Source organism: Prinia subflava, chromosome 2 (assembly GCF_021018805.1).
Source record: "Prinia subflava isolate CZ2003 ecotype Zambia chromosome 2, Cam_Psub_1.2, whole genome shotgun sequence".
In the NCBI taxonomy this organism is placed as follows: domain Eukaryota; kingdom Metazoa; phylum Chordata; class Aves; order Passeriformes; family Cisticolidae; genus Prinia; species Prinia subflava.
In genome coordinates this window covers 59,796,490-60,084,847 of record NC_086248.1, presented here as the reverse complement: position 1 = coordinate 60,084,847, position 288,358 = coordinate 59,796,490, and the positions used below count along the sequence as shown (strand labels likewise).

Below are 288,358 nucleotides of genomic sequence, written 5' to 3'. Positions count from 1 at the left end.
AATACAATTTCCACTTTGAACATCCTAGAAAAATGCTTTCAACTAGGTGAACTCTCAGCTCTTGACCTCTGTTCTGTGCACACTTGTGAACAGCCATCTGGAAAGGTTGTACATATTATTACTCTTCCTGCATGTGCATATGATTACTGACACCAAGGAGTACATAGGAGTGACCTTTTAATGCTCCTATGCTGGGCAAACTGTATTTCATTTTTAATTTAATATGAAATAGGGTTTAATAATAATCTCAGAATGAATTTAGGAAAGAATATAAAGTCTAAATGAGGAGAAATCATTCACTGAAAACCATTCAGATAACATACCATTTTATCAACTCTGGTAATTTTACTACTATGCAAATAAGGAATTTGAGTGATGATGTATTTTTTGAAAAATGATTTGTAGCACACAGTCATTAAAACATACCTCTACACAAGTCCTTTTATTAATTCAATTGAAGTCTTTATTTGTGTCATTACTATTCATTTTAAGGGTATATGAAGTCTCTTAAATACCTATATGTCCTTCTTACTATTTTTGGTGAATCCAGTGAAAAATTTAACACTGCATCAACCAAAAATGCTATAAAATATTCCACTGAAAATACTCAATCTAGCACTCCAAAACATAAGAGCGAACTGCTAATGAGATCACAAAGTTCTGAATTAGAGCCAGAAATAAAATCAGACTAATCTAATAACTTCTTCATGAAAATTTTAACAAAAGACAAATTAATTTAGTTAAATTAAATATGCACATAGTCTAGGGTAAGAAACTTCAGAACACTCCCTTCACTTTGCTCTGGTAAACTAAAGGGAAAATTCAGACATCCAAAGTATCTGACATTGGAATCCAAAATATCTGACATTGGAAGGGACCACTGGAAGTCTCTCTGTTCAACCTCCCTTCTCAGAGTTCAGAGCTGAGTTCAGAGCTGGGTCCTCTACACCAGGTTGCTTGGACCTTTGTTCAGATGGGTTTTGACTATCTCCAAGGAGGGGAACTCCATAACATCTTTGGACAATCTGCGCCAGTTACCGTCACAGTAAGGGTTTCCTGATGTGTTCCAGGGTGAGCCCATTGCCTCTGATCCTGAGTATCGCTGAGAATAGTCTGCTTCCACTTTGTTTGGACCCTCCCATCAGTTATTTATACATATTAACAAGATCCCCCTCAGTCTGCTGTTCTTTCTCCAGGCTGAACAGTCTCTCAGATTTCCCCCTCATAAAGGATGCTCCAGGCCTTTAATAATCTTTGTGGCCCTGAGTGGGCTCGTTCCAGTAAGTACACATCTTTCACGCCCTGGGCAGCCCAGCTGGTTGTAAAGTCATGCTGACTATTCCCATCTTGTCTCAGAATTGTTTACAAGTAGGTTCAGTCTCTCATCTTCCTCAGGACTGAGCTGAGGCTGACCACTTCAGGTTCCCCAGATGCTCCTTCTTGCCCTTCTTGAAGACAGAAGTGACACTTGCTCTCTTTTCCTCAGGAGCTCGCCCAGCACCTTTTTGACCTTTCAAAGATGATTGAGAGAGTTCTCACAGTGACACCAGCCAGGTCAGCACTCTTGAGTGTGTTCCATTAGGTTCTAAAGTCTTGCATATGCTCAGTTGGCTCAAATGTTCCCTAACCCAATTCTCCTTCACCAAAAGTACACCTTTGATACTCTGAACTTTCCAGCTTGCCTCAGGGACCTGGAATAACTGAAAGTCAGTTTTACCAGTAAAAACTAAGGTGAAAAAGGGTCTGAGCTCCTCAGCTTTGCCATGTCCTTTGTCACCAGGTCTCATCCTTAATCTGACCAGTGCTAGAGAGCATGGAGAGGATTAGCTATGTGCAGTGGCATTAAGAAATTGGTTGTGTGCTGATGTGGAACCTCAACAACCCTTTTATACCCATATGGAGTTTCTCTCAATAATTTCTCCATTGTGTTGGTGATGCCCTGGCTCTGGGGGAGGTGAATCATGGATGCTACTCATTCCTTTTTCCTCCTGCTCCTTGTTCTTCCCTTTTCTCAACTCATCCTTAAAATGTTTTCCACAATTTGCTGCTCATAAAATAGCTGAGAGGAAAATTCTTCTGAGTAACCTGTGGAATCATCTATTTGTACAAGATTTCAGCTGCTTTGAAGGATTTTTTTCCTTTTATTAAGGTGTTAAACAGCTCTTGGGGGAAAACTAGAATTTTGCACACATAATTAGGAAGGTATGATACTTTATTTCTGGAGATGCACAGTCAAGAGCTGGGAGATTTTGGCACTTACTGAAACAAATAGCTTTTGAACATCTGAAATTGCTCCTGAATATATTTTGATTACAGTGTGAGCATGGCAATAAAAAGAGTCCCTTGAGAGAGGAAATATCTAGATTCAAATATTAATATTTTTTGGCTGGGAACTGATTGTCTCTCAAGACCGAGCTGTTAGGTTTCTCATTGATAAGCCTTTCTGTTGGCTTGAAAAAAAGAGCCAAAGTCTGCAAACAGAGTCCTGTGCCCTGTTTTAGGCAAAAACAATAGTTGTTCCTACACTGGTCAGTGACAAACGCCCTTTTAGCCTCCAACATGATTTTGGATTTTGATCCCAGACCCTTTGCATTTTGCCATGCTATTGAATCCTGCTCTTGACTCTGCAGGCATCCCTGGTGTACACTGTGATCCCAGATCCTGGCACTGCCCATCAGTTAAGATATTCCTAAAACCAGTACCAGGTCTGCTAACAGAGGGACAGCAACTGGTTTATTGCACTGGCTTATGGAGTTCAAGAGGAGCTGGATCTACAACCAGAACTATTTTCTTCTTTTTAATGGGGTTATGAAACTTTGCTCTGCTTTTCTGGATAGAAACAGAAGTTTTTCTCTCAATTCCGTACCTTGTGACAAATGACAGTTTGTGGATATAGTCAATACTTGCTATACCCTTACTAGTTCTGCCAGCTGCATCACAAGTGCTTTGGTAACTGCATTTTTTTGTTGTTGCTCAAGCCCACATTTAATGCCAAGATTGTTAATATTTCATTAAAAAATAAACACACTGTTACTTACAAAAAGCTGTAAATGGGAAGCCAGATGCCCTTGGAGTGTCAGTACTGTCCCCCAAACTGCATACTCTCTATTTTTTACTTTCATAAATTTTAGAACAATCTGATGATTTTTGAATCTTTGGCATTGACAAGGCTGGAATTACATTAGTCTTTTAGAGCTTTGGGGATTTTATGAATGTTCTCAAACTGCAAAACAGTTCCCCCATCCATAATGTGAGTGCAGTTCATAAAAGAAAAAGAAAAAAATCCATTAACATTAATGAGGCAGTTAAATATAAAAAACAAAGCCCCACTATGAGAAAATCTCTAAAAATTATATAGCTGTTTTTTAATGCTACTAGTCACTCAGACACTGTTTATGGAAATTCAGTGCTCTTTTGTTCTAGAAGCAGAGCACTACAGAATAACCAAAGATGAACCTTGGCCTCTATTCCCTCAAAGTTGTTTTCATATGGAAAAACAAACAAAACTCAAAAATTCCACACACACAAACTCCAAACAAAACAAAACAAATAAAAGGAAAGGGTTTGATCTCTAATTAACTTCAATAGTTTCTCTATTCACAAAAGTGAATGGTTTATCCAATACATTGCTCGTCTTCTTCATCCATCAGAGACTAATCTGCCTTCTGCTTCTTGAACATTTTAGGGAAATATTAAGCCAAGATAATGTAAAAATTAGAGAACACAGCAGTGCCACCCCTTTGTACAGTCTAATACAAAGCATATCCTCTGATACACTCAGCAGTTAAATGGGTTCAGCTGGTCTGAAAACTTAGCGCACTCTGGCTCTCAGGATCACTTGTTTACCTATACCACCTCTGTAAGTAGCATAGTGAAGCTTATAAAGTTAATCCAGGTTACTAACAGACAAAAACTCAAGAGCACAGGAAAACCATGAAAAGGCTAGGGCAGGGTTCAGAGCCAACTGAAATGATTTTGCCTTTGAGAAACAAGGCAGGCATATCTAATAGTAAAAATAGAATAGCCTAGCAAAATGAAATATGTATAGGTATGTGTATGCAGTCTCATGGTAGTAATTAGTCTTTCAAAGGGTAAGCACTGTTCAAAGTACTTTGAAAAAATTACTAACAACCTCAGATAGAGGTTGCTGTCAAATAGAATAGAACTAACTGTGATTGAGGTCTGTAGCAGTAATTGATACAAACATTGACATTAATGCTGAGATACTTACATGGAAGAATTCAGCACCTCATAAACCTCTTTCTATGCAAAAACTGACCTTTTAAGATAATGACAGTTGCTTGTCTCTCGCATGGGAACTCAGCATGGCCAGCACTGCTTTCTACCCAACTGCTGGAATGAACCCCTTTTAATCCTTCTTCTATGTCTTTTTTAGGACAGTTGTAGGTCATGATAATGATAAAACAATAACAAAATGGAATACTATTACATCTTTAATCAATAAAATGTCTTTTCCTGAGTCTTGTCTGAATAGTTTGTGCTATTAATTGGCTGAAATCACTGCAAATCAGTATAATAAAATGATGTTGACCAGTTACTTTGTACAAAATGAAGCAATAAAGAGCTTTTCTGCTAATTTTATGTTTTTACTGATAGATGCCATACTCGAGACCACACACATTACCATTAGGTATGAGAAAAAGCATAGCTGCTTCAACAGACAGAAGTTAAAGTGCAGTTGATTCATTGGCTCCTTTAAGAGAAATGTCATCTGGACCACATGCACTTCAAAGTCAAATGCTGTACTGAGATGTGCTGCTTTGAAGTACAGCTGCTGATCCAGACAAATTTTGGAGCCTACACCAGCATATGAATCTGCTGTACTCTGAAAAAAAATCTATTTCAGATGCCAGTTTTTACTCAGTTTAGAAAATTGCTGTCTGGATCGGCTGAACTTCAAAGCCGAACATCGCAGTGCTGCATTTCCCTTTGAAGTACAGCTAATCCAGATAGTGGATTTTCTCTCCCTCCTTTTTTTTTTTAAGTAGTTAAAATTGGCATCTGACCTTACTAGTATTTCTCCTTACCATCTGCACATTCTTTTCCCTTCTCCCTTATTTCCTCTTTTGACCTCTGGAAAATACAGCAAGATTCACAATCTTGTTAGCCCCTGCACCAAAGCTACTATAAAGGGGGTGGTTGTGGGGACAACCTATATCAAGTTACATAATGGACAGTGGCCAATTACCACACATGGCTTGTCATAAAGTTTGTTAAATAATACTTAATTTTACCATCCAAGAAAAATAAAGCTCAAGCCCTTGTAAATGTTCACATTCAAAGCGTTCGTAACGACTTTCTCATGGTCCCGCTAACTCGTATTAACGGCCATTAGCACCAGTTTAAAAATAGCTGAGCTTGATAGCATTTCAACTTTCAGAAGTTTTCAGCTATTTTGTCACAGAAAGGTCTCCTTCACAGGCACATCAGGAAAGCCTTAAGGAGATGGTTTTACTAGAGAAAGAACGGGATTACTACAGGCAGAATTTGCACAGCTTCTGGCAAGGGGAACCAAGGGTAAATGCAGTGCCCTCACCAGGACACACTTCCTTACGATACAGACATCAGAGATGCTGCCATTTGCTACTACATTAAAAGACAAATCATAAAGAAATGTTGCACCCTGTTCAAAAGACCAAAACAAAGCAAAAAACCCCACCCAAATACATGCTAGTGCAAGAGGACAATTTAATGACAGCATCTCTCATTTGCTGAGAAATAACTCTGGAAAGAAAAAGGACTGGACAAGGACCAGCATTTTATTTACACAGATCATGAGACATGTCACTCAGGTGATCTGTTCTTGTCAGGCAGTCTTTAATTAGAAAATTCCTAGAGAGAACTCATGCTCCCACTACGTGCTTATTAAAAACTAAAGATAAAAGGAGTTGGTAGAAAAGCCCAAGGAATGGACAGAGAACTCCAGTTACACTAAAAAGCAAGAACACTGAAAAGCAAGAGTCAGCTGCTGCTAGCATAGGGAGAGACATTCAGGATGGCATGCTGGATTTTGAATGAAAAACTCTCAGTGCTGTTATTAGTGAGTATTTTTAGCATTAAAAAAATCTAATTGGATAGAGATAAATATTTTAAGCTTGTTTAAAAGATACTTTACGGTTTGCTTACAGTAATACTCCCAAGCTTAATGTAAAACTTGCTATAAAATATTCAGCAGCCTTTTTATAACTAGTCTTAAAAACAATTTGAAGTCTTAGTGTTTTATTTTTAATTATTTTTAAGTCAATGTACTTTAGTCCTCAGATAAAGAGAGCAGGGGTTTGCAATTGTAATTGAAATTATATTTGGATTTATTTTCAGACAGTTTGGTGAACTGTGTATGTGGAGAAGAGAAAGGAATTTCCTTAGCTCTTAATTCCCTCAATTTCTGTGATTTTTTTATTTTTAGCATTTATTTCCTTTTTAGAGACCAGGTTAAGGCCTGTGCTTAAAAGCAAGTTTACCATGACATAGTAAACATAATTTATATCCTTTACTGGGGATCGGGGGGTAGGACTGTAACCCTGAATTTGTTAAAACATAGCCTCATTCCAGCAGGCATTTTTGATTTCTATCATCTGGGATCAAGACCTGCATTGCACACTGATTTTGAAACATCTCTTAGATTCTCCTAAAGCTATACCCATAAGCAGTTTTATATGCACTAAAAAATACTGTAGATGTCACTAATCTGTAGCTTCCTCTGCTTTGTAGCTGGTGTGGCTGGGACTGAACTTCTATTTGTTTATTGATACCTTCCACTGGTATGAAGATGACAATGCTTACATTTATACACGGATTATGCTGGGAGTAAGTATGAGTTTGGTTGTTAAAGGGCTTCACAAGAAGAATGTCTGTTTTTATTTGCATCCTTCATAAGGCTTTTGATGCTTCAACAGTAATTTTCCCATATAAGAGTATTATATTAATATAGTATTTTCTTTCTTTTGCTCTTCCTATAGCAAGCTTGTAATTTAATTTCTTTATGCTGTTATATGTACAGTCAACCCTGGCTTGGGCAAGAGCTTCTGCAACGTGCCTTAATTTTAACTGCATGCTAATCCTGTTACCAGTCTGTAGAAACCTTATTTCATTCTTAAGAGGAGCAAGCATTGTAAGTACCATTTCTCAAATAGCCATATTATCCTCTCTTTTTTATTTCTGTAGTTCAGCAGTATTATCCATATCAAACATTTTCCAAGGAATTTTAATTTTTGATGGAGAAGCCTGTACACTATTGCCTAGTTATTACGATTTAAATTGTCAGTATTCATGACTGAAGAGAAACAAATGACTTGTTTAACACAGTGCTCTAAATGCAACACTGATTTTGGCAGCTGCTGCATAGCATGGTGTCATGAAGAGAAAAGTGAGATGCTACAAAAAGGGACATAATAATGCCACTTGGCCAAATGGAGAAAATTCATATCCATCATGTGTATTCTCTGCAGCTCAAAAGAGAAAATTGGAGAAATAAAATGTTCAGATAGATAAAAACATTCTAAGGATAAGGATAATAAGGATAATAATGGACATGTTTAAACACTCCTTTCTGAGTGGCCCCCATTCAGGTCTTCATTTGTGGTAAATGCATTTTTGTAACAGAGGCGTTCACATTAACCTTGCAATCACACATAGGAAGTGCTTAAGGCTTTAGCTCTATTAGCTATAACTTCAACTTAAATTGAATTATTACAGTCAGAGCAATCCCAATGCCACATGTTTGGTTAAAAAAATCCCTGATCACTTCATGACTCCAGGAGCAACAGGAATTTAGAAATTGTAAGATACAGTTATTTTATAGTAAGCTGGTTCTTATTTCAGTTCTGCCATTTTTTGTTTCTGTGATTGTTAGGCTTAGATGTTAAGCAATCTTTAGGTTGGGAATCAACACTTACATAATTGTTTGAGTTCGGGAGTTGAACAATTACAAAAACAAAGAGAAAAGGTGTCCTGGCCTTCTAAATCACTTTGTGAATTAGCACAGAATACATGCATGCCCACTTAGATGCTGAGTAAGAACTCAGAGAACTGGAACTCTTCTCACAGACAATACTTTGCTCTTCTGAACAATATTCTGCTCTTAAGGAGCGTGGTACAGAGCAACTCGACTGCTCCATAATGGCCAGCCCTGGGCTGGATCCAGTGCCTCTCCAAGGAGGTGCTGTGTGTTGGTATCGCACCCTGTGGTGCTCCAGATTTTTGGAAGACTTATTAGCTGGCAAACGACGTGGACACATGCCAGGATCTTTGGCACGGTGCCATGCCAGGTCATGTGAGCAATCCAGACACCCACACCACCACCAGAGGCTGAATTCTGCCTGTGAGTGCTGTCTGGGTTCCAGCAGAGCCTGTTAGTTTTGGCTCGGTGCAGCCAGCCCCCGGCCCCGGGCTGGCTCTGCACGGGGCACCCAGCTGGCCGTGGCACTGCCCAGCCCTTCCAAAAACAGGAGCATGGCGCAGTGACACATCAGTATGCAGCCACCTCAGGTCTAGACAGCCTCACCCTCCCGGGGTGTGCATTTCCTGAAAGCACAGAAAATGTTTTCATTGCAAGCTGGCTTTGCCAGCACTTCAGCTCTGTTGTGCTAACCCCACAAAGCAGTGGTGGCCCAGCCTGGTGTCCTTATACCAGCAAATGAGTTAATGTCAGCTCGGATAAACCACTCACAAATCACAGCTAAGTAAGCAGAGCTTTAGCAAACCCTTTTTTGAGCCCCTATATAGGATGAATAACTTCAGAAACCCTAGAGCACCACTCAGGAAAGTTACTTGAGTCCTAAAACAAACCCAAAACTTCCACTGAATTCCTTCAGCATTCCATTTTCAAATGTACTGAACTCTTCTGCTCTCCAAAATGTGAGTTGTAAACACTGATAGCAATGATATAAAACAAGTTCTGCTTTTTCACCAAGTACTGTGGAGGAGCACTGAGGAGACAGCTTGACAAAAACATCACATTTCACAAGATGGTTGCCTATGGGATAGCGTTAAATGCAAGTAAGCTTTTTTGGTTTTATTTTTTCTTCCTTGCCTTTGAACTGTTTTGAATTTCACAGTGATTCTGCCTAATGCTGTAATCCCCATCAGCTCTGAGATGTGATATTTTAGTGCAATCATTTGTTGACTGCAGCTTTAAATGTGTGTAGGAGTCCCATCTGATTAACCATTTGTAATCTTTTTTGCTTGAGAAGAGTTTGACTGTTAAGGAAATAAACTTTCAATCTGAATAGTAAACACCAGTTGCCACTTAGTTAATCTCACCAACTTGTGTGCTCCTAAATTTAGAGTAAATAACTGTCATTGAATGCTTGAGGGTAGATGTTTGGGGAGATGACATAGCATTACTGATTCTGTATGAAAATTATGCTTATGAGTCACACCACACATCTGCCCACCAGTACATCTTCACTAATTTTTCAACCAGGTAACAAATTTAATCTGAATTTGAGAGAGGCAAGTGTCTCAAAACCAATGGATTTCTAGGTATTTATTTTTAGTAGGTGACTGATCCAGGAAACGAATGGCCCCCCTGAGGGACAAACAGCCACTTGAGATCAAAATTTATCTATTCTGTTGGTCCTAGTGATTTACTGAGGTGTTTGTTCACCTGGCTGGAAAAAAGACATGGCACCTTCCTGTTCTCTAAGTAGTAAAAGGACTTGGAGAAGACTGAAGTTTATAGGAATTCAGAGGACATGAGGGGAACAGGAGGTAGCGTGAGGAAAAAGGATGTACAGAGAGGAATGAACAAAAGCCAGTTGTGAAGAAGGACATGAGCACACAGAGATGGAGAGGTATCTGAGATAGATAGATAGATAGATAGATAGATAGATAGATAGATAGATAGATAGATAGATAGATAGATAGATAGATGATAGATAGATAGATAGATAGATAGATAGATAGATAGATAGATAGATAGATAGATAGATAGATAGATAGATAGTTCATTCTCTTAGAAAATAGGAAGGAGACAGAAGAATTAATCAGGGCTATTTGCAAGCATGAGACATTGCAGGGTGACTGTTCTACCCCCAGGCTGTCAGGGTGGATTCTGGTCCCAATATCTTTTCCAGCCTGTGTGAGGGAGCTGCTTTTGCGTGTACAGGCTGTTAATGTCCTCACGCAGTGAGACAAGAGCATGAAGTCACGATTGCCAACAGGAACCAATAGCTAAGGTTTGTCTTCTGTATGTCATGCTAAAGAATTCCAAGGGGAAGGCTACAGGATGGAAACATTCATCTTACAGTGTATTATGATGAATTACTTATCTGTCATGTCCACTCATTCATCAGAGATCAGTTTCACCACAGAACACATTCTTACAGAGTGCAACATTGCTTCTTTAATTAATAAATCAACCTAGGAATATAAATTAACCAACTTTACTTGGTGTATAATAGGTCATGTTCCAAAAAGAATGCAAAACTGCACAGTCAAACCTTTTATGTTTTGGGATTTACATTAATATTAAAATGTTTGCTAGTGTATTAATGTGGACCGTTTGGGAAGTGCAAGTCTATCAGAAAAATGATTAATTTAATGGTTTCACTAATTTCAAGGAAAAAGACAGAAGCCACTGTGAAAGGACAGAAGGCATGATCACATAATTCTCATTTAAATCACTCTCTAGGGAGAAACCAAGGGCTCATTTTTGGGTTGTTATTTAGATCGTTTGATTTTTTTTCTAAAATATAAAGTAGAAAAATAGTTGATGAGATATTTGAGAAAGAAAACAAAACACAGGGAAGTCTAATAAACAAAGTATGACAACCTATGGATTCCTGCTTCCTTAACAGTCAAGTGAGAAACATTTATCATATTTTGAAAAACACTACATCACTGTATAGGCTTGTGTAAAGAATGGCCAGAAACTCCATTGCCTGAAATTCAATTTTAAGTTCATAGAAAAATAAAATCTACAGAACACATTGTGACAAAAAAGCAACATTTCAGCATGGCACCCACAAGTACACTAAATCCTTTTTAATAAAATCTAAGAGTGTTAAATAGATGCCATTTTCCTCTCAATTGACACATTATTTATCCTAGTACTACCTATATTGCATTTTATTACACAAAAACATAATCAACTCCTATTAGTCTATTGCAATTTAGTAATTCTTAGTTAAATGGATGTTCAGCCATGTATGATCAATAGACTAAATGTGGCAGCAAGAAGTTAAACCAATTTGAAGATCAGATCAGTAAGCTTAGCCTCACAATACAAAATTGTAAACTCCTTTATTATTAAAGTAACAAGTATTCATCTTGGCTTGCCAGGCGGTATTATTCCAGCATATTTATTTAATAGTGTGCTAAAAATAGTCAGTGCAACATTAGTATTGTCTGGCTTCTAAGAGGCATCTAGCTCAGCTGAGGTATGCCTGGCCTTGGAAAAAGTACATCTGTACCTTTAATTTTTCATCAGCTCTAATACAAATTCAAGAGCAGGCTTTAATTGGTCAGGTCATAAAGGGATATAATTAGAGACTAGTGGAAGAGGGAAGTTGGAGGAAAGAGAGAGAGTAAACAATGCTATCTATAATCAAGGGCATCATTGAAAATTCAGTAAAGGGAATTCTGCTTAGTTTGGCTTCCTGCGTTCTGCATGCCTGTCTGTGATAAGAGCTGTCTGGGAGTTATGCAGCCAGTAATAAATCTTCCTTATAGACCAGTAACTCTGCTAGAATAAAACCAGAGTTTCATGCACTCTCAGTTTGATCAGTGCAAATAATTCTTGGCTTTGTAATGGAAAAGAGACTTTTCAGTTGAGACACAGTTTCAGTGGACTGAAACTTAAAGACACTACATGAGATGGTAAAAATGTTTCCTACAACACCTACCTCTGATTGTACTTTTTTACCGTTTCAAAAAAGCACATTCACACATTTTTTGAAATGGGGAGTGTTGGGGGATTTTTGTTTTTTTACTTTGATATCTCGGGCTTATCTTAAAGAAGAAACAACATGCATTGTTTTCTGTTTGCAGTAAGGTCATATAGATATTTTCTTCCATCAGTCTTTGAACTATGATATTAATAAAGTGTAAGCAATTAAGGGAAAATAGGGGAAGGACAGCAAGTTTTTTTGGAGTTAGGCTGTTTGAAATGGTGGTTCCAGCTCCTTAAAAATTCCATCAGTGTGTTCTTCTTTAAAAACATGCAAAGTGCAGAAAGGAGTATGGTGATGCCAGGTGAGTTTGGCTTCTGACAAGCACTGAAAAATCTATAGCTAAAGCTATAGCTTTTCATTTTCAACCATTTTTTGGTAAACTATGTGAATGTCTTTGTTGACCTGAGTCACATTTTTGTGTACACAATTAAGTTTCCAGGGAAGAAGATGCCTATCTTTAAAAGAGGTTTAGCTGATACCTCAGTGTTGTACTTCCAAAAATTACAAAAAATAAAACTTCCATTAAACACCTCTTTTTTTCCAGTCAGATTGTTTAAATCCAGACTTAGTGCAAGTACTAGAAAGGAAACAACATTAAATTGAAGATTATAGGGTTCCAGCTAAGATAAAATATGGTCCAAGTCATGTTCTTTGATGTTTATAACCATTCTTAAAAACAAAATACAATGCAAGCACATGTGTGGTCACTATTTTAATTTTTATGCAACATGCACCTTTTTAGTCTACAAAAACATAATGTAGTTGAATTAGGGGTTCTGAGTAACTAGGAATGGCACAAGACAGTGGGTGGCAAAAAGAACCCCAGCCTTGGTCAGGAGCAGAATTCTCCATGCCTGGGTAATCTGCCTGCAAAGTTGTTCTCTTTGCTGTGGGCAGAAAGGCCAGGATTTCACCCTTTGACTTTATCATTATAGGCTGGTTAATCAAAATGTTTAACTGCTAGCAGCAAGCTCCAATTTGATTATTATCCTGTACAGGCATGCAGAAAAAGAGAGAGTGAAATCTTGTCCTCAGATAAACACATGAAATTTCTGTTTGGCTCAATGAGAGCTGTGCATGCTTCACTGAAGGCACAATTGGCTGAATAAGAGTAGCTAAATTGACCATACTTTCAAGATAATTTAATTACATCTCTTTGTATTTAAGGATATGTACAGTAAACACCATGATCTAATAGAAATCCTTTTCCTCCCTCTCTCCTTCCAATAAAGCCTTTTATTTTATCTCAGAGGTGGACTAGATAGAACATCTCAGGGTCAGATACAAATTAATGTATGTTAAGTGCTTCAGAGGTTCCAGATGTCATTAAAAACAACAAAAATCCTTCAGTCTTCATGAAATGTTATAAAAAAGAACTTTGTTTAAAAGATTGGGTGATTTATTCCATATGTTATATTTGGACATGCAGAATGAGGAAAAAATGGAACCAAAAATTCTGAGACGTAGTCCCTTAAACTTTGTCCTCGTGGTTAACCTAGATAAGTGGTGCAGAGGAAAGAATTACAAACTGTGGTAAACTCAGATTTCAGAAATCTGCATATTAACTTTGAAATTGCTTAGTAAATTCTACACACTGCAGATGCAAAGACCTTCAGACAATGCAGTTTAGGGATGTAAGATATTGTAGTTAATGGCAATGTGTTCAGTGCCAGACTTTTTATTCTGCTACAACTAATATATATTAAATGAACCACACTGAAAGTGGAATTAGACTTTGCATTACACTTACCATACAGCTATAATTCATTTTTACATTGCATCATTTTTTGCTAGCAGCCCAAAAAATCCCTCAGAAGTATTAATCTAATAAGACTCCAGGCAATATATAATATCATGAGAGACTCAGGTAAACCAACATATTCAGTACATCATTAGTTTGAATGTAATATTTTTCAGTGTATCATTATGCTCTGTATATTAACATCTACTATAGAATAGCTTGCAGAAAATTAAAACAACAACAACTGTTCACTCTGGAAGTCTTCCACACTTATAATATCCTCTACCTGTCAGATGAAAGCTGGAGAGAATGTCACCCAGAAGAGGTGTGGTAGGTCCCAAAGAAGAAGGTATGATGATGTTTCTATTGACAGAAACACAGGGAAACAGAAAATGCGCAGATGGAAAAGACAGTGTCCTCTGATAGCCTGCAAAAAAATCCTACTAGGCTAGGTTGATGGAAGTGGATCTCTTCTTCCAGGAGAAAGTTGCAACAGGAGTATTCCTCATCAACTATAGTCTCAAGACCTTCTTAAGAAACTATATCCATTCAACGCTTTTTTTTTTTTCTTGTCCAAATAGAAAACTGAAAATACTCTGTTAGGAAATGTAGACCTCTGCCTGTCTGGAGAAAACTAGCACCTCATTTCACTCTCAACATTCAGCATTTACCAGATAGCATTAGATATCCTGTCACTGCTGACATGACTAGAACTTGTGCAAATCATGTACAATCCCTCACTTTGGGGAAAGTACAAGATTTTGTAGCTTTCTGAAGAATAGAAGTGTCATCATTTCATGTGAATATGTTATAATCTGCAGTATCACTTTAAAAAAATCTGTTGTTTTGAAGGTGAAAGGGAGAAAGTGTCTTTCATTATGGACAGAGATTCAAACCTCGCCAATTAGTCAATGTCACAATTCTAAATGAGCAAAGATAATCCAAAATCTGCAGCAGACTGCAGGCTGCAGGCAAGCTCTGGCAAAACAGCACTATGGATCCTAACTGTGTGAAACTCTCTTGGTCCCTAGGCTGTGGGGACTATTGCATCATACCAGAGTTAAAAAGAGCATCCTGTAGTTATAGAGGGCAAGAGGCCCAAGTTATATTAATCACTAGTAGATGCCAAAATAAAACTGCTCAGTAGAAGTCCACTTAGAGACTCATTGTCAGGGTTTTCCATCCTTTGAAAGTTTTCTTTACTCTTTCCTTTAGCCCATACCAGACAATGTGCAGCGTGTGACTCCATAACTTACCAAAGACAGCAATGTCACCCCACACTCCTGTCCTATGAGTGAGCTCTTTCAGATGTCAAAAAAATCAGGTCCTCATCAAGCAGTGACTTGGTTCTCTTCCAGCTGGATCAAATTACATCCTTACCAGGCCAACACATCTGTTCTGAAAGAAGCCTCTTGTAGGAACAGTTCCCCCCTTCTCACTCGGCACTTAAATGTGCTGTTACGCTTAAATACATAAACAGTGTCTATATACTGCTTACCCACCAGTTGTACACTGGGGAACAGATTGCCACAGCCCCCACACAGCTGCCACCTAAAGCATGCAGCTCAGAGCTTCTTGGGCTCTTGGGTTCTGACAGTCTAAATCCACACATCTCATTCGCTGCCTGTGGTCCAGCATCACCTTCCTTCCAGTGTCCCAGCACTGCTGGGTGCTGGGAACTCACTGTCATGCACAGGCTCCAGGAAGCATCTCCCACCTGATGCTGGCAAGATTCTTCCACATGCAGCACCTAATCCATAACAACACCTGCAGGACATGCCAGGCCTCTGAGTCCAGCACCCTCTTCTCCCCACAGTCACGCCATACACACCGTTCCATAAAATGACCACCCTTCGGCTGAAAGCTGCTTAGATTGCTTGAGCCCATTATCCCATTTATCGAAGGGTTATTTAAGAGCCTTATTTCTTTGATGTCTTGAATCTGGCTTCTAATTTCCAGGCTCATTTTATCTCTCTGCAGTTCATAGCCATTTGGATTCAGTCTCCATCCTGGTGAAGCTATTCCAGCTTGTATAAATAATTTATTATTCATTGGGTCAAAGATTCAGGAGAAATGGGAGGTTGATTTTGCAATTTGGGCGCTCAGGATATTCACTTGGGATGCCTATGTCAATAAATATTGGATTATTTTTATTAAGGGTTTCGTCAGGACACAGCTCAAAAGACAATAACCAGTCAACCCAGTGACTAGGACATGTGATTTGGTTTAAAGCCTTACTTTAAATTTAATGTAACAAGGATTATAAAATATGTCTTTCATATTTGCCCAGTGAATATCTAAGCATGAGGCAATGAGGTGAAGCAGGTGTCAAGGAGTGGCGGGGGGAGTCCCTAAGTTAACATTATACTTTGAATGAAGTGCATCCTGACAGTCAACCAACCACAGCACATCTACTGCTAGAGAAAGAGAAGAGAAGAGAAGAGAAGAGAAGAGAAGAGAAGAGAAGAGAAGAGAAGAGAAGAGAAGAGAAGAGAAGAGAAGAGAAGAGAAGAGAAGAGAGAAGAGAAGAGAAGAGAAGAGAAGAGAAGAGAAGAGAAGAGAAGAGAAGAGAAGAGAAGAGAAGAGAAGAGAAGAGAAGAGAAGAGAAGAGAAGAGAAGAGAAGAGAAGAGAAGAGAAGAGAAGAGAAGAGAAGAGAAGAGAAGAGAAGAGAAGAGAAGAGAGAAATAAAATAAAATAAATAAAATAAAATAAAATAAAATAAAATAAAATAAAATAAAATAAAATAAAATAAAATAAAATAAAATAAAATAAAATAAAATAAAATTTTTGAGACTGTTGTTCAGGGAAGAATATCATATTTGGTCTACAAGTACTGCCTTTTAGAAAGATTTTTTAAATGGTCAGGGACAGAAACAGATAACCACTGAAGGAGAGATGATAACAGGAAGCTAATTATAAAAACTAGAAATAGCTGTACTGTAAACATATAATTATCTTTCATTGTCATTTTTCCATCCTTTGGCATTTAATATCTTGCATTAATTACAACTTTCATGTAATGGATTTGAGAATCTCTCATATTGAAAAATGAAACTCTGCACCTAGTTTGATTACAACTTTATCTATGTTAGCTAATAATAACACAAAGTCCTTCCTTTTCCACTTTTGAAATTATACTCTTTCCATCCAAGAAAATAATTACAGGGGAGTTCTTACTTCAATCTAAGGTATTTTTCTAAACTGACCATTTCATATACCTCTTGGGAGCAGGTCAGAAGTAGAGGCAATATATGATACTCAGGACAAATCAGATCTAACACAGCGATTTGCTCTTCTCCCTTTAAATCATAGTTCCTGTGGTTTCCCCAGGCTCCACCTGCATAAAGTAATGCTATAGCTACTTGCTAATAGGGGACAGATTTTGAAAACATCTCAAGTGCAACTTGCAAACTGGTCCATGCCTACGCCAGTCAACTCAGCGTCCTGTGCAGCAAGGGTAAACCATGGCACATCCTAGTATATTAATTAAAAATAGGAATTTTAATCAGTTTACCAAGTTTCAAACAATTTAAAGTCAGAAGTGTACACTTTTATATCAGCTCTCAAGCGGCCCTCCTTTGATGACACTGGAGAGTGTAGGGCACTTGACTGGAAACCTGGGAGGTGACCCTGGAGCTGTTCCTATCCTCTCCACTGTGAAGCAGTCTCTTCATATTAGACATGCAGTTGATAAAATTCTCTTTTTATTGTCAGCTTAATCCATGCAAAACTCTCAATTTATGCCTGAGCTTTTCAAATAGTTCACCATGTGCATAATGAAGCTCCTTCTGGCACTGTGGGCACACACAAGTGTGCCTGTAATTTCACACCACTCTCTCTCTCCTGCAGCCATCCATATTGTTGCCCACTCCATCAACATCGAGCGGTATCATTCCAGCCAGTCAAAGGAAGCTGGAGAGCTACGGAATAAACTTTCTGGTCTTGGCAAGGGCCCAAATGAAAGCTACTTGAACCCAATCAGGACCTATGAAACAGTAAGATGTCACTTTTCAGGTTTCCTCATCCAAAAGGTTTTCCTCTGTGAATTCTATTGTCAGTAAAACTGTATTTCAAAGCCTTTTAACCAGAGCAAGAAGGTGCTGCCAAAGGTTAACTTCAATTTCAGCTGAAAACACTTACTCAGAGCTGCAATTTTCAGGTTACTAAGCTCAAAGAAATGTCTATAGTATTTTAATTAGTTTGTCAGGAGACAGCTGGTGGGGGGAGGATAAGGAGTGTTGTGAAGAGTAGGCAATTAAATAAACCTGCAAAGAATTTTTAAAAACCTCAAAACTAAACTATCAATACATGGAACAAGCAAAACTTCTTCTCAGAAAGAAAAATAGCCAAACAGCAATAGCACTTAATTTCTTTCACATTTTCTGTTTGTCTCTCCCCACGGTGGTGCAGCACCTTCCCAATCTGGGGGCTGATTCTGGCTCCTTACGTGTTGAGTGTGGCTGCCCAGGGAAAAGCACCTCCAAAACCACCCAAGGGGTTGCTGCACACAGGAAGCAGTGCAGGGGCAAGCTAGAGCTGCTGTGTGCTCTTCAGAGCCTAGCAGAGGAATCTTAACCCACAAATTGTTCTGCTTGTTTGGGGGAAAAAAGTGACTGTGGCTCCTGTCCACTTTCTGGGATAACCCACAACAGTGTTATAAGCTGAGCATGCCGAGAATGCATGTAAACCATGTAAAAGTTAATCAGCTTTTTTTCCATAATATTCCATGGTATTTCATAATAGCACATATCACATTTATGCTCTATGTTTCCTTGTGCAGCCTGTTTCGCAGTTATATATTCCAGGGTTGAAATGGCCCTGGTGAGACAACCATGCATTTCTGCTCTTTAGAAAATGCCCACACAGCATGAAATAAGGGCTGCCTGAACACCATGGGTTGGTGCCCTTTTGAAGGCTGATGCTCCACTCCTCCTCCACTGGAACAAGAAACCAAGTGAGAAGATGGTTGGACAACCATTGATAGGATTCAACAGTGCTTTTAAGCTGTGAGGCTTGTCCTGCTTTTCCTTAGTTCCTTTCCAGTTTAGATAGCATGGGGTTTTCATCCTTAAAAATAAACAAGTAAACTATTTCAAATTTGGAGAAAGTCAAAAAAATTGATGTAGTCAGTGGTATGAATGCAAAATTCTTCATGTTAGTGTTGACAAATCAGTCAGGTTTATCAGAACAGGACAGCAAGCCAAGGGCTCAGCTTCCCAGTCTTTCAGTACACCCAGTGACCACTTTCATTGCATGCCCCTGAGGTGCTCCCCAGGAGCAGAACAAAGCTCCCAGCTCTGAACAGGAGCTTATCAACTTTCAGTAAGCATTTTTTCTCTCTCCACCAAGCATTCCCATAGTGATATAATTGTGAGGTAGGCCTCTAATTAGCGTTAAGATCCTAAATACCCTTGAGGAGGAAGGCTAGAATATTTTGAGATTCTTTCTCAGATTTCTCACAGTAATACACTCCACAATTACCTTTCAATTTACAGCCTAGATTTTACTCTAACCTCTAATATTTATATTTATTTTATCACTCACTTGGGTCTCAGTAGCTAAACTCATAATTAATAAATTATGAAGAGAAGCAAACAAAAGATTGTTTTTAACTTCATGGAAGAAAGTTCTGAGATCAACAATTCAGGCTTTCTTTTCAGTTTCATCCTACTGCCATTGAAACAATGTACTAAGTGTCTTTGACATTTTGCCTTTTTTCATCTCAACCTCCAAACTAGCCACTGTAGTGGAAATGTTCAAAATATTATGTAGATCAATCCTGTGTGCTGTCAAGTGTGAGCATTTGAAAGAATGATTTTACTGTAAAAAGTGACTGTAAAAATGGCATTGTGGAATTTTATCACCTTAGGATTTCCATATCAAATGAGTGCACTTTACAAATACAATAGAGGGTTGTTTTTTTTCTCCTAGTGTATTAAGCTGTAAAACCAAATCAGAATCCAGAAGACATGCTGAGCCCCTTCATTCCTGTGCATCAGCACTGGGAAAACAGATATACATGCTTTGTAGGCCAAATGGGGATTTCATTTACACTCTGACGGCATATTTAGCTTGATTCTCATCTTGTGTGTGAGACTTTTATTGTTGTTCTTCACGATTTGCACTTTATAACTGCAATCAACCTCTGAAAGTTGTGTTCAAAACATATCTTCACTCTCAGTTCAGTTTATTTTGGTGGACTTAGACATACCAGACTTGTGCAGACATCTGTGAGTCATGAACAAGAAGGAACATCTTCCAATCCAGCATACTGATGTTTTGTCATTGACAAGTATAAGAACATTAATATAAATAGGTATTCTAAAAAATAAACCCAAGTATTATGCAGTGTATCTCCAGATAAATGTAAGGAACAGGTAAACAAGATATGTTTTTTAGGTGAATGGAGTATGCCATCTTTGTGTACCATTTCATGGCTACTATGGCCCCACAAACTTTGAAGTAAAGTAAGCACAAAAGAGTTCCACACCTTTATGGTTGCAGGTGTCTTAGCACCTCACTTTATCACCCTCACATAAATAAGCTGGTTTCTACTGCTGTTCTCTTTATTAGACTTCTAAGTTTAATCTTCTCATTTCTCTAATAATTTTTCTTTATTTGTGACACACTTGCATTGAGTGTGTAAGTAACCAAAACTGATAAAAGTATGAATGAGACTGTCTCATTTCCTCCTTTCAGTTCCTGAAACAAGTGGCAGCGAATATTTAAATATCTGTTTAGAATAAACCTGAGTAGAAATGGAGCAGGGGGATGTATTTTGATACTGTTCTGTGGTAAAATGAAGGACTGCCTTGCATCCATGTCTTGTTCTGGTTTTGTTCCTGTGCGGAAGACTTTGGCTTCAGGTGTAATAGTAGCAATAATTAAACCAAGAGAAATAGTAATAAAAATAACAGTTATAACAACAATAACTACTACTTCTAATACTGTGTTCTTATTCTAGAACACAACAGGACAAGTACTAACCACAATAGCTGGAATAACTGGAGTTGTGATAACTGTGGCTTTAATTCTGATCGTGACTTCATCCACTGAGCTCATCAGAAGGTCATGCTATGAGGTTTTCTGGTACACCCATCACCTCTTTGTGCTCTTCTTCACTGGTTTAATAATCCATGGAATGGGGTAAGTGTTTGTGTAAAGTACGTGGGATATATGTACAGAGTTGGAGATGAAACACCATCCAAATCTACAGTCCCATGGGATCTGGGATCTTTGGTGAGTTTACAAAATTAAAACATTCCAAAATTAAAATACACCACCTTTCTGAGGAATGGAAAGGTTTATTCAGTTTATTCAGCCACTCTTCTACCATGATTCTGTACCTAATCAATGAATGAATTTTCATTCTTGGGAACTGGGGACGTTGCAGACCAGGAATCAAACCTTGGTGGGTTCAAATTAGCAAGGGATAGACTTTATGCTCATAGCTCTTGTAAGGCATTTTGCAAGAGACCTTGTCAAAGCTTGAGAAATGTTTAGCATGTCATCTACCCTATGGTAGGTGTCTCTGTGGCCATTCTCCTCTGCTTCCATAAATGTGAAGTAATTTTGACCTTTCTCTGCCAGAAAGGATCAGAACCCCAAATTTCCTCACCATACAGACATACTGGGTAGGTAGTGCTAGGTACTATACTACAAACCAGGCTTAAATGAATACAGTAACAAAAAACTCAGGCTTAGGACTAGGCCAGTCAGATGACTTTTATGGACAGAGATGACTGCCTGGCTGCTGTTTGTCTCCCTGTTCCTCAGCACAAAAGAAAGATCTATCCTTTTAGCAGAGGACCCTGGTTCTTACAGTGAGGGACAGCAGATGCATGGGACCTTCCCTGAGAAGCTCAGGGACTGATAAATCCTCTGTCAATGCGAAGTGAGAGCAGGAAGGAGCTTAGAGCTGAAAAATATTTCCATCTTCTGTTTCCAGTTCCACTGGCATCATCTGCTTCTCCCTTGTGTGCTACACTCCACTTCCTTTTCTCATTTCTGTGTGATAGCATTCATGTTAATCTACATTCACCTTTTAATTCAGGGAGAGCAGTTTTGAGCAAATCTCACGGTCCTCCTCACCCTCTGGACTTGGCTCATACCATGGTACAATCCCTGGGCTGCATAACCCATGGTTTGGGGTGGAAATACACTGACAGGAACACCTTGCTGTGCTCCAAGAGCTAACAAGTGATCCACTCACAGGACCAAGCCAGACCTAGTCCTAAGCCCTAGGTAGCCCTCAGTCATGTCCAGTGAGGGGCCCTCAACAAAGGTTGCTTTGCTCTGTGGGTCTTTTCCTGCTGGCTAGCTTGTGTGCATAAGGCAGCAGGCTGTAGTTAAGCTTTTCAGATCCAAGGACAGTCATTTGGTGTTCACAGAATCACAGAATGGTTTGTGTTGGAAAAAACATTAATGACCATCTAGTTCCACAGGAAGAGACACTCCCCACTAGGCCAGGGTGCTAAAATCCCTATCAGCCTGTTCTTGTGATCATAAAACAATTTTTATATGTATTTCATAAAATATTCAGATGCTATTGCCCACCACTAAAGTATGCACAGACTACGATTCTTGGACAGAGGGGAACTTCCTAGCCCACAGCAGAGTGTGCATGTGCCTGTTCTCTGGAGGCACACAGATGGCATCATCATCAGGCAGGGAACCGGCCACTGCAGTGGCTTGTGGTGTGTTACTTTTCCACTCTTGTGTGTTACAAACCACTCCTATGGTTTGAGAGTTTCCACATCCAGTTTGGCTTTGAGTGTTCCTCAAGTTGGCCCAATTAATTAGTCCCATTTTACAGAAGCAGAGCTGCAAGCCAATGCTATGAACTTTATCCTGGCCTGATTAAAATGCCCCCCTCCCATCCCTCTCTGGCAAAACTTTTAGAATCTAACTTGAAACAACTATAATGAACCTTTTAAAACCTTCAGCTTTGTAAGCTCTCTCTGTCTAGCCAGCTGACCAGCACTACTCTGCCAGAGACTGCCCCACAACAGGGGCAGTGGCTGAAGAGCCCTATCAATACCATTCAGTGAGCACTCTGCTCGCCCCTGGTTGGGAGTGCTCTGCCACAGAGCTCCCTCCTGCCCCAGAACATCCCGACCACTACCCTGCTAATGAAAAAGAGTCAAACCCCAAGGTTTCGTCCACCCTCCACTTCTTCCTCCTTCCCAGGTGGCTGAACAAACCTCCCTCAAAACTAACCCCTTTTCTTTCTGTCTGAACAGGCGGCAGAGCCAACTAAGTATAGAAGGGAAAATTCAGAGAAACAATACGAAACAAACAGGGTTTCCTCATAAAAATCTTCTTTCTCTGACCATAATCAACACCAGGTGAAACCCATTTAAACTGAGAAGTCAGGCTTGATATATTTTTAAAAACTCACATCATTAACATTCTCAGAAGTAAGCTAGAATTTAGTATGTTTAGAGAGTATACACCTAATTACACTCCTCCAATTTTATTTGTAGCTTTTAAAAATACATTTAGAAAACAGGAAAGAGAAAGTCCGTTACTACTAAATTTTATCACTTTACTAGACACTACTAGATGCTCAAATACAGAGGAGGTCAAAGAGCTTACTCCGAAGAACTTGGAAATTAAATTTTGCCACATTCAGTAAAATGTACATATTCTATGCAAGGGCTCTCTCCACTTCAGCTGCACTGATGGATACCAATACTATAGCACACTTTTCGCCTTTTGTCAAAAATTCACTGCAAAACTAAGGGAAAGGCAATTTGAACAGGAGAGCAGAACAGGTTTGAAATGGCCAGTTCTCAAACTTTCATTTATCACAGAACTGGCATTCAATTAATACTGCAAAACCTAGAGAGACACGGAAACCTTGGAACGAAGCATATCATTGACAAACATTTTTGTTTTAAGTCAGCTTGTCCGAGGGCAGACATCCAAGAGCCTGCTGCTTCACAATGTCACTTACTGTAAAGATCACTACTGGGAATGGGAGAACACCACTCAGTGCCCTTTGCCACAGTTTTCTGGCAACAAACCCGTGGTAAGAGCGATATTTGTCTTCTGTTTTTAACTTACTGTCCTTTCCTGGGAGGCCAGATGTTTTAGGGAGCAGGGGGCTGGAGCATATGCCCAGTGACTGGTTCTTAGTGTCATGTTTAGAGAGTAGTTTCACATTCCTGTTCCATGACCTCTCCCTGTGCATTACAATAGTGATCCCAACCTCCCCTGCAATCAGTACAGACACGTGCAGGTGAAGAGTATTGTAGACAGTGTTGGTGTCATTAACAGCAATTTTTGTTTCTGGAAGATCCTTTAGTTAGAGAACACTAACTAACACTCTCTTTGAAGGGTATGAATATCAAAATTGTACTCTCTCTGATCTGTTGTATACATTTATTTTGAATAATTCAGTGTCACCAATATCCTTGCACAAAGCCTCCAAGAGAAAACCCTATGAGGGTAGAGATACAGAAAATACGACAGAACTGTAAAGCTAGGGATGCAAATTAACATTATTATTTTAGCTAATAGTACTTTAGTATGGATAGTTTAAATACCAAGGGGGAATAAGATGGAGAGAAAATCATGTCCTTGCTTTGGGGCACACGCTTCATACTGTCCAGTCTTGATGTCTTAAGTTAGGTAAAAAGGAGAGAATTTGAAACAGTGAATTATGAAAGGGAAAGGCAAAAGGCAGGAAAAATGTCCCATGGAAGGGTGATTTTGCTAGAACAAGATTGCAAATCCACAGGGGGTAATTAAGTAGCAGACTTGTACAGTGTGTCAGATGTCTTGCATACAAACAAAATCATTTAACATTTTCAGCTCAAGATTTAGGTTGCTCATATGCAAGTTTCTGTTGTTTCTTCCAAAAAGAAAAAACATACCAAAGGAAATCCTAAAGTAAAGGAGAAAAATTAGCATTCAGTGTCTGCTAGCTCTTTTAATGGCTGACATAGATTTTTCTTAAACTAAACTATTGTTAGCCGCTATCCAAGCTGCATATTAATGAGAAAATGAATGCCTCTCTAAAAATTTCAGCTACAATGTCACCATAAAAATCAATACATGGCTATGCACCATGAATACAGACACAAGCTTGCTTCCAACAGCATGTCTTGACATTCATTATCATAAAACTAACTGGAAAGAACTTCCACTTCTCTGTGTTAAACCTATTTTGTCACACTTTCCTGCCTACCCAGGGCCGTAGTTGCAAAGTCACATTACTTTAAATGAATTGTGATAATACCATATGGCATATAGATCATCTGTACGAACAGTGCCTTGCTGGATGTGTAATGTGCTATGGTGTGATACCCGCTAGACACCGTAGACAAATAGATTCACTCAAAGGCTAAAAAGCCATGGTGAGGTTTGTGCAGCACTGGCAGGGCTGGTGCAGGTGGGACAGCCTTGGAGCAGGGAGGGGACAGCCCTGTGCATGGCTGGGACACTGTGAAGTGACCAGAGGGCACACCACGCTGGCCATGGCTCCTGGAGGAGGCTACCACGACAGAGCCCCTCTCTTAGTCCACCACTCCTAGTCCCCTGGTCCATATTTCAGCAGGTAGGAAGCTGCCCAGTCTGGCACCTGCTGAGGATGATGGAGCACTTCTCTTGCACCCGAGGCGTCCGGACTTTTGTCCTCACAGCCTCTCCTGGGCCATCACCGCCCCATCTCAGTTCATTCTCATTACAGGAGGAAACACTGCTTGGGCAAGAATACTGATGCCCTGATTAGCCAGCCAGGAGCCATGTAGCTTAGGAGCCCATCTCTCCTGGTGGATGCCCTGTTGTCCCAGCCCAGCCAAGAGATATTTTGGATTGAATGCTCCGTTGCACTGGAGTGATGGCACATTTAAAATCCCAGCTGAGCTCTCGCACAGGGTAGCCTGCAACCTTATCATTCCTGTCACATGCTTTTATTTACAGGTAGCCCAAATGGAAGGGAGGAAAAAACAGCTCTCATCATTATTGTGCCTTGATATATGCAAATGTATTCAAGACATGAGATTACCCACTGTGCAGAGACACCTGTAGTATTTAGGGACAACGGATGTGTTGAGTTTCTGCTTTAGCTGAGAATCTTCTGGCTTGTGCTGGTTTCTTCCCATTATAAAATTATGCTTTTTTTTTTTTTAATTTAATTTTCAAGACTTAACCTTGGGAAATTGCCACTCCATCCTCTTAGCACTTTCTAAGGAAGCCACATAATTTTATGGCTTAATTCTCATAAAAGATACTTTATAATCCCTGTTAGCCAGCTTGTGGAGCAAAGTCAATGTTTCAGCAAGTAAAGTTACTCTCTGGCGATTTTAAGAGCCACATGATTGTGGAGAATTAAGTTTGCTAGAATGAGTGGTGTAATTTACAAAAGTGGAAACAAAACAGTACCTCTTCCTGGGGGAAAAAAAAAGATTCTTCTTAAATCATGAAGATTCACTTATATCTATTTATCTTAGCTATGAGTGCAACTCAATGAAATGATCAGCTCATATATTTGAATAGCCAGTATCTCTGTTACAGTGATCAGTACATACGATTAGCAAGTACAAACACAGCAATCATCTGCTATACTTGAAGTATGACCAACTATCCCAGATCAAAAAAAACCCCATTTATTGATAAAGAGTTGACTAATGGATTAAATGGAAATGTATCCCATTTCTCTAACTGCATATTTGGGACTTAAGGATTTTTCATGCACCATCAGAAAACTCACATCTGACAATAACAGCTACTCCTATCTGACTGCTTTGAAATACTTTACATTTTGGGGGGAAAAAAAAGCAAGGCTAGGGGAAATATTGTATAACTGTATTCATCTATACAGCTTCAGGTCCAATGACATCTATATGTAACAACACCAAAATAGATTAATCTTTTACCTTTTAATAGGAAAAGATTTTAAAGGACTTCTCTTGGCCAGAGTACAGATAGATATTAGCACTGCTTTTGGAGTGTGTTTGTGAGGGAGTCCCATATGCCTATTCCACAAGAAAGCCAGAACAGCTACAGCAGCAACACAAATACTCTTTTGAGAAAGACAACCCAAAAATCACAGAAAATCAAGTAATTTAATTTTAGGCTATCTGCTGATTTAAACCAGAAAAGCTAAGTATTTTTGTAGACATTCAAATAAACATTGCTTTTTAATATGGAATTTTCTACAGGCTTGGAAGTGGGTTTTAAGTCCTATGGTATTGTACATCTGTGAAAGAATTGTTAGGTTTTGGAGATTTCGACAGGAAGTCATCATTACTAAGGTATGTAACACAGCTCGCATATCTGCAAAAAAAAAAAAAAAAAATCCCAACATTATGTCAATGACTTTTTAATCATTTTTAGGTAACTTCTCTATATTAGGAACCTAATTTTTCACTCCTAGCTTCAGCAACTTTTCAATCATTACCATGTTTTCAGCCAAGCATTGATTTTACATTTTGCATTTATTCCAATAGCAAATCCATAAGAATATTCCATATGGGACCAAACTTGATTAATGAAGTACCAGACTTTACACCACCATAACACAAATATCTGTTTGTGGTCTCTCTTTTTAATGAACTAAAACCATGTTCCACTGCAGTTAATACCAGAGACTACCTTGACATCAGTAGCAGCACAGAGTTTCTACTTTAGAATCTGGAGGCTTCCTAGGAGATGAAGGGTTTTATGATCAGTTAGCATATATAGCTGAAGCTTCACTAATACCACTGTAACAATTTCTCCCAGCTGTGTGCCAAGGGACTATTTAAATCACCTTGGAATAGATTGAGGATGCTGCTATTAAAGCAGCTGAGTCCACGTGTATCAAGCCAGTGATCAGGAACTGGTGTATCTTGTGTGAGGGGTACAGGATGTTGGATAAGCCTTGCTGCTAATTTCATGGAGTGGCTCTGATCTGAGAATCTCAGTATATTATGTGTGACATAAAAAACTGCTGCTTAACTGATGTTACCTCTTTACAAAAGTTATTAGAATTGAGCTCACTGTGCTTTTTTCTTTGTAATCCCACAGAGTTAGCAGTGTTACATGAGAGCAAAACTAGGAATTAAGGAATTATTCCAATCAAGTAAGAAATACTTTTGCCCAGGTTATACCAAGAAAATCGACAAACCGTTGAATTGTTACAGCCTTTCCTCTGTGTCTTGCACACAGAAGTCAAGCTGTCCCACAACACATACTGCACATGCTCTCAAGCCATTGGGCAACAACACTGCAACACGCAGGTTTGGATATCTGTGACCTAATGAAAACAAACATTTACCCGTCTGAATGAAACTAAAATTAGTCCCTTTATCATTCTTTAGGTGGTGACACATTCCTCTGGAGTCCTTGAGCTCCACATGAAGAAGCATGGCTTTAAAATGGGAGCTGGCCAATATGTGTTTCTCCAGTGCCCATCTGTCTCACAGCTGGAGTGGCACCCTTTCACCCTCACCTCAGCTCCCGAGGAGGACTACTTCAGCGTCCACATACGGGTCGTCGGGGACTGGACTGCAGCCCTTTTCAAGGCCTTTGGAGCAGAGGAAAAAGCTTTCAAGGAACTGTGGATGTTACCAAGGTTTGAATAAGACACTACATATTTTAAAATGTTATTTCTACATTTTAAAATAAATGTTAACATTTAAACTTTAACTAATTTTATGTGTCTTTTTTATGATACATTATTATATTGTAGTTCTGGATTCATAAATACATTATGTTAGAAAAACACCACAAACAAATAGCCATGAACTGAAGCTACCAAGAGGATGTAATGACTAATCTGAGATTTAAAGTCCATATCAATATCCTTATCTCTTGCTACCATTTGGATCTCTAACACCTGTATCTACACCTAAAGATATCTATTTTGGAAAATGGTTGTTTAATAAATGACACTGAAAGATATCTGCTAGATTTGTGCCACTATGCTAATGTTCTGATGGTACCCATCACTTACCATCCAAGATTCCAGGTTTTCCCTTTCAGTTACTGAGATATTTTGTGGTCCCTGAAACATCTGCATAAACCTTACTTCTTTCCAACAGCCTCCTTCAACCTCATCTCTGTTTCCCAAACCCTGCTCCACTTTTTAACAGTTATTAGTGCTCAAATTATGTATTTTGGGCACCTTAATACAAGCAAAAAGTTGATTCTCTGTTGTTTCAAGTTAGCGGGGATCCTCTGGAGTCCAAGGAGCCATCCTGACTTACTCCAGCCAAGGACCTGGCTCTATACAGAATGGATTCAAACCACGTAGCTCTACCCCTGCACTGCTTGCAGGAATAGGGGAGATTTTCAGCAAGAGCCCAGCACAGGATCATTTAAATTCTGGTGGAGTGTGTAGGGCCTGGGACTGGAGGGATTGATTTCCCCCTGGAAAGCTTGTAGACACCACTGAGCTGCCGAGGTTTATTAGAGGGTGGGTGCAGACAGGAGAGTCTGGTCTGGTCCTTGCATTGTATCAGTTAATAAGAATTAGAAATTAAATCTGTGCCTTTGTTAAAGGCAACTGGAATGAGAAGTATGCCATTTCAGCAGAACTGGAGGAAAAATTTTTCAAAGTGATTGGCAGCAAGTGTGAAAAATGAGGAAGAAAAAAAAGTTATCAAATGTTGCTTGCCACAATGTAGGGTTGAAATTAACAGTACTGTCATATATAAACACTCCTCTTTTTAATCTTGTTAGGGTGCCTAATGACATCCTCCAGTTTTTTTCTCGCAATATACTAAAAAGAATGTTTCAATAGTTAAACTAGCAATAAAGCAAAAAACAGGTCTTTTTCACAGTTTCAACATCTAAAGTTATACACCAAATTGGTGATTATATTAAAAAATAACATCTAGCAGAAACTGCAGAAGACAGAAGACATAGCAACTGAATAATAAGGTAGGGTTAATAAAATATGTGGATTTTAATTACTTAAAGAAGATTAAAGTAAAATGTTCATACATATATAGGTAGCATAGACAGTTGTGATTTCTGACAAATTTGGGAGCTAAAACCAGAGAATAGATTACTCATGTGAAAATAACCAAGTTTCATCTTATGTCTCTTTAGGATTTTGGCTGACTTAATTGCTAGTTGCCCCAAAATCTAACTGCTCTTACAGTCAGGAGTACTACACAATCATCATGGTGATCAGCAAATGTCTAAATTCTAAAAATAATCATAGAATCTGTTAATGATACTTTTTCAAAACTATATATTTCTCCTGCCTTCCTCATATATCTAATTTCTTTTCTAATGAAATGAAGAATATGGACAATCCAAACCACTGTGAGCAAGTCCATAGCCCCACTTTCTACTTCTCTTCAGCAAATGCAAATGTAATAATTTTTGTCTCTTTGTTTACTATCTTCCTACCTTCATCCACTCTATCTAGATCAAATTAATAAGTTGCATAGCTCAGTTTCTCCTTCTCCTCTTCCTCCTCCCTGCTTCTCTGAGGTTTTGTATCTGGCTAAGCTCTATAGCTATGGCTGAGTGAGGCATTCAAACCAATGATGGGATCTCTGTCACCTGAGGATTTAGGAGCAGACTGACAAGACAAATCTCTTCACAGGGTGATTCAGAAATAATTGAACCTGTCTTACAGCACAGCAACAGACTAGAGAATCCTTGAAATTTCTTCCAGATCAATTTTTTTCTCAATCTACTGACAACAATGAGAATTGCTTCCAGCCTCACATTGAACTACAGAGGAAGCTTATCTGAAAACTGTTCTTAGGCACTATACGTATGTACCATAAATTAACCATATTTTACAGGAAGTTTTGAGTACTCAAAAGTACTGGTCTGGGCAATAATCTAAATAACTGTACATATTAAAAAATTTTCTTTATGTATAGGGTCAGATTTCTAGAAGTTATGCCAGAGTAGCTGTTTTGTTTGCTACTGCACTTGCAAGGCATTTCAAATATTAAAATAAAAGGGAAAATGTTTGCTAGGACTTTTAAAAAAGTAACAATGAGATCTGAGATATGCTGTGTCCCTATATTTGTGTGTAGCATTGCTTGGGGATCCCTCTTTCTTTTCCTGTTAGAACACGTCACTTCAATTATGTGTGCCTATTCGTTTGTACTATTTAAGGATAAATTTTAAGGATGATTCGTGCAATAAAGAGCACAAAACAACAGAAAATCTAAAAGGAAGAAAAAGCTTTTTCCCAAGGACTGGGTGTTGGTGAAACCATTTATGTTTTATAAAGACAGGGCTGGAAAGAGCACTGCAAAGTGCTGTGTGTATTTACATTTCATGTTGCTAAAGGAATGAACCTGATTATTCAATAACCTTTTTCATCTCTAATTTTGACCAAAATTAATTTCTTGGCATCAGCAACATAGATTACAGGAGGTAGTAATATCAACAAGCATTTCTCCTTACACATTTTTCCTTTACATCAGATACTAAGTACAGTATTATGACAAAAATGTATTCCTGAAATACTGCTTTTTCAGAAAGAGATGAGAAAATAGTAGTTCCCTTGCATATGATGACCTTTTTCTTGCCTTGTCTTTTATTGCTTTAACTCAAATACAGAACTTCTGAAAATGATTAATATAATCTGTTCCTCTTTACTTTGATATGTACAATATAAAAAATAAAGCTCTAAAACAGGATGCTTTTTAGTAATTCATAATTAAATATGCAAATTCCACAGCTAAATTTGGACATGCAATTATATGACTAATCACATTTCAGAAAGCCAGAAAATTGCAATTGCATGCTTAAATAGATGGCCAGGCCCCAAATCCACATGGGTGCTCTTATTCCCTCATTTCAGAAAAGACAGTTGCTCTGCTATTAAATGGCACCCACTGAAAATTAAATGCATTTGTGCCGGCAATTTATGTGCCATCTTAGACACGTCTCTTCTCTTTTATTTTAACAGAAATTCAGTTTTGACAATGTGTAGCCCAACAAATGTTAGCCTTCCTGTCACTTTATGCATTGTTGACTCTTTACTAAATGTCTTGTTGCTGTAGGCTGGCAGTGGACGGACCGTATGGATCTGCAGCCACAGACATCTTCCACTACCGAGTCAGTGTCTGCATTGCAGCAGGAATCGGAGTCACACCATTCGCCTCTGTTCTAAAATCCATTTGGTACAAATGCTGCAACCCTAACACAGTACTGGCACTGCAGAAGGTAGGGGGGAAAGTTTATTGCTTTGTTAAAAGGTTCCACAAGTGAGGCTACTTAGCCAGGGGAGAGAGGCAATTCAAAGCTCTAGGCTCACTTGAGTGCTTTAACTTGCTCTGGGAAGCAGTCACTCCCTTTCAGTTGCCTTAGGAACTGTTGTGGGGTGAAGTCTCCTGAATTTACTGTCATTCCCCGAGAAAGAAGGTGGCCCTAGCTGCAGTATTTTTAGTTGAAAAGTTGAAGGATCAGATTTTCAATAGCAACTGGAGATAGCTGTGGAATGTTTTTCATAGCTAGACAGATAATTAGAGAGCTCCAAGAGAAACTTACCCTCTTTCTGACCAAACATAAATCCTGCAACGTCATCTCAATCAGAAGTGAAGGGCAGCACTTGCTCTTTGTCCACCTGCAAGTTTCCTGAGGGTCCTTTGGCAGCATGTTCTGGTCCAGAAGGCTGCATTCGGCAATCATTTGCTGCTCTTCTCACATTGCAAAGTCAGGATATTAACCAGCACAAAAGGCATATAAAAGGCATTTAAGCTCCGGATGAGATGCATATATCAAGATGCATATTACTCCCTCAAACCACTTTAATTATTTTGTTGAAAAAATATGTTCAGATCTATAAGGTAAAGATGGCACCAATTAAATTAACATACTCCTAGTTTTCTAACCTGTTATACACCTTCGGCTAATGGCATGTGAGGCAGCACTGGGGAAGATAGGTGAAAAGGAGATAATAGGTGAAGAGGGGTGAGGGCAAGAACGTAGGAAAGCGTAGGAAAAAATCACCATTAAACATTCTCTTCCATATCCATCATGGCAAGTGGTAGCTTGTGGACCTTACAGCTTCTTTTAGGCCATTTTTCCAGTGTAAAAGCTGAATCAGGAACTGTTCAACCTTTTGCATTTAAGGACAAACATTGAAATTGCATTGGAGGGGACAGATCTCTGAAAGGGTCAATAGATATGGAGCTGATTGCAGGACCAAGGGGCTGATCTTTTTAAATGAAAGAATGTTAAAATTGGCATCTTAATGATGAGCTGCCACTGAAAAAGCATCTGGGATTTTAATAACTGAGGAGTTGAGGACAGGTTCAAATTGCCAGGGGGGATCTCTGAGGCAGAAAAAGCACTGAGAAGGGAGGGAAATAAAAATGGAAAAACATGCTTTTTGAGAAAAGAAGTGTATTTGCAAACACTACAATTGTACCAGTGTGATCTTTTTCACTGGAAGGAGAGCTACACATATGCATAGAAACTTTATATATGTAGATTATGTATATTCTACATGTATACAATGTATACATGTATACAAGTAAAAGTGTTGTTATTACTGTCACTGCTGCTATCTTAAGGGGAAAAGAACAGAATTTAACGATGCACCAATAGTATACTTGAGGGTGTTCGTTCACAGGGAGAATTAAGGAGAATTTTGGGTAAGTTTGCCTGCAAGGATAAATGCCTCTTGCATTCTGCCTTGGTTCTGCCATTCTGCTGTAGAGTTCCATTTTTCTGAATTCCTATGAAATACAAAATTATCAGGACTTCTGCTTGTCTTTTTTTTATATCTTGGCTTCCTTATTGGTGCAGTGGGAATAGCAATGTTTATTTTGCACAGGTGTTATGAGGCTAAATTTCATCAGTGCTTATAAAATATTTTGAAAGTGTGGATGAAAGGTCATGGGGAAGTTCACAGCATTACTTAAAAAAATTCAGCAGTCATCTCAGAGAGAGCGATTCATCTCACGGTAGCTCAACTTTTTTTTTTTCCCATTGGTTAAAAGCCTCCACTTGTGGTATAATTACAAATAATTTAATCTTCCTCAAAGTATTCAGCACTCTCTTTCTGCCATGATGAGTACCATAGAAATGTCTATTAAGGAAATAAATAAGAGGTTTTTCTTTTTTTTAACAACTTCATTTTGATTTGAGTACAGCTATCATTATGGTTATTGAACTAATATTTTTTAGTGTTGCCCACATATGGTTGAGATATAAATACTCAGAGTTTCCATAATGTCTGCAGCTGTATAATTTAAAAAACCCAACAAATCAAAAGGAGTACATATTTATCTATTTGATTCTTCACAATTAAATAGCCTTAGAGCCCTCATTTCCCCATCATTTTTTGCTTGTACTACTAGTCATGGCTGGAAACTTTCTACTGGCTTGAGTTATGCATAACATGATTTTTTTTTTCACATTAGTGGTCTCATTTTTCAGATCAATTGCTACTGAAAATGATAAAATTGTACTGATCTGTCAGATTCTACTGTTAGCAAGCATCCACTTTCTCTTCCCTACAAAAGACATAAGAAAGGTTCTACTGAGTACAGCCAAATATCCATCTACCTTGTATCCTGTCTCCAACTGTGATTCCTCACGAACACCTAGAGTAAAGTATACAGACCAGAAAAATCAGATGGTGATTGGTTTTTACAGAACACTTTCTCACCATCGAGTTACTTGTAACTCAGTAACACCTTGATACAAGAGCTGTACGTCTGTCTTTAATGTACCCTTGTGGCTTTTTCTTCTATGAAGTAGTCTAATTGTTTTTTGAATCCATGTAGACATTAGACAACCACAACATGTTGTGGCAGTAAGTTCAGCTACAGACTGAGAGGAAAACACAATCAGCCTCTTCTATTCGCTTTGAGACGACTTCCCCTCCTGAGGCAAATCTCTGCCTCAGTCCCCAGTCCTTCTGCACAAAAATCTTGTCTTGAAGATCTAAAAACCTGGGCTCTTTCTTCTGTCAAACGTAACCATCTTTCTGATCTTTTTTGATAACATTTTAAGCTTTTTGCTTCAAATTTAGGAATATGATTTTGAACCTTGTTATACATTTATAGGAAAGACTGTTCACTGCCACCCTAACTCTGGGTCAGTGCCTCCTGCAGGTGGCCAAACCCCCACCCCTGCATGCCTCAGGCTGCTGTGCCTTACCTGGAGTGGCTCCCTGGGGTGGCTCCCTGAATTAATTACACAGAGGAAGATCTCTGTTTGTTTTGGTTTTTTTATTTTTTTTTTCTGGATGCTTGCAGGGAGGTGCTCACCTGCAGGTGACAGAGGTTTTTGCAGGGATATTCATGCCTAAGATGGAGCAGCAAGAGTCAGGGATGAGGGGTGTCCTCCTTGGACACCCCTTTAGTGAAAAGCTGGCTTTGCCCAGAGCTGCAGCTCCAACTCTGCCTTCAGGGAGCAGGGAGAAACAAACGGATGCTCATCAACAGATAATTATTAATGACTTTCCTCATGATGGAAGCTGTTTACAAAGAATGTTCTTTCACCTTACAGGAAAGAGGTAACACAGCTCTTGCTCTTGTCCATTCTACAAAATTGAGGATGTGGGAAAATGAAGGATAAATATCCATGAGTTACAAGGGAGCAGAGCATTACAGAAATAAGCAACTATTCAAACCTCTGCTCTGATCTGATTAATAGCAATACTGTATCTAACTCAATTTGCAAGAAGAGCACTTTGAAAATTTAAGACAATTTACTTGGGCAAGCCATCAAGCTGATGAATGCAATTGATGGCAATAGGGTGGGTGGAGACTAATGAAACATAAATCTAAACCAGATTTTTAAAGGTCCTAAATAATTGCAGTCAGTTAATAGTATGAGGCTTACAAGAAAAAAAACAGGATTCAGAATAATCTTTAATTATAGAAATGTACTCAAACTACTTTATTCTGCTGTTTTAATAAGGATTAATTTTTTGTTGCATTTATTGTATTTTAATTATATATGTAATGTGTTGTGCTATACTATGGGCAGCCAGTGTAAAGATAGGAATTCATCTTTGTAAACACCATTTATTTTAACATATTAGACTAGAAGTTCTCTTTGATCTAAGGGAAACTAATTCCTTTTACCCATAGGCCATCCTTCTTCACTATCTCTTTTCTTTCTAAGATTATAATCACAGCCAAAAATACTTCTAATAATGACAGGCTTTCTTCATCACCAAATGCTTGCCACTTCTAATGTGAAAATCAGAGGCAATGCAACGGGTGCCGCAGGATGAGCTTAAGGAATTTTTGCAGCTTCAGAAAGCTGCATCCTTTCCTTAGAGGACTGTGCCAGAGGTGGCTTGATCCAACCAGTTGGACTGCCTGTTACTGTGACAGCCAGGCCTGCAAACAGCTCAAAGCATTCCTTTAAGATCCACAGTCTGATGTTCTGGAAACCAGTTCCCTAATTTGAAGGCTGTATTGTCTCAACTCATTGGCCAGCTTTTCTTCCTCCTTCCCTGAACATGCTTATCTCCCAGTCCTGCCCACACGCTCCCAGTTGCCACCCCATGAACAATCCTTTATTTGTTTAGAAATACATATCTCCTCTCCACACACATGTACTAAATATACATTTCCATAAAATGAACTGCTGAAAAAACTTGAGAAATAAGATGATCAAGCAGAGTCTGGGGGAAGAAATTTCTCGCCACAAATCAACAGCTATGGTGTGATACAGACTGACAGCACTCAGTGGGCTGATTTTCGAGGTGCTGAGTATATAGAACAAGTGGGGACTTTTGGACTCAGGCACAAAAAAGCTACGTAAAGGTTAAAGCTATAAATCTTACCTAGTTTTGGTAATTTAAAATAATGCTGTAGTTGGCCACAAATATGAAATTCTATAAAGTCAGTGGGCTTGCTTTTTTTCCTCATAACCTACGCCAGTGTAAATCATCAGCAACCCTCCTCCATAAAGCAATGAGGTCATATTTAAGACAAAATATTGAAACAGAAGGGGAAAAAGCAAACAGCCAAGATGGTTAGTACTAAAGTTCCACAGACAGTCTTATTCCTGGGCTGTAAAAACACCCTACTTAACCCTGAATGCCTTATCTCTGTTTCTGGGATCATATATCATTTATATTTCTTACATAAACCACAGATGGTCCCTTACACTACACTCAGATCTAGGAAACATCTCAAATTACTCTTAGTGTCTTTTACCAAATCTCCACTGAAGCATGGTATTACCGCATTTTTCTCTCACCACCTTACCAGAAGTCTGACAACCTAGTATATTAAAACTTTGGGAAATATCTTTATAGCTTTCTGGCTTCTTTCTCTGGTTTTTCATTTCAGAGGTGTCCAATACACATTTTTACCTCATTGATCCTGTGGAAAAGGCCTACAATTTCCAAAACATTGGAGTCACCACAATGATTGCCTTGGGGACATATCTTCCAGATCACCTTTGATATTGCAGTACACTAAAAGACAGAGGGGCTGGTGAGCAGAAAAGGAGATGGGTTGCAGGAAGCTAAGGGATTTTGCAACAAAATAAAAATCACAGTCAGGGATTTCGCAACAAAATAAAAATCACAGTCTCAATACAATAAGTTCCAATCATCCAGTTTTTATAAGATTATACATTGTTCCTCCTGCCGTTCCTTTCACATCTGAAACTGTGCATTTTTGGAATTTCTCCATGTTTGTGATTTTTCTCTTTGGATAAATTATGAAAATTTATCCTGAAGCCTGAAGAGGCCCATTCAAGGTTTGGCACCATCTGGTCAAAATAATGGTAGCGTGTGTGGCAAGAGCTACAGAATTTGAGTAATAAGAATTGCAGTCAGGTTTATCTTGTAATTGTGCTCCAGACTGCCATCAGGGTAGTGCCTGGGCAGACAGGAATTTCAGACATTCATCCTCTGGGTAGTACAGGAACTCACAGCTGAGTTGTCTCCACATCTGTACTGGCTTCATACAAGGCACTGAGCTGAAACCAGGGAATGGACTGGTCCCAGCCCTCTACTCAGCAAAGCATTGCTAGAGGAGATTTCCAGCTAGGAAATCATGATGGTGCTGAAGGCTCCCTAAGGTAATTCCTGATGTGCCTAGGAGTGACTGATTTCAGTGCATTGATAAGACCCTGACAAGGGAATTTCATCAGTCCTGAGGCAGTTCCTGTTGCAAACTTTATTAACTTGCACACAGACAAGACATTTGCAAATGGTCATCAGAAACCGTTTCTGCAGAAGTGGTCATATAGGACAGCCTTCTGGAAATTGCTAATTAGTTGGAAGATGCTTTGATATGCATCTTAAGACGACAGATCACAGTAGATCATGCACATGCAGGAATGGTATCAATGATCCCTGGGCCAGCTGGCTATAAAAACTGTGCAGAAAAAGGTTCTTGTGGACTTCCACTGTTCCAGCTGAACATGCCAGAGGAAGGATTCTTGTAACAGAAACTCATCATTGTATGCACAGTGACTAACAGTCTTGTTTGAAAGATTTTTTTTTACCTATGCAAGCATTGCCTTATGCCTTATGCCTTATGCCTTATGCCTTATGCCTTAAGATATTAATAAATTAGCTTCTTCCTTAAAAAAAAATAAACAACAAAATAAATCCAGAAAACAGAAATCTCTGTTGTTTTTTGATTTACTGCAGTAGAGTAGGAAAAAATAAGCCATAGGAATGATTAAAGGATGCCTCTCAATGACAGATCCCAGGAATGTTTGGTTTGCCATAGATACAACTGTAGGATAACTGGAGCCCATCCTCCAATTTCTATGTGTGGAATGAAAATTTGATAACAGGCTCCCCAACCCAATAGACAAGAAACAAAAAAGATGAAAAGTGAAACTAGTGAAATCTGGATGAGATAAATTGTGTGTTTTTGATAAAGAGGAGAGTTTCAAGCAATACAAAACCGATCATGGGATAGCAGTTCATTTTACCCCTTTAGCAATTATAAATTTAGTTTCAGGTTTCTCTAGGAACTAGATGCTCCAGTTTAAACATGAAATACATTTTTTAAAAAGGAATAGGAACTATCTCTGTTCTGTTTTATACAGGGCATGGGACTTGAAGAACATAAGTATCTTTTGGCAACATCAAGAGTTAGCCTATGGCATAAGGTCTTGAGAAACAAGGAATTCCTTGTTGGAATGCTGAATAAAGCTGAAATTAAATAAAACTGAAATTTCAAATAATCATCAAATTATTTTCAAGAAATGAAGGGCTAGATATTACAAGTCAAAGCAGAGATGCACTGACAGGGATATATGGGAAGCTTGACCATTGCCTACTTTCACAAGAATATTAGTATATTCAGTCATTGTTTAAGATGAAAATCAAAATTTTCAATTGCCAAAATTATGTTTAATTATGTTTGCTATAAATTTAGAGTGCCAAAGAATCACACAGTATATGGTTAATGAGTTGAGCCAGCAATTAGGAAGTTTTATTGAAAGTTTGCTTTTTGTTAAATCTCTTTACTTTATTTGACAGGTTTATTTTTACTGGATTTGTCGAGACCCATCAGCATTTGAGTGGTTTGCTGATCTTCTGTTCCATTTGGAAACAAAAATGGCTGAAAAGTGGAAAAATGATTTTCTAAGCTATCATATATTTCTTACTGGCTGGGATGAAAGTCAGGTAATAATCAAACTGTCACAAGTCAGAGTTAATGTACCTTGCTTTTCCAGTATGCTAACATATGGAACAGGAACAGCTGAATAAATGATGGATGAAACAAAGACAAAGAACTGTAAATATGAAGATACTAAGATGTCTGTTTACATCACACATTTAGGAAAACAGGAATGGAGAAACCAAGCTAGTGATTCCTCTAGTCCTGCATCTTGTCTTGAGCAAAGATGGTTACCAGGTGTCTCACAGAAAAGTGCATACAGCTTTCAGGAGCTCGTCAAGGGACATTTTGTCTATGTCTTGGGAACAATCTTTCATTAAGTTCTGTCATTTTTGTGCTGAAATGTGGAGGGCTGTCTAAAAAGTGTAGGTTTCATTTACTCTTATTATTTACTATAGCTTCTGTTCACATTCATATATATATATATATATATATATATATATATATATACACACATCTCCAGTGCCTGTTTGAAAAGTACTGCACTGGGAACATTTTGTCAACCAACTCCATGGTGCAATTCATGTTGTTTGAAAAGACATTTTCTCTGATTGACTTTAAATTTGCCATCTCATAATTTCATTGGATCATACCACCTCAGGTGCTTAAAACTTAGACTGGGTCAATATTGTTCAACTTCTTTAGTCTTTACCTAAACACAACTGTGTTGATTTTCTCTCTCTCTCTCCCCTTTTTAATGGATCTCTCAGATCATGCCGTGATAAGTTAGGAACCTGCCAGAAAAATTCTAACAGGGAAGTTTTTGCTCTACTGCTTTATTTCCTGCTGTCTCTGTTGAATGAAGAACTGCCTAGTAGCATAAAAAAAATACAGATTTCATAGAGCTTTTCCTTTTCTGCCTCTGCTGATACAAAATCCCCATTGTTTCTTTCTGCTTTCCTTAGAGTTTCTGTCAAGTAATGAGGTATGTACATAAAGCTGTATTCAGAAAAACACACTCCCACTGTGAAGTATATTGCAGTTATAGAAACTACTGCTCTGCATTAGCAATATCACAGGGTATTACCAAAAACCTGCTGTTAAAGAAGCTATTAGAGAACCTAAAAAGCCACAAATTTGCCCTCATCTTTCACTTATCACCTCACTTCCCTCTTGGGCAAACATCAGACCAGAAGACAGGTAAGGTGACAACTGTTCTTGCTGGGGCTCTGTCTCTCTTCACTCGTGTGCCCTGCACTTTTCTGAAGGCACTTCTTTCTCTCTTCAACCCCATAATCCCTCTCAGCTCCTGTCAGAGGAATGTTCTTCAGTGGCTATTTGTCCAACTCTGACCTGGCCACTGTGCTCAGTAACATCATCTTCTTCAGATACACACAAACTCCCTAATCTTACAGGACTTAGTTGTTTTTAGTAAATTCCTGTTCATCACTCATCAAAATTTGAGCTTCAGCACCAGTAATACTTTAATGATATTTTACTTCTCCCCTAGCAAAAAACAAAACAACATTCTCTGCATTCTCTCCCTGTCTCACCATATGGATGACCAGTAGTCAAGTGAAGTTGAACCCAAGGAGGATGGGCATTTTAAACCTTCTAGTACACTCTCCTTTACTGACATGTGTCTGCTCCTCAAACATGTTTGTTCAATGCCTTGAGCTCTTCGCAGAGCCTATGTTGGCAACAGATGGTCAAGCAGATAAGGCACATGGTCTGCCTCTGCTTGGACAAGCTCCCTGCAATACCCCTGAGGCTCCTAGGCAACCTTAACACTGTGAGCAATTGCAAAGGCTAATATCAAAAATCCTGGGAAACTTCCACTTAATGAGAACAGCCTGTCTTCTCAATGGGACAATTTTGCTGCAAACAATTCAAAAATTCTGCACTTTTCTGCCTCCCACTCTTACCAAATACTTTAAGTTTTTTCTTAGAGTATTCCAAATCCTTCTCACAGCAGCTCAAACTAACAAGAAGAAGCTTTTAGAAACATGACCTCTTCTGACAACTTCGCTTGACAAGAATAATTGTGTTGGTAAAGAACATGGAAGACTCATTAGAAGAAGAAAAATATAGTATACCTAGGAAATGAATCTAAATTTCAGCAACCACTTCTGCAAAATACGATAATAATTCATGCTAGGGCCTGAACTAAATGCAAAGTTCACTTTTAAACTTACTTTCCTCTGTTAATTTCTTGATAGTGACAGCAATGATGATATCCGTAGTGGAAACAAGCATATTACTCCTACACAAGAGCAGGACAATTAGGAGTGACAGTGGTTTTATGTTTTTAAATGCATCTGGTAAGCACTCAGATAGCATAGTAATGGGTGTAGCATAGGAGCTGAAGGACAGTAAATGCCCATGAAAATCAGAATTTTTCCTGGCACTTGGGAGCTGAGAAGCTGTCTTGGTTCAGTGCTTCAGCTCAGGTGATCCACTTTCTGCACCTGCCTCTACCTGAGAAGAAAAGTCAAAACTTTGAGGGTTTTACAGAGTCACAGAATAGTTAGGGATGGAAGAGACCTCTGGAGAGCCTCCAGTCCAACCCCCCTGCCAAGGCAGGGTCCTCTGGAACAGGTTACACAGGGACTTGTCTTGGTGGGTTTTGAATGTCTCCAGAGAAGGAGACTCCTCAGCCTCCCTGGGCAGCCTCTTCCAGTGCTCTGCTGCCCTCAGTGTAAAGTAATTCTTCCTCATGTTGAGATGAGACTTCTTGTGTTTTAGTTTATGGCCATTGCTCCTCTTCCTGTCACTGGGCACCACTGAAAAGAGTCTGGCACCATCCTCTGATACCTGCCTTTGAGCTATTTACATGCATTGATGAGATCCCCTCTCAGTTTCTCTTCTCAAGCCTGAACAGGCCCAGCTCTCACAGTATTTTCTCATAAGAGAGGTGCTCCAGACCCCTCATCATCTTTGTGGTCCTCCACTTGACCCATTTTTACCCCTGATGAGCTGGTATATCCACTGTGTTTTCCATCAGCACCAGAATGCTCTGGACGTAGCTCCCAGGTATTTTGGAAATGTTTTTTACAATTCTAGTAATATTGTGACCTCTCAAATACTCATCTTCTCTCTCCCTCTCCCTCTCCCTCTCCCTCTCCCTCTCCCTCTCCCTCTCCCCCCCCTCCCCTCCCATTTGATAATTACACAGTTTTCTTTCCCTCATTCCATCTTTCTCAGCAGAGAAGCATTATTGCTTTTGCCTCTTACCTGGAATATATGTTTTTGACTCTATTATCCTGTAAATTTGCCTTTAGGCTACTCACATAGCCCTACATTGTGATGACAAGATGGATGTAATTACTGGTTTGAGACAGAAAACCTGTTATGGAAGGCCAAACTGGGACAATGAGTTCAAGCAACTAGCTGAAAACCATCCTAGGTAAGGCAGGCTGTTTTCTAACCTTGCTAGGTAACTCTTCTCTCAGCATAAACAGTGGGGGGAGGGGAGAGAAAACCTTTCTAAATGACCCTTTTAAAATAATTTCTTCTTTTTTGCTGTGTGGAAAGAAGATTTATGCTTAATGAAGATTTTAATGAAGAAATCTCGGAAAGAGAATGCCAATAAAATCTAATTTTTGGACAAGAAAATCTAATATTTAGAAGTATTTCAATATCCTGGCCTTTGTCCAGATATAATTGAAACACACAATCCAATTACTGTTCTGCACAAAGGACAAAGTAGCATTAATTTCCCTTGAAGATGGTTATTAAAGAGATAAACTGTGATTTTTTTCTTATGATGTCAAGGATATGTTTGTTCCCCTAACATATTTGGCCACTCTTGCAAGACTATGCTGTTCTGTTATTAGTTCATCTCTGCTGGCAAAGACAGTTCATTTGAACTTGGTGGATTTGCTAGTGGTCTGAGAAAAGCTTCTTTGTTCCTGAAAGCCTTTGAAGCAAGAATTTGAAATATTTTGTCTTCAGCAGTAGAAAATTCCAGAATCTTTGTGACTTTGTGATTTCCAAACATTTACCTGTTAATGCAAAATAAAGGCTTGCTCTTGGGAGACAGAGATACAAAAAGAAAAGGGAGAAGACTTTTTTTAAAAGATGAAAAAAGACCCAAGAAAAAGCTGAAAGGGAGGAGATCAAAGAGAATACAGTAAGCTACAAGAATACCATAAAATTGCAGAAATAACAGTAATAGAGGATTCAATTGATGGAGGTCAAAATAAATACAATCAGGAAATATGAAAGATTAAAAGCATAAAAAGGCCAAGAATAGAAAATATGACTTTTGAAAGACCTTTCATAGGGATTCTACTACATAAACAGAGCTCTTAAAGTTATAGTTGAAACATTACTTTTTGTTTAGTTACTTTTGCAACTGTAAGTACAGATGAGATAAAAATGTTTTTCTGCTGCTCAAGGGGGATATGGGCATTAGCTTTCTATACTGGATCTTGAGGTAGTTCTATAGAAAGCCAGTCCTAAACTGACAGGAAAATCTCCTTTTTTTTTTTTTTTTTTTTTTTTTTTTTTTGTGAGCCTAGATGCCCATGTTTATGGTCAATGTTAAACCTTTTCAAAAAAAAACTGGCATGAAATAAGGATTGCTTATGAGAAGAGAATACCCTGCTTTTTCTTTCTCTGACTTATAGAAGATTCAAGAGGCTAACAGAAGAGTTTCTACTGTGTGATGAAACAATCAGCTTTTAGGATCTGACTAAATTTCGGGTCCCTGCACCTAGGTTGATGGAGTTGCCCCTGGCTGCAACAGTGTCTTTTAGCAGATCAGCAGGAATACACCACTCCAGGTTAAACCTGGAGCAACTGAGCACCTGAGCAATATGGGCATGACCTCTGGGGGCTATGGCTTGGGAACCAAAACCATGTCCACAGCCCCCTCTCTACAGGAGAAAACCTTTTTAAACTCATGCTGTCACTTGTCACTTCCTCTGCATTTCTTCAGACTGAGTTTTCCCCACAAGTACAGCACTTGCGTGTATCTGTGTCTGCATATATGTTTTAAAACAATATGTGTACTGTACATGGAGGGAAACCCTTTGACAGTTTCTGGCAGGCAAGCAGGTTTCCAGCTCCCTACGTGCTTGTGCACGTATGAACACAATTGTTTGGTACATTTCTCATGCCCTTATTTTATACGAAGTACTTATTTACGACTTTTGTTATTAAATCAGCCATTTAAAAATTGTCGGTAGGCAGAAAAGCATTAGACATGGGGGTAGGGGGAAGGGGGGAGGGAAGGGGAAAGGAGAAGAAAACTCAGAAGTAACAGAGCATTTTGTATATTTTTTAGGAAAAAAAAATTAACTTAGCTGGAGAAAAAGCACTTAATTTTCAGCGCAAGCAGTATGTTTTCCTCTCTGATTGAAAATACTATGAAGATCAAAGAGTTACCATTTAAAATATTTTGTGATGAAAGTATTAAAATTATCACACTCTAATATGGCAACACAAATTGTACAGTACATAACACAAAGTATACAGTAACACAAGATTTTTCAAATGCGTTTCTCAAAAAACCATTTGAAAAGATGCAAAGCTGGAGGCAGCCAAAAAGTACAGTGTATCCATTTCCCCTGCTACTCTCATGATTTTTGTTGTTACTGTGATTACAGAAACAGTATTGGTGTGTTCTTCTGTGGACCCAAGGCTCTCTCTAAGATCGTGCAGAAGACGTGCAACTCATATTCGTCAGCTGATCCAAGGGGAGTTCAGTTTCACTACAACAAAGAAAGTTTCTAGGCTGTACTTCTTAATTGTATAATAGACATTACCAGATTGTGTATTTTTTTCCCATCTTCTCCCATCATTTTGCAGCATTCAGGCCAGACATTAAGAGCTGCAAATTGAAATGGGTGTACTGACTTTAGCAGAAAAATCTATCCTATGCCAGCTAAAGATTTGAACCCTTCCTTGGCCTTTTCATTGCTTACTTAATGATGCTGTGAATCCCTCTACACCTGTGTGAAAACACACACAAACCATAACCTTTAAAGAAAAAGGCATGAGTAAAATGAATATTTAGAGCTGTACTTTGCTGTTGTGTATGATTGCAGGCAATACATTCCTGCTGTTTTAAACCATGCCCATTGAAATCTTTCCTTCTTGGTTTTCTGATTTTACTCTTCTACTGCACACACATCCATATCCACATTACCTTTTGTGCCACAGCAATACTGTTTCTCTACACTCTGTCAAATTCCAAAGGAGCAAATTTGCTTTGCCCTACCAAGCTATGCACCATTTAAACCTGACATTTCCATGGGAATGGTGTCTGTGTGTCCCACAGTCTGATACGTACCTAGGTTTAATAGGCTAGGGAACTCCAGAAATTTTTCCACTCAGCAAATGGATCTGGTGAGACATGCAACTGAAACTCAGGAGAAAGGTTAATGACAGAGTGGTTGAGGTGGGAAGGCACCTCTGGCTTCTACTCCAAACCTCTTGCTTAGAGCTGACTCTGTGAAGAGACAAGCAACGTTAGCATTATTCCATTCCTCAGGAACATTCTGCCTTCACCATGACTATTCAAAAATAAAGAATGGCAAGTTCTCTCAGCACTTGTGGATGTATCCCATCAGTTTCCATTGACTTGTTTAATATCCCTAACCTGATCTTCCCTCACTGAGGGTAGCCATGAATTTTTGCAGATCTTCCCTCTTCCCTGAGAAGCCAGGGATCTCTGAATGTCAGCCTTAGATGTAAAGACTGAAGCAAAACAGGAATTGAGTACCTCTATCTTTTTGCATGGCCTAGGGCACCAAGTTCCCCACCCCATTCAGCAGCAAAGCAACATTTTCCTAGCCTTCCTTTTGCTACTAATGCATGCACAGAAGCTCTTCTTTACTTCCCTCACCAGATTTAACTCCCAATGGGCTTTGGCTTTCCTGACCCCATCCCTGCACACTCATCGTCTCTGTATTCCCTGCATCAGTCCTTGCTTTCACCTCTTGTATGCCTCCTTTTGTGCTTCATTTCTGTCAGGAGGGATTTGTTCAACCATATGGATCTCCTACCACCTTTGACTGGCTTAGTCCAAAGCAAGAGGGATCATATTTGAACCTGGGGAAGGTGATTCTTGGAAATCCTCCAGTTCCCCTGGACCTCTCTTCTCTCTAGGACCACACTGCATGGGAAACTTCTAGGCATTGAACCCTCCTGTGTCCTCTCCATGCCATGTGTATTAGTGTACATGCACTTCAGAAAGGCATCCAGTCATGTGAGTTTTCCAAAAGAGGTGTTAAAAGATTTCCCCAACCTGCTTTTCTGTAGGCACTTTCTAGTTTGTGTGGATACCTTGGAGTAGGCCCACTTCTGCCCTGTTTTTTTGGTTGTGACATCTCTGCTGTTCACATCATCCTGTGCACTTTATTTGTTGCTCCACTCCATCACCTCCTCATTTGATTGTTGGTCATCCACTCCCTCCCCATCATGCAAAATTCCCCAAGCTACAAAAGGGAGAAAAAATATTTCCCTCTATCCCAGCACAGAGAGTAAAAACACCCCATATTGGAGTTGGACTGAGGTGCAACAGTTCACTAGGATCACACAATGCATTTATCCAGCCACATGATAAAAATGGGAGACAGGAAATATCCTGTGTATGTCAGCATTTGAATGACAAACAGATGACAACATTACATATGTATCCTTACCCACAGACAAAAAATGCCCACTAGAGGGGACATAACTGTATAGACATAAGAAATAGAACAATAAAAATTATGACAGAGAATACGCCAGTATTATTTTATACATCTTCTACTAGGGGTGTGCTATGTGTGAACTGAAATTGTTCCACAAGATATAGTTGTATTATTGTTAACTTTAGGGCAAGACATCTTTGTTTTAAAATAGTTGAAGGTTTTTTTAAATGCCTGCCTATGTGAAATGATTAATGCAGAGCATACTGTGTTAGCAGTAGAGTGAGGAGAGAATTAGAGCCTCTGCCAGTTCACCTAGAGGCATTTATCTTTTATTTTTTCCCCTGGTGCCCATGCTGAGCCTCAGGGTAAGCTGACACATTTTCTAATATAAATTAAGCTTCTTTTTTTTTATGTGTGTTGAAAATCTTGAAGGAAATGAGAAATGTGTGTAGGCACCAATACCAGCTGCCACTGCATGAAAGAAAGAGGTGACAATTTCCTGCAGATTCTGAATGATCGTCTTAATGGGGTTGGATCGGAGGTAACAAGCACAAAGATATTGTGCTGCCAGAAAAACAGGATCTGTTCTCCCCCCAGCCTCATGCAACAAGATGTAACATTTAGCTTCTGGCTCAACATGGCATCTCTTCACTGCTTTGATTTATTCCCACTTTTGCAAATCACTGTGGTATGCTACAGGAGATGCATTTAGAGCCCTTGTTATAGTTCATTGAGTAGCACTGCTGTTATCACCACCAGAGGAGAATTTCTCTTGCATCAAGACTGAGTGACCCAGAATAAAGGAAAAATAATAATAATAATAATAAAGTGGGGAGGTTTGTTGGACGAGGATGAAACTGCATTTAGGTTGAATGAAAATCCTTTTATTACAAACACAATTTGAATCAAAATGGGAACTAGGAAAATTTGGCTTCCTGCCTTGTTTTGAATAACAGTGAGCACACAGCAGCTATGATAATGTGAGTGCATATGTAACGACTCTATTATTATGTTTATATATGGAAACATCATTCACTGTCAGGGAAAATGAAAGATATCTTCATGGATTTGTCCATTCAGCTGCTTCAGCAGGAAGTGTTCAGCACTGTGTAGGAAAATATTATTAAATAAAATATAGTCATAACAGCACAGACTCACCACATCCTGTGACAGAAAACTAATCCTAGACAAGGATCATAAATATACAGATTAATTACTTTGGCTCTTACAATAAAAAGAATGCTATTATAATGATTGAAGTTTTGTTACGATAATTTAAGTTTATTCACTAGGAATTGAAAATTGAAATACATGGGCTTATATGTTCTGGTTTTCCCCCCCTCCCCCTTCTCCTAAGCTGTATGTAGTAGAAATTGCTTTAGTAAATTTGTTCCTTAGTTTACACTAAAATATTGAAGAGAAACTGCCACTCTTAAAAGAAAATCCATCATAGGATGTCTGTGCCATATCAACACTATTACAAGGACTCTCCTGCTTCTTTCCTGCTTTTAGGTATAATCAAATGGCTTAGTGGAAATACTGTTAACTGCAAAAAAGTGACAAACTTTTCAAAGCTTTGAGTACTCCCGATTAGCAGCAGATTTTATAAGAACTGCCTTAAAGGCAGCTTAGTTGCCTTCAGAACAGTAATACACTAAATGATATGGCAGATTTATAACCTCAACTGGTCAACAATTTCAGTGGTTTTTTTTTTTTTTCTTGATGGAAAATTAGTTGAATTTCTTCAGGAACAGAGAAAAGAAAAAAGTGACAATGCTTCTACCCAGCTCACTCTATAAATACAAAAAGCTTAAATTAAATATGCATAAACCAAGTAATGAGGAATGCAAACCTGTGAGGGTCAAAGCAGCATAGCAGGTGATGGACTGGAAGGTGCAATACTTCATTGTGTCTCCTGACACTTCTCAGGCAATCATGTACCAGGCGTGAAGTTACCTTGGGAACTCCACAAGGTGGAGGACCCCCTATTAAGGAATAGCTGGCCTAACCCCTCCTAGGGCTGGAACCTGGCTGAGTTGAGGCTTTCCCACCTCAGTCAGATCCTATATTCTGTGGCAGCAACTCTGACTCCTCCTGTGTGATCACTTTACTGCCAGAGAAATTCTGCATTTCTGCAGAATAAAACTGGGTGTCCATTTCATTAAAGCTGCAGCCACATTTTCCAGGAATGTCTACTTACATGTTATTGAATATGTTCAAATGAGAGTGGGCTGATGATTTGCATTTTAAAACTCTAACCAGCTAGGTCTGTTTAACAGGAGTCTACTTGTCCTTCAACAAGTCCTATCTAGCAGTGAAAAAAAATCTCAATTACACAATGGGTCTTAATATATGGGAACAAATGCATTAGTTGACATGGAAACACACTTTTTCTCAAAAGCAGGAAAGGACAAAAAAAGCTTAAACTCTTCAAAAGATATAGTAGTATCCTTCCAGAATACACAGAAGGAAACAAAAGTTGTACAGTATAACGAACCACTCAAACCAGCCTATCTTTTCAAAGGCTATCTGCTTCAAACATTTGCATCTATTATTTCTAAACAATAATGACTTCTAACATGGTAAGACGTTTGTATTCATTGAGGATAAAAGCCCTGAGCCTGCCAATACTTACACTTGCGCTTTACTAACTTCAAAAAATCTTTTTACTGTCCTAGAGGACTAAATATGGTTTCCTTTGAAGCTGATGCACAGAGGACTGATGTCAGGCGGAAGGCTGGGTCCTGAAGGCTGATCTCTATTATTCAGCTATTACACTACCAGACTGTCCTGGTGCTTGTCTAGAGACCATTTCTCTGGTACAGCAATTCTGAATATTAAAGATAACTTACAGTCACGCTCACCTTAAGGTACACAGATAAGATTGCACTTACACACTCTAATAAAAGGCCTAGCTTTTAATGGTCTTATAGCTTTTATTAAGGAAAAAAAAAAAAAAGCAGGCTTGGGGAGAGCTTTTATCTTATTTTGGCCAAACGATGAATATGCAGATCTGAACATTTCATTCTGTGTATATATGCGAATAAGGAGATGGGACAGATAAGAGCCTGGCCTCTGAGACACAATTCCTGGTCTCCAGTGCACTGCTGACCATTCCCCAGTATCACTGCCTTAAATGCTGAACCTCTGGAGACAGGTTCTTTGCACAAAAGCAACATTTTTTCCTCCTGCTGCTGTCTAAGGCTGCAAAAACCTTCACAGAAATAATTACTGTCAAAAAAGTGAACTAAATGGGACTTTGTGAGCAAAGATATGGATGTGTGCCCAAGCCCAAGTTAACACACAGGAGCTGCAGTGTGGATGCACACAGGAAATTTGCAGATACCTATCTGCTTTGATATCACACACACAATTCCCTCCTACTGTAAGAAGCACAATGTATTTGTTCTCGTGTTTCTAGGAATTCATCAAGGTTAAAAAAATGAGAGACAAACTTAAATTCAAGAGGTCTCAGGCACATAATCAACCTGCAGCGTATCACACTCATTAATTATACATTACCATACAATTACGTTACAATTAGATAAAAATGTTTAGATTGAAGAATGCCCACTATTTGCTCATTAATATTAGTAAAATATCCATGTAATTTTCTGAGTTTGTGTGCTGCTAAGAAAATTCAGAGGGCTATGCAGAATGCATACCAATGCAGAGTTAGCCATTTAAGATCACTGTTTTTTAGATTCCTTACCAGGCTGGCAAGAGGAAGATAGTTAAGAGGCACAGTTGGACAACTTTGAATTTATCAAAGGTTTGAGGATGAAACAAACAAATGTATGCTGTGATACTGGTCAACACTGAAGTTACTTCAAATACAAATCATAGGGAGAACAGATAGATTTCACTGAACTGGACTTTGTGTAATACAAACATGCCCAAGTACAATTTCTCTGACAGGGATGTACATCAACTATTTTGTGTTTTGCACTACAAAGATGTATCTACAGTAAGAAGCATCAAGCATAAAAAATGCTGGCCACCCTACATCTATCTGAGCAAGTCCATCATCCTTCTATAACATTGTGCTTTCATAAAGGAGCCTGAAAATACTTTAAAAATGGTCTGCTGCTGGGAGGTGCTGAACTGAAAGAGCTTTTAGCAAAACTAAAAGAAACTGTATCTGCTCAGCATTCTGTAGCACTCCAAAACTTTGGAGTCCACACAACAAAATTAACCAGAGTTTTTGCCAAAATGAGGAGAGCAGAATTCGGATTTTAGTCAATACCAGTGCTGAATGATATATTGCAAATATTGAAACATTGAACTTCAAAAAAAAATTCTAAGCTGTCTGACTTGCTTTGCTACATACTGATTGTACTATTGCTATACATATAGATAGCCATGAATAAAGTCTAAGTGGCGTTCAAAATGCTTTGAATGTATGTTTTCTCATAATGTCATTGCCAGGTGGATAATTTATTACTTGCAGATTTAGATGAGGAATTGAGTCACAGAAACACTCAGTGGTTGCCTCAAGCTCTCAAAAGAATGTCAGGACAAGGATTAAACAGGCTTTCAGGACAAGCACTATAGCTTGAACGGTTACAGCAATCTCCTTCTCCTATAGATTGTATTACATTTATTTGACATGACCCTTAAAAGTTCTGAATGAGCACAAAACTGATTTGAATTATTTTCAGTTCTATTGTTACTGAGCAGCATGGTTTGAAAGGTAAGTGTTTTGATTCTCAGGACCAGTATGATTCATACTTGCTTACTCCTAGAATTCTATCTGTGATATAAATGATGCACATGAAAAGTAAATCCTCTGACAGACCATTAATGATTTCTGTGTTAAAATAGGAGATTTAAAACAAACAAAAAAATTATCAGAAAAGTAACAAGGTTTGAGGTTATTACTAAGAAGTATTATTAAATATCTGAACATAGATTTTGATGCTGGACTCAAGCCTGATCCTACTCTGAGGAAAGAACGCAGGAAAATGCTTGTTGCCTCGCATAACAGGATCCAGCTGAGTACCAGACAGAACAGCATTGCACTGTCAGGAAAGCCAAGATTTCACTTTCAGGTAGGGCAGATCAGAAAATTTTCAAGTATTAAAGCTCCTCTTTAAACAATTCTTGTTGAGAATATACAATAAAAATAATAAAGCTAGGTAAATTAGCAACATTCTGCTTCAGCTTCCTGGGATGCACTCATCAACTTTATGAGCATTTGAGTCAACACCACATTTGTTTGCTTTCTGATTTCTGTCACTTTGCCTGTACTTCGCGAATTTCCTAAGGCTGCAAAGGGGTACCTGGTTATTTCTTACATCTATCCTCCATTAACAGCTTAAAATAAATTCTAACATAACCAGATATGAAATTTTCATTGTGACTCTCTATCATTTCACTTATTGGCTCCATAGTCACCCAGACCAATGCGTTTGATTATTACCCAACTTAAAGGTGTGCCCATATTAAAGCTGTGTCTGCAATAACACTGTTTACATGAGTAAATTAATTCCTTCACATTCTATTCTCTAGTATTTTCTATTACGTTAATGCTAGTTTTAGGAAGGATTTAGAACACTTCACCCTCTGCAGAAGTAATTAGAAAACATTTATGAACGTTTGCAGTTGTGATGAGAAGAATAGAACAGAAGGCATTTTATTATGCTGATTTTATCCTATTGCTTTTGATTGGTAAATCATGTACAAAGATCCAAGGCTCATCAGAGGAAAGGGATCTATGTATTTTCAAAATTCCCTTTTAATAAAATAAATTTGAGAGGGGAAATGTAATTCATACCTTACTATGTAAGTTCAACTCCACTGGCTGCCAGCACCACAAAGCACTGGAGCATACTGTTAAGATGAGGAATGAAAACTATTCTAAAAGACAATATCAATCTAGAAATTCAGTCATTGAAAGCCTGCTTCATGAACTGAAGCTAATTAATGCTCACATGTAGGGTTGAACCCAAACCATCAGAATTATAGCAGCTCCACAGCTGAATTACTTTTTTAGTATGCTGCCACTTAAAATTCCACCCAGTCACTCTAAAAGCATGGGGTACATGATTAAACTGTGATATGGGAAGGGGAAAAAATGATCAATTAAAGTAAAAATCTCCCTAAACCCAGAGATTACCTAAGATATTTAAATACAGAATGACTTTATATTGCAAATGTGCTTTCTGCAAAAAACATCCTTTCATTATCTTCACATTATCTTGTTACATCCCTGTTTAGAAGCTCTAGAAAAGGCACTTTCGTCAGCTCAGTCTTACATAGCTGCTTCAGTAAAGGACTTGAATATCCAAGTATCAAAGCCCAACAACAGTACTGACAGTGTCAACTATGCCATTTTTTCAGCAGAATAATTTTTATGTGCAGATGTCTGGAAGAAAATAAACATGAAAATATTAAAATAAAAACCAAGGCTAGAATGAGCAGACCCCTTCACCTTAGGAGTAGGAAAAAACATAGACTATTCTTAAAATGACTATGAATCTATAGTATTTGGAAGTTATTTTCACATTTAGCAAAATGACTGTAACTTGGGACATTGTCCATGACAGGGCTTTCACAAGTCTTTATGTTTTGTTTGCACTACTCCATCCTCTTGTTTGGATACTTTGCTTTCTGAAACAGACAAGAGTAAGATTTCAGTGTGTGTTTAGGCTGGGAGAGCATGATCAGATGAATATGGCTATAAAACTCACATGTGCTAATGTCTCTAAATGATGCTACTGCAGCTGAAAATCGTAACATTTAGTTGTCTAGGTTATCAACTACATCAAAATTATATTTAGAACTGGATTTTTCATCAAATACATGGGATTATCAAAGGTAACATTTCAAAAGGAATTGAGTTAAGAGACTAAATCACATTGACTTTCAATGTGATGCAGGCATCCATGTGACATAAATATGTGACATATAGAATAGTATTTTCAATACTAAGCCATGTCAAAGGCATGAGGGCTATTGCTGGGTTGGGAACCAGCACACTGTAATTGGGAAGATGTCAAAGCAAAGGGAGAGGCAGAGGAAATGCAAGAAGGGGCACAGCATTTCTAGAGACCATTTTTCATTGAAGCATAGTTCTTCCATCTACCAGGAGTAGCTGGAAGGTTTGTTCAGACTGCCTTGAAGTGGGATTATTGTCTTTTTCTTGGTGTTTGCATTTGTAGTGACATGTAAACTGAGTCAGTTCAAGAGATTCAAACCAGCATGGCTTTGGCAATCCAGTCATAGTCAGAAGAGATGAAGATCAGTCCCCAAGTGGAGCAAACACAGACAACAAGGCCTTGCTCAACAGCAGAATGGGTGGTAGGGCAACACAAGCTGCAGGAGGCTGCAAAGTAGGTGGAGGTCTAGCAATAATTCTTTTTCAGATATGTCACACAAAGAGAGAGAATACTAAGATGGCAGCAGCTCCTTTACAGATGTTTCAGAGTGATCTCTGAGGCCCATAAATGTCTCAGATGTGAATGGGCTGTTTTTGTGTGTGGCACAGGGCATAGAGGTGCCATGCCTGGCTGTAGAAAAGTGATTGCAGATGTCTACTGGTAATTTAAGCAGGGAATGTTCTTTTCAGACTCTCATTCAAGACAACATCATCACTGCAGCTCACGAGTTTGTACAACTCACTCAGAAACATGTTCCCCTGATGAATCATTGATTTTGAAATACCTTTCTATCTAGTGTCACACAAAGGAAAATTTTGCTTCTGGCAATGTCTTTAGTTCTGGAAAAATTACATAGAAATAGAAAAACACATAGAAAATTGATAGGAATTTTGACTTGGGCTTCAAAACAACCAAAGGAGTCAAAAGCCTAAGGTCTTGAGCTCTTAAGTTTGTCAATCTCTCCTGAACTTCTAGGCTGCTCCTCCTTCTGCGCTGGATTGTGTTTTCTCCGTCTGAACACACTGGGAATCATGGTAGATAACAAAAGCGATTTAGGAGAGGTGAGCACCCTGGCAGAGAGGTCTTGAATTGATTTCACAAAGAGCAGTCAAACACTAATGTCTATGGATCCTCATGTTGATTACCAGTAGCTGCATCTCAAAGGTTGATGGAGAACTTCTAGAACTACAGTGGAAATACACAGGTAGCAGACAAGTCAGAACTCCCAAAGCTGATAACAGACCCAAGGCAGGTTTATTGGATGCAGCCGTGGATCCTCCCATGTGGCCAAAGAATCACTGATACTGATGCCAGACAAGGTGATGGTGGCAAAAGGCTGTGACCCTACTGCGTGTAGGTTGAGACTTGAGAAAGTCTGCCTAGAGCCTGTCTGTGATCTATGGATCAATAATCAAGTTATGTGCACTTGTGTAGCTGCCTAGAAGAAAATATATTTTTCTCCTACTAAAAAACGAACAAGGAATTTTCAAAACAATGAAAATCATGTCCAGAATGGAGGACAGTGGTGTATGCTGGAAGTCTCTTCAGGTTGGCTTGGAAACCACATGCGTTTCTGGCATAGGCAAAATTCCAAGAGCTTAGTTCACGTTGCTTAGCTCACTCTAGAGATGACCAGCAAATGAGATGCCAGTTTATTCCCTTTAGGATCCCCAGTAAAAGGTAGATGTCCTGAGAATAGCACAGAATTGACCAGAACCTCCAAACAGCAGATCTCTATTCAATTAAAACATGATCATTCAATTGCAATAGCATCTGGGGCAGCATTTGGAAGAGCAGGTTGAGGGAGGTGATCCTTCCCCTCTACTCAGCACCAGTGAGACACATCTGGAATGGTGGATCCAGTGCTGCTCTACCCAGAATGAGAAAGATACAGACTTACCAGACTGAATCCAGCAAAGGAACACTAAAATAATTATAGATCTGGAGCATGAGAGAATAGGCCGAGGGAGCCTGGAGAAGAAAAAGCTCAGAGGAATCTTGTCAGTGTCTCTAGCACCTGATGAGAGAAAATGAAGAAAACGAGATCCAAATTCTTCTCAGTGGATCCTAGTGACAGGACAATAGGAAATGGGCACAAACTGAAACACAGGTCTAGGTTATCTCAGCAGCTTCCTTCCAGCTTACATGATTCTGTGACACTATAAAGACAATGCTGTATTTCCTGTTTGCAATTTTACAAGTCTCAGCGCCATTTATGTAAGTTCCTGCCTTTTCACTATTATACATAAAGCAGCACCATGGACTATTGCACCTGTAGAGAAAAAATAGGGACCAAAATTATTTATACTCAGTCTGACAGAGAAGTTGCCCAGAGCTGGAGCCTTTGCCAATAACCTACATCCTACACGGTATTCTCAATGGTGATGTAATTCAGTATTGAGCTACTTACCAAAAATAAGATATTTGCTTTCTGATGAAAAGCAACTCTCTAGTGTCAGTAATTGTCATGTCTCATTTGAGATACCAAGGTCGCTGTAGAGGCTGGAAATGTCATTTGTTTAGTGGGGAAATGGGGCCATGATAATCTACTGCAATTATGGAAAACAAGGAAGATGTGTTAAATCCAAGGTTGCGCTGTCCAAACTAACCTTAGCAATTCAAAACGGGTCTTGGCAGAGGACCTACATGACTCCTCAGAGAAAACCTATTATAGATCTCAAAGAGGAAGCTTGTGTACCTTCTCTTAAAGAAGAAATGACTGGTTAAGGATAAGACATTGTCAGATGTGCTTATAGCCACATCAGCTGAGTGCCTTTCTAAGTATATGAAATAACTCATATACTCACTGGCTAAGAGTAAGAAAACACTTTGTGAGGTAGTTATCAAAGACAACCAAGAAACCATTGCAGAATATAGTTTATTTAAGATATTTGGAAAGTATCAATTGTTTTAGCTTGTAGTAGCTGCCTTTTGTACTGATTACTAGAAGGGTACTAAAAAATGAAGTAGCTAAATTTGTCCCACTCTGATGCTTGGACTCATTTAAGAGACATGGAGAACAGACATTAAAAAAACCAGTCTGGAGTTAATGAATGGATATTGGCAAGGTCTATTATTCTTGAAAAATAAAAGTTACATTAAATTTCCTTCTAGCCCTTATATCAGCTGTATCTGTTCTACATCCTGCTGCTACGACTAGATGGAACTTGCAGATGAGGTACTCTGATATTATGGGTATTTGGACCTATCTCGTGATACACTGCCTTGCAAACTGAGTCCTTGCACAGAGATCTCCTCAAGTCTCTAAGGACTCCTTCTCCAGCAGTGTCACATAATTGACTGCAGGCTTTAGTAATAGCTACAAAGGTATTTAGACCCTGTGCAGCCCGGTTGCTGTCAGTTTAATCAAAAGATGTCTCCATTTCTCTCATACCAAATGTAAGCCACTTATCTACACCCCAAAGTCTCCCAATGCCCTATTTCCACTCTTCTTATGATGTCTTGGTTCACTACTGTGATGATACAAGTCAGTGAGCTACTTACCCAGGTGAAACCATCTCTTGGGCTCCTGCTGATTTTAATTCCTGTTTAAGGTCTTTTATTTGACACAGAACCAAAGTTTCCACAGGACTTAGAGCAATAAACCTTCAGTCTTGGCTGGATCTTCTCCAATACTCATCTGTCCTTCTAAATTGCAGCCAGATCCTAGCTTTCATATGCTCCTTGTTTTACAGCTTCAGTCCTAGTAAACTACTCCTTTCCTTCAAATACTTTCCAAATTCTTTCTGCTATCAAATATATGGAGTCTCTTGCAAGTTCTTTCCAATCTTGGTGCACTTTATTCTTAGCAGAGCGGGGAGCAAGAGCTAAAGGTTCCAGTGTGTACCTCTGTGCCCAGAATGAGGCCTGGAATGGCATGGCCTGGACAAAAACCTCCTTAAAATGTTTTTTCCTAGCAATCTTTTTCTGATCACTGTGCTCCCATCTACTCATATAATCAGATTATCACCTTGGACATCTAATTGGGCCTCATCCCCAACCTTTGTTTTGCACATCTGTCTGCATAAAATCTCTAAGTTACCTTTTCACAAATAGAGCTAAAATTCTCATCCAATTCTCAACTCTTCATATTTTGCAAAATTAAACAACCTTCCCCCTGGCTTTTATAAATGCCTCCTTACACCACTTGTCATATCCATCCTTCAACACTATCTCCCTACCTCTTGCTTTGCCCAAAACCCTCCTCTCTTTACATTTTCCACTGCTTCATCTTTTATGTTGCAATATATGCTACTTGCCTCTGTACAAATACATCTGAGGCTGCTTCCTGGAAACTTAGTTATTATGAGAGGCCATGGCTCATGAGAGCAGCCCATGTTTCAAAGGAGCACCCTGATGTTTGTCCCCTCTGCCCTTCCTGCAAATATCAGCAGAGTTCCATCACTGTTACCTTCTTTTATGATTCTGTAAAAAAAAAAGCTGCCTTCCTGAGACCACAGCTTGTCATGCTGACCAGTGCTGACTCCGTGCCTTCTTATTCTCTTAATCTGTCAGCATCCACTTCCACCTCTTCTTTTGGACTCACATGGCAAGGTTTCCCTGACAGACACCACATCTTCTGCTGCACCAGTACAATTTCTCATGTGCTAAAGTTCTGCTGGGGGCCTTTAGGTGTAACTACAATACAAAAAAATCCATTCTAAGCTTTGAATACAATATTGAATAGTATCTATTTAATACACAGGGCTAAACAGACACATTCATTAGCAGTCCAAGAGGAGCTGTGGGTCCAAATTAATTTCAAACAAGAATTCCACAAGTGAAGAGCCAGAAAAAAATCCCTCTCAGTCCACCTCCATTTTCAGACCACAGAATGACAGAATTTATCTGGAAGTGAGCAGTTCACTGTTGCATTTTCGAAGACGCTAGAACATTTTTGGTTTTAAATCAAATCAAACATGACATAAAAGAATTAAAGAGTATTCCCACCTTTTAGGAATCACTGCTGTCACCACATTTTTAACAGAACTGTAGCAATTTATGCCAGGTAAAGCCTCGGTGTATTTATTTAAAAATCTTGCATTGTTGATTAGGGGAGCAATGTCTCGCTGATGATCTTTTATTTCTGTTTAGCACTTCTCTTAGTCTGGACAGAGAAATCATTTCAGTTAGCTTTACTCTCCCATACTCAGTACTACAGTAGTGGTTGCCTGTCCCCTTAGAAATCCATGATCAGAATGCTGTGGTTGTTACAGCACCCTAATGATAGAAACATTATGGTTCAAACAGAGGCACTATGTTTTGTTTTGCCAGCTGCATGAGATGCAAAAAGCTGACTTAAAATCTGCTAATTAAATGTTTTTTTTAAAAAAAACAGATTTTTAAATAAGTTTCTTCACCCTCTCCTTAGGAAAATACAAATTCTGACATTGCCTTCTTAGGAGCTCTCAACTGTGATTAACAACATACCCTTACATGTGGTATATTCAGCAGACCTGAACTTCCAGGTTTTTACTTCTTGGATTTTGCTTGCTGAATCTTCCTTTCTTGCTTACTGTAAGCGTCTATCATTGACCTTCTGCTTTTTATTTCCTCTAGGCAGAATATACGGCATTTGTATTCTGGCAGCCCGACTCAACATAAGGACATTCAGTCGAGTTAGTAAACTTTTTGGTCCTTGTTGAAGTCACAGCCGTTCACTCGTCGTGGAACAAGAGTGGCACCCAGTGGTCACAAAGCTTGGCCCAACATTCACATCCCGAATTTCTGCCTTCTGCATTTTATAAATCCCCTTCCCACATATGAAGACAGAAATCCTTTCACGCTTGAGCTTCCAGACTCAAATCCTACCTCTGGACTCGAAAGACAGAAACTAGAGAACTGAGGCTAAAAGGTTTCCTCTCTGTCATCCTTTTTCATGTCACACTTTCTGGGAGCATAAACAATCCACCACAGCTATGAGGCACTTATAAAGGGTATTGCTTATTTCTGAGGGATCAGCCAGCAACAGACTTGCCTGACACAAGCAAGGAAGATGAGGAGTTCAAGGACCTCATCTAATTCTAACACATTGTTCAGTGGTCCAGATGAGGTAAACATATGTTTTTAAACTGTCCTGCAAAACACATGTGGCAGCAGGAAAGGAAAACCTAGGCACATCTCCTGTTTTGTGATCTCCCCTTGTGGGGGACATAAGGCTCTGTGTCACTCCTAGTCCATGGGTGGGTTTGACAAGACCATAAATTAACTATTGCAAAGGAGACACAGACAGTAACGTGGTGTGGCAATGAACAGCCACCAGTGTGCTTCTCAAAGATTTAAGTTATTTTGTATTTATTTTCTCAGAGTAAAAAAGTCTGGGTTCCAATCAATGTATGTTGTATTTTTAATGATTATCTTTGTGGGATCTCTTGCAAGTGACAAAGCTTTCCATATTTTAACTCGGGGATACTTAATGCTTAAAACTGGAACATCAGAGCACCTAATTAGGATTCAAACAACAATTATCCTCAAGGGAACGTTCTCCAACACAGACACTTGGGTGTTGGATGAACAAGACCAAGTTCACGAAAATACCAATGTTTCACAATTCTTTAAAATTCCCAACAATAAATGGATGAAAAGTGCAGCTCCTGGTAGTACTGAGTCTGCGGTTTTATTTTTAAGTCCTACTTGCAAGTGTGAAAATCCCCATTTCTACAGAAGCCAGCAGATAATGTAAACAAGAGTAGTCTTGATTCTCATCATTCCTGGCATTCCTCAAATTTTAACCCAAAAATTTGCATTAACTGGTATTTCTTATAAATGCTCTAGCACCTAAAATGGCATGATCAAGTGAAAGTCAAAATTGTCAAGTAAAAATAACCTTTCTAGTGTGGATGGCTACAGCTAGCACTTTACAATGTGACCTGAGTTGATTAAGTGGCTCACAAATAAAAAGGCACGTCAGAAGAGAGCATTAAAAGAAATCCTAATACTTTAAATAAATATAATGATTTTTAGCCATCTGCTATGACAATATAGAATGCCATGGATCTTTGTACTTCCTGAGTTATGTTAGGAAAGAACTCAGCAGTCTGGACAGAAATTTCAGCCAGATTTTTTGTTAACGTGAAGTCTTTCTTCTTTGAGCATTTACTTTTCGCTACACAGCATTACTGAAATGGTAGCAAGAAAAATACTGTTTCTGGTCAAAATGTGGCCTGACAAACCCACAGTGGTAGACTGACATAAACAGGAAGATTTCCCCCACATCTGAATTACTTGGCTCTACCACAAGAAATAGTTGAAGTAATATTCAGGTTTATTTCACATTGAGTGAAAATATTGAAGTGAGCAAAACATTTTGCTCAAAACAGGGACTCTAAAAATGTATTGCCTCTACTATCAAAGAGCAAGAAACCATATTACACGGCCTGTACAGAGTTAATACTGAAGAGGTTTCATAACAGTTTTTGTATTTTTTTTTTTGCAGCTCATGGCTTCTAAAATTATTGTGGCTGCACAAATGTACATCTCTCTGCTGTTATATTCCCTAAACTTCTTCCTATTTGCTAATTTATTTTCTTCAATATTTTATTTGGTCACAAAAATCTTCCTGAGAGAGTGAAGTCACTGCGTTTGTTTGTACAGTGCCTGGTGCAATGAGCTCCTATCATCTATTTAGGATCCTTATGAGGTAGTGTACCAGAAAAAATAAACATTTTATTCTAACAAACAATAGAAAACAGTGTCTTTGAGAGCTAGCTGAAGAATAGAGGCCTTGTGGTATGAAAATACTTCCAGCAGGGTGGAAAATACAAGATTTTCTGCCTCTAACCCCTTTTTTTGGGTGTTACATTTCCTTATCATTTTACAATGTAATCTGGACGTTTACATCTTGTCATTTTATTTATCTTAATTTGATGTGAAATATTCAAATAGATTTTTCTGTCTCAGAATTGAGTGGTGTGGCATTTCAAGAGCATGGTGTGGATCCTGTTTTTCACAACACGATGCCATAATGTAAAACTAGTAACAAAATATTTAGCTCAATAAGACTGTACTTCCTTTTAAAGGGAGTTATTTTTAAATTATAAAAACCTGAACATAGAACCAGTAAATAATTAATATCTATGAATGAGCTCAGCAAGTCTGTAAAATTAACTTTCCACTAGTGAATATGCTTTTTCATTGTTACAGACACAACTGTTTCAACCCTTGCAATGCTGGCAGGTGAACCTGAACTGAAGCTGAAGAGAAGAAGTTCTCTTGAACTGAAGTCAAGAGAAGAACTCCAACTGAACCCATGATGGTGTCTCTGCAAAAGTGATCTCAGAACCTGACCCTGAGCTTCTTCCGATGCTCAGTTGATCTTTCTCTGGCATCCACCTGACCTGTTGAATCTGTGCTGAATGTTTCATTGGCTTCAAAATTAGCAGGCTCTCCATGTAAGCTTGAGACACAGTTGAATGATGAAATAAGCAGATGGTGGATTGCTGCCATTCTCAAAATAAAGCGTTTCTCCAGCACTCCAAAATTCTGCATTATTTTGTTTATGACTTTTTTCAAGTGCTCTCATTCTGGAGGAATGAAAGAAAATAGATTAAGAACTTCTCTAGTAGATTCTTGGACCAGCTTCCAATACAAAAATGGAGTTGCCCAAGGTCTAAGAGGTCATTAAAGTTTTATTATCGCTATTTATACAAGTGCTCTCCATATTCCATCCTCTTTCTGCATTCAAGGACTGCCTTAATTGTGGTGCTCATAATCCCTTGTTGCTACATGAGTACCTTTGTGGTAAGTAATCAGAAATATCTTCCAGGGACAACTTCAGCACATCAAAGGACAAAGAGACTGGAGAGTCCCACAGTGGGTGTCAGGCATTCACAGAAACAGAAAACTTTCTTCCAGCTCCTTCTCTCACATCTCTTTTGTGAACTTTGTTAGGACCATAAGAAGGAATTCTCTTCCTGCAGGCCTTACCTAACTTGCAACGGCATGAGAGGGCTGGAATAAGCAGAATGAATAGACGAAAGCTTGGAATGCTCACTTTTCCTCTTGCAGAATATGCAAGACTTAGTTGGAGACCCCTTCTAGAGGTGACACCAGTTATTGTGGTTTAAAACAAGCTGGAACTTAAGCTCCAATCAGCCATTTCCATTGCTCCCACCCTCTTCCAATAAGAAAGAGACAAAAGGCAGAGATTATGTTTTGAGATAACAGTTTACTGGAAAAACAGCAATTAAATATGGAAAACAAACCATAACAGCAAAAATATTAATAACCACAGTGTATAAAATAGAATGATTGCACACAATTCCTTGCAGAAGTCTGAGTGATCCAGCCTAGCACAATATGTTCTCAGTGGTCTGAGAACACTTCAGCTGTAACCTGGAATTGTTTTTTAGCAAGGAATTTTTCTATCAACCAATTTCTACAAGTAAAAGTCTTAGCAAAGATTACTGTATTTCATTCACATATTTAATTACACACCTATTATAGTTTGTTATTACAGTAAGAGTTATGACTACATGAAATAACCTAGAAACTTTTATGCATGGGCATCTAACCAAGAAAAGGTGTGTACTTTTAACTGTCTCAGAACAATACTTGTATACAAAGACTGAGGAGATTTGAGGTTGTGAGATGAGAAAGTTCAGCCTTGGTGACAATCAAGTACTAAATGCATTAGTAAAACAACTAATGTGACATTTTTTAAGTAGAGAAAAACTTAAATTGTCATCTCTTTTTGCTTGAGAGCTAAAACAGCCTGCATGCCTCAGCTGGTCATAAAGCTGATTGACCCCACGCCATTTTCATACTTGCTCCTCCTGAGATGCAGTCCTTCATATTCTTTCAAATTTCTGAAGATTTTAAGCAGAAAAATCACCATTGTATCAATTTCCTCTAAAGCCCTTTTGAAATTGAGCTACTATCATAGGATTAGTAGCAAGTATCATTTGAAATCCCAGATTTTCACCAACAGGTGGACCTTGCATTTTAAATTTACTTTATAATGATTTTAAATTCAAATAATATATATTTATATGGTCCTTTACACGGATTTCAGTGTTTCAGATAAGACTAGGACCACAAATTTTTTCCACTGTATGCAAATAAACTCTAGGCAACTAAATCCTTTTCTTACTGACACCAGTTGCGAAGTTCTTTATATTTTTAATGACTAAGTGGATCCATTTTCACTTTTCCGTAAATGTGGTTCTTTCTATTGCATTCTCTTTCCTATTGACACCACCTTCTCCCAGGCCTTCATACATGTATGGCTTATCTCACACACAAAGGTTTCAACTGTAATAAAATTGATTGATCACAACTGAACCTACAGCTGTAAAGAGATACTGATGCAAATATTGTGCATCAGTCTTCTTCCATTTATTTATTTCTTCACAGGACAATATGCATTACAGCATCTGCTGTTATTATTTAACAGGCGTAGGCTATTGGTGGTAGAAGGTATGTGTAATGTAGAAAATCATTTAGAATTACTCCCATTATTTCTTCTGAGTGAGAAATTACTTTTTGCAAATCCTTTAATGTCTTTATTTCTTTGCATATACTTAATAATACCCTTTATTACCTCTGGCTTTTTAGTAACAGTCTAGCTTCCAGGAAATATCTTCTTAACACTCAGTTACAGTCATAATAACACGGTACATTACAGGCAAAATTGAAAAAGAACTTTAAAAGCAAATACATGTTTAAAAGTGCTGTGGAGAAGGGAACTTCCTTAATGCACTGTGACGGAAGATATTGCAGAAATACTGTGCCAAAATGGCTTTTGGTGCCACCAGTGCATTTCAGGACGAACAGAATAAGCAAATGCCTTAAGAATATATCCCTAGATATATATATATACCTGCAAACATATGTAAGCACATGCACTTATATAACGTAATTACTCATAGGAACACTTATTATTACATCCGCCTCTTCGCGGTTAATTTCCTGCTGCCCAGCCCCGCCCCCGGCTTCCACCGCGCATGCGCAGGCCGGGAGGCGTGCTCACCGCCTCCCCCGCGCGCGGCCAGGTAAGGCGCGGGGACAGCCGCATGCGCAGCGCGCCGCCCGTTTCTCTTCCGGGTTGGCGCCGGCTGTGCCCCCTGAGGAGCCGCGGCGCTGCCGGGGCACCGCTCCGAGCGTCCCTTTCCGCTGGGAGAGGCGGGGAGAGGGAAAGCGCGTGCGGCGGCGGCGGGGCGCTCCCGGCGTGGCGCAGCCCGGTGCGGGCGGCGGCGGCGGCACCACGCACTGCCCCGCCCGTGCGCTGGGCCCGCCCCAGCCCGCTGACCACGACTGCGCCTGCGCAGTCGGGCGGCGCGGGCAGCAGCAGGCGGAGCTTTGCGGCCTTTCGTAGGGACACGTGAATTAAACACGTTCTGCCTTTACATGGTGAAGTTATAATGCTTACTGATTCTTCTCTAAAGTAACGAGGGGTTGACATTGAGTAATTGTGAGAGGGCTTTGTGTTACCTGAGGCTTTGGCTCGTCTGCAGAATGAGACTTGCCCAAATGCCCCGAATTCGTGCCCAGCATAAACACTGCTAAAAGTAGTGATGTTTGGAGTTTAGTCCTGTAATGATTTGTAAATCGCGCCTTGGTTTGTAAGCTTAGTAGCGGTTTTACTATTAATTGTAATTAGTTCCGTGTAATAAAATAGTCTTTTCGGTGTCTCTCTAGCAGGAAGGAATGAGAGTTGTGTCTCATGGCTGCTCCAGGAAAGGTGGCAGCTTTCCGTCTGCCTCCCCTGCCAACTGTTGGAGAGATTATTAAACTCTTTCGCCTTAAAGCACTGAAACAGCTTTCCCAGAACTTTCTACTGGATTTGCGATTGACAGGTTAAATATTTTATTCTAATATTTTTAGCTAACAAAAACATGTTTCGCAGTTTTTGTCAGATTCCAGAGTATAGGTGAGGAGGTTACATTTGCATAATAGCGTTTGTGAGACTAATGGCAGCTCAATGGTAAACCTTCATAATAAGGACTTCTTTTAAAAGTAGTTTTGGGTTAGGTTAATTGCTTTTAGTTATTCCTCAAAAATAGGTTTCTTTATAAATTGAAATGCAATTTTTTAAATAGAAAAGGATTAGATTTAGATTCTTACATGAAATACGGGGTTTTGACTGAAGTGCAAGAATCTAAGCCAAAGCGGTACTTGTATCATTTAGGTACTCTTGGTTTATGCTTGACTTTAAAATTAGCATTTTTTCAGGTTATTTTGTATCGTAGAAAGTATGTTAGACATTGTACAATTTAGAGTTTGCTGTGTGCTGTAGCTAGGATAGTAATTTGTCTCAGTTTATCAGAAGTGTAGCTTTTCTGAACCAGTTGCATTGTTTTGAACAATTCATTTTTTTTCCAGCCTTGTGTCAGCAGTGGGTGACAAAGCTGGCACTGTTCTGTCAGTCGGGGGTGGCTGTCTTCAGTGCCATAGTGGTGGCTGAATTTTGCATTAATAAATGAAGTACAGCTTCACATAGCTAACAATTTGACTTTGTTTGAAGATTCAGGTTGATAAAAATTCAGAACATGAAACTCAGTTCCACTTCCTGAACAAGCAGAGTCTTACCCCGGAATAAAAATGTCTGCGTGCCTTCAGTAAAACTTGACACGTAGACAGGTCTTTGGGTTTTTTTATTGCAAACATAAGAGGTCATGGAGTGAGCAGCATAATTTCTGTCAGTATCTTCTGTGCATGCTTCCCAAGGACCCCTTTGTTTCATTAGCTACATTTTCTAATCTGCCTTCTTTAGTGTCTATAATACTTTCTAATGTTGTGTCATTTCAGTTATACATGGGTATTCCTCCCTCACCTTTCAGCTGCCTTGTTTTCTAATGCTATCATTTGCCTGTGTTCTAGCTCTTCATTTAGTCCAGTTTCTCTGTCATAAAATTGCTGTGTACATAATATAATCTTCATAGAACTTTACTGTATCTTTCTACTTCTTAAATTGCCTTGAAGTAGAGGTGCTGTAGTGAAATAACTTTGGAAGGACAAGTAGTGGGACATAAGGATTTAGGATACACAAGTGCTTGCTTGCAGCACAGTAGTACTGCTAGTGTGCAGATGATTGATACTCTCTTTTTATTTGATTCTGTAATGAGCACAGTAAATACTAAAGACATGAAACTAAAAATAGTTTTTTTAAAATAGCTCAGTATATCTGGAGGTATGGAACAAATCTAAGTTCTGTGCAGTCTGGTGGGCCTGTGATTATTTAACTGGGATGTGTCACTGTTTATGTCTGTTCTGATCTAAGCATGCTTGTGCTTGTGTAACAGAAACAATGAGGTTATCTTGGTGAGCTGGATCTCCTGGAAGATAAAGGCTTAGTGTGTTCTTTGTGTCTTGCAGACAAGATAGTGAAACAAGCTGGGGAGCTGAAAAATGCCCATGTTTGCGAAGTGGGCCCTGGGCCAGGAGGAATTACCAGATCCATTCTCAGTGCTGGTGTTGAGCAACTCCTTTTAATTGAAAAAGATGCTCGGTTTATTCCAGGATTGCAGGTACCAACTGGAGAACAATTTGTGTACATGTAACCACAGCATTGAATAAGAACGTTCTGAGAACTTAGAGAGATGACAGGTGTCTTGTTGGGATCTTAGCACTGAACATTGGTTTGGTTCTGTGGCAGAAACCAGAGCTATTATAATTTGGTTGAAGATAAAGGTACACAGTATCACAGTTCATTGTTCCTACTTTCTCATAGGCCCTTTAGGTCCTTATCCTGCAACTGAATTACTGCCAAGGCTTGTTGGTTTTGGTTTTCTTTTTTCAGGCTGAGACATTTCAGGTGCACTTCATCATGATGATGAAATCATAATTTGAAGGCTGAAATTAATGTCCTTATGTATGGTCTTATATTTCATTTTAATTCTAATAGTTATGCTTTATAAAATTGGGAAAACATATCTCCAGTTAATACAGTCAATGTGGGTTAACATCTAGGTAGGGAAGAATAAAGCAAGCATCTATTTTACATTTTAAAAAACCACACTCTTAAGCTTTTCTTCCTTTCTTTTAAAGATGGTATAAGTTCCTGAGTCATCATGGCATTTTCAAATGCTATCTACTTGTGTTGCTGGATGTTTATGGAATTTGGCTGTATAAGTCCAGCAAGAAAAGCAGAGTCCAAAAATCTGACTGTCGTCTTATGTCTCTACAATCTCAGATTTGAGCAATTCAAGGGGCTTTCCTTAAATTTCACTGTGTTTTTCAGTACATCAACAGCGAAAATAAATAGGTAGTTCACTTGAGAACTGCCAGTATCTCTTTATATGATAAAAATAATGTGAGGTGTGAATGAAACTGCTCATATCCTGAAACCTGAATGTGCATGTAATTATGTCTTTGTGGGGTTAGCCATTAATAATGTATAATATGCCATCTTGGACTTATGAAATGTGAAGCCTGAATGTTTCCACTTGAGTGGGGGCAATAAGCATTTTTGTTTTAGATTTTGAGAACTGGTTTGGGACTGGAGAGAATTTGAGGTTAAATGACACTTGTTTTAGTTAAGAGAGCTTTTTAAGTACCTGAATGTTTTTTCTGATCATCCAAAATGTCCACTGCAACAGATTCATCTGAATAAAAGTATACTTCTCGTTATCTAAAATGAGCTTTTGGTATGTAATTATCTTTACTGTTCAAGTGACATAATGTTAGTCATTATTTTTAATTGCCAGTCTCCTCGCAGTAGAAGTGAATGTCTGAATGAGGTTATTGAACATAGAGGTGGTATAACTCGGTACCAGTGAATGTGAATGAACAAGAAATGTGTTGCATCCATTAGTGTTCAGTTTGGTATTGCTTTTTTTCTGTACAAATAAGAAGATAACAGTGCATCTTTCTTTTCTAATAATGTGGGTTATAATCACTTTTCTGCTTTCCCAAGTAGACTATCAAAACTCCTGCTCACAAAAGGGTTGAGATTTGAATAAGGGAAAATGTCAGAGATTAAAATAACAATTGTGGACTATTACTTAAAAATGTCTCTTAGATACTTCTAAAATCTCTGATGTAAAGCATACAGCATTCTTCATTAACTGTTTTTCAAGCTGTAGTCTCTCACAAAACAGAAGTGGGGATTTTTTTTTACTGCAGAACTGAAATACATTGAAGAACATATGTGTACAGAGTTAAAGTTTACACAAGCTGAGAGTCTGTCAATTCTGTCTCAGTCTTAAAGAATCCCAACCTCTCTATGCCAAATTCCCTAATAGTTTTTAGGCTGGAAAGATTGATAAGGAGAGCAAGGGAACAAGAGAGTGTATTGAATATAAAATTATTCCAGGAACACCATTTCATGTTTTAAGCTATGCCCCTTATGCTTCCTTTGTGCCCTTTTGGTTGGTTGTGAATAATGAGAGTATCTGTGTGATGGAACGCTTGCCTGGTGTCCTTGATGCACAGCAGCTCCTGGAGCTGTGTTAGCTGCACACATTTTCCCTTCAAATGAAAAAAGCTTCACTGGGTTTCTAAGTCTGTATTTCAAATTAGCAATAAAAGACAATGATTTTCTGGTCACAAATGAAATGCAGTTCTCAGTTACGTAAAGTGTGTTACTCAGCAACCCCTAAACTCATCTTGTTAAGGAAACTGTTATTAGCAAATGACACTGTTTTCTAACTTCATTAATCTTACATTATCTTTCGTCCTGTTAGAGCATTTATAACAGCTTCAAAGAAAGATTTGACAAACCATAGCAGATTAGTGAATTTGTATGTCATATAATTGCTAGTTTAATGCTGAAAAGTCCATTAAGTGGTTTAGAGTTGAGGTTAGTTTTATTTTTTCTATTTGGAAATAATTGCACTTAAAACATGTAGGAACACTTAGGTTTTTGTTAAGCTTTTATTGCTCTATGTAAAACTTAGCTTTTTTGATAATTAAAACCCTCAAACTTTTAATTAAAAAAAATTAATGACATCATTTTGTGAACAGTAGGAGAAAGCACTATTGTCCTTTGGCGCAGAGAATTATGAAAGCTGTTTGTGCCCCTGAGCATATAAACATCATTCAGATTAAAAATGGGACTAATGATGATGAGCAGTTTGTTTTGGCAGTTAGGCCACTGGCACTTAACTGTTTATGGATTTGAATTTCTGTGCAAAAGCAAAATTGTTCTTTAAGCCATTTGTCATTATTCTCTTATAGGATCATAAATAAATAAATATCCCCAAATGTCCCCAAATGTCATCTTTAAAAAAAGTCGCTGCTGCTTATGAATTGTGCTGTTTGTGCATAGTTTCATAGTATTAGAGAAAAGATTAGTACAACACTAAAAAAGCTTCACTAATTTTGATTATGGTAACTGACAACAGAAATGAAAGAACTGGTTGTCAAACTGCAGCCAACGCTGAGTTTGCAGATCAGCCTTTATTAAATACTAGATAAGCCGTGCAAGTGGGCTGCAGAAGCTGACAGTGGAGATGATTTTGTTATGCTTAGAAAGACAGAAATTAAATTGAGATCTTCCCTCCTGCTAGGTACTCATTCCCTCTTTTGATTGGATTCCTTGTTTTTTAATGGTGAGTGTAGACTGCTACAGGGAATATTACGAGAATCTCTTTCACATTTTTCATGTAAAAGGAAAAATTAATATTACTGTAGCCTTGTACCACATATGGCTGAAATTGGATAATAGGCCCTAAAGCTGTGGGGGAAACAGAAAAAACAACATGAGCCTTTGTTTTCATAGGTAATTGATTTAAAACCTTTCAAAACCTCCTGCTTGCATTATTACTTAAATCAGGTGAGGTCCTGCTAGTGGCCTGGGACTTGTTAATTGTTTTTGTTGAAGACATTCTAAGCAGTCTTTTTAAGTTTAAAATCTCTATGAAGAATTCTACATCTGTGAATAGCTAAGTGTTTACAGAATCATACATTAATCTATTCTAGTGTTTGCTTTTTGAAAGTAAATAGTTACTAATAGTGTTCTCAGTTTTAAGTCCTACTGTGCTTTGTTGAATATTGAAGATAAATATATAGCAGTGGTTTAATTCCTGCAGTGGCTGAATCTGGAAATCAGTTTGGTAACTCTGACTGTGGATTCTGCTTGTTTGTTTACAAATAGATGCTATCTGAAGCAGCTCCAGGAAAAGTGCATATTGTTCATGGAGATATCCTGACTTATAAGATGGAGAAGGCTTTTCCAAAGCACTTAAAAAGGAACTGGGAGGATGGTTAGTATTTGCATTTGGTTTATTTTGTTTCTTAGGGCTTCTGAGTTAGTCTTAAGTTGTGGTAAAACAGAAGCTCACTCAGTGCAGTTGTTACTCTCTTCCGGTACGTGTTGGTAAAGAGACAACTGTTGGTCTGGTTTTTTCCCCTAGAGAAAACAGAAAACTCTCTTTCTTCTCTAATACAAAACAGTGGAATCTATGTGACATTGACCTTAGTTTAATGTGAGGAGCTTCACAATTACTAGCCTTGGAGTGTCTTTACTATACAAGAATGACTTCTGGAAAGCATAAAAGGAGATCAAATAGTGTACTTCCTGGCTTCTTTCTCTTTTTGAAGGAGTAGTCAGAATTCACCACTGCTGTTGTTCCACTGAAGAAATTTCTGTAACTTGCTTTGAAACATTGGGAAAACTTGCCTTCAGCTGGATGGTTTCAGTTGGATATCTTTGGCAAAAGTATTTTTTTTCCTTTTTTTTTTTCCTTTTTTTTAGCCTGAGGTTGCAATAGGACACTATTTCACTTCCCTTTCAAAACATGTCATATTAGTAGATAAATTAGAGATAATTCCAGAATAATCCCAGTCCCCTGTTCCAAATTTATTAACATAAGGTAAAGATGCTCTTTGCAATGCCTGAAGAGCAGTTATTATGTTCTCCTAGAAAACTTGTATGTTTTATGTGCCTCATTGCAAAAAGTAAGTGCTTCACAGAACAAACCATGATAAAAATATTTCTGTGAGAGTGTAGTTTTAAAAGTTTTAAAGATTTACCTTTCTTGAAGATATAGTCCCTGTTAGGTTTTCAGCTGACCAATTAAGAGGCAAGGTACATATCTTCTGTGTTATTGCCATATGAAAATCTGAAAAAAAGCTGGTGGGTTTCAAAAACCACCATCTCTGATAAATGTGTAATACCACAGATAGAATAGAAACATCACAGCCTAAAAAGTGCATTATAAGTAAAGTGTGCCAGAAAAACAGACTGAATTTGATATTGTCATCTCTTATTCATGTTATTAAATATTATCATATCTAAGAGAGAGCACACTGGCTTTTGGGTTTTGCCCACTTCTGTTCCACTCCTGGTTAGACTCCCTGCTACTGAAATCCCTGTGTTGTGTTGTACAACCCACACAGATACTGATATGATCCATAACTGAGAAGCAGGTATCCCTTCTTATGGCTAAGTCTTGTACTTTATCACCTTCTGATTTCAGAGGACACTCCAGAAGGAGACCTCTGTGCAGCATGTGTTAGGTTGTTGTTTTGAGGGTTGCTAGGACTCAGTAAAGTGCCTCTGGGAGGATGTGTTGGACAGAAGTATGAGTATGGCTATTTACTCTGTATCTAATAGTTATAGTTTGAAATCACAGGAACACTCTGGTGGTTTTGCTCCATTCAAGAGTAACTCAGCTGGAATTTACTCATCAGCTGAAAATCGTCTGAAAGCTACTGATTTATTCAGATGTAAATGAGAACCAAACCTAACCACTTTTTTCCAAGTAAATACTGAGAATAATATACAGTTATGTCAGTGTAAGATGAGTGAAAATGCACAGGCATAATTTTGGTATGGCATGATAAAAAATTGTTTCTGTATTTTAAGTCTAGGTTGATAGGCACATATTTTTCTTGTGTTTTATTTCTTGGCAAAGTCTTATCCAAGACTTTTTTACAGCTGTTTTTCTTCTGTCAACAGAACCACCAAATATACATATCATTGGGAATCTGCCCTTCAGTGTTTCAACTCCTCTAATCATCAAATGGCTTGAGAATGTTTCGAAAAGGGATGGACCTTTTATTTATGGCAGGACACAGATGACGCTGACTTTTCAAAAGGAAGTTGGGGAGGTAAAATTTTGGAATTTTACCAGTATTGTACAGATGCTAAATTGAACAAAAAATTGTTTATATGCAGTCTTTTGTTTAAAACTACAAATCCAGTCTTAGTTGACTCGAAAAGAGAGGAAAAGGTTAGTTTACTTTTTAGTTTATGTGGCTGTGAATTATGAATTTTGATGAGTTAATTATGTGCTCTTTCACAGTCATGTAATTTTTTTAATGTCTTATGCAGGGTTATATTTTATTGAGGTACTCTATCTGTTCTTTTCTGAAGTCTGATTTCTTTTACGTGAATACATTACACAGCACTCTTCTGTTTTTAAACATGTTTATTCTCTCACAGTCATTTGTGCAACATGTCATCAGCATGCTTTTCCTTACCTCTCATTCATCTCAAGAAATGCACTATTTATTTTCTTTGTCTTCTGTATTAAAAATAATTTTTAAGAAACACCTTCCTTAAAATAAGGAAAAATGGAACGTTAGCATTATTTCCAGTTGTGATTAAACACTTAAAACGCGGGGAGTGTTTGTCAAGACCTTGGAAATTGGCATTGGCTTTCTTGAATGAGCCTTGTTATCAGAATTATTAATGTATTCTGCCATTCTTGTGTGTGTAAAAAGGCCTTAATTGACTTCTGTCACCACAAGTTCAAGAGCAAATTGATATTTTGTATTACTTACAGTACTTTGTATTAATAGTTAGTTTCTCAAAGAAGGCCAGAGTGGTCTGCAGTGTAGTAGTGTTAATGCCAGAGAGGTTGATATTAGGTTGGCTTACTCCACAGTGCTTTCAGTCTTAACAGCTTATTTCTGTTGACATTGCATGAAACATATAAAACGGAGAGAGTGGAAAGCTTTTTTGCTTTCCAGTTATGGAAGCAGTCTGGCTTTTAACAAGCATCTCACTTGCATTTATAAAGAAAAAAAGGAGTTGCACATCAGCCTGAAAATGGAATTTCCATCTTACTACTCCAGTGTTTGTAACTACTGTGTTTTGTCTGTGCAGCCTCAATATGTATGTTGTCTTAATTTTAATCCTTCAGAGTAAAAATTCGAATAAGAAAATTTTGCTGGTTTTTTTCTTTTCTCTGTGAAAAAATATTAATAATTATACATGCAAGTGGAATGTCTGCTGTCATCTTTTGGGTCAGTGAAAACGATATCGTGCTGTCATTGCCCTAGCCTTGCACTCAGGATTGACGAGGTGGTTCCAGTTGGTGGCTCTAGAGAACACTAGTGACAAACATTTGGTATGAAATAAACCAGATTTCTTAATTCAGTTCTGGGCTCATTTGTTTTCAGGCATTACAGAATCCAGGTCTTTTTCCCAGAAGGACTTCATGTCATGTGAGATTAGGCCTTGTTGCAAAATATGGCTAATGAACCCCGATGTAAAATGCAGAGTGATGATAGTTCTGTGACAGCAAAAGTTCACCTAACACTGTGTGAGAGCACCCGTGCTTTCTGTCACTGTACCCAGCTGCATGTGTCACTGGTGACATGCAGATTACAGTTCTTCTGCACCCAGCTTAGCTCAGTTAGCTGCAAAACACCATGCACGCTTAAGCTTTTGTACTTCAAACACTGAGGAGTTAGAAACAATAGAAAATGGAATATGTTGTTCAAGGTCATGCAGTGAATCAGTGTTAATTGTTGAGTTTACATTCTGAGGTCTCTTGATTCTTGTTCAACCCAATTTAAACACAAATCTTCCTCCAAAGACAGAATTGTTCATGGTTTTTGGTTTGCATTTCCATTATTGGTTTGATACCATGAAAAGAAAATGTTTTAAAGATACTGTTTTACTTTATGATTAGGAGAAAATGATAGTTAGGCTGTCTTTTCTCCTGACCCTCTGCAGTTGCTTAAGGTAATCACTGTAAATTGGTGTGTACAGGCATATTCAGTATCTGGAAAGAGAGAACATGCAGATAATCTAATATTATTATTATTATTATCTGCATTATTAATAATGCAGATAATAGTGAGTTGCTACTTATATTTTGTGTATCTCTGCATTTATAGTCTTGATTGGGGAATTTCTTATACTCAAAAATTCGGTGTCCTCCCTGGATATTTCTAAGCTAAGAGCCTAATTATCGAAGTTATGGAGCTTATATGTCATAAGCTTAGCAAAAGCATAAGATACATCATGGAATGGAGTGATGTGCTTTATAATTAGTTAGGATAACTTGATGCTGATAATAAGAAAGTGAAGCAATGTGCCCTTTTATTTATGGTCAGACTTGGTTTTGCCAGTGAAACAGGGAAGTAAATACCTTTGCCTTTCTTGCTGGTTGTATTTTCTTGCTTTTCTGTTTTCTTGTAGCACAGCAATGTTGGTGGATTAATGTCACTACACACCTACTACTGCAGCCCACTCTGTTCTGATATGATATAAATTGATTATAGCTGATGAGAGCCAGCAGTTATTTTATATGCTGAATCTGAGGCCTGTTAAGGAGGAAAAGGCCAAATATCCACAGCTGTAAAAATAGCACTTTTGACTGTCAAACAGAGATATTTTTTTTTCTCTGTAGTTCAAACTTGTGAAACTATTATTCAGTTTGTAGGTAAGAACTTTTGCTTTGTCCCGAATTCTACAGTGCTTCATCTCAAATCTGTCACCTAGGCCAGGTTCTTCCAGCCCACTTACTCTAAAATTTGTCCTCTAAGAGGACCTGTTGCTATAGAACAAGGAGTAATGCTTTTAAACCAAAAGAGGGTAGATTTAGAGATGAGGAAAAAATATTTTACAGTGATGGTAGTGAAACACTTCAGCGGGTTGCCAAGAGATGGGGTAAGTGCCCTATCCCTGGAAACCCTCAAGGTCAGGCAGTGCAGGTCTCTGAGTAAGCTGAGCTAGCTGCACATGTCCCTGCCCATGGCTGGGGCTTTGACTGGCTGATCTCTGTATGGGTGCTGTACGCAGGTGTGTTCCTGCTGCTGTGCCTGAAGTGGTTTAGGATGTTACTATCCCAATGTTGTTATCCCTTCTGTAATTGAGAGGCTAGAACTTACTGCCTGAGACTTGGTTTCTGGGAGAAGTAAAGAGGTTTGTTAGAATTGACAATGGTAGCAGTGCTACAAGTGTTGCCATTAGGTCACTTCCGTTTCCACTGCAGAGGTTAAGGAAGTGAGTATCAGATTGCATTGTTAGACTTTGCAGTATGGGGTTTTTTTTTAGAGAGTAATAATTTCCTCTCACACAACAATGAAGGTGGCTTTAAATGCTAGCATAGGCAAAAAGAATCTCTGAGCATTCTTTCCAAAAAGTTGTTGAAAAGTATATTTGCTCCATGCTAAACTGCCTTCTGGGAAAGTTGTTTGAAGAAATGTAAAACTGTGGCAACAAGTTAGCTTTTAGTTTTCAGGGATAAATTTAATGAGCATGGCAGCATTTCGTGAGTTAACTTTTCATTTGAAACTACATATTGTACAAATATTACCAGATATGCAAATTGGGGTTTAGTTTTTTGTTTTTTATTGAGGTGGTGGTAGATAAGAACAGGAATCATCATGATTCTTTTTTTGTGTAAGTTAGTGAAATTACTTCTGTAATGTAAGACTTGTTTTATAAGATGCTTCATATGTTTAAATTTTGAGGGGGCAAGCAAAACACAATAAAATGTGTTTCTTGCCAGGTCACAAAAGTGTAGGAGATCTCTGTCCAGGCTACTATTTTATAAAAAAATCATGGGAAAAACAGAGAATACTTAAATTGAGTTTTAAGTATTAAATGCTCTCTCACTGTTAGACATTCTAAATTTATGTAAAGTAGACGCAGCTTCCTTGCAAATACTGTAAGTGTAGACCAGGTAATTATGAAGGACTTTTGGTTTCTAGCCAATCTTGAGTTTATGGAGCTTTGTTTAATCTTGAAGAAGGAAAAAAAGTAGTAATATTTTATACAGGAACAGTGGAAGGAAATGATTGTGAGAGTACTCTCAGGTTTATTTTGAATCCCACAGTCAGAATAGTTTTAGTTTTCTCTTGTATCCATACAAAATTCTTTTGACATTCATTTAGATCTGCAGAATTTCTAGGAGTCCTTTTTCACGTGCATTTGATTGCAGGACTGAGGTTGTAAATCAGCGTGGTGTCTTAGCGAAATGCTGCTGTATTGGAGAGGAAAATTTTAGATGAACTGGGCATACAGTTTGATACAAGTTTTTAATGATCGACTGGTGTTTTTTCTTAAATTTGATTATACTGAAAATCACACTTTAGTATAACTGATCACTTGGTCAGTTCAGTATCACTGATGTACGTTTTGATTTTTCCGTAGAGACTTACGGCTAATCCAGGAAGTAAACAACGCAGCAGACTGTCCGTCATGGCTCAGCATCTCTGCGCTGTGGAAAACTGTTTTGTAATTCCGGGTCAAGCCTTTGTTCCAAAGCCAGAGGTAGGTTTTCCTGTATTTATTTGTGGGTTTTTTTAGTATGCCACTCAAGCAATGTTCACTAAGAAACATTGGTGGCTGCTGTATTTGAACATCTCCATATTACAAAATGGACTGATGTAAAATTCCTGTAAATGAAACATGCTTACTCTGAGAAAGTGCTTTTTCTTTTTTTTTTTTTTTGTTCCTCAGAACTTGGCTTTGACCTTCAAAGCTATCTGCAAGGTCAGCATACTTTTTTGGATGTTCTGGAGAGGGAGATTAGGATTTAATGGCAGGGTAGTTTGCTAGGATTGGAGTATTTTTGGAAAGCCTGCTATTTTGCCCTTCACATTTATAAACAGTTTGGGAATTGTGCCTTAAGAGTTTGATGGGTCTTTTGAAAGACTGTGATAAGAAAAGCTTTTCATTCGTCACCTTTGTCAAACATCTCTAATTTTACCATATCTATAATCTTCATTTCACCCCAGTCATCTTCAGCACATTTTACTCCCTCCTATTTGCTACAGCACTTTATCACCCATATCCCACTGATTGTTTAAAAAAGTAACAATCTTTTCTCCCTCTTAAATGTTCTTGAGTGAGTAGAGACCAGTCTCTTTGTTGTCCTCTTATCAACTGCCCGTGGTTTTTGCTAATAGCCATTATGAATACAGGAATCAAAAATTAAGAAATAAACCAGTATTTTGGACAAGAAGCTTGGTTTGGTTTGGATTTTTTTGTAAAAATTTGTGCCTGACTTTAAATGACATCTGTGTTCCTGAATGCATGTGGAGTTCATAGGCTTACAGAAATATTTGGGTTGGAGAGAAGGTCATTTGGTACCATTCCCATGCAATGAACGGGAACATCTTCAAATAAATGACAAGCTCAGAGCTCTGTCCAATGTGGTCTTGAATGTTTCCAGGGATGGGGCATCCACCATCTCTCTGGGCAGCATGTCTGTGTTTTACTAGCCTTGTTGTAAAAAGCTCCTTCCTTATATCTAATTTAAATCAACCCTCTGGGAGTTTAAAACCATTACTATCAAACAGTCCTATCAAACTGCTGTTCTGTTTCAGAAGTGAACTTGCAGTTTCTGGAAATTTCTCTTAAATTGGTTGGTTCAGCTTTTCAATACATCTCCCTTCCCCTTTATCAGTCTCTCTTTCTTGGTCTTTTTTACTTTTCTGGCATCTCTTGAGAACCTTGGGAATGTTATTTTCTCGTTTGTCACGATGAATTTTAAGGCCTCTATCTGGGTATATTTTGATGATAATTTAAAATTCTGTTAGTATATTTTGAGCAAGTAACTGTTCAAAATTGTTAAATTACTAGTTGTGATGACAGTCTGTTGTGAAAGAAAATGACCATGCTTAAGAAATGTTATTTTTTGCTTTGAGGTTTTGGTTTAGGTTTTTTTTTCCCTGTTCCCTTGCTGAATGGAAAATAATTTCCGGATGCTCTCTTATTGTCAAATATGTGAAATAGTTTTACGTAAAGCTAAAATTCCAGTTTTATGTTTTGGATTTCTCAGTAGTAGGTACAATTTGAGTACTAATAGAGCTAATGTAATTAAAAGTCTTATGCAGACTGTGTCCCAGAATTGGGAAGCTCTGATACTTCCGTTTTCCTGTACTGAAAAGGCCATAGTTGACCAAGAGAGGTAACACACAGAGTTGTGACAAATTTCTAAGTACAAGCATGTCCTAGAGTCAATTGGTGCTCTGTTCATTAAAACAAGCAGTACAACTAAAGGCAGGCATATTTTTATTTAATATATTTTTTGAGTTAAAACAAGTATTGCCTATTGCAAAAGCCAAAAGTACAATTCTTTCAGCCAGGACTGGCACCTGTTTTCAGTATTATTTTGGTTCCTTCAAACTCCTGTTGTAGACTGATTTTCTCTTTTTTCCTTGTTCTTTTAGCTGTAGACTGACATGTTTTTAGATGTTACCATTTCTCATAGAATCTGTTTCATTGGAAAGCTCTTGCAGCATACTGTGAATGAAATGGCATCATCCTTGATTTTTGTTTCCTAGCTATATGAAGTACAGCTACTTTTTTGTAAAGTTTCAGGAAGAAAAGTTTGCAGCACGTGTAACCAGTGAACATTTTGTTGTGCTCATGGTATGCCTTATTACCATTTTCTTATGCCGTCCTGTAAAAATGCCCCTTGATTACAATTTTTGCAAACAAGTTTAACTCACATACATGGTAGTGATCACAGCTTAGTGTCATGTCAAACCCCTTTCTAAAGGTGGAGATGCATGTTTGTGAGGAGTTATTTACCTCATTTGCTTGATGCATGAATATTATTTCAGCATTTCTATGAGTGTTGAGACATAAAAGATTCTTGGTGAATGGAATGGTGCTGCACAACATTGTGTCTAGGAAAAAAGGGAATTGTCTTTTTGGTCATAGTGAAGTCTCTGCAATACCTACTAACTGCTGATAGTTGCATTAGGAATAGTACAAAACAGGTACTATAGTATCATACCCCTTATCATTCTTGATTGGTTCTCACTTAGGGAAGTATTTAGGTAGAACATACTTTGCCAATGACCAACACAAAACAAAATCTGTGTGGTAAAGGAAAAGGTTAAAAGATTTAAGGTAATTATTCAAAATGAGACCGTTATAAAAATAAAGAAACTGTCTCTTTAGCACTGTTGTATAGTACATTTTGCAGTTACAGAACACCTGGGAGTGGGCCTGGAACAGATCCTACAGGAATAATTTAAAGGACTTGAAAGGTTCTTTCAGATGGGTCAGAAGTGTAGAAGACAGTAAGTAGTTACTGTGTTATTTGAGCTGTTAGTACCTACCTTGAGCAAGTGTAAGTCAGAATGTTTACAGACATTTCTTAAACACAGATAATTTGGATTCTATCCCATTTGTTACAGTTTGCAGGTGTTTTCACAGTTACTGTTACATTTCTCTTGTTGTACTGCTCCTCATCTCTAGCATTGAGTCTGTAGTAATAGATTAGTAGCAGTTGGTGAATGTCCAGCACACTTTCCTTTCACGCTAATAAATGAAACCCACAGCAGGTGGCAGATTGGGGCAGGAGAGCTGGGTTTGGCAAGAGCTGAATGGTACTGCTGATCCTTCAGCCTGATATGCAGAGTAGACAGTGCAGCTAGGGTTTGGAGCCGTGGGCTTTTGTTGTGGATTTGTTTTGGTTGGTTGATTTTTTTGTGTATGTATTTTTTAATTTGTTTTTTTCTTTACAAAATCTAGTTACCAAGGCAATTTACAATTGAAAATGAAAGACAGATGTGTCCGCTTTTTAAAACCTTTGAATTGGGCTTCTTGGACAAATACTTTCTGGCTTTTTTACCTTGTATCATAAATCAAGACAAAAATGTAAAATACACTATAAAATGTTGTTCGAAGTCTGATTCACTAAACAGAAAGCAATTAGTTTTTAATCATCTTTGCTGGAACAAGACATCCATGCATGAATTGTACACTCAGTTATGTTTTTAAAATAGTTCCTTTTTCTTCTATAAGTGTTTCTTGGGAAGTCAGAAAGAAGGGCTTGAAAAATCAGCAAAATAAAGTACTCTTGTAGCAGACTAGCATCTTTTCCTACTTGTTCCTTTTTGTGAATACCCCTATAAATGAAATACTGTGCACAAGCATAACTGCTACCTAGATATAGAAAAGGTTAAGTGCTATGTTACACATTCTTTGAAATAATCAAACTACACTTCACACACAAACCCCCCCCCCCTTGAACGAATAAAAAGACTTCAATGGATAGAAATAACTATTTATACGTAGTCCTTCAGGCTGTAACCTGCATTGCTGTCCTGCTCTGTGGATGGGAAATGGTGCTGCTTTGGAGGGTAATTCCATGCTCCTTGCTGCCTTTTAAAACAGGAAGAGCAGAAGATCACACCTGCGGTAAGCAGAAACCCTGCTGAGATGAATCCAGTATAAACTGCTCCTCCCGGTTCATGTTTACTACTCTCTGGAATGGTCTGGTCCAGGAAATTTGAGATAATTTCTCTCGTGTACCAGCATGTTGGTACTAATCCAAAGATTCCCGCAAGAATGAAGCAGATTCCTCCAGCAAAACAAGCGTTATTTTTGCTGTCGATGTCCCCTCCCAACCTCGTGCATTTCATTCCGACCGTAGTGATGCAGATCCCAAAGGCTGATAGGATGCACGACAGTACCATGGTGGTCCGTGCTGCCTGGATGTAAACTGGGAGAGAGAGGATGGAGTATTTCAGGGTGCAGCTGAACATCCCAGTGCTGTACCATGTGCAGTCCATCCAAAGTCCTTGCATCTGTGTTATAGCTGTTATGATATTTGAGCCAACGTCTGCGTTTACCTTCCAGTGTGGTAGCAGGGTGGCTGCAATATCTCCAAAAACACCAAACAACGCCAGAATAAAAGCAAAGAACTGCAGGCTTGCTGATGCCATGATGGTTATCTCCTGTCACCTTTTGTCTGCCTTTTCTCCCGTGGAAATGAGTAACTGGGAGCTTTGTAGCCAAGCTGTGGCTGTCTGTGTAACAGGGAGGAAAGGGGGGGAGGAGAAGTGCGAGGGGGAAAGGAAAAGAAATCAGCAAACAAAAAAAGCTTGCATTTAAAATTAGAGCTATCTGAATGAATATCTGACTATGACCCTGCAGCAGCTGAGCTGCAGTACACAAGGTACTTGAACAGAGATGATGGCAAATGGACAGTGCTTTAGAATTTCTTGTAAAAAGGAGCTGCTGCCCTTTCATACAGGATTGCAAGCCATCAAGCAAAACTTATTTCACTGCAGTTGGTTTTGGTAATAGCATACACATTGCAGGCTTACTAGACAAATATAAATTGTAAAAGGAACACTAGAAATTTGCAGATAAGAAGTCATTGTGGTAGGAAAAAACTCTGGTAGAAAATATATTGAACTCTTCAGGTACCTTGTTTAGATGTGTTGATAGCTGTAGTCACCTGCTGTTGACTTTTATAATAACGAGCACTATTATACTATCTCTTATTTAAAGTATGATTAAAGGTAGCCCCTTATTTATATTTTTTAAATATTACCTGTTCATTTTTTAATAAGTGTTACAAAATATCTTGGCTTTGGAGGAGAATAAAATGGGATTTAGTTTTTGCAGTATTTTCACAATTAGGCATATGACTTTTCTAAATCGGTATTTTATTTTATTTCATTTTTATTTAAATTTTCCAGTTCTTTATTTTCAGTGATTTCTGCTCCTTGACGTTGGGCAGCAGTATTTAGAGAGTCATAAGAGTGAATATGAGCTTCTTCTGTCTTGAAAATAATATTTTTAATACTGGTATGAAACAGCTCATTTTTGAAAGTGTCTTTTTTGAATCAGTCATCTGTCTGAAATAATCTTCAAATTTACCATGAAGTGGCAGTTTAAAAAAATTCATTAAAAAAGCTCCTTGCTATTCTTTTATAAAGAGTCCAATTTCGTTTGATAGATGAGAACATTTTAGGCAGTATGAAAACTGTGCCGCTGGGAAGACAGAACTGTTGCTGTCACATCAGCTGGACTGTTGGGATTGCAGATACAGAACAGTTGTTTGAAACTTCTGAGGGGAGGATTACAAAGTGGTACCCTGCTTTGCCTTTTGCATGGGGCTGTATAATTGGCAGGTTTTGTCTTTTATGAGTGGTAGACAAAGTGGTAGACTTCTGTGTTAGAAAGCATGATCCAGGCTTTCTATCCAAATATGTACAATGATATTAAACTTGGTCTTCAGCATTGGAACTTTTTTGAAAAAACAAAATAAGAAGGGATAAAATTAAAATAAGAGGAATACAAAATATCTGTAGCATTGTGCTCTTGTTTCAGTTCAATATACATAAGATATACATAAGATTTTGATCAGTATGTATTCTATCAGTGTATAGTGGCATTTCTGGACTAATTAATATATTTATCCTTTATAATACGGTTATGCTCTATTATATAATTCCCTCTATTCTCTCTCTATATATAATTTATATATTTATACTCTAATCTTTCTATATTGTATTTATTTCAGGTAATTGTTCAAGGATGTGCTAACTCTATCCAGCATATATGTATTAAAAATGCGTAAAGTTAAGGTGAGAATATTAACAGCTACTCATTGTTAAAACCTTATTTCAAAGACCTGCTTATTCCAAATCCCTTCAGTTTGTTCAGGCTAGGAAGAGTTGTTCTGGCAAATACATATCATTTGCTGTACAGGCCCATGGGAAAGATGGCTTAACTCCCTTTTACAGAAGGAACTGACAGGTCTGGATAGCTCAAAACTCATTCAAAAACTCATTTGTACTCTCATTCATATTCTGAAAGAGCTAATTAGTACTCTGAATCAGCCTTTTTCATTGCTTCCTTTTTAAAATATCAGTTTGTAAAAACACGCAAGCATAAACACAAAACACTGCAAATGGTAGCTATACATTACATTTAATGGGGTGAGCCAAGTTAAAGGCAGGATAAATTCAAGTATAAGCACTGCAATTGTAATTAAAAATACAATTATGTTTCATTCCTGTTTGTGTAGGACTTACTGCTGGTTGTGAGGTCTGAGATGTTTTCTTCACTGTAGATGTCCTGGAAAACGCAGTTTCTCTTGAATGGAACTATCCCTTCTCATATAAAACTGCATTGGCATGTATTAACAAAATTTCTTGGAATGTTGTTTTTTTTCTGTTCTCCACAGCAAGTGCATTACTGCTGTTTGTTCCCTCTCTTCGTTCCATCTACCCGAGAATAAAGGAGTACTTTGTTTAATGAGTTTTGTTTGAAAAACACTCAGTAAGGGAAAGCAAAGAGATTATGGAATAAAACAGACGGCGGCCCTTAGTCCTAAATACATAATGATATCCAGGTTCCATGATGGAAAGTGTGAGCAGTGATTAAAGGAAGTAAAATCTTGAGAATCCAGAAACTGTAGACTTACAGAAAGGGGGGAAATCATTTAAGTTGCACTGAGAGCGAGAGAGTTTTGTTGTTTGTCAGTTGTTGTGTTTTTCATCACAATTAATCTTATTAAGAGTTGAAATTTCCTAGAAAAGAACTGTGCAATTTATTTTAATTTGTAATTGGAACAGCAGGACACTTCAACTGCAGGCCTTGCTTGTCTGTTCCTGATTTGGCCTTTCCATAGATTATCCTATAACTTGTTACCTTTTTATAAAGCTGTATAAAAGAGTAAGGGAGGGAAGCTACTGGTAAGGCTTCCAATGTAAATGCAGCACATCAGAGAAGTGGCCTCAGCAAGCTGGTGTGAGAAATCGAGAAGTTGGGAGAAAGGTTTTGCTCGTTGTAGCAATGACATATCCACAAGTTCCAATACCTAACTTTGGGTCTCTCGTGAGCCTGGTGTGAATGGAGTTGCTGCAGTGCTGTTGGTACACAGAAATTATTTTTATTAGTGCAGAGGCATAGTTACTTTCTGCTGGAAGTGAGCCAAAATTAAACTCTGATCTGAACAGGATTGCTAGGAGTTCCACATATCTGGTGTTAGACCTAACGTTTGTAGACGGATAAAATGCTACTGAATACTTGGATTGTGAAAGTGCTGCCTTAGAACTACCTCAGTAGGATCTCAAACAGTCTGTTTTAATGAAATTGTAATATGTTCTTTGGTTTTAGTTCCCTGGGAGTAAATTACATCTTGAGGAAAGGTTATGTGGTTTGCTTTTAATAGAGCCCTGTTGCAAGGTACATGTATTGCCCATTATGAAACCTTTGTTGTCAACAATTAGTAAAAATTGTCTCATTTAAGCTCATTCTGATTGAGAGTGTTGATTTCATTAGCAAGGCACTAGACTTGTGTGAATTAAATTGCAGTCTGTTATGTGTTGCTCCTCCCTACCAGAACATAAATCTTCATTGTACAGATATACCAAAACAGTAAGGGATGAATAATTGCTGTACTATTGACAGTTTGGGATGTATCATTTGAATGATTTTCATATTCATTATTTTGTAGGACTTGAGTGTTATTTTGTAAATATTTCTAACATACTTGGTGGGGTGAAAAGCATTAATAGTAAAATTATCAAATCAGCTGTGTATTTTAAGTGCTCTTGTGTAATCTATTGGCTTTCATAATTCTACTCTCTATTTGATGCATATTGAAAGGTATGGGAAAAATAGCATGTATGATTTTAAAGGAGTGGCCATTTACAAATGAAAAGCTTTCCCCTGTATCTGTTGCTATAGTTACCAAGCAGCTTTCCTGGGGTCCAAAGAAAACAGTGTCTGTAATAGAACTGAGGAGTGCTGTGTTTTGTTTCAGAAGCAGAAATTACTGCCCACTGGCCTTGAGATTGCAAATTGAGCTGTTTGGCTGTGTAGCTGTACACTGTATCTAGATTATGTGCTTTTTTTCTTCAGAAATTTTTGTTAAAGATGTGGCTCTAATTCCCAAAGAGGCCTCGTTTCTCATGTATGAGCATTTCTGCGACCTTGGGGTGACTAGGTGATGCCACATGGACTCTGGTTGGCTTTTTACCCCTAATTTTGTGGGGGTAATACCTTGTTATATTTCCTGACCAAAATGTAGATAAACATATGCATGTGCTCTTAGTATTTCTGTTCAGGGAGCTGATTGGACATGTGAAGTATTTTTTTGTTCTGTTAAAAAAGATTACGCTTTCTTATACTAAATAAGAACACAAGTTTTTTCTGTGTCCCTGTGGTCTTTCTGATAGGAGCAACACATGGCAAAGGCAGACGCCCTGAAAGCTTGAAAAATTAAAATCTGCTGTGGGAAATAATTTATGTGCCTTTCACTGCAGATTCCATATATCAAGTTCTTTTGTCACATACTTTTTAAATAAATTCTTGTGCTTCAAATTTCAGTAATTTTAAGTATATTTTCTGTTGTAGTTTTAACTTTAGCTTTCAGAGAAGGTGAACAACTAAAGAAAAACACTCCAGTAATATATACTTGGGATCAGCAGTGCTAACTTTCTGGAAACTGGGAACTTGCTGTGGGTTTTTTCTTCATCAGCACCTTTCATTGGTATTTTCTTTCCTTTCTTTAGCCAGTATTTTTGCTCAACTTTGTAAGTTCCGTCTGCTTGAAAAACTTACATTGTTTGGATTTTACAGTTCCTTTGAAATTTGTGTTGTAGAAGCATTTGTACAGCTGAGCTGTTCCCACAGAAAGAACATAATGGATGGATGGTACCTTTACATCAGAGGTTGTCATGAGCAGTTTTGGTTGAAGCAGTAGGAGAAATACTTTCTTTTTTGAAGTACTCTCATCCTCTGGGTTATCTCGAACAATGGTTACACTGAGACTGTGGTTCAAGCAGCAGCTGTTCTTTGGTCCGATTGTGTCTCTTTTTCCTGTCAGAACTAGCACATGTAATTCATGTTCTGTGAGTGCCAGTATTGACTGTCAGATCTTTTTAAAAAATTCAGTGATTGCCTATCATTGTAGCAGACTTTTTAATAAGAGACTAAATATTTTTTAAAATCTGGCACTTACAAATCTGTACAGTACTTGTACTCATTGTACAAATTTTTAATGTGCTCCTCCACAGAAATTATTCCTTTTTATTGTTGCTAATAACAGTTCGGAAAATGAGCTGCTTTATTAATTGTTGTGCAGAACTGGAGTTTTAATCCAGCTCCTAAGTTTTAATACAGAATTCTGAATTCAGAAAGTTTCTGTATAATACAGTGTCTCTATAATTGCATGATATACATATATAGATATATACACACATATAAAAATCATGAAGTGTGTACATATTATTTCATTCTGTTTTCAGACACAGGGCAAGTGACTGTTCTGTGAACCAGTCTGATTTGAGAACTATAAAAGATATGCCAGCTTTGTGGAATAATTCAAACATAACTTTGGATGAACTGTGATACACATTGTAAATATAGAGTCGTGTGGTCACTTAAACTGAGTGCACTTATTTCTACCATTCCTTTAAATAGACTAGAAATTTATGTTGAAAAGCAATTCCTTGGCTTACATTTTAGAAAAGCCCTGGAGCAACAGAAAACATATAGGGAATGGGTTTGATTTCTAATTATAATACCAATTTTCTCCAGCTGCCCTTCAGCCTGTATATCAAATATTATCTAATTTGTGTATTATGTCAGAATTATCTTGTGGAAGGATCTGAAGACAGAAGTGCTAATTACTTTATAGATTACATGAAAGTTGCTCTAAATGGACGAAGTGCCATGGGGGTAAAAAAGTACCAAGTACTAATGGCATGTGGACTAATTGGAAATATGTAGATAACCAAGACTAAAATTCTGTAGGGTCTTGAAAGCTAAGGCAAATCTTTATATTCCGTACCCTGACATTAGTCACTGCACTTATGGCTTACTTGCCACAAGAATGCCTTTCTACGTTGTGCCTGTTGGCTGATGTCTAGCCAGGTAACTTAGAATAATGTGTCTCAGAGGAAGATGTCTATTCAAATTTATCTTTCTTTTCCATATAGGTGGATGTGGCTGTGATGCATTTCACTCCATTGGTGCAGCCAAAGATACAGCAGCCATTTGAGCTGGTAGAAAAAGTGGTTCAAAGTGTTTTTCAGTTTAGAAGAAAATACTGCTTCCGTGGAATTGAGTAAGTATTTTTAATGAAAAATTCCCAGGTAATGTTTTCGAAAATCAGCTACTAAACCAGCTATGCATTCGATTTTATTCTTGTGGTTTTAAATTTGTCATCAGAGTTCCTCAGATCTTTCATTTCAGAATGGTTTCTGGACACAAAAGTATGAAATTAATATCTAATGTAATTATGTGGATTTTTTTGGTGCAGTTGAAGTTGTTAAAAATCACTAGGATAAAGTGGTTATCTTTTCAATAGTTTGTCTGTCTCAGAAGTGGAAAAAAAAACCCCAACCCCAATAACTACAGAAGGAGTGAGTTGTAAAAGGAAAGTATCAAAATCCAAAACCAAAGATGGCAGTGTGAGGAAAACATCATCTGTAGGAAATTTTACTTTTTTAGGGATAATGCCAAAGTTCATATTTTTGTTTCTGTGCTTGCCCTTTTATGGAGTTCTTACTGGCTCTCTAAAAATCCCAGTATCTTACTGGGGGAATTTATTAGGTTCTCTGATGTCAGAAACCTGCAGTCTCTTCTCCAAGGATCCTGTTTAAATTCCAACACCGCCACGTGTCTGACTTACTATGGACAACCCCCAGCACTGAGCATAGTAGAACATGTGACAGAGATGCTGTTAGGACTAGAGGCATCTCCTGCAGCCTGGGCTCCCTGAATGTTGCTGCACACAGTTTTGGCCCTGATGCAGTCTAGAATTTGGGTGGATATTACCTTACTGTACTACAAGCCTTCTGTGTCAGTGTTTTAAAGGTGAAAAAAGAATTTGGCATCTAGTTGGTTGTTGGGCTCTTTTTCCTTGAGGCCGTGAATGCCATTGATGTGTGGGATGAAGACACTGGATCAAAAATTAGAATAGATTTCTCTGTGTTAAAGTTTGAGTATGCATTTGGAAGTGTTTAGCAAATGAGGTATCCCGATGCTAGACTGGTTTGGTTTTGACTTACAGGGTGGTGGTGGTTTTCTTTTTTTTTTTTTTCTACTGTAAAGGAATGGTTTCTCTTGACTATATAAGCAGAAGGCATGTGCAATCTGCATATTTGTATTACGTACAATATTCTTACCAAAGTTTAAAAAAAAAACCCTCCCGATTTTTGTGTAATCTCAAATTGCTAATAACTGCTTTACATTCTTTTGAGGCAAGGGGGAAGCTGAACTTTTGGACGTCACGTATTCCCCTAGCAGCTTATCATACTTTAGCCCTAGTGTGCAGCTAAGAAACACAATCCTCTTATTCTTTAGCTGACCTGAAAAAATTAGCAAATTTTGGTGTATAAAAAGCTGTTAGGTTCATTCTAAGGTTCTCTTTCACACAGACTGTATAAAAACAAGGCAATAGAGTCACTTTATATTTGTGTATGAATTCTGGGATTTGAGATGTGAAATACAAGATTACGCTTATGAAGTCCACATTATAGTTTGAGTTGTGGTTCACAGACATTTATAAGATGGTTCATAGTCTGTAAAAAAAAAAAGACTAGGTAGATTTCGCTCCAGATACGTTTTTTAACTACAGAATCAAAGGAAAGAGGGATATTAATAAAAATTGATCCATTTTAACCTTGCTGACCTAATGGGAGCATTTTGACAAAGGCTTGAAGAAGCATGTCAAAGCAGGTTTCCCAGAAGTTTCCTTTTTCACTTATAATTTTAAACCCCTTCTTAACTTTGTGCTCTGTGCACCCAGCAGGAATCAGCTATTACTACTTGCACGAAGCCTTCTGACTAGCTTGTCCAGCCAACCTGACAGACACATATCATGGGGGGCGGGGGGTGTTACTGTATTAGATGCACAACAACAGATAGAATTTGAAAATTGAGAAATGCCCATAAATCACATGCAGATTTTTTGCCTTTCTGGCCTATTTAGACTGAGAACTACTGCTAATAGGAGCTAGTCCTTTCAATAGATCACACTGTATAGTATGTATTTTTGTGTGACATTAAAAATCACTTACCCAATATTCTGCATTCTAATTTGGGGAACTCCTCAGAGAGAGGTGCTAACACATCTGGCCCGAGAGTAAATGTACTCATATGCCTATCTGTGAACAATGACAAAACTGAGAACAAAATCTGGGACTCCTGCCACATTCTAAATATTAAAAGTGAATGGCAATTAAATACTCATTTCCTTTTTCTTGGCTTTTTTTCTGACAGTAGAATTAGGATATTAATGACAAGTGATATCTGTCTTTTCCATTGGAATGAAAGAGTCTGAGAGAAAGCCATATTTGTTTGAATCTGATCTGTTTTGCTCTCTTTTATCTGTTGCTGCTTTCCAAATACAAGGCTAATTCTAAGATGGCTCTGTGCTTGTATCCATACCCAAAGCTCTTTTTCATGTTAGCAAACACGAACATACGTGCATATGTTTTGTCTATAATGTATGTATGTGCTTTCCTATGGTGTCATAATTTGCATTTGCAGAAAAAGGACCCTTATATGTTTCCATTGCTCAGATAATAAGGTATGTTAAGAGTTCCAAAGCTAAAATAGTTAATATAGGTTTACTATAAGGTAAATTCCATGTTTCTCTTAAGGGAAATGTAATTGTCTGAATTGCTGAACTTTTTCTTCACCTCATATCTTTTAGGACCTTGTTTCCTGAAAATGGACGCTTGAAAAGAACAGAAGAGCTGATGATGACAGCAAATGTTGATCCAACTCTGCGTCCTTTTCAGCTCTCTATGTCACAGTTTAGAAGCCTGTGCAATGCATACAAGAAAATGTGTGATGAAGACCCAAGCCTTTTTGTGTTCAACTACAGAGAAGAACTACGGCAAAAGAAGATGACAAGAGGTTCACTTGAAAGTACTGGTCAGCTTGAACAGACTGAAGAGGAAAATCAGCTGTAACAGCACAAGTCTGATACTTTTTATTGGTTTTAACTCCTTGATCTGCAGGTGTTGACTCAGTAAAAGAAGACTTAGATGTTCCTACATCTGTGCAGATATGAAAGACCTACTTTTGAGAAAGTGGTAGTGAGAGAAGGCATCTCTCTCTCTATTCTATTCAGCTGCAGACAAAGGGAAAAGGCAATCCAGGTTCTTTTTACTTCAGGGGAATGGCTAGAACACTTACCAAGAAACAAGGTATGTTGTGAGACAGGTAATTAAGTTGCAATATTTCTGATATAATTGAATTTTGTGTGAATGAAAGTGCTTTACTGAAATGGAAGAAAAATACTTTTTCAGATATTAGCATATACAATGGTGTTTAGGTTTTTGTGCTTTTTTATCCTGGAACATCCTACTGTGCAGAGTAATTTAAAACACAGGAGCCAAGATTTATAAGTACACTCAAGTGACTGGCTTATGGGAGGATAAAGTGCACCAATTGCCTCAAGGTCTGCTAATGCTCTTCTCATTTATGCAGAAGCAAAGAATTTGGGATTTAAAGCTCCAACTACAGAAAGCAGCACAATAAAAAGTAGAAAACATGGTTAAGTACAATACTTATTTGTCTTTTACTGTACAGGCTCATAGAGAAAATAAAAAATACAGTCAAATAAAAGATTACAGGCCAAGCTTTGTTTTTGTATTTACATGTATGTATAAAGTATAAACAGCATTGAAACATACAAAAATGAAACTTCTGCACTGTTGTGCACTAAAACACATTAAAATAACTTAATTGTGCTTTAAATAAAGCAGACATGAAAACCAAAGAAATAAAATGCCCAAGCTATTGAACAATTCAGTTTGCAGTGCTACTTTCCATTGTAAACCCCTCTGCCATTCACTGGCACCTTTTCCACATTACTTAAAATATTAATGAGGCCATCCCCAAGAACACTGTATCATCTTAATAACTGGTTGGAAGGGATGAACTAATTTACAAACCTGGGCCGACTTTATCAATTTTTGATCCACAATAAATTAAAATAACTTAAGAATCCTTTACAGCTGTTTTTGAGCAAAAATGTATTAGTGCACAAAAAAAAATCAGATAGTAGTTTTTCTGCATCTTCCTTGAATTTACTAGTTGTAAAGCAAAATGTTTGTTGAATTTTATGTGGACTTCAAATGAATGTTTTAATATAGATTTTAGAAAGCTAGGATTTTCCATGCCTCTCCACAGCTTCATAAAAACAGTCCTCATTAACTACAGATGTTAAACTCTGGACACTAAATTCTCTCTCTAAAATAGAGTTGAGATCCAGGTTTGCAGCATCAGAGTGACTGTCAAGGGATTGGTGACGTTCTTGCATTGCCATTAGCGTTCCTCTGTTGCGCTTTGTGCTGTTTACTTTTCTCTTCACTGGGCAGAAATGGCCCCTCACAAGCTTTGGATGCTGTGCTATCTGAAAGCCATCTCCTTCCTCATTTTCAGCAGCCTGATCCTGTTCAGAGTCAGCACTGGGTTCCTCTGAAATCTTCAGCCGCTGGAACTGTATTTCAATGTCTTTTGTAGGGCTGCCTTTCTTCAGGTTCTGATAGTCCTCATCATCATCATCATCACTGAGAATATCAGATTCTTTGACATTAGAAAAATCAGATGCAGTGCTGTCTACATGTTTATCGGGAGATGAATTTTTGGGCTCCTGGATGCTCTCAGAAGTGTGGCAGCTGCTGCTCTGAGTGCTGCTGCTTAGGCTGCACTCATCAGAGTCCTGGAAGGTGCCTTTCCCCTGGTCACCATTCCACTCGCTACTGGCTGACTTCTTCAGTACCTTCAAGGATCTCGTGGAAGCTGTGCAGAGTAAAAATGCAGGTTTACTTTGTTTAGCAAAAGAATTGGTTATACCTTCTATCGTAATATCCCACTTAGGATTATGATGGACATAGTCATTCCAAGTCAGATGTGTCAGCACTGTGAAACCAACAGTGTGCTCCCATGTCACAGTTTTCATTACACCTATCCTAGGGCTTGCCTTCATGTGTAATACATATAAAATCCTCCAAAAAAGTGTAGTCATAAATTACACACTTGTGCAGAAAGAAAGACTGTCTTGGGCACCTCAAGCACTGAAGGGCCCAGATGTAGGCAGGGGTTGAACTCTTTCAGATCCTCTGATGATAAGGGGATTTTACAGAGGACTGATCTGATAGAGAACTTAAAATACTAGTAGATGCTTATTTAACTAAAATGTCTGAAGCCTGTGCTTAATTACAGCATCAGCTGGAATGGAGATTTAGAGCACTGAAAGAAGCAAGACCCCTGCCTTTTGCCTGTTGTTTCAGCTATAAATGTTATTAGGGCTGCATTACTAAAGGGAACCCAGAGGAAAGAACACTAATAATTGTATGCCAAAGGGTGTCTGTTCCCTCCTAGTAAAATTAATTTGGCCTTATTAAGTCTTCTGTGAAGAAAGCTAATGACACACTGCAGTGTGAGGCGGGGGGATAGCAAGTCTGCTTCTCTCCTCCAGCCCTTGTCACACACTGCATGGTAGAGAAACTTGCTCCTGCTCCAGTCCAGAAAAAAAGAAATGGGATTTGTGGGTCTGACACATGACACACTATGGTCATGGTAATAATTGTGAGCGCCCTAGCAGCACTGGAGTGTGGACACTTTAGTTTTCACTTGAGAAGGTGTTTCTTACCCAGTTTGGCTGTTGCAGGTACACGATTCTTGAGTGGGACAATGCGATCTTTACATTTTTTCTCCAGTGGTAGCTCACATTTTATGTGACGTCTGAAATTCTCCCGCAGAATAGAACGGATGACCTTCACAATGTTAGTCTTGTTCTCAGAATCACTGCAAGTTTAAGAAAACACAGAACTTAATTTTCCTCTCCAAAGTTAGACACTAGGGTAAAAATGTTCACACTTCCTTTCTGCTGCTGGGCTTTAGCGCAGTGGTTTTTTTTTTTTCAAAAGCTTGCTTTAGTAGTGGGTTTACAGCTGTCATAAGATCATAGAATGTTCTGGGTTGGAAGGGACATTAAAGATCATCTAGTTCCAACCATACTGCCATGGGCAGGGACATCTTAAAAGTGTTAGGCATTTTATACACCTTGTGTTTTGCAATCTTGGTTACTTCCTCATAGAAAATGACTTGAAAGGTAAATTCTGTATGAGGGAATCACCACCTTAACTGGTCTTTAAGAGAAGGTAATTTCTGTTAATCAGCTGAGAGGCTGATGAAATGAGTTACTTTGCCCATACCATACTGGAGCTTGTGTTCCTATAGCTGTAGATTTCTGGCATTGGATCGCAGCAGCTAATTCACTAATCACCCATTTGAATTTGTTATACTTTATGCAGTTAAAGGCAGTTAAGATAGAGTGCCTGCCTTCAAATAATGAGTCCCACTTCGAGTGCAAAGGGGGAAAATACCTCAATTTTTAAAAATTCCGTGAATGTGATTTGTAAAATACAACCTCCATGTAAAGCTCACCTGCTGCACAACTGAAAAATTGTTTCTGGCCTGCCTTCCAGTTCTGACTTGGTGTGAATCAGTTCCCAGATACAGCTGTTTTCTGTTCCTGTGCATGGAAGAAAGTGTTACTTTTGCATACACTCCACACAAGCTTTGGCATTAGAAAGACCAGGTTAGAGCTCCTGCACTCTCCTGAAGGCAGTGGTAACGCAGCCACCTGTGGAGCTACAGAAGATCTCACCCAAGATGGAACTCAAGAGAAAGTCCCCAGGCTCTCCTGTTGTGGCAGCCTAGCACTGCCTTTGATAACTTCTGTTGGAGAGTTGCTTTCTGCCATCCTTGCTACTTCTCCATGTTTTCCAGCCTTAACAGGCCTTCACCCAGGTGTGCTCTAAAGACCTTGTGACACTTTACAGAACATACAGAAGTGGATAGGACTATAAGGATCACCTTGAAAATAAACCCACAGCCCTTTACTACCACAAATTACAGTCACCGCTCCTGTTTGGAAAAACATGGGGATAAGCACACACACAGCACCAGCATGTCACCAGGATGTCAACTATGGTAAAACTCCTGCCTTTTACTGGCAATTTCCATTCTGCCATTCCTTCACATCATGTTACATCTCCCTTAGTGCACTGAAGAAGTCAACATACCAAATGAATAAAGTCTGTAAGTGTATCAAGCCTGTACCCCTTGAGTGCAGAGATAACAGTGGATAGATGTGTTTTCTCTACACCTGCTTGTTTCCAGAGGCACAGAAACATCTGGAAGAAGCAGTATTACAGAATCCCAGAAAAGCATTCAGTCCTAAAGGATTTACTGCAAGAGAGTTACCTGCTGTGTTCCCCAGTCGAACTTGAAGAGCAGATAAAGGAATCAGCCAACGAAATTTAAATGGATCCAAGTCACCATAATTATGTGCAGCACGAACATTAGTAGGCTGGAAAAAGAAAACAAGGATATTTCTAAGAAGTAGAAAAAGTGGTGGCGTTCTGTGCTACTTGTAAAAGACCTGCTTTTGAAGAAAAACTAAATGGATTAAACTTTTCCTTCACTACCTTAAAATGAACTCGTGAAAGCACTTGAAATGGCGATAGATACAACCTTTGGAATTGGTAATTGCTTCAACTTTTAAAAACCATTTGATTTTAACAGATAAAAATAATACTTTGCCTGTAAGTACTACCAGGGAAGAAGTTTTCTGTGAAAGAACATGCAGACTGTTGATTAGCAGAACACATTAATCATGTAGCTGCTGCTGCTACTTTTAGAGCTCCTCCATCTGTTACAATGAGCATGGTGCAGGATATCACCACTGGTACTCAGACCATACAATTTGCTACCTGACTTCCACATTTCAGGTCTGAAAGTAGGTGCAGAGAATGTTATCCCTATAATGCTCCTTTTCCTTTCCTTCCAGGGTGATCAAGGGTCTCTAAAAAAAAGGTCTTTCACCTACACCCTGTAGTGAGGTAGGCCATCATAAATGCTATCTGGAAGAATTAGTGATTTCTGCATAGCAGTGTTTCATTTTCCACTTGATAAAAGTAACATGGGGCTCACACAGAGGATGATACTGCTTACTAAATAAAAAAAAATATTTATTGCTACACAGATACTGCGCACTTGTTTTAGCAGGATAGTCAGAATTCAAGCCTTGCATAGGAAAGTGGTGTTTCACCTCAGTCACTCCCCCTTTAACTCATGTTATAACTCATAACTCATGGACTCATGTGGTCCATCGTATATTGCAGTAATATCATAAAAATCCACCAGCTCCAGTGACACCAGACTTACCATTTTCTTTTTCAGTTTGTAGTTCTCCTTATACACTAGTATTACAGCCCTCTTAAAAACTGAAAAAAGAAAAGAAAAGGAAAACTGTTAATTATAGGCATAACATTACAATATTACAGTAGTGAAAATACTATCTTGGAGAAGCTGATTATTATAGTCATGGGAAGGTGAAGGATGAGATAAGCAAACATTGAAAAGCATTTGCCCTATGCTGAGATGACAACTGCGATTTTCATTCTGCACTTTTATGCAATGGCAGTATTTTTCCCTCAGATTTTGTTGTGAACATTTAGGATGAAGCCATTCCGTACATTTTTTCTGAAACTACCAGCAACCACCTATCTCCTGTAAGTCTTCACATAAATACAGAAGATATAGGTTAGACATAAAAAAAATTCTTTCTGTAGACACTGGACATTTTCAAGCAGAGCAAAGGGCCTATAGTAGGAGAGTGCTGTGCAGGAGACAGTGTTCTTCCTGCAGTTCAACAGTTTGTTCTTCTGTTTGAAGCATCCCCTCCCCTAACCATGCTTCCCAGGGAAGGAGTGCCCTGAGAAAGAGAAACCTGTCTCTCATCAACCTGGAGCTCTTCCGAAGGTGTTTATCCACTGAAATATTAAAATAATTTTTTTTTAAAGAAATGGACTCTTGTTTGTATGCTCACATTTCCACATCAAGTTTCAGGTTGAAATAATCTGGATGAGGATTTCAGTGCAGTAGCTGTATAGCAGAAGGCAGTCTGAATTCAGAAGAGTAGAATAAATCATGATTTTCCCACAAGCCTCCTGTTTAATCTTATTTAACAGATTGTTCTAAAGACTCTAATATTGCCTCTTGAAAATCTTCCATAGTTTAAATATAGGCAAGACAGCAGCTGAGGGTGGCTCACAGAGCAAACAGTACCAGCAAGCAAATAAATAGAAACTTTTTTCATGTTAGGAAAGTACAACAATATATTTTCTCACATATAAGTCCACCCTAGATATCACATGACTACAGGGAATGGAGTTTGGGGCTTTTATCCTGTGAGAAGATCTAATGAGGCAATCTTCAGATTTGAAAGGGCAGAGTCCCTAAGGAAGACACTTACCAAACACTGTGAGTTCAAGGTCTTTCCTTGCTTTGCCCAGCGACGGGAAAGGATTTAGCCAGGTAACTGTAGAGTGCATCAGAAGTTCTCCCATTGAAAGCTCTGTCACCTGTATTAAATTATAACAGTAGATAACATAAATAAACAGTATAAATATGTACATCAGTGCTGCATTTTAGTACACATCGATAACTTTAAGGATCTCTGTTTTCTCTATTTATTCTATGTATAGAAAGAGATCTTCACTACAGCAGGAAAAGTGTGAGTAACCCCTTTTTTTAAAACAGGTTACAAATATACAAAGTAGTAGTCCCTAAGTTATGGAAGCTGGGTAGAAGTTCTTACTATTAATAACTTAGAAGAATACTAAGCTGATCTGATAATCTTACACCTCCATATAGCCAGTTATGAATCACTTGATTTATTAGCTGTAAGTATCTTTAATTTCTGTAGATTAATTAGTGTTAATGATGCTACCAATGGCAGAATTAATGGAGGTCTTGTACTCTGAGGCTCCTTTGTTCTGTGGAACACAACATAATGCTGAAGAATATCACAGGCTGTCACATTTTGTTTCCCCATAAATGATGAGAAACCAGGTAGTCAACAGGGACAATTTGACTTTCACTAGCAGGAAATGAAACAACTGAGATGACATCTCTCATATCTGATATCCAACTTTACAGATTTGATCTGCTTAGTAATTTTTTGATGTAAATGGCTAAAGTTGAGGCCTTGCTGCCCCAGTTCTGGGAGATGACTGCACACAGTCTGTATAACTAATGGGTTTTGCTCTGACAAATGCCCATGGATGCCTCAGCACTGGAAGTGTAGAGAATGAAAATAACAGACCTTAATGTGAAATCCCTCAAATTGCCATTTTCATTCATACGGGTGAAAAAATATGTTAAGAACTTAAGAACTCAATGGTAAAAAATCTGAATGCCTTGGGGCATGGATAATCTCTCCAACATTTTGACAAAAGGGTTGTTTTTTTTTCCTACTGAGAACTATATCTACTCCCGCTTGCAATTCCTGTCAGTGCAGAATGTGGCTCTGGCAGCTGTCTGAAAACTTTACCATAACCTACTGACAGAAAGAATTACTGACAGAAAGAAATCTGACAGGCAGATAAAAAACAGAAGTCAAAATATTAAAGGAGAATGGAACAAGCCCAGCACAGGTAAGTTCCAAAAATTACCTCAGTAAGAGATGAAGCCCCAACAGGAAGCTGGATAATGCTTCAAGATTCAATGCAACATGTTGTTTCTTCTCTTACCTCTTTCTCTGTTCCACTTTGATCTGCAACCAGTTGGTCAAATACAGTGCCATAATCTTCATATATCTTCTGCATCTCATTTATGTGACTTGCTACTTTTTCCATTGCCTTCAGTGCTTCTGTAAGGTTTAAAAATGTCATATACAGCTATGTAATGATTTTTGTATTTTCTAAATATGGCAATTTTAAATTGAATTCCCCTTGAGGCACATAAAATGATTTTGCCTTCCCAAGTGAACCAAATTCTAGCCCTCTATCAGTACTTTCTCATTGCAACAGTAGAAGAACGGCTTCCTGGTCAGAGTAAGTGAAAAATGCTCATGTGGCTTCTGAAGTGGCTGAAAAGGCTGCAGTAAGCGTTCTAGTAACAAGCCTCCAAAGTTATCAATATTTATAACAGTGTCTTGTTACCATGGTTAAATTTTGCATCTTGTAGATTTAGGGCCACTAGGACCTCCGGAGCAATCTGCATTCATCCTAGAATAAGTTATGTAATGATCTTTAAGAAAAACAAATTGTACTTGTCTCATCCCAGAATGGACAAAGAAATACAGTGTTAGGCTGTACAGGTTCCTCACAGGCTGTACACATGAAATGCTGGTGGCCAGGTTTTGTTTAAATTACATTTTCCAAACAAGAATGTCACTAGATTCTATTTGATTTTTGTATTACTTCAGAACAGAATTGGACAAGGATTCTTTGTCTCATCAATTCTTAATGGAACAGCATTTTAGCAGTTTGGCATCTATCCTGACCTACAAATAAGTCCCTACCCCCAGCTTGTTTGGGGAAGGGAACAATATTGGAAGCTCCTTTTGAAGTCAGTAAGAGTCTCATGAGTTTTTACTGACAATGTATTTTGTCTGCATCTGTTTTGTGAAAATGACGATTGATCCATAAAATACATCTCTTGATTGTCATCCACCAGGGGCTGACAGACCTGAAGTGGAATTTGCCACGGTGAAGTTCCAGGCATGTGAGCCTAGTATCAACTGTAATGCCTATTAGATAAGTCTCTCCACATGGGACGACTACAAACATTTGACAAAGATCTCCTCTACACAAGCAAGAGTCACAGAAAGACCTTGAACAACAAATATTTTCTTCTGTCGTGCTCTTGAACTTTGACATATTTCAAGAACTAAATAATAACCACAAGATGGAGCCTCGGTCAGTGTTTCTCAAGTGAGTTGAAAAAAAAAAAAAAAGCAACACTGTGACCTGCCACACTACTGTGCATGAGAATAAAGATCCCAGTCCTACCTGCCATGGCAAATCCTGGGCGTACCTACTTCTCAAAGGGACTTGGACATACCAAGTAGGACTTTTAACTAAAGGAATGAAAAAAATACTACTTTTAAGGACAGGGAGGGGGTACTCTCTAGGTTCTGACAAGTTCTGTGCTATCTACCACAATGCCTATCTGTATCTTCAGAAAGGGCAAGAAATAAAACTTAACTCATAATTCATTCCTGTAGAAGAAAAGAAGTTACCTGTCAAATGATAATGCTCCTCACTCTCATTGTCTGTCAGAGACACCAGCTCTTTTAAAAGCAGAGGATATTTCAACACTCTTTGAACAGGCTTTATGAGATATGACTCCAATGTGGAAGAATGTTGCTTTGTGGGATTTCGAGCATCCAGAAAGGTCTTAAAGGCACTATCTGTTTTGGCTAGATTAAAAAAAAAAAAAAAAAAAAAAAAAAAAAATCAGTTGAAGGTGAATGTAATGAAAGCTACAACAATTGAAAAACATGGAATGGTAACTTGAACCCAGCACCAAAACTCTTGCATTTTCAATAGATGGATTACAGAGTAGTATACACTATTCATTTCATAATAATTTCCTGCATCAAATAACATTCAAAAGGGCCAAGAAAGCAACTTTATGAAGGTGAGATTATTTCTCCAGTTTTTCCACTGCACTGCAGTGAATGGCAGAAGAAGTAATTCCTGGTTTATTCTACCATTTGTTGCTGCTTTTCTGGAGTCTGGGCCTGCAGACAGCACAAACTTGGGGAAGGTGTTTCTACAGCTCTCCAGGCTACTGCCTGGAAGTTACAAAAGGAATCTTCTTCCCAGGTAGATACCATACTTCAGCAGAACCTCTGATCTTAGATCTTCCTGTTGGAAGACACCTAATTAGGCCTTGTTCTATACCAATATTTATTCCTTGATTTTATCCAATATTCTCTGCAAATTGACAAGATTTGTTACAGTAGTTCACTGCAGTTTGAATTCATGGAAGTGAATTACAATAATGAAGACAATAAATTACCTCTCTCAAGAACTTTCTGCACTTTGATGTGGTTTGCACAGAAGCCACTGTACAGTTTGAAGTGGTCAGCATAATACAGAAAGGAGCCTCCGAGGGAAAACAGCAATTTCTGAAATCAACACACTCAAAACATTAGTTCACTACTGGAATCCTCAATAAATATTCAGCTATACAACAAGCAGACTCAATGGTGGATTATCTGCTATATTTCTATACATACATATATATATATAACATGAATATACTACTGGTAGTAGCTTGATGATATTTTTGTATTTTGCTGAGTATAGAGGTCAGCCCATTTAGCCATAGCCTGCTATTTTCTCCTTTCTTCCCAAGCAGGTATTCTGTTTAACTTTGTATTTCAGGCAGCACAGAAACAAAAATCAGCAGACATATAACTATGTTGTACTGGGGAAAAAATGTGAGCCATAGGAAGCAAGGCATGAAAGTGCCAAAGCCAGAAGGGACAGAGTAAAACAAATACAGGATTGCTTTCCAGCTGTTTTCCTTTTTTCAGGCAGGTGGTAATTACAGGACACCTCTGATGTTCTTGGATAAAGGGGAGGTTGGGAAGATGTGGGAGGGACTGAATCACAAAAGAGAGGTTTCTAGAGAAATGCCTCCCAAAGCAAATATACAAAAGAGTAGTGGGGAGGAGGAAAGCAGCCCTCTCCCCTCTTTTAATCCATGTTTGCTCCACAAAATGCAGCAAGTGTTCAGGAGACCTGCCGGCAGTCGTGCTCCGTCCTGAGCCAGTGACTCCATCGCCAGGGAATCTACTTCCTCCGGTCAGGGCAGGTACTGGGTAGTGCCACAGCCCTTTACACTTTGCAGGCCCACTTCTTGGACCTCACAACACAGGAAACTCGTGTGGCATTTAACAAGAAAAGCTCCCAGTCTGTTGAGGGTTAGCTGGGCACAGCAGGGAGAAGCACAGGCAGGGCAGAATTCAACACAGTGACAATAAACTCTCTACAAAGGAGTTCTGCCTCACAAACGCTGTCAGTTTATTGTGTACTCCAAGTCTGCTCTGACTTTTCCCGTGCTGCACCTTTTGCCATGGGGAGAAAGAGAAGACCATGAAAAATAGCACTTATCTTTAATTGCTGAATAGAGCTCTGTAATCCAAAGTAAAGCTTCAAACATAAAAGCAACCCTACGAAACATCTTAGAGACTGAAACTTCTTAAAGCTAGATTTTCAAAAACATTTGCAGGCACACTACAAGGTACGAAATGATTAAACACTTACCCGGAACTGAGATGGTGTTTCCAATGTATTAAAATCTGAGGAAGAAGATATTCCATCTTCAAGTGTCTCCAAAAACACCTTCTGGAAATCCAGCATTTCTGGCAGGCTGCCAAACAAGGACTCCATCTGTGGAAAACATCAGGTTATGAAGTACAGCACTCCATGGACCTAAAAGTTGTCTTTTGAAAACAGTGGACTAAGAAGATGTAACACACAAAGAGATTGCAAAGGCTAGAAATGTCTTTGTTAATACTTTTCAAACAGGTTTTATAAAAAATCCATGCAAAAAGTGAGGGTTTATAAGCAGTTAATTCAGAAGAACAATTATCCTTTAAGAAAAGGAAGTGATGCACACACCAGAGAGAAAGGCACTGACTGGTGTCATTCTTATTGAAATCTTTGTCATTTGCTTTTTCTGTCATGCTCTCAGCAATGAAAAACCCAAGTGCCAAGGGCTTAACCCATAAAAGAATTACAAGAACCTTTTGTCAGATATTCCCTCACCTCATCCTGGGTAAGGAAGGTTTCTTTTTGAAGGGGCTCCAAGTACAGCTCGAAGAGGCAACTCAAGTCCTGCAAAATAGAATATTTGTTCACTTTTCCTGTACCATTTGGAAACTGTTCTTTATGCAGCAACCCTGAGATAGGGGTAAATTTGGGGAATGAAATAAAGATACAATTCCTTTAGAGTAACAAAATAGCCAGCATGTTGTTAGCACTGAAGTTACTGCTAAATTAGAGGCAAACTGATTTCAGTGTAATGTTTTTGTTTCATCCTTAAGGCTTTACAACTTGATTATTACAAGTTATATTTTAGTGTAGCATGAGGAAGAATTGTTACAGATGATTATTTCTGAATGAGTCCATACATATGACCGGCATCAAATGTTTTAATTATCTGTGTTAAATAAACGTATAAATAGCCACTTATTTAAACATCTATAGCAATATTCAGAAGGACATGTAGTATTTTAAAACCCTACAAGTTACTAAAGCGTTCAGTTATGTTGTCAGGTAGGTGTGAACAAGGGCTTTTCCAGTCACTTCTTCAAAAAATTAGTGCCCTTTTGGAAGACTTACTACCCCACACCAAAGCAGGGCTGGGGCCCACTACAGGGCTCTCCAACCGTGGGAGGAGACACACTAGAAATTCCATGTAGCAGGAATAATGAGCAGCTCCCTAAAAATGCCATAACAAGTACTGCAACCTGCCAGGATTTTTCCTGATGCAAAATTTCACTTATATCAGTGGCCTCCATGGTCATGCTTTGTTCAAGCAATTCCTCTAAGCGATGCATCAGGTGGACATAAGTGAGGGTCCAGCTCATGGCTGTATTAGTGCATTGGTGGATGCAGTGCTTTCTCTTCTTTCCCACAAACATTATTGCAGCAAGTACTGACATATCTAAATACATGTTTTCAGATCCAGAAAAGGAGATGTCTTCTTGCTGAAGGTCAATGAAATCGATGTTTTCATGTTTCCTTTGGCATCCAGTCACATGATTTTGGAGTTCATAAAATGAAGAGACAGACATCAGAAAAATTGCAGGCTTATTATTTAGAAGAGAAATAACTTCTGTGTCATGCTACAATCCACTGGAGTTGAGCCTTATAGCTTTCCTGGTTCAAAAATAGTCATGCACTCTTTTCCACATACATATTTTTGGGAGACTATTCTGTTCCTCTATCAGATTTATTTTCATCTTGGAAACTGGGGAGACATCCCCTGAAAAATTCTTTTTGTTTGCAGGTATCTTCTCCCCACAGATGACTGCTCTCCAATACAGCTACAAATTGACTATAACTAATGCTACTACATCAAATCCTACAGCCTCAGCTACAGGAGCAAGTCTGCCAGAAACAACAGGAACAATTAGATAAGGAGACTTTGTAGGTTATGGTGCTTGTGGAAGGCTGACTGTATAAAGATAAAAGATAAAGATCAAAATATGTTAGGACCATCCACAAGTCACGGTCAGCCTCAAAAACAGGTGAGCCATGCTTTTTTTTTTTTTTTTTTACCTTGACATAAGATTTCTCAGTATCCATAAGTTCTTGGATGACTTTCCTCAGTCTATCTGCATCAGAAAGGTGGCGAGCCAGTGGTCGTGGAGGTGGATCCTGGTTGTCCTTGTGTCCTTCCATATTGCTTGGTTGGACTTCTTGGAAGTTTCGGCACAATGCACTGATCTGTTCTGCACTCTATTAAGTGAGAAGAAACAGACAAGCAATGATGTTTTAGAATACAAGTTGTACCACAATTATTTCTAAATTCCTCCAATTTTGCTCCTGTTCCAAATTCAGGGCCAGAGCATTGCACTGATTTTTGTCAGATGTGCATCTTGAAAGCTTTGAACAGCTTTAATTTATAGCAGAACCAGATCAGAGCAGTAAAAAGAATTTTAAATTGCTAGTGATTTTCCAGTACAAATTATTTTCAGTCTTCAGATACAAGCTCGTGGAGTGCAAAAGATGAGAGAGCACTAGGCTATATCACATACTTTGATTCTTATGACACTAGCATCACACTGTTTTCCACCTCTTATTTTGCAACACTCACTGCATCAAAATAGCAGATAAATATCTTATAAGCATCCAGAATAATTCTTTTCTATTTCATCTGCTACCTATATTGTGTTGTGTGTTTTGTTGTTCCTTTCTAAACAATGAGACATGGAGCTGAGGGTTCAGATTCCAATATCTGAGGGTGCCAAAAGGTGGTCAGATGTTTTCTCTCCAACGATATAACTACGTATCAGGATCTTTTTCTTTCAAAAAAGGCAAACGGAAAACTAAATATTTGAGATTCTTTAGATGAATAATTAAACACAGAATTTAAAAAATCCTAGAAAAATTTCAAAAGAGGTAGGAACTGAAGACAGAACAACAACAGTTAATCTTGTAATGCAAAGATGGAAGATGAGATATTTCTGACACCATGAAATAGTTATGTAATTTGCTCTTGGATGACCACAACTAATATCCAAGAGCAACTATTGTTGCTGTAATCTTCAATGCTTAATTTTAAATTATTCCACTGTTCTCTTTCTTAGACAGTGTTTCCCTGAAAGCTCAAACATCATTACCATTATCCAATTCTACGTTAACAGCATTTGTATCCACATCTTTGTACCACATGAAACAATTCTTCTTTAGTGCTTCTGTCATTCAGAGACTTGCACAAATTGGACAGTTGCATAAGCTGTGCCATTTATTGCCTTGTATTTGGTAAGTGCATTCAAATGAGGACTACATGAAGGCTGCCTTATTTCATGTGTCTTTTTTCAGTGTTATCAGGATGTGAGTGCACTTCAAAACTGTCTTAATTTGTACTTTATTTTTTCTACAAGCTGTTTCTAGTCACCATTTTTGGGTGTCCTGATTCACAACTGATTGCCTGTGTAGATTGGTTCACCAACATACTAGGCCAAATGCAAAAATGAATGAACAAATGCAAAAGGTAATCTGAAAATGAACTGAACTATACAAAGACTTCCAGTAAAGTGGAGGCTAAAGGGACTAGCAAAATTTAATCTCAATCATTCCTGTGATAAAACACCTATTTGATGAAAATAAACCTTTAAAAGTCAGGTATTTGCCATGTAGTCCACATTACTCTGTAGCTTCCCAGCTTCACAGTTTTGAAAAACGCCACCTCTCTAAAAAAATGAAGTTACTTTTCTCACTGATATGTGCAACCATCTTCATAATCCAGTATAATGACATCTTGCAGGACTATGAAATTTAGATACATTTAGTATTTTCAAGACTTATTGGGACTCAAAAAAATGCAATATGAATTGAATGGTGTTTGTTAGAATTACAGCTCCACACTGATGGAATAAACTTAAAAATTGTAGTCAATCTGTGACACTGAAATTAATTAGTGGCTTGCAAACAAATAGTTTAGGAAGTGGTGTGGGTGTGTGTGTATGGGTAAAGCAGCTTCTAAACAACTGAATGCCAAAGCACTTCACTTTTCTTTGTTTCTGATGTCAGAAAGGTTTGTATTTATATCAGAATGTTTCAGATTTTACACTCTCTACAGCTAAGGTGCACATGTGTGGCTTGATTTACATCAGCCTGATGGCTGATCAAGGACACTGGGATCAAGGATGCAAGGCAGCCTATGAAAACAAGTCACAAGCATCATCATCAGGTACAGTTTTACAGGGAAGAGCTAAAGTCCTCTATTCCTCCTCAGCCACCTCTGCATATAGAGCAGGCAGACATTGGGGAACATGCTATTCCTACATCCCCTTGAGTTTCAGGGTCAGTGCTGCATCTGTCACCAAGAATCACTGTATGGAAAAGCATATGGAAATAGATGATACTCCTCAACATAAACACTTTTTGATCACCTAAGCAATATAATTTTGCTGTCAGAAATTGTTCTCCATAGCTGGCCTAAGCCCAAGGCACACGATTACCTCTCAGGTACTGCTGACAAGCACTGATTTTTATAAAATTTAATGTGTTCCTGGATACGTTTGAAAATTTGGTATTAAAAATATTGCCCTTCACCTCCCTGCTCACAGGGTCTTGTCTTTTCCTTAAGTCTTGCTGCACTGTGTCCTTCCCTTTACAAGAGGGAAGAGTCTTCCAGACCATGCAATATCCAGGTCTCTCTTTGTACCCACTGTGGTATTTACACTTGGGTCAAAGTAAGCATAAAATGCTACTTGATCACAGGACAAAAGTGTTTCATTTCACTCATACACATTGCATAGACCACAGAAGATGAAGGGACCCATTTTGCCACTGGAACCACTGGTTCTTGACAAGGAACCTAGTATAAATGAGAACACAGCAACAAAGAAGCATAAAACAACTCTTCCTCCATGTTTCTTCCCAAAACTCTCTTACCACCATCTTGTTCTGGATGCTACTTTCTGCCTCTGACACCAAACAATTCCCTGCTCTTTTAAACTGTTTAGACTCTAGAAAGTCTATAGTGACAACCCCTAGGACCACCTCTTTTACATCTGGCATGTGTGGGCAGGAGAGCTGCCTTTTATTTGGGATTGCCCTGCACCTAGGATTTCTGGATGTCAAATCAAAACTTGGTAGTCCAGTGTAGTCCAGTGCCCTTAAGCCAAGAAGTCTCAAAAGGAACCCCCTCTTGATACTACATACATCCAACACTATCTTGAATTAAGGAGGGAATTAACCCTGAATTTGCTCTGGTCTTGATATTGCAATGGTTAATACAGGCAGCTATGACTCTCAGATGAAACCCGTAAATTCCTCAAGCACACAGATTTTATTTGTGCAAGACCAAGACTGTTTGTACTTAGTAAATGGTAAAAAAATTATTTATGCCAACCTTTATAGTGCGCAGCTTATCAGAATAAAAACATTTAAATCAGCAAAAAAGAGAAGTCCAGATGACTGACCACAGACAGGGCTGCAAGGTATCTGGGAGCAGATAAAAGCTGAGGAGAAACTACAATGGAAGCAGCAAACTTCCTCCAAAATCAATGGATTTAGCTTATGCATGCCGCTTTCAGAAAAATGTACTGGGGACTACAAGCAGCTTCAGCTTACCTTTGGCACTGAACTGCAGATAGATAAGGCTAAACATCAAAAAATTTAGAATAACAGTGCTAGAGGTGTGAAAGAAAACTGGAGTTTATGCAGGGCTTAAAGGAAAAAAAATCCCCCACATATGTTTCAGGGAGAAAGAAGCTAAGGAGCACTGTGCAGGTTTATTTGCCATATTCAAGATTTTCCAACAAAGCTGGATAAACTGTTCTACAGATCAACCAGTCAGGGGAAGCAACCACCTGCCCAATACTCTTTTGGCCTCTTAGAAGGATGTGTAGAAGTAACCTGGAGAAACATTTTTTTCATCCCTGCATGTTTGAGACTTAGATTTAAGGTTCCACATCCTTCTGCAAGGAGTATTCTCTGTGAATGTGGACTGCTCAAAGTAACCTTTGAAGGGAAAGTTCCAGCCCACAGAGATGTCACCTTGAGCCACAGCAGCCAACAACCACAGTGGTGCTCAGCTTGTGAGATGGAGATGCAGCACATTCTATTTTCAATAATGGTTGTGATAAGAAATATTACAGATTATTCCCCTAAAGTGAGCAAAAAGATACTCTTACAAGGATGTCTTACAGATTTTCTTTGCTCCTTGAGGACAAGCATATCATCATTTGAGGCTGTGCTATTCCCACCAGAGTAACAAAACCCCATAAAATTAATCAGTGAGGGAGCAGAAGACATTAATCAGCAGTGGTTAAGAGCTAGCACAATGATTTCATGGCTATCCTGTGACTTTCTACTGAATTATACTGATTGAGCATAAATGCTGCACAAGGTCAATTAGTGTTACAGGGTCTCTGCATGCTGCTGTTTACTTTACCCTCATTTATACATATCATGTACTCCGCCAGTCTGTCAGGGTTTGTTTGAAACAGTGATTTTAGTAGACTTAGAAAACTACACAGCTTAAGAAAGACTCCTTGGTGAAGTGAAAGCCATGCATATCCTCTGAAGAGTGTTCAGGATTCAGTATCCTTGTGCAGGACACAGACCACATCTATGGGCTGGAATACCAATCCTTTGAACTCCCTACCCTAAGAGGAAACATGCTCAGAAAACATCCTGCAGAAATAGATAAGACTTTTTCCCTCCAGAAATGAACAGCTAACACATCAGCTCTGTCTGATGTATGTATTTCCAGGAAGACTAAATGCATCAGTCAGCAGAAGAAAAACAATTACATGGAATTTTGAGCAAAGAACAACTAGCCCAAGACACCTTTACATCCCCCGCTCTGTGGAAAAGTAAAGCTCTTGGAGATGCCCATCCCTTTTACTTTGTGTTAGAAAGTGTTTCTCTCCAGAACAAAGGTAGCCCTGACAGTTACCATTTCTTTGTGGGTGCATCACTCTGTGGGCATCTCTGGTATCTCATTAGACTGGGAAGTACTGTGTAACCAAGCAACATAAACAGCTAGAAAGTTGCAGGCTTTAGCATCTTTAAAGACTACAGAAAAAAGTTGTTTTTTGTTAGACACCAATACAGTAGCTCATTCCTCTAATTTGTTCATCAAAGCTGAAAAATGCCAGCAGAGCTTTACTGAAAAATACTTTGTGGCATTTTCATCGTAGATGTCTGGGCAAAAGTGGTGCTCAACTTTTGGCTGAATAAGCTAAACTAAAGCAGTAGCCTCAGTCATTATTTATCTTCTGCTCCTTCTCTTCCCAACTTCAAGGCCACTCAATATGAACTTGTTCCTGACTGACAATAAAATTCTAATGGTCTGCTTTGTTTTACTCTGTCTCTTGTATGTCTTTTAAGGAAAATATTTAAAACTTTGCTAAAAGAAGGGCATTTTTTTCAGTATCCACTCAGATCCTTCATAGCAATAAGTAAAGCATAGTTACAGTTATGTTTTAAAGAGGCAGAAGCAAATCTTCTGCACCACAGGATGAGAAGGTGCCCTGCTAGACACTACCAGATTATACAAAAGGCAAGGAATTAAAAAGGAACTTTTGTCTTTGAGTTAGAATTTCCCTATTTCGGAGAGATTTACATTAGCAAATCAGCCAGTTAACAGAATTAGAGGTCACACACCTCATTTAGAATTATCACAAACACTATAAGAAGAAGCTGCTGACCCAGTAATTCTTTCCAGAGAGGGCAGGGTGAGGCCTGAAAGAAGGCTGAACATACAGCTGCGTAAAACAGCCAAGATGCAACCCACCTGATGTGATGATGCCTGAGCAATTGATATTTGCATGGTGGCAAATTTTCCCTCTCACCTGCCACACAGAGATGCCCATCCTTTTCTTTGGGTACAGACAAACCACCAGTGGTGACTGAGGTACTTGACTGAAACTCTTGTTAAAAACCAAGTCATGCAGCAGGGACCTGAGCCCAAGAGCCTGCATTGACCAGGTCCCCAGGACAAGCAAAAACCACTGAATTCCTAGATGCTGTCCTCAGTTTCTCTAGAATCAGTCTCCAAAGTCATCTGACCCAACTCATACCAAAGTCAGAAGCAAAACAGAAGTGATTTTCTTCACAGGACACTAAATCCTGGCTATACAAAGTGTAAAGATGAGAGCATCAGGAAAACAAAAGGAGGAACCCTGACAGCCCAAGTCACAAAAAGGAGAGTCTTATGAGGCAACATGGAAGCACACAATAAAAATGTTCCCAAACCCTGATTTTGCAAAACTCCCTCAGTCAGTCCCTCCTATCCCAGGTCCTTATCTTGATGCCGTCAATTTTAATGCAGGAGGTCATGCTATTTTTCTGCCACCTGTGTAGCACATAAATATAGCCTTCTTACATTTTGTCAGCTTCACCTTGATTATAGATCATATTTTTCCCCTCCCTATTTCCACAATGCTAACTTAATTGTGAAAAACCAGAGAAACGGTTAAAATATTCATGCTGCAGTTATTTCCATGAGGAATCTTTTTAAAATCTTCCCACTTCTTGTCAAAATATGGATCTTACTTATTCCTTTCCCTGAGAGATGCAAGAAATAACAATTTGCTTGAGCCCAGCAGCAAATAGTGCAGGCAGCCAACCCACCCTTCCCTCCCCCAAACTTCAGAAACCCCAAACCTTTTCCCATGCAGCATGCTGGTACAAACTCAGCCACCAACAATGTGAGAATCCCTTATTTGATTACTAATGCTGGGACAGTCATTATTTATCAGGTCCAGGCAGCTTGCATGCTCCTGCAGCCCCGTCACCCCAGCCTGATGAAGCAGCACCCCCAGCTGAAGCCACGCCGCTGCAGAACTCACCACAGAGAACATCCTGTGCAGGGAGCCGCAGGCTGCCGCTGCCTGCTGCTGGGTTTTGCGAGCCAGCGCTAAACTCTTAGCTCGGGCTTTACTCCTCCTGAAGGCGGGCATTGTGCCTTGTGAATACGAACTTCGCCAAAGGAAAAGGGCCCTCGGAAGGAAGCCACGGATGTTGTGATCCCCCACAAACACACCTTCCCTCTGAGCTCAGCTGCACGAGTTTCTCTTTTATGCTGATTACCCAAAATCGGAGACGCTGACAACATCCCAGTGCAAGGAGGCTAAGCAGCGTGTGAAAGTATAGACAGACCTGCCATGCCTCCCTTTATTGCTACAAATGAAGGAAAAAGATGCTAAACGAGAAGATTTTTTTAGAAATAGCTTGATGTGGTGAGTGCAGGACAAAGTTCAGTTATGACAAGGGAAAATGGGTTTGGTCTCCCCAGAAATATACCTGCCTCCCTGCCTGTGAAATTTACTGCATAAACAAAACATCAGGTGCTTTGAGAAAGTTAGCCAAATACCTAAAAATATCTAAAGGGTGCTGACTGCCCTGAAGGTCAGCATGATTTGTCAATAGCACTGATGCTCTGTCAAGGGTATATGCTAAATGTTGTGGCATACAAATGCTCTTACAATGATAAAATGAAAAACAAATAGGCAGCTCTCTGGATGATTTCTTTATATAATTATGCTTGTCCTTTGTTTGAACTTTTTAGCCATAATTACATCAATAAAAAGAATTTTTAAATGAGCTCAGCAATAAATTCAGGCTTGAAAGTAAGAGTTCTGATGTTGACATATTTACACAAAACCATTTGGGTCTACAGATAGATTACCCCAAGAACAATGCAGCTTTAAATAAAACATTATATTACATGACAACACTGAGCTGAAGAGATAAAAGACTGACAAGCAATTCATTAATAAAAGGAGAACTACACCAGTGGCATAATAAAGCCCAGCAGCTCCCATGTTGCCCCTATCACAGCACTCCTACAGTGCAATGACACTGAGCTGTAGGGCTTCATTCAACACTGCCTTTGGCAGCACCTATTGCTCCCTAGCAAACCCTTCTCTTGAGCCCAAATGATACACCAAGCCTGGGTATCTACACCCTTGGTTATGAGTGCACTGCTTCTAGGGTTTTAAGGATGTTCACCTTCATACAAGCAAGGGAATAACACAGCTTTCTCATTTAATTACTGCAATTAAACTTACATCCATCTCTTTCCAAATCATTAGCACAACTTGACAGCTCAGCATTTGCCAAACTGTACAGCTCAGTGACTGAGAGGCTGCCTATCAGAGAAAAATGATGCTGGAGTGCTGAAACAACATGCTGCTGATAAGACATGCAGAACACATCATGGCAGCAGGAACTTAGCGGATGGACTGTGCCCTTTCTTTCACTTGGAGACATATCAGGGTCACTGGGGGAGAACACTAAACAGAAAATTGAGGAAATGGTCTTGAAGGAGCAAGAGAGGATTTGTCTGCTCCCTAACATTTCATTTTCAAGTGGATGTACAGTCTGGTTTAAAGATCCAAATTCATAAATTACTGTGCAGCATGTACATAGCTACTGTTCTTATCCACCATTAGTGGTTGCCTCTGCAGTAGTCCACAGATCCTAGGGATCCACAGACCAAGTCTGAAGATAAGAAACAAAATCAAATAAGTAGTTTGTGGAAATTAAAAGTTTACAGTGCTGCATATGGCATTTTAAAAATAACACAGGCAAGGTCACCAGATCCACATATATTAAGAGTATAACTATACTTTCTGGAGAGCTACTGTTTCTTTGTTTCCTATCTGCATTAGTCCTGGCACTTTCAAGCTCTGTTTTTCTAATAGATACATGTAAAAACACAGCTCATCCACTGGGACCGAGAGAAAAAAAAAAAAGGTTGCTAAATTTCAGGTCCAAGCAATATCGTCAATCTTGATGAAAAACAATGACAAGCCTTTTTAATTCCATATTAGGAAGTTATTCTTCCCCAGATTTGCTAATTAAGCCTGCATTATTAGCTAGCCATATGCCAGCTAAAATATGTTACCAATTAACAGCTTTTATTGAATGTGTATTCATTAGAAAAAAGACAATTATGTTTCAGTAATCTTTCCATCTCCTATTGAGGGACTTGTACTAATCAAAAAGGGGAACATAAACTAAAGCAAAGCAAATGAATGAATGCTTTTCATTTAGCCTTTCCTTTTCTCTAGAAGCACACAAGCAGCACTCAAGCACTTTTCAAAAACAAGTGAAATAATCCATCACTGTGAAATATTTTTAAGATCACTGGAAAAATGACATAGCCCTGTTGTTTGTTCCTGTGTACTTTGAATAACACACATTCCCTTCACCGACATCTGTTTTTCATCTTTCCATTTCAGTGGCACCAGCCTTGATAGTTACCATAACACTGACATCCTTCATAATACAGGCTTCCCTCTATTGTCCTGATACGTGTAGGTGTGCTTATCTGCATCCAGTTCATTTCCCATCCTGCTTTTGCCCTTAATGCATGAAGGTAAAAGGCTAATTTTGCTCCGTCAGTGTACACTTTGAATGAAAGGAAACAGTAGCTTGCCTGCAGGACTGTCCGGAGCACTTCTGGGCTAGTTTGTAACATCAGTCTGGACCACTGGTGACACAGAAGCATAATTCATATAGACAACAGACATATGTAGACACACAGACATATATATAAAAAAATATACATGTACTTACGTACCTGCACTTACAGGAGCTCTGCAATGTTAGTGGTCTCTAAGCATTATAAGCCCAGGATTAATACAGCTCGTCTCCAGACCTCCACACTGATCTAGAGGGAGTCTGTTTTTTACTTTTTATAACTGTGGGTGGATAATTTTTCTGCATATTTTCCTGTCATGCTTATTATACTAATAACATGGTTTTAAAATGCCGTCAAAATGTATTTTCAAAGCATAATTGACCACAGTAAAGACACTTGCATTAATTCCAGTGATAAAAAAAATCAGTTAGCGTTCCAAGTGTTTAAAATGAATTCTTGGTTTTATGTCTAATTTCAAGCTTCTTAAGTATTGTTTGTAACATTGTCATTCAAAGTGTTTTGTGCTGAATGCAAAAAGTTTTTTCAAGTACTGAATTAGAAACTATAGCAACCACTGAGACATTATCTTTGCAGTTGCATTCATGTTTCACAATATAGTTTCGCAGTGTGCCACCTTTGGAGGCAGAGAAGGCAACTTGTATCTGTTCTCGTTAGTAGCCACAATTTTGCATTCCAAATGTTAAAAGACACAGTAATTCCCCTGTAAAGACAAATATAGATTCGCTAACTCTACACCAATCTCTCCCCTGGTCTTGGCAAGGCTTTGTTTAAGCACTACAGCAGAATTCTGCTGTCTCAGAAGGAAATAATCACCATGTGAGAGGATGTCTATGTCTGCTCACAATATGTCAACAAGAGACAACAGGTAACAAAACATGAAAATCTGGTGGAACCTCCCAAACTCCCTGGCATCTGACTCAACTGAGCGGGATTTTTTGGGGTTTTTTTTTTTGTTTTGTTTTGTTTTTTGGTTTTTTTTTTTTTTGTTTTTTTTGGTTTTTGGGTTTTTTTTAATTCTTCTGCCTCTTTCATTCTTTCATGTACCTTTTTGTTATCTTCTATTTTGCAGAATTTGCTGCAGGTAGCAGACATTTTTCAGTTTTGGAATTTCAGGTCTACCTTTGTCATCACATGTTCCTGACAGAGAATAAGAATCAAATCCTCACTGAGGTTAATGATGGTATTCAGGATGCAGTATTTATCTGAAACCCTATACTGAAACTTTGTGCAACTTTAAAGTGACTTTGTGTGCTATAGGTGTGACTGCTGTGCGCATCACATACCTTGGCATGCACTAAAATTTGGCTTAGATGCTTTTGCATCGCAAGGAAAAACCACATATGTTACTGTCAGCACTGTAACTGAACAGTATCTCAAAACTGAACAGATTATTTTAGAAAGCAAACAAATCACCAAAACTTCTGCAGCTGGCAGAGAGATTACCAGTTCCCTGGGTCTGTCAGAAGTGTGATTAGATATCTCAGCCTTTCACTGAAAAGAGAAACGCTGCCGTCATATCCTGCACCGCAGGTGACCGGGGTTGCTTTTGGAGGCACAGGGTGATGGGCTCCCAGGCAGCTTCCTGCCCTTCATCGGTGAAGTCACAGGCATCTCCAGAGACACTGCTAACCATATCCTGCTGCAATGATTCAGGGCTGCTGTCATATGCTTCCCTTTTCATCTGCAGGTAAGCCTTATGGATTTTTCCCAGACGACTACAAAGAAAAGCTGTGTTGTAAGTCATCTCCCACTGGCTTCCTTCATTTGCCAGCATCAACACAACACAGTTTCTTTTCCTAATCAAAACCATCTGCATGTTTTACACCAAAAGCTGTCTCAGTACTTTTGAGAGGACGTTTCCTTCAGTTGGAGGAAAGACAACAAATTCGTCCTCCCCCTAAGCCCAAGGCCTCAATGTAATAGCACAAAACAAAGCACCACAAGGTAACACCTCTGTATGCAAGAACTGCACATATTGTGCAAACCCTTCAGTCTTCTTTCCTGCCATTCTTGTGCCTCCCTACCAGTAACTATGCAAGCAGGTCTCCAACTACAGCCTGACCTGGTTACAGGTTCACATTAGATACAGCACTTTCCATGCTCTAAGCCCTGTGATTTTGCAGCTCCATCGCTGTGTTAGCCAAGACTTGCAACTCTTACATTTGAATTTTGGGCCACCCATAGGGGATGCAGAACTGCAGGATCATTTTACACAACAAAGTAAAATCCAAGACTGGGCAGTAGCACTCACTGGTAGATTTACAGTAAGCCTTTTGTAACCTATAGTTACCAGTTCTGGTGCCTTCTCTGAGCAATAGATTTATACACTGAAACCTAGATAGCAAAATTCTTATGAACTTCTAAAGGGCTACAGTTTCACTGATCCCCTTCTCAAAGGCACAGGAATACAGCAGGGGTCCAGCAGTGTCTCCACACTGCTGGAGTCACCAACTCTGGTAGGGTCACCATAGGCTGGGCTATCTGCAAGGGAAGCACAATAATTAGCAGAACTCCCCACAGGCTTGTCATGCTTTCAGTGCAGAACAGTCCCCTCCAGGCACAAATGAATCAAGGAAACCACTGTTGAGAGGCATGCTATTTTCCCATGTTAGTTCTGAGATTCCCTAAATGCATGTCACATCTGGAAGAAAATGACACTTGGATTGCAGAGGTTGTACATGGTTTTGAAAGTACCATGTTGTTAATCCCTCTCCTACAAAGTAAAAAAAAAAGAAAAGACAAAGAATGTTAATTGCAGACTACTCCCCAAGCTTTTGGATGTCATCAACTGCAGAAAAGAAGTTTCCACGATTAAAATAAAGGAAAAATCCTTAATGTCCTATGGATGCTGAGTAAACCTTCAGGCAGGCAGCTCTCCTGGAATTAATGACATGCTGTGCAAGTGGGAACTGCCCGGGTAAGGCAAAACAGAGCTAATGAAAAGCCATCACGACATTCAGCTGGAATTGCCTCCACACAAGAAGTGGGTTTGGGGCTCTGTTGAATTTCTGGTCATTTCTGCTTGGTTTTTTTCTAAATGGAGCTCAACAAGTGGTGTTTACTTGGTTAGTACTAACATTCCCTTTCCAAGATTTTTGATTTTTACAGTCTGCTTAACAAAATTATTTCACATACACTGCTTATATACATGCAGTCAGACTGGTGATCCCATACTCATTCTGAGAGTGATGAGTGTCATCACCAGATCAAAATAAATAAATGAAACATCACATATATATTATATATAATACATATGATCCATAGGATTACATTTACTGACAGCAGCAGTAGAAAGCATTTGGGTGTGTTTTGAATAACAGTGCCCTGAACAACTCCAAAGCACATCTGCTACAGATCACAATGTACAATGTTTTTTAGGTGATAAGTCATAGGAATACATAATTCCTAGCAGCCACGTGCATTCTTCTGGAAGATAAAATACCATTCAAATCTTCCACCAACATTGAACAATTGCATGAATTTTCAGTTGGGATTGGACTGAAAGTATGGGTAATGATTACTACTTTCCACTTTTGCCATTCTATGGCAACTGCCACTGTTGCCTCCTTCCTCTCCCCAAAAATCAAACCATGCTTTTTTTCTTTAACAACTGAACATTCAGACCAGCAATGAGATACATTTTCTCTCATCCATGTTTAACCTAGACTGCAATGTATATTCTACCTAATTTTTACCCTTAAATTATTCTGCATCAGAAGTGTATGGCTGTGGTCATACTACTAATAGAGGGGTTTTGAAATCAGCTTTAGAGATTTTGAAGCAAAATACTAATTTCTTCAACTTGAAGAAACTTGAAAACCACCCCTCCAGTGGTGGCTATGTTGTATATACAAGAGGCCAAAATCACAAAAGGCAGCAAACTCTTTACAATACTCACTGATTTTTGTAACAGAAATAGATGTTTGAAATCAGCTAATAGATAACAGAGTGATTTCCTTTTTGAAATCCCAACGCATGTATTTTGCATCTGTTGAAAGCACTGTTTTGGGAAGCTTCCTAAGGTAGCTGCATGATGTAGAACTTGGATGGGTTTGCTTTCTGACCCAGTCTCTCTATGCATTCACACCTCCTGGGCACCATCAGATATGCAAATGGGCTGCTCAGTTGCACATATCTTTTTGACTGGAAGAGCTACAAAAAAACCCTGAACAGTTGCCCAAGTCAGGCATATGTGCATGTTGGCTCCTTGAGCAGGAAAAGTGGCATTGCATGCAGGGAGACCAAAAACCAGATTTCTCAGCATGGTCCCAGAGTTGCCAACTTCATGGAACTGTACTTCCCACTGCACTGGCAAGTGGAGGAATGACCGCAATTGGCATCACAATAAACAGAACACACAAGCATCAAAAACACTGGAAGGATGATTTGATACTACATAGGAAACTCAAGCATCCAAAAACAAGACTTCTGAAACACACAAGGACATATTTTTTCTACCTTCATTTTGTCCACTTTATCTGTAAAATGAGAATTTCAAGTAGGGCCATCATATTGACCTGGGCCTCATACCCATGCAAAGCTGAAAGGATTTAATAAAAATCCTCCCTCCTGCAGGAGATGCAGATATGTGTTTGCCAAAGGTGTCATGAACTCTGCTGATCAGACTCACCACAAATTCTCATTTCCTTATCAGATGAAGGAAAAGGGAGTATGGTCATTAAACAGGACGGGGGGATTCATCAGTTGAGATAATCTAAAAAAGCTCAAGTTAGGGAAAGTTGTTCTTGGATGTTTAACCATATCTTCTGTTCATTGCATTAAGAATGGTATTCTCAAGGAAACAATAATGGTTTTTGTCTCTGTAGTGTATAGAATTTTTTACTTCTTTTTTATTAAGAGGTGATAGGGATAGATTTGTCCTCATACACACACATTCATGTATGATCAATAACCCCTGCTGAGAGTAAAGTGACTATTTCAAGAGGCAACAGCAAAGGCAATTTCCCCAAGTTGCTATATTCAACTTATTCCCAGGACCAATTTTATTTCATTGTTTGAAAGAAATACAGCAGCATGTCAAAGCCTTACAAAATGAAACCAGTTGGCCATTCTTTAAAAAGCTAATTCTTGTTAACATTCAAAGTTTCTCACACAGCAGCTTCCATTTCTGCACCTGCAATGTTAATTTTTGAAGATGGCACTATAAAACCACTCTGTATTCATTGACTGTATCTATAATGATTAAAACCCATCATACTAGCTATTTTTACTGCGTTTCTTGAGTTTCTTAAAGACCTCTAAGATACAGCTGGGGATATAATGAAATTATGTGAAATGTTTGCAGAGAGTATACCCTAAGGTTTTTTCTTATGATCTGTAAAATACATAAAGTGAAAATACATCTTCCCCTTATCACATATGCATTAATATGAAGTTACTTCTTTATGTCTATTAGAATTTAATAGGATTTCAGAAATGTGTCTCTCTGATGACACTCAAAAGATTCAGTGCAACCAAAAGTCAGACCACAAAGGGTATCTTTCTAGAGACCTTATAATAACAGGTAATTATGTGGTAAAATGTCCCCTTCTAGCTATGTTTCATAAAAGGTTGCTTTTAATACACTGAAAATACAAAGTAAAGATAAGCAAGTTAGTAACAGACTACTAAACCTAATCTTAAAACAAAGAGAGAAAACATTTCTAGCCAATATAGTTTGCAATTAGAAATCACAAGTAGCTAAATGAAAAGTTGCAATTTTTGTTCATTCAGCTTCATGCTACTTTGATTCTTGGCAACTGCCAACATACCAGGATTTAAATGAGCACCAGGAGCACAGACAATTAGTTCTCAAAATGATTAAACACAACTAAACTTAATTACACTGACAGGCATGCTCAATTCCCAGATTTTCTGAGGTCACATATTCTCCTGTCAACAGAACATCTACGTACTCCAGAACCAAGACCAAGGACAACATGCTGTTGCCACATGAACTGTATTTTAACACAGTTTGAAAATGTCCTGCAGCACAATGTGTTAGAAGTATAATATCTATCCCTGTTAAATAAAATGGAAGACAAGGTTAAATGTATTAAAGTACAAATGGGATATCCCAGAGAAGACAGAGCTGTCAGAACTAAGGTGCATCTGGAATGAATGGTTCTTGATATCTATGTATTTTTAATAATATTTTATAACTTAAGGAACAGCTTCCATTTCCAGAATGATACTAGCCTCTCTTACCCTCCTAAATGCATTCATTTCTCAGTCTACAAAAAAAAAAAAAGAAATCCATGAATGACTGACTACATGAAGGCATGTTTGAATGTAGTACACATGCAACAAAAGACTTATTTCTTTGAGATTACAAGGCACTTCTGAAATGCCTCACTGTACTTTCAGTTAAGATGATGCCTAACCTTAGGTATGAGATGAAGAAAATAGTAAAAAACAGACACACGAAAATGCTTCAAACAAGAAACACAAAATCCAGAAATCAGACATGCAACCATTAAATCCAAAGCTTTAAGACTGTTTGTTATTTACTTACATGTTATGGGACAAAAATCAACCGAACTTCAAAGGAGCCTGCTCCCTCAGAGCCAATCAATCACATCTACAGTTGCTGTCAACTGGAAAATGAGCATCTCTAGCTGTGTCTCCCCTGAAATAATCCCAAACTGCTTGTTGTTCCAGGCTGTGCTCAGCACCACTCAGCACCACCAGCCTCTCTTCCACAGAGCTGTGCTTACAGAGCTCCTCTCCCCCATACTTCTGCAGCATCGCCTACTTGCCTACTGCACTAATGGTGTCCACAGGCGTGGGAGGTCAAGTCAGCACATGCAGGAAACAGAAGGCAAAGGGGAAAAAAAAAATCCACAACCCCAGATCCAGATGCTATGCCTTTCAAGGCTGCACAATTTCCTCAAACTAGCTTTTATTAGCAATAGTTATTGTTCATCTGGTGAGCAGTCCCAAATCCCAGCTATAAAAACAGAAATCATTTTAATTGCTGTTATACATAATCACCAAAAGCACATACAATATACACCACCTGAACTTAACTGTTAGGTTTGGGTTTTCTTTACTTCTACATCTATTGGAGATATCAAAAGGGTCAGACAAAAAGCTCTGACGGTAATAGGCACTCTCCAACAGAAAGACAGCAATCAATTACAAACCATTTGCAGAAATTGCAGAGCTGTCACAGACTCATTTACAGCTGCAGTCCAAGTCAGACTGCCCCTGATTGCCAGGCTGTTTTCCACCCTTGTACCTACAAAACCAGGACAGCCTCAGATAATTTTTAAAAATGATGCTAGCAGACCTACATGTCAGCACAAGAAGTGAACTGCAATACAAAATGGGCAATTACTTCAGCAAATCATGCAAAAGCCCTAATAATGCTGAATGCTGAATCTGACAAATTTGAGGCTGCAGGAAGGGCAGAGAACAGACCTGTCCATTTCCCCCTCTTTTTTGAGCTTTAATTGCAGCATGTAATTTAGACCATTGAAGAAAATTTAGTGCATTAAAAGCAACAACTAGTGTACATCAATTGTTCTCTGTGCATTTAAATCCTCAGAACTCTCCCTAATTTTCTGGCACCTGGTGTATTTGACACAGGCGATCAGGATTGGCTTTGTTCTTCTGCTAAAGCAAAGCTGATGCCCCAGAATCTCCTCCCCTTCAGCAGGACAGGTTGTCAGCATCCATGTCCACACAGTGCATGGGGAACACCACATACTCCGGTGAGCAGAGCACCCCAAGGCACTCAGGGGAGCCTGGCCTGGTGCAAACAGCCATCAAAGCATCCTAAGCCTTGGGGTCAGTGCTCCCACAAAGATCCCCACCCCTAAGCCAAGCAGAAGTCTTGAAACAGCAGAGCAGAGAAATCCACAATACTCCTTTCAAAGGAACAATGTGTCCTAAGGGAAGAAAATCCAGTTTGTTTTTGTCTGGATGCAAAGATTTTGGGGAGGCATAAGCAATCTTTACACAGGATACAGTTCATCTCTGTGGGAATCCCCTTGTGCAGCAGGAGATGGGCTGAAGACCCACAATCACTGGGCTTCTCCTTATTCTCTAGGGAAAGGGCATAAAATCATCTATGTAAGACTGAAGTAGGTTACAAAGTAATTAATAAAGTTTAACAGCTCCTCTCAGTAGGTATGGATAGAGGCACAATGTATCTTCCCTATTACAGTCTTCTGAGTTTTTACATTCTGTCTCGTCTCCACCAATTTTTCATACAACCTAGCACAAGATAGTAATATATTCCAAACCATAAAAACTCTAACATCATTCCTGTTATGCAAGAGTGCTAACACAAGTGTTATCACAAATTTGCTTGAAGATACAACCAACTCAGCGACAGAATTTAAAAACATATTTCCGCTGTCAGAATGGCAATGCCAGGTAAAATCACAGCCACCAACACAAAAACACTACCCACACTTGTAGTTGGGAGGTTCAAAACAAGGTGCACTTGAATCGGACACAGGTTACAATTTGCCTGATTCAGAGCAAAATGGGCAAAAAGCTGCTCTTCGGAGACCAGTGCATTTGAAGGTGGGCACTAGTTCTGGGCATTCCTGCCTCAGCCCCCGAACTCCAGGCTGAGAGAAGGAAGACCACTAGTCCAGCCAAGTCAAACAGAAACTGCAGACACATAAAGGGTCTCCAAATTAGAGAGCAGCAGTCACTGTCTCTCAAACACTGCACCTCTCCAAGGCTGTAGCCCAGTTTAAAATGACTGACATAGCATTGCTATGGTCACTGCAATATTAACAGCAAGCCCTGGAAATATCAGCAAAAAGAGAAGACAAAACAAACTGAATCCATTAGAAAGCTGTAGCAGCTTTACTGTTCTTTGCAGGAATTGGGTTCAAGCCACAGAGGAAAATGAATTTGACAAGTCTCCACCTGCTTGCTATTTGCCCCCATCACACTGCTCCTGCAGATGCAGCAGCTATGCTGTAGATGCTGACCTGTCAGGGTGACCTCAAGATACTAAAACACCAAGAACAGCTAATATGCACATAATTTTTTTTCAAATTAATGCCATATGATAAACTCCTTCCAACAAAATGCAGAGCATTAATGCTACAATGCCTTTTGGTTCACAGGATTGTTGTGTCAAGCGTTTTCTTACCCTGAAGGGTGGATCAGTCTTCTCCCTGGGTGGCACTTGGTCCAGAGTGCCATCAGTACTGCTCCTTTTCAAACTGGATGTGACGTCAGGCACATTACTGAAGTCTGCATTTGAAATAAAACACATAAATAAATTAGAGGCTTATAGGACAGAAAGAGGAAAAGTATTTGCTCATACCTGCCAACACTTTCAGTGTCAATTACACCAGCAGGAGAGAATCACAGAATCAATTAGGCTGGAAAAAACCTCTGGGACCACTGAGTCCAACTTATGACCTAACACCAACATGTCAACTAGACCAGGACACCAAGTGCCATGTCCAGAAGAAATACAAAATTTGCAACCATCTCCATCCCTCAGAAAACAGTTGGAGAGGTCAAAGAAAGGAGCAACTAAGCCTTGAAACTCTGCTTTCCAAACAGCAGCTGGACATCAGAGACTGTCTGAAGCAATGTGCATATCTGATCTACCAAAATAAACCTAACACTCTTGCTAACAGCATGCTTTTGAAGGCAGCACTATCTTTAATCAGCACACTCTGTGCTGAGACAACCAGTGAAGATTATTAAATGCACTCAGCAGTTCTCCTTGGATGAACACACCATTGTTTGACATGACTTAGTCCTGAATCCTTTAAAGATTTAAGAAGAGAAGAGAATTTTGCCCTGGAACAAACACCATAATTCATAATACAGACAAAATCCCTTCTTCTTGCAAATAGTTTACCGATTTTCTCAAGTTTGGAGTCATCTACACAGTAGCTGGCACAATGCAAAAACCAGAGGCAGCACTGCCCTGCTCTACTTACTGACATACTGTAGCCTTCAGTAACATTTACATTTAAACTCAACAGCTATCCAACAATGCTGAGCGTTCATATAAAAATGATGTTCTTTCTCTTTATATTTCCTCAATTGGCTGCTGAAAATCTGCAGAGCTGTTCACATGGAAATTCTAATTAAAAAACCTAGAAGTGAAGAAGCGATTTTTGATCTACAGTATTATCAATCTACCTAGCTGAAAATTATAAAGCAACCACCAAATTAAAAAAAAAAAAAGAAAGGAAAGAAAAGAGAAGAGAAGAGAAGAGAAGAGAAGAGAAGAGAAGAGAAGAGAAGAGAAGAGAAGAGAAGAGAAGAGAAGAGAAGAGAAGAGAAGAGAAGAGAAGAGAAGAGAAGAGAAGAGAAGAGAAGAGAAGAGAAGAGAAGAGAAGAGAAGAGAAGAGAAGAGAAGAGAAGAGAAGAGAAGAGAAGAGAAGAGAAGAGAAGAGAAGAGAAGAGAAGAGAAGAGAAGAGAAGAGAAGAGAAGAGAAGAGAAGAGAAGAGAAGAGAAGAGAAGAGAAGAGAAGAGAAGAGAAGAGAAGAGAAGAGAAGAGAAGAGAAGAGAAGAGAAGAGAAGAGAAGAGAAGAGAAGAGAAGAGAAGAGAAGAGAAAGGATTTTCAGCAACCTCAGAAGGTGAAACTAATAAAATAAAGGGGGGTTCAAATTTGCTGCTTTGTTTCCTAGCCTTTAAGCCTCCAGAGTATAATTCACACCACATTACCACATTTTCAAACTCTTTCTCAACACCTACAAATGCTGGATATTTTTAAGTAAAAGGTAAGATTCTTATTTAATCGCTGACACCAGCGACTGAAATGGTAATTAAAATAAATACCACCCATCCTGCAATAAAATCATGACAGCCTGCAATAAAGAAATTGGGAAGGACAACAGATTTTAGCTGCCTGGGTGTTGCTGTTGTCCTGTCCATGCAGAGCAGGACCAGCTCCTCTCAGAAAGAATTGGACCAACATGGGCTGAAGTAGAGAGAAAAATGGGAATTTTTAGGCCCAAAAGAGCACCTTGCAGCCCACAAGGAGCCTTCCTATTAAGACAAAACATGGCTACAGACTCCAGAGGCAAGTCCAGAGAAAGACATGCAAATAACTCAGCACGATGTCAACTTGGGTTTTTCTGTGTGTTATTAAAGTGCTCAGGTCAAGCTTAACATCGAGGCTGACATTTTCCGCCCACATGCCAAGGACTTCACCACTTTCTCATTTCCCTATCCTTGCAGAAACAAGGGTCTCATCACTTTTCTCCCCTTGTGTTTTTTCACCTTCTCCTCCCCAGGGTCAGATGGAGCTCCTGATATGTAAGAGCCTCTGTAACTTAGCAATAGTTATTATTTCTCTGTAAGTTATGCAATAGCCCAAGAGTTATCACTTTTATAGAAAAAAAAACACATTTTATATAACTCCACTCCAGCCATCCATCGTCTTTAAGATCTTAAGAAAGAGTCTCTCCTGTCTATTTATTTTATTATGTTTTTACCTCTCTTCCTCCACCACTGAATAAATTTCTCCTTTCCTCTGGACTTTTGAAGTAATTTTGAGGCTCTCTTCTGTATATGAGTACACATTAATGCCTATTGACTTCCACCATTGTCAGCTCCTGGGTGAGCCAACTCCTAAAACTTAAATTGACTTTTAACAACATTTTCTTCAGGGTAAGGTAATGCCAAGGATATTATTTCCTATTGTTTCCCAGTTGAGCTCTTTTTACTTGCCCTCTGGGTTTTAATGTTTTTCTCCCCTCCAAACAGCATGTAACTGAGATACATTTTGCAATGGCATAAAGGATCTAGAGTTTGATCTCAGGTAGCTAGCTAGTGAGAAAAAAACCCCTATTTCCCTGATTTTACAAAGAGACCATTAAACATATTTGTCCTTTACAAAGCAGTAAAACTAACTTACACCAGCAATTACAAGAGAGCATAAATGTGGGAAGAGGAAAATAGGGTAAAACAATCAGCAAACAACAGAAAAAATCAGGATAACAACACTCAAAGTAGGTAAATAGAATATTGTATTGCTTTTTCCAGCTGACCCAATCTTTTCCTGCCTTCACCCGCATTTTGTTTTACCTTTCTACTCTACAGGACTGTCAGAGTTAGGTCCATATAGTCTTGCCCATTTTTATAGCATTTGCTATTGGCAGAATGAGTTGCTGACGATGGAAAAGCAAGAGCAAATGTTATTTTAAATAGCAAAACCTAAAAAAAGTTACACGGAAAGAATCCAAGGTGAAAAAAGACATCCTACTGCAGCCTGCATTGTATGCAGAACTAACATGGGAAGGGAAGGAAGGATGTATGGGTTGTTGATCAGTTTAGCATCCACATCCTGTCTCCTCTTCCTTCTTTTGCTGTGAAAGGGGACTTCCTTTGGATCTGCTCCTACAGACTATTCCCAAAAAGCATAGAAACACCAATATCAGCTGCATAGCTCAACCCACCACTCCCCTACCCCCCAAAAAAACCCAAAAAAGGTAGTATTACCCTAGAGAATAGGTAATCACAAATGCAAAGCTTATGGACATGAACGCAGCAAAAAGTTCAATACTGAAATTCTTTCTACTTCCAGTGATAAGTGGAAGGGGACTAGCAAATTCAAACCCTACAAAACGTATTTTCTTTAAACATTCAAATTTGGATTTAGCTCTACAATAGAATTCATTTTATCAAAGATGTTCACAAATAGTAATGTGAAAGTGCTCTCTTACAGGCTGGGTAACCACTATTCTTTCAGGTAAAACTAGCAATAAAACTGTACAGAGTATGCACAAAATTAAAAAAGATGCTATCATTGTACAAGTTCAAATTTGTTCCAGTATATAATATTTTGGTTCTTTGCTGGCCATGAGGATGGAAAAGTATTCAAGGAGATACATGTTCCTAAAAACTGTTGAAACTGAAGGTCAAACCAGCACTTCCAGGCTTTTTAAAATCATTATTAAAAAACAACAACAACAAAACAAAAAAAACTCTGAGTTACTAGAGTTATGTTTCTCTCTACTTTAAGAAAACACAGAATGCTTCACTGAAAACATTGCCTGAGAGGCTTGCCAGCATAGTAAATGGTGAGTCTATCATGGCTAAATCTGCCCATACAGCTCCATTACAGTAGTACATTTGATTTATTCTACTGACATGGTTGTGATAAAACTGTCTGGAAGAAAAATGGGACTGATAATAATGAGTTAAACAAAACATGGTTTAAATTGTTTAACATATTTTTTCCTCTGCTGCAGTACACCTCTCTGTCCTGTTTACATACACGCTCATGCTTGGTGAGTTGAAATGTTTATCCCTTCCAGCTGGGATACAGGAACCTCTGAAGAAGATTTTTTTTTCAGTCTAGCAAACAGGAGTGCCTCAAAAAAAGAAAACACAAAATCAGCATGGTGGGTTGACCCTAGCAGGAGACCAAGTGTCCACCAAAGCAGCTCAATCACCCCCCTCCTCAGCTGAGCAGGGGAGAGAAATACTATGAAAGGGTCATGGGTGGAGATAGGCACAGGGAGAGATCATTCACCGGTCACCGTCACAGGCAAAACTGACTCAACTTGGGAAAAGCGGTTTAATTTAGTACTAATCAAATCAGAGTAGGATAATGAGAAATAAACCCAAACCTTAAAAACACCTTGTCCCCACTCCTCTCTTCTTCCCAGACTTTATTCCTGATTTTCTCTCCCTCCTTCCCCAGAGCAGCACAGGGCATCAGGGAACACAGGATTGTGGTCAGTTCCTCACACATTGTCTCTGCCACTCTTTCCTCCTCATGGGGAGCACTCCTCACACTCTTGCCCTGCTCCAGCATGGAGACTCTCCCATGGGAGACAGTCCTTGAACTTCTCCAGCATGACTCCACCCACAGGCTGCAGTTCTTCACAAACTGCTCCAGTGTCACAAATCTGGCCAGCAAATCTGCTCCAGTGTGAGCTTCCCATGGGCTCACAGTCTCCTTCCTGCATCCATCTGCTCTGGTGTGGGTCTTCTCTGCTCTCCTATGGATCTCCCTGGGCTGCAGTAGAACAGCTGCCTCACCATGGTCTGCACCAAGGGCTACAAGGTCTGCTCCAGCACCCAGAGCACATCCCAGCCTTTCCTTCTTCACTGACCTTGGTGTCTGCAGAATTATTTTTCTTGGATACTCTCACTCCTCCCTTCAGCTGCAAGCATGTAGATTTTTTTCCTTTCTTGAATATTTATCCCAGAAGAGCTACCACCATTCCTGATGGATTCAGCCTTCGCCAGAGGTGAGTCTGTACTGGAGCCAGCTTGCACTGGGAAGCATCTAGAAGCTTCTCACAGAAGCCACCTCTGTAGCCCCCTGCTACCAAAAACTTGCCACACAAACCAATACAATCACCATGTTGCGAAGAAGAAGAGTAGCAACAGCAGATGAATGCTAGAAATGCCAGAAAAGCACAGGGGGAAAGAGTACCTCTATGTGAAGAGCTTAAACTACATCACATGAAATGCATACTAAACATTTTTCTTGGTTTCTAGCAAAGAACCACCAAATACTAAGAACAGACTCATCATCTTTAGCTACCAACAGCATCACCATCACTCATTACTCCTGCAAAGTTGTGTCTTGCTGGCAGGCAGGTAAGTGACTGGATCATTCAAGAGAAGTTATAGTGTAACCACTAAAAACTGAGAGAAAACACTTCTTAAGTCATGTTCCTCACTGCTCAACATTCAATTAAAAACAGGCACAGAGCACACAGATGGGACAGTTGGTTTGGAAAACAAACACATGCAGCATATCCAAGACCTCTGTGTGCCTACGGGAATGTTTCTTCCCATGTTGATGCAGTGATACACATAGAAGTGGCGAATGTCGAAGTTATTCATGTGTTTGTGAGCAGTGAGGTACAATGGAAACTCATCATCTAGCAGATGTGTGAGACAATAATAATCTCTGCTGCAATCCCAGCCAAGAATCCAAAGGAAATCAACTGGAAAACATCAACATCGACCATCCGGCAATTCATTTACCATAAAGAAGCCATCAGCAAACGCAAATGTCACTTATCTCTCTTCTTCTGTTTAATTAACGAAGAAGCCTTAATTACTTTCAAGTCAGAGATGCTCTTACCAGTTTAGCTGCTCACTGCAAAGGCAAAATCATCATGAGGAGAGAGTAGGAACTGAGGATCCTGTTTCTTTATTCATAGCTCTCTTTCCATAATGCATCAGGACTTGTTCCATTTCAGACTGCTCTCACTGATTTTAAAAAACGCCAAATAACCATCACAAGCACGTCAAGTGTTATCAAATGTCAAGGACTGTGTAGGTGGTGTAACCACCTCTTTTCTCAAACTATGGCAAGAAGGAGTGTTTCCACCTGCCACTCCAAAGAAAATGATAAATTGAATAAAAATTCCTTCTACATCTACATGAGAAGACAACACAGAAAAATTAAATTTACTCAACCTCTTACTCGAAGACAAACTAAGAACACTGCAGGGCATCATTTTCAGATCTGTGAGGAGCAGCAGCTCTGTGCACTCCTTGATAACTATCCTCAGCTGTACAAGAGAGAGCACAAGAGAGATAAAGTCACTTGTTTTAATGGAATCAGGCAAGGAAACTGCACCCAGGCGTGTCTCAGCTAAGGTAAGATGCTTGATTAACAGTCAGCAGCTGTGAGTCTTTCCTGGTATCCCTGACTTCACCTGACCCACTTACCACATCACCAAGCATTCACTACAACAAACAGATTCTGACTCTAAAGGCCATGGTAAAGCCAGTCAGTCCCATAGGGCTTGGCTGAACCAAACTGAAATACATCTGAATTCAACAAGGCTTAGTATGGCAGGACAACAACTAAGGATCAGAAAATGACCATTTCTGAGGTGGGTGCAAGCCATGCTGCACTCAAGCAGCTGAGCAGAGGACTAAACTTTAGCTCTCAACATATAAAATCTGGCATATGAAATTGAAACTCAGGAGCAAGGATTTTAATGAATTATTCAACTGATGATGGGGAAAAGAGGATGAGGCTATACAGCTGGTGAATAACATCCAATTGCTATTTAAAGAAAGAATGAGAATGCTGGAGTAATCTAATTTTGGAAAATACAGATCTATAACCTATGCAGTAACCTTAGGCTTTCACAATAAATTCAAGGAAAGAAAAATCAGAAATGTGAAGATACATGGCATATAACATATATACATTATGGGTAAGCAGGTTGTGTCAAACTAATCTGATATCTGCCTTTAATAAAATATTTTTTAAAGACAAAAATATAGGATAAAAACAACCTTCTGTAAACTTAGTTTAAAAAAAAATAAACAAGAAACTTTTATAATATCTCAAGGGAAACTGTTAGCCAAAATGAAAAGGATAGGAATTAAAACAAGACAGAACTGGCTACCAGGTAAGATAACAATATATTTGTGTGAATTAACTCCTAGGCCTGGGAAAGGCTAGATTGTAGATTTTGTCCAAGGTGGGTTTGGGGACTAATTTTATTTGATATTTTCATTATTTGTCTCAGCAAAGAAAGTACAATACTAAGTACTCCAATTAAATACTCAAATAATTCAAAATTAATACAAAGCATTAATTAGGAGCATGACTAGAGATGCATAAAGGAGATGTGGATGACCTTGAAGATGAAGGCACAGTCCTAGAATGAAATCACATGGAAGAGAGTTTCAGGGATCTGTAAGAATCATTGCTTCTATAACTCATAAATTGGAAACATGAAAGAAGAATGTCAGGTATGGAGAAGGGGTTGAAAACATGTAGTTGTGAGCTACTTAAGCAATGGCCAAGGCCCGCAGATACTGATCAGTCATTACTCTGAGCAGGAATATGTCTGTGCTGGCAACTAGAAGACTGGCTTTCAACCATCACACAAATAAATTTTGGGAACAGATTTACCTAGGCACCAAGAAAGCAAACAATCTATTTTAAAATGGAATAGGATAAATGGATCAATAGGGTTGTCCAAAGCCACAACAAACAGAGGATTGGACATGCTGAGTCTGGAAATTCCTTCCCATCCTGGGTTTGTCTATCACCAGCATAGCACAAATACTACACAGATACATACACACATAATACAGGTATACAGAGGTTAAAATAGCCAGAAGCTTCTGTCTCTTCAGTAGAGCACAAGAAATACTTCAAGTTTCATTAATACTGGTGCTTAAAGATCTGGCAAAGAATGTTTATGACTACAAGAACATTTATATCACAAGTGCACGTGAGTCATGAGCCCCAACAATTGTCCTATCCCAGCTTCTTGCATCAGCTCGGATGTTCATTAACAACTCCACTGTAATAAACTCATCATTTTCTTGTTGTTCTCTGGCACTTGAAAGGGAAAGAGGACTCTCACTTCCTGTCCTCTCTGCTGCAGTTTTCAATCTGCAGTAATTAGATGCTGTAGATATACTGGCACTCAAGAAGTTATCATGGGCTTGGCCTGGTCTGTAAAAGACTGATACCCTGACCTGAGATCAGAGCAACTGACAGCATTTTTTAAACACTGGTAATCACTTGTCCAGTGAATTCAGACAGATGATGCAAAACAGCAATAAAGTGGGTATCAACTTGCTTCTGAGAATAGTAACATGAATTTTAGCTTGAAAAAAAAAATAGGATCCACAACTGTAAAGGATTGCAGGAGGTCCAGACTGTCCACTAGGAAAGAATGTATTCAATATTTTCACTAATTCCCAAATGTTCTAGAAACTGCCAATAAAAACACAATACAGCTGATCTGCAGCATCTAGGATATTCTCCCACTCCCTGTTACAGAGAGTTTCCATAATTGACTGTATGGTTTATCTGGAAATTAGATATTACATTTGGTTAATAAAGTTAAGCCAGATGTTTGGAAAGCTGCATTTTTCATTGTTGTGCAAATTCTCCAGACTGATCAGTTAATTATGATAAGCTTACAGTCCTCATGTTCTTCTAGCCAATGTTACTAGCAAGAGAAAAGTAAACTTCCAAGAGAAGACAACAAATATTTCCAAAATCCCTGGTGCAAATAATACCAAAGCCTGAGCCAATTCTCAGAAAGGAACAAAGCTTTGGTGGTCTTCATGCCTTCAGACTTACTGAAAACTGGGGAGCGGTAGGTGACCCATTCCAGGACTGCCTGGAGAAGAGAAATATCAGCATAATGAGCTCTAAAAATGCTCCCTCAGAGACCAGCACTCATAACTTCAGTTAAACAGTTCAGCCTGGCAGGTAGCATGCGTGTGCTTATTTGTTTTGGTGTTATACAACCAAATACATTTCAGGTTTTCAACAGCATATTTCATCTTTTGTAATCAAGTTGAAAAAATAGATCTGTAAGCATTTCCTTCTGTATCCTTTTCCTTTCTGAAAAACTTGAAGAAATATCTTTCAAAAAGTAACACTTGATCCAAAGGAATTTATTGAATGCTTTCAAGAGACATTCTCACAATCTCATTTAAAGAAGGCATCCAAGTTTCACCAGAGAGATGAAGGGTTCTGGGTTCACTAGTTCACCTATGAATAACTCATGTGTCTTGCTCATGTGAGGATAAGTCTTTTCAGTTCTTTGGCTGATGTTATCCCCCAGGAAGAGCACGGAAGGGGCACCCACCAGCTGGTATATATGACAGAGCCCACACAATCTCTATAGCCCTTTAGATTTTTCTCTAGGTTGCTAAGAACACAATAACTATGGTTCTATTCTTCCTAACTATAGGAAGAAGAAAAGCAGTAGAAGATTCCATGGAAGATTAATTAACTGTCCCACAATGGCCATTTGCAATTGCTAGTAAATTTGCAATTTCTAGTAAAATTGCTAGTAAAAGTGAGGAGGGTCTAGAAGATGAATTTGTGTGGGTACACTTAGGTAAATTTAGTGAAGATGGGATACAAGAGGACACTGGAGTTTCTGCACCAGGGTTTCCATCATGAAGGCCCACATCTGGGTAAACATCAAGAGGTGTTTGGAAACAGAATTCTTCAAGGCCTTCAAATAAAATCAGGTTTTTTTTTCTCTAAACAATCTTTGGCCATTGAAAGATTATTAGAAATTTGGTGGTAAGTCAACTGAGGAAAAATTCAAAGACCATGACATAAGAATGGTCCGGCCTGAGTAATAAGTGGAGATCTCATTTCCACCTAGGAAAAGTGGACTGAAAGGTCCTGCTTTACTATTAACTATTTCCTCTGCATGTCATAGTAGCAAATAAATAAATCAGGTTTTTGCATACTTACATCCTACTAGTACAAGTCTCAACATATGAAAAATGGCTGCTACACACTGAGCTTATTCATGAGCAGTTTTTATGGTCACATTTGATTTCTAGGCTGAAAACTGTCTCTAGGTAACTTCTGCATCAAGAAAACAGATATTTAAGAGAAGGTAGGTAGATTGCAGCCACAGATGAGAAATGTCCATTGAAATACACCATATTCTCTACCACTTCAAGCTGAAAGCCAAGGAAATTTGGTTCACTTTTTATCTTCGTTGAGGTTCTCTATGGATTTGGTCAAGACACTGAGGTACCATGGACCTCAAGTGCAGATTTTTATTAATCTCCAAGTAAGTGAGTGTTCTTGTTAGCTCAGTTCATGGAATCTGTGTAAGTTTATAACTATTAGAAAGTCCCAGTCCATTTTTTCCCCACAGCTGCTACTCACAGTGTTCACTCCAATGCTGGAGTAAATCCAAATTTAGTTGCAGGCAGTAATTGTGGTTGCTTAACTGTGCAGTGCTTTACAGCTTTCATGCTGTTTTAACCAACAGTTAAGAAAATAGTGAAACACTAAATTTATTATCAATTCAAAACCACCTTCCTATTTTTGCCGAGGAAATTTTCAAGTTCTTCTGAAAGCTTTTAAACTAACTTCAGATAACAGCTAGCTCAAATTCTCATTGCTAAATTATCGTGACTTGAATCTATTAGTAAAAGTAACTTCAGTCTCTAGAAAACTGAACATGCTAGAAAAACACAAATAAAATTAACTGAATTTAGTAATTCAAAAATTATTAAATCTCTGTAAGATATTTTGCCTTTTATCACTTTTTGGTGGTCTGGATGTTTTGTGACCTATTTTGGGACTGGCTAGAAGGTATAATCTCAGGTTAGCTTCAAGGCTGCAACAACTGACTCCTTGGTGTAGCTGGACACTCATTCAGGAATCCTTTCCATACTTTAAAATCTAGAAAGAATATTAACATACAGCTGTCATAACATCAGATTTCCTAGGCAGGATTCTTGAACACAGAACTACTAGAGGGCTGTCACTAACTAGACTAATTTTTACCAAACAAGACATGCAATTACAGACCAGCCAAGAAGATTCCCTTCATGGCCCCTCTCATCCACATGTTTTGGCATAAGGGAGCAAACTATGAAACATCAGAAGGTGCTTTACATGCTTCCAATGTACAATGCAACCAGGCTGCTTCTATTCGCACAGACAAATTCCTACTTCTGGCTAGGATCTGAAATTATCAAGCAGGACAAGTCTTTCTCCGTTGTTCTCACCCTTCAGTGAGGAAAGTGACACTTCTTTTAACGTTCCACATTTTCAAGTATAGAAAAAGGCAGTATGTTCATGCAAATATTCTTGTATCATACAGCTTTCTTAAGACATTTTGGGCGACATGCTGAACAGTGGCTTCACTCCAATCAGCCACCTACTTGTACAAGTTTGACTTTCTATAGGCTGCTTTATGCTCGCTTATATTTTTTTTTTCTAAATATCTACAGAAACATCCATTTTGATGCTGGAGCAGAGTCCTTTAGATTCCTTTGTCCATTAACAGCTCATGGTGAGGCAAAGTCTTTTGACTCATTAGCTCATTCAGTAATCTATAGGCGATACAAATTAGTGACATAATAGGAAATAGCTGCCTGCACATCTGTAGCAATGCCTGATTAGCCCCTGCATCTCAGTGGTGTGTTTCTATACGATTATTTAACATTCTAAACTTCCTCTGCCCAAGTATCTGCCAGCTGGGCAGCTGCTCAGCCTTTTCAGTTTGAAGATTAACACTTCACACCAGCTTCTCTGACTGTTACCTAAATGCACTTGTTTTCTAAGTGCCTAACAAATGCCTTCTTCCATGCAGTCTCACAGAAGGCCCGTGTTAGCCCCAGCTAAAGCATCACCCTTCTATTCCAGTTCAACAGCTGGAGATGTGTGGCTGCAATACAGAGGAGGAAGACACACAAGGGCCCAGGCTGGGTCCTCTACACCACCATCCTCTCTAAGTCAGCAAAGCCTGCAACCCACTGCTGCCATTAGGATTTCCAGGCTACAGCTGCTGGACATGCAGGGATGCTGTCAGGGGTCCCTCTCCTTGTTTTTGCTGCTCCTGCAGGATTGCTCACATGGGAGGCTTTGGCTGCCCTCAGAGGTCACTTGCACTGAGGAGAGCTGGAAAGCAGATGGAGCTAGCCCTGCCCAGGTTCCAAGTATGGCACCTCAGCAGTGCAATTTCTTCTCCTGTTCAGATTTATTGGCACAAAAGTAATGAAAACAGAAAGGGAAAAAGGAGAGGAAAAGTTTCTTAATAGTTTAGCAAGAGTTTGTGGCTAGCTTAGACAGTTCTTATCATTACTCAACCCACCTTACCTCTGTGAAACACAGAACATCTGCTGTTCGATGTGTTTTAAATCATGCCTATGGCACTAGTCTATATGTGGATGTCTCTAACTTTATCATAATTAATAAACCTCCTTGCTATCCATATTGTCACTCTACAGAATTCAGTAGGAAGGGCAATATGATGATTTATGCCTACATATCACTGAGCCAGAAGGTGCAGCTATACAGGGTTTAATGAAGTTTACACCAGGAAAAAAAAACCCAAAAATTTGGCCCACTGACTTCACAGGGATTAAATCATAGCAGCATTTAACAAAGCAGAACAAAATGCTCTTTCAGTAGGAAAGCACAACCAAGAGCATTTTATAGCATAAGCAATCTTATAATTTGGTGCACACACATCTAGCAGAAAGCCAGGACAGTTTGTCAAGTGCCAGCAAGAGCTCATTAAACTGCCATTCTTGGGAAACACTTGTATTGCAAAACATGCTGTAGGCAACAAGTGCTCCAATGGATCTAGCCTCTGAAGAGACAAATGCTTTCTCTGATCTCTACACTGTTACAGCCCCAGGTACTGTCACAGGTCAGACCTGGTCTTTTTCCAGCGATTCACGTGAGTGCAGGACGAAGACACTTGTGCTCACAGCACACACACAGCGTGGAGCAGGAGCCAACCCACCACAGCTGTCCAGGACTACTGTCAACACACAGCCCGCCCCTTGCACTTGCTCTGACGAGCATGTCATATCACATCTATGTGGTTTCCCACTGAATTGGGTAAAAAGTAAGAATTAGAAAGCCCAGTAGAGTCATCTATCTTCAGACAGACAAGCAGTCATGCTGCAGAGACAACTACATGTCTGTGTTACAGAGAGGCTTTCTCAGTATATTTCCTTACACCACACAAAACTGTCAGATACCTGGTATTAGACCCACCAGGCAAGAGGAAGCAATGTGTGCAAATCTGCTCAACTAACAGAGATCAGGGCCCACTATCTAACAGGACTGTGGATATCCTTGGGACTTGAGAAGCTCAGAAGCAATATTGACTTCCTCTGAGCTCAAAGGAATTTCCTGTGAAAGAATAAGAACAGATTTCTTTGATACCTCTCACACAAAGCACAAGGAAGGAGGTGTCCTACAGCACAATTAAGAGAATTTTTTTATATGTTGAAACATCATCTAGGCCAACAAACAGGACCTGATTTGGGCAGAACTAAAGGCAAAAGTTATTTTAGAAATGCTTTTCGGTTAAGTTTTAGTTTTACTTTGGTTTACTGAGTGCTTTCTGCAATACATTAAAGGCATTCACAAAAAAACTATGGGCAAATAGCAAGAAGCAGAGTGGTCTGAGCCAGTGGTCCAGACACAGCCCCCAGCTGCCAGAGCTAGAGGCCACCTTAATGTCAACATCCTCCTAACTTGATCTCTTGTCTTAAGAAGGACACACAGGTCTTTCTGATATTCAGGGTAGGTTGGAGCTGAAAGAGGATATACGGGGTGCACAGTGATGTGCAGAGAGACAGCTGGCAGCAGAGCCAACCTCTGCCTTCCTTTTCCTCCCTCAACTCCGTGGTGCCTGACAAAGCCGAACGGAGCAAAGTTTTCTGGAGAAGCAGTGAGGTGTAATTACACTTTACAGAGGCATCTAGAACACCTCGCAAAATGCATTTGAAACAGGAAGTACCTTGGAATTGAATCCAAATCTGTTGTTATTATTAAGGAGGGGGGTTTAATAATTTAGTCACATAAAAATTAAACTTGTGGCAAACTGATGTGCTTTACTTCTGTGGGTGCTTACTAAAACTAAAATCAGATGCTGCACGTGTCTTGGAAAACAGAAGAGCCACTTTCCATGTGAGGATTTCAACCACTGATGCTCCTCCTGAAGTACTGACACTTTGCAAAAATATCTCAATGTTTAGCAGATAGGAGCAGATCAGTAAGTGCTCCTTTCTAGCCATTTGTCAAAAAGCATGAAGCCTGACTCTCTTCCTCCCTGACTTCAGCTATGCCTTATACAGCACAAAACAGCTTCAGCAGGAGTGACTCAAACCAGCATGTCCCAGACTACACTGCTGCCCAGACACTTGCACTACCAGTGCAAGAGGAAGGAAAGCAGAAAGCAAAACCCTTGCTCCAAAGTGGCTAAAGCAGTACTCTGTGGAAAGCTTAACTGAAAGAGAACTTTCTACCTCTGAAAGTAGCTCTCCTTGCAACCAGCTCTCCTCTGGCACCCGCCTGCTCCCTGCTCCTCCTCCTTACCTGGCTCTGGCCCTTGTCAGAACTCTGCACCCATCAGTTCAGCTCCCTGAGCGTGTGGGGGCTGGGGAGAAAGATTTCTCCTCGATTTGCTGCAGGGGCTGCAGCAAGTGCTGCTGCCAGCACAGGGGTGGGAGGAGTGCTATGGGGCCAGAGGAAGAAGAGGAGGAGCAAGCCTCCTCCTTGTCAGCAGCACCCAAGGCTTCTTCAGTGCTCATGGGACTACGCTTCCAGAAAGACGAGTCAGACAGGAACCCAGACCCTGCACAGAAGGTAAGCACCCTACCCCACAGCTGAGGAGTACAACACGGAGCACAGGAACAATATGCCCAGTTACTTTCCACTTTTTAATTTTCTTCTTGCCTTTTTTTTTAAGTGGTTTCTTTCCCATTTAACTTTCTAACTTTCTAACCTTAAGAGACGAAAGCGTTTCATCATGCAAACTTGTTTGTTAAAGCATTTCCAACCTGCCATCCCCCACCTTTTTTTTTTTTCTTTTTAATCACAGAGTTCTATTTACAAACTAGGGTTGATTTCAACAGTTTCAGCTAACTAAAAACAACAGCTTTTTTTGGCAAAACCACACTTGCTGAGGAAAAAGAAAAACTGCCCAACTCTGGCAGTAACTAACATTCTGCAATAGATTTTCACACCTACTAATGATCCTACCTCCTGCCTCATACCATAAATATGGTATATCTATAGATATACCATAAACCCACACAGTATTGCCCTAAATATAGTTTTCAATTCTTGTACCTTCTGTGTTGTTTATTCCTCAAATATCCATGCCATCTTAAAATGAGGACTTTTTTTCGTTTTTCTCTTTTTTTTTTTTTTCCTTTTTGCTTCACAGCTGTAAGAACTTCAGTCCAATTTCCTCATTTTTTAATTCTACATAAATATTTCTTTAATTTCCTTGGCACTGGAGCTTAGAGCAATTTAGTTGCTCCACATTTATGAGTGCATTTTTTAAAAGTATTTCATCTTATTTCTTTTCCAGGATAAGCTTATTACTCGCCAAGCAGCTAAGCAGCAGGAACATAGTGGTGCCATGTGGGAAATCAAATGATACAACCACAGCAGGTCCAAAATACAGCTACAAGGGTATAACAACCTCTTGGAGAAAATGAATCATTCTCACCAAAAATTCCCTGGGAATAATTTTCAGGAGTGGCAGAATTAGTGGCTTTGGAGAAAGTCAATCACTTCCCTTCTGTACAGTAAAAGATGCCAAGGTTTGCCACGAGGTATAATTGGATATACTCAACACAGCAGAATATGTAGGAAAAGGCATTTATCAGAGTTACGACAAGCAGTTACAAAACCGTAAGCAAATGTGGACAAACTATTACTGTCCAAGTTATATGAAGCCAGCAATTTTAAATTCTGTTTTGCTTTTGGATGGTGGTCATCACCAACCACTAGGCAGGGCATTACTCTGTGACTCAGTGCTGAAAATTTCCATTTTCTAAGCACTTAGTTAATTTTAGCTCATTAATCCTCATAGCACTCTAGACAGACAGGGTAAATTTCTCAAAACAGGGAGGCAACAGCAGAACCATTGAGATTTTTAACTCCTAATATGTACCTTCAGCCAAACTGAGCTTGATTTTTTTTAAAAGTCCCCTTTTCCACCACTAACTGACTTTCAGAGGTGCTACTTCAGAAGAATAGACTCAATATGGACAGGCAAATGTTAGAAATTATTTTTGATAGTTGTGGCCTTAAGAGTGACTCACTCAACTCTACCCAAGTAGACAGAACAGTATTAAACAGGACAACTAGGGCATCAGGCCCAGCCAGAAGGGATTTAGGAAAGACATCTCCTGCTTGAACAACCTGATCTCCTTTTATGACCAAGTGACCCAACCAGTGGATGAGGGAAAGGCTCTGGATATAGCCCACCTGGACTTAAGCCTTTGATACTGTCTCCCACAGAATTCTCATGGAGGAACTGCCAGCCCATGGCTTGGACAAGTGCACTCTTCCCTGGGCAGATGGCTGGGAAGCTGGGCCCAGGGAGTGGTGGGGAGTGGAGTTAAGGCAGCTGTAGGCCAGTCATGGGTAGTGTTACTCTGGGCTCAGTGCTGGGGCCAGTCCTGTCTAATATATTCGTCAATGAGCAGGACAAGGGGATAAAATGACCCATCAGTCTGCAGGTGACACCAAATTGGGTTGGAGTGTTCATCTGCTGGAGAGTAGGAAGGCTCTCCAGAGGGATCTGGACAGGTTGGATCAATGGGCTGAGGCCAGTGATGTGAGGTTCAACAAGGCCAAGTTCTAAGTTCTGCTCTTGGGTCACAACAGCCCCAGGCAGTGCTACAGGCTGGGGAAAGAGTGGCTGGGAAGTGTCCTGGCAGAAAAGGACCTGTGGGTGCTGTCAGCAGCAGCTGAACATGAGCCAGCTGTGCCCAGGGGCCAAGAAGGGCGATGGCATCCTGGCCTGGATCAGCAATGGTGTGGGCAGCAGGAGCAGGGCAGGGATTGTCCCCTGTACTCGGCACTGCTGAGGCTGCACCTCGAGTGCTGTGATCGGTTCTGGGCCCATCACTGCAGGAAGGAATTGAGGGGCTGGAGCGAGTCCAGGGCAACAGAGCTGGGGAGTAGGGTCTGGAGAGAGAGTCCTATGAGGAGTGGCTGAGGGAGCTGGGAGTATTTAGCCTGGAGAAAAAAAGGCCCAGAGGAAACTTTGTTGTTCTCTACAACTCCCTGAAAGGAGGGTGTAGCCAGGTGGGGGTCGGCCTCTTCTCCCAGAGAACAAGTAACAGGACAAGAGGAAATGGCCTCAAGCTGCACCAGGGAATGTTCAAGTTGTATATCAGGAAGTATTTCTCCACTGGAAGGGCAGTTAGGCATTGGAACGCGCTGTGGATGGGGTCGAGTCACCAACCCCACAAGTGTTCAAGAAACAACTGGATGTGGCACTGAGTGCTATGGTTTGGTTGATATGTTGGAGTTTGGTCAAATGTTGGACTTGATGACCTTTAAGGTCTTTCCAACCTTAATGATTCTGTGAATTTCCTAAAGACTGGATATGAATTTAAGAGTCCTTGGCCTCCAAATCCCTGCTCGGATCATTAAATATCCCCTCTACTAATCTAAAATCTTATTCAATTCCTGAGCAACAGGACACAGAACAGTTAAATCCTTTATGATTACCTATTAATTCAAAGTAATGCCATTTTCCTCTGTTTCCATTTGAACTGATCAGGTGATCAGACACTAAGCACTGAATTCAATTAACATGAAAGTTCTTCTCACAAAGCTTAATTTAGAACTATTTGTTCCCTTTCAGAATAAAATAAATCTTCCTTAACTGCTTTTTAGCATAAAAGCAAATATACTATGTCCCTTTATCCACTAGTGCTTAAAGTGTAATACATACTACAGTAATTTCCTATTATAATGGAATATTTGCACAGGTTGCAAATTTATCCCCGAGGAATGAGGAATCTAGTGAATGGACACATACATTTATTACACTGAATACTCGAGGTAATGCTGGCTTATGATATCAAGCCAACAAGCTCGATGATAGCCCTGATATAATTATGTAATTAATTAGCTCTATCATAATTTTTGGTTTATGACACTAACTTTTATGTGCCACTACTCAATTTAATGGCATTTTAAATTGAAATAAGGCCCCTGAGAGAGATGCTACTTACTGAATCACAAATCTTGTATTCGGATTTCTTTTAATTTCAAAAGATGACCTAATAAAATTGCTTTATAATTAAATCCATTCTAACAATTTCTCCTATGTGATTCTTTCTCTTCTCCCATTTTTAATTACGAAAAAAATTCCAATCAGAAAACACTCGCCATCGCAATTATATGCAAAAGTCAGCGATCTCTTTTTGTATCTCTTGCTGCTCCCTTCACACAGCACTGCATCCTGGCTAGCTTTCCTGCAGAATGTTACTAGCATCCTCCAGAGGCAGAGCGACGAAACTGCACCTTTTACACTGAAGAGCTCATTAAATTTGCTTCTATCTTGTTTGAAAAAAAGTCAAGGCGTGGGAAAAAAGGGGAGCAAACCCCCACGTACTTTCTATTTCAGACAGACGTTCACAAGTGTTCTGGTATCACAAGATGTGGATTTCTAGTGAAGTACCATCAGACAAGGGAAGGGAAGAGAGTCCACGGCTCACCTCCACCCATAGTGGCAGAGCCCCTCTATGTGCCACCTCCTATTCCAGCTGAACAGGCACCCCAGCAGTGGACACTGGCACCTCCTTAGGGCTGGGGTTGTGATGCCATCCAGGAGCATTCCTTACCACATAGGCACCTTCTTTGCCTGGTGCTTCTCACATGGCAACCCTTCAGCATCTCAGCCTGACACAGCACTGTTAGGATACATCCTCCACCCAGTGCTTAAAACAGTGGTATTGCATTGAGTAAGGAATATAAGCAGGTAGAAGCAGAACAATCCCCACAAAAGGTCTCCTCTTAGGCTTTATTCTACACCGTGGTTGGTGTACCCAGCAGGAGCACAATATCACTGGATGGGAGCAGAGCTCAATGTCTCCTTTCTGAGGTGATGATGACTATTGCATTGAAGATACCCTTGATGTATGTGGTACTTTGCCACACAGAAAGCATGGCAAACACAGAACAATACTCTGCTTCTGAAAGCCATCACACCATTTCAACCACTGATGCCTGGGAAATGGATGTGTTGGAGATACTCAGGATGACACAGAACAGTTAAGAGAACACTTGATAACACTGGATAGTACAGACAAACAGATATATTATCATTTCCCTGCAGACATAATCATATTCTGTTCAATTTCTGTTCCTTAAAAAATAATAACAGACAGATATTGAGCACAAATGGAACTTAAACAGTTTGTACTTGTGTTTTTAAGGCAAGTACATAATTTTAATAATGACTGAGTTTTAAAAAACAGTGATATTTGAAGTGAGGTGAAAGTAATAGAATTATTGTCAATTACTTACCATTTGCTGTGTTCTTTTTGAAGTTGTCTAGAAACTCCTCCAGGAGCTGTGACTGGTTTGGGGGGGGCAACAAACTCTTTGGGTCCCTGGAAATGTCACCATCTGACCAGGACACACACAAGGGTTGCTGGGTCCCACATTGGCTCGTTCTCACTGTGAGCATTACATTTCTCTCTGAAAACAATAACTCCATCTGCCTGAGATCGAGATCACACACAGCCTCTCCATTTATGCTCAGGATTTCATTGCCTACTCGGAGGCCTGGCAGCATGTGAAAGCCAAGAAAGAAAGAAAGAAAGAAAGAAAAATAGGTAATATAATATACAAAGGGTCACAACCCAAGGCTTGTGCTGGCTCACCTTTTATCTTTTTGGTTTGAATTCAAATAACCTAATTCTACCACAAGCCCATGAGAACCAATGGGAGCTTTATTTCTGCCATAATTATACAGATTGACCTCGTGCTTGCTTACTTTGATAGGTGCTACCCACAGTACAACAATCAAGTTGGTTTTGCTAAAAGATGCTACAGAATTGGGTGGGTGGAGAGCAGCACAGCTTTCAAGAAGACTAGAATAGAGGCACCTCTCACAACCAGATACCATCACTATACAGCACCATAACACATATTTCATCATCTGTGAAGAACAAGGCACTAGTCATGCAGATCAAATTATTCATGCAAAGCTGCAACAACTAAGGATGAATTTTTTGTCAGCTTTTATATAAATCTAAACAGTGGCAAGTTCTGTCTTTCTAAATCAGCAAAACCAAGTAGATATTACTATCAGGTAGCAAATTAATATCTCTGTCTCCATTTCTCTGGGCTATTTTTCAGAGAGCAGAACCCACGTGATCCTCACATGTGCCGATGAAGAGAGGCACAGTCTCTGAGCAGCACAGTGGGAAAGTGCTCACAGAAATGTATCCAGAAAACTATTCTGGGGAGGAAGGCTTCTGCCAGCAAAAGTGGAAACAATGGGTCATAGAAACAGATCAAGCCCATGAAGTTCCCTAGTGTGAGATGAACTCTTTCTCCAGTTTGTTCCTCTGTGCAAAAGCACTCAGCTGGATGGCTGAACACAGACTTTGTCTCCAAGGGTGAACAAGAACTGTCCCCACTACACTGAAAGAATAATTCAGTTACTCTGTGGACACTACTTTTCCCATTATTACATACTTTCCATGGTCTTCAGGAAAGAAAACTGTGAATAGTAAAAGCCAAGAAACATTTCAGACAGCATTACTAAAGCTCCTTCAAGTTTTTGGCCTTGAAAAAGAATGAAAAGTAGTTTTAAACACAAACAGGATACAATACCTTCCTTGTATGCCAGTCCATCAGGGAGAACATCACTTACAAAGATATGTGTGAGATGCTCATTTTCAGCAACTTGAGCTGTGACAGCAAAGCCTGAAGTAAAAGAAATTTAAATCAAATAAACTTTCGGAAACATTTCCCTTTCATTTCCTGTATTTAGTAGACTTTACATGAGAAGGAAGATACTTCTCATGAAAACATACCCATAGAGCATACAGAAATTACCACACAGTTACACAGTCATTGTAAGGCATGTTAAAATTAGTAAGACTTTTCAACTCCCAGAAAATGCCCTTCTCTGCTGTAAAAAAAAATAAGTTTCAAAAAAAAAGTATTTTCTACCTCAGCTCCATGACATTTCCAGAACACAGCACATCCCATCATTACAGTAAGAGTTCTGCAGTGTCCATCAGACGTAGAGATATATTAAAAAACTCCAAAAACTAGAAACCCAAACTATAAAGCAGCAAACTGTACTAGACTAATGAGTGAGAAAGGCCAGACAATAATAATTTAAAATTGACTTGCAGCTAAAGCACAGTACAAAACTGCCTTACAAAGGTATCCTCGCAAGGTATGTAATTATTCCTAGGCATTACTACATCCCATCGACAAAAAGCCTGTCAGAACTAGTTCCAAAGTATACTTTTGATACTGTGCCAACTGAGGATCCCACTACAAAAAAAAAAAAAAAAAAGGCTGACCTTGACCATTGCCTGACTGAGAGCACTTATATTAATCCTGGCAAAGAACGTTCATTTTTCAGAGAAGACCATGCTTCAATTATTTGGCCACTGTAGAGAAATTAGAAAGTGGACACTACCAAAACATAAGAAATGACTTGCTAGTGTAGAACAATCAGTTTAGGTCTTTGTTATAATGCCTCAGGTTCTCTGCAGACTCACACTTTGAGCTGTCAAGGATGGCTCTATCTGCTCTCAGAAACAAAAACGTCCTGAAGAGAGAAAGTAAGCAATGAGAAGAATAAAAAGAATTCCTGAGAGCTTACCATAATCACTTATGTTTTCAGTCTTTGTAAGATGAACATGATAAACATTTAATGGACAAATTTCTATTTCATCATACACCTGTTAGAAAAGAACAGTAGCAGAAGTCATCAAATTATGAAAATGCAAACATCAAACCCCAGACACAGCATGCGAAACAAGCACAATATTCTTTGCATCAAGGCTTGCCACCTTTAAATAGAGAACCTTGTTACCATGTAAGCATCACAGGGAGTGGGACTAAGTAAAGACCAAAACCCCACCCCGGAGTACAAGCTGACTTTACTTTTGTACTAAAAGCCTCACTCAAATCTTCAAACATTTATTGAAGAAAGTGTTTGCAGTGCCTAGCCACTCAGAACTGTGAACCAGAATGACAGAATGAAGTACCAGAGCAGCTTTAAAATCTTATTTTAGATCTAAATTTCTCACATTTGTAGATGATAACTCAACTGCAGCTACAGACATCACAAAACTTTATCTAAAAGGAGTTACACTTTCCTGGTCTACTATGTATTCGTACGGTTCAGGAGCACAATACTCAGTGTTCTCATCAACCAGTCTTCTGAGCTGTAGGCCATAGTGTCTTGGCTCCAGCTGTTTCATCTAAAGAAGAAAAAGAATGGAGTTTGGAATTCATTTTTTATTTCCAGAATCCTAGAAGACAGAGAAGCAACACACACCCAACAAGCTTCTAAAATCATGCAAAAGCGATCTCAAAAAGTAATTTTCAACCTATTTTTCTAGTATAAGCAAAGCTAGATGCATTGCTTAAAATATAAAGTTACAATGCTATTTCTATTTTGCCTTATGATCAAATCCTTTCATAAACACTATGTCTTGGCTATTAGATTAACTGAGCACTAGTATATGTTTTCAAAGACATCTCAAGTCTTCTGTCTTATGCACTGAACACTCACAACTACCTTTTTCTGTGACTACTTCTAATGAGTCATTCTGCTCAGCAGCTTTTGCTTCTGATGTAGAAAACGTGTGTGCACGTACAGGCAGTCAGGAGAGGGGATGGGATGGCAAGCAGGTTCCCTAAGGCTTTGCCTTTAGTAGATTTTATTTTTACTGCTGGGTTTCATTTACGATCAGAGAGTTTCCCCTATTTTCTTTTTTTACCACATGAGGTCAAAGGAAAGATCCTGTCTCAACAGGAAGCCAAAGGGAAATAGGGATATTCCCAAAAGATATGAGCCTGAAAGTGCTGAGCCCCTGATGGGAAGCTCTGAAAAAATCAGGATACTGGTGAGACCATGGCAAAAAACATTTCATTTCAGCATATTAATAGACCACCAATTCTAAAACAGGAGGAAGCAACATTTCAAAAAAAAAGTGGACTGACAGCCTCCCTGAGGGTTATTTAACTCCTTTAACACATCTCAGCAGCTTAAAAAATCTAGCTGTACTGAGTAACTGGTAGTTAACATTTTATTACATGCTACAGTTTATAAGTTACTTGTGTTCTGTATCCTGAAAAATTGATTTCAAATGCACAAGTTTGGTTTTTTTAATATGTGCTATCCAAAAAGCTCATATGGAAAACAGAAATTAGAAAAGTATAAACCTCATAAAGCATGGATGAAGGAAAAAAAAAAAAACCCTAACAACTCTTCTGAACTTTAGCCTTATCCACATAGCATTCAAACATTTTCTGTTAAGAAGAAACATTCCTTACACTCACCAGAGCAGAATGAAAATGTAAGAAGTAAAAGAACCAGGATAGATGAGCAGAAAGTATTCAGCATTAGAGAATGAAAAGCTTTACACACACAATAGAAAGACAAAATAAAACAGAAAGACATTTAAGAAAAAAATCAAGGAATTTAAAACTAAATTTTCATGTGATACAGACAATGAAAATTAAAAGTCAGCTTTATAATTACAAATATTTTGGAATGACAGAATTAGAGAGGTAAGGAATTTCCTTTTCAACCTAATTTTACTTCTATAAATTTTATTTGCTCCTCCAGGGGTCTGGCATGGAACCCTAAGGACTTCGGAATGTCCTGGCTCTTCCCTGCCACCTGGTGGCCGAGTCGTGTATTAAACAATCCCTTCAGCCTGACAGGGTACAGCCAAGTTTTTAAATGTAAAGCCAAACATTAAACATTTTCTCAAGGATTCAGTCTCCACCGGGAGAAGCCACGAGAAGATAATTTCTTCTGAACGATGCCCTGGAGATGCATTGGGACTCGCCTAAATCAGAGTGCTCATTTTGATTTTAAAAAATATAGTTTATTCTGGATTGTTAAAAGCTTTGCTTTTTTTTTTTTTTTTTTTCACCCAATATTAGCACATGAAAAGAGCCATTAAATTGGGCCCTTTCCTCCATTAAAGCCTCAAAATTCATTAACTTCAAGCTAGCTCAATGAGTTCACAGGGAAATCCACTGTAACCTATGCCAAAAGCTACAGCTGGATCTTGTCTGGCACAGAACTCCTTTTTTTCCTGTTTTTCCCCTTGTGAAGTAAATAAAATATATTTACCAGTTGGCCAGAAAACAGAAATTGGGGGTAGAGAGTTATGTTTCCCAAAAAGCTGTTTAGCATAATTTAAGTTACTCAAATCACGAAGTTTTAGAACTAGGAGCTAAATTCAAGCACTGATATGTATGGAGGCAGAAACATGAGGTAGGTTACAATGGTCCAGAGGTGCTGGTGTTTGGTCTGTGGCTAAAACTGGTATTTCTATTTTACCTTCAACCCGTGACTCAGTTTTCTGTTCCATGATCTACAAAAATCCCTCTCATATTGCTAGCACTGACTTTCACAAGTGAACTCACTCTTAGAAATTCACATATAGAGCTTGTATTTAATTAGAAAGGTCCTTTCAGAAGCAAACCTATAGGATGGCGTTTGTCACAGAAATCTTAAATATCTTAATCTCCTGGCTCTAACTCAACTCAAGTCCCTGTTGCTCCTCTGTGATTAATTTGCACAGAACAACCAGGTTTGCTGCAAGGACAACAGAGAGTGGACACGTGCTGAGACTTCCCAGGGCTGAGTACCTGGCACACTGTTGCTGCTCTTGAAGTACCCCCTGTGGGCTGTCTCCAGCAACACTTTTTGAAAACCTTTCCACAACCCTGCTGCCTTGGCTACGGCACATAAAAACTACAGCTAAGGAAACAGAGCAATGTGCCTTGAAACGGTGACAGGGAGATGCTTATTATGTATTATTAGTATTATATGTTATGTCATTACTGTATTATTATATATAATGATAATCTTATCACAGTTTTCCCTATTTGTGCATCCACTGATATACTACCTTCCTTCTAGAGTCCACAGCTATTGACAAGGCGAAATTGTGCATGAAAAACAAGTACCTTGCATGCCAAAGACAAAACATCCTCCACCCTGTGCTCTGGCTTGAGTGTCAGCGCCACTGCTTGGCCATCACAGAAATGAACATACGTCTGTGTTTCCCAAGCGTTCTCCTTCTGGACACTCTCTGGCACTGAGCAGTAGACATTCAAAAAATCGTCGACTTGCTGCTGGAAATAAGGGAGAAAGGTATAACGTGTGCATGTTAAAAAAAACAAAACAACAAAACAAAAAAGTGCAATTACATTAGCAGTTTGCAGTGGCCATGTATTCAAAACCAGTGCTGTGTATTTTCCCCAAGGCAAGCCAGGGAAAGAGTTCTGTTACCTGCTCTCATTCATGTCGAAGACCTGATTTTCTAGAGCTCAGACAGAACTCGCTGTGCTTTCCCATCCTGGAATTTCATGCCTTTATCTCATACTAATCACTGATTTAACTGACTGTGGAAATATGTAGCTACCTGGTATATGACAGTGGAAATAAATTTTTAAGAAGAACTGACAACTACAATTTTACCTAACAAATAAATGTAAAATAACTCTGTAAATTAAATACATAAATAACCGGAATTACCATCATTTTGTCAGAAAATGACAACAAAATGCCAGCAGAGAGCACCGTGGAGCAAGGCTAGCCATAACAAAACAAAGGACTAAAGAAAGTGCTCCTATTCTATTTACAGTTTGAGAACATCGTGTTTCATTGGCAGCAGAGGGTATTTGCCTGTTTACCAGCTTGCTCCACATTCTCCCTCTTTCCAATGCCACTCGGCTTGATCAAATAACATCAGTCCTAAATAAATTCCCTGTCACTTTCTCACCCTTCACTTTCACACTTTCTCCTGTACTGCACTTGAGGCTGCATGTTTCAAAGGAAGCCACGCTAGGAGAAGACAAACACCAAAATCTGTTCAGAATTTGGAGTTTCACATGTTATTTGGGCCAGCCTATTTGCACATCACACTTCTATCAAGGCATTTAAGTTTGTGCAGATGGTGTCCCTTGATTGTCCATGCAGTCACTGGAAAGGGACAAAAACTCCACAGAGTGGCAAGACTTCCATCCAAGGCATATCTTAAGATACGCTGAGCTGTTCTCAGATATCTCTACCTCTTTCATGCTTTCGTTAGTACTTTTTGTTTGTTTGTTGGGCTGGGGGGGATTTGTTGCCAAATAAAGACCCTTGATTACACAGTTCTGCCCCCTCTCCACTGGGACACAAGCCCAGCAGTGCACCGCAATTAAAAGCTGCTGTAAAAGCTGCACAGGGACTCTTTCCCTTGCTGCAGGCAACAAAGTTATTGACAACAATCTGTCAATAGCAACAGAGAGACCAATATTATTTTCTTTTTGCAAATAACAACTGTGGCTGTAAAAACGATGAAGCAAGGAACTGTATCCAGGTAATCACCAAACAACGCAGGAATTCAGGTTACAGACAACCCAGATTGTGGCATAGTAATAATGTGATGCCAGAATAACACTGGTTTGGTGGAATAATATTAATGAACTAAGTCTGTTCATTAATCTTGTCTGTCTTGCTCAACCGTCCCTTTTAACTAGTTGAACATGAAATTTCAATTAACACAGGTGATGGAAATCCTACTGAAATCTATCAACTTATACATAACAGGAGTCATGTTACGTACTGCAATTAACGTAGTGTTGAAATCTACACCAGGTGAAGTTTGACCTTGGTGGCTGTAGGTACAGCCTGCTCGTGATGCTGGTGATGCTGAAGAAGATCACTCCCGTGGAACTCTCATCCTCCCAGCACTAAATCAACTGCCTGAGAATGAAGCCTGACCTACCTCCACAGTGTAAATAATAGAAAGGAGAAAGGGGGCAAGGAGGCAAGGCAGGAAGGCTGCGAAAGATTAGCACAAATGAGTGAGGCTGAATTTTCCTGGTGGCTTCCTCCAGGGAAAACCAGTGCTATGCTTGCCTCAGCAATGGAGGCTTGCAACTACTTCAATGGTTTATTGCCCTGCAACACTAGCCCTTCAAATCTGTGCAACTGAAATAAATCTCGCTATTTCCAGAGATGAAAAAACCCATAACCTCATATCATAGAGGATTAAGGTGATGAGAAATAGGTTCAAGGCCACCTTTTGATATAAGCTTTTATAACAGGACAGAAAGCTCTGCAGCCAACATGAGCCACATCCTTTCCTTGCCATGTACACTGATGCTCAAGCATACAATTTGAGATAAACTTCCTCTGTTATTAAACATGACTGCAGTTCCTTAACTGCAGTCAAGAAGCCGTTGCTTCATCCACATTTTCCGTCTCAGAAAATCTGACATGAAAAGGGTTTTTTTTTTTCCTGTTATGCCTGCATTGACCAATTCCACAATAGTTCATTCATTCACTGCCACATGAAGTTATAACAACCCATCCAATTTTCCAGAAAGAGGTGCCAGGATTTGCAGACTGTCACATGTTGTGCCACAGGGCTGCTGCAGCACCAATAGGTTACTTCAGAATTTCCTCCCACTAGTTGCCTCTGGTTTTATCATCCTTTTCAGGGAAAATACAGCTTCCTTGGCAGACTTCACTATTTGTCATTTGCTGCCCTCCACAGACAGCACTTCATAAAAGTTTTGATGCTGTTTTTGTTGGTTTTTTTTTTTTCATTTTAAATCAGCCAGTGAAACCAGGCTGATGCCAGAGTAACGGTTTTCAAAGTTATGATGAATCATTTCTGAGTTGTCGTATGATTCACCAAAATGTCAGGATCTTAAAAATGCCCACGCTGTATTTAGTACCCATTGAAAAAAAGGTTTCAGAAATCGGGTTGAAATAATAAGGAAAAAAAAATGTTTTTCTAGTTCCAGAGCTCTGCTCAGCACCTAAATTGTGTGGGTTTTCCTAATCTTGAAAGACAACCCTGCTAAATTTTTAATTCTGGCCTAAAACCTGCAGCCACCTCTGATGGTTCCCCTCTACCTGGGGAACAGGACTGTGAGCCCCTGCCTGAATTTGGAGAAGGCTGCTTTATTTAGAGCTGGGACAAGGAGACAGACTTTGTCTCTTTGCTGACACTTCAAAGAGAGAGCATTTCATTCTGCCTGCTCCCTAGTGCCTCCAAAACATTTCTCTGTCTCTTCAGAAGTGTTCAGGAGGAGTAAATGCTCTTGTTAGGCCAGAGGACAAGAGAACCACAGCAGACCCTCTTGTACAAGGCAGCTCCATCAACGTCCCAGCACCGAGGGAGTTGGCATCCAACCAAGGGATTGGTGTCACAGCCCTTCAGGAGAAACCTTCAGGGGCTGGGCCCAAGAGACTTGGCCACTTCTCATGTGGCAAACCTTTCCACGTTTCAGCATGTTTGAACAGGAATGAATTGTGTTTGCTGTCTCTGAGATGGGACATGGATGCCATGTCACACCATACACATTGGTACACTTTGGAGGAATTTGTTAAGCGTTCTCTACAGGAGTTGATTTCAACCCCATAATTACAATTTCTTTTGAAAAGAGAGGAGTGATTTGGTTTAAATACTTTCCCACTCCAGGAAATAACTGGCAAGTGGACAAGTAACAAAGGGAATTCGGGTATTTCAATCCACTTTTTCAAAGAGCCGACAAAATGTGAAGATACTTTCAGCAGGCAAAACAGTGTTAAAGGATTAGCTGCTGTCACTGGGAGATGTCCTTGCAGACTGGGGGATGGCAACACTATGCCCCAGGGAGACTGAAAGAATGGAGAAGGACCATGAGTGAGGGCAGACAGGGAAAAACAGCAGATCTTCTCCTCCTGGCATCAGAGAACATCAATCACAGCTATTTTTTGGGTAATGCAGCTGAGGGATGCTCCATCCTTCTCCTTTACTTGGGCAATCTCCAGCTTTATATTAAATCTCACTTCTCTGATGGGATGGTCCACAGACTTTTCATAGATTTTACTGCCTTAAAACTCAAAATACAAAGGTTCTGTTGATGCAGAAAAAGGGGGAAAATATACCTTGGGTTTCATCCCATCCCTGTAAACCATCAAGGTCAGTTTGGACAGGACTCTGAGCAGCCTGATCTAGTTGAAGACTTTCGTGTTTATTGCAGGGGGTTGGACTAGACAACCTATAAAGGTCTCTTCCAGTCCAAACCATCCTATGATTTGCCATTCTGTGAAGGATGCTTTCAAACAAGCTTGGCCCTAAGTCTCTCTCACAGTGTACAGACTGTATGCATTAGTGTGTGAAGAAGCTTCTGGGGGGTTGGTTTGACTTTGTTTTGTTTTTTAAAGCTTACCATGAATGCTCAGAAACTTATATTAAAGTAGTTTCATTAGCAGAGTTATAATCCTGTCATCTAACAATAAATACATTTTATGAACCTCTTTAGGTCTCTGAAACAGCCCCACCATTACCTTAGAGAAATGCATTCCTAGAGAAATTCAGAAACATGATGATGCAGAATGAGAACAGGCATATCATACCTCAGCAGAGTTGGCTGAATTCTGCACGCCAGCAAATCCATGTCCTCCTGCTGAATCAAACACCTATTGAAAATATCACAGATAAATAAGTAGGTTGAACAAATAAACACCTTTACTTCTTATCTGTTTTGGGTAAATCCACTGAAAAAAACCAAAAATTAAACTAAATTAAGGAATATATATCAACCTGCTAAGCCCCAGGGATCTTTTTGTACTTTTTATTGCTTTGTTCTGACTAGAAGTAATAAAGAAATACAACTCTCTCCATATAAAGAAAATTTAAGCAGATTTTCTCTTTTAACCTACATGCACACTCCGATTCAAATACATATAAAACACGTTCTTGTTTTTTCCTATCTACTATTTAGTAATAAGATAAAAGTAATTTACCTTCAAATCATACACTATATTGGAATTACAAATTTCACTCTTCTGGATACTGATAGGGAGAGCTACAAATCTCATCATGACTTCAAGGGACTATTTTAAATCACTGTTGCTGGTTTCTAAAACCTTCTACCTACAGTTTTTCATCTTTTCTAACCAGTTTTCTTGGCACTATCGATTGAAACTTTTAGCTTAGCTTTAAAAGCAGAGTTGACCCAAACCCCACGCTATTAATTAATGAAATTAGCTGATTACTGTGTCTGCTTTGGAAGTGATGAAGGCAGGACCTGAGATGTACATTGCCCACGTGCTTTGAAAATTTAACAACTGGTATCCCACAAAGGTGCTGAGCTTATTAATTCTTTTGTTTGGGGTTTTTTTTAATCCAATAAATGGCTATGGATACAGTATTTCAGTGATAAGGCTGGTGTAAACACGAGGATAGACCTATACACTTTATATATGACATTAAGATTTGCAATAACATTACCTTCCTAAACTGCAAATTTAAAAAAACATTTCTTTAACTCCTGCAGTCAACAAATTAGGACAATATCACACTTACAGCTGAGCTTTTGGGGAGTTTTAGTATTAGCAAAAGCCTTTCAGATAATCCAAAACAACAACAAACTCTAGATTTCATACAAAATCCAGTTTCTGCCAATGCAAATAAAGAGTGCCACTTCTGAACTTCCTGGTCTCACCCACAGATGTAATCAAAGTATTTTATTCCTTATGATTTGTCAAAACAGTTCACCATTTAGACATAAGAAAGCAGATAAGCATTTAAGAAACTGAGGATAATGTGAGCCTAGACATCCCCCATCTGCTACAGCACAGTTTTAACTGATTTGTAGGACTGAGCTACTTCATCAATGTTTACCAAAGCTTCCCAGTACAGAAACTTTGAACTTTCTTATTAATGCCATAAAAATAAACAAGATAAAATTACAAACTTCTCTGACACAATGATATTCAAGAACATACCATCTGATTTTGAAGCTAGAGTACTGTACATTAAAACATACCATCTACAGTCAAATGAACTTAAATCCAAGAAAGCAAGACTTTTTTTAATCTATTGTTTGACAAAAACATTTCAACACAATGAGCAGAGAAGTAAACTCCACTTCTCTGCTTAACCCAGCTGGCTGAAAGAGACAAGAAAGTTATCCTCAGGCCTATTCTGATTTTGATATAGAATTATGTGCATATACACAAGTCTGAGCAAGGATGTGGGTGTTTTCAGCCATCTTCTAGGTTCATGGGTCAGTTTTCAAGCCATGCCCATAAAAATTCCTCACTTTTATGGGCAACACTCAGCATTTACATTTCCTTGGATTGCAGGATGTTTAATTACAGAAAGAAAAAAAAAATCAAGAGTCTCAGCTTGTCTATGAAAATGAAAACATTTTTGGCCCAGCTGGTTGCAAGGTTTGGAATAGGAAGGGTAATGTCCCATTGGGGGCACCTCTGCCTTCCCAGGCCTTCCTTCTCTTTGCCCAGAAAAGCACTGGGAGGGCAGCAGGAGCCTCTCCTTGCCCAGATATAAGATTCCCTGTCCCTGAGCTCCACAGAATCCCCTTCATGGGCTATAAAGCACAAGAGAAGACGTATTACCCCGTTAAAAACAGTGCGAGGTATCAGCTCTGCTGGGAACAGAGCTAAAGGGCATAACATTCCTTCCCTCAGGGCTCATATTAATAAAGAAATAAAGGTGCAGGACTCCCAGACCAGACTCTGCTGCTGAGAAACACAGGGGAAGTTATATGAAAAGGATGACCTAGGGAAAATTTCTGCTTTAGTTCCTTCTTTTTTTAAGACAGGCTTGAGTTTTATTAATCAATTTCACCATGTTAACACACCTCGATCAATATGCTAAAATGTGTAACAGCAGAAGTTTAATGCCAGTGATATTTACCTATTAAAAATACAAATCACTAGACCAGAAAATCCTGATGTGTTCTTTTGCAACATTGGATCTGTTGGCTCAGCTCTGTGTCTATTGCAGGACATGTACAGATAGGCTTGTTTAAATGCTCTGTAACAGACTACCAGACATGCAAGAGCAGCCAATTTTCAAGTGCTGATCAGAGATTTTGTGACTAATAAAACCAAGGAACAACAGGAACACAGTTACCTAATGAACAATGCACAAAATATTGCTTTGCAGGAGCAACAGCAGATATGGCAGAGGCTGGTGAAAACAGTAGTGTTTCAAGTGAGAGTGCACCTCTGTAGCTTCTGCCTCACTGACAAGACGTGTCTCTGCTCTTATTTACATTTTCTTTCAGAGAAAAGGCAGCAAACTTTTGTTTTCATATAACTGAGCTTTTATTGAGAAAACACAGACTCCTGAAGTGTGCAGCTTGCACTAAACGTAAGCATGGCCCAGTTGTTTCAGAAGGAGAAAAAGATGCTGTGTTTTCACCAGCAATGCAGCCCTTCAGTGGGGGCACACATCAGCACAGTCCCACTCCCAAGAGCCAGCCTGACCCTGCACACCAAACCAGTGCCAAGTCTTCAGTAAACTCGTCTCGAACTATTTGTCAGCTGTCTATACTGAAAGCTGACTCCCTGCATGACTGAAGTCTTTTCCTGGTGGCTAAAATGCACTTCCAGGAAATGTGTGTTGCTTTAAGAGGCCATGCCAAAGATGTCTGTCTTTGCAGAGTGTCTTTTTCCCTCGAAGACTCACCTATGTCACTCTATATTGAATTGCAACAGTGCTTCAGAGTCCGAGTCACAAACAAGCACACATTGTGTTAAGGACTGTGCATAGAGGCTATCTTAAAAGAAACCCTACTTCCAATCAGTTTGCAATGTGCCAGAGGGGATGTTTTGTCATAAAGTCCAACCTGATGCTCTTATGCTGATGATAATTAAATTACTGGGTCAAAACCTGTCATTCACCAATCTTATTTATCACAACCCCCCCAAATTAGACATATATCCTTCAAAGGTGATGATCCCATTGCAAGTTTGCCACACCTACTGAAACCTTGGATGCAGATTTGATGGACAAATGTCTTCTACCCTGTGTACCAACAGCAGAGGGTACAGGATGAACCCCAGAAGAAACAAGCTGTTCTGTGCTATCCCCAACAAATAAGACCTACCTGAGTTATGGAAGGTCGCTTTTCTTTTCCTTTTCTTGCCAATGTGTCCAGTCCTTTCAGAGAGGAAAATAAACCCTTCTTATTTCGAACCCTTTGTGACAGAGACAGGGTACGTTTCCTGAGAGCAGCTTCATCCCTGGAGCAGATCTGTTTAAACAGAGACAAACCCTCCTGTATCACTTTCATAACAGCACAATATTGACAGTTATTTCAACCTGAGGCATCAAATGGGGGTTACTTCAGTTCATCTCAGTGTAATATGCAAAAGTGCAAGGACAATGTTTTAAACTTTCAGCAGTGATGCTTGTTTCAGTATTCCAGGGGCGTGGCAGCATAACTTTTTGTCATGGGGCAAAATTAGAAGCCATAGGAAGGGAGAATCTGAGAAAACATTGCTCTGTAAAACAAAAGCTAATGAAAAGGCTCTGAAGAAGAATGATAACCTATCATTCAGATATCAAATTGTTACAGGAAGGCAGACTCTCCAAATTGCCAAGCATAGGAGATAAATGCTATGGCATTGAGTTATTAACAAGGAATGGCAAAAACCACACAGATAAAAACAGTGCAGAGAGGAACACATTCCCTGGTGTCTTTCAGTACTACTCTTCAGACTTCACATGCAGCAAATGTGGTCCAGCCCTCTCTGCCAAGATCAGCCTTGCAGCCCTGCCAAGGTTAAAGAGCAGAGGCAAACCTGCTACTGCTGTACTTCCCTTGATGCTGACGGGGTGGCAACAGTTTACAGCAGCTGAGGATCTCATTCATTCTTCTTTAGAAACACAGCCCACAGCTCTTAAAAAAGGGACATTTAATTTTGAATTGTCTCTAGCTTTAGCCTGTTCTAAGAATACTTCCTTTTTAGGAGGGAGTCCAAGTCTGGAGTCCTCTGGGGGGAAAAAAAAACCCCTCATTGCCATATCCTGTAGAAGAAAATGTATTTGCAGTCAAGGAGCAGGCAGAGAGGGTGAGAAGGGTACAGGGCTGCCTAAGCAAAGCATGTGGGTGCAGCCATGTATTATCTGAGCACAACTCCACATCTAAGCACATGGTGCTTTGGTGTAACACACCCATGAAAGCGCATTCAGACTTACCAGTGCATGGAAGGATGAGACAGAGAAAATGCCGAGCCTCCCTAGCGCCAGTTTTGAGGGACGACTGGCAGCAGCCAGAAGGCTCTTTGGGTTTGGGAGCTCCCCACCTTGCAAACTGGATAGGTAACATCGCATTCGGAAAAGGTCCATGTTAAATTTTTCCAGGTTCTGTTCCCATTGCTGAATCTGTTTGGATATAAAAAGGGACAATTAAATGGGGGAAAAATGTCTTGTGGGCTGCACTGAAAATTCAAGTGCTTCCCCAAACCCATAGTAAATTGCTTTCATCTGGTAGTATATGAATTAGATTAGTTACTCTCTGCCAAAACACATTCAGTCATATTGTGTTACCTCAATCCAAAAGATGACTTGAAATAAAACAAAGCTGGTGGTCTTACACACATACTGACAAGATGAACATACCATGAACTTCGGGTAGTTTGATAGCCACAAAAACAATTACATAAAAACACAACCCTGTGGTTCACAAAGGCTTTTTTTTTTTTTCTTCTTTCTTCCCTCCCACCATCTCCTTCTTTTTGGAAATCAGTCTTGTTTTTTTTAGCTTAGATTGTGTAGCTGGCTGGCTGAAAGCAAAGTAGAAAACAGGTACTCTAACACACTGTGCAAAGCAAAGTATCTACAGTTCTATGTTCTCTTACTTCTTTACTACCATCCTACAGTTCCTCTAAATGTAAACAGGAGACAATACTTGTGGTTCTTGCTCTGACTAATAGGGTAATACATGATTATACCCAGGCAAACTGCAAAAAAAAGCTATATAGACACAATGCAAATGACTGTATCATAAGTAGGAATGTAAATATGCAATTCTTAAAATATATCTAGCACAGGTACATGAAGATGTGACAACCCAGTTTCAGTGTAAAATTAGGAAAGTGAAGACTCACATATTTACTAGACTGAAAGCTCTGAATCAAGGTTTAGATGACAGATTTTTAGATATTTGTGTAGATACACATTCATTTTAACAAACATATTCACATTCATTTAAAACATACACACTTATTTAAACATATATTCTTATGCACTGCACCAAAGTCAAATTTTGCTCTTCATTTCCCCAATTTACATACTGGTAGTTGCTGCAAAAATCTGCCCTGCAGATTGTACAATTAATGTACAGCATACAGTAATACCTGTAAGTAGTACAAATAAAAAAGGCAGCAAGCACTGATAACTGAGAAGGCAGAAAAGGCACGTCCATTAGGTCAAGGTACACCAAGCTCGTGTGCTGATGATTGCTGAGGTCCCCTGACAACACTGACCTTCCAATGTCAGCTCCAATCCCTGCACGCTGCCTGCTCAACACGTGGTTCAGGGCTCTGGAGAAAGTCTGTCACCTTTTCTCTAATGAGCGTTGGCTTCATACCTTTTTCTGGCACACCTGCCTGTCCCCACATGCCCAGGACATTACCACCTCACACTGAGATTAGCCAAGGCTGGGACAAGCACCTTTGTGACTCGGGAAACAAGCCGACAAATATAAAAACCTCAGGTGGACTATGCCCTTTAGGCTCGTTTAGAAGCAAAATCAGTTCAGTTTCCTTATAATGCTGCCAAGTATTTCAAGAATTAAGTATTTTGCCACTTTACTTTCAAGAATGAAGAAGTAAGCAAAGAAAGGGCCAAATAGGCCCTGTTAACAAAACAGACCTAAGGTTCGTGCAACAACTGATAGAGACTCCACCCAGTCCAGCTTCCTTACATATGCGCTCACAAATTTTAGCATCAGTTACTTTTGGAAGTAAGAGGTAAATCTTATTTGATGAGGAGGGTGAAGAAAGGGAAGACAAGATACCATTTTGTACAGGTATGAATGCAAAATTTTAATTTACGGTACACTTAAAAAATCTTTCAAATAATAACTATTAAAAGCAAAAAGGAGAATTTACAAAAGCTTATCATGAGATCAATTCTCAGAAGTCTAATGAAAATGGATAGAGACATACACATAACTATGATGCCTTGCCTAATCTCTCCTCACAAACATTTGACACTCCCATCCCCTGCACTCCAGAAAGAATAATCTTTGTTTTCCTTGGGCTTATTTGATAATTTTCCCTTTTTTCTTTTGCTTTCTTTGTGCTCTCAGATGCTTCTCAGAGCATTCTTCTGCTTGCCAGTACTTTACACATGGGACAACTCCAATAGGGGATTGAGAGATGAGCACTTTGTCTGTGTCAGCATCCAACTAGAATGAAAACATGGTTGTCAGCTTTTCACAAAGCCAAAAGCTACAAGCTCAGGTAATGCCTTTCCCTTCGAGATGACACCTCTGTGGGTACACAGCCAAGCCAACTTTTAATAGCTCAGGAACAGAGCAAGCCTTGTTCTGGGCTCTGCTGGAGTGGAGCATCCTGTCCTCATTGAACACAGGCTGAGCACAGGCATCTTGTGTGTCTTAGGCTTCTTCAAAATCCCCATTAAACATTTGCATGAAGTTGTATTTTAAAATGAAGATAATCTAAGAAGGGGGAGTGGGGTATGACATGGGAGCATTCTGAAGAAATAATTAAATTACAGTGTTTATCAGTCACACAGGATACTGGCTAATCAGCTCCAAAAGCATCGGTAATCACAATCTTACATTTAATGGCATTAGCAAAAGCTGTAGGCAAGGAATTTCTGGGATTGTCTTGTAGTCTTATCAAAACCAGGGATGGCTGGAACCAATTGGAAACCATGAACCAATACCAGCTGCTATTTGTCTAAGGCTTTTAAACTATGATAATTCTTCCTAGAGATTTATATTCTTGAAGACTAAACGGGAGAAGCACACAAATAAAAAAGCAACAACTTCAAAGCACAGTATGACCTGGTCCATGAAGTTAATTTACAGCCTGCAGACTTGCTGGTGCAATCCCTATTCTGCTATTGTGTGAGGCAAATCTCTGCCCCACGTGGGAGGACTACCTGAAAGAAGGCTCAAGGACTTAACTTCATCATGCACAGACAAAACGGCCCTTTTGAAATCTGCTCGAAAGCAAAAAGGAAAAAGTGGATGCAGCAAACAGCTGTGGGAGCAGGAATGGGTGACAAAGGCTAACACCAGCATGAAGTGAGTCTGAAAAGAGATAAGAGATATGGCCCCAAGTGAGGTACACCAAGACAAGTGAGTGTATATGAAATGTGAAAGCATTAAAGGGTTTTTTCCAGAGGCAAGGGAGAATGTCGTTGTCAGTCCAGGTAAATGTTAAGCAAGGATTTCTCAGTTTAATGGCAGCATGAAAGAGCTTGGGAGAAAGGCAAGAGGAGGCACCCAAATAAAGGCACTGAACTTAGCAGGATCCTGTCAGGTAGAGTGGAAAAGGAAGTTGTGGTAGAGAGATAAAAAGGAGTAAAATGTGGGAAGCCTTGAGAATTATGTAGCCTGGACCACCAGGAGAACTCATGCAAGGAAGTCTGGTGCAAGAACAAGACAGTAATTATGTGAGGGGTGAGCTTTTGCATCAAAGACTTAGTGCAGGAATGAGCTCTTAAGAGTTAACATACAAAGGAAGATCAGCATGGCACTTTCAGCAGTAATTCAGCAGTGATGATCATTTTCAGAACATAAATAGTCAATTCTCCTCCAGGTTAGTGAAAAATCTCTTCAGGCAGTAAGAAAAAAAATGCAAATTAATTGCATTTTAAGCCACACAAACAGAGGAGGTAAAGGAAGTTGTTTGAAAGCAGGTCTCTCTCAGGTCAATAAAACTGCTAGATTGTCTATACCTAAACTTTAAAGTGGGATCTTGGGAAACCAAGGAGTAAATATATACAGGCTAGCAGTTTGCAGGATGTGATATGGGGATCCATAGTTCCTACATGCTCTACAGTTCTCTCTACAGGTAACATTTGCAGTGGCACCAGCACCTCAGCTGAACAGGTTTGGGGTGTGCAGACTGAAAGGGACAGCCTCAACAGTCCCAGTGAGGGCAGCGTAGCCCAGGGATGGCCCCTGGCCCCTCATCCTTTGTACACTATAGTGCAAAGAGCATCTTTTGGGGGCCTGTCTCATCTGCCAACACGTGTCCTGTACAAAGTAAAAAGAGCTCAGTACAATAAAACCCAAACCAGCGTGTGAAGGATGTAAAGCTGGGCCAGAAATGACACCACATCAACTCAATGTAACAATACCTCAAGGACCTAGAAGAAGGATGGAAAAAACTTCCTGGAAAGCTCACCTGATAACAAAACACCAGCTTTTCACTTGGCATCCATTCAAAGGAGCACAAATGAAAAGATGCACAGGAAGGCAGGCCTTCTCTCAATACTTAAGCCTTCAAAATTGATTTTATTTAGTAGTAGTAGTTCTTATATCATGCAGAAGCATGAGGGCCTTGCTGACACAATTCACTATCTATAGCAATAAAAATTTTCAGTTTTTCCCTACACAATATCTTATTTTCAGATGGAAAGTGTTTCTGCAGGCTGATGTAGGGAACTCTGTGGATTGAGGGGAAACGTCTGCTGCTGCTCTATATGTGCAGCTTTTCAACCACATTGCAAACAACACCAAACTCTTTGCATTCCAGTCCCCGGTTCTCAGACACAATTCATATTGTATCCATCTGGAAAAATGAGTCACTTGGTTTCTGGGGACAGGGAACAGATTTTTATTGTCATTACTTCCTAAAGAGAACTCAAAGAAGCAAAAACATCACTCTTCCAGAGATTCCATTACTTCAAAAAACACTACTGAGATGCTGTAATAACTTTTAGTTTAAAGAAATAAAGAAGGCATTGTAATAGAGAACAACAACACTCATGTGCAATTAGCAACACTTTATTCTTCATCTGCATGGTGACTTAAAAAAGGTTAAGAAATCTTCCTGAAATAACAGGACAACGGAGGTTTTTTACAATAAATGTCATCTTTTTGGTTGCATTGGAAGAACAGCATTTTCATAATTTTTAACTAAAATAGACAGAGGTAATCTTATTCCCAATACCATTGACAGCACAAAAGTGGACACATGAGTACCCAATTTACATCTTGTTGAAAATCCAATGAAAATTGGTGGTACCACATATATATATAGCTAAGGATATGAGTACGGAAGCCACTGAATTTTACTATCCAGCTGCCCTTCCCAAGACCCAGACCACCAATCCTTTCTGAACAGGCTGTCCCACCAGCTCCATTGCATGAAATAATGCTATGCAACTCCACATTCATTTTTCATTACTTAAGCTAAATCACTGTGAAACAAAGAGGGAAATTCACTCGTCTGTGAAACAGTAACAACAGTGCAGAGAGAATGGAGATGAAGTTCCCTAACTTTCTGTCTGCCTACTCACTTCACTCCCAGTCTACTACTCCTAAGAAGTACTTTGCTGATGATGAAGGGAAGGAGCATCCATATTGAAGAGTAACACATGGAAAGAAATTGAACTGACCTCTCAGAAAGCAGAGCCCTGCTTTAGCCAGTTCAAAGACCACACAAAATGAAGATCTGTTGTAACAAGCTTGGACAACAGTTTGTTTTTTGGTTCTTCTTTTAGTTTAAGAGGATATGAAAGAACGAAAAATCACTATGTATTGAGATTACAGTCGAATTTGTCTGCAGGAATGATGGCATGTGTTAGCAAAGTTCTCTGAAAAGACTGTCTTTGAGTGTTGTTGAGAATTTGGATCTCAATGTCAGGAAATATTTCATCAGATGCTTTATAGAAAGTTAAGACATGAAATTTGAGTTTTGTGGAGGCTGAAGAATAAATTCCCAGACCTATTCCAATCATCTTTCTTCAAATGCGAGAGAAAAGAGTCCAGTAAACTTTAAAAACAAAGAAATGAAGTTATGCTCTTTGTAAAACCTAAAGACCACTACAGGGAAAGGAAGAAGGAAGACAGAAGAAAGCTACTAATGGATTTAATGACTACCCAGAATAAACAGACCACTATCTTACTGATCCTTTTTTTTTTTTTTTAATGGTAATAGGCAAACTACTTTTAGGTGGAGGACACATATGAAAACTTACAAAAAAGTATCTCCAAACATATGCCTGTTCTTCTCATTAATGCTTCACCATTTCAGTGCCTGCAAGTAAATACACATGTTCCTAACCCTCTGAGAAGTTAAGAACTATATGCAGAGAAAATATGAATCACATCAGAAACCTCTGAATAACTTGGAAAACATGATTATACCAACATATTAAAATTTGAAGACAAAGCTCCATAATGCTTTCAAGCAACTATTAATCATACTATTGTTCTAAAGTGAGACAGAATAGACTTATGTACCAAGTACATAAACAATTACACACAGGCCTGCAGTGCCCTCTCTTGCGAGATAGATTTTCCACCCCATTAAAACCAGTTCTGCAGGCAGAGGCAGCTCCACTTCTGACTTAATGTGCAATATTTTGTTAAAAGAACTGTGAATAAATGCTAATAATCCCTTTCACTAACAGGGCTCCGTATTCACAGCAAACACTGTGGTTTCTCTAGCAGGTTAAAAGTCTAGGAAAACAAAAACTTTTTAAAGAAAGGCTTTCAAATTCATCTCAGCACCAGGAGATTTTCTACCTTTTGTCCTAATTCTCTTCACTTGATGGGAGTTATATGTTGGGAGAAAACCATCACACAAAACTTATTTATTTCACATAGTAATAAAAATATACGTGGCTGTCGGTAGCATGTGCAGACTTGAGATTTCCAGCCACACTGCCATCTTGCAGATGTTTCATTGATGTCTTCTAAACTGACCAGCATTACCAATAACTTTGTGAAGGGCTACAATTTTCTCTTAAACACTTACAAAGTCTATTATTATTATTATTATTGTTATCGGGCCGGTAAAACCAGATAGAGAGAATCCCTCATATAACCCACAAGACTGAAAACATTTCCCAATCAGTTTGATATCTTCAACCCTATAAAACAACAATTTCTCTAGAAAAACAGCATTTTCTTTGTCTTTGTTGTTGTTGTTTGTTTGTTTGTTTGCACTTCTGTTTAGCACTGCTTTTGTAGATTGATTGCCTTCAAATTCTCAAAATTTACCAGATAGTATCAAATGAGCTTCTCTAGTCCATTTGCTGGACACCAAAGGAAGTGTGTATATCAAAATACCTATAGCAACTTTAGACATGCATGTTTCCTGAGTACAGCTGCCTTTCAGGTGGTGGTAATTGTGAAACAAAAAAAGGTTCTGCTTGCTTTTAAAGCCCTGAGAATTATTAAGTCTTCAGTAGAGATGTATTGGTTTCAAGTCAATACAGAAGTGAAAGAAAAGAGCAAGTTGACATTTGTTGGTTGCTTTTCTGAGGAAGAGCAAGGAAAAGGAGAAAGGCTATAGAAATCAGAGTTTCCAAGATAATTCCCCAGTGAAAATAAGTTTTTTCTACGTAAAAAACCACCACAGTCTTTCTGAAGTCAATGATTCTGTTTCCGCTGGTTTCCCAAAATAAATCCCCAGTGAAGGTTTCCAGCACAGGATGCATGACATGCTTAAGAAATACAATATTGGCAAGACTATGTACTTCAGCATGGAGGAATAATATCTGCCACATGACTGAAACACCATCAAATTTACACAAAACCAAAACCAGAATTTATATTCTCTTGTTTCTCAAAATAGGCAAAAGACAACTAAACAACCACAGTTACTAACTACATATGTGGAAACTATTCTCTCAGGAATAACGTTTTCTCAAAATCATTAGCTTACTAAGTATACTAAAAATACTAATTACATCAAGATTTTCTTTTTTCTTTGCAAAAGCAAATCTGAGACAACAAATTAGAAGATTAGGCAACTGAGTTATCTATCGACTTTTCTCTGAAGTTACTTTGTGCAAACCTTAGGCAACTCTAAGGAGATATTTTAAAGAGACAAAAGGGATCAAGAATGGAGAAAATTCTTGCTATAAATTTATTCTTTTCCAACTACTGGATGTTTGAAATGATCCATTTCATTCTTTGTGCCAATGGTCTGCCCCCATTCAATGTTCTGAGACACACACAGACAGAAGATTAACAGGAATAAATCTTCTGCAGCCCTAGAGAAGGATTTCAGTTCTACAGAATGAAGCCAACTTCTTCCAGAGCTGGAAAACAATGACAGTCCTTCAAGGACGGAGCATCTAAATAGCAGATATTAAGACAGATCTTTAATACTCTTCAGCTGACTCTAAATGAAATACTAACAGGAATATCTGATGAGGGAGGGCTAAATTAGTTAATATACATCTTGATTTTTCCTCAGTGCATCACATGTTACAGGCACTCTATAGGCACATATATAGGAATCTGTATATTCTCTCAGGTCTCAAAGCCTACTGCAATAAAAGGATGCTTAACATTTTTCCTCCTCCATTCACCTCACTCAGCTCTGGACCATGAAATAAAGTGACCTGGAAATAAACTATGAACACCTGAGCACTTAAAGGGCTTATGAACATCTGCACCACAAACCCCTACACAAACCTTCATGTTATTTGAACTCTGCTCATATAGCTTCAGATTCAAGTGTGCCACAAGAGCTTGGCAGTGAAGTCAGTACTAGTCAGTCTCCTCTTCATCAAGTCCAAGCCAGTAGAGTAAGAATTTTAAATATTATAAGCATCAAACCCCAAAACTACAAGTGTTTCGCTAACCAAAGAAAAATAATTCTGCTGTATTGGTTCAAAGGAAATGAATTTAATTTGCCACTCAAAGGGCCATGATATGCAGCATGAAGTACTGACATGGAGTTACTCTGACTGGAAAGGCAGGTAGGGATGGGCTCTCAAAGACCAGTCAATCAGTTCAAATTATCAGAAGTCTTCTGTAAATGGACTAATAAAACTACAGATGCAACAGCCTCAGTCCATGGACTTATTTAGGCTAAACTGCTAGACTGGTGTACAAGAGGCCATGGGTAGTGAGGTCGTTGGCTGAACACTAAGCATGTCTAAATAATTACAGCATCTTTTGCCTGTTACTACCTGCAAAACTGGGGGCATGGGCAAGACATCAACACTGTGAGATGTACTTCCATAAGGCATCCCTGGAGTGATTCCTGGTTCACAAGCTAGAACTGAGAGCAGAGTAAGGCTTCATATGTGTTCACCACCACACAGACAATCAGGTGATCATCAATCATGGCTAAGTTTCAACTGGAAGCACATGGTTTTGTCTGCCACTACACAAATAAAGTTGGAGGAAGGACTAAGTATTCTTCATGTGCTGTCTTAAGGTGCAGAACAATACTGCCAAGTACCTAGTCTTCAATCTTTTCTGTAATACAATAATAAATTATTCACAGAACATACTGTATATTCTGTGGTACGTGATGTAACAGCTAGATATTATTAACATAGAACAGTGAAAATTAATTCCATTTTCACGGAAGAGACAAGAAATAACTTTGTGCTCATAAAACAGAACAGTCTGATGCACAGCTTGGAGAAGCCTGCCTCCTGCACTGCTCTGGATTGCTGTAGAAACCTGGCAATAATTACAACCACCAGGCCAGCTATGCCCAAGACAATTACTCCCAGACCTAGAAAGCACAAATAGAGACCAAAGCAAGAAGTAATGATAAATAAGCTCTCATAAAAAAAAATATATTTCAAATACCTGATTTTCTATGGCCTTTCTGTTTTTTGGATCACTAACAATTGAGAGCTGCAACTCTGCCATCTTTTTCATTTTGCCATCCATGTCAATCTTCTGAAAGAGGCTCTTGGTCTGATTTTTCAGCAGCCTGACAGTGTCCTCTTTCCCAAGCTTCTTTGCAAAGAGGGAAGCACAGGCTGAATGTATGGCAGTAACCCAGTTTTCCAGATCTGTCTGACTTGTTGCCTGTGAAATCAATCAATGGTAAAACGTTATGAGCAGGAAAACAAAATAAAATCAAGAGCTCTAGGGTATGAAGTACTTGATGGGTTCACTGTCGTCTTAGGCACTTTATCTTAACCAAGTGAAGTAAGGTTTTCTTTAGAACTGAGTAAATAAAGGAAGTGTAAGATTTTCCTGCACTCCATCATGACTCCTCTCCAACTTTCAGCTTCTGCTTCTTATACCTGCAAGGTTTAAAAGCCCCAGAAGCACAAGAGCCACATAAGCTGTGGGAAAGACATGACTTGCATCTTTCATCCCTCCAGATAATTAAAGGTAAACCCTAACAGATATCAAAGACAAATCTTCGCTGCTGTGTCAGCAGAGAAGATTTTATACATGAGATTGTGAAGAGAGGTATTTGTTTATTTAAAAAGTGGCAAGTTAGTGGAGAGGCAACATCGAGGTAAAGAGAATGCAATCTGCACAAAGTATCTCAGGAGATACATACAAGTGTGCCTATGAATTAACATGTTTCTATGCAGGCATTTCCACATAATACTCTTCTTTATTAACATTCCCAGTGGTGCACTTGAGCAGCCAAGATATTCTGATTACATTTAGCTCTCTTTCTTGAGTGTCTTTCTCAAGCAAATCTTTCTCTGTGGTCAGCAGATTTAGTGCTGAGCACACCATTCTGTAAGGGTGGAATGTTACTAGATATGAAAAATTGATAAAAAGTTGATTTTTAGAAGCTTGTGATCAACCAGGTACCCAGAGCTTCTTGCAGATTTGTGATCCTTGTTCTTATTGTTTCTCAACCAGAACTGACCGAGCCAACTGGTGTAATACCTGAAGTCATATCATACATTTAATATTGTAATAGTGTAATGCAACAGTGCAGTTGTGCTATTATTTTTAAGGTAAAGGCACAAACAGGATATGTGTGTGCATGTGTGCATACAATCATACAGACGGAGGTGTAGATTCACAAACCTAAAATGCAAAGAACCACCAAGTTATGCATGCATCCTGTTACCTGAAATAGGTAGACATCTCCAAAAGAATTGCTGAGACAGAACACATTTTCTTTCTTGGGATGTTCTGGAACAGACTGAACTATACTGTCTTCTGCAAACAGGGCGTATCGAGGCAAACTGCTCTGCTCCATTGAGTTCCTTCCATAGGTCTCATAAAACAGTAGAGTACAACCTTTTGCAGTTCAGAGGGACAAAAAAAAAAAAGGAGAAAGTAAGTTATGGATCTCCCACCATTATATAATATTTTTGTGAATTAAGACACCCTTCGGAGACAGGTAACATCAGTTCCTCTCCTCTTCTGACACAGATAAAAAAGGGAGATCTTTTACAAAGAAAAACAGGCAAAGTTAATGATGAATTTGCCAATGAAGAGTTGAAACAGACATCTAATAGGGACACAACAAACATCTATGAACTTAATATATAAATCAGAACACCTCAGTATGGAAGCATCCAAGGGTTAGAGTAGGATGGGGTTTGAGCAATCTGCTGTTGGGAAAGATGTCCCTGCCAATGGCAGGGGAGCTGGACTAAAGGTCTCTTCTGACCCACAATATTCTATCAATAAACTCAGCCTATTAAAATGTTAAGGCATGTAGAAGAGATTAATTCCTGCTTAGTTAAATCAGCTTTTGTGTCTCCTCATTAAATTGAACCAATAAGCTGTCTCTCCTAACAGCCAATTCAGAAATTTTCATTTTTGTTGAAAAGATTTGCAGAATCTTTTGTCTTCACACAACATGCTTAGTGAATAAACTTCTCAAATTTAAACCAGACCTCTTTGAATCTAGCTGAAAATTGGAGACTCAGACAATTCTGAGTAATTTAAAACATTTTAAAGGGGCTGAGTTTAAGCATGTTTGGTCTTGTAAATAGAGTAATTTCTAAGGTATGAAGCTTGCATCCAGAAAACAAACCTCATCCTTGATGATGACAATCCCAAGTGTAACAGGTGGAATTACTTCTGAGGAGAGTGGAGGAGATTTGATCTCAGCAGAGGACACTTGATCCTAGTCCACAGCAGAATGACTACAGTGCCATGCTGCCTTTGGCAGTGAAGCTGGCTCAAGAAGGGCCTGTCCCCTCCATCCCTGACAGCCTTTCCTTCCTGCTTCACGTTATAACCCACTGTCCTCCAAGATGTACCAATTTGCCTGTTCAAGGGGTCATGGACTTAACTGCACTTCTAAAATACCATTACAAAGGGAAACCCATATCAGAGACTCCTGATCAAATCATCTGTTGACTGAAAAGGTTTTAGAGTAAGGAATCTAATACATAGAAATACCTCTATACTACATAAATGCACCTTTTCCTTTAATGTCCAAAGTGACTGGCAGAATATTTTGGGTAAGAACAAAGCCTAGAGAGTTGGGCCTATCTTTTCCCTTGGGCAGCCCTCACTTTATTTTCTTTATACCACTGAAACACTTGGAGATCACTGCAGTTGGAAAAAAAGGGCATGGTTTGTAACATTCTGGATATCAGAAATGTCATTTGAATATAACAGGGCAAACTAAACCAACAAAACCAAGCCTTCTTTTGTATTCAGCAGCAGCAACATACAACCACTTCCACTTCTGCATTTTAGGAAAGTGCAGAAGTTTTAAGATTTATTTTAAAATATTTCCATATTCCCATATTTTCCCTATTTGCTCTAACTGAAGATAAGTCATGTTTTATCCAGAGACATTATATGTACATAAATAAAAAATTTTGAAGGGCGTGCATGTATGCTTGGGTGTATGGCACCCCAGGGATATCTCTGGGTCAAGTCCAGTGAAGGAATGGACTTGAAGGAGCTAGTTCCACAAACTCTGTCAGACCCACTGGGACTGATTACTGTCCAAGTATTTTAATTAAAACTTGAGGTAAATGGGGAGAGCAATGGGAAAGCAATTTCCCTTGTTAAAGGAAACTAATTGGGAGGACAGATGGAAAAGAGAGTTCCTCTTGGTACACAGTTACTATTCAGGCTCAGGTCTTGGTGGCCCTGAAAGTGGAGCAGAAGCCTCAGGATGTGTATACTTTTAAGTCTGGCAGGTAACCAGATGGTTATAGCCTTCTGCATATTTATAATTAAACACACCTCAACAGAGTGCAAATAAACATGCTGTTCTCCATTTACATATGTGGCTATTTTAAACCATGCTTTAAAATATCTTGGCTATTTAAACTTCAAGAACAAATTAAATACAGATTTATTCAAAAACCTGTATAAAGAGAACCAAAGCAAGAGCCTTGATCTTGATATATATTATGAAAACAGAAGTACGCCTTGATATCCAGACAGGCAAGTTTATTTTGGAATCCGAAATCTCCACAGGACAACAAAGGTAAGAGATCAAGGAAATGAGGAATGTATATTTAAAACAGCTAGCAAAGTGTACCATGAATGCAGCCATATCAACCACTGAAGTAAAATGCATTATATCTAACACTTATAATGTTAGAAGTTAATAAACCTTTTTTACAAAGGATTTTATTGTTCCTTTTTTTGTAGCTGAGCAAATTCAGCTAGTAAGAAGGGACGCAAATTGTTCAAGGTCACCAATAAGCCAATTTTATAGCCAAAAAAATGAACATGAAGAACCTAAATTGCCTTTTGGAGCTCCCTTATCCCAGAAATGCACACACTACTAGAATATAATGTATTCCAGTTTACAGTCTTGATAGAATTGTTTAGAAACTGAATTTTAGAAGAGGCAGATCAAACTATGTTCATACTCCATAGCACAAACACACACAATAAGAGGGTGGAATTCAGGTACTGTTTCTCCCTTTGTATACATTGCTTGTAAGCATGAATCATGCTATCTGATGATCAGGGCAAGTGATTTAAACTGTTAAGCTTGCCTACATTTTGATCCCTTGATAACAAGTCTCTGAATTATTAGGCAGAATTGCCTCATTCTAGCAAGTTTGCTTCTTTTCAATCAGCACTATCAAGCACAACATTACCAGCAATTGCTGTTTGCTGTTCATTTTTCTTCAGGTCTACACCCATGCACAATTTTAAAAAGGGCAACCTGTGGGAAAGTTGTTATTTTCTCTCCTCTGGTCCCAGACATGATAGGAAATTATCAAGCTTGATCATTTCCTTACTCATTAACTTGGTATTATTTACTGAAAGACAAATCCTTTGGACGCAATTCAAATTAAAAAAAGGCCTATTAACTCACTCATTAAATTTCCCTTCCTCCCCACAATAGATATTATTTTCCTTCTCACACTTCCTGACACCTGTACACTTCTCGCAGCACCCTCTGAGCCATAAATGGAGCACAAGAATCACACCTGCAGCAGCTCTCGAGTGGATTCCCCTCCCATGGGGCTGTTTCCACAGCAGGAGCAACTGCAGGAGGTGGGAAGCCAGGCTTGCCAAAAGCCAGAGGGGATTGGTATTGCTGGGAGCAGTGAGGCTGAAAGACCACCCAGGGAAAGAAGGGAGACCTTCAAGTCCTGGGAATGGTTATCTTGGATGCCACAGGGCTTTCCCTGCTGCTGCTTCTGCTTCCTCTGCTCTGAACCATACACACTTGTCTATGTAAATGCTCTGGCACTGGGAGTTCACCTCTTCTTTATATTGCCACTTAAAGTGTTAGAAACAAACTAAACATTTTTACCATAAACTACCACATCTTTCAGTAAATTTCATAGCTGAGCCTAAGGAACAGTGTGTTTGTAACAAGGAATTGGGCACCAGTGACTTCTCGCAAGCCTTAAATTTTGGTTCAATTTGGTCTTTGTCCTCCAAACATCCAAAAGCATCTTCTAAGTCCCCAATCTGATGTGAACACACAAACTAGGAATTCAGACAAAATAATTCCCACTGTGACATGAAACTCAAGGCTGCACACACAATCCCAAAGTCATTGAGCAGCACCTCAGTTCAGTGGGCTGCTTAGGCACACGCTCCACTTTAGGTGGTGGGTAGACCTTGTGAAGTCAGGTGTGATTTTCTGATCCCCCTAAACCCACAAACTTAAGCCAGCATGCAGGAAATGCTGCTGAGACACAACAAAAAGAGCTGCTGCTGCCAAGGTGAAGGATCAATATGGTGGTTTTACCTTTGAGTGTGACCCAGTACTGCTTCCACTTGCGTCGTGTGACCAGCTCCAGCTTCTTCTCCTTCTGCAGGGTCACCAGGGGTTTGAAGAACAGCCACCCTGCCTTGCGCACCACGCCCTGCTCTTTCTCATACAACAGATCCAGCTGCTCCAAGGAACTAAGGGACTCGCAACTGGAGTCTTCTGTTTCTGATGAGGTCTCCGTATTCTCCAAGTTCATCCTGCTCATCTCCAGCTCTCGCATGAAGTTCTCATAAATGTTCTGCCTCAAGGCATCACTGCTGACAGCATTGGTGGACTCGCTTCTCTGGGACAGGGCATGGCTGGAGCCAGGAGACCACAGTAAAGTGGAGAGCTGTGATGGTGCCAGTGTGTCCGTAGTGAAGTTGTCCATTCTGCTGTCGAAGTATTCACTCCCATCTTTATACTTTGGCTCCTGTGCATAAAAGGAAATTATCTGCAATCAGTCACCAAAGCTATGATCAAAAGACACACCTCATTTGTCAATTAAATTTGTTTCATGTTTAGCCACTTCCAGTGCCTTCATCTTTTCAGCATTACATCATAGTCTTTGCCTCAGCCACTGACACCACCACTGCTACCATTCAGTTTTTTCAGCAGAACCCCATTAAACCGTATCCACTAATCTGAGCATTTTGGTAATTCCGGCACCTTTGAGTAATCTTAAATTTCACTAGAAATTACTGTCTGAAATCTGAGGTACTCCAGGAGACAGCTACATCCTCCATCTGAAATGCAGGCACCATGGCTTGCTTCTGTCTGAACACAAGCAGGAACAGTGTCACAACAGGGTTTTTTATTATTATATTGATACTTTGGTGCTATCACATTGGTGTAAGGTGGCTAGGTTTAGCTTCAGCCCAACAAGGTTGATTTTAACCTCCGCTTTCTATTTGCCATACAAACAGTGCTTAGCCAACAAAAAAAAGGTCAAAAGTTGAGAATATTTTGAACTTGTTAGATCAATTGACTAAAATCTAATCTAAAACAATAAGTGGTTTTAAAAAAAGAAAGACACGCTTGCTGACTGGCTTAAATCCAATCTCCAGACTGCAGAGCTGTTTATTTTCTGAGTTGCTGGGAACACCTTGAAAGTTTGATCATCCCATCAAGCACTGACAGGCCTTTTTCCTAATTGCACTGTGCAGCTTCAACCCTTGGATTGAAAGGGCTGGCCAACTTGAAATAATCAGGTCTGATGGTATGACTTCAACTTTGCCTTTGATATGGATGCCATAGTGGCCCATTTCTTGCCACTGCTTGTCAATGTGGGACTTTGCTGGCAGATTGGACTTTTTCTCTCTTAAGCCTTTCCAAAGAATATGTTGTCTGGTCCCAACTCTCCCAGGGTCCAGGGAGGGACAGGGATTTTCCTTCTACCCAAAACAGAGCTCCTTGGACTAACTTCACTGTTGAGAACCACACCATCCATCCCAAGAAGCCATTTATTTTCTCCTGAACTCAAGCATTGACAAAGCTATTTAAAAGCAGCCAATATTTAAGAGCATAAAACACAAAAGACACATTGCCTTTTGCAGTAAAAGTGTGAGGGAAGGAAAAAGAAGAGATTGCAATAAACAATTTGAGAAGTGAAGCTATTACCCTCGGTAATAATAAAGCCATTATACTTTCAAGTTTAGACTGCCTCTCTAAAAGCATTTATTTTCTCACAGACTACTGTACTAAGAACAAAGTAAATAAACATTGGTCTCCTGTGAGCTGTTCTCCCCATCAGCTTTGAAAACAACTACTTTTTTGTTTCTTTGCTTCTTACTTGTCGCTCCTCAAAACTGCAGCGGAAAAGCTGCGCTGTGTTTTGATAGCATCAGGACCTCCGGTGCGCAGCCAAGACTAGGATTGTACACCCTCCCAGGCAATGCCAGACAAACCACTTTTCCAGCAGCAGGACACTGCTGCTCACAAAAGCCAGTTTGAACTGAAACCCACGTTCCCTTACAGTACATTGAACTTCAAATATGGCTTTTCAGATCACTGTTTGGTGATCCAGTTCTCCTGGTAAAGGAGCATCTTCCTCAAATCTTGTTGCGGAGTGTTAATCAGTGTTGCCCAAGAGTAACTCCCTAAACATCAACAGTTTAGCTGTTTTTTATATGGTAGAGGGAGGAAGATCAGCACATGGGGTAGCAAACCAGGACATAATCCTTCATGTAACACCTTTATGCCACAAATCAACTGTAGAACATGGATTGTACAACTGCGCTGGCGATCTGCATTTCAGAGAGAAACTGAAAGCTTTCTCCACCCTTGTTTTAACCGCTGACACTGTACTTGTGTGCCAAATTCCAGCATTTTAATTGTTTGACTGTTCTCCAGGAAGTGCTAGTGTCCCCTGGAAAAAATTAGTATACAGCTCATTAAGAATATGTACTTCTTACAGTCCCAAAGCACTAGTAAGAGACACAACTCAAGGCAAACAGAAGGGGTCTGTTGTGAAAACCTGCCACTGGAACAACATACTTTAGGGAAATGGGTGGGATGCAACCTGTCAATGACCAGCCACTAACCAAATCCTATATTTCCTCCTCATACACAGAAAGGGTAGGAATGAGGAAGTACCAGAGTAGAGAAAATGGATAAAGAATCAAAAATGAATATATACACTTCACTAGGACACCATCACTTGTATTTTTCTTTTCTTGAGAACTGAACTGGCAGAGTCTGGCAGTCTCTGTTGGTCCTTGAGGATGCTGTCACTGTGGCAATATCTGCCACTACTGAAAACGTTTGACCTAAGTTGCTGCTCCAGGTGGTTTCCTTGCCAGGCGACTTTCTGTTGGTTTTTGCTCTGTTGAATCTAGTGGTGATAGAAAACTACCACTGTTTCTGCTCAGCTGCATTTAAGGAGATCTCTCTATGTCTGAGATATACTCTGGAATAGTTAAAGATAAGCCAAAAGATAAAGAGGCTAAGATACCAATTAGAAAAAGTGACGCATGTAATAATTAGCTGTAAAAAACAGCACAGGAAAAAACGCAGCCTGCTACATTCATTAGGACCCATGCTAAAAGGAGAATCTAATACCAGTTTTCAAGTCAAATAAAGAGGTTGACTCAAAGTACTTTTCTTTTAAATTCTCTTTACAGCCCATATCAGGACTCTGGCTTATAAAGTCATAAAATTTCAGATATGATTGCTGAAGTGAGGCTATTTTACTTAATTCAAGAACCTTTCTTCCATAGCTGTTTCTGGTGGATGGATTTTCATTTTACACAGAATTTGCTAATGTTCTCCATGTTAAAGAGCTGAACAGAGTTTACATCACCATCTTCAGTCCTATCTGACTGTGCAGCAAGTCTGTATAAATTCTGTCCACAGGTCTCAATATATCACACACTTTTCAGCTCACACACATTGAATTGTGACACAGCATCACCCCAGTGCCATTTCAGGACAGATTAAAGTAAATGAAAATGTTTGCTGCAGTACAGTACCAGTGATGCATTTTACTTTAGGATACCCTCATGCAAGGAAAACCAGGCCTTGGAAAAGATGATTACAAGTCTTGATGCAAGATCATTATTAGAAAGGCAAACTCAATTCCAGGATACATCAGATCAAGCCAGACATAAGGAAACATCCGAGTAACTGGACTGGGCATAACTAGGACTCCTCTGGAACATCCCATATGCAAATCTGTTTGTGGATGATTTAAAACAGATGAGGAGGAAGGGCGCCAGAATGAAAAGGAAATAGATTTCCAGTCTTAACATAGGAGACCAAGGAGAGTCTATACAGCCTCACAAATGCAGGCCAAGAGAAGATACCACTTCTCCCTGTAAATAAATCATAACAGATTAAAAAATAGGAAAGAATAACTAATGTAGCAGGCAATACTGACATCAGAACAAACTGTCTGGGACTACGTTTACTCTGCCTATTAGCAAGCATTGAATAAGATGGTCTGGAAAGAGCCTTCAGGATGGAGAAAATTCTGTCTGTGTTTAAGCTGCAATTTGTTCACACAGGGGATTAAACTCCACCACCTTTCTAGGGTCAAGGGTCTGGCCTCAGTATCCCAAGCCTATCCCTTGGGATATCCTAGGTCTGTGCTCCCATGAAGCAGGGGGCTTGGCTGGTTTGTTCCCACTGGCGCAGCTGGAGGGACTGCCCAGCCACCACGGGCACTTAGGCCCGCTTAGAGGGAAGTGTTCCAGCTTTCACCTACGTTCAGCCCAAGTGACTCACAGCCAGGGATTACTAATGTACGGAGGAAGGGACGCGCTGTTCAGAGCAAAGCACAGATGCTGCCATCGACGAGATGGAGTCGCACAAACAGGGACCAGCCACGTGACAGAGCAGAACCATGCATGACATTTCTGTCTTTTTAAGCTGAAGGACCTGTTAAGAGTAAAAGCATTACCAAACTACAACCCAGCAACCCCCAGAAGAGATGGCAGGTTACTCAAAGTGTGAAAGATGGAAAAGAACCAATAAAGCCACACAAGGAACTGCAAAACTACAAAGCATTCACTACCTCCCTTTTACCCTTCCTGTTGCTGGATACTGGTCTGATTAAAATCAGTGACTAACCATTTCCTATGCCTTTTCTAAGAAACCACCATTTTTGGAGCTAGGGCTGTTTTCCTTCTACCAGAATCTGATTCAAGCTTGATGCAATCTCTCCAGCCAAATTTCCTTGCCGTGTCTGAAGCCAGTTCACTGCATAGTGAATTCAAAACAGCTATGAATCGTGCACCACAAATGCCATTCTGAAAATGTCATAACTAAGTAATACATACTAAAAGTCTGGGATGCAGAAATCATGTAAAGCCTGGCAGTAAAATCCAGAACAGATACAGATGATGAAATCAGTGAAGAATCCTGGAACACAGCATTGAGGCTCTTCAGTGATTCCAGGTTTTTTGCCCTCTCTTTCACAGCTGAATAAGAAGGTGAAAAGACAGCATCTGATAAACTACATAAGCATCAACCCACAAAAGAAGTAATCCAAATAAACAGCTTTCATTTTCATTTCCCACTTCTGTAGCCCCTAACTAGGACGTGCACCGGCAAACTTTACGCCGTGCTCATTTTTGAGCCTAAGGGTCTGCCAGAGTTTTACATTGCAATGACAGATGCACATGGTTAAGCACAAGACCTGTCTGAATTTCCAGCACATGAGACAGTGTTTGCCCTATGTGCCACATAAAATTACGATCTACGATCAGCAGATCAGCTGCTGCCTAAATTGGAGAAGTGAGTGTGTGCCCTTTGCCCTCTGCTAAATTCTGAAGTGGCCAGCACATCCATGCTGCTGAAAGGGAGCATACTTTATTTAGGGAAGCACAGTGACTGTTCCTGTATGAGAAACACCAGGAAGATCCAGGGGGAAAAAAAAAAACCAAACCAAAAATCCAAACCAAATCCAAAACCAGTCTCATCTCAGCTTGCAAACTCACACACAGAGACCAGGCACAGTCTGGTATTTAAAGAGCCAGTTCTGGGGCCTGCAGCTAGAGATGAGAATTTCATTCCTGACCACAGGCATCCTAAATTCCTATTAATGGGATTAGTCTTAAATTCTTCTAAAGAAACATCCTTTCCCTCCCTCTTGCTCTCCCCTCCCATCTCCTTCACACTACCATCTCCCAGTGAGCCATATGGCAACCCAAGTTTTTCCATCTGGTGAACTAAGCTGACACATAGGAAGGAGGAGGTTGCTCCATGTGGTGCCTTCAGAGGAGGTGGAGGCAGAACCAGCACCTCTGGTCAACACAGCTGCTTGCCTTGCTACAAATGGATTGACATGCAAAAAGTGAGTGGTGAAGCCAGTAAACAGACAGGGAACATCTGCAAAGATAGTTACAATGGCCTCCTTTTACTGCCCCTTCCACACTCTTTAGATCATGTATGCTAATTCACAGCATGTATATAGAGAGAGGTTGCATTTTCATATTTGAAATAAAAAGAAAGTTTAAACCCCAAGTCACTTTTTAAGTAATGCAACAATTTCAAAGGCAAATTCACAGAACCATTAGGCTGCAAGGATTGGCATTAACTTAGGTGACAAAAGAGGAAAACAGGAAGGGCAAATTTGCACAAAATAACGTGTATCTTTTTTTGCTGCTAACATTTCAGACAGCATCAGGGATGCAAAACCTCTCAAAATTCCAGAAATTACTAAATGAGATAAGCAAGTAATTAACCTGCAAAAAAGACAAATATCGGGCAATCACTATGCTTATAAGAGGAACAGAAAAACCAACTTTCACACACTTAGGCTGGTTTGTACATACCTGCAGCTTCCTTTTCTTCCTTGAAAGACTTCCTGTCCAGTCACTGATGCGCCGCATTCGGTTCTTTAATGTATCCTTCTTGGATGCATCCTCACCAAGGGGCTTAGGCTTTCTGCAAGGGAGGGTGTAGGAGGTGTAATGTGCAGGACTCCCCTGCTCTACCCTGGAGGGAACATCAATGTCTGAGGCAAATGAGACACGGTTGCTTAGGCTACCAGGAGTGTCAATATACTCATCAGACAGCCTGATCCCAGGTGGAGGAGCGCTTTCCAAATTTGTATCCTTATAGAGATCTCGGAGTGAGGAAAGAGATGAACTTTGGTTGAACGACTTCTTGTTGTCACTTGCTGGGAAACTGGCATGAATGCTCGTATCTGGAGTGCTCCTGGTCAAATATGAACCATCCAGCTCATTGATATCCCCAGCATTTCCCCAGAGAGAGTCATACCATGAAGACTCAGAGCTGAGGGAGCTTCCTTTACTAGACCGAAGCCTTGAATCGGTAGGTGACAGACGATGGCTTGAAGAGCAGTCTGCACTGGAGTTCCTCCTGACATCAAGCAGGTTATTTGGCTTAGATTCCAAGGCAGGGGAATACCTCAGCAACTGCACTGGTCCACTGGACTCCTCGACTGGTACCTTGCTGTTGTTGCTGTTGTGGAACTCGACCCTCAAGCAACCATCCAGCTTCCCCAGAGTTTTAATGAGAACTTTTGGACTCCTCCTGTCCTCTGATGGGGAGGCTGATGCAAGACTCTCATTTTTTCCATAGCAATTTAAAATGTGGCCATTGCATTCTCGAGAGGCAGCATGATTAGTTCCAGCTTGGAGGCCAATATAGTGGAACCCATTCTCCGGCAAAAACATCGCGTTACTCCCTTGGCAGTAGTCCCCTGAGGCATTTGTCCTATGTTTGGCATGGACATTGCTTTTGGAGACCTTCATCACAGTGTCACCAAGTCTAGAGGAATAAGGCTGACTACTCTTGAAGTGTGAAAGGCAGCTTCTGGCAAGGGACCTTGATTTGTAGGTTGAGCCGCTGCTAGTATGTCCCCATCCATGCATAGAGCAAGACTTTTCATCTTTAGCATGAATGCTGCGAATTTTCAGAGAGCAAGGCTTCTGCTTGGCACCAGCTGTAGTAGCAGCATGATTTTTTGATCCCTGAAGACTGTATTGACTTTCTGAATTCCCCATTTTCCACTAAATTAAGAAGAGTTTAATTAGAAACAATGGCTAAAAGACAGAGCAAAAAGTAACAGGCCATTTTTACCCTTCACACAGGAAAACGCCTATTTAAAAAATGATATGAAGCAATTGTTTCAAAAAAAGCCATTAAATAGACATGTACAACATTAAATTCATAACTGAACTTATTTTAGGGGCAAGCTAGGAAAGGCTATTTTCTCTAAGGTTCATTACCCCTCTGTTATAAAGCTGGAATCTAACTCCATTGAAATCATGTCAACACCATCCTCCACCCACACCCTTGGCAACATCCTTTTCTTATAACTTACAAAATCTCTGGCTCCCAAGAACAATGGCATAATGAAAGGGAGACAGCAGGATAATCATAACTTAGATGTAAAGTGAACTGTACTTTCAGAGAAATCCCTTCTGCCAGCAGACAAGCCCACTGTAGTTTCAGCTTGACTGATTTCTGTGCAACCAAGTGCTGCCTCAATAAAATGTTCAGTAAACCCCAGCTATGTGTTTAAATTGAGCTAATCTAGGAAAAAGGAAAAAAAAAACCCATGCCAAAAATCAGACAAAAAGTAACTTGGTTAGCTAACAGCCTCATCTTCCACTACAGTACAAAACTGCATTATGTTCATTCAGCACAGCACAGTTTGATGGATCGCCTGGTAAAATGCTCTTCAGTTTTTCACAGTGTTTGCAGTGAATAGCACACGCTGGAGCAGTTAAATTGGCCCACTGAGGTGACTGAAGATTTCAAACCTACATAAACTGCACCCCAAAGAAAAAAAGACAGTTCTGTTCTTTTTGTTACTCAGAATGAATCTCCTGTGTTTGTAATGTACAGAAACAACACCAAAATGCTTTTTCCATCGACGCTACGCCTCTTTACATATCAGATCTCAGACTATCACCTGGAGGAGGATACTCTGCTGCCTCATTAAAAATTTGTCAAAATAAGCCACTGTGAAAGTATAATCTTATCTTCTAGAGCTTCTAGGTTTTAACATCCCTACTTCAAGCCCTTATCACTTTTAGATTAAAAATACAGTATAAAAGAAAGAGCAAACCTGGAGGAACACTCTCAAACACAAGCACGGTTAGCAGTCAGCATGCTCTGCATTGTCTTCGTGGCCAGCCACTATGCTTGCCAAAACCAGAATGGAGTTGCACACAGACTTCCTAGAAAACACCAAAAAGACAAAAAAAGGGTTTTTAGTCAAGTACAACTTGCACTTTACTCCAACTGTATGTAAAATGAATAGAAAAGGAAAAAAAAATCAGAAGTTACAAATTAAAAGAAGTTTGATGAAAGGAGTTCCTGGACTTTAGGCACACATTTTTATAAGCATACTATAACAATTGACATTGAATTAGTAGAAATAAGTCATTGAGTAAATGTTTAATTTTTTTCTCCTCTTTATCTTTCACTCCTCTCACTGACACTGAATTAGGACAAACTTTCATCCCTCTCCAGTTTTCCTTTTGGAAGACCAATTACAGTTCACAGTACTGTGCAGTGGTCCATTACAATGTGGACCAGACTGATCAGAGCTATGTCCCACAGCATCTGTTTATCTTTCCCCATGCCTGGATTCCAAACATGACCTTTGCGGTGAAAGGCCACCATGAAATTCACTCCAGCAGCCACCCAGTGACCTCCCTCTTTAGGTTTGTTCTGATTTTAGGTTAATCTGCTACTAAAACAAGAAAAAGGCTGCACCAGGCCTTGCGCAGACCCAGAGGTAACAAGACCCAAGCACTTCCTATAACCTTCTGAAAGTATTGGCTCTTCACTTAGCACACAAAAACCACAACTCAAAGCAAAAGAACCAAATCTAGATGTCACAGAACACACCAGCAGTTTAGGGATTGAAACACTCCATAGAAAAGAAACAGTACAAGATGTTAGACTAAGTTTTGGAATATACAGTTAAGTTAGAAACCCTTCTTAACACAACACCACCATTTTTTTTTCCTTTCTGCCTAAATTCCATGCCTACTGTTCATAATTTTCAATTGAATAGCTACTTGATTTGAACATGCTGGCTTTTGCTCTCGTTGACTTTTTTGTGGCTATTTACTGTATAAGAACCTTGAAAGAGTTTGAATAAATTCACTGGTATGTAGCTAACCTTACCAAAAACAAAGGTAAAGGTTGCCAACTAGAACTAAAAACAGTCTTAACAGCAAGCCTAGAAAAATGTTAGCAAATAAATAACTCAGAAGAGACAGATCATGATAGAGATTCTACAGACCTATAAACATGAATTAATGACTGTTATCACAAAGATATCTAATAAAACAGATAAGCCACACAAATTTCATCTTACACTCAAAGAAGACAAAAATCTGTAATTTTCTTACTCTCTCTAACAATTTGGAAGTTTACTATTTATGATACCCTTGCCCGTGCAGGTTTTGCCTACGCTGCTAAGTGCACTCCTCTATGTGAATAGCTTTTAAAGTGTCATATGCAACTTGGATTGAACAAAAAGACTATTGATTCAAGGTTAGTAGAAGACAACACACAAACTTCCTAAGCTCCAAACTCTGAACAAATTGCCAACACCCAGCAGTATTCTCTTCCTATATCCAAGAGGCACAGACCACAAAGAAACAATGAGTTTACATTCAGAATTCCTCATCTGGGATCAGAAAGTACATTCAGCAAGAGAGCTTTGAGGGCCTTGTATCTATTCATAAGGAAACACTGAACTCAATTTGTCTAAAGAAACAGGCAAAAAGACCATCTGGTCTCCATAGTGATTGTGCAATGGTTAGGTAATCCTTTTAACAGAGTAGGTAGTGAGCAAGCTGCTGTCATGAACCTCAAAAGACAGACATTCAATTCGTCAAAGCTTGAGCCGTGGCTACCAGGGTCCATTGTACGCGTCTCCGATACACAGGCCACACAATGGGTGAGGGAATAAATTTATCTCAGGGGACAGTGTCTACAAAACAGTGTCTCTGTCTGTGCAGGAATCAGTCTGCACTACAGCAGAACAGTCAATAAATTCCATAGAAATAGCCCCAAGGGATTTTTCTCAGCATCCCAGCCACTCAGAAAGCCATGAGAGGCTCAACATCTGCGCACACTGCGATAACCCATCTCTGAGGCTGCACAAAGACCATCACCTGGAAATCACCTGTCATCTCTTTCTCTTGCCTCACACTTGTGTGAAGTAATTTCATTTCTGTTACTTCCAATTAGTGGAGGAAGAGCAAAGCAATTCAGCTTATACCTAAAGGCTGCATGATACAGGGTGGTGGTCATGGACAAACTCTAGCTATGCTCCTCCAAACACTCACGTTTTACATTATTTCATCTATGGAAGCCCTGGAAATTACATTGCAGGGGACAGAATTCAGCTTCAGCTGTATTTCTCACAGCAATCCACTGCTGCAGAAGACATGCTTTTCTTGTTTCCTATGCAGAGAGATGAATACTTCTTGTGAGCAAAACCCGTTTCTATGAATATTTTCAGCAATTATAATCAGCATAATTAGAAAGCAGCTCACCGTGCCCGAAGATGACTATTAAGAGTTTATTTGCTTTCAATTACAACCACATTCTCTAAAAAAGGAGTTTTCAATCTTCACCCTGGTTCCCCTTGACACATTAAAAAAAAACCCAGCTATGCAAACATACTAATCCGGGAACCCCACCATCCCCACCACACCCAAACACTAACACCAGTCATAACCCTAGAGCTAAAAATGTATTTCCCCACCTTGGGGCTTCTCCACATAAACTTCTCCTAGAATTTTTACTTCACAACACAAACACACAAGCTCAGGAGCTGTTTTGGAGAAGCGCCTGCCACCTCTATTCCCTTATTATTACCACCAGAGCTGGACTGCTTTATGAATGCTAGAGGAGAGAATGACTTTCTTAAGTTGAACACAAATACAAGTAGTGCTTAGCAATTGCAGGGGTGCTTTCCTCTCCAGGCTTAATCTCTCAAAGGTTTCCAACTTGACTCACTAACCATATTTCAAGCAAAACTGAATCATAATAATAAGATCCCATACTCGGTTTGCTTATGAGGTATAACAAGGAATTATTACATTATGAATCGGTGGGAGATCTGAGTCAAGGGAGACAAGCTCTCATCTGCTATAGCAGGAGCACACACCAAACATGATTTTGCTACTGTCAGCCATCTGCTTCCCATACAGTCACACTAACTGGGCTGAGACTCTCTAAAGCTACAGGTCAGAAAATGGCAAGCTTCCAGATGGGAAGCCATCAGGAGGCTCAACGCTCCACAGCCACAGTCAGCATTGGACAGTGGCCATAAAATGCAAGAGGCTGTGGTAGGGAGGTTCCTAGATTTGCTTGATCTTCCTAGGGAGGTTCAGCAGATTTGCTTGACTAGGACTGTCTCTGTCCCACCACGTAGGATGCTGAAAGAGTTCAGCTAAAGTCAATCCCAGCAATGTTAAACTTTAGTCTGGATCACCAAGTTAACCCTCATCAGACAAACACATGTACCAAAGCTAAGTCTCTGATGTATTTTGATGCCTTTATTCTTCTGGGTGCCTGATGAGAACAAGTCTTCTCTGGCAGATAAAAAATAAGTGGTCTGCAAACCACTCACCTTTGGTGAAGCTTCCCCAAAAATCTACTGAAGAGTTACAGGGAAGTTAAGTCTCACTTTATTAAACATATCATCTGCACCAGAGTGACAAAAACAGTTTTTCAAAAAAAAAAAAAAAAAAAGTATGGATCAGTGCAGATGAGGCTAACATCATATCATCAAATTGGCACCACTGAGTGAGGGCTCATTAAAAGATGCAGGAAGTCATGAGAGTCTTCAGCATTACCAAGAACAAAACTCTTCATGCACAGCAGAAGAGCTTAAATTTAAAACCTCCTATCATTAAGAAGGAAAAAAGTATTTAAAAGGAGAGCTAGATTAAGAGCAAAAAAATAGGTAAGACCTAGAGCTAGCTGTCTCGTCCCTATAAAAGAAGATCCTACACAGAATCACAGAATCCTTAAGGTTGGAAACTGTCTCTAAGATCATCTTAACCCAGCACTGCCAGGTTCATCACTTATCCACAGTGTCACATGCACATGCCTTTTGAACCCTTCCAGGGATGTGATTCCACCATTTCCCTGGGCAGCATATTCCAATGCATGGCTACCCTTTCATGTGAAGATTTATTATTTATTACCTATAAATATTATAAATAATATTTTGTGTGATATAGCATATACATTGATTATTAAGTATAAATTATTATATACTGAGATATATATATAATAATATCTATTATTACTATATGAGAGAGCAACCTCCATTTTCTCAGGTCTTCACAATGACACAGCAGGATGCAGTTTTAAATTTTAACAGAAATCTTTCCTTAAGGAAAGAAAGAAATAAACTAACCAAGTATTTTATTTTTACTTATACCTTAAACAACAAGCACGCATCACAAACTCATAGGACTTTCTTCACTAACAGGAGGATTGTCACCTGCACCACTACAGTTCCTTTCAAGACAAGATAGGACCAATCCTGGAATACCTGCCACTGGGCAGTGCCTCACAGCCATCTACCCAAGAGTAAGCATTTACCAAAGAAAGGCAGAGCATCAACTCACTCTGCATTGATAAAAAGTCTTATACAAAGCACCTTTGAGGGCAGAGTATATCCCATCAACTCCTCTCTAGTGATGAAGCAAGAGGAGTCACGTGCTTTCTGCTGTGATTAAAACCCTCATTTCTACAAGGGCAGGTAAGGGCTCCCAGCCACGGAGGGGGGCCAGTGTGGTCACCTCTGGACTGTGCACACGGAGCGGGGCGGCACAGAGAAGAGAAAAGGCAGCACCAGGGCCCTTACACAGGCAGCTGCCCTCAGTGCACGGCTCCTAAGTGACTGCCAGGAGACTGCCACCAGAACTAGAGCAGCTGGGATAATGGAGAATCTGAAACTGTTTCGGAACAATAAACAACAAAACAGAAAATCCCCTGATTTATAAGAAATTACCGATTTTTTTTCTTTTAACAGCGGACCAAGTTAGAAGTGTTCAGGGTTTGATGTACAGCAATTACCCTGGTAGTTTTTTACATCAGGAAAAGCTTTTTGTGTTATTTCTTGTTTGTTTCAATTGCCTGAACAAATCCTGTATTTTCTTTCAAGTAACTTTTACATCCTCTTTCACCGAAAGGTTAAAACACTGTCCATTTTAAATGGCTTACAAAATCTTTGAGATTGTATACAACTAACTTCCAGATATTAATGTGTTAACAGGTTTTCCAAAGAATCACTGTGCTTTGTGAATTTTTACATGGATACAGAATTACAAGTTTGAAGCTTTAATTAACTTTTAATCTACTTTGGTTTTTAATATGAAAGTAATACAGAATGCTAGAATGTGAACCTGCCCTCCCCTTCCTGCATGGCCGTGTATGGACGGATATGTGAAATTAATGAGGGGGCCAGGTTAGCACAACCCTGTAGCTGGATTAAATGTGGAGTTTCTTACTGGAAACAATTTACTGTATTTTTTCGAAGTACGCACTTTGGTCACATGCTTCCATAAATCAGAAGCAGATTTCTTATTCCTGCAATCTCAATCACATTCCTATTATAAAAATATACCATAATAATTATGCCACGGTATTCTTGGCAGGATACTTTGCATTATATACCACTGTATTCAAAGAATGAATAACCAAAACACCACAAGTATGCCTGTATTAAAACAAAAATACTATTTTGCCTTAAAAATTCAATTTGAAGCCAGAATTCCTCACTCACTCATTAATCTCTGCAGAGTTCTAGTCTCCTGTATTAGAAACTGCTTGGTAGCTTACACATCAAATTAAAGTCAATTGTTTTTCTCATTAAATGTAAGTAGCCTTCATGACCCCAGACACTGCTTTTATGTTGTGAATCATACCTACATTGCAGATGGACTTCTAATTTTACAGTTCAAGCAAGAAACAGACACTCTCCTTTTCTGGTTTCTTCTCTTAAAATAGCATTAATTCCAATAGATCTACAGTGCTTCACATCTATATCGTATCAGAATTAAACATCCCATACTGGGGATGTGATCCCTTCTTTTGCTCAACCCATCACTCTAAGTCCAAGACACTGGCAGCTTTATTGAATTAGGCTTTATAGCTTTCAAGTTAGTGCAATAGGGAAGGTTGAATCAAGCCTGAAGATCCTTATCATATTACACCAGTGCTGATACAGTCTAAATCTCCAGGGACTTATTTTTCTTTGGCAGGAAAAACAAATTTCACCATTTGTAAATGTTATTGAATTTATACACAATGGCTAAAGTGCACATCCATTTAAATAAAAGCCATTAAGCTTATTTTTTAAAAAAAGAACCCACCGGGAATGCCAGCTAACATCTTGGCTTAATGCAGTAGCTGCAGCAGTTAAAGAGTTGATATTTCTAAGGGTCTATTTCTTGCCCTCAGAGCGGAAACTGACTCAGTGATCTGAAAGACTTCTCCACCTGCTTGGGTTGTAAGCACACTGTCGGGTCCTAGAGCAGAATTACAGGGTGCTCTCAGGGGATTTCAAGGCCTGAGGCTGGGTGGGGAAGAGGGTGCACCTGAAAGAAGCAAGATGCTCCAAGCAGGGGAGCCCGGGCTCCAGCATTGCTGCCCAGCCCTTGGGAGACCGAGTGCAAGTCTGCAGGCTTTGCTAAGACAAACTCCTGAAGAGGTCTCTGCCTCAGCCCTCTTTACTTATACCAACATCAGCAGGGGGGATGTGGGCTTGCTGGTCAAATTGGGATTCCCAATTCTCCACCAGGAACATTTGCCCTTCTCCTTTCTTGTCTGTTTCAGTAGCAACCAGCTCATGCTCTCAAATACAACCACAGTCAGCAGGAAGTCATGGGGATATTCTCTCACACATATCCCCGCAAAACTGTAGGTGCCAAAACATCAGCTTTGGAGAAGATAGGATAAAGTTTATTTTTGGACGAGGACACAGTTCACAACACCACGAGCAGCCACATAGGCCCTACTAAAGAAGAGAAGCAAAGGGCAGAAAGGAAGAACAATCCAAGACAGCAACATTAACACATTCTGCTCTTTCTGGCATAACACATTCCAAGTCTATTGGAACAACTCTTAACCCATGGCATCAGAGAAAAGCCTCCTTTAGGAACTGGCAGAAGAGTGTGTTTCAGGCTGAGAGACAGGGACTGGGGTGGCTGCAAAACTCCCTGCTTGTCACCTATTACACAGCCTGCTCCATAAGCAGGAGGGGAAAACCAGGCCACAATTGGCATAGTCTTTTCTACTTAGTTTACACATTCATAAATACCTGAGGGTGTCTATTCCAAAGTAAATGCTTTCCTACCTTCACAGCCCTGGGACTTCCTGAAGAGGACAAAGGATCTGGGAGTTAGACACCAAAAGTAAACTTGAGACACAGTCCCTTGGAAAATTGAAAGCAGACCTTGATTTTTGCATGCCAAGAGCTCTACAGCAGTAACACAGCTTAAGGCTTCCTTTCCTGTGCCCCTGTAGCACCAGCATGTTACTCGCACATTAAAAGAACAAAAAGAGTACACTGAGGATTAGGTTTCCTCACTAAAAAATTGCTTTGTAGCTTCACAGCTACAGACTGCCCTATTCAGAGTCCATCCTCCCATGATACATGGATACCCCTTTCCCGCTGAAGATAATGAGACAAAAAAATTCCAGCTCTTGCCTCTAAATTGTAACTTACTATACATTGTATAACATTGTCAAATCATCCACCCTAATGAGACAGAGATGCATGATTTCCAGAATGAAGTCACCAGTGTACAAAATTAACTCGGTGACCACATCAGCAACAAGCACAAACAAAGTTACAAACTCTGATTGCTTTGCAAGACAAATTAATCACCCCTCTGAAAAAAAAAAAAAAAAAAAAAAGGAAACCAAAGGGGTGAAGGCACTTCTCCATTTTGGGGGAATTTTCCTCATTTTTATTTTGTCTGCCACAGAATATAGCATTTTCACAATTTGTGTACAACTATGTATTAAAAATTCACGTAGCAAGATCAAAACCTGTGCTGGACCTTCCTCTGGCAGATGCAGAAGCTCTGGTGTTCCATACCATCCCAGCTCAGCAGAGGTTGCAGTGTTGACCGAAACTTTTTCCTCTAACACTGCACAAACATTACACTCTTGCTTGCTACATATTTATTGTAAGTCACTCAAAGTATTACTGAGAATAGATGGAATAATTAAAAAAAAAATCAGAGAGATTATTCAATTCACTGTATTGGAAGAGTCATTTTAACGTAAACCGTAGTGCTACTAATTACGCTTTCTCATGCTTTGCCTTAAAAAAAGAATCCAGCCCCATCAGAGCAGAGATGTAAAATGATCCCAGCAGTGGCTTATTTAGCAATTCAGGCAATAGAGTCTGAGAGATGACCACCAAGAACAGTTTTCTGGAGGAAAACCATTCACCTTGGGGTGCAGCCACCCATAGCAGAGGCAGCAGAGGGGATGCAAGTCCTGGCACCGAAGCAGCTCACTCTGCCCTCCGCTTCCAGAGGCTTCCCAAGTCCTTCCCCACTTTTCTCTCAGTGCTCAGCCCTGGCCGGCAGCCGGGGAGCAGAGAACTGACTGCTGTCCCCCCGCATCTCCCTCCCGGTCCCCAGCCCCGCTTACCTCGCCAGGGCTCTGCCGCAGCCTCCCGGCTGCCCCGGGACTGCCGCGGGAGCAGGGACACGCAGGCACAGCCTCTCCCTGCCCTGGGCATGCCAGGAAACTGTGCCTAACACTTCACAACGCGCGGCCGAAGGGAACTAAAAACAGATCCTGCGCGAGGCTGGGTGTATTTTCGTCCGCAGGCTACACACCCTCCTCCCGTTCAATTTTTTCCATTGGTGGAACAGCAGGATGCAGGCTTAACCAGAGGGTGGTTTTCCACGGGCCGCCTGGAACGATTACGCGGGCCGGCCCGCCGCGATGCCGGGCAGCCGCCGGGGAATACACCGTGACTGAGCTCTTGTCTGACCCCGCATTCCTGAGCCTCCAGGCTGCTTCCACAGGAAAGCTGCTTGGAAATCTGCTGAATTGCAAGGCGTTTGCCTGCCTGAAGGTAGCTGCAGGGTCTCCTCCTCTTTTCTTTCTTTTTTTTTTTTTTTTTTTTTTTTTTTTTTTTTTTTTTTTTTTTTTTTCTTTTTTTTTTTTTCCTAAGCTTGTTGGTTGGGAGTAGGTAACCTTAACATCCTTGAGTGAGACACCCTGGCAAAAATGTAATTCCTCAAACCACAGCAGGAAAGCTGTAGTCACGAAAACACACTCTTAGGAGCAATCTCTCAGATGTGTTTAACAACTCTGCACAACAACATCACAGATACAACCACAAACTCTGGTGCTCTCTTCCTTGCCACTTTCTTTTGCCAGACACTTACACTCTCCCATGGAAAGAATTACCTTCCCCAGTATGTTTTTAATAACTGGTTTTTAATAACTGACCTTAGGTAAAATGTCTCTCTTCACATGCAGATGGCATCACCCAAGTTTCAATATACAGGGCTAGGGTATTAATCTGTAGCTAGGCGCATGAACAATTGCCTTATTACCAGAAAAGCTCAAAACTTCATTGATTGCAGCAGCAGTTGGTGAACAAACTCGGCCAAAAAACAATGCATTTATTCAAATATTCCAATAAAACGGCAGAGTTACATTCAAGTGCCAAGTGTGAAAATACAGCCAAGTTACACTGCCGATGACGTGTTCACTTAAAAAGAAATACATGAACACTATAATAAAAAGCATTAGCAACCCACAAAAGCCCCAAATCAGTACGTAAATCCACAAAAATGAAATAACGATTTGCATAGTAACAGAGGAATTGCCACCTAAAAGTGGACCCCTGTTTCAGTGTGTCCATTATTAAGACTCATTATAGAGGAAACTCCAGAACCCAACAGATTTGATGTAATTTGGAACAAAATTCTATTTAATCTCCAAAGCCCAGTTATACCAACTCATCCACCGGAAAACAACTTGGATCTCTTCTCAAACTTCACAGGTTAACAATATTATCACTGAATACACTCTTCTCATCACGGCAAAGGTCAAATACTTCCTTGAGTTCTACTGACCTCCATTAAGTTTTCCACATGCGAGTTTCATAGCCCAGTTTTTGTAAAACCTGGTAAAGCAGTATATGACTTGTGCCCATACTGCTAAATTCTACAACTGAAAATAGGTCTGCGGGCTTCACATCTTGTTTTGGTAAGAACTTTTCCTCTGTGCAAAGCAGGCTATTTTCTTCTTCATGTTCCTGGTACAGTTATATTCTTTCCACTTAGCATTGCTGTGGTCCCATTATTTCACTAACAGGCCAGATTCAGGTCCTGGGATTAACACAGAAAGAACAGCTCATGAGTCAAAGCACCACAGGAGAGAGGTGCTCTCAGGAGAAAGAGCTGGGCCCTGGTCCTCTCCCTCTTCTCACACAGAGTACAGCATTTCCGCCTTGAGTCCATTTCTTAGGTCACTAACGAAACCATGTTCAAGTGATTTCTTAGACAAAATTACTACCCAACCAGTCCAGAAGCCTTTCATCATCAGTTATTCTGTTGAATTTATCTGTCTTAAAGATGAATGTTCAAAAGGCTAAATGCTATTCCCAAAGATGCCTCTCCAGCACCCTTTTCAAAAAAGTGATTCTTCCTTAACTCAATGACATGTATGTAGACCAACACAACCTAGGACCCAGCTGAATCACATTAATGCCCCACAATCTTTCAGTAACAGGTAATAAGCTGTCCTTTCCCTTCCACTTCCTTTTGCAGAGTTACCCTCAAATGTCAACACATGTTCCTGCTATTAGTGCAAAACGCTCAATCCTGTACTTTCTACTTCTTGAAGTTCACTGCATGTGATCATTGCAGTCCTAGGGGTCATTCAGCTACTTACTACATTATTCCTAATCTACCTGTGTATTCACTATGCCTTCCACTTTTTATCAGCCTGTTCCATCAGTGCATTCCTTCTCTTTATGACACAGCAATCAACATTCATTAAATCTGGTCTCAAGACTCCAGTTGATACCCCAGGTTCATTTTCAAATAAGTTTTATTTTCAAAATTTCACCTCCAATATACCTAAGTGATTACTTTTAGCACACAGACACCGCATGTTGAAGGCATACTTTTCTGACCTCTGCTTGACTTACGTGGTACAGTCTAGCTTGTGGGTTACAACATGAAGGTCCATACTTATTACACTCCCAAAACTGACTATCCATATCCACTTTGTCTGCCCCCTTTTTCTCACCCACTGCCTTGCCATTATCAACTTGGCACAACCTGATAATGAAATTTTCTCTGGAGATCAACAAGACGTAGGCAAGCCCCATGGTGAAAACAATAGATGAATCTCTTACTACTATGAGAAGTATTTACACACCTCACAATCTTCCACAAATGTATTATCATCACAACACTGCTGGGAAAGGGAAGGGTGTCATTACCCTTATTTTCTAAAGAGCTACTAGGTCACACAGGAAATTAAGGGGTATTTCAGTACAGCAAGAGGAACCCCTCCTAGCTTGTGTTAATGTACGTCTCTGGTAGTTTAATGGCTCTTAATGTCTCTGTTTTGCAACAAAAACAAACTGCAGTTTGTGCAGAGAAGTCCATAATGGAACTAAAAACAAAGTTGTGTGTATTAATTTCAAGAATTCATCTCTGTCGATCTATAAAGATGTTTTAAAGCCACATAATTTTATAGATGAGGAGAAATGAACCCTCAGAATTAAAGACAGGTTTTTTAGCCTATCTTTTATATGACTTTTACACTACAAAACCTTAGATTTTACTTCAAAAGTGCTAAGACATCCCACTGTCACCACAGTTTTATTTCCTAAGCAACAGAAATCCATGAAGAAAAAGACAGGAAAAGCACCTATCCCTGGCATTCATGCTGAGATGACACGCCTCCTTCCCTAAAGTCAGCCTACTTTCATATACATATGCCATGCCTGTAAAACATTTTTTCCTAGACACAGTCCAGTCTGCTTCTGAAATGCCAGTTCTCCATTTTGCCTCTTGACCTCTCCTGGCTGGCTCACCTGACATTGATACAGCAGAGCCTTGTGAAAATCCCTGATCTGTAAGGTCCCCCGACTAATACTCAACAGATGAGTGCTGCATGGGCACATGTGGGAAGATATCAGTGTCTTGCCAATCACGGCTCAACCACAGACTGCTACAGTACACAGATGTGCACAGCGCCTTCCCATGAAATCCAAAACAGGTTCCCATGCTCTCTGAAACAGAATCTATGTAGGAATTAAAGAATTTTGAAGCAGGCAATTTGGGTTCTCAAATCAAAAACCTCTAGTGGAGCTCTCAAGAAAGATGGGAAGGTATGCAACACTAAGTGTAACTAATGCTAAAAAATAATTGTATGTTGTTGTCAACAGGATAATAACCAGAGATGAGTTTCAAAGCCCTGCTGATCTCATGACTGAAACATCTGAATCATGCAACATCTGCTAAAGAAATATTCTCATCAAACCGTACTTAAGATCCATTCTTGGTACCTTTGGCCTTGAAACAGAACCACACAAGAAACACGGTGGTCTCCCATTAAACCGGTGGTGAAGGCAAACCTTACACCACAGTAAATTCTTCCATAAAGACATCAGCTCATTTTCTGAGAATTCAGCCTTCTGCAAGCCAGTGCTCACACACTTAGCTTTCTGGTCTTATCTCAAAATGTTTATCAGATGCAAAATGACAAAAAACCATTGAAGTCATTCATTACTTCATTCGGATTCAGAGGAGTTTGGGAAAAGAGTAAACAGGAGCCTGTGTGTTAGCCCATTCCTGTTCACCAGAAAGCCTGCCATTTCACTTACTGAATGAGATCATCAACACAAATCTAACAGCTCTGGCTATAGGTCAGGATAGATGTTAAGCACTGAAAACATGATGTACATGAGCACAGTTTTATACCCTTAGTTATCACAGAGACTTACAATGCCCTAGGTGCCTACTACTTTTCAGTCAGTCTCCTGTTGTCTCTGTGAAATGCTGTGAGGACAGAGATCAAAGGAATTCTCCCCATCCCCACTCCCTATGGAGTCAGTGCTCCCTTGCCCAGCTCAGCAGAGAAGAGGGGCTTGCTCTACAGACAGTCTGCACACACCTTTTGTCCAAAACAGTGAGAATCCACTGCCACTTAAGGGACACAACAAAACACATTTTATCTTTAAAGCAAGATACAATTTTTCCTTCTTTTTTATATTGCATGGTTCTTTAGCACTGCTGTAGACAAGGGCTTACTATTTGTGGTTATGATCTATTTTCAAGTCTTACAGAGAGTAGTTGGGGAATCTAGCAATGGTCTTATTCCTTTCAGTATAATTAAATTAAGAAAGATAAAGCATGATCACATGATGGCAAGGCACGTGGCACGAGCATTACTGAAAAACAGCAAGATAGGGGAGAAAAAAAAATACGAACTATGCAATCTCAATTTCAAGAAGTAAGCATGCTGGATTTGAGAAGCCTGGCATGCAATGACCCACCAGTAATCCTGAACTTGGGACTGCCTGGGATAAACCTAATTTTCTTCATAGTAGCCCCTATGGTACTCTGTTTTGGATTTGTGACCAAAACAATGGTGACAGCACATGACTGTTCCCACTGTTGCTGAACAGTGCCCGCACAGCATCAAGGATTTCTCCATTTCTTACTCCGTCTTGCCAGGGAACAGATTGGGGTGGGCAAGAGGACACTGGGAGAGCTGATCCCAACAGACCACATAATCCCACACCATATAATGTCATGCTCAGTAATAAAAATGGGAGGTTGTTTTGACAGGGTTCTCATTGCAACATCTGAGACCAACAAGGCGCTCACAACCCCTGAGACAAAGGTTTCCCTCAGAAGCAGCGGTACCCACATCGACAGAGAGGCTTGCCCCACTCAAAGGCTCACACTTTTTAAGTCTTTTTTTTCTTTAGAACTAACAGTAAAAAAGTGAGAAACGCTGATACACAAGACCAAGATCAGAACCTGTCCTTAACAGTACTTGCTACATCCAATATCACTAGGGCAGAACTGATGCATCTTTTTTTGACAAGCACTCTACTTCAATGATTCACTTTTTCAATATCTAATGAACAAAATTGAGTTAGCCAAATAATTTTAATTAAATAGGTATTTGTATCTTCCAAGCTATAATTAAAAGCTCTTTTACTGCAATACATACATGTAAAAAGGTTCTTAATTTAGGACAGTTAATTTGCGGGAACAAAAATCTAAAGCTTGAACAAATCTCATAAAAATATGAGTGCAAAGGTTTTTGTAATACATTATGCTACAAAATGAGAACTGAAGCCTTCACACATGCCATTTAAAAAAAACTTGTCTATAAAACATGTAAAAATATTTGAAGGTGGAGTCATTTGTCACAAGAGTATACTAGGAGATCTTACAACATAAATATTTACAAAGCACACATGCCATTTCACATTGCATTACTACCATTGCTTGTTCCATTAACTGATCCAACAGACCAGCTAATTGCTTGTGCAAAATTGACTATTTGCTGTCATCCATTCTAGGCAAAAGCACAAACAGTTGCCAGGGGGTAGGAAGCTTTAAGGGGTTGTTTTCTAACCAAATCTATTAAATAATTATTATATAATTTTTCTTTAGAATACTGATCATGGACTCATCAAGTTAGAAAAACGTGCAGACATAAATAAATGTTACAGAAGGATAAGTATGGCAAAGTTTCTAAGAAAATTGTGTCAAAACACCGTTTACTTCAATAGCATGAACCAAAAGGCACATAAAATAGATTGTTGCATAATGAATTTCAACTAAAGTATTCCTGAATATGTGTATGATTTTACAGGATGTTTCAAGATGTGAATGTTCCCCTAGAAGTTTCAGATCCTAGGGTTAGATGAGTATACATCAAATTCTGCTTAACAATACCCTCAATCATTCTGTTTAGACAAGCACTTCAAAAAACAAAATAAGAAATTAACATAACAGAAGGAATATTAAAGAAGTCAAATTTTGGATGGAGATGTTGTTTACCTTTTTTTTTTTTTTTTTTTTTTTTTTTTTTTTTTTTTTTTTTTTGAGTCTTGGTTATGGTTTCTCATTATAGCTAGCTGGCAAACATACTAAAAGTGGTAAATGGCAATATTAGCACCTTATTATAATACCATTAAATTAACTAACAGAAATACTGGGGTATAAAAGCTAGCTAGACGGAGTCTGGCTAACATGTGTTGCTTACACCCACACGCTCAACAGAGCGACGCACAAATCCTGCAAAGCTATTTGCCTGAAGCGGAGTGAACAATGAGAACAAGTTCAACATCTGCCAGGGTGTCCAACTGCTCACAACCATTTTTCTGGTCAGAGGGGGCATTGTTTGAGTTGACAGGTTCCTAATGGCCTGAATTATTTAGCAATTCTCAAAAGACTCTTTCTACTCGTCAGAGAGGAAAATGCGAACCACCCCAGCCAGCGTTCCCCTGCTCCCCGGGAGCCGATCGTGCTAATTGAGGAGAACATCACAGTGTGTCCCATTTTAATCACATGAGTTAAGCAGGCAAGAGGCTTCTATTATCCCCACCCTACAAGGAAATACGGAGGGCGCCAGCTCCCACAATAACTTGCACCTCAGTTTATCATCATCCCGATGGTTTTAAAGCCTTCAGTCAGAACAACGAGGGTATGTGTTGCTGCTAAGCACCACACCCACCGAACTCAGCAGAGAAGTAAAATACATTAAAGAGAAAATTGAAACACACAGTTTGAAGCCCAAATGCTAAGTGAGCAGCAGTAAGCCTCTCAACATATGGGAAGTTAGGGGGAGGCAAAATAGCTGTTTATTGATTTTTTCTTCTCATCTACCATACGATTAGATGACAGGTGTCAACAAAACAGAGTAGCAGAACAGAGGTTACAGACAAGTGACACTCATAGCTAAAATGCCAGCTCTTTCAAACATAATCCCACCTCTAATACACATAGAAATGAAGGGGAATGCTACTAGTAACAGCAGCTTTACCTACGATGGATTATTTCTCAGTCACTTAGGAGCAATCAAACATGCTCGGCAGCGGTAATTATCTCACCTAATCCTAGCCTTTCCCAACATGGGAAAAATGCAAGTCTTACAATCAACAGGACTGTCTTATTTTCTTCACAGTCCCCAAAATTTGGAATCTCTTCAAAACCTAAGATCTGAACAGAGTTCCTCACGTAAACTCCGTAAGGAATGTTAGTACAGTAATTAGGAATGTCTGCATCAGACCTCTTTTACCAAAACACAGACCATGTGTGAGAAGAAAGAGATTTACAAATGCATTCAAAAGCTATAAGGGAAGACATGCAAATATTTGGTAGATTACCATTGGGAACACAACAGCTATAGAGAACTGCCAATTTGATGGAAGGATAAATGGAAAGAGAACACTTCCAAATTAATATTGTTACTTCTGTTCTTAACCACAATATGAATAAGAAATGGCAAAAATTATTTATCTTAATGCATATAATAGAAGTTCAGGTAACTCCTTTCTTATTCTTTAACGAGATTCTACAAAGATAAGCATTTCAATTAACGTGATCAAAAAGTAAGCCACCAGTTTACTTACAAAATCTTTATTTTGTCATCTGCATATAAACATTTCCAGAAGCAGAAGATTAAGTCAGTGAGCTAAAAGGAAACTAAAAGGAAAAATGTAAAATCTTCTGCTGGCATGACATTGTGATTAAATATCTAACTAAAAGCCCAAAAAAGCAGAGAGACAACATGATGCTGGCCTATTCAGCCATAAAATTCATTTCCAATAACCACATTTCAGCATGTAGCTTAGATCATACGTAGCATTTTCCTATTTGAGAGCGTGCAAGATTGATTGTTACAGGCTCAATTGTCCCATACACAGGCAAACAACATGTGAGGAATGATTAAATCAGCAAGATTCCCCCACTGAGCCTCCTACACAAGCTTACACTCAGGCAAAGGAGAGGTGGGTCTCTCCCAAGAAACAAAAGCAGAGGATTATGCGAGAAACCCAAGACCATCTGCACAAAGTCATGTGGCCAGGGATTTCCTCTTCCCCTTGCTGTGTGCCAGGCATCCTTTCCCACTTCCAGTCTAGGCTGCATGGTGGGCAGCAGAGCTGGACTTAATTCCCAGCTCAGGGACAAAAGAGAATCAGGGACCAGGGGTTTCTGAGGCCCTCTTTGCCCATACTTACTGCCTTCCAAGCTAAGCCACTTAGGGATGTAATCCCTAATACCCCAACGTGCAGAAGTTCATAATGTCTGGGTCACTGTAAAATTCTGCATACCCTCGTCCCAGCCCAGCCCCTCTTGCATTCCTGAGAGCCAGGCACCGTCACCCTACTCCCACCCACCTCCCAGGCACAGAGCAGGGGCTTTCCCAAGCAGCCAGGCTTGGAAAGACACAAACCTTTCCCCACGTGTATCCCAGCTTCATGTGAACTAACAAGCCAAGATCAGCATTTTGTGTTTTCTATTTTCTCTAACTAATTTAAGTTCCTTTCTCCTTGACTGAGGTAGAAAGATCAGGGAAGGAAAAAAAAAATGTACTTGACCTCAACAGGATATCTTGTTAGGTTATGGCAGCCTCAAGGACTCTTTCCTGGCATCTGAGAAGGGGGTTACAACTAACATTCCTGTTATTTCACTTTTTCCATGAGGCCCAGAAGCTAATTCTATAGCATTTTTCCAAATATAATGAAACATTAACTCTATTTGCATTAAAGGCAAACCACAAAGCAATGTTTGGATGCTCTCTGACTTCAGTATCCCTAAGCAATGTGCTGCAGCAGATCTGTTTTTCCAAAGTGCTCAACACTTTCTAAACAACACTCAGTGCTGTGTGAACACTCTACTGTGTGGCAGCAGTTTCTGAGTCCTGACTGCTCTCTCCCTCCTTATCAAGCTGCCTTTTCAGGTTCCTGAAATATTACTGCTGACACAATGGCATTGTTAAGATAGAGCCCAATCCAAGCCAATCACAGATAATAGAAAGACTTTTCTGGGCTTTGGATCAGGGTAAAAGCAATGACAGTACCCAGAGGAAGAAGTCCCTGCTTTTCATTTCAGAATAGTCCTTAAAATATGCCTTATTCCAGGTATTTTATTCTTGACCATATGGCAGGTTGCTGAGGTACACTGATATTGAAACATATCCTCCATCTTAAAATCAGATTATTGCATCTTTACTATCTCAAATTTGCAGAAGAGTAAAACTAAAAAAAATCAAGAAAAGATTACATTAAGCAAACTGTCACCTTGTTTAACTGTGCTAAATACAGAAAAAGAATACTTTTCACTGAACACACTCACTACATATTGAGTTTATCAATGCTGGCATTAGTTTTCCAATACACAGGGGACAGTCTGCAACTTCTTGTTGCAGGATGTATTCGTGAAATGCAAGATGACCTCAGGACCATCCCCAGGAAATCCTTAACTCTTCTCTATTCATCAAAAATATTAAGCAGTCATTACCTTCCAGGTCAAATCAAACCTTGTTAAATACCCCCCCAAAGACATATATTAATTGGTCAACCTTCCAATGCAAGATTCATGTCTGGACCTAGATTTTGAACAGCATTCAAAAACAAGGAATGTCTCAAGGGTTTACTTCATTGTGTCTGGAATAAATCAAATCCACAGTCTAGATCACACTTCAGCTCTGCATTTCCAAGTGCTTCCAGCATAATATTTTAATCTGGTCAAATCACTATTTTTAGTAAGTAGAGATAGTAAAAAGTTTTTAAAAAATCACGTTTGATAAAATAATTTTCTTGAAATGTCAAATTGGTGGAGAGGGTGAAGTCCATATAAAATACTGCAACATGCTTTGGTAACTTACCATTTTTCCACAACAAACTTCCACAGCTGACATCTGTGAATTTGATATATTGTATATTATACACAAAGAAAAATACGCAGAGCACCTCATTTTCCATGTGGTGGTCTGCATTTTCAATGTTAAGATGAACTGTCATAGCTCAATGTCCCTGACAGACAGCAAGCCCTCTGTAGAAGAACTGAGCAAAACTACAATAGTGTGACAACAGTACAGTGCTTTTAAATATGCCTTGTCAGTCCCAGTTATAAAGTTTGTAGGTGTTACAACAAGCTAACACCTCAATACTAACAAAAGTGAAAACTCAGCAGTGAACCTTGCAGAGACTGCAAATATTTTGGGGTTTGTTCCTTGTTACTTTCTCAAGGTACACACAAATAAACAATTTTAACAGCGAGCCATTCCATTATTAGGAAATGAGAATGGCCAATTAACCAATGGTCATGCCTCACTGTTTAAAGTGTTTCCTTATCTTCAGAGAGAACCTCCTGTGGCTTCAGGTTGTGCCCATTGCCTCTGATCCTGACCAATAAAAACGCCAGACTGCATCTTCTTTGTACTCTCCCCTCAGGTATTTCTACATGTTGGTGAGATCCCCCCGAGCTTTCTCTTCTCCAGACTGAACAATCCCAGTTCTCAGCCTTTCCTCATCCAAGAGGTGTTGCAGTCCATCATTCTTACAGCTCTTCATCAGACTTTCCCCAGTACCTTTATTTCTCTTCTGTACTGGGGACCCCTAATGTGAACACAGTATCTCAGATGTGGCCTCACCAGAGTTTAGAGACAGAAAAGCAGGAGAACTGCTGGTCCAGTGTTTTGGGGCGTGGGGTTTGTTGGGGTGTGGTGGGTTTTTTTTGTTGTTGTTGTTGTTTTGGGGTTTTTTTGGTTTTGTGGGGTTGTGGTTTTTTTGTGATTTTTTTTTTGTGGGTTTGGTTTTTTTTTTTTTGTGTGTGATTTTTTTTTTTTTTTTTTTTTTTTTTTTTTTTGTGATTTTTTTATTTGCTACCATTGCTTAAGAAAACTGCTACTGCAGAAGTGGTGAGGTTCAGAACTACTAACACACACATGCAAGAGAAGGAGGGGAACCAGAAGTTCATCTCCACATTTTCTGGCAGCAGAGGCTGAGAAGCCCTTAAGCCAAATGCCCACCACCACTTGCTAGCCACAGGCTAATGGGAAAATGGAGATGCCAGCCAGTGCCATGGCAGGAGTCTGATTAGAGCTTTCTGGCCAAAAGCTGAGCTGACAAGTTCCCCACAAGGCCAGAGCCTACCTGCCTTGGGAGAAAATCCCAGCATCACTAAAAACCAAAGCTACTAAATGTAGCCCATTGGCTCACCTATTTGGTGCCCTTTATCATGCCTGCTCCCTACAGGTTTCTGTGATGGCCATTATAGATGGGGAAAGAAAGCAGCTCTTTTATTTACATCCTTTGGCAGGAACAGGCAAAATGTCTTTCTCTCCTTGGCTCTGAAACACAAGGAATTACAAACAAACACAAATGGATGTATGTGCATTTCCTAGGGATAGAATTACAAGTCAAACTTTGTTCCTGTGAAGGAGATCCATCTCCCTTTGAAAGAGTCTCTACAGAAAACTCTTATTCTGCAAGTACGGGCTGAGAATCAAATTTGACCTATTACAGCATGTAGCACTTTTCCCCTGCTTTGTACCAACATAAACAAATGCACAAGACAGAAGAATCTTGGAAGATGTTCCCTGCTTCTATCACTTTTTGCTCAAGAATGGCGTGCAAACAGCAGATCTGGTCATGCTTCAGTCATTCATGCTTATTGGTAGAGGAAATAAGAAACAATTATAATAAAGCTTGCCTCAAGTACAATCAGCAGGGAGAGCAGTCTTTCTAAAATACTGGAAGTTGTTCTATTTAAACACCTGAGTTCAGAGCACTGACTCAGAGGATGGCATTTCTGGCAAGTGTACAACACGGACTAAGTGTTGTTACTCTGGGAAACAGAGTTTCTTATGACTCCAGAAGTACCATTTATTACCCAGGAAATGCAATTTCCATGGAGAAAAGCACCGTGTGGCTCTTTGGCTATGCACTGGTTTATATTTAGAACTATCAATTTTCTCTTTCTCTCTGTATTATTGCATTTCTCATACTACACTAAGCTTAATGTAGGTACTCTTAGGAAGCCCATAAACAACAATTTTCTTCCTGTGCTTGGCTTGTACTGCTCAGCCATTGTACTGCTTCTTTCCTCTCCCCTCCCCAGGGACTGGAAGCACCAGGTTCTTTCACTTTCCCTTATAATACAAGTCTCTCTCAACATTGTTTGTTCTGGTTTATATGGCTATTTTGTACTCTATGAGGTGATGTAGCCATGCAGGATCCAAATGAGGTGGCAGATGAAACACCAACTTTATCCTGCAAATTCCAGGTCCATAGCAGAACTGGGGTAGGCTAAGACAGTGAAAACATGAAGCCGTTCTTAGAAAAACTAAGTGCAAAAGATTATGAATTCATATTTGGCTGACTCTAAACCATGAGGTTATATGTAAGATTTTCCTTTTAAATTGATATTAGGTTATTCTTTAAAAGGAAAAAACCAACCCACACAAAACAACAACACCTAACTCTTCTACTATTTTAAAACAAATTTGCTGGTAACGCCTACAAGTCCAGCTGCTGGACAAACAAAGAAAATCACAACAATGCCAATGTCATGCCCACATCAGGAGTAACTTCAATGAAACCAATGCAAATATTCTAAAGAAAAGAAGGAAGCGTTGGGAAAAAAGGACAACCAAGCTGTTTTGCTGAGTTTAGATACCTATTCCACACAGCTTTATCCACTTCTCCACTTTCTCTGTGTATTAGATGAAGACTGAACCTGTGACCACCCTGGAACACAGGGTAACTGAGAAACCTGCATTTCAAGAATACATTGAAGATCTTCATGACTTATGTAACTTAGTTACATTGTTCAGCATTGCCACTGTTCCCTATTTCCTTCCAAAAAATGGTCACACCAGATTTTTCTGAAGACAATGAAGGCTATGTGAAGTGATGGACTATAAGGTCCCTTTTTTTCTTTGCTGGAGCATTCAATTTTCAAGCTGTCTCTGTTCCTTTAGAAAACACAGTGTAAAGCTGACAAGTGGGAAAACAAAACCAAAACATTTCACTTACAGAGAATTAATCCAGCAGGAACTTCATGAACTGAACAAATTGAAACTGTGGCAACCCCCCACTCATCCCAAAAAAAACCCACAACAAATGACAAAAGTATTGAAATTGTCTCATTTTCTCACTAAGATTGCCTGAAACCAGATGGGGCTTCCCAAAGACATATGGTCCTACTTATATTAAAGTAAAATTCAGATCTGATCATTTTAATCCCCCATAGCTAATCCTATTTGCCTAACCAAGAGTTAAAATAACTAGCACAGCTCTCTTTCCTCTGCTGGTTCACTGGGAGGCATCTACTCTGCTTTTTCTTACTTTAGGAACTCAAGATAAGCAGTTCTTATGGGCCACAAGACATTACCCTACAGAACGTATAACTTAAATATTCTTCCTCCTCCAGCTTTTGGGAGAAAAGTTCTCCATTTTATGTTATCTTGCAAAGTAGTCCCTTGAGAGAATGCATCCCTGGGTTTTGAGGGTTGTCTTTTGTTGGGGTTTTTTGTGGTTTTTTTGTTAGTTTTTTTTGTTTCGTTTTATACTTTGCAAAAGCTGTATCTGTTTTACTTACAACACCAGCAGACAGAAGAGGAAACCTGCAGCTACAGCAACAAAGGTCATTAATCAGTCCATAAAATTGTTGTCAAGACCTGGACAAAATTCACAGACTATTCTTTGTTCACAAAGTTTTCACCAAACATCTGTAACAGTGTGGGATGAGGGGAGTCTAGAGCACTTAAGACAATTGATTTTGCCAAGATCATGTTATGAACACCCCAAAAAACAAAGATACATGGTGCTCAGACCGTGCATCTTAGTGTGCCTCCTTTTTATTTACTTTAAAAACCATTTTCCACTTGGCAAATTTTAGCTTCTTTTATTCATCTCTGTACCCAAATACTAATCACTGTCCTACTTGCTCCTTTTCTCCCATAATAAATTCCTTTTTTGACCAACATCACAGAGCTTCCAGCTATCATTAGCTGTCTCCACACATCACTTAGACTTTTCACGAGGGGCTGGAGGCTAGGACATCTTCAGTGGCTATGGTTGGTGGTCCTGGAGCACGAGGGCACCGCACCTGAGTGGGTGGTGTGGAAGGGGCTAGGAAGGAGGGCAGCCAAGTCACACTTCCATAAGGCTATTGAATTAAGTTCTGTTAGTTCCATTAAATAACTGCGTACTTTGATAAACTTTCTCCATTCTCTCTTGTTGCCAGCACATTTAAGACATTCTGGACAACAAAATAGAGTAAATACTTGTTTATCCATTTTATATGTAACTCGAATCTCAAAACAACCAAAGCTTGACTCTTAAATTAGGAAGCCATGAAAATGCCACGTGTAAATGTAAACAAAAAAGTGCCAAATGAAGAATTTACTAAAATTAGATACAATCATACAAATGTTTAAATAGAATGGTTCCTTGTAACGTGACTTACTGATGTGCAAGAAAGATAACTATGACAGCTTCTCAGATGCAATACAATATTAGCATGGTAAATAACCCTGGATAATCAACCCAGCTCTAGGAATAGAACTTGTGCCCAGTAGAAAATGAGTTTAACATGCTTATTACTACTATACATAGGTGACTCTTAGTATGGCAGCACAAGTCACTCTAAACCCTCCCATCCTGAGGAAGCCCAGTTTCTACAGACATACAGGATCTGAACAGGGCAAAAGCCTGCAGTCAAACACACCAGATGCTGGTCTGTTTTTCTCCTACTCCAAATCAGTTCACATTAAAAACTCTGGCTTACCACCAGGGAGGGAAGTGGGTTGGTCTGTTCTGCCCTCCCTTCCCACTTCCCTCCCACACATGAAGGTAATGAGAATGCATAATAAGAATCAGACAAAATCCATGTTCCTACAATAGCTGCACTCAGATGAGGGCCTTCTTGCACAGGCACGGCATGAGGAGGAAACCCCAAACCCCTCTTTATCCCAGGCTGTTCCTCACAGGGGCAGTTATATGCAATCCACTTAACTCTGAGGTATCTCATACCCACCTTAAAAGTAGACTAATTTTTATTGTTGACATTTTTCCAGAACAGACTAAACACAATTTTGAAAAGAGAAGGGAAGATTGCACACAACCCCCAAGGGCAGGGTACAGTCTCTTTATGTCCACTCATAAAGCAAGGGAAGTGATGAATTCGTGGCATTACTACTTGCAAATTAACTTTCTAGTTGAAACCAAATATCTTCAAATGCAGCTAACTACTCAAATACAGATGAGATACCACAGCAGCAGAGAAAAGAGCATTCAAGGGCTCCATCTTGACACCCTAGGAACCAATTTCACTTACAGTGAAGCACATACACCAGCTTTTACATGACAGCAAACCTGCCAAAACTAAGGAAATAAAAATATTGTTGAAAATTGCTGAACATAATTGCCCTCCATCCATGTACAGCTCTTGGAGCAAAGCATTTGAGCTGCCAGCACTGCAAACAGAGACTGTTTAGCAAAGCCAGCCAGTGGCTGGGCTCTGCTTTTGCTGGAAAGACGAGCAACATCAAGCCTGAAACAGCAGATGGAGGAGTCTGAAGAAATTCAAGGTCATTGAGGGAAATGCTTTTATCATGGCCCTGAGATAAATCAAGACAGCGCTGTCTCAGTAAAGTCATAGTTGAAAAGTGGATTGAGATGTTAAGGAAAAGTAGAAGATCAATCCTACTGCCTCCTGCTGCTGGATTCCAGCTGCTTGCTGAAGGGAGGACTTTATATATTCACCATAAAGGAACAATTCTTCTTAAAAGAAATGCTTAATTCTAAAGGTCACTCTGCTTCCTAATGTAAATAACCCAAATAGCAAACCAGCACCTAAAGGCATGCCACTATTTAACACAGGAAATGTTACTGAGATCAACTGCTGACTTTCATTTAAAAAAACCCAGACAGCTTAAGGACTGGTATCTATTTGTTGGTCTGACCTCTTGGGTCCCTGAATCCACTCGATTATGTCCAAAGAAAAGTCTTTTAAGGACACTTGAAAACATAGTGGCACATACTTCATGATGGAAAGTTATTCTTTTGCTCTTCATTCCTCTGACAGACAATCCCAGGAAGCTGCAACTCTTGAGATCTCTTGATTGGCTTCTCCTGTAAGCACAGTCAGGCAGCAAGGTCAAAAAGGAAACTATCTATAAAACAAATTTTAACACTACTTTTATCTTTTTATTATTTTTTGCCTTTAAGAGTTACATTATACAGAAGACCAAAGAAAATGTGTACAGTTTCTTGCAAAAGGGAAGTATTTATCCACTTCCACGTTCTTACTTTTTTGCTTTAATGCTTTCTAACTTCCACTGAGCAAGGAGAGAAGGTAAAAAAGTAAACAGAAATAAGTGATGTATCGTTATCCCAGACAACTTCCTGTCCTGGTTTGCATCAACAGTGTCACAAAATGAAGAATGACACAACATGCAATCGTTCTCCCAGCTTTGAGAAACATGTGTTAGGGTGGTGTGTACACTACAGAATACTGCAGCCAGAGAACACAACTGGAGCACTCGGGTTTCTGCATGCAAAAAATATTAGAAAAGTATTTTACACACAAGCTTAACTTTTAACACATCTTTATCCCACCGAGGTCCTGTACCTTGAACTACTGCTTAAGGCTTAACTGACACTTACTCCCTTCAAAAAGCACTTTTTAAAAAAAAGTTTTCTTTCATGTTCCTAAAGGTGAAATCCAAACTAGACCAAACTTGGGATGAGATCACTTCCTGCAGAGCCAAGATTTCACTTCCAGCTAAGAATTTTCTGCAGATTAGCCTGGGACAAACTGCCTTCCTACACTTGTGAGATTATTAGTAACTAGTACAAAACCTGTGCCCTCTCTGCATACCTCTGCCTGCAGTCCCTGTGAAAGGGTTGGACTGTGTAGGGAGGGCAGAAGCATCAAGAAATCCAAAGGATGGTAGCAGCTAAAGCACATTAACCACACAAATGAATGACAAGCAGGTTTTTGTCATCTTTGTTTGTAAGGTTCTGCCCCCCCCTCCTTTTTTTCCCCCAATTAACAAAGACCATGTGGGAAGCTTTTCAAGAGAAGAGTGCAGAGACTCTTAGGATGAACTGGTCCCTCTTCCTCAGCCTCTCCAATGAGGCAATGTCTCAAGAACTGGGGACCCAAACATGGCAAAAATCAGTATAAATCAACAAATTTCACTTTTGAAAAACTTTTCATGTTTTAAAATTGTTTTTAAATATTCTAGCTATCTGGTCCTGCAGCTTCTCCTTTTCATCAAGAGCAATCTTGATGTATTTTTCCTTACTGACATTTGAGAAGGACTAGGAGACAGCAAAGGTAGTCAGATTATCACTTAACAACCCTAACCTGCAGAATCCCTTATTTTGATATGGATATATTAATCTTGCACATTATTTCCTGCATTTTGCATCCATTAACTTAGAGGAGCTGCAAACGAGGAAGGAAGCAGGGAGCATGGAGATAAGGGTGCTCCAGATGATGATTTTTGCAAAAGTATCATGAAACTCAGTGCATGTACACGGTGTGAGGAGGGGCTGACAGAGTGGAGGCGATAGCTTTAAGTCCTTTCCATCCTGCCCAATAAATCTGTGTCTGACAGATCCCCCCAGGCCTATATATCATTTTCTTTTTCTTTAATTAGGACACCAGCTGCAACTCCTTGGCCAGTGCCCAGCCAAGCTTCCCATGCTCCTTCCATAAGTTTCTCCAATAAGTAGTGCTAAGAAGCAAAGAAACTGAATACAAAATTTAGCATGTGACAAACTCTTCCACGTGTGACCTCTGTACCTGAAAATCTACATCAGGCTGACTTATGATGCACAAGGACATGACAAGGCAGAAAACAAAAATGGATCTGGACAGTCTGAACTTTATTTCCCACCCAGTCTTTCCCTTTTCCCATATCTGCCCACATTATGTACCATTTCTGCACAACCTGAATGAACAAAAAGCACAGACTCTATGATAAGTACATGCCATCTACAGCAGGATAGTTCCTTGTTTAATTCTGATGAAGATGCAGCTAGTTAAATATTTACCAGAGGGAAGTATACTGCCCCAGAGAATATTTTTGAGAACTTAATCCCAGAAGCAGGCAGAAGCCAGTGTCACAATTTACTTCTGTTCAATATATCCAAGATAATGAAATACAGCTTCCCACAATCCTTTCCCTTCCTCTGTCCTCCAAGAGAAAAGTAACTCTTTCAGCTGTCTTTGCTGGCTATCTTGGGACTTGCCACAAGCAGCAATTGCCTGCAAGACGTTGAAAATCCAGACCAAATCCACACAGTGCATGCCAATGTGCTACCAGTGAGCTGAGGAACAGTGAAGCTTTAACTGCTGTGTCCTGTGTATCGTCCATCCACTGCTGCTCCTTTTCCCCCCAGAAACAAAATTTTGAAAAATAAATAATCAGGAAACAAAATAATTCCACAGCAGGCACTACATTTCTGTGGTATGCAGGCACCTGAGTTGCAGATCTGATTAAAGCTTGTGAGGTCAAGATACCCTCAAACCTTGGCACCCTTTGAATTTTCTTCTTTCAGAGAAAAGTAAAGAATAAGGGACTGCTGCCCCTGCCTCGGAATCTCCTCAGCCTGGCTGCTGCCACTTCCAGTGCTGCTCTGCTCTAGTGGCACAGGAAGCAAGATGTACCCATCCAAGTCTCTCCTCTTTGGAAAGCAACAGTGGGGATGCTCCTAAATCCATTCTGAAGCTTCACAGTAAGTCTGTATAGCTTCCTGGAGAGGCCACATATTATATCATCAGCTTAACCCTGAAAATACCAGACAGTTCTGGAGTAGCTTTTTGGCAGGACAGTGAGCTGGCAGTGCAAACAGGAACAGCTGAAATCACCACTCTCTCCTGCTCTCATCCGGAGTTCCACATACTATTTCCTCATTCTATCGTCCCCCCACATGTGTTCATCAGAGAAAAGCACTCAGTATTAAATGCAGAACCTTAAAATGCAATCAGATAGATAATAATGGGTGGCATTATTAAAAGCCATTCAGAAGGACAATGGAAGAAAAAAAATGTGTGCAGTAAACAATCTTTGATTCACCTTAGCGTTTCAAGTTAGTGATCAGACTGGATGCTAGTTTTTACAGGACACAGTGGGGGGAGATCATGCTCTACACTCCTACAGACCGGTTTGATGTTCTGCTGTTACATCGATAGCCTCAGTAGCCAGAATGAGTTAAAGAAAAAAATAAAAGAAAGGACTGCTGGGAATGACAAGTCTCTCAAGATGGTAGGGAGCATATTAGGCTGTTACCAACTAAAGTGCACTTAAAACCAGTCCGTGCTATGATGCTTTGTTCTCTCCTGTAACAACATATGGCAGGTCACAGGTTTGCTGTACTCAGAAAATATCGATTAAGACTCATTCTAAGTTTTTTGACAGATGCTTTAATCTCTCCCAGAGCACCACAGCAGGATGGGGAAATAGTGTTGCTGTGTTCCCCTGGCAGGTGCATGCTCTGTGCTGGGGCAGAGGAGTAGCTGAAGGCACAGGCAGGTAGGATTGGATTTTTTAGTTGTTGGGCCCATCTGGCACCTGGATAGGGAATGGCTGTGCCGCAAAGCCAGCGCCTGCTGGAGCTGGACGAGCCAAGAGGGAAGGTGGTCACCACGTCCGGCCATCAGCAGGACCGGACCACACTGCATGGGAGCAGCGGGGTGAGGAGGCAGCCAGAGGGTGACAGAGGGCTGGGTGTGCCACAGGAATGTCCTGTCACCAGCACCCCACGAGCACCAGGGTTCGAGAGCAAAGCCGCCAGCTCCCGGTCTCTCCTGTGGACCTTTAATTCCTCGCACAGCTCCGGCCCTCCCCACTGCGCACAGGCAGGGCAGATAACAGGGCGGGCACATCAACACCAGCAGCTCCCCGGGGGAGACTGGGCTCCGCCTAAGCCTCGGGGGATATCGGCCCCATCCAAAATTGCCCTGAAGTAGTTAGCTGAGGACTTAGATAATCAATTCGGTTTGCTGCTCAGCCTGTGCTTTGCTCCCAGTTATTCATCACTGCTCTGCTTAATTCACCATAAAGGAATTCCTGAGGAACTGCCCTGCCTTCAGGAAGGCTCTGTTTATTCAAAGGGAAGACCAAAAGTGCCAATAATTGAATAATTTCACTTGGCACCGACTGCTTAATTTAAGCAGACTTCTTTAGCAGAGAAACAGCTTGGGGGAGGGAGGGGGGAAAGAAAAATAAGAAAAAAAAGAAAGGGAAAAATTAAGATCACGAATAATGAAGTTTTTTGGGTTTTGTTTTTTGTTTTAATTAGCCACCAGAAAACAGGCTCCAAAGCTATAAGGGTCCATATGCAGTAAATAAATGCTTTGCTGTGGACGGACCCGTTGGTGTTCCTGCAGAAAATGCATGCTGCAGCAAGAGGGACCTCCACGAGGTCAATACTGCTGTTCCCTTTGGATTTACAGTTTAGACCATTTTCCTGGAGTGCTGGGGATGACCAGTGGAGAAACTGGTACCTGTCCATATCTTTTGATGAAACTTCTGCTACTTCCCCTTACTTTCATATTTTACCCTGGGGCCCTTCCTGTTACAAGATTTCTGACATATATTGGCTGATAATGTCAGAGTACAAATTATTATAAAAACAACACATGCATTGACAATTATAGTGTCTTTTTAATATATTATAAAAGTATAATGATATTTCCTTTCCCAGTATTTTCTATCCCACTGTATGCAACACTCTACACTTCAAAAATATCAGCTGCTATAATACAAATAAACTGTTGATGGTTGCAAATAGTATTATAACTCAATGTTTGCAGAGCTGAGGTACAACATATTACATAGAGTTTCCATTGCTCTATATGGGTGAAATTCAGAAACTCAGTAATTCAGGAAAGAAGAGTGATGGACCAAACTTATAGTAGAGCTGCAGAATGAAAGGTAAACATTTAAAGGATTTCAACTCTAAACCAGTGATTACAGTACAAACCTAACATTTTATTTCTCAAAATGTGACACAGGACAATATGAAACTGAAACTAAATAAGAGGACATTTGATCCAAATGGAAGCCCACAAGTTTTGCAGCATAATGAACTCTCTGATATCTTTGTTATCTAACCTAAGTCTCATTAAAACATAGGTTACACAGACACAAATATATACTCCTCTACCACAGACACCTGGCTTTTTTATATCATTGAGTTTAGCATTTGGCACTAGTCACATCTCTGAAAAAGGATCACTGTAAGAATCCTTTTCAAGAAATCCTTCTTCAACATGTTGTTCCTGCCTGTCTTATGTACTTAATGTCAGAGATACCAAATAATCATTTCCAAATTGTTTGCATGAAAGCTTTACAATCTATCAATTAAAGCAGGAAATGGAATTTTTTGAAAAAGCCCACATTCTGATTTTCCATAAAACCTCTGCTATTAATACACCCAGATTCACTCCATGTTGTGTTTATGATTAGAATCCTTTGCGGAAACATTGGCTGGTTAATAATCATCTACATCTGCCACAATATCCCATTTATGCTTCAGCCTACATCCTTCCATTGTTTTATTAGCTACCTTTGACAAAGCATTGTCAGAATTGTTTCCTCTTTGTTTGCAGGAATAATCTGAGGATGAAAGAGAAGAAAATAAAACCAGAAAGGTGACACTGACTTGTATTACCACTGGGATGACAAATAAAGATTTTTAAAGGTCTTGCACATTGCTCAACTACTAAAGCAGAGTGTTTATTGACTAGAATTTACAGCCTAGACCACCCCCTGAGTTTTTAAGGGTGTGACCTGACCAACCCCAGGTGGTTTGGCCTTTCTCAGGGTTCATATCCCAGGAGCGAAGTCCTGAGACCCTGGTGGCAGAGGGCACGACTGTGTCACCCTGAGACCAAGCAGCAGGGCTGGCAGGGACCTGAGGCAGCAGTCTCTGCAGGACCCTAACCAAACCTGCTTCTATACAACCCATGACAGCACAGCTACTGAGCCTGCAACAGGCACGGGGACCAGAAACCTCTGCAAATGTTTGCAGCTAAATGCACAGCTTGGTTCATGATCAAAAAAAGTCACAAAAACACTGTTCTGTTTAAATCAAAAAGAAAAAAAAAAGCTAGAGATCTCTGGTTTTCCAGAGATTGAAATAAATTGGTGGCATAAAAATGCAGTCTGTTACTTTGACATGAAAAAGGGGCAAGAAATGAACAAGGTCCATTTTACAGGCAACAGAGACCTAGGATCACATTTATAACCAGGACAGTTTCCAAACTCATTTGTCCTACTGCAATTCTTGTTTTGATATTTTTAAAAAAAACACACACTTCCAATTTCTTACCAGAGGTAGCATGTCCTCCCCTGATCACCCTGGGCCTGGGGGTTGCCCTGGTGGGCTGAAAGAAGCCCAGGAAGACTCAAGGGGAGCATATAGGCACAAGGCTAGACAGCCTTCAGCTGAAGACCTGCACAACCTTTACAGGCAGAAAATCCCCTCATGCCTCCCTTGCAGGGACCCTGCTCCCCACCTTGGGGAGGGGTTGGAAGCCGAGGTGCTCTGCTCTAAGGCAGACTGGGCTGACAGGTAATGTTACCCACCACAAAACACCAGAAGAGAACAACTAGCACTATTGATGGTTAATGAGTAGCAGTGACAACAGAGGTAACATTGCCAGTTAGATGCCCTCCTTTAAGCAGCCAGCATTGCAGAGTTAACCAGAGGCAAAATACATTCCCAGCTGCCAGGTGAGAAGCAGAGAAAAATATGTGTTGAATACAAACAACAGGCATGTAAAGGCGATCCACAGTCTTCTGGAAACTTGTTGCTGAAATCACTCAACTGATCTGCTAGCTTTTGATGGTGCCTGCAGTATATTAAGGGCATTTGATACATCCAAAAGCACTAAAAGGAAAGAAAATCGTAACAATGCACCAAGTATTAATCTGACCCTTCAGTCATGAGCAAGATAAACACTGGCTCCACTCAAACTGCCTCATGATTTGTTCTGCCAGTGGAAAAGGCAAGCTCTACTTCAGTTAATTTTGCCTGAGTGCTTCAACTAATCAAGTCTTACACATAAACATTTAACTAAGTCAGAAGAAAGCATGACAACAAAACAGCATGGTGCAGACCAGAGGAAGTATCTGGGCAGTACAAATAATATATGAAAGAAAACAGGATATTCTGTGTTGGGATGGAATTGCCATTTTCCCCAGTTGCTGTGGGGATGCAGCCCGCCAGTCAAACCTTGTACTGAGCAGCGAAGGAGGTGGCATTGCCCTAGTCAAAGGGTACTAGGAACAGACTGAGGTGTTCCCCCCTAATCAGGGCTAGAGGAACACACTGCCTGAAACTGACTTTTGGGTCGGTCCACAGAAAGGACGACAGCATCTTGCCCATTGCCTGCAAAAAACCCCAATCACTAAAACAAACACCTGTGCCCACATACTTGAGAAAGAGAGGAAGAACCGATGAGGAGACAGAGGAGATGAAGTAAAAGAAAAGATGCTGTGGGTGTGACCTGGGGCCCAGCAGGGAAGTACACACAGTCAGCTGAACCTCAGGCCCTTGGTGGCACCAAGCCTTGTGACTGGTCAGTCACCTGCTGCTCCCATGGGACCACACAGATGTGCTCCTGCAGTACGTTCACTTTGGCAACAGGAGTCCATGTTCATCTCTGGCAGCATCACAAGCTATACCACTAAGAATAAAACTGCACGCTTTGTTCATCCCTTAATTGCGTGAGCAACAACGTTCAAGTCCAATGTCCACTGAAACCTGGATGTCTCTAAAGAAAGATGTTTCATGCTGTTCCATACGCCCCTCCTCTCTGTCCCTCTGCAGTCTGATTGCGGAGCTCCACAGCAGGAGGACCATGGCTCCCAGTGGTCAGGAGCCAGGCCAATTCCAGGAACAGGCAGCAACCTCTGAGCCAAGGATGGTCACCAGCTGAACATCGGGTACAGCCACTGCCACAGTTGCACGAATACCTGAACCGAAGGGCTGGCTTTTGGAAAGGAAAGCAGAAGCTGTTGGCACAGTGCAGACCTCCTAAGGCTGGGCCTAGAAGCAACATGGCCACAGTAGCAGACGTCCAACTCCCGACTGCAGCAGAATGCGAGGGAGAAGTCTGTCAGACCACTCTGAGGCCAGGATTGCTCCCCTACACCTTGTTACACCTCCAGCACTTCTTGCACCATGGGCATGGCCCAATAGCCCACCTCGGCTTCTGTCCAAACTGCACAAAACCATCCTGGGTGCTGCACCATAAACCAGACAGTCTGTGAAAAACAGGAGCTGAAGGCTCGCTACCCCACCAACCAAATACCGTGCCTCTGAGCACCATAACTACATCATTTAACCCTGCTCTAGGATCTTCTGAGGTAAGGAGAAAGACAGACACATCCTGCAAGAGTTAAAGTTATCACTTTGATCAGTATTTCACAGAAATAAACTACAAGCCACATCATCTGTTCAGACTCATGATGTCCTTGTGAGTTTCCAAACAATCCAACAGAAACATCCAGTTCCCGCATGCCTGCTCAGATATGCAGCCGCAGCAGGCAGCGGAGGCTGCCTTGCACACAGCCTCTCCTGGACAGGCAAAGGAGAAAATATCAGTGTCCTACAACAAAATATCAGTGTCCTACACCTGCACTCTGGGTTTAGATTAATTTCACTGTAAAGGACTTAGATTTGAGAAACCGTAGTTACAAAAGTGGGAAACACAATTGAAATAATAATGACTTGCTAAAAATCCTGCCTCAGAGGGAAGCAGCTCCTGCCTTCTAATACCAGATTCAATACCACTGTTTTGCATCTTTGATTACATTAACTTCCTCTAATATCAAAATGAAAAGAATCTTACTTAATCTGTCTGGGAGGAGTTGTTAAAACAGTTTGATTAACAAGCAGGCCTGGCAAGTCCAGTCAGGTAACTGGCCAAGACCATCTCTTGTAAATACAACAGGTAAGCCCTTCTCTGCGACAGCATTAGTTCAATAGATATAACATATTCTGCAAATCAAATGTAACTCATAATTCACACTGTGTTCACATTCATACTATAATTCATCTTAAATATCTCTAACTACAATAGTTCATGCAGTCTATCAAGAGGCATCTCAGCAGAAGCGTGATTCACAACTTCACAGGAATGCTGGGGGAAGGTTTTTGCTATCACTTTGAATGGTGATAATTGTATTGCTACTGAGAATAGCTTGCTGGAAGGCAGTGCACAGTAACACTAGATGAGTTTTCTGTAATTAAAAAAGGAAGATATTTCCTCTTCTGAGTCCACCACAGCTGTATGAACCTTCTGGTTCTGTTCTAATCATCAGGTACTTGACCCTGTGTGCAGATTTATGTTTGCTGCTAACACATCAACAAGTTGCTAATGGTCTATAAAAACAATCCCTTGTAAGATGACACCTTGGCAATTTTCAAACTTCTTAAAGAAAGAAAATATATTTCTGTTAACCAAAAGCTTTGATTAAACTCTACTGGTCAAGCCCAGCAACAAGTACAGAGTTATAGATGACAAAGCAAAAATATCATAAGAAAATTAAATCTTTAAAAAAGCCCAAACCCTCTACATCTTAGCACCATTTCTGTGCTGTCCTTGCATCAGACAAATGCTTTGCGGCCCTTCACACACCAGAACAATGGCTCCTGAAGTGACGGAAATGGCATTATCCAAGAATTTCAGCAACAGTAGTAGTGCAGCGTTTCCTGAAACTGCTACAAGCCCTAAACAACCATGGAGAAGTCAGCCTGAGATGCCATTCTGACTCCATCTGTGCAGCAGCTAAACAGAGCATGAGAGCCAGTATTCACTCCTACTCAGAGACAGCAGCTCTGCCACGCAATCCAAACCCTGCAAAAGCACTGCCTGGACACCCATCGGATGGGTCTTGTGTGCTGGGCACCTACAGCGACAGGCAAGAAGAGGGTGGGATTCACATTCTCTGATCAGAGCTACTCAAAGTTCCTGCTGCAGCTGGCAGAATGACCCAGGCACTTCAGAGACTAATTCACCCCCTTTTTCAATAAGTGTCTGAGATAGCAGAGTGCTCATATTAACTGTTCTCTTCTTGCAGCCAGAATATACACAAGCCTCCTCTCTTGCCATGAAAATATGACATACAATCTATCCTGTGTGGTTGTTTCAGGTTTGTTTTTTCAATCCAAATAACTCATTGACATTTTCAACTGCTACTTTTTTCTGAAAATAAGCCTTTCCTCTCCAGTGACAAGCTGCACATCTTGCAGTAATTGAAAAAAGGACAGCCCCAGATAAGTGCATCCTGTCTGCCTTGAAATACGTTTGCCACTTCCTTTTCCAAGAAGATAAGAAACATCTGCATACAGGCATTACTACACAAAAGCTACCTTTCTGCAAGGAAAAGCCTAATTGAAAATTCAAATAATTTCTATACCTCATGGACGTAACCTGGTAGGTATGTTACAACCTGAGCAATGAGGGGGTGCCATCAAGCTGTCCAAATTATACATAAGAGCTGTCTCTCATTCAGAGAGACAAATCTCAGTTACCGTTTTCTCACCAAGTAATTATAAAACATAAACTACACCATATATTTCTTTTCTTTCCTGTGCTTCCCATATTCTTTTTCTAGCTCTTTTTTTCCATCACTTCTCCTCTATCTTCCACTATTTTTACATCAACATCACAAATTTTATCTCCTACACAACTACTGCTATACACCCCACTTCCCAGCTACCTGTTCCTGCTCTGACTGCAGCCCAATAATGAGTCCCCAAAACCCTACCAATTATCCATGTGAGGCAGGTCAGGTCATGCCCCACTTGGTTCACCTGGAGTGGCTTCCTACTGCAGGGACAGTTTTGAAGCTGGATGCTCAGGAACATGAGCTGCAAATGGGATTAGATCCTGTCAAAGGGCAGCTGCTCTGCCACACATGCCCAGCCATCACACCTGCCTACCTCTCCCCACTCCCTGATCTCACTGCATCGCTCTCACAGTTTGTGTGATCTGGCCCTTTGGAGATGGACAGCGTTGTCTGCTGCAGCGGCCTGCTACCAATCTCCTGGACAAGGAGAGCTGAGGATGTCCTGGGTCCATGCCTGAGACACAGACAGATGGCCATGCTGCCATCCTGCACATTTATCCTGCTTTCTCCCACTCACATCCTTGGACTTCCAAGTTCCTCTGCCCACCCTAATTAGTGGAACATCGACTTCTGTTCTGTTTCTTTATTCCACCTGTGGCATTAAAACTAGCTTGGAACAGTCTTTGAACAGCAAGGTTTTCTTCCACTGTAACATTTTATTAAAGAAAACAAAATGCAGCACGAATATGAACTAGTTATTGTGGAAATAGTGCTGATGCTCTGAAATCAGACAATAGGTCAATATCTGTTTTCCCTGACAACAAAGCCATTTGTAGCTAGCTGGCTCCCCACTTCAGAAAGTCTCCTAGGCTAAATGCACTCATGACACCCAAGCTGATGGGTGTTTATCACCCTGAAAATAGAGAGGACAAGTACAAACATGTCCTAACCAACAGCTGAGAGGAGTCGAGGAACTCTGGAGGTGATGCAAACCATCCTGCAACCATGTTATACAGGAGAACAGAGAAAGATGCTGCCTGCCTGCACCCCCTGCACCAGACCCTTCTGCAACCATTTCAAAGATTTGAGCTAGGGAGAAGGCCACAGCCTTTCCTAAGCCTTCTCTAAGGCCACTAAGAGTAGTCCACTCAAAAGACAACTCTTCATGTGTTTGGGCACCCCACCTTCCAAGGTGGGTTATCTTCCCACCAGCCCAGCCCCTCCAACAGGCGCTCCAGCAGATGCCAGCACCGGAGGGGCACAGCTGGGAGGGAACCCCTTTCCTGCAGATGCTCCAGTGGCTCCTGGCTGCTATCTGGTGACACAGGCAGGCCCTGGCACCAGCTGCAGCTCCTACAGGAACCCCACCCGGGACCACTGCTGCTCCCTGACACACCCAGGGCTGCACAGCCTGTCTCCAGACGCTCCATTATCTTAACCAAAAACGACTGAATGCATTTTCATGTGCAAACTCTACAGCAGCACAACGTCCCAAAGCCACACGCTCCTCCTCAAAAGCGCAAGGCGGGAGATTTGATTTGTACAAGGCTGGTACAGAAATGTAAGCCACATCATCCAATTAAATAGATAAGGTATTACAACTTTTTGTAACTTCATTCATTTACCATCTTCCTTTCTTTGGCCAGAAATATCCCTACTGAGTATTTACACATTAAGTTGCTGATTTTAGGTGATAAGGTCCTCTGAACATGTGGCACATTCTTGATCTTCACCAGAAAAACAACAGCTCCATCCTGTATTTTTCACATTGGTGCAGCTGTGAAGCAAAACCAAGTCCACATTTTTCTACATTTGGCTGAAAAGCATGCCTTACAAATAAGTCACAGAATAAAACATAATGATGACAGCATGTATGGAAAAAAAAGAGCTTTGAGAGTGGCTCAAACGGTTTCCTTAAGTAAGCAGCAATTAATTCACATTTCCTTTCCTCATGCAAATCATCACTTTTGTGTTAGGTTTTTTTTCCTTTTAGTATTTTTTTTGAAGTACACATGAGGAAAGTAGGAATGACACTACAACTAAAGAGATACAGCCACTAAACAGTATAAGTCAGCAATTTTTAAACAGAAATACAATATTCTTTCATTTTTTAAAATGTTCAAACCCAATAATTCTTTCATTAATACTGTTAGAACTTCTACAGAATTACTTTGTCCAGTTAGTTAAAAAGAAAACATAGGCACTTTGAAGAAATAAAAAGGGAAGGACAAACCTGTTTGGAAAAAGAGAACAAAAATGGAATGCAGAGTATTCTTTCAGTATATAAAAGGCTTGTATAAAGAGATTTTGGATCAGCTGTTGGCCAGCCTCATCAAGAATACATGAGAAATAAATCAGCTTGATTTTCAGTGAGGAAACTTTTGTATAGATGTCATGGAAAGCTTTCTAAGCATAACAAGGACTAAGACCAAGCTACTTTACGAGGGTTACATATACAGACAAATTAGCAAAAAATAGCAATGTGGGAGGAAAATGACCTTATTATCCCTTACAATGGTGCTAAAAGCCTCCAGTAACCGACTGTGTCAAATTGAAACAAAAAATGATTGTTGCAAGTGTCAGCAGGTTGGACTAATTTTTACATGAAACAGGCAAAAGCAGTATTTTCCATCTAAATAATGCACAGTTTAAAACTAATGGCTTTGAAACTTTTTAATATTGCATTTGCTTTAAAGCAGCCTTCTTAGATTTAGACTACATTTTGGGAAAATCCACAGTATAAATTTTCCATACACTCCTCGTAGAAGTGTTTGGAGTGAATATCCTAGCTGACAGTACAGTTGTGCATTTATATATGAACTGATCTTCATGACAAAGACAGTTTTCTTAGGACGTTTCGTTACTTCTTGCCAAAAACTAAGCTACCACTTCACAGTGTAACACTCACTCTTTTCTTTCCACAGTCTAGACAGAAGCAGTGACTCTGTAACTAAGGTTTCCAAATCCTTTCAGTTATAAAACCTCAGCATTGAAATTTCACAACATTTTACCTAATGAAATGGTTCTGACCAGGACTGTTAATAACCCAACTGTTTGTTGCAGGAGGCAACACTCAGCAATACAATCAGATTGGCATCTCTGTCCCAGGAGGGCAAATATTCCTCAAAGTTGCCAAGGTCAAAGGGAGAAAGAAAAAAAAAAAAAACAGTGGATGAGTGCTGACCCAGATCCCTTTGATGGCGCTAAAATCCCCACAGCGTTCAGCGATGCCAAGACTTTGTCTAGGGAAATTATTAGTTTCCTGCTATGGCAACTAGTTTAAAAATCAGGCTGTTTACTGCAGAATGCCACCTGCTACTGCCTGGCAAAGTACATCCAAACAATCACAGAGGGCATATTATCCTAACAAACCCAGAAGCGCTGTACTGGCATCACATCCTTATCCCCAGTCAAAGGCAGGGGAAAGACAAGGAGAAGAGAGATGGATGCATGGACAAGAGAGCTTCTCCAGGCAGAATGATGGCCAAGGGGGGAACACGGCTCAGCTCCCTTAAGCACTATTGCTGCATCTTCTCCTATAGGCTGTATAATTAATTCAGCAGGAAAGGATTTCATGGGGTGCACTGTCCATCAAAATACGTGCAAACATCAGAAGCTGGTTAAGTCCTATATATTTGTTATTTCATCTCATTCTGCATGTGAAAAGGAACACACTGGGCCAGGCTCACTGGTCCACTTAGGAGAGCCAGCCTCCAGCTCTGACCAGCAGCAGCAGAAACAAGGTTTGGGGGGAACTGCAGAAATACAGCAGTCATGAAGCAGTCTATCAAGGACTGAAGTTTTTTTGGTGTTTTTTACAAAAATACAGGAACTAATGTTTCTTCAAAAAGAAAAAAATTTGGTCACACAACCTGTGTTATTCAGGAAATCAAACTAGATGACAGTGATCACTTCTGGCCTCACAATATATAAATATTTAAAATACTGTCATTCTCTCTGTTTTCCTATGAAGTCAGAAGAACTTAGGAAACCCACCCTTCATCTCCTGGATTTTACTATACATCTTTCTTTACTGATTCTACAAAAATCTTGGAAATCAAATACCTTTTTATTTCCAACTTCTGGGAATAATCAAAACTTTGTTCAACACTATGCCCTTTATTCCAACACACATAAATAACTTCTTGACTTGCACAAAACCTGAAACCACTTTAATCAATTAGCTATATATAGTCTGGATAAATACTCAGTCTGAGATACTGGGTATACAGCCAATCCTGTGCTATTTGCTAATACTTTGATCTAATTTCACATTATATTAAGAAGAAAAGAAAAATATTCTAGTGAGGACAAAGGCAACAGTAAAGAAATGACAGCGTGTAAAAGCTAGAGAAAGTGTACATTAGCTAAAAATTCAACTTGTTCCAAGAGCATTTCAAGAGACAAAAATACATATAGAGTTATCAGAAAATAGGACTCAAATGTCCATAAATTGGTTATTTTGTTACTCCCACAGGAATTCACTCTTGATTTTCCAGAAATCTACCACTATATAAAGTATATTTAATAGCATTAGTAGACAGCACTACAGCCTCACTGCGTGTGTAACACACTGCTCCATTTTCTATGGAATCATTATGGCACAGGTGATTTATGTCTGTGCAACAGAAAGGGCTATTCTGTAGAAATATCACAGGAAATGACACACGGGAAATTAACCAACACAGACATCTTACAATCGTTTCCTAAGCTCTAGCACAGCAATCTGTTGAGCTCCTGAAACAACCCAGATGCTGCTGACGCAAGGAATGAACAAGCACCAAAAAGGCTCCCCTCTTCCCAGGCTTCTGGGTCCCAGGAGGAGAAAAGGATGAACGAGGCAGCAAGGTATGGAATAGTTGGTTATTTGCGACCTGGAAATATGCTTTATTGGGTACTAGCTGCTCAGTCCTACGGTAGGTATGGACAGATGAGGGAGGCCTGCAACGGCTGTGAAAACAAGAAAACTGAAGATTAATATGTGGTGAAGGCTCAAGTAATGGCTGGGGAAAAGAAGGTCGTATGGAGGCAAAGTCGCAGTGAGCCTCAGGCCAAGTCGCAGTGAGCCTCTTCCTCCCTCATGATAGGAGGCTTACAAGAAAAATGAAAACAGACTTTAGAAGGCCCTGCACTTATGGAACAAGAGCTATTAGTTTTAACCTAAAGGACAGATTCAGACTAGAAATAAGGAAGAAATGTCCTGTGATGAGGCTGGTGAAACACTGGATTGCCCAGAGAGGTGGTAGATGCCCCATCCCTGGCAACATTCAAGGCTAGGCTTGGACAAAGCTCTGAGCAACTTGATCTAGTTGAGGATGTCCCTGCTCATTGCAGAGGGGTGGACTTTTAAGGGTGATCTCTAAAGGTCTCCTTCAACCCAAACATTTCCATCTTGCTATGATTCTATGAACTAACCCTAGCACAATTCAAATAACATCCTGCTAGCATATGTTATTCTGCTAAGGCTCAAAAGCATCTGTTCCCTTCCCACATGCTCCAACTGTATCAGGTAATGGATAGAGTAAAAGTTCAGTTCCTGCCCCCAACAGCACTTATTAATTCAGGTTACAGCAAGATATCAACAGATGCAAAGAAATAATTGTGTTTCAGTCAGGTTTGCCAATGTGCAACAGAAGACCACATCCTGGAAACCAGATGAACTCAATAACATTTTAACATGAATTTTATTAAGGAATGCTAGGACATACCTCATGAGGATTTAACTGGATGCACAGTATAGAAAACTGCTTTCCATCCAAGTAATTTTACCAGTTAAAAATAGCTGGAAAATGAAGAAATATCTCAGCATACTATTTCATTATTATTCAATATTCTACTACTCCCACCCAGCCTTAATGATGCAGCCTTTTAATGGAAAATAATATATATGAAAGTCACATATGCAGATCTCTACACAGTTTATTAAAAATGTATCTGACTGGTGTCACAAGCTAAGAATCTGTGAGGCATCCCTAGACTATTATTTTCTATGAAAATAGAGCAGAACTATTCTATACTGATTTGAATACACAGGGGTCTACAAAAGCAGATTACACTGACTTTAAATGTAATTATTTCTTGCAATTCGTTTTTCTTATCCACTAAAAGAATTTGCAGAGCTGTTTCAAGACTGCAATCAGGAGAACATCCATGTCATTCCACAACACTATTTTTTTTCCAGACAGATGTTTTCCTTAAAGGTTTTCATTATTCATAAATAACACTTGTTTTATGACTGTATAACTTAAGTCAAGATACTGGTGATTTTTCTCTTAAGTTAGTTAGTCTGCCAGTAAAAACATCCTTCCCTGTACACAAAAAAACCCAAAAAGCCCAAAAAATGTTTTCTTAAGGTAACTGAAGAAAGATACCTAATACTTACACTATTGCCTATAAATCAAAGAATTGCAAAATACACAGATGCTGTATTAATGCTCAGACTACCTTAAAACACTGAAATCTTGGGAGAAATCTTTTCCCACTAAAGCTGATGCTAAACTTCCCGCTAACATCAGCAGCAACAGATATTCACCCATTGTACCAACTCAGAAAGCAGAAAAGGCTTTGAGGTAGAAAACTAAAGCAATAAATAAGATTGCTTTAATCACTACTTCTGATGTCTTTGACCATGCAATTTCTGCCCCTCCGCCTGCTATGCCAGCAAGCTGAAGGTTCAGTGCCTGGGTAGTTGATTTATCACTCCCTGTGACAAAGCTTTGGACATTGCCCTTCCCACTGTTTCATGCGCAGCAAAACACAACACTGCAGCTCTTGCACCAGTCTCATTTTAACGCTGCAGGAAAAGATCTGCAGCATTAAAAAATCAGTTTTGCAGTCAAGAGCACTGCGCTTTCTAAGGCTGGGGTGGGCTTGGTGGTTTTTTGGTTGGTTGGTTGGTTGGTTGGGTTTTTCTAAGGTTTGAGGTAAGTTCCTCAGTGATCAGTGTGCAAGGGAACTTGCAGGAGAGTGGGTGGCACCATCTGGCTCTGGTCCCAAGTCAAAGGGTGTTTTGCAAGTATATTGTCACCTCTTCAGATATGCTGTGGAGACTTCAAAGGAACAGCACTTCTGGAAATCAAATGGCTCGATAAGTCCAACGGGAGAAACACACCTAAAGGCCAGATATCCTGCATGAGATACTGGACTCCAATGACAACTGCTATTTATACACAAACTACCCACTCTGGGCAACCTAAACTGCAGCTGTACCCCTGTATGAAGAGCAGAGCTTTCACACCAGGCCTCAGTGAATAACTTAAGGCAACATTTACGGGCCCAGCCACCTGAAAACCAACTTCTGCAACACTGTAGGAATATCTACCAGATTAGCATCACTACAGGGAATTGCAGTGAACTCCAGTACTTGTGAATTATTATGAATTATATTTGCCTTTAGGAAAAATAAAAAGGATTTTAAACTATGTTTATAAAAACCTGAAATTTGGCACACCTGTTCTATTCAATTCAATCAGTAATTATTTTTTGCATGCCAACAACAGGCAGACAGAACAGTAATTAAAATTTCAGTTCACACGAATGCATGCAACATTTGCATGCACCCAGTTTTCTTGCAACAGCAAATACAAAGAGGCAATGTTTTCTTAAATGTTATCCTTTAGAACGATGACATCCTTTGAAAATTTCTTTTTGATACTGTCCACAGTGCTCTTGTATCTAAGCTTTGCAAGGCATGAGCATGCTGAGAAGAAATACTGACTCAGTTTTCAAGTGAAGATTCTCAATATCCACTACCCATGATTTTCTTTTTTGGATCTCCAATTTCCAAGATAATTTTGCTATCTTATTTAGGATTATCTTGCATTACACAGTCAATGATTTTAAAATGTCATTCTCCAATATGAAAGTATAACATGGTTTTCAAGAGACTACTCTACATGCAAATTCAACTGATGATTATAGGGAATATTTGATGTTCGTAATTTTAAGGAAAAAAAGAGACCTCTCTGATATACCAGGGCAGAGGACAATACACCAGTAGATCACGCTGTAAGATTTCACAGGACACAGGAATGGTGGAGTTGAAATGAGAGTCCCTCCTCAGTAAGGGCAGTACATCTCTGCAGACAGAGAGCAGCAGCCATGAGAACTCCAAGCAAGGATGTCCACAGACTGCTGATGACAGTGCTAAGGCTCAGGAGGGAGAACAAGCATCCATCCAGACTAACAGTGACCTCAGTAAAACGCCTGTCAGAGAAATATACATATACTCCTTCTGCTCTCATGCTCACACACATAGAGCACCACTGTTTCTACTGAAGGCCTGGCCATACAGACCAGAAAAAACGTGGGGTAACCTCTCTGTATATCAGCTGCAATACCAGCACACACCCTGCCCCTGTCACCTCACAATACAGCTGGGGAGGACGGGGTCTCCAGAATGATGGATTAGCCACATCTTGCTGGCTGCAGACCGAGAGCAGACACACTGCTAATTATCCCAGTGGGGTCACAGGTCAGCACCCTGGGAAGAAGTGTTATCCCTCCCACGGTACCATGGACCACGGTCCCAGCAGCTCCACAGGAAAAGGTGACACTTCGATCCTTTCATCCTGGCACTCTGCAGTGCCAGCCCATAGAGGTGTCAAACTGGATACATATAACAGGGAGAGCTGCCCTGTGGATGGAGATTAGCATCCTCAAACTTTGTCAGGCATGCCTAACTTCTTAGTGTCATCTTCAGTAAGGCTGGTGATCCTTGCTGGTGGTGCAGATCCTTGCTGTGGATGTGCACGGGCATGCGTAGGCCATGGTGCAAGAGGCTGTGACAGAAAACACCAAGGAAACAGGGAAAGCAATGTACAACCAGCAAATAAGGGCAGGCAGTAACTACGGATAGCTAGCTTTGGAGACAGTGATATTATCTTACCTTGAAGCCTTTAGGGCCTTATATATTTCTTACAGGATAATACTGCAAAAAATATGCATACAGCAGATTGATTTTCTTAGGAAATTACTGAGTTTATCCACTCTTGTCGGTCAGTAAGAAATTATTTCCTGGATACAGAGCTTAACAGCAGGCCACAAGACTTCCATCGGTACACCAGTGTTTTCTTCTGATTCATCAGACTGTTTTGAACATTTCCTCTTGCATACTACACATGAACAGGGACAGGGGCTTGCCCAAATAACCACAGTTTCTTTCTGCAATATCCCTACCTCATTTTTGTATGAAGGCTGAATGCACACTGTTGGTACCAACATTCTATATTACTCAAAGTGTTTTTAAGATTGCTCCATTGCATAGTTTTCATCAAGATACTGGTGGGTGTTCTTCTCACATTTGATTTGCTGCCTGATGCCTTCCTCATGAGATTTAAGTTTTAATCCAGCACTGTCTCCCAAACACACTTTGCTGGAATACTTCAAGAAGTCCAAACAGTTACTCACACTAACAGAGCCTGCACAACTCTGCCTGTATGGATGGCTGCTGTAACAAAATTCAGCTACAAAATGCAGGAACAATCAAACTTGTTACTGCAATTCATAGAGTAATTTCAGGTTGAAAGGCTGAACAGATGGCATTTGTGAGCTTTATTCAATATCTTGGACTTTTTAATTAGATTCCTGTTCGTGTCAGTCTGCTGGTTTACAGCAGGAGACCCCAGATTTCAAAGTAACCTTAGGAATCCCATTGCTCTGTCTGATAGAAACCACTATGCCAGGAAACTGCTGCAGGCACAGCTCCTGCTGCTTCCACCACAGGAACTCATCAGCAGGTAATTAAAAGAACCAAATTAAAGGGATCGTCCAAAAATGCAGCTACGCCTTAGCCAAAATGCAAATTAGAGCTTTAATGCACCACACTGCTTTATAATTTTAGGATGCTTTTGGTATGTTTATCATTAGGAATCTCTATGCCGTAATTTTCTCCTTCGTGCCTTCACGTGGTTCGCAAATTCACCTTTTGCCCCTGACAAGCTCACCCAGGGTTTTCACTGCTTTTTGGAGAGCTGCATGTGAGCACAATGAAACAAAATGAATCAAAACATACTGACTGCTAAAAAGCTTAAGAACTTGCAAGAGAATAAACAGTGCATCCCTCCCAAAGCACTGAAACATGGCAAAAAGCACCAGCAGACTCCGATGGCTGCGGGATCAAATGCCCCAACAGGCTGTAGTGTCATTAAATTTTAGAATCAGGTTCAATGCTTCTTTTTATTACAGGTCAAACAAAACCAATCAAAAAAAACCCCATAATAATAAAAAACCCCCACAAGCCACCAACAGATTGACTAATACAGCAAAATAGGACTTTTATGAGTGCTGCAGTGCATAAAATCTCAGTGATACTTTTAACCTATGGTAATAAAGAATGGCACAACACACAGGAATAGTAAGACTAATTGTATCAATCAATGGCACAGTTTCACAGGTGTCCTTTTATCAAAATCAGTTAGAAGCTGACTATTTTTTGAGCTGTTTCTTTGTATTACTTTACCATTTTGAGGAGGGAAACTCCAGAATTCAGAAGTCCTTCTAGACCAGTTGCAATCATGCTCAGCAGAACACTGACCACACCTCCAAATCCATTTTCATTTTATAATATATCCTGAATGTATAAGCAATTAAAAATAGCCAATTTTAGAGAAGAATAGGCCAAATACTCCGCTAGCCAAACAATAGCATATGCAGAGTTTGTGCAAATTTACTTCTGTGGCATCAGTGCCCTAAATCCCTTTGCCCTTTGCATGTGGCAAAACTCTTAAGTTGTTACAAAACGTAGCAATGCTCCATTATGTACTGATTTTAAAAGAGATAAGTGGGTTACAAAGTAAACTGAGAACACAGGAATTAATTTTTAAGTGTTTGAATTCTGTATTCAAACACTTAAAACAGGTATAAAAAATCACCTGCCTGGTATGTGTCCATCAGGGGAAAACAAACCCTGTAACTCTGCAACACATTCCCCTTGTTCATTCAGCACAATTTTGACTCAAAGTATTTTTTCAGGAAAGGAAAACAATTCTGTCCTAGCATGGAATGAGACCGAATCCCTCTGAAACTGCACCCCTTGCCAGTGGATGTGATCATATCAGACAAACTCCTAGGGCATGAGAATGAACAGGATGGGCTGAGGTCTAACTATTTTCCTTCTCTATAATGTGCAAACTGCCCATAGGACTAAACTTCCTAAAAAGTGGCTTTGTCAGGGTTGTTGTTGGATTCCTGCTACAAAGTCCAAGCAAATCTGGATTTTGTGATAACCAGTAGCATACAGGGTGTAGTAGACAGCACAGTACCGACAAAAACGTGAAGTTTCTTCTATTAGTAACAGCAAACAGTGCGAGGCAATTAAAAATAATGAAAAGTTAGATAAACACTCTCATCACCTGTTTACAAAACATCATGATTAAGTCTTTTCAAATCTCTAAAACAACTCCTTTATTTCAGATGACAAAACTAAACAGGATGGAGGAAACTTGCCCTATCGTAAGCTCATTTGCACCAGGTCTTTCAAACCCTCAACCAAAGCACCTCTCTCTCTCTCTCTCTCGTGCCATTCACAGCATTTCTAACGACAGCTGATGATCTGTGGAATTAAACTGCAATGCCACTCTGTCCTTTAGGTGAGACATCAAGAGTAAAGCTCTCTTTGCTGATAATTTTCTGTCTAATTCTGGAACAATGCACCCTACACAAGAAACTGCTCATCCATTCCCTCTTCTTTGATAAATTTACCACATCATAACACTCTTGTGAGCTAAGCAGAAAAAAGCCCTCCCCTTCCCTGCTAAGTATAGAAAACTGCATCTCTGCTGTTTACAGATTTGGAGGCTTGTCTGGATTGAAGTTTTGTAAATACAACCTATTTTGAAGTTAGGGGCATTAAAATTTGGATTAATGCCTTGAAAGAAACAGTTCACATAGTCTACATTTCCCCCTGTGGTGATGGTTGCTATTGGTTGATTCTAAAGCCTCAAAAACACCCAAGCAATACGAAACATTAAGACCCAGGGAATAAAACAAATTTTAACCTGGTTCTATCTGGTTCTTGGCCTATAATTTTTCATAATGCAATATACTCACTCAGAAACAAACAAACCAAAAAAACAAAAACAAACAAACCTTACATAATTTATTTGCTCTCTAAATGTCTTCTTTCCCTCTGCATCATGAGTGAAAGCACAGAAAGGGGTGTCCTTGTGATTTCACAAGCTGAAGAACTTCTTGCTGGAAGTCCCTATTTTTGTAGCACTGGCAATCTGAAAAACAAAAATTGTTTTGTTAACACTTGTATCCCTAGATACAGAAAACAGAAATAAGGTTTGTTCTGAACCACTGCCAACTACATCATTAACCTCTCCTATGAACAAGCCAACAGGCTCTCATGCAAAAAAACCAGCTAGAAACATCTCCACTCAATTCATACCTCACTTACGCATTCTGCACTGACTGCTCACAGCTAAAAACTTCTTCCTACCTACAAATGGAAAACAGAAACCAGTAAAACAACACATTACAACCATGTGCTTCAAGAAGAGCTGTTGTTAAGCTGTCCAGGTTTCCATCTAGGAAACACTCAGCCAGGAAAGGTGGCTTGAAGCAGGTCAGCACCGTCACAGTCCCTTTTCTACAGTGGTGGCCCTAACCACAAACTGTGCCTGCACCACAATAGGATTGCCTGTTTCCATAATTAAAGCTTCTATCAAATTCCAGCCCGGACCTCTGCAAAATATCTGCACATCAGGTACAAAGACCTCCCATGGAAGTTCTGTTGCACCAGCCAAGCCAAGCTCTGAAAAGCCAGCCACTGCTTTTGAGGAGACTGATGTGCAGCACGCAGCTGCTCTTTTGCCCACGTCACCTGAAAATGTTAAGACAGATGCCAGTCAGCCTCAGTGTATGTGCACTGAACAAGCAGAGTGACTAACTGAGTTCCCAAAAGCTGGCAAGGAAAACTTCATGCTCTACAAAGTCTGTCATTTTCATTCTGCATAGTGTCAGACTGTATATTTTCTCTGATGTTCAAATTGGCACAGCTGATTTTAAACAGCTTCTTCGCAGCACAAAGCACCTTGTCATAAAAATATCCTGGTATCTACAATGGTTAAGCTGACATATAACATAATTAAAACTAACACAAGAATTTTATCATACTTCCAAAGGCAGTGGAGGTTAGAGCAAAGTCCTAAACTGACTTCACTGAAAATGAAGGCTATTCCATTAAAATAAAATGCAAACAAAATAGCAAATAATACAAGCTGCCAAACCACCATACAAAATGGACGAATTAACAGTGGGCCAGCAAAGTAAAAAGCAATATCAGGCTGAAAGTTACACCCAAGAGGAAATGTGAGTAATAAAATGTAACTAAATTCTTAGTTGTTACACAAAAAAACTACTTGTTAAGTTCCAAATACAATACACAGACCTGCTTTGCTGGTGGGGAAAGGTGTATGTGTCTTTACAGAACATTTAGAGCTCAGACCACCAAGCCCTCCTAATCATGGGTGTAAAAGACAGAGAATAGAGCTGCAGGAAGAGGCTGCAAGTGCCATGATTATGGCATTCAGATAAAATTGCCATTATCCATGTATTACAGATATCATCTTTCCCAAAGTTCATAGCACTGCTACCATGCCCAACTTTTATTTTTTGTCATACTTCCTTTTCCTACACAATGGCACAGCATGGCTCCACTCCTCAAAGCCACACAGGGCTTCCTTCACCATGGGGTTCAGTTCCTGAGCACCAGCAAGTAAGACTCAAAACCTGGGGCAACAGCTTGCTCTCATCTGCAAAATCCCTGAACCGAAAAGTGCCCTTTTTCTTCCCATGTTCCAGCTCACTGAAGAGTGCTGCTCGAGCATTTTCCTTTCAGTCTGGAACGACATTTCCAGCTCTTCAGACATGGCCACTTTACTAATGGTGTGACAGACATGGTACATACCTAGTACAGAGCTAAATGTAAGATCCATGTCAGGATAGACATGTCATTTCCACAATGTAGAGTTAAACTCTGCCCTCACGGGCAAACCTGCCCCCCCTGGATTTCTGCTGGCCCATAACTATGGGGGAATGCAGCCAGCTGTTAGCTAACACAGCCAGGGTGATCCCACAGTACTCAATCATCACAGATTTGTAAATGTACAGCTAAAACATTTCTATCTGCGTGGGAACACACAGAAACAAGAACACATTTTTATAGTAGGCAGGTAATACACTACTTTTGATACAAAAGAACTAATTTATGGCAAAGTATCACAAGAGTCCCTTCTTACCAGTCAGGTCTTACATGAACACTTATTAAGGATGGTGCCCTGCTCTGTTTGAAGAGAACTTCCTGGCCAAGGTAGAGGGCCAACTTTTTTGAAGTGCTTCCAGCACTCCCAGTAAGCTACCTCTTAGGGAGGTCACAATGCTCCCCCACAAGCAGTCCATCAAACACTGAAGGAAGTTTGCCATGGTGCATACAAACTTCCCAGCAATGCTCTGCCAGATCTGCAATACCCATCTCCCTGGATCTGCACAATCTTGAATAATAAGGCGTAACATAAGGAAAAATCCATAGGGTAGAATATTGCTCCATACATACAGACCTTTACATGTTCAAGTATCTTCTGCTAGCAGGCTAGGAGGAAATGGGCATCTTACACCAGTGATCTTACAACAGTCCTCTCCTTCTCCTTTCCCCAAAGTGTCTTAAGTACCAACAATTCCCATTAAACGTCTGTCAAGGGCAAAGCAATTCTGAAGGAATCAAGCTAAAAAAAACCTCTTTCATGTGTTAAAAAAAAAAAAGAAAAAAAGAAAAAGAAAAAGTAGTACTTAAAAAAGAAAGAACTGCTGTACTAAATAGCCACATAAACCTTACACATCCAGACTGGGATTTTTGCTTCCTGCCAACTAACAAGGACAAAAATCCCATACACTAAGCATGGCATATACAACACCCTAGGCTCTGTCATTTAGTTAAGGACAGACAGGTAGGCATAGCTGTGAAAGCCTTAGCGGCATAGATTCAGCAGTATGTGCTATGGTAACAACCTTGGTTTGTCATTCATCTTGTACTCACATTTTCATTTTCCTGCTGAACAGGGGGGTACACAAAAAGAAACATCAGCAAATGGCTAGCAGGCATGGCACTGAAGCAAAGTCTTTAGTACAAAGCTACCATGGGCCCTTCCAGCTCTACTGTAAACAAAGAGTGAATTACATTACACACACAATAGCAACACTTAAGTCACAGATGTAGTTCCTCAGCCGTGATCTGAGAAGGGCTGTACAAACTCAGGGCAGGTGCTGTCTGCACCAGCAGGGAGCAAACACCAGCTGATGGGTTTTTGGGGTTTTTTTTCTGGGTTGCCAGGCATCATCATTATAAACTATAGCCCTCGGTTAAAGGCAGTGTACAATGACGAGGCGCTGAGCAATTCAGGAAGACAACTCTACAGACACCTCCATTCCCTAGATCTGCAGTACACCTGTGCCAAAAGGGAGGGAGGTATGAGCTGCTACCAAACCTCAACAGGTCTGGCAAGGAGGGAGCAGAGAAGCGACGCTTATTATTCATGTGGTTCCCCCCAGGGTTAGCCGCTGGCAGATAAACCAAGTACAGCACAGCACCCTCCTACAAAATGCACTGCAAACAGCTCTACAGGATATATATCCAGACCTTGCCTTGTCAATCACCAGAGAGAGAGATTTAACTTCATCTGTGACATCAATGTTAAACCAACCACCAGTGAATAGCTTGTGGCAGCTGTTGCAGCTTTCTGCAGCGGTCCATCAGTTTGCTCCACATGGTTTTCTTGGGTTCCCATCCCTCCCCTTTTCCCCTAGAAAAATCTGGGGACAGTCTGCAGATCCTGCTGGAAAGCTGTTCCCTCTTACAGAAAACAAACAAATAAACAAAAATCCCACATCTTTTTCAGCCTCATCCAACAATTCTAAATGCACCACATGTCATACTGGGCACAGCCGAGTAAATTCACACATTCAGCATATAATCAACTCCTGGGAGCCCAGGCTGTCCAGTGACACACTGAGCTTCAGCTCTGCTCAGGGGCAGCAAATCCTCTGGTCCTTGGGAAGGGACCATGGACTGAGCCTGCCCACAAAGGCAGGGCAGTGCCACAGCATGCAGCTCTGCCCAGAAGACAGAAGCTGTCTGCACAAGGAAAGCTGGACTTCACTTCCTTGTGCCTGGGTGTCTGTTTCAGGAAATCTTCCATTCCCAAGCCAAGTTTCAGGATCTACCCTAACTGCTCTGTCAGATGCAGAACAAATCCAAGCAGATATGTATGTCTAGGATGATCCAAAGCATTTATTTCCCCACCTTTATTGCTATTTTCAAAATGTATATGTATGAAAGCATTTTTTTTTCTTATTTTTGTTGATGATTTGCATTTCAGAGGCCACACACAAATGAAAGTTATGACCTTTTGTAACCTTTGACTGCCCATGATCTTTGAACACTACTTTCCCTTAATCCACTGATTCTACACAAAACTAATGATCATCTGCTAACCCTCTCTCTACTCAGCAGTTTAATTAGAGAGATGATCATTGATTAATGCACTTGAGTTACCTGAAGGTGTGACTGAACAGAGATCACTCAACCCAGAGAAATGAACATTAATTAGTTCTGCATTAAACTGCTTTCCTCTTTATTCAACTTCAAAAGAAACAGCAAAACCCCACAACACAGCAACAAAACACCAAGCTTTCAGTCTTAAACTTTATTCTTTAGGAAGTCTCACATTTTCTTGCCTTGAATTTCATAGTCATCTACTATTTTTTTTTAGTTATTGTAATTTTACGAAATAAAAACACCAAGCCTGGAGGTTCAATACGCATTTGCAAAGCTCTGCCAAAGACCTGCAGCCTTGAATTAGTTGGCTCAGGCAAGGAAGTAGGAATGACACTGGCACTCGAGGGGAATGCACAAAGCATGAAGTGCATACCACAGCTAAAACCAGGTATACTCGCAGCCAGCCAGTGGTTTCAGCATCCCCACCTAGGAAGACAGTCAAAGAGAAAATTTTATTTAAAGGTTTCCTCATTCTTTTTAAAGATCTCACTAAAATTCTTCCAGCCACAGGCTGGTCTACAGCCTGATCATGAGACTTCCAGCCCTGAAAGGAAGGTAAGCCTTCCTCGACTGTAGCTCTGCACCATAACTCACACTGCCCTTGGTCTGGAAAAGCTCATGCTTTTAGAGCCACAATTCTGTCTGCAGATGTTCTGAGCAGCCTCAAGGACTGGCTAACTTTTCTCTTTCTGTGAAAATCCCCTCCTGATCTCTACACACAAATAGAAATCATTCTCATATCATGACCTTCTCCTTGCCCACTGCCCTATGACCAAGGTAGACACCACTTCCTCACCACAGGCTGAGCGACAAAAGCCCCGGGTGATTTCAAGCAAATAACCCTCCTGCTGCTCTGCCTCCCTTTGTCCAGGAAGGTCTCCTGAAAAGTGGCAGGTAGAGTTGGTGACTCAGCTTTAGGAGCAGCCTAATCCTTCTCCTGGTCACCAGAAAGTGACACTAGGAAGGCAGACATGAGGCAGACCAGAAAACCAGGCTAAGCAAAGAGGGAAGAGCAGAGCTTTCCCTTCCATGTCCTAAATTACATGCTTCTTACCATCTCTTCTCCTGTGCATGCTTCTTCCCATAACTGGCATTATTTATTCACTTTCAAAGCACAAGCTACCACACAGGATACAACATAGCCCCACAGACTCCTGCACAGGGCTAGAAAGGATTTTTCCATCAGCCTCTGTCAACTTAATACATAATCAATACATGGCTCCAGCAAAAGTCAAGCAAGAAAGATGATGCTGCATTTTAAGATTACCATTTAAAATTAGCATGTTTAAGAAAGCTGATGCATGCCATTTTAAGAGCATCCAGAAGCAATCCACTGTGAATTCCTTCCCTTCTGCCATTATCTCTGGTGGTGGAAAGGTTTTTTCTCAAATTGTTTATTTCAAAGTTATTTTATCATCAGCTATGGAGAAGTGAAAATAAGCCTGTGTTATTGCAATGGACTAGGAGAAGTAACTAAATCTTACTGAGGCTTCTGATGGTTTTGCCAACACCCATAGATCACCTCAATGATACAGTTTTGAGAACAGGATGACCAATAGGGAAAGGACTAGAAATTGAAAACTGAGCCTGATCTATGTGAGAACCATTACAAACCACAGCTTTCTAGTGCTAAAGGGATTAGAGCTGCACAGAGCACAAGCGATAGATGCATAAACCCCATCACTAGCTTGGGACTCTCAATTTCAAAACATTTTTGCAGTGAGGCAACTTAAGAAAAATAAACATTCCTAGCCAGGCAGAGATCAGTCATAAACCTTTTCTGAAAGGGAGATGAACTCCCTTATTGTTATTTAAAGCAACACTATAAATCAGGCCAGATCTATATAAAGCCACACTATGGGCTTAAAGCAACAGTGGCATTATTCTGTCAGAGCTTGGGCTGAACACCCCAGGAAATACACACAGTATCTGGTAGTGTTCAGGGCCAAAAAAGAAAGAAGACCCAAAAAAACCCAACCAACCCAAAGTAAAAAATAGCAAAACCTACAAATAAACAAAACCCCATCCCCTCCCCACCACCCTGCCCCCTACCAAAAGAAACCCTTCAAAAGAACTGAAAAATGAAAAAAAGCTGGGGATTTCTGTGAAATTCTCCATGAAGCTCACAAAAAATAGCAAAAAGTTGCATATACAGAAAGAAAGGGAAGCCTCATATTTTACTGTAAAGCTACCAACATTATCAACAGCTCATTACTCACATTTGGTGATAGATATTAACATATTTAACAATTAAATAGTATCATATTTAACAATTAGATATCTACATTTTACAGATCATATGCAGGAAGATATCTTTAGAAAATACTCTCTTACATTTTTCCAAGTATTTTATTTTCCCTCTTCCAGAACAGTCATTTGGTATAAATTTTTAGACCTTACATCATGCACAAGAAAATAGCCTGGTATTTTAATTCTGTATTTACATCAGAACATTCATAATTGATTAAAAGCAACAGAAGTGGTGGGGGGAAATAACTTCAAAGTATTAACCTGAAATATAGACACAAATTCAGTCTCTTTTGTTTAAATATTTTGAAAAAATATAGCACATCAAGACAAACATAAAGTGAAACACTGGAGCTCCTCCATCTCACCTCAGCACCCAAACACCCTGGGTCACCCACCGTTAGTTCCATCTGACAGGCAGACAAGCCTATAATTTGTCACACTGATTAACCCTTATCTAAGATTTTATAACACAGGGTCCTGAACTGCTTAATTGTTTTAGTTCACTCTAACAACCCTTATGTTTTTCTTCAAAATAAAGAGGCTGAAGCTGACACAGATGACCACGTTTCCACTGACACAACTTTTAATTAGAGGCATTTTTGTTGGGAGCATGCTTTGAGACGGGCAGCCATTGTGTTAAGGGACAGTTTTTACATACTATCCTAATAATCTGAGGAGGCTGAAAATGCTGAATAGTGTATCACAAATACTGCAAGGACATCCACAGCAACATGCACCTTTGGGTGTGAAATGTGAATGCATGTTTGAAGGGTGGTAAAATATTGTTCTTTATCAGAGTTAGCGCGACAAATTAGCAGAAAGATTGTAAGAACAACACAGTCATTTATATTCTGCAAACAATCACCTATTTGCTGCAATCCTGATCTTCTTAGCCTGCTAACTTGGCCAACACTAGAGGCTGGCAAGTGCTTCAATCTTCCTATCCACCTTACTTGTGCAAATATATATTTTCCCTTTCAGAAAAATGCCTCTCAGAGATCATGACTGAGAAGTCAAAGATCTAAAGCTAAAGATTCTCACTAGGAGGAGTATTTTGTGTTTTCTTAGGAAGACAAATATTTTAAAGGGGCTTGAGATAGGGAGAAGCAGAAGTTCTTATAAATGTGAAAGAACTCGAAAACGGAAGAAGGTAACCCAAACTCTGTGAAGCCTTTAGACTCTGATTGAAGCAATGCTGATATATCAGCAACAACTTCATTTCCACCCTGCAGAATAACTAAGACATGACCTTGGTCTTGCCATCAGCCTTAAGTCACCAACCTGTGTTATCCTGATTTTTTAAACAGCTTGAAGATTTCATGCATTAGATTCTTGTTTTTGTTGGTTTATTGCAACCTTTATAAAATTCCCCAGTAGTATTTTTATGCTTAGCTGTGTTCTTTTTTGAACCTTGTTCCCAAACTTTGGGCATCACACCTCTCAAGCTCAACACTCCTGAGAGTAGTATAAGGACTAAAGTATAAATTCTACTCTCAGCTTTATTGGAATATACTGCATGAATGATGACTAGTAAAAAAAAGTAGTAATTTTTCAATTATTACCTCAATTATGCCTTGGCATAAAGCTTTAATGAATTTGGAAGACTATTAAACACCCAGATACCTTTTTTTCCAACAAAGCAGAGGCAGCAGGAATCACGGACCTACCCAGATGGGTGTACCACCCACCATCATCACCCCAGGCACAGACAGAGGCTGCTGAGGTAGAAGCCCATTTTATAAAGTGGGAGTATTCAGTGATTGTATCAGCAAACCTCTAAGCTGCTCTTGCAAACACGTGCAGATAACAATTTTTGCCAACTCTGGCAGGTTGGTAGATCTGTATTAATTTCCACTGGGCTGCAAAAAAAAAATCCTGACTCCCCCCTCTACTCCCTGAAGGTATAACAATGCTTTGAAGGAATGACTGGCTAAATAAAGTTGACAAATCTCTCTGAATTTCTGTAATGCATTCTTTTAAAAACAGTTGGAGTTCTGTTGAAAATCTTTCCAAGAGGTTTCTGCCTCAAGCAGAAAAAACACTCTGGAAATTTTTTGTCTGAATGACTGAAGGCTAGCCAGAAGTAAACACAGGTGAAAATATGGTGTTAGAATATGGGAGGCATGCTTAAGGATGATCCCACTACCTCTATCAGCCATATTTTGTATCTAATACTGTGTAATGCAGTTGGAAGCACAAAGACATTAAAACAGCTTTAAAACTCTAATGGTCTGCCCTTTCTGTTGTTGTTCCTTCAGTATTTTAAACAGAGGAAAGCTGGATTACTGCAGTTATAGCTATATAAAGTATGAAACATCCAGATTCTCTGCTGAAAATTCCTCTCTTGGGATCTGAGGTCAGGAAGGGACCACCTGGTTCAGCAGTCCTGCTACAAGCAGCCAGGCACTGCAGGCATCTGGTCACATAATCCATCAGTCCACATCATGACTCACAAAACACTTCATGAGATCTGAATGAAACCTGCAGCCTTCAGAAGGGGACCAAGGCCAGACACACACGAAGTGTAAGAGAGAGTAAGAGAGACCAAAGACCTCAAAAAAGTCCCATAACAATGTGAGATTTTCTGTCCTTGCATCATCCCTGAGCATAACAGAGTCACTTCCAAAAGATAACATTGAACAACCCTCTCCACTGTGCACACAGAGAGACTGGAAGACTAAGCTCCTAATTTAGGCACCTCAGTAGGTTGCTTGTCTGAGGTAAAATAATTCTGAGCCATAGAGTATCTCTTCTACTTCTTTCTGAGCAACAACAACAACAACAACAACAACAACAACAACAACAACAACAACAAAAAAAAAAAAAAAAAAAAAAAAAAGGAAGAAACTGTTTTTAGTAATGAAAATGTAATTTAAGAGGCTAATACCCTGTTAAAAACTTTGAGTTATAATGAATTCCAGGATTCATTCAAGTACTCCATTCTTAAAAAACACTATAATGAAAGGCTTACATATGAAATTTAGTAGTAATAACTTTGGGGTCAAATCCATAATGATTTGTTTGGCAAAGCTTTCACTGACGACACTTAAATGTGATTTCAATGGGGGTTCTGCCTGAGAAAGGGCTTTGAGATTGGCCCACACTCTGTATATTTAAGTCACTTCAGCCCCAGCATTATACAGCGCCAACCAGACACAAATCCCAGCATTATTTAAACCACTTGCACACCAGAGTCTCCAATTGCAGGGTGCAAAAGCCAGCAGGAAGCATTGATCATTCCTCTAGCAGCAAACAAAAATGCAATCTTTTTTACTTGGCCTTCTTATGATATCATTTACCTTCTATAATAGCAGTTGCTGTTTTTAAAATGTGGATTTGCACAGTATTCAATCTGCCAGTTTCCACATATAGATGTAAATTTACTGAAATAGCTGTTCACAAAATCCAAAGCCCAAGGGTGGAGTCCTAAAAATAAATATATGTGGTTTAAGTTCTTTTATATCCATACATGATAAGAAATCTGGTACTATTTTGGTGAGCCATAAAAGGGGAAGAATGATAAAAACCACAAACAGGAAAACAGAAAATAAAAATCTGCATCTTTTGCTCCAGCCTTTCAAAATTGCATGGATACTTCAATGCAACCATTTGGCTAAATGTTTCAAACGTTGGTTTTTCAAAGTATTTAGATATATAAACTAACCTTTTGTTTCTGTTGGCTTCAAATGTTACTAGGCTCATGAATTCTTCCTTACGTCTTATTATTCAAAAAAATACTGCCAACACTGCCTTTATGGAGAAAGAAAAACCTGAGTATCATTTTCCAGTTAACTCTTCTGGATCTGCATGGAAGTGAAATCAGCAACAGCAATCTTAAGCAAGGTTCTCTAACCACCGAACCTGATCACTACCTTTTGAAGTATTTTATTTCCCAAGCTGTACCATAGAAAAATCTCTACAATCACAACACAAACTCAAGTCACAAGAGTGGTAGAGCACACGCTAAAAAACTTAGAATAGTGTAGGTACCCAAAAAACCAAGAAGCAGCAGTAGGCGAGACCTATTGCCCTACTGAATGCCACAACCCCAGAAAGATTTCAAATAGAAAGCAGTCCTTTAATTTGAAGAACTTGCACTAAGCCAGACCCGATCTCCCACTTTTCAAATGCATGTATTTTAGTGAATGCAACCATCAATGGCACATTATCATAAAAGGAAATTTGATAAATGTCACCTTCTTAATCTTTCAAGTATTCAGTCCTTTGTCAGGCTTCTGTAATCCAGGATATCAATGACTAAACAAGCAACTTGCCTCCACTTCCATATTTCCACTTATTCCATCTTACACTCAAAGCACCAGCAGGTCAGTGACTTCACAGCCAACAGCTGTCAGTCACTATCCTTTCAACAAGTCCAGGAAAAAGGCTGTTTCCAACACCAGCCACTTTATCTTCAGCAGGGATAAAGAAAAAACAAAACTGAGGTCTACCCCCTTAAATACCACGTGGACACGATTTGCAGGTCTTTCCCTTCATTTCCCGGGACCTTCCCTCCTGTTGTGTTCTTCAGGACCAGAGAAGCCAGCCAGGAGCAACTCCAGATGACTCCAAACAGAAACATATTTTCTCTTGCAAGCATCTAAGTTTCTCCACCCGAGCTGAGGAATGAACTCCACAACACAGCAGCGAAAATGTGCACACTGTTATTTTTCTCAAGAAGCACTGCCCATCCCAACAATTCCTGGACGAAAAAACAGTATTCAAACAACAAAATCATAAGCTTGTGAGTTGAACTTTTAGTCAGAGAAACAAGATTTCTTCCAACTTTAAGGAATGTGACAATAACAGCACATCTAACCCTGCTTGATAAGTGGCAGGCAATTGTCCATATAAGGTGAAAAATGTGCTAGTGTAGCTCATGCAACACTGCTAATTCCCTCCCTCTTCTCAATATTCAAGAACATAAATGAACATATAAATCAATTTTGTAAGTAAACCTTTTGCTTACTTGCAGCTATAAACCATCTAGACACTGCTCAGCACACAAAGAATTTTGAACTTAACTATTTAACTCCTTCTAAACACTTGGTGTTCATATCACAGCAGTGCACAAATTAATGTAAATGTGAGAGGTGCCATGCCCACTTGATTCCTAAATTCCCTCTATGCTTTACCATTCCCTGGTGAACCTGTGCCTTCCAGCCCTTGGCTCATCGTGTCACTGATGGCAGGCCAGGAGAGCAGCCAGGGCAGGGCAAGAAGGGGTTGAGGGCTGGTTGAAGCCCAGCAGCTTCGCACAGCCACCACTCACACTCCTCCCGCGCCACTCACACTCTTCCTGCCTGTGGCAGGGCTGGTGTGTGGTGGAAGCTCCACGATATCAGCACAGGACTGCTGCTACCACTGCTAAGGACTTTTATCTCAGCTCCGATTGTCCCGTAACCTCTGCGCAACAGCAACAGAAACACAAGCAGCGTGTACCTCGTTGTGCACTACAAGAACATTGCAGGCATTACTCATGAAGAGACTGAGGAAAAGACTTCCATTGATTTTTATGAGCTCTGCACCAGAATGTAAGCCCAGAGGAAAGCTACTTTATACGATCCCTTCCCCTCAAAGCAAGTTAGAATACCTGCAAAAGATGTATCAGTCCTGGCAGTGAAATTCACTTTGTTTTGTAGTTAGTCCAACATCCCAGCCCCTCCCACACCCCCCTTCACTGTTTTTTACACATTATTAGATATTTTAATGATCTGATAAACTCCACGATGAACCCTCTGGATGGGGATTTTTCTTAAGGAATGATGTACCAATGACCAACAGGGCATAAAAGACAGGAGATTCAGAACAAGCCCTCAGAGGTCTTTTGAAAACCACTCAAAACTGATGGGATTACCAGGGGACAGAAAACATCCTAAAACCTTGTCGGCAATGAGGAGAGGGAAAAAAATGAATTAAAATAATGAAGTTTTTAAAAAACCAAAAAAACACCAAAGTTCATTAACTACTCTGGAGAAGTACTCTAGAAGCCAGTGACTTGTATAAGAGGTACAAGAGGGGAAGTTTCCACACCCACTGCACATATACATATCAAATGTGGGTGGAATAGTGGGAAAACAGCTCACTATTTTCTTGATCTTTAACAAGAAGACATGGTAAAGTTTGATTTCATTATTTTAGCCACAGAAATTTCAGAAAAATCAGATGATAGCTTTATGTTGCCAGTCTTCCTACTTTATCCACATTCAGCCATCTTGTGATATCCCCGAGGCAAGAAAAGGCAACATGATGTGCTAAGAAGGCACCATAGACCATATTAATTGCTATCAAAAATGTGGGCTTTTATCAGTCAGAGATTCTTGTTTTGCTGACTTCTTTTGCACATCATCATCCATTGCACTACCATGTAGAGTGCCATAGACCATGAAATAGTGTGAGTCAGCAAATTATCATAATGATATGCACCCGATTTTAGAACTTGAATTACACTGTTTGCTGTGTTCTCTAACAGAAAAAAGGAATCAGGAAAACTAACTCTAAACGTTATTTAATCCTTACAGAATAACTCTTTTAAGCATGTTTTACAGTCATTCACATCTAAGACTCCCATTTCCTGGAATCTTATCTAATCTGAATTCCATATGGAAGATTTTAGTGGTATATAAAGTTGCATACAAATTAACCACACTCCAACTCATTCAGATAAAATAAAACTCTAAATTTAATAGTGATGAAACTAGAGCTGTCAAATTATATCTGAATTAACAACAAAAAGTTCAGACCTTTTTGTACAAATTTACTTTTAAAGGACCTATTACATAGCCCTAATTCAGAGAATAGCTCTGATGTGGCTTGGTACAAACATGCTTCTAGTTGATTCACTTTTTATTCAGGGAATGCAAAAGGGAATGTCTATTATCCATGTGATAGCAAAGACCTCACATGGCTAAACCACGAACTTGGAGTTTTTCAGGGTTTAGCACTCAAAGCTTCAGAGATTACAGCCTCTGATCCAAAACCAGTTCAGAAAGCGCGGCAGCAACCAGGATAAGACACAGCAGAGAGAACTTTGGGGTATCTTTACAGACATGACTTCTCAAACTTCCCATGAACTTTTGAAGACACCATTTAATCATTCCTGTATTTTCTCTGCAAAGCTTTATATATACATACATATATATATATATCTCAATAATACATAGAAAAATAAATAAAATAATATATACTTATTATAAAGTGCCAATAATGAACGGAAAAAAAATTAAACCACTAATGAATAAGTATTAATAGTACCATAATACTAAGTAAAATATGACAAACAATGTATTATAGATTCAGTTTCTACAACAATTCTACAAAGACATTCACAAGGATGAAAGCAAAAAGCCAACAGCAAAACATAAAAGCTCTCCATGAAAAGTTCTTTGTCTGAGGAAGATAACTGCACAATAAGGACTTCCTATCTCAAGAGGATATAGAGAATACAAGTGAACAAAAAGTTAATGTCAAGCTCTCATCCTGAGATCCAAAACCAGTTCACTCCACATAGCTTCTTGAAGTATTTACCAAACAAGTTTTATTTGGGAGAGTGTCCTCCCTATAACACACAAGTCCCACTGAAATGCAAAATACTGCAAGAAATAAAAAGTCAGCATGTGGGCCAGAGAAAATAAAACACTGTTCCAAACTGAAGTAAATTGTTATACAACAAACAAAACATTTGAATGGGCTTATTGGTCAAGCACAGCTCAGACACTGGAAAAATCCTGTATTATGATTTTGCGGTGGGGAAAAAGTAGTAGCAAATGTAAGCATTTTAAATAATCTGGATATTTTTTTAATGATTTAGCCCCATTTGCTACTCTTCATAGCTGGCATGCTGGAAGTCTTAATTTCCACACCAGTTTTATACAAGTACAATAGCCACTGATTAAGAATCAGTCTGAATTCAGTGAAGGGAATATATCCCCTCCTTTATGTCGGGGACAACATTCATAAAGTGCAAGAGAACAAATATAATTGACTAAAGTCAAACTTGAAAGTAGCAATAAAACCCCACCCTTTTCACCTGTTCTTAGCCCTGAATACAGTCATTTACAATACAGGTTTTAGTGAATGATCTATCAGTACTGGCCTTGGGTGACACCCTCTCCTACAGAGATAATTGTGCACGTGGACATCTTGCAGGACTTGTTCTCTAATAAAAATGTTGGCTCAGAGATTTGACAGTGACAATTCATCTCCAATATTTTCACCCTTAGAAATATACCAACAAAAACTAAACAGTTTTATGGTACCAACACCCCCATGTATCATTCCAGGAAACATTTCACAATAGTAACATTGCTGATGGCCAAATACTGAAGCCAATCCTGATCCTGCCAGTGAAGAGTTGCCCTACAGAGATGCATATTCTGATCTCCTGCCTAGCCTAAATTTAAACTCCAGGACCAGGGCATCCATTCCTGCCCCAAAGAAATGTTCTACTATTTATGAGGTCTGACTGTAAAGATTATCTTTTTATTCCGATTACACTTCCTACTAAGCTCACCACTTTCGATTTTTACCATTCATAATCCCTCACAGTGTCTTAAGTAGTAGCCCCTTACACACAAGAGTTACAACTTTTAGGGATGATGATTAGCATGTTACCTCTTTCTCCCCAGGCCCACTAAGCTCAGCTAACCCACATTCACATCTTACTTTACACCACTGGAATCAGCCTCCAATATGCAATCATTTGTTACTCTTGTTACAAATGCTGCCCAAAATAAACAATGCCCTGAACATGACAATTTTTTAGACTGTTCTGAAGTGCTCGGTAGGTTACATACACTATACTCCTTCCTACTGATGCAATGCCCAGATCTGAAGGTAAAAATCCTCATGGAGCCCTACGACTGCAGCACCCAGCAGTGTTAAACCCTCCCCTATTTCTGTAACTCAGTTTCTGGTGGTTGGTCTATGTTTCCATAAAACACTAGCTTGCTGTGCAAGAATATTCCATGTCTCTGCAATCACTACTGCCAGACCTCTGCCTGGTCACATCTCCTTGCTCCAGTTATTCTCCACTTCAGCAGCACACCTCAAATTCAGCTCCATCTCTTTGACACTTAGATCATTCTGAAGGATTTGCAGAGCATCTTGAACCACTTACAAGTATCCATCATTTTCCTCATACCTTTCCAGAGCAATCTTGTGCTACATTTAAAGAACACACTGGAGATCACCAGGCACGTCTCTCCATTGCCAGCAGGAAGGGAAACCAGCACTGGGTGCTGGGGTCAGGCACAGAGACTCTACTGAAGCCTCATCTGATGCCACAAAATTAATAAAATCTTTTCCATTCCCAGTGGCAACAGGCAAAATACAAGGCAGCAAAAAGGATCTGTGGCTTTATAATATGCTACTCAAAATATCTGCTGATGGTCATAAGACAGAAAGAATATGCCAAAAAAACTGTATGATGTAGTCAGTTGGCAAATGGGGAAAATCACACACAAAACGAAATGCATTCTGAACTGTAAAAGCAGGGCTGTGGGAAATTGCTGGTTCTCCATATAAAAATCCAATATTTTTTCAATTTGCCAGCATAGCATAAAGCACATAAAAAAATCTTAAAATTCTAAATGTAAACCAAGAAGAACACTTTTTACAATATTTCTCAAGAATGTTCATTTTGCACACCCATGAGTCCTGAGTTTATAATTTGCAGCCAATCTAAATGAAAAATAAGAGGTTTTTAACTTCTTTATATAAAATGTTAGCCACCTTTTTAATTGGGAGTTAGAAAAGTGTAATTGAAAATTACTAACCTCAAGCACCCATTAGTGACAAATCCAAACCCCAGCTGAACACAGCCCTAATAGGATTAAAAAGACATTTAGGATGATGTATGCAGAGCTGGTATGCAAGAAAAGCTGAAGGAAAATCTGTATTTATGCAGAGAGCAAGGATCGGACAAAACTCTGGGAGCAGCAGTACTTTGGTGCCAGATGTGCACACGCACTTTTCCTGGTGCCTCCCCTGTTGCTGGAGATACAGAGGCTGCCCAGAGGCACCCTCAGGACTGCAGGCTGGAGAGATCACTGCTGGGCTCGGAAGCTGCAACATCACCCCAGCTCCCACAGGCAGAAGGCAGGGAATGGCTGGCCACGCGCCTCCTGACAGGGCATTTCCAAGAGCACAGCCACCCTCTGCCTATTTTGAATGGCTCTTTGTCACTTCCCCCACCACGCAAAGCTCTTCAACAAGTGAGCTGTTCGGTCCAACACATCCACAAAAATCACACACACACAGGTAAGCAGTTCTCAGGCTGAATTTCATGGCCTCAAGGTCCTTCTGTGAGCATCAGAATCACTGAGCATGAGATTTCCTATTGATCACATGCCACTGGCTACTCATCTAAGGAGGCTCATGAGGGTAAATGATATTTTTCCCAAGTCAGTTTTAAATTGGCTTCCTAAGTTGTCTCCAGATCCTTTCCAGACACAGCGGAATGGAAATAATTAGAGGAGGTTGGAAAATGGAATTTTTTGTCCTGTGGGGAAAGTCTGATAGTCCTGTACTTAGTTTTATGCTAACACAGACCAAAGCATAAAAGCCTTAAAATATTAAGTAGAGCAAAATACTGTAGGGTGTTCTGAAGCAGCATCCTGCATGCACTTTGACTTACTTTGTTGCTAGAGAACAGCCCATTCCTCACATGGGCACACCAGCAGCCCACATAAATGCTCAGTTTTTAGCCCAAGATTCTTTCTACTCCCCAAGACCACAGGGCAGTGACTAGCACTGTTGACACAAGCTCTCCACACATCTCCTCTTGCTGTATGGGACAGCAGGGACTGCAGGAACTGCAGTTAATCACTGCTCGCTTGTTCATCTTCTGAAAACAAATTTAAATGACATGTTTTGGGGGTTTGGGTGAGGTCCCCCTCACTTTAAAACAAACCTTTGTCAGTCTGAAGTGATGTATTCTAACTTTTTCTGATGCATATTGTGGACCCAACAGTTTCCCACTACCCAGATGCAAACTGAGAGTAGTCACAGAGCTGGGAGCTGAGATACCATGGGGAAATACACAAAAAAGTGATCTCTAAGTCATACACAAACTGAACTAGAGTAAAAGGGAGATTCACTCTCAACACCTCTCATGGACAGGAGCACAACTTCCCTCCTATTCTCCATGTACAGCACTGCGCCTTCTACTGTCTAACCAGAGATACACTGTCACACCAAGGACCTAGGTAACTACGTCAAGTAAAACTTTCTTCCTGACACCCTGGAGATGGCTGCTTTATGCAAGTCATGCAAGTCATCCAAGAAGAATGCCTCATGGAAAAACCTTCAGTGCCATCACTCTGTTAGGGTGTTTAACTGACAGAGCCATGGAAATCCTGAGTACACGTGAATTCTGCATCATTTAATTCTTGGCTTCAAGTGCCTTTGACTAGTACTCCTGATGAGGATGACACCTCTGTCTCTAACTTGCTCTAAATTACCGTTCCCTCAATGCAACTTTCCACTGTACAGCTAAGGAGATCTTGGCATCTCTTCCTCTCCAGGTCATCTGGCAGCTGTTCCAACAGGAACCTGCAGCATGCTGTCCAAGCACAGCTGAAGCAGACAGGGCCTGAAGCAAAAAATAGCTAGACATGAACACCAGAAAAAAAGCTTATTCCATCGTATCTTTCTCCAAATGCTCTTTCCAAGCCAACGCAGCAGGGGAAATAAAGGAGCCCCTCATTACACAAGGGGAAGGGAATAATTGCATCATTTCAAGATTTTCACCTCTGCTAGCCTTCCCACACGGAAACGCTACTTCCGATAAGCTTTATACTGAAGACTGCAGAACCTACAAGTACAAGGCTCAAAAAAGAAGGCTTGATAAAGAAGGTGAAACAGTGCACAAAAGTTGTTTTGGTACTTTTGACTGAGCTGGCCATCACCTTGGGAACTGGCTGGAAAGCAGCCCAGCAGAAAAGAACCTGTGGGTTCTTTTTTCCAGTTGACAGCCTTCTTTTTTTCTGGTTGACAGCCAGCTGACCATGAGCCAGAGTGTACCCAGCTAGCCAAGAAGGCCAATGACATCCTGACCTGGATCAGCAATGGTGTGGGCAGCAGGAGCAGGGCAGGGATTGTCCCCTGTACTCAGCACTGGTGAGGCTGCATCTCGAGTCCTGTGTTCAGTTTTCCCAATTTAATAAGAACTTTGAGGTGTTGGATTGTGCCCAGAGAAGGACAATGGATGTGATGAAGGGTCTGGAGCACAAGTCCTATGAGAAGCACTTGAGGGAGCTGGGGGTGTTTAGTCTGGAGAAAAGGAGGCCCAGGGGAGACCTTATTGCTCTCTACAACTGCCTGAAAGGAGGCTGTAGCCAGGTGCCATTTGGCTGCTTCTCCCAGGGAAACAGCAACAGAACAAGAGGATATAACTTTAAGCTGAACCAGAAGAGAGTGGACACAAGGAAGAATTTTTTCACTGAGAGGGAGATTGAGCATTGGAATGGGCTGCCGAGGGAGTCGGTGGAGTCACCGTCTCCAGAGGTGTTCAAGAAATGACCGGACAAGGCACTTAGTGCTGCGGTCTTGACAAAGTGATGCCGTCAAAGGTTGGACTCAATCTTGGAGGTCTTCTCCAACCCAAATGATTGTGTAATTGTTTCCTCCTCTTTTAATTTTTCTATACAGTGAGGCAAGTTTTGAAAAGTTAAAAAAAAATCATTAACAAACTCCAAGGTAGTCAAAGAGAGGTAAGATACTAAACCATGCCAGGTTCCTTTCATCAAAGACATAGATCCACGGGATATATCTCTAGGTTATAACGCCAGCAGGTTCAAACTTGTTCTGAACAGACACAAGAAATCCCTGCCCACACTTGGAGATAACCAGAAGTCTTTTGAACACTTAGCATGGCTCTGGGCCAAGCTAATAAACTCTGCTGAGCCGCAGGGACATCTCTGTGCCATGACCTCGGGCTCGGCACAGCTGGCAATGCTCACAGTGCTTCATGCTGGCACAAACCACAGGCAGAGCTCATTCCTGGCTGCCTTCACCACAGCAGGGAGAGGGAAATGCCACCACACTCACAGCTTTGTCTTCAAGCCTTGACTTCAATCTTGGGACCATTCATGCCCATTTATCTGCATTATCCATCCAACAAAAACATGTATGGTCAGTTTTTGACTCAAGTGTCAATATTTTGACATGGACATAAGATTTCTCACCTGAAGATGATGAAAAATGTTGCAATGAGAGTCTAACTAAATCTTGGCTTTTGCTTTGAGTTACACTGTTTTACAACAGCTTTTTCTATTGAAAATTAGGAAATTACACATTTGCACAAAGCTTCTTAAACAAAACAGCATTTTTATTCGAGCACTTCTTTGGAATGCTTTCTCAACCCTCCAAAGAGCACATCTTACAGGGTTGGGTGAGGGAGCAGAAAAGGGAACGATGAGACTTACATGCTGTTTACAGTGGGTAGAGCTGCCAGGCTTCTACCCAGTACAGCCTTTGAAAGCCCTTATGTCTGGTCTTTGACTCAAAAATGACATCTCTACAGACAGAGGGGTATGGGATTGTAAAACCAAAGCATATTTTCTTAACACTGCTCCAGAAATATCCTCTGCTAAACGTGTAACAGATGCATGTTCCTCATTAAAAAAGTGTTGCTATACATTATGTCTTGGCTGTAGACAGATTCTGGCAGAGATTGATACACTGTGGACATATAATTCATGTGTCTAGCATGTGAACTCTGGACCCTGCTTAACCTGCTGAGGTCCTGTTGTGGACCTCGGGCCATGGAAATGGGAGCAAAGGGAGGGAGCAGACAGACGTGGAGGACAAGTGTGTAGCTGAGAAAACAACAAAGCTATTGGACATACTTTTCTCAATGCCATCCCCAGGCACCCAGCTTTTATTCCCATTTGTATAATGAACTGGAAAAGCAGCACCAATTCCAGCTGCCTTTCTTTGAGAGGAAAAAGAAGTCATCACTTCATGGTAACCATTTTCTTCCTTGAGTAATCTCTGGCCTTTTGTTGAAATTTAACTTTGGGTTTTTGGAAAGGTAAGTCCTAATGATGAATTACAATATTTTTTTTTGCTGATTGGTGCTTAAAACCTGCCTATAGTAATCATAACTTCATAATCCACAGGGAGACCCTTAGTTTTATTCCTTGCCTGGTATTCAGACTTCCATTTAATTACTGGTTACTTAGATTTATAGGCAGATTTGCTAAAAACAGTGACTCTGTGTGCAGACAATAACCTTTTGATGGGTATGGTAGTAAAACTGAAATTCCTATGTAAACAGCACCAAATTTTAAAAGTAGCTGGTGTAGCTCTCTAATGAAATTGGCAGCACTGTGTGGGTACTTTGTCTTGGAGAATGCTAAATGGTGCATAGCCAGCATTTGCTCCATAAACTGTCAAACAAGAGAACCACAACTGTTCAGTGATTTGTTTTTCTAATGTAGTTTTCTACTATGGGAAATGTCTTTTCCATGACCAAATGTAGAAGCTGTCAGGATCCAAAAGAAATAGAGGGGAGAAAGATGATGTCTGAAAGGTATCTCCCAACAGAGAAAAAAAGAGAAAGAAAACATTTCTCAAAGACCCAGTTTTGGGAGCACTATGAAAAAGCAAAACACTTTGGAAAAAATTACTTCCAGGATGCTATAATTAATTGATGGGCATTAATTACAGTATTAAACACTAAAATTTTTCTCTCCCTTCATTAGGTAGCACTGATGGTAATGTTGTCACATATCGCCATAGGAAGATTAAACAACAATATCTGGTATCTTAGGGCCTTCTACTACTTTACAAAATGAAACAGACTTCATCACCTTAGAAAGGCAGAAAGTCCTCCTTGCATTACTGAAGAAACAAGCACTGCAAATAAGTGATACCTGAGCTCTATGCCTCAGCAAATGAAGCAGTATATGAGCACCAATTCCAAGTTTCCTATTTTGTTCTATACTCCTCTCAGCACTTCATTGCTGTTTTAAGCTCATGTCAGGCAACAAAAGCAACATCATTTTGTTCATAATAATAAAGGGCAATTAAACAGATAAAAGTCTTCACCACGGATGAGAGGACATCCCCAAATCAGAATTTTAAAACCATCAATATGGATCAACTATTTCAGACAGGTGCTCTGGTGAAGTCTCTCAATAATGGAAAAAGCAGCACAGGTCTCCTTTTCCTACTCCTGTTTGGAACAGAGGAAAAAAAAGAAAAAAAGACACAGATTTCATCATCTGAATTCAAACCTCATCTGATCTGGTCCTCAGGAAGACACACTGCATTTAAATATATGCAATGGCTATTAAGGGATTAATTCTGGAGAAATAATCAGACAGACAATATTTTTACTGGGGTTCAAGTGTCCACAACACCCAGTAAAATAATAAAGGCTACTCTGAGCAGACTGCAAGGCTCCTCTGTGCACGTACATCCCTCCCAGTGGTGCAATTGTAGCTGTTAATGAGGCCCTGCCGATACCTGCTGCACACTGCAAGCGTGATCTGACAGTCACTTGCCCACCACCCCACCTCTTCCCTCCCTGCTGCCAGCTAGGAACCGCTCCCTCCTAACAAGAGCAATGGGAGGGCAGCACTACTGCAAGGGATTTGAGAACTATCAGCAATAATATGCCAGCTACAACAAATCTGCTCTGCAAGAAGGGAGCGTCAACACACATCAGTAGCCTACAAAGCGATTGTCAAAGAGAGGGTAAGAATCAAAGCTCACATCATTTCATGTCCCTGAAATGTCAACTCGATTGCAAATTTAAAAACAATAGTTTTATCACTTTGCCAGTCATAGGACAAATCCCAATAATCTTAGTTGTGCTGACCTTGACCAGGCTTGAGACAAGTAAGTCACAAACACAGAGAAAACCAGAAGCCCACAGAGTAATTACAAAAAATAAAAATCACAGCCATGGTATGACACACTAAAGCCCTGTTCAATCCCTACTACCCATTGCAGTCTATACCACCCTTGGGGAATATTTCTAGATTAAGCTGCCTACTAGCAGCATCTCCTTTTGTCCAAAGTCTAATGCATTACTGCCATTTTATAAACAGATGAAATGGGTGGGAGAGTAATGTGAGTGTTGCATAGATATTTTCCTTTATTGTTGTTCACTATTACATTGTGATACAACTTAAAAATTGTCCCCTAATTTGGAACTACATGAGTCCAATCCACTTAGTTAAGCTTTCTTATTTTCAGTAAGCAAATCACTATTTATTTATCACTAAATAAAAAACACAAAAGGAAGGGACAAAGATTCATAACAAGTCAATGATCATGAGGTCGCAAAAACATCACCATGAGTAATTATATCATTGTTAAAAAGCCTTTACAATTATTTATGATGACTTAGCTTTTGAGGTGCTATTTGTGCTTTGTGATAATGAAAGAGCATCACAGCACTTAGCACCATTTAACTTTTTTCCATACAGGAAGCATTTTATAGGCACAGCATGCCAAATGGAGACCACAGTCACGCAGGTAAATAGTTACACCGTAATCATTATTTGTTAGTGAAAATTAATTTCAAAAAAAGCAGCCCCATAACTCTTCCACCATTAGTTTCTGACTTTAGCAAGTTACTCATCTGAAAACTTGAACATCTCGAAGCAAATATTTTCCCCTGGAGATCTGATAAAATTATATATATACAAAGTATTTTAGTTCAAATAAAACATTCCTATTGATTTAAAACCACAGGGAAAAAAGTAAATTATTTTAAAAGTTTCTTTTTTCAAACAAGATGCCTTACCGTCAGTTGGTAAAGCCTGAAAGTTGGTAATTGCTTAACAAGCTCTGTATTCCAAACAAAAGTATCTCAGTGGTTCGAGTTTCTCCTTTCCGCTGTCTTACACACAATGATCACACAAGTTAATTATAAAGTTAACTGAGCAAAGAATCTCACACGAAAATGATAATATAATTCTATTAGAAATCACAAAGAAGCCCCTCATTATTGGTACTACTATCATGTTTAAGTGTGATCTCTCTGTATCTATGGGCAGATCACATCTCTGGATAGTCAAGACCAAATTTGTGCCATCTGATCTAAAGGAACACTCTGCAATGGGAGCATGGCTACACCAACATCAATTCCAGATCCCGGATTCAGTCTTTCCGCAGTAGTCTAGTTTCTTGGACTAGAAAGAGATGAATGTCCTATTTTTATAGGGCTGCATTAAATGTTTTCATCTAAAACTATTTTAATAACATTGTGGTGCTTCACAAAGGAAACTAATTCAGTATAGGGTTAACACATATAAACATGCCTTCTACCTCTGAAAAGATGGGCTTTTTTTAAGAGCCTTTTGAGGTGACTAATATCAAAATAAATCAGCAATTTAAACTTTACAGCATCAATTGAAGATGACATTATGGCATGTAAGTACACAAACTGTTCACAGTGTCCCTGAAGATGCCATCTAAAACTCAGAAGATGCACAGAGCCTTTCAAATGACGGCAATGGAATTTAAATGATTTAATTAAAATAATATGCTCTAGTCCTTGGCCACTCTCTCATTATAAAGTAGGAATTTCCTCTGGGCAGGCACAGCACATAAACCAAGCTGCGACAGCTCGTCCCAGCTCCAAAAAAATGCAGTCTTACTTCTCAATCCTGTGAGACACCAAAATGGTCTGCTAACTTCCTTTGTCAAGTTTCCCTTCTTCACACAGTCTAAATCCATCCTAACAGTACAAGGAAAATAGAAGCACTTGTTACCATGACACAGAGTTTTAAATACTAATAAGAGCTACTGAAAAGCGTGCACATTTGTACTACCTTCTAATTTACTTTTCGAATCAAAACCAGAAGTTCATTTATTCTGCCAAGGCAGTTTTCCTTTTTTAATTAAGAGACTTTAAAATCTGAATCATTCTTTTTCTGGGGAAGTCATGGAAGAAAAAGACAAGAGATTACTAACAACTTAAACTTATCTCAAACTCTATACTTCGTAATTATTGGGTTCTCTAAAAATTGGATACCAATTTTTAAAAGTATTTTTTTAATTACTGCAGAAAACTGTTTTTATAACTTTTCCTCTTCAGTGCTTAAATATGGAGAGTACCAAAGTTGAATTCAACTTACTACACTTCCAAAAAGCGGTAAGGAACTAAACTCACACAGGAAGACCAGTTTTCCTGCTTTTGATTTTTATTAATGATTCAGAGAAATTCTTTTTTTACCAATATGAGAAAGTTGCTGACTTCAGTGAGCAATAAACTTCTGCAACTGACTTCAGTGGAACCTCAATTAATATCCTCAAACAGAGCATTTGTCTGCTCTTTCCTTACTGGAGATAAGAGGTTCCCTTCTAAATTGCATCCTAGAGACATTTGACTAAAACTTTTTTCCTCCAGGCAAAAAGTAAACATCTATAAATATTTTATACCAACACTGCAAAGCAAAAAAACAGACTAAGCACTATTAATGTGCACCTTTTTTTTTTTTTTTCATCACATTTATAAGAAACAGGCAGTGATGCACGCCACAAGGCTGGGATCTAATCAGACACAGTAAGGCCCTGTCTAGACAGGCAAAAGTTATTACAATCAGTTAGCGTGGTTGAAGAACTCCATTAATATGCAGGCCAGCAAGAAAGAAACCACATTAGCAAATGACACAGCACAACCAGGCACCAAGGCAGCCAAGGGCCCTCCTGGCATGTTCAAAATCGAGCCTCTCTTCGAGTCATTGGCAAGCTGGCACAGAGTCACATGCTGGCTCCTCTGTCAACACCGAGTGGGACAGACTACGGACACACGTGCAGCGATGGTTATGACTGCACAACCCCACAGTGCTCTGACCCAGCCTCAGCATCACCCAGGGAAAAGAGCTCACGGGTGAGCAACAATGAGCCTGAGTGCTACTCCACGGTACTGTGCCCAGGCACGGTCTGACTTTGTGCCCACAGCAGAAAAGACAATTCACTCACGAGGTGATCACGTGCTGTGGGTGTTTTTCTCACCCTTCATTCCTTGGAATGATGTCGCTGTTGCTTGTGGAGAAACGCACTTCTGTGATATTCGGTATAGAAGCACACAGATGCTAGGAATAAGAAACACTATACTAAAGAAGAAAGAAAAACCAAACTAAACAAAGCAAGAAAGAAACAAAAAGTTAAAAATTAAGTGATAAGGATTACATACAAAGCAAAGCAAACTTGCTTCCTTTGCTGTCATCTTCCCCCTTGATCAAAACTTTCAAGGCTTCTCAATAACACTGTTTGCTTTGCAAATGGGGTACCACAGCATACTTGATACAATGCCAAATGTGATTAAAAAAAGCACGCACAACCTATTTATTACTCTTACTTGATAACTCTTTTTCAAATAATTTGGTTTAAAATAAAGAAAAAATACACAATTGTAAAGGGGGAAAGAATGCACTGAGATCACCTAGGAAATTATTGTCTCAACATCTACAGACATTAGAAACACTTCTAAATTAGACACCTCAGCATTCGACAGGGGCCAGAAAAAAGAGAAACAAAACCAGAAAAGTGATCATATTTTAACTACTATCAACAATAAACCCCATTTTCAGCTATGCTTTCCCAAGCAATGAACTACAAGCTTTGAAACTGCTATTGAAGTCCTCACAAACTATTTGCTGAAGAGTAGCAAGCATACATTTCTCTGGTTGCACAATATGACACATATACTTTTGGGATGGGAGAGGAAGTTATAAACAATCCTCAACCCACCAGGGAAAATCTTTCTTCTTTGAATCAAGAAGAGGCTTCATAATAAATTCCTTCACTATTGTATTATATAATCTCATTGGTAGCATTTGTCCAAACTTTTCCAGTGCATTACTTTGTGTCACTGCAATTTACTTTGCAGAAAGGGAAAAAATCCCACAGAAAATTTAAGAGTATACACAGAAACTGCTGGAACTTTTCTCATCCACTATCATTATACTATTACTATTCTTGAATTTTCAGAAGCAATGACTTCACTGTGGCACCATCAGAATCTCACCTTTGGCTCTTGGTGGTAAGGCAACCCTATTATCCACAAGACTGTTCCACAACAGCATGAAGGATCCTTATCAATGTGCCCAGGCACTATCAAAGGCAAGGTCAGAGTAAAATTGTCACTGCAAATGTGAATAGACAGCACGTGGAGCTCACCTGTGCAGTCAGTGGGCAGGGCACCCACACGACCTCTGCAGGCTGAAGGCAATTCAGCAAGGCCTTCAGCAGTGCTTGGTGGTAACATCATTAGCTGAGCACGCAAGAGGTCAGATCTAGATAGCAAATGCAGGTTTTGGAAGCACATCTGTTATTAAAATCAAACAAAAACCTGTCTTTCAACCAAGTCTTGGTCAGCTCCTTGGTGAGCTGTACTGCGACCCAAGAGGAAGAATATCCAAATCCCACAAATCAATACCATCAGGTCCTGGAGGCAAATATATCTTAGAATGGTTTGGGTTGGAAGAGACCTTAGAGATCATCTACTTCAATCCCATGGCCATGGGCAAAGTGGACTGCCTCTCTTCTGTAGATAAAAACTGACAACTAATTCACACTTGCACTTGCAGCAATTCATTACTTCCAGACACTCAGAATACCTTCAGTAGGGCTCTAACATGAGACAGTGAGGGATGCCCAGGTCCTGAGCACCACCTGAATATTTTCTGCCAGCTCCTCAAGGGACTACAATAATGGGAATGGAAGAAGCAACTGCACCATCAATTCAACATCAGCTAAAACTACACTGCTATGCAAAGGGGAGGTCTCACAGCACCCCTCATCTCTGGCCATCAATTGCTACCTCCTTCCTTCAGGTGACGCTATTGCAAGTGTTGAAACAGGACAGCAGTCACCATGCTGATGGTTTTTTTCCCACTTGCGAGCACCAATTTTCAGCCTGATCAGTGATCTGATCCAACTCACAGTCAGCAGAGCCAGCATAACCAACATGTGGGGATGGTGTAACCAGGAAGAGAAAGAACAGATTCCCCATCTGCTGCCGCAGCAAAGATTCTGCTGTCTTACACTGGGATTCAGTTTCTACTTTTTCATCAGCTCCAGGATTGAGAAACACACTCATCTTATTTCATCTGGCTGATTAGCACCCATTTCTGTCACAAGCCCATGTGATAATCACTTACTAATACAAGTGTCATGACTGACTGTAAAACTTCTGGCTCACCCTGATCATTACGTGCTAGACAGACACTGCAGAGAGCAGCAAAATCCAGTAAGTGCTTACAAACACACACTTTTTATAAAACTCTGCATGTTGTACTGCTCTACCTACAGCGTTTATTGTTGTCCAAAGCAACAATTATGCAAACACTTGGGCACTTGCTTAATTCTTCTGTTACAAACTACTCCATTACACTTAATGGATTAATTAGCAAAGGCTCATTTTTACCCAGAGAGTGGAGGCTCCCAAGGCTACATGCAGAGTCACGGGAACAGGCTCCCAGGGGAGGCAGGGAGGGGGAAAGCCACCTGGGAGCACCTACACACTACAGCTCCACAAGCAATTTTGGCAGCAGTATCAAGTTTTGCCAGCTTACAAAAAGCTCCCCTACCTTTTCTACTCCCTCTTTCCTCCTTTCTCACCAAATGAACCAAATCATGGAACTGATCCAGATTAAAATTACATCTGTTTTTTGCTCAGTGCCTAGATCCAGATCACCACAGGACAGCGTAAGTGTTTGTGCTGCTACGAATGGGAACAGAGTCAGAGCTAGGCAGGGGCTGCCAGGGCAACCCCATGTTGCAGCAGTTTAAACCACCCAAAGCACAATCAGAGCCCAACTGTGTAGTTTAAGCCCAGCTACAGTCACCTGACACTGAAATTAGAGCAATAAGGGTGGTCCCCCCACTTCCTCCCTCCATCTCCCTTTCCTCTCCCCCAGCACTGGGGCTCAGCATCTCTCTCAGACACTCCTCTGGGAAGGCAGAGCTGCAAAGAAATCCCTCCAAAACACTTTGGGGCTGGATTAGGTTTCTGCGAGATTGGCTCCTGGAACTGGCTTTCCACAGGGTCGGATGAACCGGCATAAAGGAGAGGGTGCACTGGGTCCACAGCAGAGCACCCAGAGCAAGATGTCTGTGTTTTTCCCAACTACGGAGAGCAAGCCTGGCCAGGACCAACCACTGCCTCCCACAGGGAACAGCCACAGAAGTAAACCCGTTTGGAGGACTGTAAGTCTCACTCATGCCAAAAACATAGAAGCATATTATTGTAAGTTTAGTTAGATAAAAAAAGGTCATACAAAGTACTGGTTTCCTTTCACATTCTTTGCATATACAAAGATCCCAACGGTTCCAGGAGGATTTTCCTGTATAGCCTTACTGAAAGCTGATTAAAGAAAATTACCATTAATCCCACTAGTAACTTAAAACAAAACGTTAAATTAATTTCAGTGGGAGTTCTGGCCGTGTACAAAACCCAGCATGATACCCTCAGATTCATACACATTGGTCTTTTGGGAAATGACAAGAACTCTGCAGGCATACGAAAAGGCGAAATTTACTACACGTTATTAGAACTAGGTACAAAAATCACCAAACGATCTGCACCAGGCTTAAAACTATTTCCATAAACCCCGACCTTTTGAAATCGTCATTGTTCACGCCGCTGTTTCCCTTTTCACCTCTTACTTTGAAAGCTCACCCCCCGCGATCATCTTTAAACCAAGATCCGCGCCGGCAAACCTTTTCATTTTGCTGAACTCCTGACGGGCGTTTTCTGCAGCTGCTGAGCCCAGCGCGGCGCTGCGGGAGCGAGGTTCCCCCGTGAGCACCCCCGAAGCGCCGGGCACAGCACGAGCATGTGGCAGCTGCGGGACGCCCTGCAGGGGCTCCGGAGCAGCCCGGCTATCCCGCCGATAGCCACCGGCGCGGGTGTCCCGCCCGGAGCCGGCGACCCCCGCAGCCCCGCTCCTCGGGCCCCGGCGCTGCGGGGCGCGGAGCCCAGCGCGGCCGCGGCTCTTTGTTCCGCGGCGCCGGAGGCCGGAGCGGCCGCGCCCCGCGGAGCCGGGCAGGAGCCGGGCGGGACGCGGCTCAGCCCGGGGCCGGACGGGGCTGCGGGAGCCCGCGGAGCCGGGCGGCGCCCAGACACAGACCCAGACCCTGTCGCCGGCCGCCCGCCCCCGGCCGCAGGAACGCGCAGCGGAGGACGAGGTCCCACCACAGACAGACGCTTGGCAGCGCCTGCCGGGGCTGTCAGCCCCCCGCCCAGCACCCCCTTACCTGTCCGCGGGTGCGGAGCAGCCCCGAGCACTTTGTCTCCGCGGCACGCCCGGCTGCCAGCGGACAACTTTCTGCCCCTACTTCGCTCCTCGCAGCCACAGCAACACTTTCCCAGCTCGCTCGCTCCCTCCGTCCATCCGCCCGCCCCTCTCTCCCTAAGTCACTCCCTTCCTCCCCCCAGCAGGGCGGGGGCGGCGGTCCGGAGAGCCCGAGCCCGCCCTGCGGTTCCCCGGGCCGTGCCCGGGCTGGGCCGGTGCCGGGGGTACCCGCGAGTCGTGTCCGAGCGGCGGAGGCTGCCGGGCCGGGGGACGCGCCCGCCCCGATGGTGCCCCGGGCAGGGCAGGGCTGGGCTGGGCGAGCTCACCTGTGCCCGCCGGCCCCTGCAAGGGCAAGCGAAGGGTGCGGGATGCAGGCGTTGCCACCCCATCCTCCTCTGTTTGCCCGAGCAAGCCCTCCTGCCTTTTAGTCTTCGTTTATTTACAAACTTACTGCGAGTTACCTAGCCGGTTAATGCAACAGCAGGAGAAATTAAACCCAGGAGGAACGTCACACCTCTTGGGTTTTTCCACACACAAGTATTTAATGGAAGAGAAACCACCTGGAAGAGCCCTTGTAAGGGGTTACTCCAAAGGGAACGGCTCCAGCGGCACAGCTGCCATTCTTGCAGATGCTTAGGACGGCTGGGACAGGCCGCTGTCTCTGCACAGCAGAGGTGAGAGAGCAGAGAGGGGCAGGCACACCGCCTGCAATTGTCTGCTGCCTTCGATTCTCCTGGTGTGTTTATTACCACTATTGCACCGTGCAAGCACAGCTCTGATGTGTGTTACATAATTAACCTTTGTTATGTTGGTAACCCTGTCATTCTCTCCACGGGGCAGTTGGGAGTATGAGAAGGAGGGCTTGATGTTGGGATAGTCAGTGGTTGTTCCCCTGACAGTTTTTATTTTGGTTTCTCTCCAGGAAAACTAGATCAAAAAATGTTCTTTGCCGTAGACAGCAGGGTGGTGAACACTGTGGTAGTCCTTTGTTCCTCAGCTGGTCTGTGCCACAGCCGGCCCTTAAAGTTTTGTCTCCTCCCTGGCAGGCTACACCCTGTCTTCAGAAAGGCCCAGTGCATCAGAATAGCAAAACTGGGTGGAAGGGAATCTCTACAGGAGGCTGAACTGAGAAGCAGAGGACGTGTGTTCATGGTAGACTCAGCTGTTTAGACAATACACTATGTTAGTTTTCTGCTGGCTGCCTGCCTGCAACATTTTTTCTGTAATGTAGTGAGAGATGGAGCATCATTGTCAGGACAGAAGACTCTTCTGGCCAACAAGTGCTTTCTGCCAGAGAACACTACCTGTCCATCACAGCACACCTACGTGTACTGTCAGTGAGGGATACTGACAGCACTCCTGCCCCACAGCCTGGCTTAGCCAACTGGGATTATGACATCTCAATGAAGAAATCTATCCTGTGACTACGAACTCTTTAAATAGGAAACACTAGATACTTATAAGACTGAGTGGCAACTCCCACAAGTGTGGTTTCTCCTACTGATCTTGCAGAGAGCATTTAAGCTAGATGTAGTGTCTAGAGAGCTAGGAATATACCTGGTTTTCATTACTGATAGAATGAAGCAGAGGAATATTGCAAAACTATTATATTATAAACATTTTTTATCATGTTAGGGGAAAAAGAGAGGTATCAGGTCAAGTATCAGTCAAAAATCAGGCTTCTTTGTTGGGCTTAATGTAATCACTCAGAAATAAGTAGACTTTCCTCCCAGGGTGGAAAGAGTATGCTGAAGTTTATGCAGGGAGCTCTCTGTACCATGTTCTATTTTAACCAATGTCTCCATGGATAGGGGGCTCAGTTGCATTAGTACATTTACTTTGCAATTAGTACATTTACTTTGGGGTTGGGGAGTTTATCCTGTTCCAAGCCACCCTCTCCCCCCTGTTGACTGCTTTTCTCCTTTACACAACTGCAATTAGAATATTGTTTTGCCTTTGTGCAACACCCCCAATAAAGACTCTAGGGACAGACTATCAGCTGGTGACCATGGTGTTGGCTCTATGCGGCGAGCAGGAGATGGAGCAGAACAAATCCATGGAGAGCTGTTGGAAATAATCAGTGGCAGTACTGCTATTATGGCACATGAAAAAGTCATAAAAAAAGTCATATGGAAGCTCTTAAAAAGTATTTGTTCTTCAACAGCTAGCTCTCAAACTTTCAGGATTGTGCCAGGATTGTGTTCCAAATTTATTTTTCACAGGCCTGAGAGCTAACTACTTACTTTTAAAAAGAAATAGATGCTTGAATTGTCTCATGTTCAAATAACTTCTGGAACCAGGAATTTTTAAAAAAGCTGAATATCATTCAAAATGTTCATATCTGTGGCACTGATAGCACAGCAGAATTGGTGCAGGAGGCATTATTGCCCCTCTCGGCCATACACCTTTGTTTTGCTGTTATGGATTATGTTTATAGTAAATTCATATTAGTGGTAAATCCAGTTTGTAGTGTACTCCAGAGATTAAAATCTTTATATTTGCAAAGTGCTGAACGAGTTGCCTATCAAAAAAGACACAAGAAAATGTCATACCAGAAACTATCATCTGGTGTCATGAATATTTAAAGCTAGTGTCACTGTCACATGCTACACACTGTAAATTTACTCTTAAGGCCACCATTAAAATTCCTAAAAACATCTCAAAATAATACGTCCCTTGCAGACTTGTGTATTAAAATGTTTTGTGGTCTCAGGTCCAGCCCTTACCTCATGACTCATTCAAGCAAAACATCCATTGAAGTAAATGGGAATTTGGCAGGAAAAAAAGATGGAGATGGGCCAAAATCAAAACAGGGATGGAAACACTCTGGTCTTTTAAGGCAGTTGGATTCCTTATGTAGACCCAAAGTTTGCTGTTCAGAGCTTAATTCTCTTGTGAGATTACTGGAGGACTTCCGATGGGCCTTCAGCCGGCGTGTCTACCTCACTAAGTAGGCTTTAGTGAACACCATCTGTGGTTGTTCCTCATGCACACCAGGTCCCCAAGGTACACAATAAAGTGTTATTTGTGTAAGAATATTGAGTTCCCCTTTTGCCCCTGTATTCCTTGGCTTTCCCTCTCAAGGATGTGTTACATTAGAAGTTTCTTCGATCTTAACCACTTTCATCCTCCTGCCTTTGGTTTGCTGTGGAGCAGCATGTCTAACTGACTCAGTGCTTGCATGGATTTCCTCTCAGTGGTTGGTGTTCCTGTTTGTCCTCCAAGTGTCTCTCTGTCTCCCTTTTAAGTAGTGAAATCCTTTATCTGTCCCTTCCTGACCTCCCTGTATGTATGGCTTCTGGGCCTTGGCTTTACTTTTGTTCTCTGCTCTCCGGCAGCCGTCCGTGTTCCATCTGGCTGCAGGAGCTGGGCATCGCTGGGCCTGCCTCTGCTCTAAATTTCAACTCATGAAAACATGGTGTTCTGCCAGTCAGGAGCCTGGGACCCCCAAATATTTAGAATCCTCCTATTCCTTCTTTTCTTCTCGTCAGAAGGCACACAGAGAGAGACAATTTCTACCTCTGTTATTGAAAAATTATATACGTGATGCAAACCATCAGATAGCAAATGCTCTACATCCTCTGCAAATGCACTTTCTTTCAACATATTTAATGAAACAGTCTCTGAGAGTGTTTGTAATTAAGAGAGAACACATTTTCACTGAGGGTTAATTAGTAAAGGTAAATTAAGGAATATGAAAATGTTTCTCTTCTCTGCATGCGCACACACGCACAACACACACAAACACAGAGGAAAATGCCCATCTCTGATACATCACCAGTGTTTTGGCTTCTGTGCCCCCTCTGCTGGCTGACCCCTTTATGTATCTGTATTAACAAACACTTTAAAAATCATATTGAAATTATTGATGATGCTGGCACATTAACAAAATTGGTCGCACTAATAGAAGCATTGCAAAGAATAAGTTTCCTTACCAATCCTGCAGAATGGTAATTCATAGTTATTTGTTCCAAATAAATATTCACACTCAGTTTCAAAATGTTTTGATAAGATGCTAAAAGCTGATAGATCCATGCTAAAACTCTAAAGACAAGACCATCTTCAAAACTCAGATGTGTGTGGATGGGAGGTTGTATTAATTTTCTTTGTAATTTCCAAATTTCTAGTGTAAAAACATCCTCCTTTTGTATTTTTCCCCATCAAAAACAAATTACGTAAACTTATTCGTAACTCTGTGTGCTATATACATCTAAATATACACAAATATATGTATATCCATTAATGTGCACATATGTATATCCAAAGATAAATGATAAAAAAATCCAGAGAGATAACATTAAATATTTGATACAGGCAAAAGCATGTACAGAGAGAAACAGATGAAGGCATAAAACTCAGATAACCGTTCCACTAGAGCCATGCTCAGCATTTTAAAGACCTGTACTGAAACCAGCACGGGTCTTACTGACATCAGTGGGTCTGCGCTGCTCCAGGCAGAAGATTTGAACAGGAAGGCAAAACCATTCAAAGCATGTTCAGAGCCCTGCAGACCCACTAGTTCCAGTGCAGGTGTGGAAAAGGGCCAGAGATGACCTAGCTGCAGGGCTGAGAGGACTGGAGAGTAACATCTGCAGATCTTCTAAGAGCTTGAGCTCTGACATTTGAGAGAAAAAAAAGTAGATTGTCCCATTCACCAAGTATTTTTCTTGACTACTGAAAGAGAAGGTGTGTATTGTTCAAATAGATGAAGTACAGTTTAATTCAAGAGGTTGCATGTCAGGAACAAAAGGATTTTCCTTGAAAAATGTATATAAATGGAGGTAGCTGTTCTGCAGCTTTATAATTTTAGAAACAGCAGAAAAACTAGAAGGAAAACAGAAAGCTGATGGCCTTGAAGGGAAAATGAGAGACCTTCCTAAACCTCTCTTGTTCATGCCCCCATATGAGACTTACTGCAGACAAGGCCCATGGCCATGGCATTATTCTCAGGAAATATTTTCCACTTGACTAGGTACGCAGGACTATATCACTGCAAGATAAAGCCACTTCTTTGCATTGATAATACAAATGAAAGCAATGATGCTGTGATCTTTAAAATAAGCAATACATGTGCTAATTCTGCTGAATTTGACTTAAAGTCTCTTGCAATTCCTGCAAGCACAACCCCTCCTCCCCTGCACTCACCCTGCAGCACACATGGCTCAGCTCATCACTGGTATGGTATTATTTCAGAACCCCTTGCTGTTAATTCATGCAAAAAATACAAAAAGAAAAATGAGTTTTTTTCTGTCCTCTAGCCACTGCAGCAGCCAGGGCAGTCAGGGAGCAGTGCACTGCAGGAGCAGTGTGTGGAATCTCCCAGAGAACCCCCCTGCACAACACCTCCAAATCCATGTGTCCTCCCCTGGGCAGGAGAGGCTCACCAAGCCTGTCAGGTCCTTCTCTCCTCAAAACCCCATCACCCGCACAGAAAATGCCTTGGCCAAAGCGTTCAACAAGCCAGTGCTCCGAGGGCAATCTGGGATGCTAGCATTTTTCTGGCATAACAAATCCCCCTACAAAGCCCATGCCTGAAGCCTGTAAAGCCAATGCAGTTTTATGCTGAATTGTCATGTTGATCTCAAGCCCAAAGAGGAACATCATTTCAAAAATGACTGCTACGTGACTGCAACCTCTGGTGAAGACTTCTTGCCCTGTTTGAAAATAGCAACCTCTGGAAAACACAAAGTCATCCCTAATTATCACAGTTTCCAAAGGGTCTGCTTAAAAGCTCCCTGTGTGCATTGCATGGGCCCCTCAGCTCATTCAAAATGCTAATTTCACTTCAAGATACCAATTTCACTTTAGGATACCAAAACTTTGAGTTTAAGCACATTCTCAAAACATTGGAGAGATGACTGGTGAGAGTCTGTATCAAGGTCTTTCTCAAGCTTTTATCGTGTTTGGACATTATTGTTTTTCAAGTCAGAAGTGGCAGAACCACCAGGACGGCTGACCCAACCCCCTCTCTCCTTACCAGTTGATGCTGATACCATCACTGGTACAAAAGATACCAAAGTCACATCATATCTTATCTTCCAGGGCAGGGTGTTTACAGACTCTTCACTTGCCTTATTGTATTAGCACATGCCAACCTGCAAGACAGCTCCTAAAAGTGACTGTTCTTTCCAACACTTAATTTAGGTGTCAGCATTCAGTTTCTGTGTTCATTCTGGTCTTTTCTTCTCCTCCTTCCATTGACTCCTGTTGTTACATTGCCAGTGAATAAATCCAGCTCCCCTAAAAATTATTAGCCCCTTATTGCTAGGAAAAAGAGGAGTCTCTGCTCTCTCCCTTGCTACCAGCAGACATGACTGCAAATAGAATGAAGGGGCAAATTTATTATACAGAAATATGGTAATTTTTTACACATTAACTTTATTAAAAATGTGTTTAAAGGAACTTTGTAAAGGTGCTTTCTTCCTTGCAATTTCACATCTGTATTTATCTGTAAAGAAAGCATATAAGCAGTGTTATATGAATAACTTTCTAGACAATTTTCCTTTGAGTCTTCAATATTGCCAAAGCATGTTTAAAATATTATTTTAAAATGGATAACCAAGATATGCTTGAACATATCTTTCTTCATGTAGAGATGGCTTGGTAAACTGACTAGAACAAGGTCTCACCTCTTCATACAATCAACATTATCTGGCCAAGATTCTTGGCATGAACTTTGAGGTACAGAATTGTAACATTATTACTCATTTCCATGGTTCATTCCCTATTCTTGTCTCCCAGCATTCACAGTCAGGCAGCTGTGACTTAGTTTTCACATTAATTCATTGCTGGCTCAAAAAAAAAAAGGTGTGTTCTAATTAGGCTCCAGATTTTAATAAACTGAAGCATGCACCTGTGTGTTGTCCTGAACCAAGATGTCATCTGCAGTCCAGCCCTAAACTTCCAACACACAGAGACTTCCTTTGAAGCCCTCTTAATCTAAGCAGTAACTGTCTCTCAACATTATTAGCATGTGAAATGCAAAAAGTAGGAAAAGTGTTGAACAAAATCTGAAAAATATACGTTCCAGATATGCCACGTGTCCTGGCTAACCTACTGGACACAACTGAACTTCTTCCTGGAACAGGAATATTGTGCCATTGCTATTTTCTATGTACTGCAGCATTTGGACTCATAGAGCTACCCAGAGGTGACTAATTTCTTCTGTTTGCCAGCAGTTGCTCCAGAAGGTGCTTGAGCAGGGAAAAGGGTCAGCATTATGTGCCTGTGAGCAGGCTGCTAGCCTTTTACATAATAAGCCTGTGCCATTGAATCCCAGACCACAAGTTTCTGCAGAAGGCAGATTTTTCACGACTAAATTCTGATGAGAAACAGAGCCTTTATAAAGGTTGTGCTAGTCTGTGCACTTGCTTTGCAATCGTGGAGTACGACAATAAGGGTCTAGTTGTTTGTGACTGATGACTCTGGTGAGCCGTCAGGCACAACCAGGTGATCCAGAATTAAAGCAGACACCCAATTTTCCTGGTCTTCCATTTTGGATTCACACTGTAGTTGTCATTTTAGTTCTTTAGAGGGCTGGCAAAAGGCAAACTGGATGGTTTGTTTGTTTTCTTTTCTTCTTAGGGACTTTTAGGGGTTTTCATCACCATGAAATCTGAGTACCTATTTCCTTTTTGACTTTCAGAGGAAGAGAGGGACATATGTATAATTCTGGTAGGAAGGTGGATGGAGCCTTTGTCAGCACAACGAACTCCTAGAGGGAGGAGCTGATGGGAGACAAGGACTCACAGTGGTTTCAGAGAAGAGCATTTGGTAGGAAGCTAGGAGCAAGCTGGAGGCCACAGGCAATGCTGTAATTAAAGCACATGCTGAGCAGCAGCAGTGGATCACACGACCACAAATGAAGGTCCTGTCAACATGGAAGAGATGACACTTCATGGCACTGAGCACTTGTATTAGCACTTGTATTGAGCACCTGTGAGCCTTTTTACTCACTAGTCTCTGCATGAAGGGGGTAGTTTTTCCTGGAATGACTCACAACCCACAATTGGCAGCTAATTGCACCTTCAGAGTCTGGGCCAGGAGGAGGAGCTGGTGTGGGAGCAGTCCCCAGGAGTGTAGGAGGGAAGGTGCTGCTAGGTCATCAGACACAGGTCTTTAGTAGGCAACTGTCTTTTATCTTCCTTTTATGTTCACTGAGCTTAATTTACCGGGTTTTTGTCTCCTCTGCTGCTCTAATCATTCATTACTTCATTCTCCTGTCAATTGGGAACCTTAAATAACAAGGTTACGGGCATTCATTATCAGTTAGTATTTATCTCTTCTTCACTGTGATGTACTCTAGATTAAATTTACTTTCTTGTCTTTTCCTTCTCACATATTCACAGAAAATAAACATATTGCTCCTCAGAGAGAAAGGTTTTAAAGAATTTTCTTTGGAAGAGGTGATTTTTTTCTCCACTTTCTGGAAAGATCAGCATTTCCAGGAAGGCACAGTTTGCTTGTCCTCCTGATGAGGTAGGAATGAGCATTGCTACTACGCCTGCGACATTCCAGCAGAAGTACCCCAAGGCTGAGCGAGCTTCCCGGGCTCCTCAGAGGGCTTGCCTGTGAGCAGGCAGGTCACTGCTGCTCTGCTCCACCCAGGACTCAGTGAGCACCAGCACGCCCAGAAGGACACTAGGCAAGTACAACATCTGGCCAGAGAGAGGAGGCTGGACGGTGTGAATGAGAGGAGGACCTGATCTCCTTTTTGCTCCTTCTTGGGAGCAGGGAGGAAGAATGGACTGTGGTTAAGATGAAGATGACTGAAAAAGTTTCTGGATTTAGCAGGACTGGATTGTGCTGGTGTTTCTCATGGACCAGGTCTGATCAGAACACATTCCTTGTCTTTCTCTTAACCACAAGTCAGTTGAGCATGTTAATTTGAGATTGAGGCATTTGAAGTCAGCATTAATTAGAGCAGCACCATATCCCCTGGACTGCATAGAAGTTGATGTGACAACAGACCTACGTCTTATCTATCTCTTGGCACTAACCCTCTTTGGTGCTATTATAGTATGGTACATAATAACAGTGTATCCATAGCAACAACAGCATAAACCCCAGATCTGTTAACCACACAGCACAAACAAGAATCATTTTTTAAACATTTCTAACTTGCTTTCAGTCTGGTTCCTAAGGAAAAAAGACTTAGGTGAACTGATATTTATCTACCCATCCATCAGTTTTCCTCATCATCTCTGCTGCTACTTGCAACACCTTTTGACCTTTTTAACCAATTTCAAACAAATGTAGTGAAAAATATTTAAAAACTGCCCAGATTTAGTGTAAAACTCTTAAGGAAATGGAGAAGTGGCCACATAATGCTTCCAGTAATGGAATGGCAGTCGTCACCTCTTTCATTTGTTTGCTCTGAAGGGATTTAGGAGAAGCAGTTGGCCAAATAGCAGTAAATGTAGATGGCTACCTACACAGCAATTTTTGTGTGGCTTCTGAAAAGGCCACAGAAGCGTGTTTTTTGCTCAGTTGCTGGAATAAGTAAAGGTAGAAGACCTGCAAAGGGGCTTGCATTAGTGGAGAATTGGCCCAGGAAAGCTGTTAATGATAGGAGGATGTGGACATGATGGGGACACAAAATGAGCTGGTCATGCTGGTTTTGGAGGTCGAGTTGAATATTTGAAAATATGATTCAAATTTATAGAGAAGATACAGCAGAGATCTAGAAAATAACCACCTAGAACAGATCTCTCTCCTTCACCTGCCTCAGATTGTCTTGCAGAATTCCACAAAAATCCTCCTATCTGTGTAGCATGATATGCTTCATCACAACAACAGGTAGGAACTACAGTTGTTGAAAAAAAATAGTCAGGATTTGACTGCATATTTAGTTTTCCATCTTGTATGTGCTTTGGAAGCTCTTGCCATCAGTCTTAAATATTGTATGTTGGCTGGAGTTCAAAACCCAGGAGCAGTTTAAGCCCTTCAGGTTTTTGCCTTTTCTTCCCCCACTCTCTCAGTCATGTAATGAAAAAAAACTATCTGTCAAATGAGCATATCCTACTTACTTTGCTATAAAAGTTCTGTCCAGTTCTCAAGATGATTGTTAATAATTACATGCACATATAAATATATAAATATTAATATATATATATCAATATTAGAGATAGGTAGGGTATTGGTTAAGGTTTTTTTCAAGAGCACCCCTCCACGTGGCTCTGAATGGTTTCAGGAGGAGGGAATTGGTTTGCACACATTTTCCATCCATGAGGGAGGTTTGGTTTGACAGGACACAGCTTGGAGCAAAGACTGAAACACCAAGTGTGTCAGCACTGGCCTCCTCAGGGGTACAGTCTCTGCATTAAGAACAGCAAAGGCTAATGAGTTTTGTCTCCAGAAAACTCCAGACAGAGCCTCCGAGTATTTATGGAGATAAAATGTTTGGTAAGAGAAGTAGGAAACAAGAACACCTATTCCTATTTCTGGGAGCCTTTGCATCTTTGCACTGGGGGAGGGGACTTTGTGTTATTTGGGGGAGTTTTAAAAACAATGGAGTGTAATTGTGCCTCCTTTTTTCATTTTACAGATGTGCGCATATGTAGAGGGAACAGTCCCTGGAGATAGGCAGCCTTTTAATGTTGCATTAAAGAAAATCTAATGTTTTATGCACAGGACACAAGCAGCCTGAAGCGTATTTCGTTATCAGATCCCTTTGCAAACAGTGAATAACCAGTCATCACAATGAGCTACAGGGGAATACAATTAACCTATGTGAGATTTTTCCAAGCCTCAAGTAGATGGTGTTGCAAAGTGTTATCTAAGGTCCAGACTACCTACAAATAAAGACCTCCAAGATTTCTGTGCAATTTATGATCACACAGTGGATTTCTGAGAAGGGGTTTTGCCATGTAGGTAATGGGAAATGTCATTCCCAAATGTATAATTTACCCCCATAACTGACATAAAAAAATCATGCCAATATATGATTGGGCAGAGATAAATCCAACTCAGAAACAGTGTGAAGAGAAACTGATATTTAACATTGTTTACCTTGTAGAGTTGGGAACAGTTCCTTACTTTGTCCAAGAAATATGCTGTAAAGCCCACCAAATGGATGAAAAAGCCTCTGACTTTAATGAAAAACTAATCAAAAAAGTTCTTTGCTTAGCTTGGAATTTTCTTCTGTTGTTCTGGTATGCACATGTTGATTCAGTAGCATCGTTATTTTTGGTCGCTTATTACTATTCCTAAACCCCATGAGGGTAGAACAATTAAAAAATAATAATCTGTGGGTTTCCAGTGAATTTCTGCATGGTGACAGAAAAAAGTGTTGGCCTGTTTTCGTGTATACCGGACATGTTTCTAATTCTCTCACCCTGTAAAATTGCATAAAGTGTCCAAAGCCATTTTACTTTTTGTATTTCGTGAAATAGTTTGAAAGGAATGTCTAAGTCTCCCTTGCTGACTTGCATTATTGCTGCTCTTCCCTCGGCTTGAGAATCTTTAATGCACTCTCTGTCTTCAGTGCAAGGAAATGCACAATCTCCTTCAATGCAAAAGCAAAGACTGTAAGTGCATGAAATATGCACATGTGAGCATGCAACTCTGCCTACCTTTGCTAAAGGTACTGATTTAATGCACTCTTTATGGTTGTTCTGCAGTAGCTTAATGGGCCATAAAACCAGTCCCTCCCTCTAAGAAGCCTTCACAATTGTTTTGCTGTCCAATACCCAGTATCTAAAATTAACCAGAAAATAAACAGCATCAAGCACAGAGACTCCTTGACTAGCCAACTTCCTCTGAAATAAAAATATTTCCCTAGTTTTGTTTCTTTACACTCTGTTACCTCTTCCTCTTTTGCATGTTTTGTTGTTTCTTCTGAAATGTCACGACAGCAGACAGCCCACAAAAAAATCAATGCCTTCTCTTCAAGCACTCAGAAAACTTCTCTTGCCATAATAATTAGTTTGAATTAGATGACTAATCATAGGGATTTCTGCCTAGAGCAGGAGCCCTGTGAAAGGGCTCTATAGAAATGCAAGTGTAAGTGAAATGTGACTCACAGTTACACTTGGACTTTTTCTGCAAATGTGTCAAAACAACATCTTTTCTATACATTAGTGTTGGTGAACTTTGCTGCTCAGGTACAAGAATAATCTAGCCTAAAGCCACATACATGCATCTTGTAAGGTTATACAGCACCATAGTTTGGCCTATTTACCTAAAGTCTTCTTCCTTCCTTCCAAATAGACACTAGGATTTCAGAGCACAGCAATGATATCCTAAAATTCAAAGTGGACCCAAGGTCTTGGGCCATGGAAAGAAGAACTGGGGTTCTGGAGCTGTGCTCTGTGCTCTCTGGCTATATCTACATGACTAAGTTAAACAGCAAAGGAAACTCTCCACTGCAGTTGGTTGGTGGGGCTTGAGCTTCGCTTTATTAGGTCACTTGAGTCACGACCAGCACAGTTTTGCCTCCCAAACTATCTCTGGGCACATGTGGGATAGGCCGAGTACCACTCACCACAGGCAATTTCAGTCCAGCATCCTGTCTTGGGGAGCAGGAGAATTTAAGACCAGGGACATGGTTGGCTTCAGTCCAGAGAGTGGTCCTGGGAATTAATTTACTAGTATAGCTGTAGCCCATGCCCCCTGAATCAATGAGTATACAGCAGATAAAGTGTAAAAAGGTGGCTGGGCCCTGGAACAGGCTCCCCAGGGAAGTGGTCACAGCACCAGCCTGACAGAGTTCAAGAAGCATTTGGACAATGCTCTCAGGTGGGGCTCTTGGGGATGGTTCTGTGCAGGCCAGGAGTTGGAGTGGATGATTCTTGTGGGTCCTTCCAATTCAGCTGATTCTGTGATGAGATTTATATTGCTTACCCAGCTTACAGCGTATCTGGGACTTCATCTATTCAAGTGTTCTGAAATTTTCTATCAGGAATTAAATAGCAATTATTTGTCCTCAAAGCTATTTCATATACAAATATTACAGAATATAATATCTGTTCCTAAGTAAAAGCCTTAAAGGAAGTGACACATGCTGCTGTTTAAGTAAGGTTTCTGTGAATGCTTATTTCCTGATAAAAATCCAGCCATTTCCAAGCAGGCATGCTCAGTTACTTGCTTATCTTACACTTGAATTCTTCTTTTTTTCCTTTTTTTTTTTTCTACTGTGCAAGAACTGTGTGTAACAAAGGCCACAGGTAATTTATAAACTCAAAGGGAAACATACTAAGTTACACATAGCAGTTTCCAGCACCCAGCAAAGCAAAAAGTAGGGTTTTTGGAAGCAGTGAATAGTAACTGAATTCTGTGGGGTGCTGTTATCTAGAGAGATGGAAGTGGAGAGGAAGGATGTTGGATCACATGTTATGCTGCTGTTATGACCCAGGAAACTGCAGATAATAGTAGTGCTCCTGATACTTGTCAGGGCTCTGCAGCCCTAAGATAGGGCTAGGACAATGCAGGGGGAGCAAAAGGGAAAACCATTGAATGGAGCAACCAGATATTAAAGGGGTGTGTACTAAAGAAATTCCCATTAAAAATTATGCCAAAAAGCACCCTAATCTTCTGTCAGCATATTTTTTATACAGCTGACATCACTGCAGTAATTTATATTTTTTGTCTTTGTTAAACACAGCATCTGTCATTCCCCTTTTCTGCATGTGTTGCTCAGTTATTCTTGTCAAACTATTAGAGAGGACTTTATGGGTGAGCTGGAGGTCACTGCAGGAGTTGAAAGGCTTAGAGCTCACATACCTTTGTACTTCAAAATAATTCAGTTAAAAGCTGGAGTATGGACACAGACTTCATTCTTGGAGAGAGGCAAAGAGAATATACATAATTTGTCTGATTTATTTGGATTAATATTAGGCTTCACTCCTTTCCCTCCTCCCTTCAATCTGGTTTTACATTCAAACCAGCCTGGATAGGGAGGTAGAACACTGAAAGATGAGCAAAGAACCTACATTAGCCAGGTGAGTGGGAAATGATCTGACTCTTTCATCCTCCTTCTTCTAGCTCACTGGCTGCATGGGGCCAGCCTGGAGAAACTTAAGAAATCAGGACAAATTGGACCAGACATTCCTCATCCTCAGGTGCTTTCAGGGACCCTAATGTAAAAAGAAGAGCCTTTGCTCTTACAAATTATCACATGGCATCTGCTTTGCATCCTCTCTCCACCTCGCTCTGAGCAGCTGTTTCTTTACAGGGAAACCACAGAACGGATACTGCAGAAGCAACTTCTTTCAAATGCTTTGTGAAATGCTTTTATCCAAGGCTGAAAGGTAAAAGGGCACAGAGTTGAGGGGAGATATGGCTCTAAATAGCCACCAGCCATTGGGAACATGCCATTGGTTCCTCTTGTAACCTGTGCCTTCCACAGAAAATTGAGAGCCAAGGCAGGACCTGCCATAACACAACTACTGCACAATACCTTGACTACATCTCTCTGTTCCTTGCCCTGGAAATAACCACGCTTCCATGTGCAGTGCCTGGCTCTACTTCTCATCGAGGCTGTACTTGGGAGTACTGCTATTAATGCAGCAGGGCCTTGGAGCTGTATCTTCCATCCTCTGGAAGAAGAAGAACCTGCATCCCCATGCTGTCATGCTGGTTTTAGTCTGGTGGGGCTCATCAGTGCTCAGTAAAATTGCACCAGCGTAAAACTGGCATAGCAGTGCAGAGAATCAGGCCTGCAGGCTGCAATTTGTTCTGACATAATAGGATAAAACTATTTGTCCGCTATGTGATAGAGCTGATGAAATGTGTCAGAATAAAGCCCTGGAAAGTAAAGTCGTTTTTCTGTCCATTAATCAGGCACAGAATGGATGAGAAAGTGAAAGGTTCACCAGCCAGGTTACAGGCTGTTCTCCCAATATGCCTGCATGGAGACCTGGGTGTGCCCTCTCCCATGTGACAGGGTAGTTTTGTTTCCTTGTCCATTTATTTCCTGGCATCTCCGTGGATATCCCCAGGGGGGACACCAGTCAATGTCAATGTCAGTTGTGATGCTGCCTTATTGTGCTCTGGAAATGTACCCTAGAAGTGGATGGGCAGCCCTCATCCCTCATAACAATTGGATAACCTACTTCCTCTCCTTACTGACCTACTTATTTGCACACTGGTGACCTAGATATGGTCCCGCTATGGCTCTGGCTCCTTCCACCATGAATGAGCCGGGATGTTACGTGTGTGCACATTTACCCAGCACGAATTTGGTGCTGCGGAACACCCACTCAGAGAGAAAAATCACGTGAAGAAGAGTAGCGATCAAATGAAGGAAAACGTTATCTTTGCCTCTTCTTGTGTTTTTAGACAGGGATCATTTGCAGCAAGAGAAAGGACTAGGATGTAAAGAGTAGTGATGGATTAGCAAACAGTAGAGATGAGTCAACAGAATGGGAGAAAGAGAAATTGTCATGATTCTGCAGTTTAGTAATCCTTCACTGATACCAAGTCTTTACCAAGTATTATCATTATTATTCTGAAGTCGAAGACCATTTTTTGTTCACAACTCGAGTTTTCAACACCAGTAAATTATGAGTAAAAGCCTATAAGGTGCAGTTTCACACCAGATGTACTCCCATTTTAGCCCAGTTATCTATTATCTGAAACAATTATCTTCCTCTGTTATATATGAATTAATAAAAATTCTGCACTTACTGGCATTCCTATTTCTGTGTGGCATACATCCTCAGGAAGTGGAAATTAATATCTGCCCATCAGTCTGGATTATTGGGACAGTTTGGTTGTTGCTACAGGATATGCAAGAAATTAGACCCATTCCCAAACACTGACCTTGCAGTGTTTCATGTGAGAATAAAGATCAATTCTGTACTCTATATCAGGAGCAGATCTACATCAGGGTTCACAGTGTCAAAACTGCACATGCAAACCGGGGTCTCCAAACCTCCTGACGTCTCACGGCAGGAGAAAAAAACAGATGTCCACCCTCATCTTTCTATTTTCCAAGTCTTGTTGTAAAGGAGCAGTTTTTGTAGTTCACGGTATATGAGAAATGAGTACTATTAAAGCATCATATCTGGTGACCTTTGGTGGCCCAGATACCTGTATCAGTGCTCTCCGGAGAAACCCTTCACACTCAGCGAGCAAGGGGCTAGCTTTGGGTTTGAGGTGAGACAATTTCACTACTCAGCCAGTGGACTTCTCACTTTGCACTTGCTACATGCAATCGTTTTACTGCTCATCTGTCTTGATTTTGAACCACACTTTAAATCTATGTTCTCAGTAACAAAATTTAAAAGAGTAGCTGGAAGCCAGTAAACACCAAGCTGGCCAGAATGACCTCAGGTCTTTCGGGCATTGTCTGTTCTCATATGTGTCACTGGTGTGATGTTCATACATTGTCCCCTGCCTTGGCTGTTTATATCAGCTGAACAGGAGCGCAGGGTTCCCCTTGCGTTGGCTGCCCCGGCATGCACAGAGTTATCCATGATCCTCACCATCCTTTTGGGGTGAATGTGGTAGAATGCAAAAGTGAACACTGCCTTTTGTGTCCTCATAAGGCCCTAGAGCCAAACCCAAAACCAAACCCAATCTCTTTCCCAGAAATAACATTTGCTTTTGGCAAAATTCTCCTCAACTGACTTGCTTTTCCTGACAAGTATAGCTGTATTATTTTGAAGAAATTTTAGAAATGACCAGGATGTTACAACTTCTCACCATTCGAGCACTATAACAGTGAATGGAAGAGGAAGAGATTGGAGAGAGATGTTTGTTTACCTACTTCACTATAAACCATCACCCTGAATACACTTGGAAGTACTTTTTCCAATTTTACGCTACTCCACTCTATTTTCTTTATCTATTTTCTATCTGCAGTGATTCATTCACAGAATTTGAATGTGTAGTCAGGGAGAAATGAGTTTTGCAAAAGCCATTTTTCCAAAGGCACTGGTGTGTGCCTGTGATTTGATGTATGACTTTGTGAAAGCTGTCACAGAGGTATCCCACATGCTCCAGCACTGACGGATCAGCATACTGGCATGATGACACAAATACAGTCTTTCACCACTGGCACTGCCTTTTGACTCTGCATTTTAAACCTGGCCAATTGCAAGCTCTGATTTTCCATTAGCCAGTCATGTACTCTCTGCCTGTGATAGAACAGACTTAGTGATATGAGTCATACACCAAAAGCCTAAAATTTTGCAAGGCTTACAAAATGCTTAATGGGGTGGGTCTGTATCACAAAGTGACGTGCTTCAGGATTACATGCAAGGGAAGGACTCCTGTTTCTATATCACTCCACAGTAAGGACACACAATTTTCTTTAATACTTTTGCCCTAGAAACAGAAAGTTGTTGTGACAAGTGGTCAGCCTATGGTGAAAGGGAAGCCCAGTGAGGTTTATTCTGCAAGTTGGAAAGTTCACCACTCTGATCTGGACTTTAACTCTGGTCACTATGTGTAACTCTGCTATAGTTACTCAGATACGTGGTGTGAACTGCTGTTGTATCCTTTGGCAGAAAGTTGACCTTCTTTTTAACCAAGGAGAAGCACAGCCCAGAGAATACCTCCTGCAATTGCACTATTGCAGTGACATCCCTTGTGACCTGGCAGGCTGGGGCACTGCAAAGAAATAATTGTTCATGGAAACAGCAGTCCCCCCTGAGCAAATGGGATGACTCTCCATGGGCATTGTCAGCTCCTGCCCTGGTACCACTGCCTGGCAAGTGGCATATTTTTAAATCAGAAGCAGGACAGAGTACTGTCACAGCATCTGGTTGCAGATATCAGACACCAGACTGCTCTCAGAAAAAAAAATAAACCCCTGTTGCCAGTGAGTCTGTAGTCTGCTAACGCAAAGTTGCACATAAGGCTTCTTGATATCAAATGCTGTTGTGAGTTTCCGCCATACTGGCACAATAGTCAGAGGTTCCCTTTGTCTCAGGCAGGGAATCACCTCATCAAACCAGACACAATTTTTCTACTCTTTTCCCAACACACACATCTCCCTTTTCTTTGCCTATTTAGTTCAAACAGTGTGGCAGGTGGGGGCAGTCGAAGCAAAATGAAAAACGACATTCAAGTTACTAAATAAAGCCACAGCATGGACACATGAATAAATTTACTTTCCCAAAATGCATTTGCAACAAAATAAAAAGGAAACAAAAATCTGTTGGGACTTTTTACCAGGGGTAAAGAGATATAAGTATGGAGTAAACCTATCCCTGTCCAATGTCTGCTGTATGCCAGGGTCTGCATCCAGACCACGGCTCCACAGCTGGCTTCCAAAGGAGTAAGCACTTAGCAGCTCCTCAGAAATGCAACACTGTCTGCACTGTTTCTATATCAACACATCTTCCCCTTCAGTTAGGTTCAGCAGCTGTACATCACTGTTACAGAGCCTGACCCCCCCTGAGAAGTCTGCAGGGATTGTCAGTCCTCCCATGCCTGCTGCAGGAACTGGTGGCATTGCAAGGAATGGCGCCAGGCAGCTGCCAGAAAAAGCCAAGGTAATGTCACAACTCTGCAAGTTGCATAAATGTCACCTATTTTGGGGAAAGAGTGTTTGATAAATGCACTGTCTTGAAAGTGAAAAATACTGCAACACACCTGGCATTTGTAACACTGCTGAGCAGCCAATTTATGAGTGGTGCAGTTGCAACATGAGTGTACAGATCTGTACAGTTTCTGGGAAAGGAAGGGCAATGTTCCTCCGCTGTTCTGTGGAGCAATGATTATAATAGCATGACGAATAAAATATGAAAGGAACAGGTGTTTTGTAATGTTACCAAGGACAGTTTAGTGCTAGGACAGTGCTGTGGGCTGACACAGCAGTCATTGTTCACAGCACAGGCATTTTCAGAAGAGGATGAGCTCTGTGTCTCCTTCGCTAGATGCATTTGGCACTTGTTCTTGTTCAAAGGCAGACAGATCATAGAACCACAGTTGGAAGGGACCTTGAAGACCATCTAGTTTCATTCCCCCTGCCACGGGAAGGAACACCTTTCACTAGACCTGATTGCTCAAAGCCTCAGCCAAACTGGCCTGAAACTCTTCCAGGGAGGGAAACAAAAGTTTTTAACTGGATCAAATGACAGTGGCGGTCAAATCCTCCTGCTTATGGGTTAATGCTCACCACCTAAAGGAGTTGTCACTGGCTGAGAACACTTGGACATAGTTCTGCAAACTTGACAGAGAGGCCTCATTCCTTTCTTTTATGTCTAAAGACAGTGGTGGGATCATTGAAAGTGCTTTCTGGTCCTACTGTCCTGGGGCAGAGAGGTTCAAAGTTTCTTTTTCTTCTTGTGTTATGTCATTTCTCTGTTAGAGAAATGTAGGTGTAGGTGTAGAATTAGATACTGGAGTCACTGTCTGGCATCACTACTGGAACTGCTTTAAACTCAGCACAGGATTGGGGTGACACTATATTTGACCTGGGAGAGACTCAGAAGGTATTTTTGGTTGTCCTGGCTGCATCATGCTGTGACAACTCTGCTCAGTACTAACAGCAGAAGGATGAAACAGAGATAACATTGCCTATTTCAACTGAGATGGGCTTAGACCCTGAGCTTAAAATTAATTTTCGGTCCATTCTGCCTACATACCTCATTACAGCGAGGTGCCAGAGCAATGTGATGGGTGTTCAAATATCATGGTAGTGCCTGTGCAAAACACAACTAAAAGCAGGAAAGGCCAGGAGATGGGTCAACAGGATACTCATGAGAGAGCTGAAAAATGTATTTGTGTGAAGTAAATCTTAACTAGTCATGGAGAAGAGAAGGCTTTGGAGTAACCTAATTGTTCAGTACCTCAAGGGAGTCTATGAGAAAGGTGGAGAGAGACTTTTTACAAAGGCATGTAGTAACAGGGCAAGGGGAATGGCTTCAAACTGGAAAAGAATAGGTTTAGATTAGATATTAGAAAGAAATTCTTCTCACTGAGAATGGTGAGGCACTGGAACAGGTTGCCCAGAGAAGATGTGGATGCCCGCCCCACCCCTGGAAGTGTTTCAGGTCAGACTAGACAGGACTCTGAGTGACCTGGTCTAGTGAAAGTTGTCCCTGCTCATGGCAGAGGATTTGGAAGCAGATGATCATTAAGGTTGCTCCTAATCCAGACCATTCTATGATTCTGTTATAAACACCGATTCAAAGAATGAGAAGATCCAAATGTGAAGATCCAATAGCAATGTGTTTCAGAGTGCTGCCAGTTATAAATGAAACTAATATAAAACTATTCACAAAGTTTCACTTAAATGAAACTAATATAAAACTATTCACAAAGTTTCACTAAGTGTGACATGAGCAGTTCTTAGAATGAATCCTCACCACAGAAATCCACAATTAGAGTGAACAGAAATTATTTAATATTATTTTTCATGGGTTTAATTATTAAAAAAAAAATGCAACTATTTTGTTTGAATTATTATATCCAAACTGTTGGTTAAAGAAAATTACAAATATCAGGACTTTTCTCCACATCGTTTTCTTGCTATTTCAAGCTCAACTTGTCCTGAGAAGATCCCTGACAGTTAAAAAGTTTCAAGAAGTTTGGTTCATGAACATCCTTTCCAAATGGAGGGCAGAGCTAATACCAGAGGCTTTGGGCCCTCAGTCCCAACACTGAATAGCCAGGGAGCACAAGTCTTAATAAGAGATGACACGCCTGCAGCATTCCTACAGGTTACTTAGTAACTACCTGCGAATAATGAAGGTACCCAGAGAGAATAAAGGTCACTTTGCAAACGCAATTAACAAAGGCTGAAATTTCTCATGAACATATTTAGGAGTGACAGATTGGAGAAGGGAAGCTTGCAGCAAGCAGCAAAATTTGTGTTAATTAGACAGTGCGCAGCCTTTGCAAATGAACTGAAATGAAACACAATGAGATGGTTAATGGTAGATGAGTGGGATGTTTAAACAAAGGCTTGAGGTAGGGTACTTTTGAAGTGCAGTCCCAAAACACACAAAACATTGAGGAATTTTTTTTAGATCTATAAAACAGCAGCTGATTATGTATAGATGAAAAGTAATGAACCAATATGCTCAGAAGTGTCTTCTTTTCTAGATCTGCCTCTGTAACTTCCATTAGCACCCACAGACTCTTAAATACACAAACACATTAGTCATGCATCAGATCACACCGTACATTTTGTTACGTATCCAAAGGATGAAATTACTCATACAATCAAAATTTCTTTTCTCATGTGAATCAGATGCAAGGCTTGACATATCCCCACTGAAAAAAGAAGGATGTTGTATTTTGAGTAGTATTTTTACAGCACCTTGCTTCTTTGGGGCCCTGCCTGCAGAGTAGCCACACCAATTACAAAACTGCTTTAAAGAACACATCATAACATTAGACAACACTTGTCAGTGAAAGAAGTGAAGTCTTGCTCAGCATTGTCCATTCCACATGTAGCCAATTTGCTCCACTAAAGATGAGTGCCTGATGTTACCAAACGGGAATGGCCTTGTTTTGCAATCACATCATGGAGCATTAACGAAATTATATCAGAGACTGGAATTAAAACTGTCCTCATTCTTTTGCAAAGAGCCTGCTTTATCCAACATTTTTCCTTCAAAATCTTCCTTTGGTCTTCAGGTTGGGAATGAGTCATGTCATGACTCCCAAGGAATTAAGCAAATCGACGCATTCTATGGTGATTCACTGACAGTGGTTTTGCCATCCTCTGCATGTGTTGTAACTCCAAGCAGTGACAATTGTCAGAGGATTTGTGTTTGGCTTTTGTAATTCCTAATTCTTGGGGTTTTTTTCCCTAAGTTTCTCAATCTGTTGAAAAGCTTCACCATCTGCACACCATGAAAGAGCTGCAGAATCTGGCAGCCTTCTAGTGTGTCACTGTGTTTTCAAAAAAGGCAACTGGCCTCCCTGTGTGCATACGTCACATTCTGTGAAGGGGTTTTGTTTTTTCTCTGTAAACATGGCCTGCTAATAATGCATGTGACCCCTTCCTTTTGCAGGAAAGGTGGCTGCAGGCACCTTCTGGCAACAGTTAGAGAAGGCTTGGTAAAGCACAGCAGTGCTGGGGCCTCTGGAGGCAGACCAGCAGTGGGACTGCAAAAGTAAGTGCGGGCTGGGTGAAGGAGATCCCTACTCCTTCAGTACTCCTGCATTGGAAAGCTGAGCTCTGGGGAGCTTGAGTGGTTTTACCTACATGAAGAGAACTTGCTCTGTGGCTGCACTCAGTCTTTCTGGGTTTGGAGGAGATAGCAGATGTGTTTTCACAGCTGAAAACCCATTGAACCTGCCTTCATGCCTATGTGCTTGCAGCCATCCCTGTCCTGTGACATGCAATAAGAACTCTGTAGACAGCCTGTCAAGCACAGGAGCTGTGTTTTCACTGATGAAAGGGATGGTTTTCTACACTAAGCACAGCACATGTCTTACTAAAACCTATCTGGCTGTGCAAAAGCCACATGAAGCAACCAAATGGTTCATACTTGTGAGTTCTCCCTGGAGCTGACCCACAGACCCACAAATGAAGGCACAGAGAAAAGTTGTTTCTGGAGGGAGAGGAAGGCCAACTTAAATTCCAAATGCTTTAAATGTGGTGATTTGGTATAAAGATGGAGGCAGAGAAGGATGTTAGAAGATGGTAGAAAAGGCTGGAAAGAGAAGGAGAAGTATGTTGAAGTAGACAGAGAGGAAGGAACACAAGAAGGGAAAAGGTCTTGGTTTTGCTAAGGCATGAAGGAGTCCACCGCCTTCCTCACTGCTTGGCCTGTCCCTGGCTTCCCAGTGTGGAAAATGAGAGCTACAGTAGTTGAGGAACATACAGGGAAGCAGACAGAAACACTGATTAAATGGAAGAAAATACAATTTTTTCCAAGAGAATGAGTATTACTACCCAGGCTGCCACCTCTGCTCCAGCTACGAATTTCTGCTAGCTGTTTAACCTAGGCTTAGCTGCTTTGGCTTCAGCAGCTTAATGTTTCTGTGTTTTGGGTTTAATGGCAAAGGTAGAGGTTTTCTATCTGAAAAACCCTGTCTGACAGACGAGGTCTCAGTATTTCCTTCTGTTCTGGCTGAATTATAATAGATCTCCTCATCCACTTTTCTGTGTCCTGCTACAATCAAATTGGATGGTCTGCTATTTCAATCAGTCTTTGGATTGAACCTTGCCTGAAAGCAGTTTCTAACCAGTGTGCCAGGGACCTACATTCCTCAGTCTCTGCCTGACTGCAGCACTTTCTTTCACTGCTCACATTACAGCTTGCCCAGTTTGAATATTCACACTGACTTCTACTTCTCCAAGTTTGAAGGTCCCCAGGCTGTGTGAAGATAAAATGAAGTTTCTCTTTTGGGCAAGTTTCTTTTCTCTTTTCCATTGGGAACAGCTGAGTAACTCCTTTTTCAGTTCTCCACCTTCCACTCTTCATGCAGACAGCAATGGGACAGTAAAAGTTGTCTATACAGATCCATAGCCCCTGCTTCAGGAAACATTTTTGCTCATTCTCACATGCCCCATAAGTGTTTGTGTGCTCTGCAGCTGTTAAATGTTGTGGCATCTCGGAGAGCTGATGATGGGTGGAAGATTTGGCTTCACATTCCATCTCAGTCTTCTTTTACCGGATGCTTCAAAGGTCATTTCAACCCACTATTGGCCATTTCAAGAAACATTTCAGTTTCTTGAAGTATGAAGAACTGGTCAAAACAGGCTCTCCTGTCAGGTTACATCCACACAGCATGAGGCCGTGTCAGTCCTGACCACGCAGCTCAAAGACAACAGGAACAGCAGCAGGGAGTTCATGCACAGCCCTGCTTGGGCTAAGCCATCCTGCGGGAAAGCGCCTTTGTCACGCTGCTCACACCAGCAAGATCCCATGGTGGGGTTGTGTGCTAAGGCAGAGACAGAGCCTGAAGCCAGCTTAGTCAGGGCTCCCAGGTGTCGCTGTGGCGAGCTGCGGGCTCCTTTACCTGCTTTTTGTCCAGCCATTCCTCCAGGGCCAGCCGCACAGGCTGGCTCAAGCAGCAAGAGCTCTGCACGCCCCAGTGCGCAGGCATAAAAGCTAATCCCTGAGCTGGCTGCTGATCCCCGGGCCAGCTCCGGAGCGCAGAGACGTGTGCGGCTGTTTGCTTCTCGCTGGGCAGCCTGCGCTGGCCTCAGCGGCACAGGAATCCTGAGGAATGCAGAACATTTCTGCAATAAAGCTGCTAATGGTAATTGCAGGAAAACATGTCACTTCCCGTGGAAGTAATGACAGAATGGGCTGTAAAATACAGAGCCAGATTCAAAATGACATTTTTTCTGTTTGTTTCTTCAATTTGTTTTTCCTCCATGTGGCTGCGTAAAAGGCTTCCTCAAGTAACAGGGGAAGGGATGATGTGACTGCAGCATGAAAGCCTTGAGACCGCCTCAGAAGCACAAAAGCTGTTCAGAAACCTTCTTTCCTCCCTCACCCTCGCCTCCCCAGACTGTATTTTCCCCTTTCCTTTGAATTATTTGAAATAGTTTGGCGCGGGCCAGCGCAGGCCCGAGAGGGCGGACGGGCCCCCTCACGCCGCGGCTCCGGGGCTGGCCTGGGGCGCCCTCCGGCGGCGGCCGGGGAGCGACAGGCGCCGCCTCCGCCGGGACCGCCGCCGCCCGCTCCGCAGGGGCCCGGGACACCGCGGCACGGCCGGGAGCCGGACAGCCACCCGGCAGCGGGCACCCCGACAAAAACGAAAACCTAAAAAAAACCCCCCAAAAACCCAGAAAAACCAAAAACCGAACAAACCAAACCCCAGAAAGTGATCCGGGAAAAAGTACAGGGAAAGCAAACAAATCTAGAGTCACTTTGATTGCCAAAGTATGAAAAGGTTTAACAGTGCCAGCGGACAGGGGAAAAAAAAGAAAAACAAACCAAACCAAACCAAAACCAAAACAAAAACAAAAAAGAAAAGGGAAAAAAGTTGTAGATTTACATCGGCTAGAAGGAAAATATACTTGAGCAAACAGCCCTTGCTTTGGAGAAAGAGCTCTTTTGAGGGGTGCTTTTGTTCAAGTCTCTCAATGAATGCAAGCAGTTACTCTGTCTTGTCTAAACTTTGACTGAATACGTAATTTCATTTAGCTGCTAATTGGCTCCCTTTACCTTTATTCGGAGACTCGGGAATGCTGCCAAAGATCCCTCCCGTCTGGAGTCCGCAGTGGCAACAACCCGGCTCCCAGGCTGTGCTTCGGCCGTGTAACTCCAGGCAAATCCATCGGGACACACTGCCTGCTCCTGGCCAGGCTCCTGCCGCCGCCGCCCACGGGTCTCAGCGGGAAGGGCAGCAAGTGCTGGAGCTCAGAAAGGAAGGGAAGCTCCACCATCCTGCCCTGACCGGGGTGTGCATGAAATGCCTTAGAAAGATCTTGTAGATGCAAAGTGCTAAACGTGGCAGAGAACTGATCTTCAACTCACCTAAGTGACAGTCCTCATCTGTAAGAACATAGAGCTGCTGTTGAAAAGCACATGCTCAAAGCATGTATAGCACTTTAAAAGGTGTTCTGAAATAAATATGAAATGATTTCTAACAACCTGGACCTTTTAAGAACAAGAATGAAGAGTTAGGCTGACTGGAAGTGGTAGTAAAGGGATCAGCAAAGAATCTGTATTTTCTATATAGCACAATAATGTGAAAAGCCCAAGACTGAAGTTCAACTTTGTTACAAGACCCTTCTTATTTGCATTTGGAAGTTATATAGCCCACACTTCCCTGCTGCAGCAGGTCACTAGCTGGCTACATCAGAATGCCTTTCTGTGCTGCTGGAGCTCTGACCTCGGAGGTTCCTCTTTGATTTACCCTGGAACATGGCAGCTGCTTTGCTAGGAGTGGGCATTGAAGGACCAGGGGTGGCCACACACTCACACTGGCCTTGCAGTGGCCAATTGCCCCGAAAGAACCTACACAGCCTTGTCACAAAGCACTGACCAACACTTCCAGGGCCAGCAACACTCACTGTAGTTTAAATGAAGCAGGACTGGTCATTGATTTCAACTTCATAGCATTGCCATGACTCAGAGCATGGTTTTACCTTTCCTGTGCACAGAAGCACAGCAGGGATGGGAGCAAAGACCTACAGGGCACCAAGCCAGGTAAACATGTCAATGACTTTCAAGTTGTCTTTCCAAACTCGAAGAGCAGCATTCATCATCTGAAGTGCTACCGCTGCTGAAGAGGTAGCATCTTTCAAATGGCCTCCATGTGTTTCTATTATTTTTCATTGTTCTTGAGTAAAGACCAGGAATCTTAGGGGCAAGAGAGCTTTTGTTTGGTGTCAAAGCCTGATGTGCCCCAGGAATTGCTGGAAACTTATTAAAGGTAGCAACTGAATTTTCCTTTTGGGATACAGAAAGATTAGAAATAGGATTATTGCAGAAAAAATAAATAGTCCCATTCTGTATTCTGCTTCTTGTGTCTTTTGGGTTCAGCTGTTGATAGCCTTGCATATTTAGGACTAATTGATTCCCATTGACTGAACTAGGGAAAGAACCTGCTATGTGACTATACACACTTACAGCACATGAATATCTTCATCATCCAGGACACTGTTTTCTCTCTTGAATTTCTGTGTTTATACTGGCTCACAGCAAGTTCAGTTACACAGGGACGTCATCATGATGAGATGAGAGTTTCCATATGTGGCCAATATCCATGATTTTCTGCATAGCAGTCTGTGTCTCTGGTGTGCAGTGATACATATTTATCATCCTGAATCATTGTCCAACTACAATTTGTGCAAGCTTTGCCATGAGCTCCAAGAAGCAATTGAACTACAGGAGTTCAGTGTGTAATTGTTAGCACCAGCATATCCTACAAATCAGTGCAGGCACAGACTCTGTACTATTACAGGAAGAGATAACGCAGTGATTACACACAAGAAGGGCCTAGGGCCTGGAATGTAATTCATTACAGAACTAATCTGCTATGTACAGGTTCTCCTATTGATTGTCCCTGCCATGGCACACAATGCTTTCCAAGACTGCTTTGATTTATCACCTAATATATGTTGTTTAGTGCTTCTGGAGCTCCTGAATTTATGCCTATGAATAAAGACCAAAAAAAAAAATAAAAAAAAAAATCACCATCTCTGTGTTGGGAATCCTTAAAAACAAACACAGAACACTGTCAGCACAGAAAATGGAACCTCATCACTGACTGTATTTTATAAGCTATGACATTTGGGAAATCCAAGATTCTGGCCTGGAGATGGGATGCATTGCCCTTAATAATGAATCACTGCTCTGGTAGTCCCTGCAGAAGCCGATTGTAAAACTGTCTGAGAAGCTGAGCCAGAATAGGAATGAATACCCTTCTCTTTGGACATTACACTAACAGCTAAGTAAATGTCATGCTTTTCTTATTGTAAGAGCACTTCAAATCAGCTATGTGAAGTTAAGATGCATTAGTGAGTTCTCTTCCTGTGTCACTGTGGTAAGCACAGGGAGGCTGTAACAATGCCCATGGAAAAAGAACTGGCTGATGTACAGAATATATACTCCGAAAAGGAATAAAAAACCCCCAACAACAACAAAAAAGATTCCTCTGAGTGTCTTCCAGACAGAGATGGCAATTATTGTTCAAACTCTGCAGGGACGGTTTTACTTACACTAGAGGCCATTCCTGCTTCCCCTGCTGTGGAAAGGAGTGATTTCAGGAAACAAACATGACAGGTCCATCTCTGCCAACTTTCAGCTCGACTTCTTCAGAAAGCCTATTCTCCAGGTCTGCTAGTGCTTCAGTTCTTACCCAAGATACAGAAAGCCAAGGTATTTGCACCTCTCATCAGCCACAGAGAACCACGCACAATTTTGGGCAGGGCTTTCTACAGACAAACTTCAGGACAGCACTTAGGAGTTGCTTAATATACCCAGAGCTGGGGGGTGGGAGGGGATGTGTGGCATCAGGCAGAGTCTCCCAGCTGGAAAGCACACAGGTCTCTGCCTTACCTTACCTGGGCTCACTTTTACATTCTGATGTTTATTTTGCAGCTCTTTTGTTGACAAACAATAAAACCAAAACCAAAATAAACCAAACAGCTGAACCTGGGCCTCGTGAAGGCTTTTGATAAGAAATCCACCTGACAAAATCTGCTGTACATAAGGCTCTGGGGAAAGAATTCCTGGAACCGTCCAAATCTGTGTTGTACATGACACTTCAGTGTCACAACAAAAGCAAGACTTCTGGTGTTGGAATCTGATCTGGATATCACATGAAATTTTGGCCATTTTTCAAAACAAAACTTCTTGTAAACAAACAAGCAACCCTCTCCTGGTTTTGGCTAGTTTCCCAAATTTTACTGAAGGCAATAGGTTTCAGCAATTTTGAATATCTAGTTACTAATTTTTCAGTTTTAAATGGATTTAGTAGGAAGCTTTGTGCCTAAGTAAGAGTAAGGATTTTTTTTGTTGTTCAGTCTGAACTTACACAGTTGAGATTTTAAAGAAAATGTCATTATTTGGCTGACTTTATAAGATACAACTGAAATTGCTATCTTTCTGACACCCACTGATGGTTAGAGACCTGCACTGCCAGATCCCCATGGAGACACAGCACAAACTCTCTAGTTTGAAGGCTAAGTGAATATTGGAGTCAAAAGAGAGTGGTGGCTGTGAAAGGAGTCTGGGATTAGATAACAGAGAGCTCCAGGTTATTTATCACCAGCTTTGAGGTCCTTCTGATCCTAAACAGAGCACAGGTCAGCAACAAGTCCCCACATCAAGCACATCCCTTCTGCCTGCACCAGGACATCACCACCCTTTGAATGGTCAAGAAGCTTGACTTAAGTATTCCCACTAACAGTGAATCCACCATGTCCCTCAGGAACTCAGTACAATAATTAATTATTGCTTTGAAAATGCAGCATATTGCCAATACAGTTTCAGTCCAGTTCCCATTCAGTGCCTGCTATCACTGTGATGCCTGTGCTGTCCCCAGGAGTAAGAACGAGCTAGGAAAAGCTTCCCTTCTCCTGCCAAAGCTCATCTACCGTGAAATGTGCCTCATGGGGCCATGGGAGGACAGTGCCTTCTGCCTCGCAGCAACTCTGGCAGCGGGTCCCCGCAGGCAGGTCAGGCAGGGCACAGCTCCCACAGCCCTCTTCAAGCACTGCCTCCTGCTTCTACATTCAGGAACATTTCATTGAACAGTTTGACCTCTTTCCCTCTGAGCTGGAAGGTGGCAATTTTTTTCAGACTGGCTTTTCTTTTGAAGTTGATCAAATATTTTTCTGTTTATTTCTAGTGGTAGTAACACAGAGGTAGAAAATATTTTAAAGCTTTGTGCTGGCAATAGGGAGCCTTGGTGAAAAGTGGAACTTCCAGCTCTGACATGGAGTTTAAGAAAACAGTGATAAGATCTGGCCCTTCCCAGTGATTCCTGGAGGGCAGCTAAGGTTAGCATATAGAGTAATGCAACATAAGTGTTTCTTGCAAGATGTAGAGGGGATGGGTGCAGAACTCTCAGAGCAGCTGAGGCGAAGTGAAGCTGCTGACAGAGGAGGACTCTTCATGTAGAAGGCAAACACAGTAGGGAGTGACAAAAATCATATGATAACTTCTTAAGATGGCTTCCTTACATGATCATTAGTTTACTGTTGTTGATTGCAGCGAAGCAACCTCTTGTGAAATATCCATGAAGTTACTTAGCTCTCTGGTGACTTGGTTTATCCACTTACACATTAGAATAAATGACACTCTGCCTGCAAACTTCTTCGAGACTCTCTTAGATAATATTTGACAAGATTTCACAGAATAATAGAATGGCCTGGGTTGGAAGGGATTTTAAAGATCATCTAGTTCCAATCCCCTGTCATGGGCAAGGATAGTTTTCACTGGACCAGGTTGCTAAGGGTTCCATCCAACCTGGCCTTCAACACTTCCAGGGATGGAACATCCATAACCTCACTAGGCAACCTGTTGCAGTGCCTCACCCCCCTCACAGTAAAGAACTTTCTCCTAATATCCAAACTAAACCTAGATTCCTAGACAAATCTCTTACGACAGAGTATTTAAAAAGTAAGATACATAATTGCTTATGAAATATGATTTCTGTTTCGCAAAACCTTGGGCTTTTGCAATTAACAGCTAACAAATATATCCGTTTGATGACTACTGGTGGGTTTTCTGTGTATGTATAATCTGAATCAACAATAGCATATACACACACACATAGCTCAAGCCCAAGGGAATATAACTGTAAGGAACCTAAAGCAAGCTGATGTTTGTAAAAGTCTGTGCTATCACAGCAGTGCAGACTGGCAGCAGGAACAGAACTGCGGCCACGGGTAAGATTTGGTGTGCTCAGCTCTAGCAGATATGTCATCGAAGCCCCAGCCGTGACCTGGAGAGTCAACTGTTTCTTACATGTCTAGTGCCCAAACAATGCTGGACAAAAGACCTGTCTCTAAACCTACAATTTATTTCAGGTCTGGGCCCTGGACAGATGCTCTTTTTCTTTGAATGGATTATTGTCTGCTAAGGAAATTACTTAAGACCATCTTATTTGAATGTGAAGTCCATATTCACACATTACATTCAGTCTCAGCAAAACCAACACTCTTGCCTGCTAAGCTGCACAGTCCACATTTAGTATCTGTTCTAACTGAGCAAATACTGAATTGCTCCATCACAATCAGCTAATACTGTTTGTAAAGCCAGCACTGCCCCCATTCAGACGTTTAAAGTTGCCAGAAAATAATGACTTTTGAAACTTTGCTTTGAAGCAGACTGAAGAGACAGTCTCTCCATATTCATGTTCCTTCACAAAGAAGGGCTTGTCCAGATGCCAAGGGAAAGCACTGAGAGGCATTTCAAAGGGGGATTCATCCAAAGAACAAAAAGCTTCAACCTTTGCCCTTACTGGAGTGCCAAGAGGTTTGCCTGTTTTGTTGTGTTTTGTTTTTTAATCACTCCTTCAACAGATGGGCAGCAGT

General features: G+C 40.2%; 4 protein-coding genes across 15 annotated transcripts; 2 read left to right on the top strand and 2 right to left on the bottom strand.

Moving 5' to 3' along the window:
• The first annotated feature begins 6,016 nt into the window (after positions 1-6,016).
• NOX3 (NADPH oxidase 3) lies at positions 6,017-45,685 on the top strand. Its single transcript, XM_063390167.1, has 13 exons — positions 6,017-6,061; positions 6,733-6,828; positions 7,022-7,132; positions 8,934-9,018; positions 17,507-17,652; positions 20,622-20,803; positions 23,561-23,690; positions 26,827-26,919; positions 27,967-28,220; positions 31,630-31,792; positions 39,051-39,197; positions 42,414-42,538; positions 44,745-45,685. Exons 1-13 carry the CDS (start codon positions 6,017-6,019, stop codon positions 44,869-44,871), a joined length of 1,704 nt encoding a protein of 567 aa, XP_063246237.1. The 3' UTR covers positions 44,872-45,685.
• Positions 45,686-64,573: 18,888 nt separating this feature from the next.
• Positions 64,574-91,636, top strand: TFB1M (transcription factor B1, mitochondrial). 3 transcript variants are annotated; one of them, XM_063390165.1, is made up of 8 exons: positions 64,574-64,647; positions 65,294-65,451; positions 66,971-67,122; positions 70,692-70,800; positions 72,498-72,649; positions 76,932-77,051; positions 87,485-87,612; positions 90,208-91,636. In XM_063390165.1, exons 2-8 carry the CDS (start codon positions 65,319-65,321, stop codon positions 90,467-90,469), a joined length of 1,056 nt encoding a protein of 351 aa, XP_063246235.1. In that variant the 5' UTR covers positions 64,574-64,647; positions 65,294-65,318; the 3' UTR covers positions 90,470-91,636. The 3 variants fall into 3 exon arrangements, with proteins under 3 accessions (XP_063246235.1, XP_063246234.1, XP_063246233.1); XM_063390164.1 differs by lacking the exon at positions 64,574-64,647 and adding an exon at positions 64,709-65,005 and having other exon boundaries at positions 65,297-65,451; positions 90,208-91,635; XM_063390163.1 differs by lacking the exon at positions 64,574-64,647 and adding an exon at positions 64,709-65,005 and having other exon boundaries at positions 90,208-91,635.
• CLDN20 (claudin 20) lies at positions 77,062-82,950 on the bottom strand. Its single transcript, XM_063390166.1, has one exon. It carries the CDS (start codon positions 81,464-81,466, stop codon positions 80,807-80,809), a length of 660 nt encoding a protein of 219 aa, XP_063246236.1. The 5' UTR covers positions 81,467-82,950; the 3' UTR covers positions 77,062-80,806.
• TIAM2 (TIAM Rac1 associated GEF 2) lies at positions 91,062-282,910 on the bottom strand. Of its 10 annotated transcripts, none has more exons than XM_063390157.1 (29): positions 282,534-282,910; positions 227,526-227,657; positions 204,877-204,967; positions 179,885-179,996; positions 177,618-178,820; positions 171,340-171,775; positions 167,269-167,441; positions 166,029-166,253; positions 156,455-156,640; positions 155,361-155,507; positions 151,855-151,917; positions 147,420-147,587; positions 144,587-144,688; positions 144,085-144,166; positions 143,076-143,168; positions 141,759-142,019; positions 122,134-122,237; positions 103,664-103,843; positions 102,146-102,214; positions 101,642-101,767; positions 100,389-100,497; positions 99,604-99,783; positions 98,111-98,229; positions 96,832-96,940; positions 95,742-95,800; positions 94,779-94,884; positions 93,957-94,044; positions 93,160-93,314; positions 91,062-92,306 (listed from the first exon to the last, which is right to left on the bottom strand). In XM_063390157.1, exons 5-29 carry the CDS (start codon positions 178,812-178,814, stop codon positions 91,669-91,671), a joined length of 5,175 nt encoding a protein of 1,724 aa, XP_063246227.1. In that variant the 5' UTR covers positions 178,815-178,820; positions 179,885-179,996; positions 204,877-204,967; positions 227,526-227,657; positions 282,534-282,910; the 3' UTR covers positions 91,062-91,668. The 10 variants fall into 10 exon arrangements, with proteins under 10 accessions (XP_063246227.1, XP_063246224.1, XP_063246222.1 ...); XM_063390154.1 differs by lacking the exon at positions 282,534-282,910 and adding an exon at positions 257,465-257,624 and having other exon boundaries at positions 227,521-227,657; XM_063390152.1 differs by lacking the exon at positions 282,534-282,910 and adding an exon at positions 257,465-257,624.
• Between the last annotated feature and the right edge of the window lie 5,448 nt (positions 282,911-288,358).

What these genes read in the sequence shown, in the direction of transcription:
- NOX3 (XM_063390167.1), top strand. Translation starts at nt 6,017, where the DNA reads ATGGCATGCTGGATTTTGAATGAAAAACTCTCAGTGCTGTTATTA. An exon ending in TGGGATAGCGTTAAATGCAA is followed by an intron (nt 9,019 to 17,506) that starts GTAAGCTTTTTT and finishes TCTCTCCTGCAG; the next exon opens with CCATCCATATTGTTGCCCAC. An exon ending in CTGGCTGGGATGAAAGTCAG is followed by an intron (nt 39,198 to 42,413) that starts GTAATAATCAAA and finishes ATTTGCCTTTAG; the next exon opens with GCTACTCACATAGCCCTACA.
- TFB1M (XM_063390165.1), top strand. Translation starts at nt 65,319, where the DNA reads ATGGCTGCTCCAGGAAAGGTGGCAGCTTTCCGTCTGCCTCCCCTGCCA. An exon ending in AAAAAGGAACTGGGAGGATG is followed by an intron (nt 70,801 to 72,497) that starts GTTAGTATTTGC and finishes TTCTGTCAACAG; the next exon opens with AACCACCAAATATACATATC. An exon ending in TTCAAAAGGAAGTTGGGGAG is followed by an intron (nt 72,650 to 76,931) that starts GTAAAATTTTGG and finishes ATTTTTCCGTAG; the next exon opens with AGACTTACGGCTAATCCAGG.
- CLDN20 (XM_063390166.1), bottom strand. Translation starts at nt 81,466, where the DNA reads ATGGCATCAGCAAGCCTGCAGTTCTTTGCTTTTATTCTGGCGTTGTTT.
- TIAM2 (XM_063390157.1), bottom strand. Translation starts at nt 178,814, where the DNA reads ATGGGGAATTCAGAAAGTCAATACAGTCTTCAGGGATCAAAAAATCAT. An exon ending in AGCGACCTTCCATAACTCAG is followed by an intron (nt 151,918 to 155,360) that starts GTAGGTCTTATT and finishes TATTTTCAATAG; the next exon opens with GTGTTTGATTCAGCAGGAGG. An exon ending in ACAAACTGAAAAAGAAAATG is followed by an intron (nt 94,885 to 95,741) that starts GTAAGTCTGGTG and finishes TTCTTTTTCCAG; the next exon opens with CCTACTAATGTTCGTGCTGC.